This window comes from Homo sapiens, chromosome 19 (assembly GCF_000001405.40).
Source record: "Homo sapiens chromosome 19, GRCh38.p14 Primary Assembly".
Lineage (NCBI taxonomy): Eukaryota > Metazoa > Chordata > Mammalia > Primates > Hominidae > Homo > Homo sapiens.
Genome location: NC_000019.10, coordinates 6658375 through 6886829, shown reverse-complemented (window position 1 = coordinate 6886829; position 228455 = coordinate 6658375). Strand labels below are relative to the sequence as shown.

At 49.9% G+C, this 228455-nt stretch overlaps 6 protein-coding genes, 1 long non-coding RNA gene and 1 other non-coding gene across 51 annotated transcripts, besides 47 other annotated features; 6 read left to right on the top strand and 2 right to left on the bottom strand.

The window, feature by feature from the left end:
• Nucleotides 18465-18665: a silencer, noted in NCBI's record as "peak3310 fragment used in MPRA reporter construct". NCBI's record gives its function as "represses an SCP1 promoter by STARR-seq MPRAs in K562 erythroleukemia cells {active_cell/tissue: K562}" and the evidence as "EXISTENCE:reporter gene assay evidence [ECO:0000049][PMID:32103011]".
• Nucleotides 23687-23826: an enhancer, noted in NCBI's record as "active region_13867". NCBI's record gives its function as "activates an Ori minimal core promoter by ATAC-STARR-seq in GM12878 lymphoblastoid cells {active_cell/tissue: GM12878}" and the evidence as "EXISTENCE:reporter gene assay evidence [ECO:0000049][PMID:35858748]".
• VAV1 (vav guanine nucleotide exchange factor 1) lies at nucleotides 29469-114122 on the bottom strand. 4 transcript variants are annotated; one of them, NM_005428.4, is made up of 27 exons: nucleotides 113819-114122; nucleotides 66012-66128; nucleotides 65150-65208; nucleotides 64971-65039; nucleotides 64501-64609; nucleotides 64316-64411; nucleotides 61709-61777; nucleotides 61424-61527; nucleotides 60119-60218; nucleotides 58659-58754; nucleotides 58343-58411; nucleotides 58122-58208; nucleotides 57930-58015; nucleotides 56912-57044; nucleotides 54630-54739; nucleotides 53545-53646; nucleotides 53205-53302; nucleotides 53097-53119; nucleotides 52877-52922; nucleotides 50262-50398; nucleotides 49780-49845; nucleotides 43664-43695; nucleotides 38716-38832; nucleotides 36073-36160; nucleotides 33751-33865; nucleotides 32732-32883; nucleotides 29469-29776 (listed from the first exon to the last, which is right to left on the bottom strand). In NM_005428.4, exons 1-27 carry the CDS (start codon nucleotides 114020-114022, stop codon nucleotides 29723-29725), a joined length of 2538 nt encoding a protein of 845 aa, NP_005419.2. In that variant the 5' UTR covers nucleotides 114023-114122; the 3' UTR covers nucleotides 29469-29722. The 4 variants fall into 4 exon arrangements, with proteins under 4 accessions (NP_005419.2, XP_005259699.1, NP_001245135.1 ...); XM_005259642.2 differs by lacking the exon at nucleotides 33751-33865; NM_001258206.2 differs by lacking the exon at nucleotides 49780-49845.
• Nucleotides 79978-80272: an enhancer, noted in NCBI's record as "tiled region #13171; HepG2 Activating non-DNase unmatched - State 22:ReprW, and K562 Activating DNase matched - State 9:DNaseU". NCBI's record gives its function as "activates a minimal TATA promoter and a strong SV40 promoter by Sharpr-MPRA in HepG2 and K562 cells {active_cell/tissue: HepG2 | K562}" and the evidence as "EXISTENCE:reporter gene assay evidence [ECO:0000049][PMID:27701403]".
• Nucleotides 83636-83855: an enhancer, noted in NCBI's record as "active region_13866". NCBI's record gives its function as "activates an Ori minimal core promoter by ATAC-STARR-seq in GM12878 lymphoblastoid cells {active_cell/tissue: GM12878}" and the evidence as "EXISTENCE:reporter gene assay evidence [ECO:0000049][PMID:35858748]".
• Nucleotides 84598-85118: an enhancer, noted in NCBI's record as "H3K4me1 hESC enhancer chr19:6801723-6802243 (GRCh37/hg19 assembly coordinates)". NCBI's record gives its function as "activates a minimal SCP1, AML or CMV promoter by ChIP-STARR-seq in naive H9 embryonic stem cells {active_cell/tissue: H9 hESC(naive)}" and the evidence as "EXISTENCE:reporter gene assay evidence [ECO:0000049][PMID:30033119]".
• Nucleotides 84738-84807: an enhancer, noted in NCBI's record as "active region_13865". NCBI's record gives its function as "activates an Ori minimal core promoter by ATAC-STARR-seq in GM12878 lymphoblastoid cells {active_cell/tissue: GM12878}" and the evidence as "EXISTENCE:reporter gene assay evidence [ECO:0000049][PMID:35858748]".
• Nucleotides 91745-91945: a silencer, noted in NCBI's record as "peak3307 fragment used in MPRA reporter construct". NCBI's record gives its function as "represses an SCP1 promoter by STARR-seq MPRAs in K562 erythroleukemia cells {active_cell/tissue: K562}" and the evidence as "EXISTENCE:reporter gene assay evidence [ECO:0000049][PMID:32103011]".
• Nucleotides 103953-104125: a silencer, noted in NCBI's record as "fragment chr19:6782716-6782888 (GRCh37/hg19 assembly coordinates)". NCBI's record gives its function as "represses an EF-1alpha promoter that drives an FKBP-Casp9 reporter gene in an ReSE screen in K562 erythroleukemia cells {active_cell/tissue: K562}" and the evidence as "EXISTENCE:reporter gene assay evidence [ECO:0000049][PMID:32094911]".
• Nucleotides 113234-113283: an enhancer, noted in NCBI's record as "active region_13864". NCBI's record gives its function as "activates an Ori minimal core promoter by ATAC-STARR-seq in GM12878 lymphoblastoid cells {active_cell/tissue: GM12878}" and the evidence as "EXISTENCE:reporter gene assay evidence [ECO:0000049][PMID:35858748]".
• Nucleotides 113392-113892: an enhancer, noted in NCBI's record as "H3K4me1 hESC enhancer chr19:6772949-6773449 (GRCh37/hg19 assembly coordinates)". NCBI's record gives its function as "activates a minimal SCP1, AML or CMV promoter by ChIP-STARR-seq in primed H9 embryonic stem cells {active_cell/tissue: H9 hESC(primed)}" and the evidence as "EXISTENCE:reporter gene assay evidence [ECO:0000049][PMID:30033119]".
• Nucleotides 114054-114303: a silencer, noted in NCBI's record as "silent region_9969". NCBI's record gives its function as "represses an Ori minimal core promoter by ATAC-STARR-seq in GM12878 lymphoblastoid cells {active_cell/tissue: GM12878}" and the evidence as "EXISTENCE:reporter gene assay evidence [ECO:0000049][PMID:35858748]".
• Nucleotides 118857-118916: a silencer, noted in NCBI's record as "silent region_9968". NCBI's record gives its function as "represses an Ori minimal core promoter by ATAC-STARR-seq in GM12878 lymphoblastoid cells {active_cell/tissue: GM12878}" and the evidence as "EXISTENCE:reporter gene assay evidence [ECO:0000049][PMID:35858748]".
• On the top strand, nucleotides 119395-134670 carry SH2D3A (SH2 domain containing 3A). Of its 17 annotated transcripts, none has more exons than NM_001386587.1 (10): nucleotides 119395-119443; nucleotides 123014-123150; nucleotides 125843-126192; nucleotides 127160-127236; nucleotides 131898-131999; nucleotides 132099-132214; nucleotides 132382-132579; nucleotides 132667-132778; nucleotides 133189-133374; nucleotides 134077-134670. In NM_001386587.1, exons 2-10 carry the CDS (start codon nucleotides 123082-123084, stop codon nucleotides 134235-134237), a joined length of 1371 nt encoding a protein of 456 aa, NP_001373516.1. In that variant the 5' UTR covers nucleotides 119395-119443; nucleotides 123014-123081; the 3' UTR covers nucleotides 134238-134670. The 17 variants fall into 17 exon arrangements, with proteins under 17 accessions (NP_001373516.1, NP_001373515.1, NP_001373514.1 ...); NM_001386586.1 differs by having other exon boundaries at nucleotides 134056-134670; NM_001386585.1 differs by having other exon boundaries at nucleotides 131518-131999; nucleotides 132405-132579.
• Nucleotides 121005-121905: an enhancer, noted in NCBI's record as "NANOG-H3K27ac-H3K4me1 hESC enhancer chr19:6764936-6765836 (GRCh37/hg19 assembly coordinates)". NCBI's record gives its function as "activates a minimal SCP1, AML or CMV promoter by ChIP-STARR-seq in naive H9 embryonic stem cells {active_cell/tissue: H9 hESC(naive)}" and the evidence as "EXISTENCE:reporter gene assay evidence [ECO:0000049][PMID:30033119]".
• Nucleotides 125500-126000: an enhancer, noted in NCBI's record as "H3K4me1 hESC enhancer chr19:6760841-6761341 (GRCh37/hg19 assembly coordinates)". NCBI's record gives its function as "activates a minimal SCP1, AML or CMV promoter by ChIP-STARR-seq in primed H9 embryonic stem cells {active_cell/tissue: H9 hESC(primed)}" and the evidence as "EXISTENCE:reporter gene assay evidence [ECO:0000049][PMID:30033119]".
• Nucleotides 132871-133080: a silencer, noted in NCBI's record as "silent region_9967". NCBI's record gives its function as "represses an Ori minimal core promoter by ATAC-STARR-seq in GM12878 lymphoblastoid cells {active_cell/tissue: GM12878}" and the evidence as "EXISTENCE:reporter gene assay evidence [ECO:0000049][PMID:35858748]".
• Nucleotides 133251-133430: a silencer, noted in NCBI's record as "silent region_9966". NCBI's record gives its function as "represses an Ori minimal core promoter by ATAC-STARR-seq in GM12878 lymphoblastoid cells {active_cell/tissue: GM12878}" and the evidence as "EXISTENCE:reporter gene assay evidence [ECO:0000049][PMID:35858748]".
• A 629-nt stretch (nucleotides 134671-135299) lies between the features above and the next one.
• On the bottom strand, nucleotides 135300-147150 carry TRIP10 (thyroid hormone receptor interactor 10). Of its 6 annotated transcripts, none has more exons than NR_110231.2 (15): nucleotides 147045-147150; nucleotides 145705-145820; nucleotides 145549-145605; nucleotides 143716-143863; nucleotides 143574-143636; nucleotides 143232-143336; nucleotides 142994-143122; nucleotides 142130-142276; nucleotides 141836-142030; nucleotides 140634-140652; nucleotides 140269-140378; nucleotides 136764-136896; nucleotides 136399-136538; nucleotides 136197-136318; nucleotides 135300-135767 (listed from the first exon to the last, which is right to left on the bottom strand). NR_110231.2 is itself a non-coding variant. In NM_001288962.2 (15 exons), exons 1-15 carry the CDS (start codon nucleotides 147066-147068, stop codon nucleotides 135619-135621), a joined length of 1806 nt encoding a protein of 601 aa, NP_001275891.1. In that variant the 5' UTR covers nucleotides 147069-147150; the 3' UTR covers nucleotides 135300-135618. The 6 variants fall into 6 exon arrangements, 5 of the variants coding, with proteins under 5 accessions (NP_001275891.1, NP_004231.1, XP_006723003.1 ...); NM_001288962.2 differs by having other exon boundaries at nucleotides 140634-140801; XM_006722940.2 differs by having other exon boundaries at nucleotides 135350-135796; nucleotides 140634-140801.
• On the top strand, nucleotides 138243-138666 carry LOC124904623 (uncharacterized). Its single transcript, XR_007067109.1, has 2 exons — nucleotides 138243-138379; nucleotides 138474-138666. It is a non-coding gene; the product is annotated as an uncharacterized LOC124904623 (long non-coding RNA).
• Nucleotides 140587-141087: an enhancer, noted in NCBI's record as "H3K27ac hESC enhancer chr19:6745754-6746254 (GRCh37/hg19 assembly coordinates)". NCBI's record gives its function as "activates a minimal SCP1, AML or CMV promoter by ChIP-STARR-seq in naive H9 embryonic stem cells {active_cell/tissue: H9 hESC(naive)}" and the evidence as "EXISTENCE:reporter gene assay evidence [ECO:0000049][PMID:30033119]".
• Nucleotides 143139-144058: an enhancer, noted in NCBI's record as "H3K27ac-H3K4me1 hESC enhancer chr19:6742783-6743702 (GRCh37/hg19 assembly coordinates)". NCBI's record gives its function as "activates a minimal SCP1, AML or CMV promoter by ChIP-STARR-seq in naive H9 embryonic stem cells {active_cell/tissue: H9 hESC(naive)}" and the evidence as "EXISTENCE:reporter gene assay evidence [ECO:0000049][PMID:30033119]".
• Nucleotides 146289-147056: an enhancer, noted in NCBI's record as "H3K27ac hESC enhancer chr19:6739785-6740552 (GRCh37/hg19 assembly coordinates)". NCBI's record gives its function as "activates a minimal SCP1, AML or CMV promoter by ChIP-STARR-seq in primed H9 embryonic stem cells {active_cell/tissue: H9 hESC(primed)}" and the evidence as "EXISTENCE:reporter gene assay evidence [ECO:0000049][PMID:30033119]".
• Nucleotides 146896-146985: a silencer, noted in NCBI's record as "silent region_9965". NCBI's record gives its function as "represses an Ori minimal core promoter by ATAC-STARR-seq in GM12878 lymphoblastoid cells {active_cell/tissue: GM12878}" and the evidence as "EXISTENCE:reporter gene assay evidence [ECO:0000049][PMID:35858748]".
• Nucleotides 147026-147305: a silencer, noted in NCBI's record as "silent region_9964". NCBI's record gives its function as "represses an Ori minimal core promoter by ATAC-STARR-seq in GM12878 lymphoblastoid cells {active_cell/tissue: GM12878}" and the evidence as "EXISTENCE:reporter gene assay evidence [ECO:0000049][PMID:35858748]".
• Nucleotides 147506-147635: an enhancer, noted in NCBI's record as "active region_13863". NCBI's record gives its function as "activates an Ori minimal core promoter by ATAC-STARR-seq in GM12878 lymphoblastoid cells {active_cell/tissue: GM12878}" and the evidence as "EXISTENCE:reporter gene assay evidence [ECO:0000049][PMID:35858748]".
• Nucleotides 147656-147745: an enhancer, noted in NCBI's record as "active region_13862". NCBI's record gives its function as "activates an Ori minimal core promoter by ATAC-STARR-seq in GM12878 lymphoblastoid cells {active_cell/tissue: GM12878}" and the evidence as "EXISTENCE:reporter gene assay evidence [ECO:0000049][PMID:35858748]".
• Nucleotides 147825-148593: an enhancer, noted in NCBI's record as "H3K27ac-H3K4me1 hESC enhancer chr19:6738248-6739016 (GRCh37/hg19 assembly coordinates)". NCBI's record gives its function as "activates a minimal SCP1, AML or CMV promoter by ChIP-STARR-seq in primed H9 embryonic stem cells {active_cell/tissue: H9 hESC(primed)}" and the evidence as "EXISTENCE:reporter gene assay evidence [ECO:0000049][PMID:30033119]".
• Nucleotides 148726-148785: an enhancer, noted in NCBI's record as "active region_13861". NCBI's record gives its function as "activates an Ori minimal core promoter by ATAC-STARR-seq in GM12878 lymphoblastoid cells {active_cell/tissue: GM12878}" and the evidence as "EXISTENCE:reporter gene assay evidence [ECO:0000049][PMID:35858748]".
• On the top strand, nucleotides 149250-156916 carry GPR108 (G protein-coupled receptor 108). 18 transcript variants are annotated; one of them, NM_001394720.1, is made up of 18 exons: nucleotides 149250-149373; nucleotides 150119-150238; nucleotides 150872-150922; nucleotides 151126-151208; nucleotides 152523-152647; nucleotides 152776-152825; nucleotides 152917-152985; nucleotides 153156-153260; nucleotides 153529-153662; nucleotides 153768-153843; nucleotides 154281-154354; nucleotides 154450-154567; nucleotides 154675-154805; nucleotides 154896-154939; nucleotides 155308-155357; nucleotides 155596-155631; nucleotides 155719-155843; nucleotides 156446-156916. In NM_001394720.1, the coding sequence occupies exons 1-18, from the start codon at nucleotides 149254-149256 to the stop codon at nucleotides 156516-156518; spliced, it is 1584 nt and encodes a 527-aa protein (NP_001381649.1). In that variant the 5' UTR covers nucleotides 149250-149253; the 3' UTR covers nucleotides 156519-156916. The 18 variants fall into 18 exon arrangements, with proteins under 18 accessions (NP_001381649.1, NP_001381651.1, NP_001381647.1 ...); NM_001394722.1 differs by having other exon boundaries at nucleotides 155548-155631; nucleotides 155776-155843; NM_001394718.1 differs by having other exon boundaries at nucleotides 155548-155631; nucleotides 156588-156916.
• Nucleotides 149276-149335: a silencer, noted in NCBI's record as "silent region_9963". NCBI's record gives its function as "represses an Ori minimal core promoter by ATAC-STARR-seq in GM12878 lymphoblastoid cells {active_cell/tissue: GM12878}" and the evidence as "EXISTENCE:reporter gene assay evidence [ECO:0000049][PMID:35858748]".
• Nucleotides 149436-149605: a silencer, noted in NCBI's record as "silent region_9962". NCBI's record gives its function as "represses an Ori minimal core promoter by ATAC-STARR-seq in GM12878 lymphoblastoid cells {active_cell/tissue: GM12878}" and the evidence as "EXISTENCE:reporter gene assay evidence [ECO:0000049][PMID:35858748]".
• Nucleotides 149754-149915: a silencer, noted in NCBI's record as "fragment chr19:6736926-6737087 (GRCh37/hg19 assembly coordinates)". NCBI's record gives its function as "represses an EF-1alpha promoter that drives an FKBP-Casp9 reporter gene in an ReSE screen in phorbol 12-myristate 13-acetate-treated (for megakaryocytic differentiation) K562 erythroleukemia cells {active_cell/tissue: K562(+PMA)}" and the evidence as "EXISTENCE:reporter gene assay evidence [ECO:0000049][PMID:32094911]".
• On the top strand, nucleotides 150052-150118 carry MIR6791 (microRNA 6791). Its single transcript, NR_106849.1, has one exon. It is a non-coding gene; the product is annotated as a microRNA 6791 (primary transcript).
• Nucleotides 150226-150375: an enhancer, noted in NCBI's record as "active region_13860". NCBI's record gives its function as "activates an Ori minimal core promoter by ATAC-STARR-seq in GM12878 lymphoblastoid cells {active_cell/tissue: GM12878}" and the evidence as "EXISTENCE:reporter gene assay evidence [ECO:0000049][PMID:35858748]".
• Nucleotides 150226-150435: a biological region, named in NCBI's record as "ReSE screen-validated silencer GRCh37_chr19:6736406-6736560".
• Nucleotides 150281-150435: a silencer, noted in NCBI's record as "fragment chr19:6736406-6736560 (GRCh37/hg19 assembly coordinates)". NCBI's record gives its function as "represses an EF-1alpha promoter that drives an FKBP-Casp9 reporter gene in an ReSE screen in K562 erythroleukemia cells {active_cell/tissue: K562}" and the evidence as "EXISTENCE:reporter gene assay evidence [ECO:0000049][PMID:32094911]".
• Nucleotides 150899-151667: an enhancer, noted in NCBI's record as "NANOG-H3K27ac hESC enhancer chr19:6735174-6735942 (GRCh37/hg19 assembly coordinates)". NCBI's record gives its function as "activates a minimal SCP1, AML or CMV promoter by ChIP-STARR-seq in naive H9 embryonic stem cells {active_cell/tissue: H9 hESC(naive)}" and the evidence as "EXISTENCE:reporter gene assay evidence [ECO:0000049][PMID:30033119]".
• Nucleotides 156129-156208: a silencer, noted in NCBI's record as "silent region_9961". NCBI's record gives its function as "represses an Ori minimal core promoter by ATAC-STARR-seq in GM12878 lymphoblastoid cells {active_cell/tissue: GM12878}" and the evidence as "EXISTENCE:reporter gene assay evidence [ECO:0000049][PMID:35858748]".
• Nucleotides 157947-158446: an enhancer, noted in NCBI's record as "H3K4me1 hESC enhancer chr19:6728395-6728894 (GRCh37/hg19 assembly coordinates)". NCBI's record gives its function as "activates a minimal SCP1, AML or CMV promoter by ChIP-STARR-seq in naive H9 embryonic stem cells {active_cell/tissue: H9 hESC(naive)}" and the evidence as "EXISTENCE:reporter gene assay evidence [ECO:0000049][PMID:30033119]".
• Nucleotides 158447-158948: an enhancer, noted in NCBI's record as "H3K4me1 hESC enhancer chr19:6727893-6728394 (GRCh37/hg19 assembly coordinates)". NCBI's record gives its function as "activates a minimal SCP1, AML or CMV promoter by ChIP-STARR-seq in naive H9 embryonic stem cells {active_cell/tissue: H9 hESC(naive)}" and the evidence as "EXISTENCE:reporter gene assay evidence [ECO:0000049][PMID:30033119]".
• Nucleotides 164888-164967: an enhancer, noted in NCBI's record as "active region_13859". NCBI's record gives its function as "activates an Ori minimal core promoter by ATAC-STARR-seq in GM12878 lymphoblastoid cells {active_cell/tissue: GM12878}" and the evidence as "EXISTENCE:reporter gene assay evidence [ECO:0000049][PMID:35858748]".
• On the top strand, nucleotides 166180-209126 carry C3 (complement C3). Its single transcript, NM_000064.4, has 41 exons — nucleotides 166180-166314; nucleotides 167427-167619; nucleotides 168418-168583; nucleotides 168666-168736; nucleotides 172384-172478; nucleotides 172582-172664; nucleotides 172748-172838; nucleotides 173321-173423; nucleotides 173515-173641; nucleotides 174207-174322; nucleotides 174424-174573; nucleotides 175634-175843; nucleotides 175985-176191; nucleotides 176988-177146; nucleotides 178901-179030; nucleotides 179293-179364; nucleotides 179557-179754; nucleotides 184251-184359; nucleotides 184618-184703; nucleotides 189036-189178; nucleotides 189274-189486; nucleotides 190171-190237; nucleotides 190365-190451; nucleotides 192196-192399; nucleotides 193343-193418; nucleotides 193747-193906; nucleotides 196103-196201; nucleotides 199928-200084; nucleotides 200543-200706; nucleotides 201684-201842; nucleotides 201996-202055; nucleotides 202180-202270; nucleotides 202391-202442; nucleotides 204601-204688; nucleotides 204800-204889; nucleotides 206567-206672; nucleotides 207334-207423; nucleotides 207622-207705; nucleotides 208375-208458; nucleotides 208543-208678; nucleotides 208807-209126. The coding sequence occupies exons 1-41, from the start codon at nucleotides 166241-166243 to the stop codon at nucleotides 208946-208948; spliced, it is 4992 nt and encodes a 1663-aa protein (NP_000055.2). The 5' UTR covers nucleotides 166180-166240; the 3' UTR covers nucleotides 208949-209126.
• Nucleotides 188837-189336: an enhancer, noted in NCBI's record as "H3K4me1 hESC enhancer chr19:6697505-6698004 (GRCh37/hg19 assembly coordinates)". NCBI's record gives its function as "activates a minimal SCP1, AML or CMV promoter by ChIP-STARR-seq in primed H9 embryonic stem cells {active_cell/tissue: H9 hESC(primed)}" and the evidence as "EXISTENCE:reporter gene assay evidence [ECO:0000049][PMID:30033119]".
• Nucleotides 189337-189838: an enhancer, noted in NCBI's record as "H3K4me1 hESC enhancer chr19:6697003-6697504 (GRCh37/hg19 assembly coordinates)". NCBI's record gives its function as "activates a minimal SCP1, AML or CMV promoter by ChIP-STARR-seq in naive H9 embryonic stem cells {active_cell/tissue: H9 hESC(naive)}" and the evidence as "EXISTENCE:reporter gene assay evidence [ECO:0000049][PMID:30033119]".
• Nucleotides 197958-198252: a silencer, noted in NCBI's record as "tiled region #11629; K562 Repressive non-DNase unmatched - State 7:EnhWF". NCBI's record gives its function as "represses a minimal TATA promoter and a strong SV40 promoter by Sharpr-MPRA in K562 cells {active_cell/tissue: K562}" and the evidence as "EXISTENCE:reporter gene assay evidence [ECO:0000049][PMID:27701403]".
• Nucleotides 211306-211880: an enhancer, noted in NCBI's record as "H3K27ac-H3K4me1 hESC enhancer chr19:6674961-6675535 (GRCh37/hg19 assembly coordinates)". NCBI's record gives its function as "activates a minimal SCP1, AML or CMV promoter by ChIP-STARR-seq in primed H9 embryonic stem cells {active_cell/tissue: H9 hESC(primed)}" and the evidence as "EXISTENCE:reporter gene assay evidence [ECO:0000049][PMID:30033119]".
• Nucleotides 211707-211816: an enhancer, noted in NCBI's record as "active region_13858". NCBI's record gives its function as "activates an Ori minimal core promoter by ATAC-STARR-seq in GM12878 lymphoblastoid cells {active_cell/tissue: GM12878}" and the evidence as "EXISTENCE:reporter gene assay evidence [ECO:0000049][PMID:35858748]".
• Nucleotides 211881-212457: an enhancer, noted in NCBI's record as "H3K27ac-H3K4me1 hESC enhancer chr19:6674384-6674960 (GRCh37/hg19 assembly coordinates)". NCBI's record gives its function as "activates a minimal SCP1, AML or CMV promoter by ChIP-STARR-seq in primed H9 embryonic stem cells {active_cell/tissue: H9 hESC(primed)}" and the evidence as "EXISTENCE:reporter gene assay evidence [ECO:0000049][PMID:30033119]".
• Nucleotides 215541-215640: a silencer, noted in NCBI's record as "silent region_9960". NCBI's record gives its function as "represses an Ori minimal core promoter by ATAC-STARR-seq in GM12878 lymphoblastoid cells {active_cell/tissue: GM12878}" and the evidence as "EXISTENCE:reporter gene assay evidence [ECO:0000049][PMID:35858748]".
• Nucleotides 216211-216440: an enhancer, noted in NCBI's record as "active region_13857". NCBI's record gives its function as "activates an Ori minimal core promoter by ATAC-STARR-seq in GM12878 lymphoblastoid cells {active_cell/tissue: GM12878}" and the evidence as "EXISTENCE:reporter gene assay evidence [ECO:0000049][PMID:35858748]".
• TNFSF14 (TNF superfamily member 14) lies at nucleotides 216242-225577 on the top strand. 3 transcript variants are annotated; one of them, NM_003807.5, is made up of 5 exons: nucleotides 216242-216534; nucleotides 216672-216979; nucleotides 219381-219417; nucleotides 219676-219717; nucleotides 221480-225577. In NM_003807.5, the coding sequence occupies exons 2-5, from the start codon at nucleotides 216761-216763 to the stop codon at nucleotides 221902-221904; spliced, it is 723 nt and encodes a 240-aa protein (NP_003798.2). In that variant the 5' UTR covers nucleotides 216242-216534; nucleotides 216672-216760; the 3' UTR covers nucleotides 221905-225577. The 3 variants fall into 3 exon arrangements, with proteins under 3 accessions (NP_003798.2, NP_001363816.1, NP_742011.2); NM_001376887.1 differs by lacking the exon at nucleotides 216242-216534 and having other exon boundaries at nucleotides 216670-216979; NM_172014.3 differs by lacking the exon at nucleotides 216242-216534 and having other exon boundaries at nucleotides 216672-216871.
• Nucleotides 216821-216910: an enhancer, noted in NCBI's record as "active region_13856". NCBI's record gives its function as "activates an Ori minimal core promoter by ATAC-STARR-seq in GM12878 lymphoblastoid cells {active_cell/tissue: GM12878}" and the evidence as "EXISTENCE:reporter gene assay evidence [ECO:0000049][PMID:35858748]".
• Nucleotides 217811-218000: an enhancer, noted in NCBI's record as "active region_13855". NCBI's record gives its function as "activates an Ori minimal core promoter by ATAC-STARR-seq in GM12878 lymphoblastoid cells {active_cell/tissue: GM12878}" and the evidence as "EXISTENCE:reporter gene assay evidence [ECO:0000049][PMID:35858748]".
• Nucleotides 218061-218150: an enhancer, noted in NCBI's record as "active region_13854". NCBI's record gives its function as "activates an Ori minimal core promoter by ATAC-STARR-seq in GM12878 lymphoblastoid cells {active_cell/tissue: GM12878}" and the evidence as "EXISTENCE:reporter gene assay evidence [ECO:0000049][PMID:35858748]".
• Nucleotides 225578-228455: the final 2878 nt, after the last annotated feature.

Genomic DNA, 228455 nt, shown 5'->3' with positions numbered 1-228455 from the left:
GGCCCCAGAAAGCACCAGCTGGGGGAGGAGAAAGTGAATCAGGAAAGGCAAAGAGCCAATACTGGGTGTGTCTTCAAATAAGTTACATGGTGAGAAAGTGGAACTTAACCTCCCCAGGGATGACTGGGGAGCGGCATGGAACATACTCTTCAGTTATTCCAACCGAGGGGTGAGGGAGCTGAGGTATTTATATCCCACCTACTGTCAGTCATGGGTTGACTTGAGGCTTGCTCCTAGAGGGTGTCAACCCCTTGAATCTTCAGGCCTGGCCTCCAAGCAGATAGAATGGGCTCCAGTTGATGTAATCCCACTGATAACAAAGTGTAGTGACTGGCAGATATTGAAGCAGTGTCATCCATCTGGGGTAATACCCGAGGTTCATTGCCTCACACCAAGGAAATAGAAAATACAGACATGGCCGGGCACCGTGGCTCACACCTGTAATCTCAGCACTTTGGGAGACTGAGGAGGGTGGATTACGAGGTCAGGAGTTCAAGACCAGCCTGGCCAAGATGGGGAAACCCCGTCTTTACTAAAAATACAAAAAATCAGCCAGTGTGGTATGGTGTTAGGCACCTGTAATCCCAGCTACTCCGGAGGCTGAGGCAGAGAATTGCTTGAACCCAGGAGGCGGAGGCTGCAGTGAGCCGAGATCGTGCCACTGCACTCCAGCCTAGGCAACAGAGTGGGACTCTGTCTTAAAATAAAATAAAATAAAATAAAATAAAATAAAATAAAATAAAATAAAATAAAATGCAGACACACAAAAAATTACTTTTAGAGCAGAGGTTTAGGCCGAGCACAGTGGCTCATGCCTGTAATCCCAGCACTTTGGGAGGCTGAGACGGGTGGATCACCTAAGATCAGGAGTTTGAGACCAGCCTGGGCAACATAGTGAAACCCCATCTCTACTAAAAATACAAAAATTAGCCAGGTGTGGTGGCTCATGCCTGTAATTCCAGCTACTCAGGAGGCTGAGGCAAGAGAATCGCTTGAACCCGGGAAGCAGAGGTTGCAGTGAGCCGAGATTGTGCCATTGAACTCCAGCCTGGGTGACAGAGCAAGACTCCATCTCAAAAAAAAAAAAAAAAAGAAAGAAAGAAAAGAAATTTAATAGGCGAGAGAAAGAGAAAAGCTCTCTCTCCTGCAAAGAGAGGGGGCTCCCAAGTGGGTCTTCCAGTTTCATGGTGAAATGCACGGGGTTTTATAGATGAGCTTTAGGTGGTGATATCTGATTTACATAAGGGCCCAAAGATTAGTTGGACCAGGTGTGCCGTTTACATAGAGTACAAAGAAGCTGGCTGCCCACCCTAATATTTTATTATGCAGATGGGGTCTCTACCTGGCCAGGACCATGTTGCCTGTTCCTTTACCGTACACGTGGTTGATAAAGAAAAGGGAACATGGAGCAAGCCTGCATGTTGAACACGCCTGGCACCCAGGTAGCCTATTCCCATTGGCACAGCTGCCGGCATTCACCCGAGCAAGCTTCCAGCTTGCTTTTCTATGTCTGCCGGCTGATTTTTCAGACTGCTCTTTTTTAGAAAAGAAATTATTTGGCCGGGCGCGGTGGCTCACGCCTGTAATTCCAGCGCTTTGGGAGGCCGAGGCGGGTGGATCACAAGGTCAGGAGTTTGAGACCAGCCTGACCAACATGGTGAAACCCCGTCTCCACTAAAAATACAAAAATTAGCCGGGCATGGTGGCATGCGCCTGTAATCCCAGCTACTCGGGAGGCTGAGGCAGGAGAATTGCTTGAATCCGGGAGGCGGAGCTTGCAGTGAGCCGAGATTGTGCCGCTGTACTCCAGCCTGAGCGACAGAGCAAGACTCTGTCTCAAAAAAAAAAAAATAAAATAAAATAAATGATTTGGGGGCTGCTTTTTATTAAAAGGCAAACCTTACCGAGGACTCTCTTGCCCTCACTCTCTGCCTAAATAACTTCTTTCTAGCTCCCGTATCAGCGTTAAGCTAGGGCATATTAATGTGTTGTTAGGTTATGGGTGTGGGCAGCCACTGATAGCAGCTGTCACAAGGTACAAAGGAGGTGCATAGAACATCCCCGAATTCTTAGAAAGAAAAGCTCCACGTGTTTTTGCCTTCCCCTTTTGTTCTTTGCAAAGCAAACTACCAGCTTTGGAGTTATTGTCACTGGAACAAAGATTCACCAATGGCTTTCTTTTTTTATTTTATTTTATTTTTTTTTCTGAGATGGACTCTCGCTCTGTCACCCAGGCTGGAGTGCAGTGGCGTGATCTTGGCTTACTGCAACCTCCGCCTCCCGAGTAGTTTCTGGGATTACAGGCGTGTATTACCATGCCCAGCTAACTTTTGTATTTTTAGTAGAGACGAGGTTTCACCATGTTGGCCAGGCTGGTCTGGAACTCCCGACCTCAGGTGATCCTCCCACCTTGGCCTCCCAAAGTGTTGGGATTACAGGCCTGAGACACCGCGTCTAGCCAGATTCATCAGTGGCTTTCTGTTTGTGCCTTCATTCTTTCCCCGTTGGCCCCAAGAATACTAGCTGGTGGCGCTTGTGGCTGCAGCATTTACCCAGAGATAACTTTGCCGTGAAATATCTCACCTTTATTATTATTTTTGCATTGCTCTAGTGTATCAACTTTGAAAACAAAAGACATGATTCTATTTATAGTGTTCTGTTTTTAGTAGGGATATTTCCAGATTACTATATTTTACAAAATATGGTATTTTTTACTATATACTATAGTATATTTTACAAAATACAGTAATTCTTGATTGCTGAAAATGTCAGATCCTAGAAAAGTGTAGCATTCCTACGCATGATGTTACTATCATTCTCAAACAGTTGTTGGCTGAAAATTTATCTGATGAATCCAATTTTTCCAAAATTGACGATTCTGATGTTAGTTCTGGTTAGAAATAACTCCAAGAACTGTTTTTATATTTTATTTTCACATTGAAAATCAGTCAGATTTGGCTGGGCACGGTGGCTCACACCTGTAATCCCAGCACTTTGGAAGGCCGAGGTGGGTGGATCACCTGAGGCTAGGAGTTCAAGACCAGCCTGGCCAACATGATGAAACTCTGTCTCTACTAAAAATACAAAAATTAGCCCGGCATGGTGGTACGTACCTGTAGTCCCAGCTACTTGGGAGGCTGAGGCAGGAGAATAGCTTGAGCCTGGGAGGCAGACGTTGCAGTGAGCTGAGATCGCACCACTGTACTCCAGCCTGGGTGACACAGCAAGACTTGGTCTCAAAAAACAAACAAAAACAACAACAACAACAAAACAAAACCCCAAAGAAATATGAATAAAGTGTGTTTTTCTAAAAGAAAAAAAAAAGAAAAGAAGTCAGATTTGCTTCAGCCCCAAAAAGGGTGTTTATGTAAAATTAAGTAAGTGCTGACAGCCAGTTGCACTTTTTTTTTTTCTTAAGGGGAAAATAAGGGACACTGCCTGGAGAGGCTGAACTTAAGAGTCAGCATGAAAATACAGTAAATTCCACCAGGAAGGGGTACAAACAGAGCTGCATTGTGGTTTCCGGAAGCACTGGAGATGAACTCTGGAAACATATTGCCAGAGGTTCAAATCCCACCTCCACTGCTTGCCTCAAATATTCTCATCTGTAAAATGGGCGCATTAAGAATAGGATCTCACCCAGGAGCAGTGGCTCATGCCTGTAATCCCAACACTTTGGGAGGCGGGTGGATCACTTGAGGTCAGAAGTTCGAGACCAGCCTGGCCAACATGGTGAAATCCCGTCTCAACTAAAACTACAAAAAATTAGCTGGGCGTGGTGACACGTGCCTGTAATCCCAGCTACTTGGAAGTCCAAGGCAGGAGAATCACTTGAACCCGGGAGGTGGAGGTTGCAGTGAGCTGAGATTGTGCCACTGCACTCCAGCCTGGGTGACAGAGCAAGACTCTGTCTCAAAAAAAAAAGAGTAGGATCTGCCTCATGGACCTGGTGTGGGCATCAGAGGAGTGAGTATATATGGCATACCAAGAACAGAGCCTGGCACCCAACGTTCCAAGTGTTGGTTATTGCAGTGACAGGAACTGAACTCAGACAGCCATGGGTTCAAATCCTGACTCTGTAAGGTATTTCCAAAGTGACCACAGGAGGTGATTCACCTCTCTGAGCCTCAGTCTCTTATCAGGAGAATAGGGATAATGATCAGCCCTGTCCCACAGGATCCTTGAGCATGTAGGGATGCTGGAAACCGCTCAGCATATGCGGCAGGTGAGTGCCTGCCATGAGCTCCATAAACAGAAACACCAGCTCTAACTTGTTGGCTTCTGACTCTTGGTGTCTTTTGACTTCTCATTTCCCTTGGTTGAGATGGTTGGTATTGTTATCAGGCATGGATGATGTCCACACGCCCAACACCCCAGGGTTGCTGGGGAAAAGACAGGATTGTCCTCCCCATTGTAAGATACAGAAAGCCAGAGGTGAGGAAGCTATTACTTGGCCAGAGGAGGCCTGACCCAGGTTGGGGGTTGAGAGAATGGCCTCCCAAAGGAGCTAACGTCTAAGCTTAGCCCTGGAGAATGAGCAGGAGATAATCACACTTAGCAGAAAAGGTAATACAAAAGAAAAATAAAATAAAGCATGTGCAAAGCCTCATTAAGTTTGAAAGAAGCTGCTGTCTGAAGAGGGCACCTATCCAGACTTCCACAGCTCTAGGATTCCCTCTGCAATTTTTTCGTTTGTTTTTTGAGACCAAATCTTGCTCTGTTGCCAGGCTGGAGTGCAGTGGCGCGATCTCGGCTCACTGCAACCTCCGCCTCCTGGGTTCAAGCAATTCTCCCACCTCAGCCTCCCAAGTAGCTGGGACTAAAGGCACATGCCACCATGCCCAGCTAATTTTTGTATTTTTAGTAGAGAAGGGTTTCACCATGTTGGCCAGGATGGTCTCTATCTCTTGACCTTGTCATCCACCCACCTCAGCCTCCCAAAGTGCTAGGATTACAGGCATGAGCCACCAGGCCCGGCCCCCTCTGTAATTTTTAAATTTTTAAAAAATTTTTATTTCTTTTAGAGAGTCTCGCTCTGTTGCCCAGGCTGGAGTGCAGTGGTGCAATCACAGCTTACTGCAGCCTCCATCTCCTGGGCTTCAGCAGTCCTCCCACCTCAGCCTCCTGAGTAGCAGGACTACAGGCACCTGCTACCATGCCTGGCTAATTTTTTTTTTAACACTTTTTGGTAGAGATGGAGTCTGGTAATGTTGCCCAGGCTGGTCTCTGGTCCTGAACTCCTGGGCTCAATCAATCCTCCCACGATACCCTCCCAAAGTGCTGGGATTGCTGGTGTGAGCCACCGCACCCAGCTTCCTTCTACATTTTTCTGTTCCACGCTGTATCCAGAGTCCAGGATTATAGGAAAAAGTGCAAGCCTCTGGCAGTCCATTCCAGTAGATAACATTACCCGAAAGGGAATTCTGGGGGTAGAAGGAGAGCGAGGACTAATGTTACCAGAGGATGGGAGGTGAGCAGGGAGAGCTACATCTGTGGTCTCTGCAGAGCAGACACTTGTCCAGGGAAATCCTTTTCTTTACAATCTTTGTTAGCCAGGCATGGTGGTGCACACCTGTAGTCTCAGCTACTTGGGAGGCTGAAGCAGGAGAATCGCTTAAACCCGGGAGGAGGAGAAGGTTGCAGTGAGCTGAGATTGTACCACTGCACTCCAGCCTGGGTGACAGAGTGAGACCCTGTCTCAAAAAAAAAGAAAAAAAAAAGCCTGCAGGTGGATATTTGGGTGTCTGAGACCTATGAGAAACACCAGCTCTAATTCGTTGGCTTCTGAGCCTTGGTTTATTTTGACTTCTTATTTCCCCTAGTTAATATGTGAGGTCTATGTGCTCTCTTTTTTTCTTTTCCGTTTTTGGGCCAGGCACAGTGGCTCACACCTGTAATCCCAGCACTTTCAGAGGCCGAGGCGGGTGGATCACGAAGTCAGGGGTTTGAGATCAGCTTGGTCAACATGGTGAAACCCCGTCTCTACTAAAAATACAAAAATTAGCTGGGTGTGCTGGTGGGTGCCTGTAATCTCAGGTACATGGAGGCTGAGGCAGGAGAATTGCTTGAACCTGGGAGGCAGAGGTTGCAGTGAGCCTAGACTGCACCATTGCACTCCAGCCTGGGCGACAGAGCAAGACTCTGTCAAAAAAAAAAAAAAAATTCTTTTTTGAATTGACAAATTAAATTGTATATATTTATGGTGTACAACATGGTGTTCTGAGATACGTATATGTGGTGGAATGGCTAAATCGAGGCAATAAACCTATCTGTTCCTTTGCATGCACGTCATTTTTTTGTGGTAAGAATAGTTACATCTACCCTCTTAGCAATTTTCAAGGATATGCTACATTGTTCATTGTTATTAACTACAGTCACCATGTTGTACAATAGATCTCTCGAACATATTCCTCTTGTTCAACTGAAACTTTGTATTCTTTGAGCAATGTCTCTGCACCCACATCTTCTCCATATGCTCCTGATCATAGAATGCTGAATGTGGGGTCTCAGCGTCCTATGAGGTCTCATAGGACGAGTATCTCATAGGTCTCAGATACACAAATATCCACTGGGGGACTCACAAAGATTAGAAAGAAAAGGGTTTCCCTGGAAAAGTGTCTGCTCTGCAGAGACCACAGATGTAGCTCTCCCCTCCCACCTCCCATCCCCTGGTGATATTGGTCCTCGCTCTCCTCCTCCCCCCATAATTCCCTTTCAGGTAATGTTATCTACTAGAAGTGACTGCCAGAGGCTTGCACTTTCTCCTATAATCCTTGTTCAGTGTATCCAGGAGTGTGGACTCTAGAGGCAGGAAGACCAATGTGGTGGTTTTAACATATCCATCAGTTCTTTCATACTCTTCAGGTGGTAGAGACTAATCCCTCTCTCCTTGAACATAGACTTAGTGACTTGTTTCTCTCTCTCTCTCTCTCTCTCTTTTTTTTTTAAGACAGAATTTTGCTCTGTTGCCCAGGCTGGAGTACAGTGGCATGATCATAGCTCATTGCAGCCTCCAAGTCCTGGGCTCAAGTGATCCTCCTACATGAGCCTCCCAAGTAGCTGGGATGACAAGCATGTGCCACCACACCCAGCTGACTTTTTGTTTGTTTGCAGAGATAGGATCTTGCTATGTTGCCCAGGCTGGTCTTGAACTCTGGGCCCAAGTGGTCTTCCTGCCTCAGCCTCCCAAAGTGCTGGGATTACACGTATGAGACACTATGCCCAGTGTGACTTGTTTCTATTGATCAGAAAAAGGAGCACATGACAGTTTGTGACTAGGTCATACGTGCCATTGTGGCATCCTCGTTGCTCTCTCTTTCCAGGGTCATGCACTGGGGAGTAGCCAGTCGCCATGTTGTAAGGAGATTCAAGCAGTGCTGTGGAGGAACTGAGCCTCCCACCAACAGTCATGTGAGTGAGCTGCCTTGGAAGCAAATCTTCCCACCCCAGTCGAACTTTCAGATGAGCCAGCCCTGGTCAATGGCTTGACTATAACCTCAAGCAAGAGCTTGAGCCAGAATTATTCAGCTCAGCCACCCCCAGACTCCTGATCCTCAGAAACTGTAAGAGACTAAAAGTTCCCTATTTTAAGCTGCTAAGTTTTGGAGTAATTTGATACACAGCAAGAGATAACCAATACACCTAAGAAGCAGTTTTCACCATTAATAAAATGAGGGTAATAATGTGTCTAACTAGGGCCAGGTGTGGTGGCTCATGCCTGTAATCCCAGTACTTTGGGAGGCCAAGGCGGGTGGATCATGAGGTCAGGAGATTGAGACCAGCCCGGCTAACATGGTAAAACCCCGTCTCTACTAAAAATACAAAAAACTATGCAGGCATGGGGGCACACGCCTGTAGTTCCAGTTACCCGGGAGGCTGAGGCAGGAGACTCACTTGAATCTGGGAGGCGGAGGTTGCAGTGAGCCAAGATGACACCACTGCACTCCAGCCTGGGTGACAGAGCGAGACTCTGTCTCAAAAATAAATAAATAAATAAATAAATAAAGGGTCTAACTTCATGGAGTTTGAGGGTTAAGGTGATACAATAATAAAACTGTGCCTGGCACAGATTAAATGCTTAAATACTATTAGTTATTATTGGTATTATTATTATTCCACCATGCTAAATAGTTGCAGCTACTCATAGAAAAAATCCTGATACCAGCAAAATTTGAATTGGAGAAGCCAGCAAATTTCATATCAGACAGAACCTTATAAGGTGGGTGAAAGAGTTTAGGCTTTACCCTCGGGGCAATAAAAGGAGGTTCAGCAAAGGAGCCACAGGCTCAGGTTGGAATTTTATGTTTGTGTTTTGTAGGTGGGTATTGGACAGGATGGGTTCACAGGTGGGCAGATAGGGAGGAGGCTGGGGATACAGCCAGGAGAGAGAAGAGAACAGTGGCCTGGTCTGGGGCAGGGGCTATAGTGACGGAGAATTTAGGAGGCAGGAACAACCGAATTTGGGGACTGTCTAGATGTAGCAGGGGAGTTTGAGACAGAAGAAGGATTCGACATTTGGAGGCTGGGCTAAAGAGTTGGAAGGTTTTGCAATCAAACCCAGATCCCTTCTGGGGATGGGGATGGGATGAGGCTTGCCACGGACCTGGCAGCTTGGGGAAAACACAGATTTAGTATATGATGGGTCCAGAGGTCAGAGTCCTCTCGAGTCTCATGGGACTAAAACCAAGATGCCAGCAGGGCTGCAATCCTTCCCGAGGCTCCAGGGCAGAATCCATTCCTTGTCCTTTCTGGCTTCTGGAGGCAACCCACATGCCCTGGCTCATGGTCCCTTCCTTCCTATGCAAAGCCAGCAGCTAGCAGTTTCAAATGTCTCTTGCGTACTCTAAATCTCTCGTTCTTGCTCTCTCTCTCTCTCTCATTTTCCCTCTCTCTTGCTCTCTCATTCTCTCTCTTTTTCTCTGTCTGTCTCTCTCTCAAGTTCTCTCTCTTGCTTATTCTCTCATTTTTCCCTCCCTCTTGCTCTTTCATTCTCTCTTTTTTTTTTCTCCTTTTTTTTTGAGACAGAGTCTCAGTCTGTCACCCAGGCTGGAGTGCAGTGGTACGATCTCGGCTCACTGCAACCTCCGTCTCTCGGGTTCAAGCGATTCTCCTGCTTCAGCCTCCCGAGTAGCTGGGATTACAGGCATCTGCCACCATACCTGGCTAACTTTTGTATTTTTAGTAGAGATGGGGTTTCACCATATTGACTAGACTGGCCTTAATCTCCTGACCTCAAGTGATCCGCCCGCCTCGGCCTCCCAAAGTGCTGGAATTACAGGCGCGAGCCACTGCGCCTGGCCCATTCTGTCTGTCTTGTTCACTCTCCTTATTGCTCTTGTTCTCTCTCTCTCTCTCTCGTTCTCTCTCATTCTTTCTCTCTCTCTCACTCTCTGTGTATCTCTATCTCTCCATCTCTCTCTCTCTCCCTGATCCTCCTGTCTCCTTCTCGTAAGAATTCTTGTAATGACATTAGGCAGAGGTTGCAGTGAGCTGAGATCGTGCCATTGCACTCCAGCCTGGGCAGCAGAGTAAGACTCTGTCCCCACTCCCCCCACCTCCCCCCCAAAAAAATAGCCCTTAACTGAATCCCATCTGCAAAAGTCCCTTTTGTCATAGAAGGGAACACATCCTTGGGCTTTAGGGATTAGGCTGTAGGTGCCTCGTGGAGGGAGAGGAGGCCCTTTATCCCACCTACCACAGGCAGGGTATCGGGTCCTAGTGAGACACTGAAAACCCAAGACTCCAGACACCCTTCAAACCCACAGAGGTGACCGAAGCTATATAAAGACTGTCCTGCAGCGGCCCTGCAGAGTTGCGGGTGGGGGTGTAAGAACAGGAAGGGGAAAGATGTGGAAGAGGAAATCAACAATTCTGGCCAAGAAGCTTACAAAATCTAACCCCTAATGACTTCCCTAGCAAAGGGGAATACAAGGGACTCTCAAGATTGAAGAAATCAGCCTGGGGAGCTGCAGGAACATCACTTACCGTCACACAGAGTGCCGGGAAGGGGCAGGGAAGTTGGGGAATCCCTGCCTAACCTGTCCACGCCCTGCTTAGACTCTAAACCCTTCCATGGCTCCCTATTGCCCTCAGGATGAAGTTCAGGCTTATTAATATGGCACTCAAGGCTCTACGTAGTCTGACTCTGGTCTCCCCATCTTGTTTTATTGATCTCCACTCCCCCTAAAGCCCTAGTGATCAGCTAGACACAGTGGCTCATGCCTGTAATCCCACCACTTTGGGAAATCAAGGCAGGAGGATCGCTTGAGCCCAGGAGTTCAAGGCAACATACTGAGATCCTGAATCTACAGAAAAAAATTTTTTTTTAATTAGTTGGGCATAGTGGCTGGTGCACACCTGTGGTCCCAGCTACTCAGGAGGCCAAGGTGGGAGGACTGTTTGAGCCCAGGAGTTCAAGGCCAGCTTGAGCAACATGGAGAAACCCCATCTCTATAAAAGAAAATTTTTAATAAGCCAGGCCTAGTGGTGTATGCCTGTAGTCCCAGCTACTCGGGAGGATTGCTTGAGCCCAGGAGGTCAAGGTCACAGTGAGCCGTGATGGCACCAGTACACTCCAGCCTGGGCAACAGAGTGAGACCCTGTCTCAAAAAAACAACAACAAAAAGCCCCCCAGTGATTATAAAATACTTGAAGTCCCTGTTGTGGGTGCAGTCAACGCTCTGCTCACTGACCTTTCCCAGGCTGGTGCACCCATCCTGGGGCTGCTGTGAGTGAGTGCTGCCTACAATAGCTCATAGCTCACAGCTTCCCCCTTCTCCTCAGCTGAGCAACTGTGCAAACCCTCAGACCCAGCCCACAGCCATAACGGATGGTCACAGAGGTGCAGAAGGCCAGCCCCATGCCCCCAGGGTGAGACCAACCTGGTGGCACCAGTCACACTCCAGGGCTCCCCATGGGATCCGGCTAAGGCTGGACTCCAGCTAAGACCACTTCCTTGCTTAGCTCATTCCCTTGCTCTGTCCTGATCTTCTCCCTCAAAAACACCTGTGCACAAGAAACCTCACAGCAAGTTCTACTTCAAACTCTCTCTCTTTTTCTTTTCTTTTTTTTGAGACAGGGACTTGCTCTGTTGCCCAGGCTGGAGTGCAACGGCTCAGTCACAGCTCACTGCAGCCTCAACTGCCTGAATTCAAGCAATCCTCCCACCTCAGCCTCCTAAATAGCTGAGACCACAAGCATACCCTACCATACCCTGCTAATTTTTTTTTTTCTCTTTTAGAGATGAGATCTTGCTTTATTGCCCAGGCTGGTCTCAAACTCCTGGGCTCAAACGATCCTCCTGCCTCAGCCTCCCAAAGTGCTGGGATTACAGGCATGTGCCACCAAACCCAGTTCTCTCTTGACACCAAGTCTGAAATGCACATTCACCCCAATCCTATACAACCTTTCTGTGTAAATATCACCTCCTCCAGGAAGCCTTCCTTGACTTCCACTTGAGAGTGAGGCGCCTCCTCCATCCTCCCCCCCCATCACCATAGTCAGTATTATCTATGCTTGCTTGAATGTCTGTTTCCCTCAAAAAACTGAGCATTTTCTCAGGGCAGGGAAAGAATTTCATTGGCTGTTGTATCCTAGAAAATAAAGAAACAAATGAGGAAAAAGAAGGGAAGAGAAATAGATGAATCTACTGAACTTTGCATCCCTACCCCGCTTCCCCAGAAGGAAGACCACAATTCTTGAGGGGGTGAGAAATGAACAGCAGCTGCCCTTTTGCAGGAGAAAAGAATCAGGGTTTCTAAGAGGGAGGTGGATGCAAAGACTTCATTGTCCTCCAAAGACTTCATGGTTTATCTATGGCTCCTAAGGCTCTTTCTTTAAAGGTAGGGGTGGTTTATCAGGCGTCCCGGAGACCCCCCTCCCCAAGCTCAATGATTCTCTAAGAAGACTCAGCATATAGTCTTGCTAATGGTTATGATTTGTTACAGTGAAAGGATACAGAGCAAAAAGTCAGAAGAGGGAGCCAGGTGTGATGGCTCATGCCTGTAATCCCAGCACTTTGGGAGGCCGAGGTGGGTAGATCACTTGAGGTCAGGAGTTTGAGACTAGCCTGACCAACATGGTGAAACCCCGTCTCTACTAAAAATACAAAAATTACTACAAGTCTGTAGTCCCAGCTACTTGGGAGGCTGAGGTAGGAGGATCGCTTGAGCCCAGGAATTTGAGGCTGCAGTGAGCCATGATTGCACCCCTGCACTCCAGCCTGAGTGACAGAGGAAGACCCCATCTCTAAAAAAAGAAAAAAATTGAGAAGGCGTTCTGACAGTCCCACTCTACCCAGATGAAAAGAAATCATTTTCTCAAAAAAATACCCACACTTGTAGGTTTATCACAGCACTATTCACAAGAGCAAAGATATGAAATCAGTCCAAGTGTCTTATCTACAGACAACTGGATAAAGAAAATGTGGTGTATGTGTACTGGGTCTGTCCCGCAGACCCTGGCCGATGGGATGAAATGAGTAGTCAGACACAGGTATGCAGTGTAAGAGCAGCCAGGTGACTGCCTGGCTCTAGCGGCCAGAGAGCAGCCCCGAGAAGCTGGAGCTGCTTGCATTTGTTCAGTGTGGGCACAATGCCAAAAACATGGAGTACACACAACCTGTAGGTAATTAACATTTATTGCTCCCCTTTCAGGGAACATCACATAGGCAGATGATCAAAAGTCAGTTCCTGGTCAACGTAAGTAAACAGGCCTGCTTAAGATAAATTCGCCCACACTCCCTTGTACCTACTCCTTGCCCTCTGCCTCAGGGTTATAGAACAGCTGCCTTCAGCTATTCCTCCCCCGGGGCTCTGCAGAACCTTCCAAACTTTCAGAAGGTTTGAGTCCTTTCCTTATAGTTTTTCCAACCACTCTGACTGAACCCCCCACATATATGAACTGTGGAATACTACTCAGCCATAAAAAAGAATGAGATCATGTCTTTGGTAACACCTGGATGGAACTGAAGGCCGTTATCTTAAATAAAACAACTCAGAAACAGAAAGTCAAATCCACATAGTCTCACTTATAAATAGGAGCTAAATAATGCGTGCACATGGACGTAGAGTGTAGAATAATAGACACTGGGGACTTGGAAGGGTGGAAGGGGAGTGAGGGATGAGAAATTACTTAGTGGGTTCAATGTACATGGCTCGGGTGATGGCTACACTAAAAGCCCAGACTTCACCACTAAGCAGTAATCCATGTACCAAAACTGGACTTGTACCTCATACATTCATGCAAATTTTTGAAAAAAGACAGAAAAGAAGCCAGACACAAAGAGGGAATAAACTAAAAGGATCTTGTATTATCCAAGATTCTCCAGAGAAACAAAACTAAGAGGAGAAACAGAGAGACAGAGAGAGGGAGACAGAGAGTCAGAAAGAGAGAGAGAGTGATTTTAAGGAACTGGCTCACGGGATTGTAGGGGTTACAAGTCCGAAATCCCTAAGGCAATCTGACAGGCTGCAGATTCAGGTAAGAGGTGATACTGCAGTCTTGGGCCCAAAGGCTTAAAGCACAGGCAAAATGTCTTTCTTCTTTTAAAATTTATTTTATTTTATTTTATTTATTTTTTGAGACAGAGTCTCACTCTGTCACCCAGGCTGGAGTGCAATGGCGCAATCTTGGCTCACTGCAACCTCTGCCTCCTGGGTTCAAGCGATTCTCTCGCCTCAGCCTCCTGAATAGCCGGGATTACAAGCATGCACCACCACGCCCGGCTAACTTTTGTATTTTTAGTAGAGATTAAAAATGGGGTTTCACCATGTTGGCCAGGCTGGTCTCGAACTCCTGACCTCAAGGTGATCCACCCACCTTGGCTTCCCAAAGTGCTGGGATTACAGGCGTGAGCCACCACACCCAGCTTTGTTTCTTTTTCTTTTTTTTTTTTTCCCCGAGAGGGAATTTCACTCTTGGGTTGCCCAGGCTGGAGTGCCATGGCGTGATCTCGGCTCACCGCAACCTCCGCCTCCCGGGTTCAAGCAATTCTCCTGCCTCAGCCTCCCGAGTAGCTGGGACTACAGGCATGTGCCACCATACCCAGCTAATTTTGTATTTTTGGTAGAGATGGGGTTTCACCATGTTGGCCAGGCTGATCTTGAACTCCTGACCTCAGGTGATCCACCCACCTCGGCCTCTCAACGTGCTGGGATTACAGGTGTGAGCCACCGCACCCAGCCTTGTTTCTTTTTAAAAACATTTTTAAATGTGTATTTTTAGTTCTGGGGTACATGTGCAGGATGTGCAAGTTTGTTACACAGGTAGACATGTGCCATGGTGGTTTGCTGCAGCTATCAATCTGTCGCCTAGGTATTAAGCCCAACATGAGTTCACTATTTTTCCTAATACTTTCCCTCTCCCAACCCCACCCCCTGACAGGCCTCAGTGTGTGTTGTTCCCCTCCCTGTGTCCATATGTTCTCATTTTTCAGCTCCCACTATAAGTGAGAACATGTGGTATTTGGTTTTCTGTTCTTGCGTTAGTTTGCTGAGGATAATGCCTTCCAGCTTCATCCGTGTCCCTGCAAAGGACACGATCTCATTCCTTTTTATGGCTGCATAGTATTCCATGGTATATATGTACCACATTTTCTTAATCCAGTCTATCATTGATGGGCATTTGGGTAGATTCCATGTCCTTGCTATGTGAGTAGTGCTGCAATGAAAGTACACATACATGTATCTTTGTAATAGTATCATTTATATTCCTTTGGGTATATTTGCAGTAATGGGATTGTTGGGCCAAATGGTATTTCCGGTTCTAGATCTTTGAAGAATCACCACACCATCTTCCACAAGGGCTGAACTGATGTACTTTCCCACCAACAGTGTAAAAACATTCCTATTTCTCTGCCACCTCGCCAGCATCTATTGTTTCTTGACTCTTTAATAGTGGTCATTCTGACTGGCATGAGATGGTATCTCATTGTGGTTTCAATTTGCATTTCTCTAATGATCATTGATGTTGAGCTTTTCTTCATATTTTTGTTGACTGCATGAATGTCTTCTTTTGAGAAGTGTCTGTTCATGTCCTTTGCCCACTTTTCAATGGTGTTGTTTGTCTTTTTCTTGTAAATTTGTTTGAGTTTCTTGTAGATTCTGGATATTCGACCTCTGTCAGATGGATAAATTGCAAAGATTTTCTCCCACTCTGTAGGTTGCCTGTTCACTCGTTTTTTGTTTGTTTGTTGCTTTTGTTTTTGTTTTGTTTTGTTTTTTGAGACAGAGTCTTGCTCTGTTGCCCAGGCTGGAGTGCAGTGGCACAATCTCGGCACTGCAGCCTCAGCCTCCTGGGCTCTAGTGATCCTCCCACCTCAGCCACCCCAGTAGCTAGGACTACAGGCATGTGCCATCATGCCCAGTTAATTTTTTGTTTGTTTGAGATGGAGTCTTGCTCTGTCACCCAGGCTGGAGTGCAGTGGCATAATCTCGGCTCACTGCAACCTCCTTCTCCCAGCTTCAAGCAATTCTCCTGCCTCAGCCTCCCATGTAGCTGGGATTACAGGCACCCACCACCACGCCCCGCTAATTTTTATATTTTTAGTAAAGACAGGGTTTCACCATGTTGGCCAGGCTGGTCTCAAACTCTTGACCTCATGATCCACTCTCCTCAGCCTCCCAAAGTGCTGGGACTACAGGCGTGAGTCACCAGGTCCGGCCATTGCCTGTTCACTCTGATGACAGTTTCTTTTGCTGTGCAGAAACTCTTTAGTTTAATTAGATCCCATTGGTCAATTTTTGCTTTTGTTGCAATTCACAGGCAGAATTTCTATATCTCTATGTTAAAGTCTGAAGTCAGAATTCCTTCTTCTTCGGGAAACCTATCTTTGCTCCTAAGGAATTCAATTGATTAGAAGTGGCCCACTTACTTTATAGAGAGTCATCTAATTTACTGAAAGTCAACTGACTATAAACATTAATCATAGCTTAAAAATACCTTCCCACAGTCTAGACAAGTTGACATATAAAATTAACCACTCTATGTATTTGAAATTCTAGAAAACACAAACCATATATGGTTAGGGGTAGAGAAAGCAAATCAGTGGTTACCTAGGGCCGGGGTGGAGGGAAGGATGAATTACAAGAGGGTCCCAGGGGACTTAGGGGAATGATGGAAATGATCTATGTATATTCTTTAAGATGGAGTCTTATTCTGTTGCCTAGGCTGGAGTGCAGTGGTGCAATCTCGGCTCACTGCAACCTCTGCCTCCTGGGTTCAAGCAATTCTCCTGCCTCAGCCTCCCAAGTAGCTGGGATTACAAGCGCGCACCACCATGCCCAGCTAATTTTTGTATTTTTAGTCGAGACGGGGTTTCACCATGTTGGCCAAGCTCGTCTCCAACTCCTGACCTCAAACGATCTGCCCACCTTGGCCTCCCAAAGTGCTGGGATTACAGGCATGAACCACCGTGCCCGGACTGATCCATATTTTTACTGTAGCATTGTTAACAGTGCTTGTCAAAACATCACATTGTACACTGCCAAAGCATGCCATTTGTTGTACACAAATTATTCCTCAATGAAGTTGATAAAATAGGCCCCAAAATAAAACAGCACCCACCATCCTGTCCAATTATTTTATGGTGCATTCTGCATGAGGGGACCACGTTATTCGTCAGTGCATGTTCTACAAAGCAACCAAATTATTTTATGCTGCCTGCTAAATGGAGGAATCAAATTGTTTTATTGTGTGTGCCATATAAAGGGACCTAATGACATTGGTTTTGTACATCTCCAATGAAATGTGATCTCTTAAATTTCTTTTAATATAGAGTTGATCTCATTGCACAATGTTGAAGACATGTGACCAGCCGCGTGCGGTGGCTCACGCCTGTAATCCCAGCACTTTCGGAGGCCGAGGCGGGTGAATCACCTGAGGTCAGGAGTTCAATGTAGGGTCCAGCCCTATGGGGCTTAGCGGGTGTTCTCCCCGTGTGCGGAGATGAGAGATTGTAATAAATAAAGACACAAGATAAAGAGATAAAGAGAAAGCAGCTGGGCCCGGGGGACCACTACCATCAAGATGCGGAGACTGGTAGTAGCCCGGAACAGCTGCGCACGCGGATATTTACCGCATACAAGACAAGGGGGCAGGGTAAGGAGGGTGAATCTTCTAAGTGATCGACAAGGTGAGGCAAGTCACGTGATTACAGGATGATGACAGGATAGGGGGCCCTTACCTTTTAGGTAGCAGAGAGAGAAGGCAGCATACGTCAGCGTTTTCTTCTCTGCACTAATAAGAAAGATCAAAGACTTTAAGACTTTCACTATTTCTGCTACCACTATCTACTGTGAACTTCAAAGAGGAACCAGGAGTACTGGAGGAGCATGAAAGTGGACAAGGAGAGTGACCACTGAAGCACAGCACCACAGGGAGGGGTTTAGGCCCCCGGATGACTGCGGGCAGGCCTGGATAATATCCAGCCTTCCACAAGAAGCTGGTGGAGCAGAGCGTTCCCTGACTCCTCCAAGGAAAGGAGACTCCCTTTCGCGGTCTGCCAAGTAACGGGTGCCTTCCCAGACACTGGCGTTACCGCTTGACCAAGGAGCCCTCAAGCAGCCCTTATGCGGGCATGTCAGAGGGCTCACCTCTTGCCTTCTAGGTCACTTCTCACAATGTCCCTTCAGCACCTGACCCTATATCCGCCGGTTATTCCTAGGTTATATTAGTAATGCAACAAAGAGTAATATTAAAAGCTAATGATTAATGTTTATAATAATGATTAATAACTGTTCATGATCATCTCTATATCTAACTTGTATTATGACTATTCTAACTATTTTCTTTATTATACTGAAACAGTTTGTGCCTTCAGTCTCTTGACTCGGCACATAGGTAATCCTCCGCCCACAGTTCGAGACCAGCCTGGCCAACATGGTGGAGCTCTGTCTCTGCTAAAAATACAAAAATTAGCCGAGTGTGGTGGTGCATACCTGTAATCCCAGCTACTCAGGAGGCTGAGGCAAGAGAATTGCTTGAACCCCAGAGGTGGAGGTTGCAGTGAGCTGAGATCATGCCACTGCACTCCAGCCTGGGCAACAGAGCAATACTCCATCTCAAAAAAGAAAAAAGAAAAAAAGAAAAAGACATATGACCTTATAAACCTTAGCAACAATCTAACCATATACTTCCTTAAAAACTAAAATAAAGCAACAAAAACTGTTGCAATTTTTGTTTCCTAACTGCAGGCTGCTGATAAGAAATACATCTTGGAAACCTTTCCCCAGTCCTGTTTAGAGCTCGGGGCACAGGCTGGTGAACTTACACAGTGGGCAGCTGTGTGTTTATCCACTCCCTTTGCAAGGGACACCTAACGTCTGCAAGCGTTGCTGTGCACAGATTCTCCCTCTGCCAATTTCTGCAAGGGTTTCTGGCTGAGCTCCAAGCCAGTTCCCCGAATGGTTTTACTTATCCTTGCATCTCACAGGGGGCAGAAGAACCAGCTAGAGGAACTGATAGTCTAGACTGTCTTTGGACATTATGAGAAGATGACCCAGAAGAATATGTGAAAGTGCAAAATGACTGAAGAAAAAAATAATAAATCATCTTATTCATCCCCAAAGATAGGGCCCCTGAGACCAGGCAGACGGGGAGCTGAATTTGAAGGAAGTGGGTCTCAAAGAATCTAGAGAAAGAAAATGGATCTCCAGGCCTAAGCCTCTGAGAAGATAGAGGGTTCTGGGAAGTGGAGGAGCTACACAAAGATACAGCCTAAATAACGGGCAATAGACTGGGCACGGTGGCTCATGCCTGTAATCCCAGCACTTTGGGAGGCTGAGGTGGGCGGATCACAGGTCAGGAGTTCAAGGCCAGCCTGGCCAATGTGGTGACAACACATCTCTACTAAAAATACAGAAATTAGCCAGGCATGGTGGTGGATGCCTGTAATCCCAGCTACTCAGGAGGCTAAGGCAGAAGAATTGCTTGAACCCAGGAGGTGGAGGTTGCAGTGAGCCAAGATCACACCACTGCACTCCAACCTGGGTGACAGAGCGATACTCTGTCAAAAAAAATAAAAAAATAAGGGACAATATATTCTGTTAGCCCACAGAATGGGCTTTTCTGGCGATAGACCTAGTTTCACTGTATTGGTCTGTTAGGAATGCCATAACTAAGTACTACAGACTGGGTGAGGGTTGGGGTTTATTATTATTATTATTTTTGCTTTTGTTTTGGGATGAGGGTCTTGCTCTGTTGCCCAGGCTGGAGTGCAATGGTACAATCATAGCTCACTGCAGCCTCAGCCTCCTGTGCTGAAGCCATCCTCTCACCTCACCATGTTGGTCAGGCTGGTCTCGAAATCCCAACCTCAGGTGATCCACCTGCCTTGGCCTCCCAAAGTGTTAGGATTACAGGCGTGAGCCACCGCGCCTGGCCTCCATCTTGCTTCTAACCTCCAAGCTGTCCTTGTTCATTCTTGGGCATAGGCGGAAGTAACCTTGGGAGGAACTTTATAGTTTAAAACAAAGACGATAACAGCCCTTTCCCAAAACAAACCTCCTTCTTGTTTGGGCACTAGACTGCCTTTGTAGGACTAACAAATTAGCCCCAAGATTAGAAATGATGGTTTAGGAGGCATGCAGCTAGAGGCTAAAAGATTCTGACCCTCCCTAAATTGCTCCTAAGATCAGGGCTTGAGATATTTTGCAAACCCTGCACTTGATGGATCAGCTGGCACCACCCAGATTGATAAACTGGCTCATGAGATCTTGTGGTCCCCCACCAGGAACTGACTCAGTGCAAGAAGACAGCTTTGACTCCCTGTGATTTCATCCATGACCGATCAGCACTCCTGGCTCGCTGGCTTCTCCCAACCCACCAAGTTGTCCTTAAAAGCTCTGCTCCCAGAAAGCTCAAGGAGACTGATTTGATTAATAAAACTCCAGTCTCCCACACAGCCGGCTCTGTGTGAATTACTCTTTCTCTACTGCAATTCCTGTCTTGAGAAATTGACTCTGTCTAGGCGGAGAGCAAGGTGAACCCACTGGGTAGTTACAAGGACACAGGGCAAACAGCTGCCCTGGGTGTGGTGTCTGGTGCCTGTAATCCAAGCTACTCAGGAGGCTGACGGAGGAGGATCGCTTGAGCCTGGTGAGGTTGAGCCTGAAGTGAACTGTGATCGTGCCACTACACTCTAGCCCAGGCAACAGAGCAAGATCCTATCTCAAAAAAAGAAAATGGTAAAAGAGGTACATTTTGCTGGGCATGGTGGCTCACGCCTGTAATCCCAGCACTTTGGGAGGCTGAGGCAGGTGGATCATGAGGTCAGGAGTTCGAGACCAGCCTGACCAACATGGTGAAACCCGTCTCTACTAAAAGTACAAAAAATTAGCCAGGCATAGTGGCACGTGCCTGTAATCTCAGCTACTCAGGAGGCTGAGGCAGGAGAATTGCTTGAACCCGGGAGGCAGAGGTTGCAGTGAGCTGAGATCCCGCCACTGCACTCCAGCCTGGGTGACAGAGTGAGATTCCATCTCAAAAAAAAAAAAAGTACATTTTATGTATGTTTGTGTTTCGTGTCATGAAATGTTTTGTTATGAATTGGAGAGTCAGAGAGAGAGTGTCGGTTTACTGGAGCAGAAAACACCTCAGGAACCAGTACCGGGGTAGAAAAACCTGAACGGTAATTGACGAATCGCTCAAGACTCAGTGTGCAGAAGTCTTAGGGCAGCCCCCGCAGTTTCATAAGTTTTACAAACTTGTCAGAGGAGTTTGAACCAGTGTGACTCCATCTTGAACAGGAGCTGGGTAACATGAGGCTGCGACCTGCTGGGCATTCCCGGGAGATCAGGCATTCTTAGTCACAGGATGAGATAGGAGGTCGACACAAGATACAGGTCATAAAGACCCTACTGATTAAACAGGCTGCGGTAGAGAAGCCAGCCCAAATCCCACCAAAACCAAGATGGCGACAAAACTGACCTGTGGTTGTCCTCATTGTTCATTCTTATTATACACTAATTATCATGTATTAGCTGCTAAAAGAAACTCCCGCAAGCGCCATGACAGTTTACAGATGCCATGGCAATGTCCGGAAGCTATCCTAGAGAGTCTAGAAAGGCGAGGAACCCTTAGTTCTGGAAAATCCTCAACCCCTTCCCAGAACACTCCTGAATAATCCACACCCCGTGTTGTAACCGAGTGAGTTGCAGAGAAATGCCACACTCTGAGATGAATTCAGGCGACCGAGAGAAGGCTAGTGCTCAAAATTCTCTCGGCCCTGAGGAAGGGGCTAGATTTCTTTCTTTCTTTCTTTCTTTCTTTCTTTCTTTCTTTTTTTGAGGCAGAGTCTCGCTCTGTCGCCCAGGCTGGGGTGCAGTGGGACGATCTCGGCTCACTGCAAGCTCCGTCTCCTGGGTTCACGCCATTCTCCTGCCTCAGCCTCCCGAGTAGCTGGGACTACAGGCGCCCGCCACCACGCCTGGCTAATTTTTTTGTACTATTTTAGTAGAGACGGGGTTTCTCCGTGTTAGCCAGGATGGTCTCGATCTCCTGACCTCGTAATCCACCCGCCTCAGCCTCCCAAAGTGCTGGGATTACAGGCATGAGCCACTGTGCCCGGCAGGAACCATTTTTAAATATGCCAAAGCATTCTGTTCTTTTTTTACTTTTCTTTTTTTTTTTTTTTTTTTGAGACAGTCTCACTGTAATGCCCAGGCTGGAGTGCAGTGGTGCGATCTCGGCTCACTGCAAGCTCCGCCTCCCGGGTTCACGCCATTCTCCTGCCTCAGCTGCCCGAATAGTTGGGACTATAGGCGCCTGCCACCATGTCCGGCTAATTTTTTATATTTTTAGTAGAGACGGGGTTTCACCGTGTTAGCCAGGATGGTCTCGATCTCCTGCCCTTGTGATCCGCCTGCCTCGGCCTCCCGGAGTGCTGGGATTACAGGCATTAGCCACCATGCCCGGCCTCAAAAACTTTTTTATTTTTAAAGTTTTAAATAAAAACTTGCTAGCATGTTACTCCACTTTATTTTTCTCCATGGAGCTAATCTCTAAGTAAACTCCAGCTGAGGCCACATCCTCGCCCAGCTCCTTCCTCTGCCCCTTCCTGCTGCCTGTGGCCAGCATGGCCAAGGCAGGAAGGGAGATGCAGATTACATAGGACCTTATGGTTATCCCCGTGCCTGAGCTCTCTGATGTTAGTTGTGCTTTTGCTGGGTGGACTGGAGGCAAGGAAAGTGAGGATACTTATGATGACTTGAAATCAGCTGTGGGCCAGGTGCGGTGGCCCACACCTGTAATCCCAGCACTGTAAGAGGCCGAGGCGGGCAAATCATCTGAGGTCGGGAGTTCAAGACCAGCCTGGCAAACAGCCAAACCCCATCTCTACTAAAAATACAAAAGTTAGCTGGGCTTGGTGGTGGGCACTTGTAATCGAGCTACTCAGGCAGCGGAGGCAGGGAGAACTGCTTGGAACCCAGGAGGTGGAGGTTGCAGTGAGCTGAGATTGTGCCACTGCATTCCAGCCTGGGCAACAGAGCAAGACTCTATCTCAAAAACAAAAAAACAAAAAACAAAAAAAAAAGAAGAAAAAAGAAATCAGATGCGGTGGGACTATTTACACCATAGGAATGGGCACATTCTATGCGAATATCCACTGTTTGAATCATCCCCACTCCGGCCAGGCATGGTTCACACCTGTAATCCCAGCACTTTGGAAAGCCAAGGCAGGTGGATAACCTGAGGTCAGGAGTTCGAGACCAGCCTGGCCAACATGGTGAAACCCCGTCTCTACTCAAAAGAAAATACAAAAATTAGCTGGGCGTGGTGTCGGGCTCTTGTAGTCCCAGCTACTCGGGAGGCTGAGGGAGGAGAATCACTTGAACCTGGGAGGTGGAGGTTGCAGTGAGCCAAGATCACACCATTGCCCTCCAGCCTGGGCGACAGAGTGAGACTCTTTCTCAAAAATAAATAAATAAATCACCCCCACACCACGGCTCCCCAAATCCTGCAGCTTAGAGCTCAAACATCCAAACCTGACTTCTGAGGCCCCCTAACAGCCTTCTCTTTGGAAACAGTCTAATCAGAGAGTTTGAGACACTGAAGCCAAATCACCGAAGGCCACCAGAGGGCACTACATAGCTTCAAATTGGTGCTGTGGGGTTACAATGGGCAAGATACGCGGAACTTGGTTCCGCGGCTCAAATGCCAGGACAATGCGGAAGTGTTGGCTGCCTAAGAACAAGTCCCGCCTTGCGTGAATGGTACCCATGAAATATGACAGCTCCCTATGTGACAATCTGCCTCGCGCCTCACTTCATTGCCTGGAATTCCACCATTAGGGAGTCATTCCTTTGGATAAAAAATGTTCCTCTGGAAAAAAAAAAAAAAAGTTCCTCTGGGCCGGGCGCGGTGGCTCACGCCTGTAATCCCAGCACTTTGGGAAGCCGACGCGGGCGAATCACCTGAGGTTAGGAGTTCGAGACCAGCCTGGCCAACATGGTGAAACCCCATCTCTACTAAAAATACAAAAATTAGCTGGGCGCTGTAATCTCAGCTACTCGGGAGGCTGAGGCAGGAAAATCGCTTGAACCTGGGAGGCGGAGGTTGCAGTGAGCCAAGATCGCGCCACTGTGCTCCAGCCTGGGAGACAAGAGCGAGACTCGGTCCCACCCCCACCCGCCCCCCCCACAAAAAATGTTTCTCTTCCAGAAAATATTAAATAGTTCAAGTTGAGACCCCTAGAAAGCACTAGAAATTAAAGACGTGGGAAGAATCCTCAGACCACAGAAAACAGCTGTAGGTGGAGACCCTTCCACCTACTTTGTATTTCTCTGCCTTCTCAACAATATGAACGTGTTTGGCTGCGGACGTTGGCTCACGCCTGCAATGCCAGCGCTCTGGGAGATTGCGCTATCGAGGTGGCGCACTACTGCTGCTGTCCATCAGGGGGCAAGCGCGGCTTTAATTTGTGGCTGTCTGCGGTGGGACTGCCTGGCGATGTGTCTGTGTGATGTTTAGGAATGTCCCTGTTTGATCTAGTGGGTGTCTGTCTGACGGCGTTTGAAGTCTATATCCGCTGATTTCATTTGTCTTTATCAGTGTTTGTAAATTCTTAGGGCTGGGGGTAGGAGTGAGTGAGTGTGTGTGTGTGTGTGTGTGTGTGTCTGTCTGTCTGTATTGGGGGCTGTCCGTTGTACATTCACCATGTTGGCCAGGCTGGTTTCGAACTCCTGAGCTCAAGTGATCCACCTGCCTCGGCCTCCCAAAGTGCTAGGATTATAGGCATGAGCCACCACGCCCGGTCTCCCAACAACTTTTCACCCACCCCACCCCCACTTTCCTCCCTCTCCAAGCAAAATGAGCCCCTTGAAGTTTCCAGAACCTACCAGGATCACTATCATTTGCCCCTCTCCCTAAAAAACTTTCCCTTCATTATTTATTATTATTATTATTGAGTCTCACTCTGTCGTCCAGGCTGGGGTGCAGTGGTGCAATCTCAGCTCACTGCAATCTCTGCCTCCCAGGTTCAAGTGATTCTCCTACCTCAGCCTCCCGAGTAGCTGGGATTACAGGCACCTGCCACCACACCGGCTAATTTTTGTATTTTTAGTAGAGATGGGGGTTTCACCATGTTGCCCAGTCTGGTCTCGAACTCCTGACCTCAAGTGATCCGCCGCCTCGGCCTCCCCAAGTGCCGGGATTACAGACATGGACCACCGTGCTAGGCTGTCCCCTCATTTATTTTCTAGGTGACTCCATCCAGCTGATTATACAGTTGCCACCTTAGATGTTTCCTCCTCCAGGAAGCCCTCCCTGACCATCCTCCCCTACTCAAGCCTGGGTTAGATCTGTATTTGCTCCCACAGCCACCTGTGTTCCTTATGAAATTCATCAACTCTGTGTTATAATTGCCTGGTTGATTGTTAAGTCCCCTACTGGATTATACGTGCTTTTCAGGCAGGTCTGCGCCTGAGTCATTCACACAGCCTGGGGCTGAAGGTGAGGGCCACCCAGGAACTCCAAGAACAAGTCCATGACCTCAACCTCACCAACACCCTGAACTAGACAGCCCAGGTAGCCACCTTAGGCCATAGGTAGGTTCATGGTGTGACTCTGGGGGAGTCACGGGAGGGGCAGAAACCCCCCGTCCTAGTTCCTGATCCCTTGTGACTGCATTGCTTCCTCCAACACCCATTTCTAGATTCATGGTTCCTCAAACATGAAAAACACTTCACTCCAGGCTTCAGAGGCTATATCCTGCACCTGGCCAGGTGTGTGCAGGTACCATCTAGGCGTTGGCTTACCTGGGGTTGCAGAGAGAGCTAGGATATACCAAGATCCCCACCCGGCACTAGAGTGACGGTTAAGAGCGTGGTTCTGTGCTTAGGTGCATACCGACTCTCTGCCTGTGGCGAGCTGATTTTATCTTTCTCTGGTTCAGAGAGGCGAAGTCTTTCCCAAAACTTTATAGCTAATTTCACAGGGGCACAGAGGACCTTAGAATCTCTTGGAGCCCTGACCACTATGCTCTATTTCATATAAAAATAAAAACTGGCCAGGCCCAGTGGCTCACGTCTGTAATCCCAGCACTTTGGGAGGCCGAGGCGGGCGGATCACAAGGCGAGGAGATCAAGACCATCCTGACTAACACGATGAAACCCCATCTCTACTAAAAATGCAAAAAATTAGCCGGGCGTGGTGGCGGGCACCTGTAGTCCCAGCTACTCGAGAGGCTGAGGCAGGAGAATGGCGTGAACCCGGGAGGCGGAGCTTGCAGTGAGCCGAGATCGCGCCACTGCCCTCCAGCCTGGGCGACAGAGCAAGGCTCCGTCTCAAAAACAAAAAAAACAACAACAACAAAAAGAAACCCGGCCGGTTGCAGTTGGCTCACGCCTGTAATCCCAGCACTCTGGGAGGCTGAGGTGGGCAGATCACGAGGTCAGAAGATCGAGACCATCCTGGCCAACATGGCGAAACCCCTGTGTCTCTACTAAAAATACAACTGTTAGCTGGGTGTGGCGGCGTGTGTCTGTAATCCCAGCTACTCGGGAGGCTGAGGCAGGAGAATCGCTTGAACTTGGGAGGTGGAGGTTGCAGTGAGCCAAGATTGCACCACTGCACTGCAGCCTGGCGACAGAGCTAGACTCCATCTCAAAAATAAATTAATAAATAATAAAATAAGATAAAATACCACGAAGCTGGCTGTGAGATTAATCTAGATACTGTGTAGGAAGTGCTTACTTTCATGGCGCCAGACAACACTGAATACTTGACACGGGAGGTGCCTCTGTTAGTAGTATGGTAGGGTAATATATTTGGAAGTATGAACTACTTTTTCCCAAATTAATTTATAGCCCATGATCCTTCCCCAGCCCTGTCAGCTTAGGCCAGCCCATCTTTTTGCCTCCTAAGGGTTATGCTAGCAGCCTGCAGATTTACCCAAAAAGCAACTCCCTGGCTTTTGTTGGTCAGTTGGTTACTTGGTTGTTTCTTTGCTTTGTTTTGTTTTTTGTTCTTTGTTTTTGTTTTTGTTTGAGATGGAGTTTTGCTCTGTCACCCAGGCTGGAGTGCAGCGGTGCAGTCTCATCTCACTGCAACGTCCCCCTCCCAGGTTCAAGTGATTCTCTTATCTCAGCCTCCCAAGTAGCTGGGATTACAGGTACCTGCCACCACGCCCGGCTAATTTTTGTATTTTTAGTAGAGATGAGATTTCACCATGTTGGCCAGGCTGGTCTCAAACTCCTGACCTCAAGTGATCTGCCCGCCTCGGCCTCCCAAAGTGCTGGGATTATAGGCGTGAGCCACTGTGACTGGCCTGGTTGGTTTTTAGAGATGAGGTCTCACTCTGTTGCCTAGGCTGGAGTGCAGTGGTGCAATCATAGTTCACCACAGCCTCCACCTCCTGGGCTCAAGCAATCCTCCCACCTCAGCCTCCTGAGTAGCTGGGACTACAGTTGTGTGCCACCATGCAGAGCTAATTTTTTTATTTTTTTTATTTTTTTATTTATTTTTTTTTTTTGTAGAGAGGAAGATCTTACTATTTTGTGCAGGCTGGTCTCGAGCTCCTGGCCTGAAGCAATCCTCTGCCCTCAGCCTCCCTGGCTTTTGAACTTCAAAATCTTCCTTGGAGATCCTGAATCTTAGTTTATGAGCATTAAAAGTCTAAGGGCTGGGCGCAGTGGCTCACGCCTATAATCCCAGCACTTTGGGAGGCCGAGGCTGGTCGATCACAAGGTCAGAAGATCGAGACCATCTTGGCCAACATGGGGAAACCCCGTTTCTACTAAAACTACAAAAATGAGCCGGGTGTGGTGGCGGGTGCCTGTAATCCCAGCTACTTGGGAGGCTGAGGTAGGAGAATCACTTGAACCCAGGAGGCGGAGGTTTCAGTGAGCCGAGATTGCGCCACTGTACTCCAGCCTGGGTGACAGAGCAAGACACCATCTCAAAAAAAAAAAAAAAAAAAATGCCAGGCGTGGTGGCTCATACCTGTAATCCCAGCACTTTGGGAGGCCGAGGCGGGTGCATCACGAGGTCAGGAGATCGAGACCATCCTGGCTAACAAGGCAAAACCCCGTCTCTACTAAAAATACAAAAAATTAGCCGGGTGTGGTGGCAGGCGCCTGTAGTCCCAGCTACTCGGGAGGCTGAAGCAGGAGAATGGCGTGAACCCAGGAGGCAGAGCTTGCAGTGAGCTGAGACCGCACCACTGCACTCCAGCCTGGGTGACAGAGCAAGACACCGTCTCAAAAAAAAAAGAAAAAAAAAAAGCTTAAGAAAATAAATTTCATGTAATGTATATTTTACTGCAATTTTAATAATTAATAAAGACTATTAAATAAAAAATGGCCAGGTGAGGTGGCTCACGCCTGTAATCCCAGCACTTTGGGAGGCCGAGGCGGGTGGATCACCTGAGGTCAGGAGTTCCAGACCAGCCTGGCCAACATGGTGAAACCCTGTCTCTTCTAAAAATACAAAAAATTAGCTGGGCATGGTGGCGCGTGCCTGTAGTCCCAGCTACTCGGGAGACTAAGGCAGGAAAATCACTTGAACCTGGGGGGCGGAGGTTGCAGTAAGCCAAGATTGCACCACTGCACTCTAGCCCAGGCAACAGAGCAAGACTCTGTCTCAAAAAGAAAAACAAATGAGGCCAGGTGCAGTGGCTCACACCTGTAATCCCAGCACTTTGGGAGGCCAAGGTGAGAGGACTGCTTGAGCCCATGAGATCAAGACCAGCCTGACCAACATAGCAACACCCCCTCCCTACAAAAAATAAAATATTAGCCGGGTGTGGTGGTGCTTGCTTTTAGTCCCAGCTACTTGGGAGGCTGACGTGGGAGGATCGCTTGACACCAGGAGGTGGAGGCTGCAGTGAGCTATGATCGTGCCACTGTGCCCCCGGCTGGGCAACAGAGTAAGACTCTGTCCCTGAAAAAATAAAATAAAATAATTTAAAAAGAAAGAAAAACGAATGAGCGGTACATTTTTGTGATCTTGAATCTTTGAGTATAAAATTCTTTCCTGAGTATAAAAATCTTTGAGTACTAAAAAAAAAAAAGAAAAGAAATTCTCACTTTTATTTATTTATTTCTTTATTTATTTTTATTTTTTGAGACAGAGTTCTTGCTCTGTCACCCAGGCTGGAGTACAGCGTCATGATCTCGGCTGACAGTAACCTCTGCCTCCTGGGTTCAAGCGATTCTCCTGCCTCAGCCTCCCAAGCAGCTGGGATTACTGGCACCTGCCACCACGCCCGGCTAGTTTTTGTATTTTTAGTAGAGACGGGGTTTCACCATGTTGGCCAGGCTGGTCTTGAACTCCTGACCTCGGGTGATCCACCCGCTTCAATCTCCTGAAGTGTTGGGATTACAAGCGTGAGCTACTGCACCCAGCAAATTCCTGCTTTATTTTATTTTATTTATTTATTTATTTTTGAGACGGAATCTCGCTCTGTTGCCCAGGCTGGAGTGCAGTGGTGCGATCTTGGCTCACTGCAACCTCCGCCTCCCAGGTTCAAGGGATTCTTCTGCCTCAGCCTCCTGAGTAGTTGGGATTATAGGCACTGGCTAGTTTTTGTATTTTTAGTAGAGACGGGGTTTTGCCATGTTGGCCAGGCTGGTCTTGAACTCCTGACCTCAGGTAATCTGCCCACCTCAGCCTCCCAAAGTGCTGGGATTACAGGCATGAGCCACCATGCCCAGCCCAAAAGAGGGAATTTCATATCCCAGATTCAAGTTGTATTGTATTAATAGATGACAGAGAACAGCAATCAAGTTAGGAGACAGAAATTGGTGAGAGGGCTTTGTCTGTGGATTGGTGAGGGGCTTTGTCTGTGATTGGTGAGGGGGCTTTGTCTGTGGATTGTTGAGGGGGCTTTGTCTGTGGATTGTTGAGGGGGCTTTGTCTGTGGTTGGTAAGGGGGCTTTGTCTGTGGATTGGTGAGGGGGCTTTGTCAGTGTGGCACACTCTCTCCCCATCTCTCTCCTAGCAGGTCCTTCTGAACGACACCAGTCCTTCTATCCATCTTCATCCTTTTATTAAATGTAACCCCCTTGAGCCCCGTCTGCTTGAGGGGACCCAAGAGGAAATCGGGGTGTTATAAATTAACCATGTCAGGGCACATCCCGGGAGCACCGCCAGCTGGACGCTGGCCTCCTCCAGTCCATCCCAAAGTCTCCACCCGCCGGGAGCTGTCACAGCCCCTGGCTCCGCTGCCTGCCCACGCCGGGCTCAGAGCCTGGAGTTTCTCGTCTCTCTGCCAAGGCACCAGGGCTCAGCAGTATTCAGAATAATCTTCCTCCACGTAGTTGGCAGGGAACCAGCCAACCTGGAAACAGACGAGGAGTTCATCAGTGCAACCTCTGCACATCCTCCTACTGCCCCTCCACACACCAGGCAGGCTCCCTCCCACCTCAGGGCCTTTGCACCTGCTCTTCCTTCTGTCTATCCCAGAAAACACATCACCCAACGTACACAAGGCTGACCACACACACACACACACACACCCATTACCTCCTAAAAGTCCCTCCCTAAATGGCACTTTATCAGCAAGACCTTCCTAGCCATACTATTCAAAATTGCAAGCTCCACCCACCCCAACACTCCTTAGCCCCTTTTCTTTTTCTTTTCTTTTCTTTTTTTTTTTTTTTTCTTTTTTGAGACAGAGTCTCACTCTGCCCCCTAGGCTGGAGTGCAATGGCGCAATCTCAGCTTATTGCAACCTCCACCTCCCGGGTTCAAGTGATTCTCCTGCCTCAGCATCCCGAGTAGCTGGGATTACAGGCGCCTGCCACCACACCCGGCTAATTTTTTTGTATTTTTAGTAGAGACGGGGTTTCACCATGTTGGCCGGGCTGGTTTCAAACTCCTGACCTCCGGTGATCTGCCCATCTCGGCCTCCCAGAGTGCTGGGATTACAGGCATGAGCCACCGTGCCTGGACCCCTTGTCTTGCTTTATCTTTTTCTATAGCACATATCACCGTCTGATTCATTATGTATCATTTGCTTATTTACAAGCTTTTTGTCTGTTCCCCTCCCTGCAACTGCAATGTGAGCTCTACAAGGCAGAATTTTTTTTTTTTTTGAGACACAGTCTTACTCTGTTGCCCAGGCTGGAGTGCAGTGGCGCGATCTCAGCTCACCACAGCCTCCGCCTCCTGGGTTCAAGCGATTCTCCTGCCTCAGCTTAACGAGTACCTGGGATTAGAGGCGCACGCCACAATGCCCAGCTAATTTTTTTGTATCTTTAGTTAAGACAGGGTTTCGCCATGTTGGCCAGGCGGGTCTCAAACTCCTCTCCTCAACTGATCCACCCACCTTGGCATCCCAAAGTGCTGGGATTACAGGCATAAGCCACCACGCCTGGCCAGCAGGGATTTTTGTCTGTATTATTTGTCACTGAATCCCAAGAGCCTAGAACAGTTCCTGGCACACAGTAGATACTTACTGAATATTTTTTGGCTGGATGGATAGATGAATGGATGGATTATTGGATTGATGGGTAGGTGGATAGATAGGTAGATAGATAATGAATGGATAGATAGATAGATAGATAGATAGATAGATAGATAGATAGATGAATGGGTGGATGGATACTTGGGTTGGTGAATGGTGATTGGAAGGGTGAGTGGATGGTGGTCGGATGGATGGATGGATGAATTAATGGACTGGTGAGTAGGTGTATGGATGGATAAATATAGAGATAGATTAACAGATGGGTGCATGCATGGATAGATGGATGGATGCACAGATAGAAATGGATGAATAGATGTTGGCTGGATGGTGGATTAATGGATAGATTAATGTTTTAATGGGTGGGTAGGTGGATAGATGGTTAGATAGATGCGTGAGTGGAAGGGTGGGTGGATGAATGGATAGATGCGTAGGTTGAAATGGATGGATGCATAGGCTAAGATGGATGGATGCACAGATGAATGGATGATTTGTGGATAGATAGATGGATAGATGGATGGATGGATAGATGGATGGATGGATGGATGGATGAATCCTTTACATCCCAATCCTTCCTCAATGCTCCAAAAGCCTCTCTCAAAGCCTAATTGTCCTCCACTGCTCATTAAACTGACCCTCCAATGTTTTAACAAAACTCCTCATCGATGCAATTATCCACATCATTTTTTGTGTATATTTTCCCCAGTAGAATGTAAACTCTAACCACTGTCCTTGTCTTCATTACACAAACATATTTCTGAGAAATCCATCATAAGGCAGAATTCTAGAGGCTGAGAAGTCATCAGTGGATGAAATAAAGAAGGTGCTCTGCCTTCATGGAACAAAAATGAGAACTTGGCAGAAACAAGTGGACTTGAAGACATTTGAAGTCTATTCCACTCCTTGGAATCGGAATTCAAGCAGGCAAAGTGAGCACAGTGGTTTAGTCCCAGCTCTACCTCTTTGTATATTCAGTACTGATTAGGCACCTCTCACCCCAGGGCCTTTGCACACACTGGTCCTTCTGTCTGGAATGCTTTCCCCCAACACATATACAACCTTTTCATTTGCATGACTTTATTTATCCCTTATTAATCAGTTTGGCCTTTCAGAAGTCATCCTGATCCACTCCTAGGGTGGGTCAGGGGCTCCCTCAGTGCTCCCACGCTGCCCTGTGATTCTCCACCACAATCTCTTTTATTCTTTCTTCTTTTTTTTAAAGACAGGGTCTTGTTCTGTCACCCAGGCTGCAGTGGCACAATCATAGCTCACTGCAGCATCCAACTCCTGGACTCAAGCAATCCTCCCACCTCAGCTTCCTGAGTACCTGGGACACACTACCACGCCCAACTAATGTTTTTGTTTTTATTTTTATTTATGTAGAGGTGGGATCTCACTATTTTAGCCAGGCTTGCCTTGAATTTGTGGCCTCAAGAGATCCTCCCACCTCAGCCTCCCAAAGCACTGGGATTACAGGCATGAGCCACCGTGACTGGCACCCTTGTTAGTCTTGACCACTCAGTGTCATGACTGCTTGGTTATAGGTCTGTCCTCCACATTCGATTATAAGTTTCATGAGGGCAATCCTTGTACCGTGCTTGTTTCTGTCTCCTCGACACCCAGCACAATGTCTGCACACAGCAGGTGCTGAATACATGCAGGTAGGTTGCATAAATGCATAAATGACATCCCTGTGTCCCTTCCTTCCCTCCCACCGTGAGAGATCTCCATGGGAGCCGCACCTCACCTTCTCCAGTCCCCAGTTCCAGTCTCGTCCACCACCAGCTCAACCCCCATGCCCTCCCCGTCACCCAGCCCTGCCTGCCTCACCCGGCCATAGATCTCCCCTCGCCACCAGCCTTGCTGTCCCTTCTTGTTAAGGATCTTGATGATGTCACCCTCCTTGAGCGACAGCTCTGATCGGTCTCGGGCGCAGAAGTCATAGCGGGCTTTGGCTGTGCCAAAATACTTTGTGCTTCCCACTGTGGAGAGAGAACAGAAGTGAGAAAAGGGTCTGGGGCAGATACCCACTCACTCTCTGGGGGCACAAGCTCTCAGGACAGTAACTCCAGGATAAAGGGCTCCTCAGTGCTCTTTTCTGCAGAGTATTAGATGCCCTGTACTGTAAGGGGACACAATTGTACTCCCAGCATCATCCTCCCGTCTGAATTTAGAAAATAACACTTTTTTTTTTTTTTGAGATAAAGTCTCTCTCTGTCACCCAGACTGGAGTGCGGTGGCACAATCTCAGCTCACTGCAACCTATGCCTCCTGGGTTCAAGTGATTCTCCTGCCTCAGCCTCCTGAATCACGGGGATTACAGGCCTGTGCCACCATGCCCGGCTGATTTTTATGTTTTTTTTTTTTAGTAGAGATGGAGTTTCACCATGTTGGCCAGGCTGGTCTTGAACTCCTAACCTCAAGTGATCCACCCACCTTGGCCTCCCGAAGTGCTGGAGTTACAGGCATGAGCCACCGCACCCAGCCAGAAAATAAGACTGGTTTGGAATTTTTATTTTTATTTTTTTATTTTGAGGCTGAGGCATGAGAATCCCTCGAACCCAAGAGGTGGGAGGCAAAGGTTGCAGGGAGCTAAGATCGCACCACTGCACTCCAGCTTAGGCAACAGAGTGAGACTCTGTCTCAAAAAATAAATAAATTAATTAATTAAATTATATTATATTAAAATATATATAGGAAGGGATAGACAGGAGTGGAAAGGGGTTCCTGCTACTGCACAGATATGACCTCTGCAAGGCCATTGGAAGGGGTGTCAATGGCATCCCCAAAGTTTCCCTCCACAATGGGAAGGGGCTGAGGCTGTAAGCCCCCAGTCTGAGACCTCCTACCTGCTGGCCTGCTGATGGTTCTCTTTTCAGGCTCCTTGAAGGGGAACTGCAAGGTGGTGTCCAGAGACTTGAAGCAATCCTTTAGAGAGTTCTGCTGGTAAAACTCCACCAGCTCCTAGAAGGCGGACCACATGGCAGATGCTATCCCAGCGGGCCAGCCCATAAGGGGGCAGAGCTAGGAACAGCCATATGCAACTCCTCACATGAAGCAGGCCCTGTTTCTGGCCTCTTTGGAAAGTGACCCCTTGAATACTCCCCATGATGGGGAGTTCATCACCTCCCTGAGCAGCCAGGACTATTTATGGGGAAGGGACCACACTGCCTAAAACAGGTTCTTTCTTTCTTTTTTTTTTTTCTTTGAGACGGAGTCTGGCTCTGTCGCCCAGGCTGGAGTGCAGTGGCGCAATCTCGGCTCACTGCAAGCTCCGCCTCCAGGGTTCATGCCATTCTCCTGCCTCAGCCTCCCGAGTAGCTGGGACTACAGGCGCCCGCCACTACGCCCAGCTAATTTTTTATATTTTTAGTAGAGACGGGGTTTCACCGTGTTAGCCAGGATGGTCTCGATCTCCTGACCTCGTGATCCGCCTGCCTCGGCCTCCCAAAGTGCTGGGATTACAGGCGTGAGCCACCGTGCCCGGCCAAAAACAGGTTCTTTCAATAGTGGACTAACTTACTTCGTGATAAATTTACCAGATAATTAGCTCACCAAATTCAAAACCTTCTATGGGGCCACATGCCTTAATTTACAATTAGCAATCATCATCAGGCCAGATGTAGTGGCTCATGCCTGGAATCTCAGCACCTTGGGAAGTCAAGGTGGGAAGTTCACTTGAAGCCAAGAGTTCAAGACCAGCCTGGGCAACATAGCAAGATCCCATCTCTAAAAAAGATTTAAACAATTAGCCAGGCATGACAGTGCATGCCTGTAGTCTCAGCTATTCAGGAGGCTGAGGAGGGAGGATCGCCTGAGCCCAGGGGTTTGAAGCCACAGTGAGCTATGATCACAACATTGCACTCTAGCCTGGGCCACAGAGCAAGACCCTGTCTCTTGTATTTTTTTTAAAGTAAACCTATATGAAAGGTTCATAGATACTCACTACCCTATTCCAATAACTTGTCTGAAATTTTTCAGAAGTTAAAAATTGGGGGAATATGTTTCAGAATAAAAAGTATGGAGGAAAAAAAAGATTTGTTGAATAAATTAAACTTTGGGGGAGTCAAGGATCCATTTGAGAATCAAGTGAAATCTAAGACAAAAAATACAGATGCATGCAACATTCTGATTTTCTTTCAGAGGACTCAGCTTCTCAAGGGCCCACAGACCATGGGTAAAAACCATATGCCTTAGATCATTAGGCCTAAAGTGTCTAAAATATGGTTGAAAATTACAAGGCACCAAACAGAAGCAAGAACCCTCAAAAGGCATTTGAGTTGTTGCTGAAATGATTATGCAGCAGATTAGGCAAAGACAAGCTATGGGCTCTGCCATTCAGTGAAGCTAGACGAGGAGTAAACCTCAGTTTTACCCATCTGTGAAATGGGAACTCAGAAAGAAGGTTGAGGGGATTAATTAGGTTTCTATCTATAACATATTTGAGGGCTGAATGCAGTAGCTCACACCTGTAATCCCAACACTTTGGGAGGCCAAGACAGAAGGATTATTTGAGCCCAGGAGTTCAAGGCCAGCCTGAGCAACAAAGCAAGTCCCCATCTCTACAAAAAAAAAATTTTTTTTTAAAATTAGCCAGGCATGATGGTGCATGCCTATAGTACCAGCTGCTCGGGAGGCTGAGGCGAGAGATTATTTAAACCAGGAATTTGAGGCTGCAGTGTACTATGATTGCACCACTGCACTCCAGCCTGGGCAACAGAGCAAGACTCTCTTTCTCTCTCTCAATCTCTCTCTCTCTATCTATCTATATATATAAAAATAAACAGATACACGTATATACATGTACCCTACATACATATGTATACATATGTATATATACGTAAGTAAAATTTAAATACACATACATACATATGTATGTATATATGCATATATACACACATACATATATACATAATGCTTGAATATATGTATAAATAAAATTTAAAAATGAACATATCTTACACTTAAGTGCTCTGTCAATATTCAACTGCTGTTATTCATTATTATTCCCATTGTTCATCATTAAGAGCATAAGTTTAAGGTCACTTGCACTGTAGTGCCACTGGAGGGGGGTCACCCTGAATGTGGGAAAAGGGGGTCCCAAGGCGGAGGTGCAGGGAGGGTCCTCCTAGGTTCTGGAAAGCTGGGATTGAGCGGACATTGACCCTTACCGTAAGCCCCCGGAAAGCCTTTTTCTCTGTGATCCGGTACAGTCCTTCTGCTGTCATGATTTTAATGTGCTTGACCTCGACGTTATATCTGGAACCAGATGGTCACCGGGCCCTGAGTCTGGGGACCAGGCCCATTCCCCACCAAGCCCCAGTTATGGAGGAAGCAACCTTGACCCCTTCAGGGAGGAGTAACTACTGGAAACCAAAGACAAGCTGTCCCAACAGAGCCCATTCCCTGGGGCCTTTGCTACTCTAAAGCCTTAATGTCTTCCTCTCGTAGAAGAGGAATCATCTTCCCTGACTCACAGGTTTGTTGAGAAGTCAGTAAGATCTTGTAAAGAAGGCAGTGTTCTAGAATGGATACGAAGAGACCTCCCCTTCCACCAATATAGACAACCATAGGATATAAAGGAAGAGGGAGGAAAGACCCATTTCTGTCAACATGGTGGAAATAGACTAAAAGGGGCCTTGGAGAAGACCTCCACTCCTGCTCATCTGGCAAACTAGATCACAAAAAAAAAAAAAAAAAAAACAAAGAAACAAACAAACAAAACTCTTCCTATTTAAAAAAACACTAGAAATGTTGAGAAAAAAATTGCTGAGCTCTCAAAAAAAAAAAAAGTAAGGGAAATTCACAGGAGCCAAAAATAACAATGAAATTACAAACTCAGCAGCATGTGAGAGAAGGGAATTCCTCTACACTGTGGGCTGGACTGTAAATTGGTTCAGCCACTGCGGAAAGCAGTTTGGAGGTTTCTCGAAGAACTAAAAATAGAACCACCATTTGATGCAGCTACCCTATGACTGGGTATCTACCCAAAGGAAAAAGTAATTGTGCTACCAGAAAGACACACACCCTTGTTTGTTCATCACAGCAGCATTCACAATAGCAAAGACATGGATCGACCCAGGTGCCCATCAACAGTGGACTGGATAAGAAAATGTGGTACATATACACACACTATGGACTACTATACAGCCATAAAGAAGAATGAGATCATGTGCATTGCAGCAGCGTGGATGCACTGGGTGTTATTATCCTAAATGAATTAATACAGAAACAGTAAGCCAAACACCACATGTTCTCACTTATAAGCAGGGGTTAAACATTGGGTACACATGGACATAAAGATGGGAATAATATTGGCCAGGCACAGTGGCTCACGCCTGTAATCCCAGCACTTTGAGAGGCCGAGGCAGGTGGATCACCTGAGGTCAGGAGTTCGAGACCAGCCTGGCCAACATGGTGAAACTTTCCCCCCACCCCCCACCCCACTGTCTCTACTAAAAATACAAAAAAATTAGCCAGGCATGGTGACGTGCACCTGTAAATCCCAGCTACTCAAGAGGCTGAGGCAGAAGACTCGCTTGAACCTGGGAGGTGGAGTTTGCAGTGAGCTGAGATCATGCCATTGCACTCCAGCCTGGGCGGCAAAGTGAGACTCCATCTCAAAAAAAAAAAAAAAAAAAAAGGCTGGAAACAGTAGACTCGGGGGAGCACTAGAGGGAGGAGGGTGGGATGAAAGAGCTGAAAAACTACCGAGTATATGATCACTCCCTGGGTGTTGGGATCATTCATGGCCCCAACCCTCAGCATTGTGCAATATACCTTTGTAACAAACCTGCACATGTGCCCTCTGATTCTAAAATAAGTTGAAAAAAAAAATATATAGGTGGGATGTAGTGGCTCACACCTGCACTTTGGGAGGCTGAGGTGGGAGGATGTTTGAAGGTCAGGAGTATGAGACCAGCCTGGGCAACAAGGAGAGACCCTCGTCTCTACAAAAAATATAAACATTAGCTGGATGTGGTGGTGCACACCTATAGTCCCAGCCACTGGGGAGGCTGAGCTAGGAGGGTCCCCTGAATCTGGGAGGCAGAGGTTGCAGTGAGCTAAGATCTCACCACTGCACTCCAGCCTGGGCAACAGAGACAGACTGTCACCAAAATAACAATAATAATAATAAAATTAAATTAAAAAAATTAGAAATTCCTGGAAGTTAAAAAAAAAGAAAAAACATATATATGAAAATTGGTTAAAAATAAAAGCCTTCAGGCCAGGCACGATGGCTCACGCCTGTAATCCCAACACTTTGGGAGGCCGAGGCGGGTGGATCACTTGAGGTCAGGAGTTCGAGACCAGGCTGGCCAACATGGAGAAACCCCGTATCTACTAAAAATACAAAAATTAGCTGGGCATGGTCACAGGCGCCTGTAATCCCAGCTACTCGGGGGTCTGAGGCAGGAGAATCGCTTGAACCTGGGAGGTTGCAGTGAGCTGAGATCTCACCACTGCACTCCAGCCTGGGCGACAAAGGGACTCTGTCAGAAAAAAAAAGAAAAGAAAAGAAAAGAAAAAAAGGGGAAAAAAGAAAGGTCAGGGCGACAGAGGGAGACTCTGACTCAAATTAATTAATTAATTTTAAGAGCCTTTTTGAGCCTCTATAGGAATCATATCTCTTTCTTGTGGTCGTCAATTAAAAGAAATAAAGAAGGTGAAAGGCACGTGGGAACCAGCAGGGGCTCAGTAAAAGGTGGATGCTATTACCGTACACTTCTATAAAGTAAAACCTGGATACCCTTTTTCCCAGGCCCGCAGGGCCCAGGCCCCAAAAGGGTATGAGTCAGGGAGAAAGGAGTTACTTAATGCTGATGGCAAATTCTGCTGCATCCTTCACCCTCTGCCGCACCAAGAAAGTCCCGTCCGAGCGGTTGGCCAGGATGCTCTCTGCCCCTGCCCGCTCCATGGGGCCTGCGTACCTGCAAAGAGACACCAAGGACAGAGGTGGCACGGTCCCCGTGCCTGGGTCCCCATATTGCCATATGGAGGTTGCCTTTCCCCCTGAACCCCTTTGATTTTTTAAGTTGGTGACAGCCTGGCTCTAACAGCCCTTCAGCACCAAGGTAGGCCCCGTGGAGGCAGGGGCCGGAGCCCAGACATGGGGAGCGGGCTTCCACTTCTACAGGTCACCACTAAGGTTTGACACATGGATTCGGGGGGATGGCTCAGCCCTTTGGGTCTGGCTGGGTGTCTGGAATTTGGCGATGGCTTCACCAGGCATTTCCTGAAGGCTCACTGTGTGCCCATCTCTGTGGTCACCCGGACAGAAGTAGGGGAAGGAGAATGAGTCACGAGCCTCAGGTGCAAAATGTAAGTGAGAGCCAAAAAACCTAGTCATCAAGGTAAATGACAATAAGTAAAACAAACAGTATTCTAATACAATATTCTTAGAAATCAAAATGAATAAAGTCAGCCATCAAAAGGGAAGCAGCACTGACATGGGCTACAATGGAGATGAGCCTTAAAACATCACACTCAGTGAGAGAAGCCAGGCACAAACGGCCACACACTGTGTGATTTCCATTCATAGGAAATGCCCAGAACACGCCAATCCACAGAGACAGGAAGGAGACCCTTGGTTCCCGGGGGCTGCGGGAGGCAGGAGCAACTGCCCGGGATGGGGTTTCTCTTGGGGGTGCTGAGAATGTTTTGGAGCTAAACGGCAGTGATGGCGGCGCAGTATTGCAAATATACCAAATGGCACTGGCTGGGCGCTGTGGCTCACGCCTGTAATCCCAGCACTTTGGGAGGCCGAGGTGGGCGAATCACAAGGTCAGGAGTTCGAGACCAGCCTGGGCAACATGGTGAAACCTCGTCTCTACTAAAAATGCAAAAATTAGCTGGGCTTGATGGCGGGCGCCTGTAATCCCAGCTATTCAGGAGGCTGAGGCAAGAGAATCGCTTGAACTCGGTAGGCGGAGGTTGCAGTGAGCTGAGATCACACCACTGCACTCCAGCCCAGGCAACAGTGCGAAACTCTGTCTCCAAAAAAAAAAAAACAAAAAGCCACTGAATATAAATATAACATGAATATATTTATAATGTGAGTGTAAATATTCAATATAAATAATAGTTATATATAATAATATATAATCATTATATAATAATATATAACTATCTATTGTAGATAGCTATATGTTAATATAGATAGTTATATATAACCCTATAATATATAATATGAATATAATATAAATATACATGTAATATTTATATTACATGGAATACACCATATATAGTCTATGTAAATGTATAATATATGGTATAACATACAATATATTATAAATGTAAATGGGCAACATAAATAATACATACTAATTATATGTAATACATAATTATATATAATATATAATTTTTTTTGAGACAGTGCCTCGCTCTGTCTTGGCTCACTGCAACCTCTGCCTCCTGGGTTCAAGCAATTCTCCTGCCTCAGCCTCTGGAGTAGCTGGGATTACAGGTGCACACCACCACGCCCAGCTAATTTTCTGTACTTTTAATAGAGGCGGGGTTTCACCATGTAGGCCAAACTGGTCTCGAACTCCTGACCTCAAGTGATCCACCCGCCTCAGCCTCTCAAAGTGCTGGGATTACAGGCATAAGCCACCGTGCCCAGCCCATAATACATAATTTTATATAAGCGTAAATATCTCTTGTTAATGTAATGTATATTATAGTATATAATGTACAACATGATTTAAATGTAACATACAATAAAGAATATTAATTATGTGTAATACATAATTATACATAATATATAATTTTATATAAGTGTAAATACATCATGTTAATGTAAATGTATGTTAAAATACATAACGTACAATATGACATAAATGTAACATATATAAATAATAAATATTAATTATACATAATATATAATTTTATGTCACCTAACATAATGTAAATGTAAATATGTAATATATAAAGCTACAGTATAGTATATTATATAACGCATATGATATATAAACATAAATGTGCAATATAAATAATAAATGTTAATTCTCTAGAATATGTAGCATAATATAAATGCAAATCTGTAATATAAATATACTATGATATATGGTATAATATGTGATAAGATGATATAAATGTAAATATACAATTTAAAGAATAAATATTAGTTATATATTATACATAATTGTAGATAAATATAATATAATGTAAAGTAAATAGGTAACCTATAAATCTTATTATAATATATTGTGTATGGTATAATATAATATAAACATAAATGTGCAACATAAATAAAAAACATTAATTTGTGAAAATACATAGCATAATATAAATATATTTTATGATATGTGGTATAATATATAATAGGTTGTAAACATAAATACACAATATAAATGATAAGTATTAATTATAAATCATATGTAATTGCATATAATATCTAACATCATGTAAATGTTAATATGTAATATAAATGTAAATATGAATAGAAATAGAAATGCCAGTAACAATTACAAGGTTAATTTTATGTTGTATGAATTTCACCTCATTTTTATTTATTTATTTATTTGTTTGTTTGTTTATTTTTTGAGACCGAGTCTCGCTCTGTTGCCCAGGCTGGAGTGCAATGGCGCAATCTCGGCTCACTGCAACCTCCGCCTGCCAGGTTCAAGCGATTCCCCTGCCTCAGCCTCCTGAGTAGCTGGGACTACAGGCGTGCGCCACCATGCCCAGCTAATTTTTTTTTGTATTTTTAGTAGAGACAGGGTTTCACCATGTTGCCCAGGCTGGTCTTGAACTCCTGACCTCAAGTGATCGACCCGCCTCGGCCTCCCAAAGAGCTGAGATTACAGGCGTGAGCCACTGCGCCCAGCCGAATTTCACCTCAATTTTAAAAAACGAATGCAAATCTGGTTCGAGTTGGTGTTTAACATCTTTTTTTAATGAATGCAAAGAAACCATGATGAACAAACATCAACATTTTGAATAAAGACAGAATCTGACTGCCCGACTCACCTCACCCACCTCCTCTTACTCCCAGCTCTATTGGATCCTGTCTTTAGTTACAGTTTTGGTATTTGTTCATCTCGAAATTTTTTTGGCTTGTTTTTGATTTTTTTTAATGTTGCATTAAAACATGATGGACCTTAATGACTGAGATTTTCAGCGTCCCCTTAAATCTTGCACCCACGAGAGAGCCTCCCTGGTCTCACCCTGGTCCCCACCCCATTGACCACATCTCGGCGCAGAAGGGCGGAAGGAGCGCTAACGCAGGAGAGCACGATTCAAATCCTGACCCTGCCTCTTACGTGTTCTAAGACCTCGGCAACTGGTTTTGCCTCTCTGGGCCTCAATTTCCTCTTCTGAAAAGAGGGAGACGCCACAGATGCACATTTTTTATAAATGGCAATAGTGCACCTGCTACTATGTGGTACACACTTAGAAGATGGGAGCGTCGGCTGGGCGAGGTGGCTCACACCTGTAATCCCAGCACTTTGGGAGGCTGAGGCGAGTGGATCACCTGAGATCAGGAGTTCGAGACCAGCCTGGCCAACATGGTGAAACTCTGTCTTTACTGAAAATATAAAAAATTAGCCAGGTGTGGCGGCAGGTGCCTGTAATCCCAGCTCGGGAGGCTGAGGCAGGAGAATCGCTTGAACCTGGGAGGTGGAGGTTGCAGTGAGCCGAGATCACGCCATTGCGCTCCAGCCTGGGCAACAAGAAGATGGGAGCATCATCATGCTGTGTTTTATTACTAGCCAGAGATGATAAACTGAGGCACTGAGGCTTTGGGTTCAAATCCCATCTCCATCACTTCCTCACCATGTGACATTAAGTAATTCACTTACCCTCTCTCAGCCTCATTTGCAAAAAAAAAAAAAAAAAAAAAAAAAAAAAAAAAAAAAAAAAGAAGAAGAAGAAGAAAAGAAGAAAGTATGGGGGCAGAGAGTAAGAATCAAATCTATTTTCCGAAGGGCTTTTGTGAAGATTAAAGGAGCTCATTAAATAGCTGATGCGCCAGCAATTGTTCAATGCCCCATTCTTTTATGTGCCATTATGAAAGAACACTTCCTGCCTATAAAATTCAGCAGAAGATGGACACTGTGGATCGCAAGAGCTATTTCAATGTCAGAGATGTTCAAATGTGAAGAAGAAAAAAAAAACAACCATGCATCTTAGAACAGATTAAATGAGTAATAACAACAGCTAATGCTGTATAAAGTCCTCATTATGTGTCAGGACCAGGACTAAGCACTTGACAGACTCATTTACGCCTCCTAAAAACACTATGAAGTAGATACTGTCATTAAGCTATTTTCCAGAGAGGAATGCTGAAACAGAGGGAGGTTAAGTAACCGGCCCAAGGTCATACAGCTAGGTAAGGTTGGGGTCAGAATTTGAATCCAGGTCAGCGGGCTCCAAAAGCCACACTGTAAACCTCCACCCCTATATGCTTGACATGCTATAGGTGCAAAACAAACAAACAAACAAAACAAAAAATCCTACAAAAACAACTGGAACTGTCATTACCATCACCACCATCATCATTATCATCATCATCATTGTCATCATCGTCATCATCATTGTAACCATTTTCCTTCCAACAAGACCATCATCTCCCAAGGTGAGGGACCCTCCTTTGTCTGTCCCATCCCCAGCAGCCCCCAGCCCAGAGCTAGATTCAGAAGTCGGTGCTCAGGGATCACAGAATGCATAACTAATTGGCTCGGAGGTTCCTCCCATACCCAGCCTGGAACCCCAACCCAGAAACCTCTCATTGAAACAAAAATAAATGTTTCTACTCACCAGAGATGAACAGACAGGTCCTGAGGAGGGCCCTAAGAATACAGAGAGAGACCCCAACTTAGTGTAAAGACCCCAGCTTGACAGCAGAGGGCAGGGCACTTCATTCATTCATTCATTCACTCATTCCACTTGCATTTAGTGAGTGCCTATTATGTGCCAGGCACTGTGGTACTCACTGGGGATAAAGTCCCAGAACCTCGGGGGAGAGACTGCCCCAGTATCATATAAAGCAGGGGTTGTCTTCCCAGCAGTTTATCATTACCCTCAAGTCAAGAATGGTTTTTACATTTTTAGATGGTTGGCAAAAATCAAAAGAATTTTTTCTTTTTTTTAGGGACAGAGTCTCACTATGCTGCCCAGGTTGGAGTGCAGCAGTATGATCATAGCTCACTGCAGCCTCGATCTCCCAGGTTCAAGCGATCCTCTCACCTCAGCCTCCCAAGTGCTGGGACTACAGGTACGCACCACCACACCCGCTAATTTTTAATTTTTTTAAATTTTGTCAAGATCGGGCGGGGGATGGTCTCCCTTTGTTTCCCAGGCTGGTCTCAAACTCCTGACCTCAAGCAATCCTCCTGCCTTGTCCTCCCAAAGGTCTGGGATTACAAGCATGAGCCACCACGCCTAGCCAAAAGAATGTTTTTGGGATTGTGAAGATCATATGAAATTCACCTGTCAGTGCCCATGAATTATGCTTTGTAGGAACACAGCCGTGTCTATACATCATTTACAGATTATCTGTGGCTACTTTTGCACTACAGGGGCGGAGCTGAAGAGTTGCAAAACCATATGGGACCCTGGAGGGTGAGCAGATTTACACTACTCTTCGGCTCTTTACAGAAAAAGTTTACCAACCCTCATCTAAATATGGATGAAAGTGCTCACTTTCTTTTTTGTTTTATGTATGTATTTATTATTTATTTATTTGTTCTTTTTGAGACAGAGTTTTGCTCTTATTGCCCAGGCTGGAGTGCAATGGCGCGATCTTGGCTCACAGCAACCTCCGCCTCCCAGGTTCCAGCGATTCTCCTGCCTCAGCTGGGATTACAGGTAGCTGGGATTACAGGTGTGTGTCACCACGCCCGGCTAATTTTGTATTTTTAGTAGAGATGGGGTTTCTTCCATGTTGGTCGGGCTGGTCTCAAACTCCCGAGCTCAGGTGATCCACCCGCCTCGGCCTCCCAAAGTGTTGGGATTACAGGCGTGAACCACCGCGCCCGGCCGAAAGTGCTCACTTTCACTACCTTAAAACAATTAGGACAGCTACTATAAGGCAAAAACAAATCAACAAACAAAACAGAAAGTAGCAAATGTTGGCAAGGATGTGGAGAAATCAGAACCCTTGTGCACTGTTGGTGGGAATGGAAAATGGTGCACTATGAAAAACAGTATGTGCTGGACACGGTGGCTCATGCCTGTAATCCCAGCACTTTGGGAGGCCGAGGCAGGCGGATCACGAGGTCAGGAGTTCAAGACCAGCCTGACCAACATGGCAAAACCCCGTCTCTACTAAAAATACAAAAAATTAGCCGGGCGTGGTGACGCATGCCTGTAATCCCAGTTATTTGGAAGGCTGAGGCAGGAGAATTGCTTGAACCTGGGAAGCGGAGGTTGCAGTGAGCCGAGATCATTCCATTGCACTCCAGCCTGGGGACAGAGCAAAACTCCCTATCAAAAAAAAAAAAAAAGAAAAGAAAAATAGTATGGTGGTTCCTCAAAACATTAAAAACTAGAACTACACTACCATATGACCCAGCCGTCCTGTTTCTGAGTATATACCCAAAGGAATTGAAAGCATGGATTCGAAATGATATTTGCATACCCATGTTTGTAGCAGCTTTATTCACAATACGCAAAAGTTGAAGCAACCAATTGTTCATTGACAGGAAAACGGATAAACAAAACATGGTATATGCATACCATGGAATATTAGCCTTAAGAATTAAGAAAATTGCCCAGCACGGTGGCTCATGCCTGTAATCCTAGCACTTTGGGAAGCCAAGGAGGGTGGGTCTCTTGAGCCCAGGAGTTCGAGACCAGCCTGGGCAACATGATGAAACCCTGTCCCTACAAAAGAATACAAAAATTAGGCCCGGCATGGTGGCTCACACCTGTACTCCCAGCACTTTGGGAGGCCAACGCGGGCAGATCACCTCAGGTCAGGAGTTCGAGACCAGCCTGGCCAACATGGTGAAACCCTGTCTCTACTAAAAATACAAAAATTAGCTTGGTGTGGTGGTGCATGCCTGTAATCCCAGCTACTCGAGGCTGAAGTGGGAGAATCACTTGAACCCGGGAGGCTGAGGTTGCAGTGGGCCGAGATTGCACCATTCCACTCCAGCCTGGGCAACAAGAGCGAAACTCCATCTCAAAAATTTTTTTAAAAGTAGAAAAATTAGCCAGGCATGGTGGCACATGCCTGTAGTCCCAGCTACTCAGGAGGCTGAAGTGGGAGGATCACTTAAGCTTAGGGGGTCGAGTCTGCAGTGAGTTATAATTACACGACCACTGCACTCCAGCCTGGGTAACAGGACCACACTCCATCCCAAAAAAATAAAAATAAAAAAAGGCCGGGCGCAGTGGCTCACGCCTGTAATCCCAGCACTTTGGGAAGCCGAAGCGGGAGGAACACAAGGTCAGGAGATCGAGACCATCCTGGCTAACACGGTGAAACTCTACTAAAAATACAAAAAATTAGCCAGGCGTGGTGGCAAGTGCCTGTAGTCCCAGCTACTCGGGAGGCTGAGGCAGGAGAATGGTGTGAACCCGGGAAGTGGAGCTTGCAGTGAGCCAAGATTGCGCCACTGCTCTCCAGCTTGGGTGACAGAGCGAGACTCCATTTCACCAAAAAAAAAAAAAAAAAGAAAGAAAATTCTGACACATTCCACAACATGGATGAGCCTTGAATACATTATGCCAAGTGAAACAAGCTAGACACAAAGGACAAATACTGTATGATTTCACTTAGGTGAGGTACTTAGGACAGAAAAATCCATAGAGCTCAAGAGTAGAATGTGAATGTCAGGGGCTGGGAGAGGGGAATAGGTGGTTGCTGTTTAATGGGTTCAGAGTGCTGCAAGATGAAAAGTGTTCTGGAGATGATGGTGGTGATGGTGGCAAAACACTGTGAATGTACTTAATGCCACTCAACTGTACCTTAGAAAATGGTTATGTTGGCCGGGCATGGCGGCTCAGGCCTGTAATCCCAGCACTTTGAGAGGCTGAGGCAGGGGAATCACTTGGGCCCAGAAGTTCGAAACCAGCCTGGGCAACATGGCAAAACCCCATCGCTACGAAAAATACAAAAAATTAGCCAGGCATGGTGGTATGCACCTGTAGTCCCAGCTACTTGGGAGGCGGAAGTGTGAGGACCACCTGAGCCTGGGAGGCGAGGCTGCGGTGGGCCAAGATTGCACCATTGCACTCCAGCCTGGGCAACAGAGTGAGATCCTGTCTCCAAAAAAAAGGTTACATTGTTAACTTTTATGTTCTATATATTTTGCCATAATCAAAAATAATAATAATAAAATGAATGAGGAATCACCGCCTCTACCTAGTTCTAAAACATTTTTATCACTCCAAAAGAAAATGCCATACCCAGCCGGGCGTGGTGGCTCACGCCTGTAATCCCAGCACTTTGGGAGGCCGAGGCAGGCAGATCATTTGAGGTCAGGAGTTTGAGATCAGCCTGACCAACATGGTAAAATCCCATCTCTACTAAAAATACAAAAAATTAGCCAGGTGTGGTGGTGCACGCCTGTAATCTCAGCTACTCAGTATTCTGAATTTTTCATTGTAACGGTCAGTTTTATGCTGTGCAAATTTCACCTCAATTTTTTAAAAGAAAAAAGAGAAGGATGTTCTATGAGAGGATTGCTTGAGCCCAGGAGTTCAAGACCAGCCTGGACAACATAGTGAGACCCTATCTCTAAAAAAAAAAAAAATCACACACAAAAAAACAGCTGCGGCTGGGTGCAGTGGCTCACACCTGTAATCCCAACACTTTGGGAGGCTGAAGCTGGCGGATCACAAGGTCAGGAGTTCGAGACCAGCCTGACCAACATGATGAAACTCCATCTCTACTAAAAATACAAAAATTAGCCAGATGTGGTGGCAGGCGCCTGTAATCCTAGCTACTCAGGAGGCTAAGGCAGGAGAATCGCTTGAAACCGGAAGGCGGAGGTTGCAATGAGCCGAGATCACCCCACTGCACTCCAGCCTGGGAAACAAGAGTGAAACTCCATCTTAAATAAATAAATAAATAAATAAATAAAGCTGAGCATAATGGCTTGCATCTGTGGTCCCAGCTACTCAGGAGGGTGAGGTGGGAGGATTGCTTGAGCCCAGGAGGTCAAGGCTGCAGTGAGTTAAATCACACCATTGCACTCCAGCCTAGGTGACAGAATGAGACCCTCTCTCTAAAACAAAAAATTAAGAGATAGATAGATAGAATAGATGGATGATGGATAAACAGGTAATAGATAGATGGAAAGATGATAGATGATAAACAGACAGGTGATGGATAAATGATAAATGAATAGATGAGAGAGAAATGATAATAAATAGGTAATAGACAGATGATAGATGGTTAGATCGGTAGGTGAAAAATAGGCAGAGAGATGATCGGTGAATAGATAGATGATAGATAATACATAGACAGATGATACATAGATAAATGATAGGTGGATGAATAGATCATGAATGTATTGATAAGTAGATAGATGATAGATGGATGGATGGATGGATGGATGGATGGATGGATGGATGGATGGATAGAAGAACTGATTGATGAATGGATGGATTGATGGGTAGGTACATGGATAGATAGACATATAGATAGATAGATAGATAGATAGATAGATAGATAGATAATATGTAGATGACGAATAGATGGATAGATGATAGGTAAATAGATAAAAGATTGATGATGATGATGATGATATAGATAGATAATAGATGGGTAGATAGGTGATAGGCAAATAGATGATAGGTAAATAGATAGATGATATATAGATAAAAGATGGATGCATGGATAGATAGATAGATAGATAGATAGATAGATAGATAGACAGACAGACAGACAGATGAGGGCAGAAAGGACAGCTCTTTCTTGCAGCAGAACACCAGCTAATAAATTTGGAAAGAATGATGGGGTTGGAAATTCCTATTGTAACTTGACAGTGGAGAAACCATAGGAACAAAAAAATTTTTGATAAAATTTTTGGGGAAATTGACAACATTTAAATACAGACTATGAATTAAATAATAGTATAATGTCAATGTTGAATTTTGTGTCTTTTAATATCTTGCTCTGGTTATGCATGAGAAGGCTCTTGCTCTTAAGAAGTATTTAGGGGTAAAGGGGAACGTCGTCTGCAAACTCACTTTTAACTCTTCCAGGAAAAATAAATACTATGTGTGGGTAGAGAGAGGAAATGACAGAGCAAATGGAACAAAACATTAACAGAACTGATGAAACTGGGTAAAGGCTACACAGGAGCTCTTTGCATTATTCTCATAGCTTTGCTAGAAGTCTGAAATAATATAAAGTTAAAACCAGCACTGGAGAGAATTTCCCTCTGCAGGCTGTGAAGTGTACAGTGGGGTCATTTGCTGTGAATGAGGTAGGGGGTGTCTGAGGTTGGGGAGAGAGGGAGAGATCTGAAGTCATCATGAAGAGCGAGGGGTCCATCAAGCAGAGAACACTGGAAGAACAGCAGAGGCTGGAGTGGACAGGTGTGTCCACCAGGAGCAGGGCAAGGACACAGGCAATGGAGGCCACAGTGCTCCCACAGAACTCAATTTGGTGTCTCAGAAGGAAGCAAGGGGCAGGCCCACCTTCTAGGTCCCTGCTCCTTCCTCCCTACCATACCCATGTAGGAAGGAAAGGACCTTTACACAAAAATGATCAAGGAGAAAAAGATCAATCATTGTTTCCAGGGTGGCCCCTCTCTGGGCTCAGTTGGTGGGGTGGGTGAAGCCTTGAGTTAGAGAAAGACCTGCCATGATGGGCAGCCCCCTCCCCAACTCCGGGGGTGTCTTTCCAAGTCTGTCCATCCTCCCAGGACCCGCCCTGGACCCCTTGCCCTTATTCCATTCAGACTTGAGGCACTCACATGGACATAGGGCTTCACCCTGTTACAAGGAAACCAGCCAATTTCATTAGTAGATGTATTTCTGCCCTAAACACCCAGGAGACAAAAACAGGAACAGAGAGGTTATAGGATCCATAACCCCACCTGCCATCTAAACCCATAACCCTACACGTGGATCCTGCCCCATCACTCGTGTGTGTGTGTGTGTGTGTGTGTGTGTGTGTGTGTGTGTGTGTGTCCATCTCTCTGCTCAATGGTCACTCTGCTTGTCCATCTATCTCAGGATGGCCTGGAGAGCCCAGAGAGGTGATAATGAGTATTAGCTTCCTGGGAAGATGGCCCGCTCAGAAAAGCCATGCCCAGAAGTCTCAGTCTACCTACCCCACTCCCCAGGCATCACCTCCAGAGCATGGTGGAACTATGACCCAACTCCCTGAGACCACATGAATCCATAACCCTACACTTGGGTCCCACCCCATCACTCTTGTGGCCCCAGCCTGTACCTCCCACCAGTTCTGTTCAGCCTCAGCCTTCGTGAGCTCCACAATGTCTCCAGGGTTGAGCCGTAGAAAGGGTCCAATGGCTCCAGGGGGTGGAGGAAGCCCGTAGTATTCCTGAAACACCTCCATCTTGGGCAGACCTGGAGGACAGGGTACAGGAGTACAGGGTGGTTGGCAGTCAACTTTCAACCCTGAATCTTGCCACCCACGAGAATGGCTAAAATTTTTCTTTTTAGACTGGCAATACTAAGTGTTGACAAGGACGTGGAGAAACTGGAATTTTCACTCATTGCTGGTGGGGATACTCTTTGTAAAACTATTTGGCAATATCTACTGAAGCTAAACATTGTATCTACTCTGTAACCCAGCAACCCAAGAGAAATGAAAACATGTGTCCTGGCTGGGCACGGTGGCTCATGTCTGTAATCCCAGCACTTTGGGAGGCCGAGGCAGGAAGATCACCTGAGGTCAGGAGTTTGAGACCAGACTGGCCAACATGGTGAAACCCCATCTCTACTAAAACTACAGAAATTAGCTGGGTGTGGTGGTGGGCACCTGTAATCCCAGCTACTTGGGAGGCTGAGGCAGGAGAATCACTTGAACTCCCAGGAGGCAGAGGTTTCAGTGAGCTGAGATCATGCCACTGCACTCCAGCCTGGGCGATGGAGTGAGACTCTGTCTCAAAACAAAACTAAACAAAAAAACAAAAAACAAAAAAAAAGTCCTTCAAAAGTTGCAGCTTTATACACAATATCCAAAAACTGGCAACCAACCAAATGTCCTCAATAGGTTGATCAATCAATAAACAAATTGTGATATCATCACATAATGGAATACTATACAACAATGAAAAGGAACAAGCTATTGCTACAGGCGATCACATCAATGCATCTCACCGTCATTACGTCAGATAAAAGAAACCAGATGAAATAAGCATGTACTGTATGATTTTATTTATAGAAAACTCAAGAGCAGGCAAAATTAATCTATGGTGATAGAGGTCAGACAGTGGTTCCCTATGGGAGATAGGTGAGTAGCAGTGCTTTCTGACAAAGCTTTCTGTGGTGATGGATATGTCCAATATGGTAGCAACTAGCCACAGGCCATTATTGAGAACTTCAAGGCTAACGTGAGCAAAAAAATTTTTAAGGTGATTTCATTTTAATTAATTTATATTACACAGTGCAGTTCTGGAGGGATGGAAATGTTCTACATTTTTATTTGATTGTTGGTTGCATGGATAAAAATGTATTAAGTCATATACTTAAGATTTATTGATTTTTACATACCTTAAAGTATGTATTTCCTCTCTCAATAAAATACGTGTGTGTGTGTGTGTGTGTGTGTGTGTGTGTGTATGTATATATATATACACATATATATATTCTATTGTACAAAGGACACGGGTTGTTTCTAATTTTGACTCTTGCTAAGAAAGCTGACTGACTATTGCTAATTACATAGTAAGTAATAATAAGAAGAAAACATACCCATTCATAGATTTCATATATTTATTTTTTTATTTTTTTGAAACAGGATCTTGCTCTGTTGCCCAGGTTGGCGTGCAGTGGCGTGATCATGGCTCACTGCAACCTTGAACTCCTGGGCTCAAGCAAGAACCCCGCTAATTTTTAAAAATGTTTTTGTAGACACAGGGTCTCGTTCTGTTGCCCACGCTTGTCTCAAACTCCTGGCCTTGGCCTCTCAAAGTGCTGGGATCACAGACATGAACCACCACACCTGACTTATGTTATATATTTATATGTCATATAAATGGCATATAAGTGGAACACTCCTGCCTCTGCACTCCAGCCTGGGATACAGAGCAAGACCCTGCCTCTAAAAATAAAAAAAAGATATATTATATATACATATAATATATTTTTAATAAATATATATTAATATATATTTTATATATTATTATAATATATTATTACTATATTATATTAATTAATATTAATATATTATTAAATAATAAATTATTATATATTTAATAAAATACATATATTTTTAAATTTTTTAAAATTAAGGCTGGGCACAGTGGCTCACGCTTGTAATCCCAGCACTTTGGGAGGCTGAGCAGGCAGATCACCTGAGGTCAAGAGTTCGAGACCAGCCTGCCCAACATGGTGAAACCCCGTCTTTACTAAAAATACAAAAATTAGCCGAGCGTGGTGACATGTGCCTATAATCCCAGCTACTTGGGAGGCTGAGGCAGGAGAATCGCTTGAACTTGGGAGGTGGAGGTTGTAGTGAGCCAAGATCACACCACTGCACTCCAGCCTGGGCGACACAGCAAGACTCCATCTCCAGAAATAAATAAATTAATTAATTAAAATAAGCACATACTGTATGATTTAATTTATACAGTATGGCTGGGCAACGTAGCAAGACCTCATCTCTATTTAAAAAAAAAAAATTAGCTAGGCGTGGTGGTGTGCACCTGACTTCAAGCGATCCTCCCGCCTTGGCCTCCCAAATTGTTGGGATTACAGGTGTGAGCTATTGCACCCGGCCCAATGTGGCTGTTAATATGATTATGGAGATCTGTCCCTGGGTCAACATCAATAGAGATGAATTTTCCTCCTGCCCCCACACAGCAACCCCTGCCAACTCACCCAGCTCATTCCTCTTTTTGTCCTGAGCCCTGCGATGTAGTTTGTCCTGGAAGGAGAAACAAAGAAAGCCTGTCTACCTATGCCCAGCCTGGGGGCTTGTAGGCCCCCTTACTCTCCTCACCCCACAAAGGATCCTGCCCAGTTCCAGGATGTCCTGGGTCCTCCCCGCGCTGTTGCCCATTATTTGTGGTACACAGGAAGGACCACGGGAAAGTCTTACCTTCTTCATAGTTCCTGGGAAATCTACGGGAGGGTAAAGGAAATGGTGAGAACGGGAAATCCTCCAAAGAGAACCAAGCTCACCTCCCAGCCTCCCTCCCACTCGTACCTTGCCCATGTCGGCCACATGGAGGGACCCTCCCCAGACACTCCTTGTGTGCAGATGCCCGGCACCGATGGCAGCGGTAGCCCTGATAGAAGGTACCTCTGAGATGCAGGGAACACATAAAGAAGAGCGAGTGACCTTTACAGACAGGGCCAAATATTCTGCTAAAAACATAAAGGGACCCCTTGGGTTCTCTTTAGATCAGGAGAGTGACGGAGAAGCAGAAGATCAAAGTAGGGACTCCCCCATCTCCCAATTTAGGGAACCAATTACTAGGCCATCTTCTCTAGCAAGGAACTGATGACCAAGTCCGGTATGCAGGACCCTCCTCCCAGATTCTCACCTAAGCAGCATCTGACAGGCCTTGCAGGATGTGGTCTCCTCAAAGGAGAACATCTGGAAGTCATGCCCGTTGGCGGTGGCATTCTCCGGATAGATGTTGGAGCTGGCAGGGGAAAATTAAAAAAAAAAAAAAAAGAAGGTCAGTATTTTATTCCTTTTTATGGCTGAATACTATTCCATGGTATGAACAGACCACGTTTTGCGTGTCCACTCATTCATTGATTGGCTTTTGGGTCGTTTTCACCCTTTGGCCACACTGAATCGTGCTGCCATGCACATTGGGAGAAAGAGAAAGCAGGCTAGGAGTTTCCAGGGGCTGCGAGAGCGGGGAATTGGGAGTGAATGCTTAATGGGTATGAGGTCTCCTTTGGGCTGATGAAAAGGTTTTGAAACTGGATAGAGGTGATGGTTGCACAATGCTGTTAGTGTACAAAATGCCATGCGATCATACACTTCGAAATTGTTAGATTTTTGTTGTTGGAATTTTGCCTCACATAAAAAGGAGAAAGAGAAGACAAAAGTGGAAGAGGAGGAAGAGGGGAAGAAGAAGGAGGAGGAGGAAAAGGAAGAAGAGGAAGAGGAGGAAAGGGAGGAGGAAGAGAAAGAAGAGGAGGAAGAGGAGGAGGAGGAGGAAGAAGGGGAGGAAAGGGAGGAGGAGGAAGAAGAGGTGGAGGAGGAATAGGAGGAAGAGGAAGAGGAGGGCGAGGAGGAGGAAGGGGAGGAAGGAGAGGAGGAGGAAGAAGAAGAGGAAGGGGAGGAGGAGGAAAGAGGAGGAGGAAAGGAGAAGGAGAAAGAGGAGGAGGAGGAGGAAGGAAACCAGAAGGAGGAGAAGGAAGAGGAGAGGAGAACAAGAAAGAGGAGGAGGAAAGGAGAAGAGTCTGGGCTGGTAACTGAAGCTTGCACACAACCCCTGCATTCCAAGGATGAAGACAGCCTTGGGCCTGTCCCTCTTATTTCCCAAATGAAGAGACTGTGGTTCAGAGTGGTCCCATGGCATGTCAGGACAGAGTAGGGACTAGATCACGTTCCTCCTTCCCAGCCCCTGCCCCTCTGTGGACAGAAAGAGGGAGGAAGACGGGGACTCACATGGCCATCTCAAACTGCTCCATCCACTTCTTCTTCAATTCTCTTGTCTTGAAGAACAGCTCATAGCCCTGGGCACCTTGGTCCTCGATCAGGAGGAACATGTGGCTCCACTGCAGGGAAGCAGAGCTCAGACTGAAGGCACTGCCCCCGCAGAGGGTGGGAGCACACACCCACCCACCCCTCCCTCTGTAGGGAACAGGCAAGCCCATGACAGTCTCTATGCCCCTAGCACCATGCATGGATATCCTTGTAAAAGGGCTTTCTAGGATATCCAAATACACAACCATAAACCCAAAACCACATACGCAGGCGTGCACATGCACACACACACACACACACACACACACTCCCCTTTGCAGAAGCACACACCAGACACAGCATGTCACTCATCATCGATTTTTCTGTTCAACAAAGCATTGGTGCAGCACCTGCTGAGAAACAGACACTGCTAGGAGCTGGGGACAGAGCAGTGAATAGGATGTGGTCCCCAGAGCTCCAGCCTGGTAGGAGAGACGGATGCTGTAAGCAGGCAGTTACAAGACAGCAACTGGCTCCTCGAGGGAGACACAGGTTGAGAAATAGAGAAGCCAGCCGGGCGCGGTGGCTTACACCTGTAATCCCAGCATTTTGGGAGGCTGAGGTGGGCGGATCACGAGGTCAGGAGTTTGAGACCAGCCTGACCAATGTGGTGAAACTCCGTCTCTACTAAAAATACAAAAAAATTAGCTGGGCGTGGTGGCGGGCACCTGTAATCCCAGCTACTCAGGAGGCTGAGGTAGGAGAATCTCTTGAACTCAGGAGGCGGAGGTTGCAGTGAGCCGAGATCATGCCTCTGCACTCCAGCCTGGTGACAGAGCGAGGCTCCGTCTCAAAAAAAGAAATAGAGAAGCCACAGACCAGAGCACAGGGGGAACTCCAGGGCAAAAACTGAAGCGAACGGAAGAGTTCACAGGAGAAAAAGCAGAAGGAAGTAAGGAAGAGCCGAGAGGGAGAGGGGTCTCAGCTTAAATGTCACTTCCACAGAGAATGTCCCTGAACAATGGAGGTAAGATAGCTCCCCCTCCCACCCTCACCTACCACAGCCACATCTCCTGTTTCATTCATTTATTTTTTAATAGAGACAGGATCTCACTCTGTGGTCCTAGCTGTAGTGCAATCATAGCTCTCTGCAGCCTCCAACTCCTAGCCACAGGCGATCCTCCCACCTCAGCCTCCCATGTAGCTAGGGCTACAGGCATGTGCCACCAAGCCCAGCTAAATTTTTTTTTATGTTTTGTAGAGACGGGGATCTCCCTATGTTGCCCAGGCTGATCTCAAACTCCTGGGCTCAAGCAATTCTCCCACCTCGGCCTCCCAAAGTACTGGGATTACAGGCATGAGCCACTGCACCCAGCCACCTACTTTATTTTCTTTGTAGAAAGCATCCCATAAGAACGCAAGTACCATACAAGAAATAAAATAAGCTGGGCACAGTGGCTCACGCTTGTAATCTCAGCACTTTGGGAGGCCAAGATGGGCAGGTCACTTGAGGTCAGGAATTTGAGACCAGCCTGGCCAACATGGTGAAACCTCGTCTCTACTAAAAATACAAAATTTAGCTGGGCATGGTGGTGGGTGCCCGTAATCCCAGCTACTCGGGAGGCTGAGGCAGGAGAATTGCTTGAACCTGGGAGCCAGAGGTTGCAGTGAGCCAAGACCGTGCCACTGCATTCCAGCCTGAACAACAGAGTGAGACTGTCTCAAAAACAAACCAACAAACAAACAAAATGAAAATTCTGTTTTGCTTTCCATTTTAGTCCTAGTGCCTAGAAGAGTGCCCTGGATATAGTAGGTGCTCAATTTAAAAACTGTTGAGTGGGCTCACGCTTATAATCCCAGCACTTTGGGAGGCCGAGGCAGGTGGATCACGGGGTCAAGAGATCGAGACCATCCTGGCCAACATGGTGAAACCCTGTCTCTACCAAAACTACAAAGATTAGCTGGGCGTGGTGGTGTGTGCCTGTAGTCCCAGCTACTCGGGAGACTGAGCCAGGAGAATCGCTTGAACCCAGGAGGCGGAGGTTGCGGTGAGCCGAGATTGTGCCACTGCACTCCGGCCTGGCGACAGAGCGAGACTCCATCTTAAAAAACAGAACAAAACAAACAAACAAAAAACACCTGTTGAGTGGATTAACACACACTTCCATGTAGATGTAGTCTGGCAAACAGGCACATGCCCAAGTGGAGAGGGCTAAGCTGCCGACTGCGTGGAGGACCCCATAGTTCCGGCGTCAAAGCCCCACCTTCTTGTTGTCTCGGTCTCCTGAAGAGTCATCCCGAACCTGGAAGCTGTGCAGGTTTACAAAGTCCTTGAGGTCATAGGAGTCTCCCCTGCGCTTACAGATGAGTAGAGCTTTGTCGAGCAGGAAGGCATACCTGGAAGGATGGATAACGCATTCCTGTCTGGCTCTTCCCAACTGTCCCCATCAGCCCTCTGACCAGTTCCTCCACATCCTGGTCCCACCCTGCCCTTCTCCTCCTCCTTGGCCAACTTGGCCATGCCCACCTGTCCATCCTGACTTCACCCACGTGATCCGCATTGGCCCTACTGCCTGTCAGTCTTCGCTCCACCCATACCCCTCGCTGGCCCTGTCCTGCCTGTCCATCAAGGCTCCACCGCCTTCTCTGGATGGGTCTACCACCTGTCTGTCTAGAAATCTTGCCTCACCCCCACTCAGGTCCCTCCCCAAATTCATCTTAATTCCACCTACAAGTCTACATAAGAACCTGGCCCCACCCCTACCCAGGCTCCACCCCAGATCTGTGTTGGCTCCACCCACCTGTCCATCTAGGAGCCTGGCCACGCCCCTATCCAGGCTCTTCCCCAGACCTATGTTGACTCCACCCAACTGCCTATCTAGAAACCTGGCCCCATCCCTACCCAGGCTCCACCACAGATATGGTTTGCTCCACTCACCTACCCATCTAGGAGCCTGGCCCCCACCTTGCCCAGGCTCCACCCAGATCTGTGTTGACTCCACCCACCTGCTCATCTAGGAGCCTGGCACCATCCCTGCCCAGGCTCCTCCCAGATCTGTGTTGACTCCACCCATCTGCCTATCTAGAAGCCTGGCTCTGCCCCTGCCCAGGCTCTGCTCCAGATCTATGTCGACTCCACCCACCTGTCCATCTAGAAGCCCGGCCCCGCCCCTGCCCAGGCTCCACCCAGATCTGTGTTGACTCCACCCACCTGCCCATCTAGGAGCCTGGTCCCACCCCTTTGCCCAGGCTCCATCCCAGATCCATGTTGACTCCACCCACCTGTCCATCTTGGAGCGCCGTTCCACCGAGGTGATCTTGAGTTCCCCGTCGATCTTGGGCCGGCCATAGTGAGCCAGAGACTGGTCCTATGCAGTAGGCAGGGGGTCTAGCAAGGGTCTCCCAAGAAAGGAGCCAGACACACACTCTCCCCACGTGGCCACACCCCTGGCCCACCCGGCTCCACCGCCTCACCAGGTTCTCAATGGACAGCTGGAAATTGGTGATCTGTCGCAGTGTCTCGTTGTCTCGCTTGACCTCGTTCACGCACTGAGCCAGGTCCTGGGGAGGGGGCAGGGGTGAACCTGGCCCCCCAACAGCCGACCCAGGCTCCTACCTAATCCCGGCTAGAGGATCAGCCCCTACCAGGAGGGTGTCTGCAGCAGGTGAGTCACCAGCACCCTACACCCACTCACCCTCATGGCATCCAGGGCCAGCCGCAGGTTCTCCTTCTCCATCGCCTCCTGCGTGTGTTTCACCAGCTCCTGAGAGAACCAAGACGTCAGACGTCACCTGGGCCCCTCCCCTTCTCCCTGCGGGGAGGGCCTTCCAAACAATGCTAGCTCACCAGCTCCTCCATCGTACTGCTGACCCTGGAGGCTGAGACATGACCCCAGTGACCCATCCCCGAGCGTCCTAGAGACCCAACCCCCAGAAGCCAGCCCCGTCCCCACTTTTATAGACACAGGAGAGTAGGTACGTGGAGCCCACGCCTAGAGATGTGCCTGGCACCTGGAGAAGGAGGTGATATTTGAGAACTCGCTGCATAGGCACCATCAGCAGGTCCCGCAGGGTGAACCTCCCGTTGTTGGCTCTCTGAGAACATTCCTGGGGAATCAGAGAACAATGGGGAAACTGAGGCAGGTCCCAGAAACAGCCAGTTGCAGGGTGGGTGCAGATAGATTTGAATAAATACGTGAGCAGCTCTCCACCCCAGAGCTGTGGGAATTTTTCTAGAGGCCAAAGCATCATATCTGCCCCCAAGGAAACAGGAAAAGGACTCCATGAGGTGGGGGCAGCTTGAGAACCACTGGAAGGAACTTTGGGAGGCCGAGGCGGGAGGATCACTTGAGGTCAGGAGTTCAAGACCAGCCTGGCCAACACGGGGAAACCCCGTCTCTGCTATGAAAAAAAAAAAAATAGCTGGCGTGGTGGCAGACTCCTGCAATCCCAGCTACTCAGGAGACTGAGGCAGGAGAATTGCTTGAACCCGGGAGGCAGAGATGGCATTGAGCTGAGATCACACCACTTCACTCCAACCTGGGTGACAGAGGGAGACTCCATCTCAAAAAACAAAGACAAACAAACAAACAAAAAAGCAATGGGAAGAGGCTGGGCACGATTGCTCAGGCCTGTAATCCTAGCTCTTTGAGAGGCTGAGTGGGTGAGTCGCTTGAGCCCAGGAGTTTGAGACCACCCTGGATAACATGGTGAAACCCCATCTCTGCAAAAAACACAAAAATTAGCCAGGAATGGTGGCATGCATCTGTAGTCCCAGCTACTCAGGAGGCCAAGGTAGGAGTTGGGAGGATTGCTTGAGTCCAGGAGGTCGAGGCTGTGGTGAGCTATGATCATGCCACTACACTCCAGCTTGGGGGACAGAATGAGACCCTGTCTCAAAAAAACAAAACAAAACAAAACAAACAAACAAACAAACCCACTGGAATGTGGCAAATGCTGCCTGGGATAGAGGTCCAGTATTCTGCCTGCTGAGGGGGGCTGGAGATGGGGAGGGGGACAGATCTGGAGAGCCCCCGTCCTCACCACCCCTGCCCTGTCTGTGTTTCCACCAGACAGATCCAGGTTGAAGTTCAGTTCAAGATCAAGTTCAGCCTGGGATCAGGGGTTGGTTGGAATTGGGGTTCAGTGAGAAGTGGGAGCTCAGCCCGACTTGGGGTACAATCAGTGCTAGGGCTCAGCCCAGGGCTGGGGTTGAGTGTGAGATCAGAGCTCAGTTCAGGGTCAGGACTTCACCCTGATATCAGGGGTCAGCCCAGACCCAGGGCCAGCCCATTTCTGTTCTTCTCCATTTCCTCTGCTTGGCTGGCTAGTACCTCCCTCCCTAGTCCTTTGGTGGATCTCTGGCTGGGCTGCAGCAGAAAGTGGACCATCTGCAACTCAGTGTCCTCCCTGCTGCCCCCAGGGCCTGGGGAGGAGCGGGAGAGGCCCCCGAGAAGTGGCCCGGCGCCCACCTCCAGCTTCATCTGCACGTCCTCCCGGGCTGCGGCCACACGGTCCAGGTGTTTGCTGGCTGACTCCACCTGGCTGCAGTAGCGGCCATAGACGAGGAACCTACAGGGAGAAGACAGGCCACCAGGTAAAGGTGACTGGCATCAAGGTCGGGCAGAGGCTGGCGTCAGCCCTGGCCTTGCTCTTCCCCGCTGGAGAAGAAACCTGAGTCCCAGTTTCTCCATCTGTGAAATGGGCATAACAATAGCATCTCCCATGTGAGGCTATTGTAGCATTATCTCATTTAATGCTACAGTAATTTCACCACAGTACCTGGTATTGTCTCTGCCCAATGTTTATTTATTTTTATTTAATTTAATTAATTTATTTATTTTTGAGACGGGGTTTCACGCTTGTCTCCCAGGCTGGAGTACAGTGGTGTGATCTGGGCTCAGTGCAACCTCCATCTCCCGGGTTCAAGCGATTCTCCTGCTTCAGCCCCCCGAGTAGCTGGGATTACAGACACCTGCCACCATGCCTGGCTAATTTTTGTATTTTTAGTAGAGACGGGGTTTTGCCATGTTGGCCAGGCTGGTCTCGAACTCCTGACCTCAAGTGATCTGCCCTCCTCGGCCTCCCAAAGTGCTGGAATTACAGGCGTGAGCCACCACGCCTGGCCTGTTTTTATTTCTGAGACAGAGTCTTGCTCTGTTGCCTAGGCTGGAGTCCAGTGGCATGATCTTGACTCACTGCAACCTCCGCCTCCCGGGTTCAAGCAATTCTCCTGAGTAACTGGGATTACAGGTGCATGCCACCACGCCCAGCTAATTGTTTTTTGTATTTTTAGTTGTATTTTAGTTGTATTTTTAGGCGATGGAGACGGGGTTTCACCATATTGGCCAGCCTGGTCTTGAACTCCTCACCTTAAATGATCCACCCGCCTCAGCCTCCCAAAGTGCTGGGATTACAGGCATTAGCCACCACACCTGGCCAATGTTCCTTCATTTAACAAATACTTATTGAGCATCTACTATGTGCCAGGCCCTGTGTGCATCCGTATAGTCAACCCTCACCACCAGCCTAGGAGGCACATTCCTGTGGCCCACTGATGTACAGATGAGGAAGCAGAAGCACAGAGAGGTTAAGTGACTACCCAGTGCCACACAGCAGAGCTGGGAATTGAACCAGAGATGGGCAGCCCCTCGCCCATGAACACACAGCAAAAAGTCCTCCCCGTCCAGTGGTGTCTGAGGGTAAGGTCTCTCAGATGCCCAGCCTAGGCAAGACAGAGTGACCCCAGAGCTTCAGTCTGGCCAGCTGGGTCTCACCTCTCCTTGTATTTGATGAAGACCTGGTAGAGATTGGCTGCGCCAGGGGTGCCCAGGGCTTCCTTCATCTCCTTTAGGAAGTGAGTATGAACACGAAGCAGGTCCTACTCGGAGGGAAGGGTGAGGGCTGGGACCAGAGCCCAGGGCTCAGGGGGCCAGGAAGGAAAGGGTCATCCACCCGCCCCATGCCGCTCAACTCCCAACCCCCGTACTCCAGGGAGAGGTAGGGGCAGCAGGTTATCCGCACTAGACAGACCCAAGAGGGCTGGGGATCGGCCGGCTCACCTCAATGTTGATAAAGATGATCTCAATGTCTTGAGGTTTCAGGAACCGTTGCAGGGGCTTCAAGAAATGCTGCGGGGAAGGGAGAGAAAGATGACGGAAGATAAGATTCCCTCCTCCAGACCAGTCTCAGAGAGACAGGGGAAGGAGACAGAGAGAGGGAGATAAAGAGAGGCAGCGCGTCCACACAAAAACTTGTACAAGAATGTTCACAGTGAAATTATTCATAATAACCCAAAAGCGGAAACAACCAAAATGCTTATCAATGGGTAAATGGGTGTTTCAAATGTGGTCCGGCCAGGTGCGGTGGCTCACGCCTGCAATCCCAGCACTTTGGGAGCCTGAGGTGGGTGGATCACGAGGTCAGGAGTTCAAGACCAGCCTGGCCAAGATGGTGAAACCCCGTCTCTACTAAAACTACAAAAATAAGCTGGGCACGGTGGCAGATGCGTGTGATCCCAGCTACTCAGGAGGCTGAAGCAGGAGAATCACTTGAACCTGGATGGCAGAGGTTGCAGTGAGCTGAGATCACGCCACTGCACTCCAGCCTGGGTGACAGAGTGAGACTCTATCTCAAAAAAGAAAAAAAAAATGTGGTCCATCCATACAATGGAATATTATTCAGCCATGAAAAGGAATGAAGCTCTGACACAGGCTACAATGTGGATGAACCTTGAAAACACTACGCTCAGCAAAAGAAGCCAGACACATATAAACCACATAGTATGTGATGCCCTTTATATGAAATGTCCAGAAGAGGCCAATCCACAGAGACAGCGAGTAAGCTCGTGGTTGCCATGGACCGGGGGAAGATAAGAGATTGAAGGGGAACAGCTAAAGAGTTTGGGGTTTCTTTGGGAGATGATGAAAACGTTCTAAAATTAAGGCCGGGGTGGTGGCTCACACCCAAAATCCCAACACTTTGGGAGGCCAAGGCAGGAGGATCACTTGAGGCCAGGAGTAGGAGACCAGCCTGGGCAACATAGCAAGACCCCATATCTACAAAAAAAATTAAAGAATTAAGCAGGGTGTGGTGGCATGCACCCGTGGCCCCAGCTCCTCAGGAGGTTAAGGCAGGGGGATCACTTGAGCCCAGGAGTTCGAGGCTGCAGTGAACTATGATCGTGCCACTGCACTCCAGCCTGGATGGGAGAGTGAGACCACATTTCAAAACAAAACAAATCAAAAAAAAAGAAACAAAAAAAACCAAAACAAAACAAATGAAAATATTCCAAAATTAGACAGTGATGATGACTGCATAATCTTGTGTGTGCCAAAAACCATTGAACTGTATATTCTAAATGGGTGGATTACATGTATATTAATGAAATCTCAATAAAGCTATTTTTAAAAGAAATGGAGAGGTGAGGATACAGAAAAAGACTGAGCCTGGGATAAAGAGCTACAAAGGAGAGAATGACACACTGAGGAAGAAAGTAGCGAGAGGAGACCCAGAGGGAAAAAGAGACAGAGTGAGAGATAAAGAGAGAGACAGAGAGACAAGAGGAAGAGGCCCAGTGCAGCCTCACAAAGGGCTTGGATTACAGGAGGATTGCTTGAGCCCAGGAGTTTAAGACCAGCCTGGTTAACATAACAAAAAATATATATAAAATATATATTTGTATCTATTACATATCTTATACATACTTTATATATATATCTTTAAATAATGATATATATCTTTAAAAGATAGATATATAAGCCAGGCACAGTGGCTCATGCCTGCAATCCCAGCACTTTTGGAGGCCGAGGTGGGCAGATCACTTGAGGTCAGAGTTCGAGACCAGCCTGGCCAACATGGCAAAACCTCGTCTCTACTAAAAATACAAAAATTAGTCGAGCATGGTGGTGCATGCCTGTAATCCCAGCTACTTGGGAGGCTGAAGCAGAAGGATTGCTTGAGCCCGGTAGGCAGAGATTGTAGTAAAGCGAGAGCTTGCCATTGCCCTCTAGCCTGGGCAATGAGAGAGAAACCGTGTCTCAAAAAAAAAAAAGATAGATAGATAAAGATATATATCTTTTATGTATATAAGATATATAAAGGTATATATATCTACATATGGACATATATCTTGTATATTAAAAATATATATCTATATAAAAAGATATATACCTATATCAATATATCTACATTTTATATTTTATATATTTATATATTGTATATATTATTTACATATAGCTCTATATGAAAAACTATATATTTTATATCTTATAAATATCATATATCATGTTTATATTTTATACATATTATATGTTTATATTTTTATATATACTTTGTATATATTTATATATTTTCTATTTATGTATATGTTTAATATATTTATATATTTTTGATTTTGTATTTATTTTGTTTGTTTTTGGTTTTTTGACTGCTCCTGCAGGCAGTGTCCTATATTTTATATATATTTTTTAATATATATATACGTCAGACTCATATTTATATATACATATGTAAGTCAGAGAAACTCAGAGACGGAGACAGTCACAGAAAGGAAAAGCGATGGGAGCAGGAAATCCTCAGCTGCCCAGAGCGGCCGGACAGGTGGACGTGCACCTGCCGGCCCAGCTCCCGCGCATGCGCCCGGCAGGCGCTGGGTGGGAGGCGCCCACCTGCTGGATGGAGCCCAGCGTGTCAGTGTACTTCTCCTCCGTCTGCTGGATCTCCCGCAGGCAGCAGCAGCGCTTGTCATACTCTGTCATCTTGGGCTGAGAGCGAGGGGAGAGGCCGGTGTTGGGGGGCCTGGGGCTGCCCCCCGCCCACGCCCTCCCCAGGCCCGACCCTCCACGTCACGCACCGGCATGGACACGGGCTCCGAGCGCATGAGGTCCTCATAGATCTCGTCGCCTTCCGCCTCCTCATTCTCCACGCAGTCATACAGGTCCTCATCCTCCTCCACCGTGTCGCTGTGGGTTGTGAGGTCAGGGATCCCTTGGACCTCTCCCAGATCACAGCAGGGTCCCCGCAGACCCCAGCGCAGGGCTTTGTCCCCCCAAGACTCCAAGGGTGGGACCTCAGACTCCAAGGGCAGGCCATGTCCCTCCAAGCTCCAGGGCAGGGCCATGTCCCCCAAGACCCCAGGACAGTGCCATGTCCCCCAAGACCCCAGGGCAGGGCTGTGTCTCCCCAGACTCTCAGGCAAGGTTGTGTGCCCCAGACACCAGGGTATGACCTTATTTCCCGGAGGGCAAGGCCATGTCCCCCCACACCCTCCACCCCCAGGACGGTGCTCCAGTGAGCTGTGCGGCCACAGGCCTGAGCACTCACTCGATCTGGTCGGACAGGCCACTGTAGATGTCTTCATCACCTACACTCTCCTCCTCGGTGGGGAAGGGCCTGGGGGGTCAGGAGGGTGTGAGCCAGGGGCCTGGGGGCTGGGTAGAAGTGGGGCTTCAGGGAGGGGGAGGACTGGGGCTAAATGGCCCAAGGCCCAGGTGGTTACTCACATGATCCCCCTGTTCTGGGCGATCGGGGTCCAGGACAGAGCAGACAGGGTGTAGATGACCTGTGACGGGGCAGTGGCCACTCAGTGAGCCCCTTGTACACCCCCACGGCAGAACACAGCTTCCAGCTGCAAGGCTCTGTCTGAGGCGCTAGATCCCATGCCTCTTGGAAGCCTAATTCAGGATTTTCTCTACCTCCTATTCCCCATACCATCGTTCTCTCAAATGAGCCCCACCCTTTGCTCCTATCTTTCTTTCTTTCTTTTATATTTTAGTATTTTTTTTAACGGAGTCTCACTCTGTCACCCAGGCTGGAGTGCAGTGGCACCATCTCGGCTCACTACAACCTCCACCTCCCAGGTTCAAGCGATTCTCCTGCCTCAGCCTCCGGAGTAGCTGGGACTACAGGCGCCGGCCACCACACCCAGCTAATTTTTTGTATTTTTAGTAGAGACGGGGTTTCACTGTGTTAGCCAGGGTGGAATCGATCTCCTGACCTCGTGATCTGCCCACCTCAGCCTCCCAAAGTGCTGGGATTACAGGCATGAGCCACTGCGCCCGGCCCTCTATCTTTCTATTTAATCCTCATAGCCACTCAGAGAGGGCAGGATGATAATATTCCCATATTTCAGATGAGAAACGAGGGGCTCAGAGAGGCACAGCCACGTATCCAAGGTCACACAGCAAGTGTCAGAGCAGGAACTCAAACCCAGTTCCACATATCCCAAGCCAGTGCTATTTGCGTCTTGTATATGGCCTGGTCTGGCTTGTCTGCCTGTCCCCTGACAGTCCTTAGCTTGCCCAGTGTAGACGTCAATAGAAATTAACTGAAACTCAGTCTTTGGGCTTCAAGTGTGCAGCTCACCTTGCCAAAATCCTGCACATCGAAGAGGTCAAAGGCTTCGAAGAGCTCGCTCCGCTTGAGGCCGAACTTCTCACAGCAGGTGGACAGGAAGGTTCTAATGTTCTTAAGGCACAGGAACTGTGAGGAGACAGAGAAATGAGGGTGGGGCAGTACGAAAGGGCAGGGGAGAAACTGACCCCCAGGCCACCTAGCTTGGGGACTGGTGTGGAGGGGAAATGAAAGCACAGACCCTCTTCCATGAAATTGAATTATCTTCTGGTAAAGATTAAGTTGTGCCTGATCCAGATCTATGCTCTGAATGTTTTTATTGAGTTAAAATTCACAAAAGATAAAATTAATCACTAACGGTTAAACAAATGTGGTATATCCATACAATGGAATATTATTCAGCCATAAAAAGGAATGAAGCACTGATTCATACTACAATGTGGATGACCTGAAAAACATTTTGAACTACTCAGGAGGCGGAGATGAGTGGATCACTGAGCCCAGGAGTTCGAGCCTGCGGTGAGCTATGATGGCACCACTGCACTCCAGCCTGGGCAACAAAGCAAGACCCTGTCTCAAACAAACAAACAAAAAACCATGCCTCCTGCCTCCACCTCCCAGGTAGCTAGGACTTCAGTCATGTGTCGCAACACCCAGCTAATTTCTGTATTTTTTGTAGAGACGAGGTCTCGCTATGTTGCCCAGGCTGGTCTTGAATTCCTGGACTTGAGGAATCTGCCCACCTTGGCCTCCTAAAGTGCTGAGATTACAGGTGGGAGCCACCATGCCTGGCCATCCCTAAACTTTTTTATTTCATGAGCCAAAACATTCCTTTTCTTGTTTAAGTTACTTTAGATTTGGTTGCCATGGCCTGCAACCAAAAGATATTAACTAATGAAACAGCTGGGCACATGTAACATGGCCCCAGCTTTTGAGTATCTGGAAAAAGAAAAAGAAAGAAAGAAACCTTTGTATTCTTGCATTTGCCAAGTATTGGCTCATCCAACGTCCCAACAGGTTCAGCACTCTCTGAGGTTCCCCAGATCCTGAAGAATTCTAACCAGCCTTCCATCCACCAGCTTCCCACAGCTTGTAGGCTTGGCCTCTCCCACAACCCCCAACACTCTCCATGAAGTCAGTCTGGACCAAGAGTCCTAAAGCAGACTCGTCAGTAGAGTTGGTTAAAATCCATCTTCCAAAGCCACGTATTGCATGCATCTATTTATAGGAAATGTCCAGTACAGGCAAATCCACACAATGGAATATTACTCAGCCATAAAAAAGGAGCAAAATACTGTTCCACACTACAACATGGATGAACCTTAAAAACATGCTCAGTGAAAGAAGCAAATCACAAAATGCCATGTATTGTACAATTCTATTCATAGGAAATGTCCAAGATAGTTCTGAGACTAGAAGTCCAAGATCAAGGTGTCAGTAGGGTTGGTTTCTTCAAAACACAGGTCCCATTCTGTGATATGAAACAGCACATCACAAAGTGTTTTCACAGATCGCTCATTTCTAGTTTTTAGGACTGGATATTCATATGTTCCTATAAAGGCTCAATAGGTTCAGAAACATAACTTCTTAGATTTTATGAAAAGAGTGTTTTGAACTTGTTGAATCAAAACACAGGTTCCATTCTGTGATATAAAACAGCACATCACAAAGTGTTTTCATGGATAGCTTGTTTCTTTTCTTTCTTTTTTTTGAGGGGGATGGAGTCTCACTTTGTCCGCCAGGCTGGAGTGCAATGGTGCCATCTTAGCTCACTGCAACCTCCACCTCCCAGGTTCAAGCAATTCTCCTGTCTCAGCCTCCTGAGTAGCTGGGATTACAAGCACCCGCCATCACACCCAGCTTATTTTTGTATTTTTAGTAGAGATGAGGTTTCACCATGTTGGTCAGGCTGGTCTTGAACTCTTGACCTCAGGTGATCCACCCGCCTCGGCCTCCCAAAGTGCTGGGATTACAGGTGTGAGCCACCACGCCCGGCCAGTTTGTTTCTACTTTTTAGGACTAGATATTTGTAGGTTCCTCTAAGGGCTCATTTCAGTAGACAGCCACCTTCTCCCTGCACTGTGACGTGGTCTTGCCCTGCCTGCACCCTAGTTTACTCTTCTTATAAGGACATCAGTCACAGTGCATTAGGGCCCACACAGATGACCTCATTCTAACTGAACTACCTCTGTAAATACTCCATATCCAAATACTGCCACATTCTGAGGTACTAGGGGTTAAGACTTCAATGTATAAATTTTGGGGGGACACAGTTCAACCCATAGCACACAAGAAAGTGTATTCCAAGAAGAGAGAACAGTGCATGCAATGGTCCTGAGGCAGGATCTTGCCTAACATGTTGGAGGAACAGCAAGGAGGCCCATGTGGCTGGAGTTAGAGTGGGCGAGGAGGAAGAAGAGGGGAGGATAGGGAGGTGAACAAGACATTTATTGTGAGAAGATAAATTTCTGCTGTTTAAGCCTCCAAGCTCGTGGTACTTTGTTGTGGCACCCACGCAAACAAATACACCCTGATATCCAGAAGAAAGTTCCTTGCCAACGTCTTTGTCTTTCCTCAAAGGACACCTTCTCTGTGAGACCTCCTCTAGCCACCCTATTTAAAATCCCACTCCCAGGTTGACTTGAGCCCAGGAGTTCAAGACCAGCCTGGTCAACACAGGGAGACCCCATCTCCACAAAAAATAAAAAGTCAGCTGGGTGTGGTGGTGCACACCTGTAATCCCAGCACGTTGGGAGGTGGAAGTGAGAGAATCACTTGAGCCTAGGTGTTCAAAATCAGCCTGGGGCCACATAATGAGATCCCATTTCTACAAAAACAAATTTAAGGCTGGGCGTGGTGGCTCATGCCTGTAATCCCAGCACTTTGGGAGGCCGAGGCGGGCGGATCACGAGGTCAGGAGATCGAGACCATCCTGGCTAACACGGTGAAATCCCGTCTCTACTAAAAACACAAAAAATTAGCCAGGCAAGGTGGCGGGTGCCTGTAGTCCCAGCTACTCGGGAGGCTGAGAGAGGAGGATTGTTGGAGCCCAGGAGGTGGAGGCTGCGGTGAGCCACGACGGTGCCACTGCACTCCAGCCTGGGCAACAGAGCGAGACCCCATCTCAGAAAATAAATATATACATAAATTAATTAAAATTTCATAAAATCCCACACCCCTACTCCGGCGTTTTCTATCCCCTTAGTTTTGCTTCTCTTGTTGTGTTTATTGTTTATCTCACCCAAATAAAATGTCAGTTTGAAGAGGGGAGGGCCATCGTTCTGTTTCTTGAATGCCCAGCAACTATGATAGTACCTTATGTGTAGGAGGCCCCTGATATATGTTTGTTAACTAGATGGATGGAGGTGGGGCCTGGGAATCTGCATATTAACACTCTCCTCAGGTGATTCTGACATACTTGCCAACCCCTACTCTGTGCCCCTACCATAACAATATTTGCATTTTTTGGCTGGGTGCTATGACTCATCCCTGTAATCGCAGCACTTTGGAAGGCAGAGGCAGGCAGATTACTTGAGGTCAGGAGTTCAAAACCAGCCTGGGCAACATGGTGAAACCCCATTTCTACTAAAAATACCAAAAAAACAAACAAAAAAAATTAGCCAGGCATGGTGGCGGGCACCTGTAATCCCAGCTACTTGGGAGGCTGAGGCAGGAGAATTGCTTGAACCAGGAGGCGGAGGTTGCAGTGAGCTGAGATATCCCCACTGCACTCCAGCCTGGGCAACAAGAGTGAGATTCCATCTCAAAAGAAAAAAAAAATGCATTTCTTGGATGCCTACTACACATGGTTAGGCATTCAGATTAACTCCATTCTCATAACCACACTGTCAGTGTTTATACCCTTTTGAGATGGAGTCTTGCTCTGTCGCCCAGGCTGGAGGGCAGTGGCACCATCTCGGCTCACTGCAACTTCCACCTCCCAGGTTCAAGCGGTTCTCCCACCTCAGCCTCCCAAGTAGCTGGAACTACAGGAGTGTGCCACCACGTCCAGCTGATTTTTGTATTTTTTGCTAGAGATGGGGATTTCACCATGTTGTCCAGGCTGGTCTTGAACTGATCTCAAGTAATGCACCTGCCTCGGCCTCCCAAAGTGCTGGGATTACAGGCATGAGCCACCACACCCGTCTGTGTCTATTTTACCTACAAGAAAGCAGGCTTAGATCGGTGTGGGGATGCTGCTTGAGATTAACAGCAAGAGTAAGTTAGGGGAGGAGCTGCAATTAAACTCCGAGATGGTATGAATCTAGAACCCACGTTCTGTGTGTGTGTGTGTCTGTGTGTGCGTATGTGTCTGTGTGCGTGTGAGAGAGAGAGAGAGCGAGAGAGAGATGCTCTCACTCTGTTGTCCAGGCTGGAGTGCAGCGATGCAATCATAGCTCACTGCAGCCTTCACCTCCTGGGACCAAGCAATGCTCCCAGCTCAGCCTCCCAAGCAGCCAGGACAATGGATGTGTGCCACCACATCCAGCTAATTTTAAAAATGTTTTTGTAGCCGGGCATGGTGGCTCACACCTGTAATCCCAGCATTTTGGGAAGCCGAGGAGGGCAGATCATGAAGTCAGGAGATCGAGACCATCCTGATTAACACGGTGAAACCATGTCTCAACCAAAAACACAAAAAAATTAGCTGGGCGTGGTGGTGTGCGCCTGTAGTCCCAGCTACTCGGGAGGCTGAGGCAGGAGAATGGCGTGAACCCAGGAGGCGGAGCTTGCAGTGAGCCGAGATTGCGCCACTGCACTCCAGCCTGGGCGACAGAGCGAGACTCCGTCTCAAAAAAAAAAAAAAAAAAAATTTGTAGAGACAGAGAGTTTCATTATGTTGCCGAGGCTGGTCCTCAAGCAATCCTCCTGCCTCAGCCTCCCTAAATGTTGGTATTACGGGTGGGAGCCACAACTCCCAGCTGAGCCCACTTTCTTGACCACAGCCTTTTCTCTTTACCTTGTGTGTAGTGGAAGCTAGCATGAGCTTCCACCCACCATGCTCTCAATTTTCAGCATGCTGCAGAGATAACATGGACTCCTCCCAGCAACTCTTCAAGGTAAGTCATATTATTATCCTCATTTTACAGAGAAGGAAACTGAGGTGAGACACACAGCCGGGATACAAACTCAGGCAGCATGACTTCCAAGCCTGTGCGTAACCATTATGCCATAGCTGTGTGTGTGAATTCATTTGGCACTTAATGTCTGTTGTAACCCTGTTTCTCACACTTCCATTTGCAGAATGTATCATCTTCTCAATTGCTGCCACAGTCTATGCAACCCATTGCATATGGAACATGAACTTTAACTCTTTTGTGTTTAAGAAGAGAGCTTTACATCCTCCTACAAAACTAAGCTCACGGGCTACAAACAGAAACAACTGTATGATGGGTGTGATGGCTCATACCTGTAATCCCAGCACTTTGGGAAACCAAGGCGAGAGGATCACTTTGAGGTCAGGGGTTTGGGACCAGCCTGAGCAACACGGAGAGACACTGTCTCTGCAAAAAATACAAAAATTAGCCTGGTGTGATGGCCAGTAGTCCCAGCTACTTGGGAGGCTGAGGCAGGAGGATCACTTGAGGCCAGGAGGTAGAGGCTGCAGTGAGCTATGATCGCACCACTGCACTCCGGCCCAGGCAACACAATGAGACCCTGTCTCAAAATAAATAAATAAATAAATAAAAGAAGAAGCAACTGTAGAATAAATATGGTTCAAACAACGTTACTAAATTCTAGGTAGATTCTGTTGCTCGCCCAAGGCTCTGACCCAAGACCTGTTCTCTTTTTGTCAAAAAGAGAAATCTGCAACAGAAGACACATGAAAGATGCGGTAGCAACTCAACATTCATTCCTGATCAAAAGAAAGAGGGGGAAAAAAATCTCTTGGCAAAGTAAAAATGGAAGGGAACTTCTGTAACCTGATAAAGAAGGTCTTCAGAAAACCTAGACCGAAACACTGTACTTAATAATGAGATGTTGAAAAGATTCCCTTTGAAATCAGAACTACGCAACGGAACCTGCTATCACCATTTCTATTCAACATTGTATTGAAGATCTCAGCCTGTACTGCAAGACAAGACAGAGGGAAAAAGGAAAGAAAGAAAGAAAGAAAGAAAGAAAGAAAGAAAGAAAGAAAGAAAGAAAGAAAGAAAGGAAGGAAGGAAGGAAGGAAGGAAGGAAGGAAGGAGAGAAAGAAAAGAAAGAAAGAAAGAAAGTCATTTTTGCAGAAGAAGCAATCATCAACATAGAAATTCCCAAAGAATATATAGATAAATAGCTGAAATTAATAAAATTATTTGGCAGTGTGGCTGAATACAAAACCAGTATACAAAGTGTACTAAGTGTCAGTACATAAGCAAAAATAACTCACAAATTAAAAAAAAAATTGTGAAATCCTACAGTAAGCAAAACTAACCTATGATGATAGAAATCAAATCAGTGGTTGCTTCCGGAGCAAGAGGGAAGGTAGAGATTGACTCAGAGAGGCCACAAGTGATGGAAATGTTCTGTTTTGATAAGGGTGTGGATTGCACAAGTGTCCACAGTTGCTAGAACTGATTGAATGATAAAATGAAGAATTTAGCTTTTCACATAGGGAAATCAGACTTTGATTTTAAAAGGATACTATTGACCATAGCCTAGAAGATGTGAAACAAAACTGCATAAAGCTAGTGACCTAAACAAAATAGAATATATACCAGTTCCTTTCTAGCAAGACTCAGTGTTTTGTTTTATTTTATTTATTCATTCATTGATTTATTTTTAGAGACAGGGTATCACTCTGTCACCCAGGCCGGAGTGGAGTGGCACGATCATAGTTCACTGTAACCTTGACCTCTTGGGCTCAAAAGATCCTCCTGCGTCAGTCTCCCAAGTAGCTGGGACTACAAGCATATGCCATCATACCTGGCTAATTTTTTTTTAAAGATTTTTTATAGAGACAGGATGTCACTATGTCACACAGGCTGGTCTTCAACTCCTGGCCTCAAGTGACTCTCCCACCACAGGCTCTCAAAGTGCTGAGATTACAGGTATGAGCCACCGCACCCAGCCCCAAGACTCAAGTTTTAAAATCTTCAATTCTCTCCAAAATTGAGCTATAGATTTAATCCAATTTCAATTAAAAACCCCAGAATGGCTTTTCATTGAACTTGACATACAAATCCTAAGATTTGTATAGAAAACCTCAGCCATGAGTAGCCAATATACTCCTACAGAGGGAAAATAAAGGGTATGAGTCCTACCAAATATTAAGACACCATAAATCTACAGTAATTAAGACAATGTGTTTGTAGTAGCCAGCCTCCAGGATGGCCCCCAATGGTCCATAGCTCCTAGTATTCATACATAAGTTAAGATGCCTTTTTGTAATCCCCTCCCACATTGAACCAAGACTGGCCATGTGTCACTAAAAGAACAGGGTGGAAGAAACAAGATGTGAGTTCTCAAGACTAAATAATGAAACATATCGAAGCTCCATTTTGGTCTCTTGGACCACTCACCGGCGACCATGTTGTGAGGCCACTCAATCAGTCCTGTGGGGAGCCCCAGGTGGAGAGGAGCTGAAGCTCTATGTGGCCCAGCCACTCAGGAAGTAGACCCTCCAGCTAAGGCCTTTAGATGACTGCAGCCCCAGCCGACATCTGTGTGCAACCTCATTAGAAACCCTAAAGGGGAACTGCCTAGATGAGCTATTTCAGAATTCTTGACCCAAATAATCCATAAGCATAATAAATGGTTGTTTTATACAATTAAGTTTGGGGATAATTTGTTACTTAGCAATAAATAGGTAACAAGGATAAAGGCAAATGAACCAACATGAAGGGTTTATGCCTACTGTGTCATGTTGTTGTAATTCAGTTATATGATGCATAAAAAGGGCTGGACGTTTCAAGTTCTGGAAATTATCATTATCATTATGATAGTAATATCATCATCACCACCATCACCATTCTCCTCATCACCATTCTTATCATCATCATCATCATCATCATTATCACCACCATCACCATCATCGTTACCATTATAATCATCACCACCATCATTACCACAATAGTATTCATGACCATGAGCATCACCACCATCATCATCTTAGCTCCAGCTGGGAAACCAAGAGCATTCACCAACCCATCAATTTTTGTATTTTGGGTTGTCTTTGTTTCTGTTTTTGTTTTGAGATAGAGTCTCCCTCTGTCATCCAGGCTGGAGTGCAGTGGCGTGATCTTGGCTCACTGCAACCTCCACCTCCCAGGTTCAAGTGCCTCAGCCTCTCGAACAGCTGGGATTACAGGCGCCCACCACCATGCCCTGCTAATTTTTGTATTTTCTTTTTAGTAGAGACAGGGTTTCACCATGTTGGCCAGGCTGGTCTTGAACTCCTTACCTCAAGTAATCTGCCTGCCTTGGCCTCCCAAAGTGCTGGGATCACAGGTGTGAACCACTGCACCCGGTCAATTTTTGAAACTGGAAAATACCTCAGATATTAATCAGCTTCCAATCTTCACTCATCACTCAGAGAGAGAAACCCAAAGAGTGAGAAGAAGGGTTTACTCAAGAGCACAAATCAAACTGAGTGTTACTGCCTCCAAGCCCTTAGTTCTATTCCTGCTGTCTACCTCGGGCAGAGGCCACTAAAGATCCACCAATATTCGTGTTTTCTCTTCCATAATATGGAATTGCTGCTGGAAAATGGCTGCCCAGCTAAGGACTGCATTTCCCATCTCTCCTTGCATGTGGATGCAGTCATGTGACTGCTTCTGGCCAATAGAATAGGAGCATTTGTCATAAGCATCACTTTCAGGGCACTGTATTTAAGGAGAAATTACTTCTCCATACCTCCTCTCTCCCTATTTTCTGCAGGCTGAGACTCTAAGGGATGGCAAAACTGCAAATGAAAGTAGCCTGGGTCCCTGAATTATCTGCGGGGAAAAGCCCCCCGACCTGGAACTAGAAGCACATGCATTGTACTGTTTTGTGTACAAGAAATCAATTTTTACCATGTGAAGTCACTGAAATGTCTTGTTTGTTACAGTAGCTGGTGTTATCCTAATGAAGTACCCTTTGGGCCAGAGTTAGCTGTGATGTGTCTGTCTGATCCTCAGAGACCTCATGGATCTCCATTCCAGCTTCTCTTGCCGATTCTTACAGTAATTATATGCAGGGAGATGAATAAAGGACTGCTGTCTGGGCTAAAAGTTCCTCTCCTATTTGCCTGGTGAACTCCTACTCATCCTTCAAGGCCCATCTCCAATATCTCTTCTTCCAGGAAACCTTCCCCAATGTCTTCAGCCAAGCAGAGTCCTCATTCTCCCCCAACTGCAGCCTCCCTTAACATGATGTCCCTCCTCAACCCAGGCCTGACAACGAAGACGCCTGTGCTGGGCTCTCTCCAGATGAAGTCAGGACCCAGGGTTGAGTCACCTCTGAATCCTGAACACCACATGGTGGCATGCAATAGTGCCCAATACAATTTATTGAATAAATAAATGAGGCTGGGTGTGGAGGCTGATGCTTATAATCCCAGCACTATGGGAGGCCGAAGAGGGTGGATCACTTGAAGTCAGGAGTTCGAGACCAGCCTGGCCGACATGGTGAAATGCTGTCTCTACTAAAAATACAAAAATTAGCCGGGCATGGTGGTGCATGCCTGTAATCCCAGCTACTTGAGAAGCTGAGGCAGGAGGATCACTTGAACCTGGAAGGCGGAGGCTGCAGTGAGCTGAGATCGTGCCACTGCACTCCAGCCTGGGCAACAGAGCAAGACGCCATCTCAAAAATAAATAAATAAATAGAAATGAATAACACAGTAACTAAGAGACAGTCTGTACCTCCGTTCCAGATGAGGACAAAGGTTTTGGAACAACAGTTGAAAGCATGCCTTTTCATTGCAATCCATTTCTTTGCTTACAGCTGGGGAAACAGGTTCATTCTTTCAACAATGGGCACCTCAAACTTAACAGGTCCAAGATTGACATCATTGCCAGTTCAAACTTGCTCTCCCTCCAGCCTCTTCATCTAACAATGGTGCCATTACCACCCAGCAATTTGTCTTAGGAACCCAAGATGATTTTCAACACTCCCCAATCCTTCAGAATCAACTTAGAGTAATTTTTTTTTTTTGAGATAACGTTTCACTCTTGTCGCCCAGGCCAGAGTGCAATGACGTGATCTCAGCTCACTGCAACCTCCGCCTCCTGGGTTCAAGCAATTCTCCAGCCTCAGCCTCCTGAGTAGCTGCGATTACAGGCGCCCGCCACCACGCCTGGCTAATTTTTTGTATTTTTAGTAGAGGCAGGGTTTCACCATGTAGGCCAGGCTGGTCTCGAACTCCTGACCTCAGGGGATCCACCCACCTCTGCCTCTCAAAGTGCTGGGATTAAAGGCATGAACCACTGTGCCCGGCCAAGTTAGAGTAATTTCATAGGTGATCGTCTACAAGCCAGGAACGAATCTAAGTGTTTTGAAAGTCGGGTTTATTTTTATTTTTATTTCTTTAGAGACAGGGTCTCACTCTGTTGCCCAGGCTGAAGTGCAGTAGTGCAATCTGCAGCCTTGAAATTGGGCTCAAGCAATCTTCCTGCCTCAGCCTCCTGAGCAGCTGGGACTATGGGCATGCACCACCACACCTGGCTAACTTTTTATTTGTAGAGATGAGGTCTTGCTCTGTCACCCAGACTGGAGTGAAGTGGCACAATCATAGCTCACTGCAGCCTCCACCTTTTGGGTTCAATTGATCCTCTTGCCTCAACCTCCTGAGTGTTGGGACTACAGGCATGCACCACCATGCCCAGATAACGTTATTTTTATTTTTATTTTTTGTAGATACAGGGTCTTGTTACATTGTCCAGGCTGGTTTTGAACTCCTGGCCTCAAACAATTAGCTTGTCTTGGCTTCCCAAAGTGCTGGTATTACAGGCATGAGCCACTGCACCTGGCTGGAAATGGAGGATTCATTGAATCCTCCATTTCCAGTCAATCAATAGATTATTCAGATTCTACATCCAAACTATCTGTCACATCTAAGCTCTTCTCACCATCCCTGTTCCCAAATCCTAGAGCAGCCACCGCAGTGATCACCTTTGTGGCTGCAACAGCCTCCTCAGTGGTCTTCCTGATCCGTTTTGTACTCCTCCCAGCCCACCTTCATACAGCAAATCTAACCATGTCAATCTCCTCTTGAAACCTTGCCATGGTTCCCCCATCATCCCCAACACAAAGTTCAACCTCACCACGGCCCCTGCTGACTTCTCTGATGACTCTACTCTTTTTTTTCTCACTTACCTCTCCCACCTCTGCTCCAGCCAGGTGGAAGTGGTTGCCACACGCTAAATGCACCTATTTTACTGTCTCTCATCTCCAGGTCTCATATATAAGGTTGCCTCTGCCCTGAATGCCCTTTGTGGTAGATTACAAATACTTTCCAGCTCCTACCAGCCAAAGAGAATTGCCGGGTATGGTGGCTCATGCCTGTAACCCCAAGACATGATTGGGAGGATTGGGTGGGGTGGGAGAATTGCTTGAGGCCAGGAGTTCAAGACCAGCCTGGCAACAAAGCAAGACCCCGTCTCTACAAATGAATTTAAAATTAGCCAGGTGTGGTGGCACATGCCTATAGTTCCAGCTACTCAGGAGGCTGAGGATCAATTGAGTCCAGGAGTTTGAGGTTGCAGTGAGCTAAGATCAAGTCACTGCACCCCAGCTTGGGCGACAAGACAAGACCCTATCTCAAAAAAAAAAAAAAAAAAAAAGAGAGGTAGATTCTAAGTCTTCATCTTTTGTATCTGGGTTGGTCTTGTGGCTCGCTTTAGCCCATAGAGGCTTTGCAACTTCTCCTGTTGCTTTCTTGGAATACTCCTGCCAAATTCAAGCACTCAGGCTAAATTGCCAGAGGATGAGAGACCGTGTGGAGCAGAGACAAGCACCTAGCTAAAGGTATCCTATACTAATCAACTGGCCAACCAGCAGATATGTGAATGAGGCCCTCCTAGACTACCTACCCCAGCCAAGTTATTAGCTAACCACAGAGATCACCTATCTGCCCAGACAATTTACTAAATTAATTGGAATAACAAATATTGTCTTTAAGCCATTCCATTTTAGGGGACTGTTTGTTACACAGCAAAAGCTAACTGATAATGTGCAATTCCAGGTTGCATTCTTAAAGGGAGGAACATTCTAGCCCCTTTATCTGGCTGGCAAGTGAGTATGGTGATGAGTATTCTTGGAAACTGAGGACAAAGGAAATTCACAGGTGGCGGAAGAACAGAACAGGAGGAGCTGGTCTTTGACATTGTAGAAAGGACCATGCCAGCCTTGGACTGATTAAGCTCAGATTATTGCATAAGAAATAAATAATCTTCAGTTTTATTTAAGTCCTTGTTACTTTGGTTCTCTGCTACATAGAGTGACTTACCTCCTAGTTTGCCAAGGATGACCCAAGCTTATGCCTGTTGTCCTAAGGTAATTATTGGGGAGGAGAGAATTGGTTGGGGTTTTTTTGAACTTTTTTTTTTGAGATGAAGTCTCACTCTTGTCTCCCAGGCTGGAGTGCAATGGTGTGATCTTGGCTCACTGCAAACTCCGCCTCCTGGGTTCAAGCGATTCTCCTCCTTCAGCCTCTCGAGTAGCTGGGATTACAGGCACCTGCCACCACACCTGGCTAATTTTTGTATTTTTAGTAGAGACGGGTTTCACCATGCTGGCAAGGCTGGTCTCAAACTCCTGACCTCAGGCAATCCACCTGCCTCGGCCTCCCAAAGTGCTGGGATTATAGGCTTGAGCCACCGCGCCCGGCCTTTTTTTTAACTTTTTCTTTTCTTTTTTTTTTTTTTTTTTTGAGACAGAGTCTCACTCTGTCACCCAGGATGGAGTGCAGTGGCAGAATCTCGACTCACTGCAACCTCTGGCTCCCAGGTTCAAGCGATTCTCCTGCTCAGCCTCCTGAGTAGCTGGGATTACAGGTGTGTGCCACCAAGCCCAGCTAATTTTTGTATTTTTAGTAGAGATGGGGTTTCACCATCTTGGTCAGACTAGTCTCGAACTCCTGACCTCATGATCTGCCCACCTTGGCCTCCCAAAGTGCTGGGATTACAGGAGTGATTTTAACTTTTTTTTAAAAGACAGGGTCTCACTCTGTTGCCCAGTTGAGTGCAGTGGCATGATTACAGCTCACTGCAGCCTCCACCTCCTGGGCTCAAGTGATCCTCCCACCTCAGCCTCCAGAGTAGCTCCCAGTACAAGCCTCCTGGTACCGGTCCATGGTCTGTTAGGAACTGGGCCACACATCAGGAGGTGAGTGGTGGGCAGGTGAGCTAGCATAGCTTCATCTGTATTTACAACCACTCCCCATTGCTCGCATTACCACCTGAGCCCCACCTCCTGTCAGATCAGCTGCAGCGTTAGATCCTCATAGGAGTGCAAACCCTACTGTGAACTCCACATGTGAGGGATCTACCTTGTGCGCTCCTTATCGGGAATCTGGTGCCTGATGATCTGCCACTGTCTCCCATCACCCCCAGATGGGATCATCTAGTTGCAGGAAAACAAGCTCAGGGCTCCCACTGATTCTACATTATGGTGAGTTGTATACTTATTTCATTATATGTTACAATGTAATAATAATAGAAATAAAGGGAACAATAAATGTAACGCATTTGAATCATCCTGAAACCATCCCCCCTAACTCTGGTCCATGGAAAAATTGTCTTCCACAAAACCGGTCACTGCTACCAAAAAGGTTGGAGACTGCTGCTCTATAGGTTTAGATGATAAATTAATCTCTACCTAACTGTTACAGTAGCCAAACCTCTATCCTAATGAATACACAGCATTGATTACAACAGGTTGTACCTGTCTGAACAGATCGTGGAATCCCAGTAGACTGGGATCACCATGAGAGCAGAAACAAGTTCTTATCAACCATCACATTCCCTGCTGCTGGGACGCAGTAGACAAATCAATGAGGGATGGTGGAAAGAATGAATATATTCATTAACTAATTATGCACACATCCATACCCTTTCCTCTTTCTCTTCTAGCAACATGGGCTGAGAGGGGCTCCACCCCCAGTTCCAGTCAATTAGCATGGCCCATCCCCTTGCCTATGACTATTGGTTCAGAGATTAACACATGACCCACTTCAGACCAATGAGAGAGTGCAAATCCCGGATCTTAAGCTCCAGCTTCTGGGACAGTGATTTACTCTCCGCTGTGTTGGTCAAGAGTGAGGTTAGGCGGTCTGGAGCAACTGCAGCTACTTTGCTGCCATGAGTGGGAGATCCTAGATTTACAAAGCCAGAAAAGGAATCCATCACAGAGACATGCAGTCCTTGATGACATTGTTGGAGCTACTGAATGAAGCCATACTTAAAACCCACATACGAGTTTGCTTCTCTTCCAAAACGGCATTGAGAAAAAATTATTTTCATTAAAAAAAATTGTTGGCCGTGCATGGTGGCTCACGCCTGGAATCCCAGCACTTTGGGAGCCCATGGCGGGTGAATCACAAGGTCAGGAGTTCGAGACCAGCCAGACCAACATGGTGAAACCCCGTTTCTACTAAAAATACAAAAATTAGCTGGGCGTGGTGGAATGCACCTGTAATCCCAGCTACTCGGGAGGCTGAAGCAGGAGAATTGCTTGAACCCGGGTGGCGGAGGTTGCAGTGAGCCGAGATCGTGCCACTGTACTCCAGGCTGGGTGACAGAGTGAGACTCCATCTCAAAAAAAAGAGCTTCATTTACAAAAACAGGTGGCAGGCTGCATTTGGCCCACAGGTCATGGTTTGTTGACCTGTAATTAGGTTTTCTGTCATTTGCAAACTTCTTGGGAGCATAGCCACTGCCTTGATGGAACACCAGACCTTGTTAGACGGGAGGAAGTTGAGGGAATCAGCCCATAAACCCCTTTAGCATCCAAGACACTTCCATCAGGGCAGTCCAGAGACTCCAGGCTGATCTTCCTTCCTTCCTTCTTCCTTCCTTCCTTTCCTCCTCTCTTTTAGTTTCTTTTTTATTCATATAAATGAATAAATATTACTATATATAATATTCATATAGTGTGTGTGCATATATATATACACATATGTGTGAGCTGTATAATTATTTCATTATATATTACAATGTAATAATAATAGAAATAAAGTGAACAATAAATGTAATGTGGTTGATTCATCCTGAAACCATCCCCCCAACTCATGTGTGTGTGCGTGTATGTGTGTGTGTGTGTGTGTGTGTGTGTGTGTATCTGTAGAAATGAGGGTCTCACTATGTTGCCCAGGCTGGTCTCGAACCCCTGGGCTCAAGTGATCCTCCTGCCTCAGCCTCCTAAGGTCCTGGGATTACAGATGTGAGCCACCACAACTGGTCTATTTTCTTTGTTTTTGTTTTGTTTTGTTTTGTTTGAGATGGAGTCTTGCTCTGTGGCCCAGGCTAGAGTGCAGTATTATGATCTCAACTCGCTGCAACCTCCACCTCCCGGGTTCAAGCGATGCTCCTGCCTCAGCCTCCTGAGTAGCTGGGATCACAGGTGTGTGCCACCATACCCAGCTAATTTTTGTATTTTTAGTAGAGACGGGGTTTCACCATGTTGGCCAGGCTGGTCTCGAACTCCTGACTGTAGGTGATCCATCCGCCTCGGCCTCCCAAAGTGCTGGGATTACAGGCATGAACCGCTGCGCCCGGCCTTACCACCGCTTTTCATGGCAATTACCTGATCACCCAAAAGTTACTACCCCTTCCCTGGAAATTTCTGCATAAACTGCCCCTTACTCTACATGTAATTAAAAGGAGGTATGGGCCGGGGGGCGGTGGCTCACACCTGTAATCCCAGCACTTAGGGAGGCTGAGGCGGGTGGTTCACGCCTCAGGAAGGTCAGGCAATCGAGACCATCCTGGCTAACATGGTGAAAACTCATCTCTACTAAAAATACAAAAAATTAGCCGGGCATGGTGGCGGGCGCCTGTAGTCCCAGCTACTTGGGAGGCTGAAGCAGGAGAATGGCGTGAACGTGGGAGGCAGAGCTTGCAGTGAGCCAAGATTGCGCCACTGCACTCCAGCCTGTGCGACAGAGCAAGACTCCGTCTCAAAAAAAAAAAAAAAAGGAGGTATGGGAAGGGCACAGTGGTTCATGCCTGTAATCCCAGCACTTTGGGAGGCCAAGGCAGGCAGAACACCTGAGGTCGGAAATTTGAGACCAGCCTGGCCAACATGGCGAAACCTCATCTCTACTAAAAATACAAAAGTTAGTCAGGCGTGGTGGCACGCGCCTGTAATCCCAGCTACTCAGAAGGGTGAGGCAGGAGAATTGCTTGAACCTGGGAGGCAGAGGTTGCAATGAGCTGAGATTGCACTACTGCACTCCAGCCTGGGCGACAGAGCAAGACTCTGTCTCTAAATAAATAAATAAATAAATATAAATAGGACCGCCAAACTGCCCTGAGCTGCTACTCTCAGCCTGTGGGGTAGCCCTGCAAGAGCAGTCATGGAGCTGTAACACTGCCACGGCAATAAAGCTGTTTTCGTCTACCCTACCACTGGAATCACCCTTGAATTCTTTCCTTAGCCTGTGAGGCTTCTTGGGTGAAACCAAGAAGCCTCACAGGCTAAGCCCCACTTTGGGGCTTGCCTGCCGTGCGTCACATTCTCTGGATTTGGACACATGTATGATGATGGGTATCCACTATTATAGTGTCATAGAGAGTATTTTCACTGCCGTGGAAAGCTTCCATGCTCTGCCTATCCATACCCCCTTTCCACTAACCTCTGACAACTACTGATCTTTTTACTGCTTCTACAGTTTTGCCTTTTCTGAAACATCACATAGCTGGTATCATATAGTATGTAGCCTTTTGGGACTGGCTTCTTTCACTTAGTAATATGCATTTGGGGTTCCTGCGTGTCTCTTCATGGCTTGAGAGCTCATCTCATCTCTCTTCAGTGCTGAATAATATTCCATTGTCTGCGCTGGGAGCAGTGGCTCACACCTGTAATCTCAGCACTTTGGGAGGCCGACGTGGCTGGATCACCTGAGGTCAGGAGTTTGAGGCCAGCCTGGCCAACATGGTGAAATCCCATCTCTACTAAAAATACAAAAATTAGCCAGGTGTGGTGGCAGGTGCCAGTAAACCCAGCTACTCAGGAGGCTGAGGCAGGAGAACAGCTTGGACCTGGGAAGCAGAGGTTGCAGTGAGCCGAGACCACACCATTGCACTCTAGCCTGGACAACAAGGGCAAAAGTCCATCTCTAATAATAATAATAATATTCCATTGTCTGGATGCACCACAGCTTATTTATCCATACGAGGAAGTAGGTGGAACTTGACTCTGGAGGTGGGGCTCAGACAACGGACCAAATTGAGGACTAGCTAAAACAGGGCTGGAGCAGAAGCACCTTTCCATAAGACATGCCCACCAGTGTGCCATGGCAGTTTGCCATTGTGATGGTAACACCAGCAGCTACTACTCCTTTCCCAAGGCAATGACCCGACAACCCAGAAGTTACCACCCTTTTCCTAGAAATTTGCATAATCTGCCCTTTAATTTGCATATAATTAAAGTGGGTACAAAGATGACTGCAACCCTGATTACTCCGGGCTCACAGCCTGTGGGGTAGCCCTGCTCTGCGAGGAGCAGGACTTCTGCAACTGCCGCTATGCACTTTCACTTCAGTAAAAGCTACTGTCTAACACCTCCAGCTCGCCCTGGAATTCTTTCCTGGGCAAAACAAAGAACCGTCCCAGGCTGAGCCCCAATTTAGGGCTTGCCTTGCCCTACATCGCATTCATCTACCGAAGGACAATTTGTTGCCTCCCAGTTTCAGCAATCATGAATAAAGCCGCTACAAAGACTTGAGTGTAAGTTTTTGTGTGGACATAAATGTTCAACTCCTTTGGGTAAATAGAGGACCTCAATACCTAGTACCATGTCTGACACATAGTAGATGCTCAATAAAATCTGTCGAATGAATAAATCTCCCTTTGACAGAGGAAACAACTGAGGCTCAGAGAGGGGATACTGCCCATCCCGGACCACACAGATAGGAATGGAGAACCAGATACCAGCACTGGATCCCAAAGTCTGTGCCTCTAACCTCTGTACAACACTGCCTCTTTGAACCACACTAAGCTGCTCCTGGTGCCTCTTAGAGAGTGGCATAATGAGGGCGCTCATGGGCAGGCAGATCACCAGAGACAATAGAGCAGATGGCTGTGTCTGTGGCTCGAGGGAGGAAGTTCCCTCCTGACCTCAGGGAGATCAGCTGAACCCGGAGACAGCTTCCTTCCAGTCATGTGATGCCTCAAAGAGGGGAAAGGGGGCATGATTCATCCCCTCTCCGGGCTGCGGTGGGGCCAGCTAAAGAAAGGGGCTCCATCAGACAGCAGCAGTGACTGCAGTTAGACCACCAGAAAGGACTTCCTGGTCGCCTGAAGAGTGTGAGAAAGTGGCAAAGGACAGGAGGTCCTTTATTTTTTTTAATTTTATTATTATTATACTTTAAATTTTAGGGTACATGTGCACAACGTGCAGGTTTGTTACATATGTATACATGTGTCATGTTGGTGTGCTGCACCCATTAACTCCTCATTTAGCATTAGGTATATCTCCTAATGTTATCCCTCCCCACTTCCCCGACCCCACAACAGTCCCCTGTGTGTGATGTTCCCCTTCCTGTGCCCATGTGTTCTCATTGTTCAATTCCCACCTATAAGTGAGAACATGCGGTGTTTGGTTTTTTGTCCTTGCTATAGTTTGCTGAGAATGATGGTCCTTTAAACAAACGTAGGAGAGGCATTATGAGGACGGTTCCTCCCTGCTGGGGGCAACCCCCCTCAGTGCCCCTCTTCCTTCCTCCAGGAAGAGGCGGGCACCCACTGTGCTGGCATCGTGCCCATATGCAAATCAGCACCCAGGCGCACTGCGGTGAACCCTGAGGTTCATTCTTCCCCATTTGCCAGCCAGCCTCCCATCAACAAAACCCCTGCCCAAGATGAAGAAAGAGCCAGAAAGGTCGGCTGGCTTTCCACGCTCCTTCGGGGAAGCAGTGTGCAGGGACAGAGGCCTCTGGGGTCTGGGAGAAGGGGACCCAGAGCCAAGCACGACGGCAGCAATCAACTCCCCACCCCCACCCCAGCACCAGGGAGCCGGCCGGAAACCGGAAATGCCTGTTACCAGGGCTTGGTTGGGGAGATAGAAAAAAGGGTGGGTGGAGGGGCCCTTTGCGTTCAACCCATCAGCCCCTTCATCAGGCAACCTCAAGCTCCCGAGGGTTCCCAGAGAGGGCGGGTGTGCTGTGCACCCTTTCAAAGCTCCGAAGCAGGGGTGCAGAGTGTGCACGCCTCATCCTAGCCCTCAAACCCTTCTGTGAGGAAGCCCGTCTCTCTTCTGCCCCATCCCCTACCACCCCAGCACACACTCCACTTTTCAGCACCGGTGGGAGGGTCAGGCAGATCTGGTTCGACTCCCAGACCAGCCCGGCAAGTTGAGGGAGCTTGGATGGGATCATTTTGCTTTCCGTTGATTCAATTGACTCATCTGTACGTCGGGAATGAAAATACTTGACCCAATGTTTGCGGTAGAGCCTGGTGTGAAACCCAGCACCCCAGACCCGGTCATGCATTAATTCAGCAAGCATGTGTGGAATGCCTACTGTATGCCAAGCACCAGAACCTAATGGTGATCAAGACAAACAGAGCTCTGCCCTTACAGGGCTTATGTAATCCAGCCAGGAGACAAACACTAAGCAGTCAGCAAGGTGAATAATTGATGATGAGGGTGGTGAGAGGGTGTGCCGGGAAGCACAGAGAGCTATGGGACCTGGTTAAATGCAGGAGGCACCTGGTAAGGCTTTGGGGTGGTACAGGAGAGAATGGTGCCATGCAGGCGACAAAGAGATGGTGAGCGGCTGGGTGCGGTGGCTCACGCCTGTAATCCCAGCACTTTGGGAGGCTGAGGCGGGCGGATCACTTGAGGTCAGGGGTTCAAGACCAGCCTGGGCAACATGGTGAAACCCCGACTGCACACACACACACACACAAAAATTTGCCAGGCGTGGTGACAGGCGCCTGTAATCCCAGCTACTCTGGAGGCTGAGGCAGGAGAATCGCTTGAACCCAGGAGGCGGAGGTGGCAGTGAGCCGAGATCACGCCACTGCACAGCCTGGGCAACAGACCGAGGATGTCTCAAAAAAACAAAAAACAAAACAAAACAAAAAAAAGAAGCTGGGTGTGGTGGCTCATGCCTGTAATCCCAGCACTTTGGGACGCTGAGGTGGGTTGATCACTTGAGGTCAGGAGTTTGAGACGCGCCTGGCCAACATATAGTGAAACCTGTCTCTGCTAAAAATACAAAATTAGCTGGGTGTGGTGGAACACGCCTGTAGTCCCAGCTACTTGGAAAGCAGAGGAAGGAGAATCGCTTGAACCCAGGAGGCAGAGGTTGCAGTGAGCCGAGATCATGCCACTGCACTCCAGCCTGGGCAACAGAGCAAGACCCCATCTCAAAAAAAAAAAATGAGACAGATAGTGAAGCAAAGAAGAGAAGCATGCTGAGCAGCTGGCAGGAACATCACATGGCAGATCCACTTTGGAAAAGTTGGTACGTTTTCCTTGTTATTACTATTATTTTTTTACCTTGCAATTCCAGCACAAAGGAAGAAAAGTTGGTACATTTTCTTCTTATTAAAAAAAAAAATTAAGAAACAGAGCCTCACTATGTCGGTCAGGTTGGTCTCAAACTCCTAGGCTCCAGCAATCCTCCCGCCTCAGTTCCCCAAAGTGCTGGAATGACAGGCATGAGCCGCCGTGACTGGCCTGGTAAGTTTTCTTAAAACATTAAGCATGCACCTATCATACGATATATTCCATTACCAGGCATTTACTCAAGAGAAATGAAAGCACATGTCCATACAAAGACTTGTACAGAATGTTCATAGCAGCTTGATTCTGTTTTCTTTTCTTTCCTTTTTTTTTTTTTTTTTTTTTTGAGACAGTCTCAGTCTGTCACCCAGGCTGGAGTGCAGCCTGGCCCAATCACAGCTCACTGCAGTCTCAAATTCCTGGGCTCAAGCAATCCTCCTGCCTCAGCCTTCCAAAGAGTTAGGACTACAGGCATGTGCCACCATATCCAGCTAGCAACTTGATTCATGATAGCCAAAAGTGCCATCAGTAATTCAAACCTCAACCAAGGGGAACATCACACACTGGGGCCTGTCGGGGGCTGGGGGTTAGGAGAGGGATAGCATTCGGAGAAATACCTAATGTAGATGATGGGTTGATGGATGCAGCAAACCACCATGGCACGTGTATACCTATGTAACAAACCTGCACGTTCTGCACATGTATCCCAGAACTTAAAGTATAGGCCGGGCATGGTGGCTCACGCCTGTAATCCCAGCACTTTGGGAGGCCGAGGTGGGCAGATTATGAGGTCAGGAGTTCGAGACCAGCCTGGTCAACATGGTGAAACCCTGTCTTTACTAAAAATACAAAAAAATTAGCCAGGCGTGGTGGCGCACACCTGTAGTCCCAGCTGTTCGAGAGGCTGAGGCAGAAGAATCGCTTGAACCTGGGAGGCGGAGGTTGCAGTGAGCCGAGATTGCGCCACTGCACTCCAGCCTGGGCGACAGAGCGAGACTCCATCTCAAAAAAACAAAGCGAAACAAACAAAAAAACCTCCATCAAGGGATGAATGGATAAACAAACTGGGGTGCATCCGTACAACAGAATGGTACACTGATACATACAACAACATGGATGAACCAGGACATCATGCTCAGGGAAAGCAGCCAGTCACAGAAGACCACAGATGGTACCATTCCACTTACATAAAACTCCAGGAAATACAAACTAATCGACAGTGACTAACAGCAAATCAGGAGGTACGAGGGAATGAGAGGTGGGAGGAGGGGGAGGCAGGGAGGGGTGGGATGGAGGAAACTTTGAGGGGCAATGGATATGATCCATTGATTTCAAGGCTGGGTTCATAGTTGCACACATATGTCAAAATTTATCAAATCAGGCCAGGTTCAGTGGCACACACCTGTAATCCCAGCTACTCAGGAGGCTAGGGTAGGAGGATCGCTTGAGTCCAGGAGTTCAAGGCCAGTCTGGGCAACATAGGGAGACCCTGATTCTTTCTTTTTTCCCCCTTCTTTTGGGTGGGGGGGGGAAGGGGAGAAACAGGGTCTCACTCTGTCACCCAGACTGGAGTGCAGTGGTGCAATCCTGGCTCACTGCAGCCTCGACTTCCTGGGTTCAAATGATCCTCCCATCTCAGCCTCCCAAGTAGCTGGGACTACAGGCACATGCCACTATGACCAGCTAATTATTTTATTTATTTATTTATTTATTTATTATTTATTAGAGATGAGGCTGGTCTCACCATGTTGCCCAGGCTGATCTCGATCTCCTAAACTCAAGCAATCCTCCCACACCAGCTTCCCAAAGGGGCGAGATTACAGGCTTCAGGCACCATGCCCTGCCAAGACCGTTTCTGAAAACAAATCTAGAAATTAAAGAAAAAATTGTTTACCAAATCATATATTTTTTTTTGAGACAGAGTCTCACTCTGTTGCCCAGGCTGGAGTGCAATGATGCGATCTCCGCTCACTGCAACCTCCGCCTCCCAGGTTCAAGCGATTCTCCTGCCTCCACCTCCTGAGTAGCTGGGATTATAGGTGCGTGCCACCATGCCTGGCTAATTTCTGTATTTTTAGTACAGACAGGGTCTCACCATGTTGGCTAGGCTGGTCTTGAACTCCTGGCCTCAAGTGATTTGCCCACCTCGGCCTCCCAAAGTGCTGGGATTACAGCGTGAGCCACCGCGCCCCACCAATGTATTTTAAATATGTAATTTACTGTATGTCAATATAGCTGGTTTTTTTTTTTTTAAGTCAGCAGGATACTGGCTGCCCTGCTGTGTCTTTCCCCTAAAACTAGGTGCATAGGATGACTATCAGCTTAGGGAGTGGGTGGGGGAGGATGGGGTGGAAAATAAGGAAATAATGTAAACCATCATTGGTCAATAATGCAAAATACAGTCTTAGTCATATTTTTGCTCCTACTCTTTTTTTTTTTTTTTTTTTAGACGGAGTTTCACTCTTGTTGCCCAGGCTGGAGTGCAATGGCGCGATCTTTCACTCTTGTTGCCCAGGCTGGAGTGCAATGGCACGATCTCGGCTCACAACAACCTCTGCCCCCGGGGTTCAAACAATTCTCCTGCCTCAGCCTCCTGAGTAGCTGGGATTACAGGCATGCGTCACCACGCCCAGCTAATTTTGCAGTTTTAGTAGAGACTGGGTTTTACTATACTGGTGAGGCTGAGTCTCGAACTCCCAACCTCAGATGATCCGCCCGCCTTGGCCTCCCAAAATGCTGGGATTACAGGCATGAGCCACTGTGCCCGGCCATTTTGCTCCTACTCTTGATAAAACATAGTGAATGAGAGATAAATTTGTATTCTTTGTAATTCAAACTATTCTTACTTTAGAGTGTGAAGGGGGTAAAAAGGCTCCAAGCAAAGGGAGTAGCAGGTGAGAGGGCTTTGATCATTCAGACACTCCTTCATTCACTATGCAATTTTTTTTTTTTTTTTTTTGATACTGAGTCTCACTCTGTCACCCAGTCTGGAGTGCAGTGCTGCAATCTCGGCTCACAGCAATCTCCGCCTCTTGAGTTCAAGTGATTCTCCTGCCTCAGCCTCCTGAGCAGCTGGGATTATAGGCACCTGCCACCATGCCTGGCTAATTTTTGTATTTTTAGTGGAGACAGGGTTTTGTCACGTTGGCTGGGCTGGTCTCCTGACCTCAAGTGATCCACCCGTCTCGGCCTCCCAAAGTGCTGGAATTACAGATGTGAGCCACCGTGCCTGGCCAAATATGCAAATATTTATTGAGCACCTACTATACACCCAGTACTGGTCTAGGTGCTGGAGATACAGCTATGAACCAAAGAGATAAGCATCTCTGCCCTCAAGGGGCTGATATTCTGGCAAAGGAAGACAATGAAGGTATTGTAGGAGTATATTACATAGCTTGTCTGAAGGTGGTAAGTGTTAAGCGAGAAAAAAATAAGTAGGAAAAGGAATGGAGAATGTCAGGAGGGGGTGCAATTTTAAATAGGGAAGTCCAGGAAGCCTCATTGAGAGAGTGGCATTTCAGTAAAGGTTTGAAGGAGGTGAGGGGACAATCCAGGTGGGTGTCTGGAGGAAAAGCATTTCAGGCAGAGGGAATAGCCAGTGAGGTTAGTACAAGAAGCCCTGAGGTTAGTGCAAAGGCTCTGAGAAAAAAGCATTTCAGGCAGAGGGAACAGCCAGTGCAAAGGCCCTGAGGCCCTGGCATGTTGGAGCCAGGAGATCTGTGTGCCTGGAGCAGAGTAAGCGAGGGGGAGGGAGGAAGGGAGTGAACCAAGGGTGGTCTCAGGTGCCGATATGCCCAAACCGTGGCCATGTAATCAAAATGCAGCAAGTGGCTGTCACCCCAAGCACCCCATATTCTGCCATATCTCCCGGGGTCCCTATAAAGAAGGACAAATAAATGATTTTGAAGCCTTTGAAGTATTTCTCCCACCTCTCTCTCGAGTACACACTCAATAGCAAGTCAGGCTGAAGGCAGTAGACCCATATCCTTGGAGTGCTTAAACGCTGCTATGGTTTGAATGTGCACATGTTGGGAACGTATAATCCCCAATGCAATGGTGTTGAGAAGCGGGACCTTTAAGAGGTGATTAGATCACCAGGGTATATCTCTAACAGGCAGCAAGAAGGAAGGCAGATTCGTCATGTCCTGGTAGCTCATGGCAGAGACGGTCACAAGAAAGGATATCTAGGCTTGATCTCAGAGTGGACTAGCCGGGTGCGGTGGCTCACCCCTGGAATCCCAGCACTTTGGGAGGCTGAGACGGGCGGATCACGAGGTCAGGAGTTTGAGACCAGCCTGGCCAATATGGTGAAACCCTGTCTCTACTAAAAATAACAAAAATTAGCTGGGCGCGGTGGCACGCGCCTGTAGTCCCAGCTGCTCGGGAGGCTGAGACAGGAGAATCACTTGAACCCAGGAGGCGGAGGTTGCAGTGAGCTGAGATCGCACCACTGCACTCCAGCCTGGGCGACAGAGTGAGACTCCATCTCAAAAAACAAACAAACAAACAAACAAGCAAAAAGAGTGGACTAAACCCCAAAACCAGCAGGACCAGTAGAGCTAAGACGTGCCACCCTGTGCCAGGACATAGTAAACCGTTACGTATCATCAGTTCTCAGACCAATAGCAATATTGACAGCTCCCATCAATTGAGAACCAGGCTGCTTACCCATTAGAGTTATAAATAAAATTAATTCAATAAATAAATAAATAAATAAATAAAAGAACTACGCCCTGGGTGAAGCAATTCGTGTGCATTACAACTGTCTCCTCTGGTCTTCAAAACGATCCTGCAATGAAGTAGGGCTCCTATTTCGCGAGCGATACACAGAGTTCAGAGAAGGAGGGTCATTTGCTCAAGGTTCATGTAGGTCATTAACCTGATTGGTTAATGACTCATCCCCTTCCTTTGTTTTGCGCTGCCAGGAAGACAACTACATTTCCCAGGCTCCTTTGCACCCTGCTCCTAGATAGGTTCAGCCAATTGGAGGTCCCTGCTGGTGCCTAGGGTAGGAAGAGAGAAGCCAGGGTATGGCTTCTTGTTACGAAAACTGCTGTAAGTGACACTGCGTGATTTCCAAGTAGGTTAGAAGACGCCTTGCAGCTTCTGGCTTGATCTTTTTGAGGAATACTTGCTCTCTCTCCGGGTTTCTTGAAACCCGGTCGCCATGTTGTGGGGAAGCCCAAGCCACTTGGAGATACCACACGTAAGTGCTCCAGTCAATAGCCCCAACTGAGCATAGCCTCAAGTCATCCCAGCCCAGACACCCATCATGTGACGAAGAATCCTCCAGAGCATTCTAGTTCCCAGAAAGTCAAAGTTTCTCACCATGGAGCTGAGGCACCATCATCACTATGCCCTGTCTGAATTCCTGAGTCATAGAATCTGTGAGAATCAAAAATCATGTTTTTCTTACATCACTCAGTTTGGAGTGGTTTGTTTCACAGCAATAACTAATAACCTAAATATATGATGGTGCCAACACCATGGATTTGTTGTGAAAATTCAAAAGTGTTAATAAGTATAAAGTACCTAGAACAACACCTGAACATAGTGGGTGCTCATTAAAGTGACCTATTGCTTTTGTTGCTATTCATGACACTTTCTGAATCTACTCCTCTCAACGGCATTGGTCTCTTGACACCACACCCATCTGGTTATCCTCTTTGTTTTTTTGTTTTGTTTTGAGACAGAATCTCATTGTGTCGCCCAGGCCTGAGCGCAGTGATGCAATCATAGCTCACTGCAGCCTCAAACTCCTGGGCTCAAGCAATCCTCCTGCCTCAGCCTCCCAGAATGCTGAAATTACAGGCATGGGCCACCACGCCTGGCCTGGTTTTCCTCTTCAGTCACTGTATTCTCCTCTCCCCAATGTTTCTATGCTGTTACAACCTAAGGCCCAACCCTCAGACCACCTCTTTTCCCTCTCTCTTCTTTGTCCCAAATGATTTCACTCATTGATAAATGATTTATTACCAATAAACCAATAAACTAATAATTGATTTATTACCAATAAGTCATTTATCAATGAGTGACATTTACCCTTGGTAAATAAATCATTTACCGTTGATTTATTGGTAAATAAATCATTTACCGTTGGTTTATTGGTAAATAAATCATTTACCGTTGGTTTATTGGTAAATAAATCATTTACCGTTGGTTTATTGGTAAATAAATCATTTATCAATTTTTCATAAATGATAAAGAAGTCATTTATCAGTATCACTGGTAAATCATTTACCAATGATTTATTTATCAATCATTTAATGGATACTGCTTGAAGCACTTTACGACTTTACAATTATTACCTCATTTTTAATTCTTACAACAATCCTATAAGGTAGGGACTAGTTTTATCTCCATTTGAAAGATAGGGAAACTGAGTCACAGAGAGGTTCTGTGTGAAGACAAAGTGGCCCCATCTTGGATGCTAATTGCCATGTTGACTTCTGATTAACCCCACTCCCGGGAATGTCTCCTGAGTTCTACATTATTTGCTGTCCCTAGTGTAAGAACATATCAAAGCAAACTTGATGTTATCATACAAATTATAGGCTGTGATGTGCACGGTGTTTTTGCCTGTTCTGGAGGACTGCCTTTTCCTGTACTATATAAGCACTGGGTCCTGCACATTTTCCTGTACTATATAAGCACTGGGTCTGTGAGGTAATGGTGCAGAGAGGTACCTGTCTTGCCGCCGCCCAAGACCATGTTTCTTCTCTCCATAAGCTCCCCCAACAAATCACCCTTTACCAACAAACAGGATTTGTCTGCTGCATTCTTTGGTGTCTTGGCTCCCTCTGCTTTTGGGGTCATTTTTGATATATGGTCCTTTCTTTCTTTCTTTCTTTCTTTTTGAGATGGAGTCTCGCTCTGTCACCCAGGCTGGAGTGCAGTGGCGCGATCTCGGCTCACTGCAAGCTCCGCCTCCCAGGTTCGCACCATTCTCCTGCCTCAGCCTCCGGAGTAGCTGGGACTACAGGCACCCGCCACCATGCCTGGCTAATTTTTTGTATTTTTAGTAGAGATGAGGTTTCACCGTGTTAGCCAGGATGGTCTTGATCTCCTGACCTTGTGATCCACCTGCCTCGGCCTCCCAAAGTGCTGGGATTACAGGTGTGAGCCACCGCGCCCGGCCATATATATGGTCCTTTCTTGAAGCATTTGATAACTTGCCCAAGATCCCACAGCTGTGACTGGAACCTGGACCCCCCACACAACTGGAGTCCATGTGCCTAGCACTGAGTCCCTCGGTCTCAGCGCTGTTGACATTTGGTGGGAGAGGGGCCTGTCCTGGGCATTGGAAGACACTCAGAAGCATCTCTGGCCTCTATCCAATAGATATCAATAACACACCAAGCCCTCCAGTAGTGATAACTGAAACTGTCTCCAGGCATTGCCAAATGTCCCCTGGGAGGACAGAGTCACTCCCCTCGCCCCCACTGCTGCCCCACACCACCCCTTAGTTAAGAACCATGCACCGGACATGCATGGTAGCTCATGCCCTGTAATCCCAGCACTGAGGCTGGGATGGGAGGATCACCTGAGCCCAGGATGTCAAGAGCAGCCTGGGCAACATAGTGAGACCCTGTCTCTACAAAAACAAACAAAACAAAACAAAACAGAAAAAAGAACCATGTGCTAGCCATTATGCTGTACTGCCTTCCTTCCCTTGCTTGATCAAACTCCCCAAGACCTGTTCCTCCCCTAGTCTTCCTACTACAGTAGAAGATACCCTAATTCACGCAAGTCCCTAAGCTGTAAACCTAGACACCACCCTGCCTCCTCTTTTCATTTCATTTCATTCCTTTTTTTTTTTAATTCTTGCCTTCCTGGAATATGAGACCTGCCTCCTCTTTTCATCCACCTCCACCCTTCCTCCTCAATGAAAATGTGAGCTGGATCCATGACTCCCAACTCCCAGTCGAGGCCACCATCACTTCTCATGGGGATGCCTTCATCAACCTTCTTTTTCCAGATCTCTCTTCTTTTTTTGTTTTTTGTAGAGGTGGGATCTCACTATGTTGCCCAGGATGGTTTCAAACCCTTGGCCTCAAGTGATCTTCCTGCCTCAACCTCCCAAAACACTGGGATTGCAGGCATGAGCCACCACACCTGGTCAGGGACCTCTTTAAACAATTGATCTGCTTAAATGCTCCAAGGATTTCCCATCCCCCCCTTAAGTTCCACACACATCCCCATAGCCATTCTAGGTAAGTACCTTCCTCCCAAACCTCATTCTTTACCACTCTCCCTCCACTCACTCCCTTCCTTCCAGAAGCTCCTTCATTCTGATTCTTCTCACCTTAGGGCATTTGCACAGTCTTTGCCCTCTCTGCCTCATGCTTCCCAGAGCTGGCTCCTCCTCCTGCAGCTCTCAGCTTTCCTTGACCACCCTCCAGAAAGCATGCCCTCCTCTTCTTCTTCCCCTTGATCCCTGGGTTTGTTTCATCTGTGACATTTATTACAATGTGCCAGCGTTTTGTCTATTTGTTTACTGTCTGGAATGGGTCTGGCCCCCTCTAAAGATGTATCCAGGTCAAATCCCTGGAAGCTGTGAAGGTGACCTGTGAACATTTTTTGGAGAAAACGACTTTGTAAGATGTAAGGTAAGGATCTTGAGATGGGGCGATGTCTCAGGGACCTTGAGATGAGGACATAGCTCAAGGACCTCAAAATGAGGAGATATCTCAAGGACCTTGAGACGAGGAGGTAGCTCAAGGACCCCAGGATAAGGAGCTAGCTCAAGGACCTTGAGATGAGATAGCTCAAGGACCTCGAGATGAGGAGCTAGCTCAAGGACCTCAAGATGAGGAAGTATCTCAAGGACCTCAAAATGAGGAGTTATCTCAAGGACCTCGAGATGAGGAAATAACTCAAGGACCTTAAGATGAGGAGGTATCTCAAGGACCTCAAGATGAAGAGATAGCTTGAGGACCTCGAGATGAGGAGATATCTCAAGGACCTCAAGATGAGGAGATAACTCAAGGACTTCAAGATGAGGAGGTATCTCAAGGACTTCAAGATGAGGAGATATTTAAGACCCACCCAGGCCATCTGGGATCATCCAGGTGGGCCCTAAATCCAATAACAAGTGTCCTTGTAAGAGACACACAGACAGACATAGGAGAAAACCATGTAAAGATGGAGTCACAATCCAAGGATGCATGTGAAATAGGAGGCAGGACTCGACTCTGGAGGTGGGGCTCAGACACTGGACCAGATTGAGGACTAGCTGAAACAGGGAAGAGGCAAAAGTGCCTCTCCATAAAACATGGCCACCAGTGCTATGTCAGTTTACCATTGCCATGGCAACACCCAGAAGCTGATGCCCCCTTCCATGGCAAAGACCTGACAACTCAGAAGTTACCACTTTATTTCTAGAAATCTCTGCATAATCCACCCCTTGATTTGCATATAATTAAAACGGGATAAATATGCCTGCAGCACTGCCTCTGAGCTGCTACTCTGGGCTCACTGCCAATGGGGTAGCCCTGCTCTGCAAGGAACAGTACCTCTGCTGCTGCTCTGCATGGTTGCTTCAATAAAACTTGCTAACACCACCAGCTTGCCCTTGAATTCTTTCCTGGGTGAAGCCAAGAACCCTCCAGGGCTAAGCCCCAATCTAGGGGCTCGCCTGTCCTGGATCATCTGGAGCCCCCAGAAGCAGGAATAGGCAGAGAAAGATTCTCCTTTGGAGCCCCCAGAGGGAGCACAGCTCTGCAGACACCTTGAGTTCAGACCTCTGGCCTCTAGGATTATGAGAGAATAAATGTCCTTTGTTCTAAGACATCCGATCCGTGGTTCTTTGTTACAAAAGCCACAAGGAACAAAAACACCACCCCCTCCCTCAAGAGGGCATGAACTCAGAAAAGTATTAACTGTGTCCATTATGTCCTGTGCTGTAACCCCAGCAATCAGTGTAGCCCTTATCACTGATGATAAAATAACATCAAATGAGTCTTCCTCCCCTCTTCCTCTCCCCAGCATTTATTTTATTTTATTTTATTTTTGAGACAGAGTCTCACTCTCTCACCCAGGCTGGAGTGCACTTGCACGATCTCAGCTCACTGCAACCTCCACCTCCTGGGCTTAAGTGATTCTTCTGCCTCAGCCTCTCGAGTAGCTGGGATTACAGGCGCCTGCCACCATGGCCGGCTAATTTTTTTGTATTTTTAGTAGAGATGGGGTTTCACCATGTTGGAGATCCACCCGCCTCAGCATCCCAAGGTGCTGAGATTACAGGCATGAGCCACCACGTCTGGCCTCTCCCCATCATTAAATAAAAAATAAGGCCAGGTGCAGTGGCTCATGCCTGTAATCCAGCACTTTGGGAGGCCAAGGCAGGCAGGTCACTTGAGGTCAGGAGTTCCAGACCAGCCTGGCCAAGATGGCAAAACCCCTTCTCTACTAAAAAATACAAAAATTAGCCGGATATGGTGGCACATGCCTATAAACCCAGCCACTCTGGAGGCCAAGGCAGGAGAATCACTCGAACCCATGATGCGGAGGTTGCAGTGAGCCAAGATCACACCACTGTAGTCCAGTCTGAGTGACAGAGAGAGACTCCATCAGAAAGGAAGGAAGGAAGGAAGGAGGGAAAGAAAAGAAAAGAAAGCAGAACAGAAAAGAAAGGAAAGAGCCGGGTGCGGTGGCTCATGCCTGAAATCCCAGCACTTTGGGAGGCCAAGGCAGGTGGATCATGAAGTCAGGAAATTGAGACCATCCTGGCTAACACGGTGAAACCCCATCTCTACGAAAATATAAAAAATTAGCTGGGCATGGTGGTGGGCACCTATAGTCCCAGCTACTCGGGAGGCTGAGGCAGGAGAATGGCGTGAACCTGGGAGGTGGAGCTTGCAGTGAGACGAGATCGCGCCACTGCACTCCAGCCTGGGCGACAGAGTGAGACTCTGTCAAAAAAAAAAAAGAAGAAAGGAGAGAGAAAGAAAGAAATTAAAATAAATATTCTAATTCAAAGAAGCCCTCAATCTCTTCTTTGCTGTTCTCAGCCAGTAATCATCAGATCTCTTTGGATTTTCCCCAAGACAGCAAGCTCACTCCCTCCAAAACTGGTTTGCCCGCCCCCAGGGCGATTCTGCCTCCCAGGGGACATTTGGCAATGTCTGGAGATACTGAGGAGAGGTGCTACTTGTGTGAAATGGATAGAGTCCAAGCATACTGCTAAGCATTTTAGAATACACAGGGCAGCTCCCAGGACAGAAAATGATCCGGCCCCACATGTCAACAGGACTGAGAATCAGAAATTCTGGCTTAAATTTAGAAGTCACTGCCCATATAAACACTGATTGCCTCCTGACATCTTATTTACCCTTCTGAGGTAACAGTTCCTCAGTTTCCTCTGTGGAAGCCACCCCAACCTCAACTCAAGGAATAGGCACATGACCCTGGCCTGGCCCATCAGAGCATGGTATTCTCCTGGCCACAGCAGCCGGTTCAGAAATAGACATGTGACCAGCCACCTCCCACCTCCACAAAAAAAGAATCATGTTCAAACAGCCAGGTGCAGTGGCTCACACCTGTAATCCCAGCACTTGGGGAGGCCGAGGTGGGCAGATCACGTGAGGTCATTCAAGACCAGCCTGGCCAATCTGGTGAAACCCCGTCTCTACTAAAAATACAAAAATTAGCCAGGTGTGGTGGCACCTACCTGTCTGTAATCCCAGCTACTAGGGAGGCTGAGGCACAAGAATTACTTGAACCCAGGAGGTGGAGGTTGCACTGAGCCGAGATTGTGCCACTGCACTCCAGCCTGGGCAACAGAGCAAGACTCAGTCTCAAAATAATAATAATAATAATAATAATAATAATAATAATAAAATAAAAAGAATCATGTTCAACGAAGGATAATGCTAGGACCTTGGCTTCAGTGACCAGAAAGCCAACCCCCCTATTTTCCATCGAACTCAGAGTGATGAGAATATAAATTTAGAGCAGGCTGGATGTGGTGGCTCATTCCTGTAATCTAAGAGCTTTGGGAGGCTGAGGCAGAAGGATCATTTGAGGCCAGAAGTTCCATATCAGCCTGAGCAACACAGTGAGGTCCATCTCCATTGAATGTTTTAATGTTTTTTTGTTTGTTTGTTTGTTTTTGAGACGGAGTCTTGCTCTGTCACCCAGGCTGGAGTGCAGTGGCGGGATCTCGGCTCACTGCCAGCTCCACCTCCCAGGTTCACGCCATTCTCCTGCCTCAGCCTCCCAAGTAGCTGGGACTACAGGTGCCCGTCACCACACCCGGCTAATTTTTTGTATTTTTTAGTAGAGACGGGGTTTCACCGTGTTAGCCAGGATGGTCTCGATCTCCTGACCTCGTGATCCACCTGCCTCGGCCTCCCAAAGTGCTGGGATTACAGGTGTGAGCCACCATGTCTGGCTGTGTTTTAATGTTTTTAAAACATTAAAAAAACAGTTGGGCATGGTGACGCACACCTATTAGTCCCAACTACTTGGGAAGCTGAGGTAGGAGAATCTCCTGAGCCCAGAAGTTTGAGGCTGCAGGGAGCTATGACTATGCCATTGCACTCCAGCCTGTGTGACAGAGCAAAACTTAGACTTTAAATAAATAAATAAATAAATAAATAAATAAATAAATAAATCTGGAGTAGTTGGTCACCCTCATCTGCCTCCATGAGGGAAAAGAATGATTGAGGATGGAGGAAAACACCCACAAGAAAGCAGAGTTAAGAGATGGAGGGCTGGGTGCGGTGACTCACGCCTGCAATCCCAGCATTTTTGGAGGCCAAGGCGGGGAAGATTGCTTGAGGTCAGGAGTTCAAGACCAGCCTTGCCAACTTGGTGAAACCCCATCTCTACTAAAAATACAAAAATTAGCCTGGCATTGTGGTGTGCACCTGTAGTCCCAACTACTCAGGAGGCTGAGGTGGGAAGATCACTGGAGGCCAAGAGATGGAGGTTGCAGTGAGCCAAGATCGCACCACTGCACTCCAGCCTTGGTGACAGAGTGAGACCCTGTCTCAAAACACAAAAAAGCAAACAAACAAAAAATAGAGAGAGAGAGATGGAAAGACCAAGGGTGGGGAGGAGGTGTCCTGAGATATTGCCTGAGCCCCTGGATCCAGCCAGACCTGAAGGCCACTGCACTCCAGCCTGGATGACAGAGCAAGACTCCATCTCAAAAAAAAAAAAAAATAGACAGCGTGTCAACAAATGGGCCTGACCGTGTATTGGTTAAATTTTATTTTCAAAATAAGGCAGTAAGACTCTACTTTCAGGGATCATTTTTATATAGATTGTTACTAGAGAAGTTTTTCTGAATATGCGGAATACCAAAAATAATAATAATAAAATATAAAAATAGTAAACGTCAAATCAATACCAAGAAAAGTAAATAAATAAAATAATTTTTATTTTGTTTTGTTTCATTTTGTTTTGAGACCCTGTCTCTGTTGCTCAGGCTAGAGTGCAGTGGTGCAATCGTGGTTCACTGCAACCTCCATCTCCCAGGCTGAAGTGATCCTTCCACCTCAGCCTCTTGAGTAGCTGGGACTATAGGCGCACACCATCACACCCAGGTAATTTTTATATTTTTTATAGAGATGGGGTTTTGCCAGGATGCCCAGGCTGATCTCAAACTTTTGGGCTCAAGTGATCCTCCTGCCTCAGCCTCCCAATGTCTTAAGATTACAGGCGTGAGCCACTGCACCCAGCCATAATTTTCATTTTTAATTTTTTAAATTAATTTATTTTACAGGGACGGGCTTGCTGTGTTGCCCAGGCTGGAGTGCAGTGGCAGGATCATAGTTCACTGCAGCCTCAAACTCCTGGGCTCAAGCGATCCTCCCATCTCAGCCTCCCGGGTAGCTGGGACTACAGATACAAGCTAAGATAATTTTTAAAACACGAGGCAGCTTGGGCCCATGAGTTATCATTTGCCAGCCCCTGTGTTAAGCGAATGAATGAAGCAATTAGAATCATATATTCATATGATAAATGAATAAATTAATTGATTCCGTACTATGTGCCAGGTGGTGTTCTAAAGCACTGGGGGACGTAAAATAGACAAAAATCCTTGCCTTGACATTTGAGTGTGGAAAACAGGTAATAAGCAAATAAGTAAAAACTATGACAGGTCAGAGAGCACTAAGTGCTATGGAGAAAAATAAAACATGAAAGAGAATGGGAAGTTGGGAGGGCGAAATCTATGATTTTATATCTAGAAACAGTGGAAGATCTCTCAGATAAGAAATCTGGGCTGGGCGCGGTGGCTCATTACCTGTAATCCCAGCACTTTGGGAGGCCGAGACGGGCGGATCACTTGAAGTCATGAGTTCAAGACCAGCTGGCCAACATGGTGAAACCCCATCTCTACTAAAAATACAAAAATTAGCTGGGTGTGGTGGTGCGTCCCTATAATCCTGGCTACTCGGAAGGCTGAGGCAGGAGAATCATTTGGGCCCAGGAGGCAGAGGTTGCGGTGAGCTGAGATCGTGCCACTGCACTCCAGCCTGGGCGATAGAGCAAGACTCTATCTCAAAAAAAAAAAAAAAAGAAAGAAAGAAAGAAAGAAACCTGGCCACTGACCATGTGCAGTGGCTCACATCAGTAATCCCAGCACTTTGAAAGGCTGAGGCGGGCAGATCACCTGAAGTCAGGAGTTTGAGACCAGCCTGGCCAACATGGTGAAACTCCGTCTCTACTAAAAATACAGAAATTAGCCAGGCATGGTGGCACATGCCTGTAATCCCAGCTACTTGGGAGGCTGAGGCAGGAGAATCACTTGAATCCAAGAGGCAGAGGTTGCAGTGAGCTGAGATCATGTCACTGCACTCCAGCCTGGACAATAGACAGAGACCCCGTTAAAACAAAGAAAAAAGAAAAAGGTGAAGTGGCTCATGTCTGTATCCGAGCACTTTGGGAGGCAGAGGCGAGAGGATCACTTGAGCCCAGAAGTTGGAGGCTGCAGTGAGCTATGATAACACCACTGCACTCCAGCCTGGGCAATAGAGCAAGACCCCCTTCTCCGAAAAAAGACAGAGAGAGAGAGAAAGAGAAACCTGAAGGAGATAAGAGAACACTCACCGTGTATACCTGAGGGAAGAGAAATCCCTGAAGAAGGAAGAGCCAGTGCAAAGGCCCTGAGGCTGGATTGTGCTGGGTGGCCGATTTGGCTGCGGTGCAGAGAGCAATGGGTAGAGAGGGAGCAGGGAAGGGCTGAGAGATGGACAGAGGCCAAATGCATAAGCCCTTGTGGGCTACAGTGAGGATTTTGTCTTTTTCACCAAGGGCAGTGGGGAACCAGGGAAGGGCTGTGAGTAGGGAAGGGACAGAGATTTCTAGCATCTCTGTGAAAGTCCTGAAAGGTGACATTTCCCAGCACTGGACCAAGAGAGGAGGTCAGTGAATAGAATAGAATGGAGGCTGGGCATGGTGGCTCACGTCTGTAATCCCAGCACTTTGGGAGGCCGAGGCGGGTAGATCACTTGAGGCCAGGAGTTGGAGACCAGCTTGGCCAACATGGTGAAACCCCGTCTCTACTAAAAATACAAAAATCAGCTAGGTGTGGTGGCACTTGCCTGTAATCCCAGCTACTCAGGAGGCTGAGGCAGGAGAATCGCTTGAACCCGGGAGGCGGAGGCTGCCGTGAGCCAAGATTGTGCCACTGCACTCCAGCCTGGGAGAGAGAGTGAAACTCTGTCTCAAAAAAAAAAAAAAAAAAGGAACAGAATGGAATGGAAAGGGATGGTGCCAAGTGCTGACCCTCCTAGATGCCCCTCCTGTTGGCCCTAGCAGGCAAGGTAAGAGGAGGTTTTCCAATCAGCCCAACCCATTTTGCTGAAGTTGCTATCACCCAGCTCCCTCATCCCCAGCTGAATTCCTCCCCCATGGCCTTGGCTCAGGTCCTTCTTATTCTACATCCCATTGAGATTTCCACAGACCTGCATAGATATATTTAGAGACAGGGTCTTACTCTTTTGTCCAGTCTGGAGTACAGTGGTAGCACAATCATAGCTCACTGCAGCATCAAACTCCTGGGCTCAAGCGATCCTCCTGCCTCAACTTCCTGAGTAGCTGAGACTATAGGCGTGCACCACCATGCCGGGCTTATTTTTTTATTTTTTGTAGAGACGGGACCTTGGTATGTTGCCCAGGCTGGTCTCGAATTCCTAGCCTCAAGCAATCCTCCTGTCTCGGCCTCTCAAAGTGCTGAGATTACAGGCATGAGCCACCATGCCTGGCCCTAGACCTGCATTCCTGAAACCCGCTCCATACCTGCATTTCTGGAGCCAGTGAGGCATTACCCTGAGGTTCTACGGCAGTGACTTCTTTGCGTCCAACCAACCTATCTCCTTTTTATCCCCAGCTCCAGTTTAACCACATTCCTAGTCTCCCTCGTAGTTAAATGGAGCCATGTGACCAAGTTCTGGCCAATAACAAGAATGGAGGCAGGGCATGGTGGCTCACGCCTGTAATCCCAGCACTTTGGGAGGCCGAGGCGAGTGGATCACCCGAGGTCAGGAGTTCGAGACCACCCTGACTAACATGGAGAAACCCCTACAAAATTAGCCAGGTGTGATGGTGCATGCCTGTAATCCCAGCTACTTGGGAGGCTGAGGCAGGAGAATCACTTGAACCTGGGAGGCGGAGGTTGCCGTGATGCACTGAACAGAGATCGCGCCATTGCACTCCAGCCTGGAGGAAAAGGGCAAAACTCCGTCTCAAAAAAAAAAAAAAAAAAAAAGGATGGAGGTGATGGCGCCACTTCCAGGCCTGGCCTGGGAAATTCTTTCATAGCGCTCTTTCCCCAGTAGAAAAGACTCCAAGGGCCTTCGGGAAGCTAAGACCATGAGATGATGGAGCCTCGGCCCTAGAGAGACTCTATAACATAGAGCCCTCCTCCCCCAACCCCTGACATTGACCCAAACTGAATTGTGACATCAATAAGAAGTAAAGTCTCACTATCACTGAAGTCATGTAATTTGGTTTTGTGTTTTGAGGGTTTGGTTTTGTTTGTTTTTGTTTTTGTTTTTTTTGAGACGGAGTCTCGCTCTGTCACCAGGCTGGAGTGCAGTGGCATGATCTCAGCTCACTGTAGCCTCCACCTCCCAGGTTCAAGCCATTCTCCTGCCTCAGCCTCCTGAGTAGCTGGGACTACAGGCATACACCACCACGCCTGGCTAATTTATGTATTTTTAGTAGAAACCGGATTTCCCCATATTGGTCAGGCTGGTTTCAAACTCCTGACCTCATGATCCACCTGCCTTGGCCTCCCAAGGTGCTGGGATTACAGGCGTGAGCCACTGCACCTGGCCTTTTTTTTTTTTCTTCCGAGACAGGATCTCACTCTGTCACCCGGGCTGGACTGCAGCGGCGCGATCTATAGCTCACTGCAGCCTCCAATTCCTGGGCTCAAGTGATCCTCCTGCCTCAGCGTCCTAGGTAGCCGGGACCATAGGCACACACCACCATGCTCTGCTAATATATATATATATTTTGTAGAGATGGGGATCTTGTATGTTGCCCAAGCTAGTCTCAAACTCCTGGCCTCAAGCGATTAGCCTTGCCTTGGCTTCCCAAAGTGTTGGGATTATAGGCGTGAGCCATTGTGCCTGGCAAAATGATGCAATTTGTTACAGCAGTTAACATACGTACCCTGACTTATATACCATTGCCTACAGGCAGCTGGGACTCAATGGAATTAAATTAACAAAAATAATGACTCTCGTTCATTTAGCACTCACTATATGTTAATTGCCATGCTGGGAATTTCATTTACCTTATCATGTTTAATCCTTACACAACTCTGAAATAAAGGTACTGTCAACATTTCCATTTTATTTTATTTTATTTTTATTTTTATTTATTTATTTATTTATTTATTTTAGATGGAGTCTCACTCTGTTGCCTAGGCTGGAGTGCAGTGGTGCAATCTTGGCTCACTACAACCTCCGCCTCCTGGGTTCAAGGGATTCTTCTGCCTCAGTCTCCTGAGTAGCTGGGATTACAGGTGCCCACCAGCACACCCGGCTAATTATTGTATTTGTAGTAGAGTTGGGCTTTCGCCATGTTGGACAGGCTGGTCTTGAACTCCTGACCTCAGGTGATCCCCCACCTCAGCCTCCCGAAGTGCTGGGATTACAAGAGTGAGCCATGTGCACGGCCAACATTCTCATTTTATAGATTTCCTGTTTTATAGATAAGACAATCAGGGATCCAATAGGTTAAGTAATTATTTTTTTCTCCAAGACCACAAAGCTAGCAAATACCTGACTTGCAATTTAAGTCAACCTATATATAAAGAGCTCCTAAAAATCAGTAAGAGATGCCTGTAATCCCAGCACTTTGGGAGGCCAAGACGGGTGGATCACTCGAGGTCAGGAGTTTGAGACCGGCCAGGCCAACATGGCGAAACCCTGTCTCTACTAAAAATACAAAAATTAGCTGGGCATCTTGGCGCACACCTGTAATCTCAGCTACTTGTGAGGCTGAGGCACGAGAATCACTTGAACCTGGGAGGCGGAGGTTGCAGTGAGCTGAGATTGCGCCACTACACTGCAGCCTGTACAACAGAGAAAGACTCAGCCTCAAAAAAAAAAAAAAAATCAGTAAGAGAAAAGGTCAGTAGTTCTAGAAAGTGCAACAATAGTAAGCAAGTGATATGAACAGAGATTGTATCACAGGAAGAAAATATAAATAGCTCTTAAACATAAGGAAAGAGGCTCAGCTTCACTCAGAATAAGAGAAAATGTAAACTGAGCCTTAATGAGCTCCACTGATTTCCCATCCAGCTGGCAAAACTCCAGAATCTTGGCAACAGAACCGTCTGTCGGGGAGGCGGCAGAGAAGCCAGTCCTCTGGCATGTGGTGGTATAATTGAAATAATTCATATGGAAACAATCCCAGACGGATAACAATTTGGCAATATCTATCAAAAACACAAAGATTGGCTAGCACTTCGGTTGACAAAATAAAACGTCTTAAAATTTGAAAAATAAAAACACGAGGACTGGGTGGAGCACGATGATTCACGATTATCATCCCAGCACTTTGGGAGGCCGAGGTGGGAGGGTCTCTTGAGGCCAGGAGTTTGAGACCAGCCTGGGCAACATGGTGAGACCCCCATCTCTACTTTAAAAAATGGTGGGCTTGGTGGTGTGCATCTGTAGTCCCAGCTGCTCAGGAGGCTGAGGCAGGAGGATCACTTGAACCCAAGAAGTGGAGGTTGCAGTGAGCAGAGATCGTGCCAATGCACTCCAGCCTGGGTGACAGAGTGAGACTCTGTCTCAAAAGAAAGATAAGAAATCTTTGTATAAAATATGGTATAAATGATAAGAAATCGCCTGGGCATGGTGGCTATCACGTGTAATCCCAGCACTTTGGGAGGCTGAGGCGGGCAGATCATCTGAGGTCAGGAGTTCAAGACCAGCCTGGTCAACATGGTGAAACCCTGTCTCTACTAAAAATACAAAAAAATTAGCCGGATGTGGTGGCACGTGCCTGTAATCCCAGCTACTCGGGAGGCTGAGGCAGGAGAATCTCTTGAACCCAGGAGGTGGAGGTTCCAGTGAGCTGAGATCACGTCATTGCACTCCAGCCTGAGGAATAGAGTGAGACTCCGTCCCAAAAAAAAAAAAAAAAGAAAAAAGAAAGAAAAGGAGAAGGCAATCTTTTAATGCAATGGTAAGTATTCAGTGCAGTCCCATGCTGTACGGGTTTGTAGCTAGGAGCAATAGGTTATACCATATAGCCCAGGTGTGCAGTATGCTGTACCCTCTAGGTTTATGTAAATGTACTCTGATGTTCACACAACTGTGAAATCATCTAACTACGCATTTCTCAGAACAGATTCCTTTTATTAAGCAACACACAACTGCATATGCAGCTAAACACTTTTCTAGGTTCTTTATAATAATACACTTATCCCCCACAATGATGCTGTAAATAGGGATTTAGCATCCTCATTTTACAGATGAGAAACCAGGAAACAGAGAGGTTTACTAATGTGCCCAAGATCACACAGCAGAGGAGCTGGAAAATGATTCATGGATGAGGTTATTATTATTATTATTATTATTATTATTATTATTATTATTATTATTTTAAGACAGAGTCTTGCTCTGTCGCCCAGGCTGGAGTGCAGTGGCCTGATCTCGGCTCACTGCAAGCTCCGCCTCCCAGGTTCATGCCATTCTCCTGCTTCAGCCTCCCGAGTAGCTGGGACTACAGGCGCCCGCAACCACGCCCGGCTAATTTTTTGTATTTTTAGTAGAGACGGGGTTTCACCGTGTTAGCCAGGATGGTCTCGATCTCCTGACCTTGTGATCCGCCCGCCTCGGCCTCCCAAAGTGCTGGAATTACAGGTGTGAGTCACCGTGCCCGGCCTTTTATTATTTTTTAGAAGCTATAATTGGGCCAGGCACGGTGGCTCACACCTGTAAGCCAAAGTGCTAGGATTATAGGCATGAGCCACCGCACCCAGCCCCCAGCTTTATTTTAGTTTTATTTTTCATTTTTATAGAGACGAGGTCACACTCTGTTGCCCAGGCTGGCCTCTAACTCCTGTACCCAAGCAATCCTCCCGCCTCGGCCTCCCAAAGTGCTGGGATTACAGGCCTGAACCACTGCATCCAGCCAGGCCCCTCCCTGGTTTAGACTAATGTCTAGCACAGGGCGAGCAAAATGTAAGTCTTTCTTGAAATAAATGGAATACGCAGTCATGTTATAAAGAATAATTATAATCTCTACAGACTGACTTGGAAAGACTGCCAAGGTGATTAGTGAGGAAAGCAAGCATAGAGCAGTGGGTGGCATGTGTCATCTTTCCTGTTATGGGAGGATGGAGATAAGAACCTCTATTCTGGCCGGGTGCAGTGGCTCATGCCTGTAATCCCAGCACTTTGGAAAGCCAAGGCGGGAGGAATTGCTTGAGGCCAGGAGTTCAAGACCAGCCTGGGCATCATAGCAAAACCCCATCTCTACAAAAAATAAAAAATTAGCCAGGTATTGCTGGTGCACACCTGTAGTCCCAGCTACTCAGGAGGCTGAGGCAGGAGGACTGCTTGAGCACAGGAGTTCGAGGCTGCAGTGAGCTGTGATCATACCACTATACTCCAGCTTGGGTGACAGATTGAGACCCTGTCTCAGAAAACAGACAGACAAACAAAAAAATCACCCAGGTATGCCGGTGCACACCTGTAGTCCCAGCTACTCGGGAGGCTGAGGCAGGAGGACTGCTTGAGTACAGGAGTTCGAGGCTGCAGTGAGCTGTGATCATACCACTGCACTCCAGCCTGGCTGACAGAGCAAAACTCTGTCTCTTAAGAAAAAAAAAAAAAAAGTAGAGACGGGGTCTCACTATGTTACCAGGCTTTGAATTCCTGAACTCAAGCAATTCTCCCACCTCAGCCTCCCAAAGTGCTGGGATTACAGGCACGAGCCACCACACCCAGGCAAAATTGGGTTTTGTTTTGTTTTGTTTTGTTTTTTGAGACAAAGTCTCTCTCTGTTGCCCAGGCTGGAATGCAGTGGTGCCATCACAGCTCACTGCAGCCCAGGCTTAAGTGATCCTCCCCACTTAGCCTCTCGGGTAGCTGGGACCACAGGCGTGAGCCACCGCCCAGCCTTAAAAGGTGCCATTTTTATCTATGTTTCACAGATGGAGAAACTGAAGCTCAGAGAGGTGAAACCAGGAAGTGGTGGTACCAGAATTTGAACCCAGGTGTGGCTCTCCAAAGCCACCACCCAACCCACTCCCCAGTCCACCCCCTACTCTAACTGTCCCACCCTCTCCCCACTATTCACTGGGGCTGGGGAACTTAACATCATCTTGGCCCCAGCAGCTGCCCACATCCTAGGTCTAACCAGCTCCCATGTCCTGGTGGATCTTTCCAACCATCTGTTCTTTCCTCTCCAGTCTCTTGGCCTTCAAGTTCCATCTCCGCAGCCCAGATTTTGGACTTCAAGAGCACAGTGGTGTCTGGGCGTGGTGGCTTAACGCCTGCAATCCTAACACTTTGGGAGGCCGAGGCATGTGGGTCACTTAAGGTCAGGAGTTCGAGACCAGCCTGGCCAACATGCTGAAACCCTGTCTCTACTAAAAATACAGAAATTAGCCAGGCATGGTGGCACGCATCTGTAGCCCCAGCTACTCAGGAGGCTGAGACAGGAGAATCGCTTGAACCCGGGAGGAGGAGGTTGCAGTGAGCCAAGATCATGCCACTGTACTCCAGCCTGGGCAACAGAAATTAGCCAGGCGTGGTGGCAGGCGCCTGTAATCCCAGATACTCAGGAGGCTGCTGCAGGAGAATTGCTTGAACCTGGGAGGTGGAGGCTGCAGTGAGTTGGGACCATGCCACTGCACTCCATCCTGGGAGACAGCAAGGCTCTGTCTCATTTAAAAAAAACAAAATTCATAATTGAGAGTTGGGTGTCTCAGTATAGCTGTGGCTTCTCATGATGGTATCATTCTCTCCCTGGGCCTCAGATCTCAAGGGGACCAGCCGCTTGGAGATTCATCCAACCTGACCTCCTGCACCATTCCCACCAGCTGGGCCAGTCACTGCCCTGAACATACAGGCACTGACTGGCTCCTACCTCAGGGCCTTTGCACTGGCAGTAACCACTGTCTGGAACACCATTTCCCCAGATCCACATGATTCATTCCTTAATTTTCCCCAGGTCTCTGCTGCAATGTCACCTTACCACTAGCCCTCCTCGTCAAAGTGCCCCCCTCATACCCTGTTCCACTTTGTTTTCTCCAGAGCAGTACATACCACCTCCTGATGACTTATACATTGTCTTATTTCTTCACTGTCAGCCTCCCCCACTAGAATGCAGGCTCCTCAACAACAGGGGTTTTTGTGTGTGTGTGCTATTCCCACTGTCCCCAGCACCAAGAACAGGGCCTGGCAGACCTTGTCATTGCTGGATGGATGGATGGATGGATGGATGGATGGATGGATGGATGGATGGATGGATAGTTAAACAGATAAATGGATGGATGAATGAATGGATGGATGGGTAGATGAATGGATAGATGAGTAGACGGGTGGATGAGTGGATGGATGGATGGGATGGGTGGATGGATGGATGGATGGATGGATGAGTAGATGGATGGATGGGTGGGTGGGCAGGTGGATGATAGATAGATGAATGGATGGGCCGGGCGTATGGCTCACACCTGTAATCCCAGCACTTTGGAAGGCTGAGGCGAGTGGATCACAAGGTCAGGAGTTCAAGACCAGCCTGGCCAATATGGTGAAACCCCATCTCTACTAAAAATATAAAATTAGCCGGGCGTGGTGGCGGGTGCCTGTAGTCCCAGCTACTCAGGAGGCTGAGGCAGGAGAATTGCTTGAACCTAGGAAGCAGACGTTGCAGTGAGCCGAGATCATGCCCCTGCACTCCAGCCTGGGTGACAGAGTGAGACGCCGTAAATAAATAAACAAATAAATAAAAAAGACAGATTAGTGGATGGATGGATCCATGGATAGATGGGTGGGTGGATAGGTGAATGGGTGGGTGGGTGGATGGGTGGATACATGGATGGAAAAGTAGATGGATGGATAGACTGATAGATGGATAAATGAGTGGATGGATGGATGGATGGATGGATGAGTGGATGGACGGATGAGTGGGTGAATGAGTGGGTGGTTGAATGGATGGATGGATGGATGGATGGATGGATGGATGAGAGGATGGATGGATAGATGAGTGGATGGATGAATGGATGAATGGATGGATGGATGGGTGGGTGGATGGGTGGGTGGATGGATGGATGGATGGATGGATGGATGGATGGATGGATAGATGGGTGGGTGGATGGGTAGATGGATGGATGGATGGATGGATGGATGGATAGATGAGTGGATGGATGAATGGATGAGCAGATGGATGGATGGATGGATGGATGGATGGATGGATGGATGAGTGGATAGATGAATGGATGAGCAGATGGATGGATGGATGGATGGATAGATGAGTGGATGGATAAATGGATGAGCAGATGGATGGAGGAGTGGATGGATGGATGGATGGATGGATGGATGGATGGGTGGATAGATGAGCAGATGGATGAATGGATGAGCAGATGGATGGATGGATGGATGGATGGATGGATGGATGGATGGATGGATAAATGGATGGATGGATGGGTAGATGGATGGATAATTGGAGGGATAGATGAGTGGATGAATGAGTGGATGGGTGGATGAACGGATGGATGAATATGTTCTTTCCACCCTCTTCCCAAGAAACAACTGAGAAAAAAGAGAAGGACTCCGAAGAGAAATGACAGAAACTGGGAAGAATTCTCATTCCAGCCTGCACACCTTTATTTATGCCATTTCCTCCACAGGAGCACCTTTCCTTTTTCCCTCTACCCTTTCACATCCCATGGGGCATTCACAGCTCTGCTTCAATCTGTGGACAGTTAGGCACCCAGAAACCCAGAGAGGTTGTTCCTGTGGCAGCTTCCTCTGGCTTCTTGTCAAGACCTCTTACCTTCCCTCACACGTCCCCACTACATACCAGACACACGGCCGGGCTTCAAAGGGCAACAAAATGGGTAGGGGCAGGAATGTGCCCCCTCGAAGAGGGAAAGGGTCTGGGTACACCGATGCCCAGCCTGGAGCCTGATACAGCTGGGCACAGGAAGCCAGAACAATGAGAAAAACTCCTATTTACTCTTCAAAACCCCAGCACAAATGTCCCCTCTTGCATAAAGCCTGACCCCATCTGGGTTCCCGTTGTTCCCTGTTACAGAGGATTAGGACTGTATTTGGAGTGCAGCTGCTCTCCCAGGGATTAGCATCATGCACCCTCGTCCTTCATCCAAAAACTAGCTTTAGCTAAGACATACACAAGAATGGAAGTTCATCCTTAAGTCTATCCACTTTCCCATTAGCTGCTATTGAAGCATCACAGAGAGCTTGACTCCCTGCCAGGTCTAACAGATGGGGCCTAACAGATCCCATGACTACTTCCTCATGCCCTAGAAACCAGAAGATTAAGCAAATGTAGGCAAAGCTGGGATGGGCTGTGGCCAGAGGATGGATGCTTAGGTTGGTGGGGGGAGTGCCTTCTCCTTTCAGGAAGCCCTGTCCCAGCTGAGGACAGTGTAATCCCCTGGCACTAAAGAAACAGAAGGGCCGGGCATGGTGGCTCATGCCTGTAATCCCAGCCTTTCGAGAGGCCGAGGTGGTCAGATCACCTGAGGTCAGGAGTTCAAGGCCAGCTTGGTCAACATGGGAAAACCCCATCTCTACTAAAAATACAAAAAAAAAAAAAAAATTAGGCAGGCATGGTGATGTGTGCCTGTAGTCGCAGCTACTTGGGAGGCTGGGACAGGAGAACCACTTGAACCCAGGAAGTGGAGGGTGCAGTGAGCCAAGATTGCACCACCGCATTCCAGCCTGGGCAACAGAGCAAGACTCCATCTCAAAAAATAAAAGATAAGATAAAAAAAAACAGAAGGAGCAGCCGGGCACAGTGGCTCACACCTGTAATTCCAGCACTTTGGAAGGCCGAGGTGGGTGGATCATTTGAGGTCAGGAGTTCAAGACTAGCCTGGCCAACATAGTGAAACCCTGTCTCTACTAAAAATACAAAAATTAGCCAGGTGTGGTGGTGGGCGCCTGTAATCCCAGCTACTCAGGAGGCTGAGGCAGGAGAATTGCTTGATCCTGAGAGGCTAAGGTTGCAGTGAGCTGAGATCGCACCACTGCCTCCAGCCTGGGCGACAGAGTGAGACCCTGTCTTTAAAAAAAAAAAAAAAAAAAAAAAAAGGCTGGGCGCGGTGGCTCACACCTGTAATCCCAGCACTTTGGGAGGCCGAGGTGGGCGGATCATGAGGTCGGGAGATCGAGACCATCCTGGCTAACACGGTGAAACCCCTGTCTCTACTAAAAATACAAAAAATTAGCCAGGCGTGGTGGCGGGCGCCTGTAGTCCCAGCTACTCGGGAGGCTGAGGCAGGAGAATGACGTGAACCTGGGAGGCGGAGCTTGCAATGAGCCGAGATGGTGCCATTGCACTCCAGCCTGCGTGACAGAGTGAGACTCCGTCTCAAAAAAATAAATAAATAAATAAAATAAACAGAAGGAGTAAAGGCGCATGGATCTCTTCCACCAATGGCCCTGCCCCTGAAAACCACCCGCCAGGAACCCCCATGGGCCCATCTCCATTAACTTATCCTCCCAGCTCTTCATCTGCAGGGCCAGCCTGAGGACCAGATGGGAGCTGTCCCCTCAGACCTCAGGGCAGGACTGTGTCCCCCAGGCCCCAGGATAGGGCTGTATCTCCTTTCATCCCAGAGGAGATGGGACTCCACCAGCCCCGCCCCGTCCCCCGTTCCCACCCAGCAGCCCTGGGGAACCAGACATGATGCTACAGCAACATAATGCAGCCACATCACACGCCCACCCAACCACATTCAAATAGGGATTTGAATATATTTCCTGAGCCAGTCTCATACAGCCACAGTCAAATCCACCACCACCCCTCCAGCCTGGGCCCCTGCAGAAATCCCTGCCGAGAAAATGCAGCTCTTCCAAGCACCAAGACCTCAGGACCCACTCTCTGAGCCCAGGACTGGGCCCTGCCTTACTATCTCCTCTGAGATGGATGCAGGGAGGAAGCTCAGATCCCTGGGGCTGCAGCCCCCCACCTGCCCCATGCTGCCCCAGGCCCAGGCAGGAAGCCAAGGGGAAGGAAGATGTAAGGGGAAGGAAGGGGCCCAGGGCCCGGGAGGAGGAGACACATGTGGGGGAAGATGTTGGCGGAGGCTCCTCCCCCACATCCAGACTCTGGGGGTCAAAGGAGTCCAAAGCCTCAGGTAACCCAATGGCCACCCTGGGGGTTCTGGGGAGCTCCCCCGAGACCTCTGGTTGGTCCCATCTGGGGGCATGAACCACAGTAGAGGCGCCTGGGGCTTGAGAGAGTTAACCCCTAGTTTGCCAGTTCTCAGCCCAGATGCGGGCCAACTCAGGGCCCGTGAACCCACACAGGGAGCCTGTTAAGCTTGGGGAGGCCACCCCAGAATCTCAGATTGTGACCACCCCCTGGGCCAGCCCTGGACCTGTAAGCATATTCCCTCTCCTTTGCAGGCCCAGAGGTGGAGCAGCACGTCAGCCCCTCGACTGTCAGCCCCGGGGAGGACCCCCGTCTCCAACCCTCAGCACACCTGCCCGCGGAGGGCTCACCTGGGACATCTGGGGGCGCAGGTTGACCTCACGCAGGTTGATGGCATGGGGTAGCAGGTTGTTAAGCAGCTGACACAGAAGGACACCATCCCGGAGGGCCTGGGCCAGTTCACACACCTGAGCCCCATCCCAGGTCACGCGGTGGCTGGGCGGCAGCACCCGGCACTGGATGAGCCAGTGGGTGCATTGGCGCCACAGCTCCATGGCTACCGCCTGCCCAGGGCCGGCCGTGCACCCTCGCAGCCTCCACCACCCACCCGCCCGCACGCCTGCCCTGCTCGCCTGTGGAGCGACAGCTAGTGCTACCACTTCCTCTTCTTTGCCTGTAACTGTCGCCCTGAGAGGGGGTGGAGGAGGAGGAGCCATGGGGCGGGGGGGAGCTGGGGGAGCACCTGCAGCCCAGCCCCACCCCACGCCTTCCATGCAGAATCTGACATCTCTTTCTTCCGCCCACTCGACACAGGCCTGGGCATGGGGAGTTGGGGGGCTGGGGGAGTCAGGCCAGCTAGACTATGAGATGGGTGAGCTTCCTCCATATGCAGACGGCGGCAGTGACACTCTGAAATATACCCAGAATTCACCCACTTCTCACCCCCTCCTCTGTCTGGTCCAGCCCCGTCATCACTCAGCTGGTCTTCTGACTCCAGCCCCCGTACCCCACAGTCTGTCCTCCCTGCAGCCACCACCAGAGGTTGCCTGTGAGCATCTGAGTCAGGGCACACCCTTCTTCTGCCCACAACTCTCTATGGCTCCCACTTTCCTCCAGGGACAAGCCCAAGTCCTCCCCAAGGCCCACAAAACCCTGCTTGAATTGCCCAGTTCCCTCCCTGCCCTCCCCACTCCCTCTCTCCCCCTCTTCACTGTGCTCCAGCCACACGGGCCTCTTCGCTCTTCCTCCAACATGCCAGGAACATACGGCCCTGCCCCAGGGCCTTTGCACGGGCTGTGTCCTCCACCTTAAGCAACTTCATGGCTAGCTCCCTCACCCCTACATGTCTTTGCTCAAATGCTACCTTCTCATGAGGTCTTCCTAAATCCCCTCATTTCAAATCACAGCCTTTTCCGCATTCCATTAGCTCTACCCACCTCCCTAGGTTAAGCCCTGATCTTTGTCCAACAAATCTGATTTTTTAAGTTATTTTTTTCCTTCCTTCCTTTCTCTCCCTCTTTCCCTCCCTTCCTTTCTTCCTTCCTTCCTTCCTTCCTTCCTTCCTTCCTTTCTTTCTTTCCTTTCTTTCTCTCTTTGTTTCTTTCTTCTTTTTTTTTTTTTGAGACGGAGTCTCACTCTGTCACCCAGGCTGGAGTGCGGTGGCGCAATCTCAGTTCACTGCAAGCTCCGCTTCCCGGGTTCACGCCATTCTCCTGCCTCAGCCTCCTGAGTAGCTGGGACTACAGGCGTCCGCCACCGCGTCTGGCTAATTTTTTGTATTTTTAGTAGAGACAGGGTTTCATCGTGGTCTCGATCTCCCGATCTCATGATCCGCCCGCCTCAGCCTCCCAAAGTGCTGGGATTACAGGCGTGAGCCACCGCGCCAGGCTTCTTTCTTCTTTTTTTTTCTTTTGAGACGGAGTTTCACTCTCGTTGCCCAGGCTAGAGTGCAGTGGTGTGATCAGCTCACCACAACCTCTGCCTCCTGGGTTCAAGCGATTCTCCTGTCTCAGCTTCCCAAGTAGCTGAGATTACGGGCATGCATCACCACGCCCAGCTAATTTTGTATTTTTAGTAGAGACAGGGTTTCTCCATGTTGGTCAGGCTGGTCTCGAACTCCTGACCTCAGGTGATCCACCTGCCTCAGCCTCCCAAAGTGCTGGGATTACAGGCGTGAGCCACCGCGCCCGGCTTTTTTTTTTTTTTTTTTTTTTTTTTTTTGACAGGGTCTCATTCTGTCACCCAGGCTGGAGTGCAGTGGCATGATCTCAGCTCACTGCAAGCTCTGCCTCCCAGGTTTTCCCTGACCTCAGCCTCCCAGGCAGCTGGGATTACTGGCACCTGCCACCATGCCCAGGTAATTTTTGTATTTTCACAGAGACAGGGTTTCAGCATGTTGGCCAGGCTGGTCTCAAACTCCTGACCTCAAGTGATCTGCCCGCCTTGGTCTTCCAAAGTGCTGGGATTACAGGCTTGAGTCACTGTGCCCAGGCTCTTTCTTCTGTCATCCAGGCTGGAGTTCAGTGGCATGATCATAGCTCACTGCAGCCTCAAACTCCTGGGCTCAAGTGATCCTCCCGCCTCAGCCTCCCAAGTAGCTGGAACTACAGGCTTGTGCCACTGTGCCTGGCTAATTTTAAATTTTTTTGCAGAGAGGGGCTTTTACTATGTTGCCCAGGCTGGTCTTGAACTCCTGGCCTCAAGCAATCCTCCCACCTCGGCTTCCCAAAGTACTGGGATTACAGACGTGGGCCATGGCACCCGCTCATCATTGTTTCTTTATTGTCTGTTCAAGAATTTATGTTTCTTTGGTTCACTACTGACCCCTCTCTTATGCAGCACCTGACACATAGGCATGCCCCTTAAATACCTGTTGAATGAATAAATAATTGAAAGCTCTATTGACTGCACCTGACATTTATCCCAAATCCATCCCTTTATCACCATGTCCATGGTCACCACCCAAATCCAAGCCACCATCATCCCTCTCCTTATAGACTACAATAGTGTCTTTTTTTTTTTTTTTTTTTGTCTTGCTCTATGGACCAGGCTGGAGTGTAGTGGCGCAATCTCGGCTCATTGCAACCTCTGCCTCCCAGATTCAAGTGATTCTCCTGCCTCAGCCTCCCGAGTAGCTGGGATTATAGGTGTCACCATGCGTGGCTAAATTTTTGTATTTTCAGTAGAGACAGGGTTTCGCCATGTGGCCCAGGCTGGTCTCAAACTCCTGGCCTCAAGTGATCCACCTGCCTCAGCCTCCCAAAGTGCTGGGATTACAGGCACGAGCCACTGTGCCAGGCCCAATAGTGTCTTTCATTAACTCATTCAACAAACATTTACTGGCTTCCCGGCCATTACCTTATCATTAGCTGAAATCATCTTCATGAGATTAGGTCTCTCTGCCCCCATCCCTAGCTTCCACCCCAGTAGAGTGTAAGCAGGCCCTCCCCCGTCCACCTAATACGTGGCCCTCATCATGGAGTTTCTTTTTAAATTATCGTTATTATTATTCTTAGGAGAAAGTTTCACTCTGGTTGCCCAGGCTAGAGTGCAATGGTGCAATCTCTGCCCACAGCAACCTCTGCCTCCCAGGTTCAAGTGATTCTCCTTCCTCAGCCTCCCTAGTAGCCGGGATTACAGGTGCATGCCACCACACACAGCTAATCTGCTCACAGCAACCTCCGCCTCCCAGGTTCAAGTGATTCTCCTTCCTCAGCCTCCCCAGTAGCTGGGATTACAGGTGCATTCCACCACACCCAGCTAATTTTGTATTTAGTGGAGACAGGGTTTCACCATGTTGGTCAGGCTGGTCTGGAACTCCTGACCTCAGGTGATCTGCCCACCTCGGCCTCCCAAAGTGCTGGGCCCTCTTTTTAAATTATTATAACCACGAGGAGGCGCTAGACCCCTTCCCTGAACATGCCCCTACCCTCTGACTGTACCAATACCAGACCGGTGAGGGATAAGGAAGAAACTTTCTTCCCCTCTTGAGCCTGGAGTCTCTTCCATATTTGCCAGGGCCAGTCGGGGGAGCCCAGTCTGGAAATTCCCTGCTTTGCAACCTACAGGCATCAAAACTTTTCATCCCCAAGCATCGTTGGCCCTCTAGGCCTCAATTTCCTCATCTGTAAAATGGTGGGTGAGTAACTTTCACCGCAAAGCAGCATCGTGGAGAAAGTGGGCATGCGAAGATTGAAAAGGAGGCAGACAGGATAAAGCTCCAGAGCTCCGGGTTTGAATTTCGCCTCTACCACTTACAAGCCAGGTTAACTTGGGCAAATGGTTTAGTTGCCCTGTGCCTCAGTTTCTCCATCTGGAAAATGGAAGTGATGAAAATACTACCTACCACCCTTACAGGGTGGTCTGTTTGAAAATTAAAATAGAGGCCTCATGCCTGTAACCCCAGCACTTTGGGAGGCCGAGGCAGGTGGATCACATGAGGTCAGGAGTTTGAGACCAGTCTGGCCGAGACCCCATCTCTACTAAAAATACAAAAATTAGCCTGTAATCCCAGCTACTCGGGAGTCTACAGCCGGAGAATCGCTTGAACCGGGGAGGTGGAGGTTGCAGTGAGCTGAGACTGCTGCCACTGCACTCCAGTCTGGGCAACGAGAGTGAAACTCCATCTCAAAAAATAAAATAAAATAAAATAAAGGCAAGTTGACAGAACAGCCCTTGTGTACAGTAAGTGCTCAATAAATGTTAGCTGCTGCTACTGCTTTTAAGACTGTGGTTACTGGGGCCAAGCACAGTGGTTCATGCTTGCTTGTAATCTCAGCGCTCTGGGAGGCCAAGGCAGGAAGTTCGCATGAGCCCAGGAGTTCCAGAGCCTGGGCAGCATAGTAAGACGCCACATCTACAAAAAATAAAATAAAATCAGCTGGGTGTGGTGGTGTGCACCTTTAGTCTCAGCTGCTTGGAAGGCTGAAGCGGGAGGATAGCTTAAGCCCAGGAGGTTGAGGCTACAGTGAGCTATGATCACCACTGCACTCCGGCCTGGGCAATATAGCAAGACCCTGTCTCTACAAGACAAGACTGATGTTAATATGAGGAACTCATCAATAAACGTGGCCAAAGAGTCCTCTCTCTTGCACTAGGTCCCTGTCACCTTTTCTCTTGTTCGTCTCCAGGCATCACGATGGAAGTCCCCCCCACCCTTCTTCCCACCTGGGAAACCACCTGAATGATTTGCCTTCCACCTCCACCAAAGTCCCGCCCCGCTCCAGCGTGCTGTCACTGAAGGAAGCTGTCGCGTTTTCCCGGACGTCTCTCCACAAAACCCGCCACCTAAATGGGGCTTCTTTCCGGAAAATCCGGGAGGGCGGTCTGGAGGAAGCGTACCCCTCCTTACGTCACAGCTGCCGCAGCTACCCCAGCCTGGCGTAAGAGCCCGAGGGAGTTGCCCTGCCCTGACCCGGAGCCTTGGCGGGGAGGGGAGAGAGGCACCCCACTCCACCCCGCCCTGGTCCCAAAGGGCCATGGGTGCTTGGGGCCGCCTGGGTGGAAGGGAGGGGCAGGGTTCTAAGGGGCGGGAACGTTGGGATGAAATTTCTTCTATTGCCCTAAGGGGCGGGGCTGAGAAGGAGGTGGCTGCGGGTGGGCGTAGTCATTCGGCGGTGGTCGTGGCTATATACAAGGGGAGGGGCCACTGGCAGGAAAGGATGCGTGGTGCTCCCCTAGTGGGCGGGGTCTATGGAGAAAGCGGTGCGATGCAGAAGGAGGCGTGGCTAGTAGCAAAAAAAATGGTTTTAAGGGGGCGGAGCAAGGGCCTGGGAAGTTAGTTTGAGGCGGGGCCCGCAGGGGGCGGGGTCTGCAGGAGGTGTGGTCAGGTAACTGGGCTGAGTTCCCACTAGGTGTGGTCTGGGAAGGCTGGGGCGGTGGCAAGGTGGAGGGCGGGGGTGACAGCAGCCCGGAGCCGCGGAGCCTCAGCTTCCGCCTGGACCCAGCCTCGTGGGAGCCCCGCGGGTCCTGCCCAGGTGAGTGGAGCCCCAGGGCAGATCCAGAACCAGGATTATTGGGATGGGGAGTCCTCTCTTTCCAGGTGGGGTCACCGGCTCGCAGGGAGGATCTGGGGTAGAAGAGGTCGCCTCGCGAATGAGAGGGTCGCTGTGCGTTACGCGTGTCGGTGTGCTCGGGCTCACCTGGGCGTGCCTCTCTAAGTGTATTTCCTGTGCAGCACAGAAAGCCATTGTTTCCATTTTTGCCTGAGTGATCCTCTTAAACGGCGAATCAGATCGGGCCCCTCCTTCACTTAAAACCCTTGGGTCATAGAGATTAAAATTCAAAGTCCACTAGTTTTTGCCTAGTCTCTCCTCCTGATCTCTCCAACCTCATTGCCCTCCTATCTACTCCTTCCTCATCGTATTCCGGCTACACCAGCCGCCTTGATGATGTAAAATGTAAAAAGCAAGTCCATCTCAGCTCCAGGCCTTTACCCTTACTGTACCCCTCACCCAGGCGACTCCTCCAAATCTTTGCCTAACTGCCTCCTTCTGTACTGAGGTCTCAGTTCCAATGTCACTTTATAGGAGAGGCTGTCCTGTCCAGCCTCCTCTATCACATCTCCCTGGCTTATCACTTTCATTGATAACTCTTAGAAATGGTCTGTCTTCTCCATTCATCTTGTGCTCGTTTGCAGTCTGTCTTGCGCAGCCGACTGCAAGCTCTGGAGGGCAGGGTGGTGCCGAGCTTTAATCTCCTTAGTCACTGTATCTCTAGGTCCTAGAACAGAGCCTGGTGCACAGCAAGTGCTCCAGCAATGGTCGTCCAACGTCAAAAGCGAGTCCTGCCTACATCTGTGTTTGTGTTGCCTGTGCTGGTGGTTCCCACCCTCCACGTCCTCCCCACACGTGGACACATGTTTATGATCCAACTGGAACATGAATAATCCCCTCTCTCCTCTCTCTATGCTTGGTCTGATTCCTGATTCTGCCCGTTTCTTCTCTTCCGTGCCCGAATAAATGATCCCAAAGGACTCAGAGGCAGGAGATGGCTTAGTTGGCCTTTGGCTGACCTATGGCCACCCTGTGTCCTCAAACTAACCAGAACCTTGCCATTGACTCAACTTCACTCTCACTAAGGGAGACACAAGACAGGAACTTGGGGTTGGGAAACTCTGCGACCGAGGCTAGCCCTGGTCCAGGTGACAAACAGGAAGTGCGCAGGCATTGCAAAGACACACCTGGCTTCAGGTATGCGGCACTGGCAGCTGGCTCCCTGCCCAGCGCTCCTCCCCTAAAGCCACCTAGGGCTGGTCTGGGAACTTCCTGCTGACTCAGGAGGCAGGAATTTCTCTGCAGACCCCACCAGAAGACTTTGCAGGGCTGCAGGGAGAGCTTGCAGGAGAGTAAGAAGCAGATTATCTTCTTCTGGACCATCCAGAGAAATCTCCCCCACCAGACACCTGAGACACACTGGCCCTGAGGCCTGTGAGATTATCGGGAAACTACCAAAATGTCTGAGATCCAAATTCAATCATCATGATAACCACATGTATGGGCTCCGAAATAGAAGGATCTGCAAAGGCAACATTGCTGTTTGCTGACATTGCTACAAAATGTGACCTTTTAAAAATCTTAACCCTGGGGTTACATTCTTTTTTTTTTTTTTTTTTTTGAGACGGAGTCTTGCTCTGTCACCCAGGCTGGAGTGCAGTGGTGTGATCTCGGTTCACTGCAGGGTCTGCCTCCTGGATTCAAGCGATTCTCTCTCCTCAGCCTCCTGAGTAGCTGGGACTACAGGCACACGCCACCATGCCTGGCTAATTTTTGTATTTTTAGTAGAGACGGGGTTTCACTGTGTTGACCAGGCTGGTCTCAAACTCCTGACCTCAGATGATCCACCCACCTCTGCCTCCCAAAGTGCTAGGATTACAAGAGTGAGCCACCGCGCCTGGCCCCCAGCGTTGCATTCTAAAGCAAAGAATAGGGGTTAGATCTGCACCTATCCTGAGAACCTCTGAGTGTGCGCATAGGTTGCCGAGAAGCCATGGATGTTTGTAAGTTAAATTCCCCCTGACTGGGATGTTTTTTCACCCAGAGTCACCTGGCACACTCCCCAGAATTCCTTCCAGACTTTACTCAATGAGACCTTTCCTGGTCACATGATCAAAAATGTTCACCCAGCCTGGGCAACGTGGCAAGACCCAATCTCTACATATATATTTAAAAATTAGCCAGGCACAGCCAGACGCAGTGGCTCATGCTGGTAATCCCAGTGCTTTGGGAGGCTGAGGAGGGTGGATCACCTGAGGTCAGGAGTTCGAGACCAGCCTGGCCAACATGGAGAAACCCCATCTCTATTAAAAATATTTTAAAAATTAGCCAGGCATGGTGGCACACACCTGTAGTCCCAGCTACTGAGGAGGCCGATGCACGAGAATTGCTTGAAACCAGCAGGCGGAAGTTGCAATGAACTGAGATCATGCCACTGCACTCCAGCCTGGGCAACAGAGTGAGACTTGATCTCAAAAAAAAAAAAAAAAAAAAAAATTAGCCAGGTACAGTGGCCCACGCTCATAGTCCCAGCTACTCAGAAGGATGAGGTGGGAGAATCACTTGAGCCCAGGAGGTCAAGGCCGCAATGAGCTGTGATTGCACCACTGCAGTCCAGCCTGGGCAATAAAGCAAGACTCTGTCTCAAAAAAAAAAGAGTGTTCACCCTAGCACCTGTACTTTCATTATATCCCATCCATGGTTTAGTTTTTTTGTCTAGCACTCACTCATGTATGCCATCATCTAGTTCTTTTCTGAGGTGCTGCTCCCCAGTAGAATGTCAGCTCCCAAGGACAGAGATTTCCATCTGTTTTGTTCAATGCTATGTCTCTAGGGCCTAGAACAGAGCCTGGGACCCCATAAGGTGCTGAATAAATAGGGGTTCAGTGAATTCATTAATTACATTTCTGCAAGATGGGGTGGCATGTTGTCATCTTCAGCCATTTTTTTTTTCTTCGATTGCATTATATTTGGAACAGGCACGATGGTGACATCTGTAATCCCAACTACTTGGGAGGCTGAGGCTAGAGGATTCCTTGAGCCCAGGAATTCAAGGCTAAAGTGTGCTATGATCACACCTGTGAATAGCACTGCACTCCAGCCTGGGCAACACATAAGACCTCTCTCTTTAAATGTAAAAAAAAAAGTCTGCGTGCAGTGGCTTATGCCTGTAATCCCAGCACTTTGGGAGGCTGAGGCAGGTGGATCACCTGAGGTCAGGAGTTCAAGACCAGCCTGGCGAACACAGTGAAACCCTGTCTCTACTACAAATATAAAAAAAGAAAAAACATTAGCTGGGTGTGGTGGTGCATGCCTGTAATCCCAGCTACTTGGGAGGCTGAGGCAGGAGAATCGCTTGAATCTGGGAGGCAGAGGTTGCAGTGAGCCAAGATCGCACCATTGCACTCCAGCCTGGGTGATAGAATGAGACTCTGTCTCAAAAAAAAAAAAAAAAAAAAAAAAAGATTTGATGGAGCTGTCTCCAAAATTAAGAAGAGGATGAAAGGAGCTGACCCAGACACTCAAGCAGGGCTAATTATTCCCCTTTTACAGATGTGGAAGACTGAGGCCTGTTGAAAGTGCAGAGCTCAGCCCTGGCACCCTCTGTTCCCAAGAGCTCCATGCAGGTGCCACAGGATGGAGAAGACCTTGCTGGCCAACCTTGGTACCACGGCCTCCTGTCCCGCCAGGTACCACCCACAGCAGGACCTCAGCACCATCTGGTGGGGAGCCTCTCCCACCCTTGCTGAGGATTCCTGGGTCCCTGGATGAGGGACTTAGTGCCAAGGTCTATTGGGACAGGTGGCAGAGGGCTGGGGACTGTCTTGAAGGTTGGCTGGCTGGGGACTGTCACTATATTTAAATTATCACTTTCTTTGGGATGATGAGATTGGTGATGGAGCTTAAGGAGAGTCCTAATGCCCCCAAACTACTCTTGGCTCTGGCCGTCTCTCCCTCTGAACTCCATCTACCTCCTGGTATTTCCCTCTAAATGTGAGGCTCCCAAGCCAGGCATGGTGGCTCACGCCTGTAATCCCAACAGTTTGAAAGGCCGAGGTGGGCGGATCACTTGAAGTCAGGAGTTCAAGACCAGCCTGGCCAACATTGTGAAACCCCATCTCTAATAAAAATACAAAAATTAGCCAGACATGGTGGTATGCGCCTGTAGTCTCAGCTACTTGGGAGGCTGAGGCAGGAGAATCTCTTGAACCCAGGAGGCAGAGGTTGTAGTGAGCCACAATTGTGCCACTGCACTCCAGACTGGGTAACAGAGCGAGACTCTGTCAAAAACATAAATAAATAAACAAACAAATAAATCTGAGGCTCCCACCTCCATCTGAAACTCAGTTGTCACCCCCAAAAATTCTGGGACCCTGAGCATCTCATGAAATCATGAGAGGCAGTAGAACTTAATAGTTAAAATCCCATAATTGAGACCCAGACACCCTAGGTTCAAATCCAAACCCTACAATTTATATTGTATGTGACCTTGGGCAGGACATTTGACCTCTCTGGGCCTCAGTCTCCCGATCTTTAACATAGGGATAGCAGGCCAGGCATGTTGGCTCATGCCTGTAATCCCAGCACTTTGGGAGGCTGAGGCAGGAGGATCACTTGAGGTCAGGAGTTCCAAACCAGTCTGGGCAACATAGCAGAACTCTGTCTCTACACAAAAAAAAAAAAAAAAGCGAAAATTATCCAGGCATGGGTGGCATGTACCTGTTGTCCCAACTACTCAGGAGGCTGAGATGGGAGGATTGCTTAAGCCCAGGAGGTCAAGGCTGTGAGTGAGCCATGAGTGCTCCACTGCACTCAGCCTGGGCAATCGAGAGAGACCTTGACTCAAAAAAAAAAAAAAAAAAAAAAGGCCGGAAGAAAAAAATGGGCCGGGCATGGTGACTCATGCCTGTAATCCTAGCACTTTGGGAGGCCGAGGTGGGTAGATCACCTGAAGTCAGGAGTTCGAGACCAGCCTGACCTATATGATGAAACCCCCTCTCTACTAAAAATACAAAAAAGTAGCCAGGCATGGTGGCATGCACCTGTAATCCCAGCTACTCGGGAGGCTGAGACAGCAGAATCGCTTGAACCCAGGAGGCAGAGGTTGCAGTGAGCCGAGATTGTGCCATTGCACTCCAGCCTGAGCAACAAGAGTGAAACTCCGTCCCAAAGAACAACAACAAAAAAAGGTATAATAATACCTACCACCCTTGTTACAGGAATTACAAGAGTTAACACCCTTTACATTTAAAGCAGTGCTTGACATATAGTAAGGGCTACACACGTGTGTCTGCTACATCTATTATTTAGTCCCCAGACCCCATGTTCAGCTCTACTTTGCCTCTCTCTGGGGTCCTGGCCCTTCTACCTGCCTCCCCAAGCCTTTTTTTTGTTTTTTTTTTTGTTTTTTTTTTGTTTTTGAGACATGATCTCACTCTGTCACCCATGCTGGAGTGCAATGGCTCCATCTCGGCTCACTGCAACCTCTGCCTCCTGGGTTCAAGCGATTCTCCCACCTCAGCCTCCTGAGTAGCTGGAATGACAGGTGCACACCACCACGCTCAGCTAATTTTTATATTTTTTGGTAGAGACAGGGTTTTGCCATGTTGCCCAGGCTGGTCTCAAACTCCTGATCTCAAGTGATCTGCCTACCTCAGCCTCCCAAAGTGCTGGGATTACAGGTGTGAGCCACTGTGCCCCACCCTTCCTACCCTATTTTGACACCAGCCACCACAGCTGGCATAAGACTGCTTGCAAATGTTTATAAAAGAGGGGGCCCCAATCTGGAAGCATCCAGCTAATGGCTTCTCTTGAAGCCACATTTGCATAACAAGCACAGTGCATTTACCAAATTAGATGTTGCATTGGTCAGCATCAGCTAGTGGCTGTAACAAACATTCCCAAGATATCACCAGCTAAACACAGTCAACATGTTAATGTCATAGTCCAAGGTGGTTGAGAAGCAGAGATGCAAAGCTCCATAAATCAGTTGGGAGCCAAGTGCATCTTGTAGCTCTGTCATCCCTCTGGGCTTTGGGGGATATCAGCTGACAGACAGGGGACACAACCTATAAGATTGTGCAGCAGGGTTTTATGCGCCAGGTCTGGATATTTCCCATAGCCCTTCTACCCCACATCCCATTGGCCAGTTCTCATCACATGACAACCCTAGCCGCAAGGGAACCTGGGAAATGTAGTCTACGTAGGTGCCAGGAGAAAGGGGGACAGAACTTGGTGTGAAAGTTCCCCGTCTTTGCCTGCCACAGAAGTTTCACTGGGGTAGCTTTTCTTGGGTGGTGGGGGCAATGGTGGGGGGAGCTACCATTAACCACTGCCCTGGACTCATTCCTAATTCCCCTGCCCCCTGAACTTCATCCACAGAAGGCTGAAGCTCTTCTTCAGCAAAATGGCGACTTCCTGGTTCGCGCCTCTGGGTCCCGTGGGGGCAACCCCGTGATCTCCTGCCGCTGGCGGGGCTCAGCCCTCCATTTTGAGGTGTTCCGTGTGGCCCTGCGTCCCCGGCCAGGCCGACCCACAGCCCTCTTTCAACTGGAGGATGAGCAATTCCCCAGCATACCGGCTCTGGTTCACAGTTATATGACAGGCAGGCGCCCACTGTCCCAGGCCACAGGGGCTGTGGTCTCCAGGCCTGTGACTTGGCAGGGGCCTCTGCGACGCAGCTTTAGCGAGGACACCCTGATGGATGGCCCAGCTCGGATAGAGCCTCTCAGGTACTCACAGTCTCCCTGCCTCCTTGAGAACACCCAACACTCGCAGGGTTTTCCAACTCAATGGTTGACTTTTTTTTTTTTTGACTGAGTCTCACTCTGTTGCCCAGGCTGGAGTGCAGTGGCATGATTTCAGCTCACTGCAACCTCCACCTCTCAGGTTCAAGCGATTCTCCTGCCTCAGCCTCCAGAGTAGCTGGGATTACAGGAGTGCACCACCACGCCCAGCTAATTTTTTTACTTTTTTATTTTTTATTTTTCTCTGGAGTCGAAGTCTCACTCTGTTGCCCAGGCTGGAGTGCAATGGCACGATCTCAGCCCACTGCAACCTCCGCCTCCCGGGTTCAAGCAATTCTCCTGTCTCAGCTTCCCGAGTAGCTGGGATTACAGGCGTGCACCACCATGCCTGGCTAATTTTTTGTATTTTTAGTAGAGACGGGGTTTCACCATGTTGGCCAGGCTGGTCTCAAACTCCTGACCTCAAGTGATCCACCCGCCTCGGCCTCCCAAAGTGCTGGGATTACAGGCATGAGCCACCACGCCTGGCTAATTTTTTGTATTTTTAGTAGAGACAGGGTTTCACCATGTTGGCCTGGCTGGTCTTGAACTTTTGACCTCACGTGACCGCCCGCCTCAGCCTCCCATAGTGCTGGGATTACAGGTGTGAGCCACCGCACCCGGCCTTGGTTGACTTTTGAGGCCCGAACATTCTTAGTTGTGGGGGAGGAGGTGGAGATGTCCTGTGCATCATAGGGTGCTGAGCAGCATTCCTGAGCTCCATCCAACTAGATGCTACTAGTTGTGACAACTAAAGATGTCTCCACACGTTGCTAAGAGTCCCCTGGACGTAGGTCACCTTGATTGGTTGAGACTCACTGGTACAGAGTAACTGGACACAGGGTTTTGCAGATATTGGTGGGGGACACTGCTTAGGTGGGGACTACAGGTTTCTCCCACTTCTGTCCCCCAGGGCAAGGAAGTGGAGCAACAGTCAGCCTGCAGATTTGGCACATATGGGGCGGTCAAGAGAAGACCCCGCTGGGATGGGTAAGTGTCTGCTAGAATGGCCTGTGGCTCAGGGATTGGCTCTGCCACTCACCACCTAAGAGATCTTGGTCAGGTGCAGGCACCTCTTCGAGCCTCAATTTCTTGCTTTAGAAAATGATGACAATCACGATGACTTAAAACATGCAGGGACTTTGTGGGTGCTTAAAATGTGTGTTTACAAGGCTGAGCGCGGTGGCTCATGCCTGTAATCCCAGCACTTTGGGAGGCCGAGGCCGGTGGATCACTTGAGGTCAGGAATTCGAGACCAGCCTTGCCAACATGGTGAAACCCCATCTCCACTAAAAACACAAAATTAGCCGAGCGTGGTGGCACGCACCTGTAATCCCAGCTACTCTGGAGGCTGCGGCAGGAGAATCGCTTGAACCTGGGAGGTGGAGGTTGCAGTGAGCCGAGATGGCGCTACCGCACTCCAGACTGGGTGACAGAACAAAACTCCATCTCAAAAAAAAAAAAAAGTGTTTACAATTATTCCAAGGAGCTGTACCTGTTCTGACCACAGCTTACCTTGCTAACAACTTCTGCTACGTACCCTCCTCATGCTGGTCACACAGCCCTCCTTGCAGTTGTTCGAACCCTCAGGCTTTTATTCCCGCCTCGGGGCCTTTGCATTTTACATTTCCACCAGTGACGGGAACATTCTCATTCCCCTAATTTTTTCCTGAGTGGCTCCTCTCCATCCAGGGTAAGTTCCTCAAAGCAGTTGAGTCTGACGGTCTTACCTAAAGGAGGACTCACCTGAATGCCCCCTCATGCCCCTTTTTTCCCATCCTTCTCCCAACCCCATTCAACATGAGCCGTCCCTGCATCCCAGGCCCTGCACGGAGTGCTAGGATACATCAACAAACCAGAAAGAGACAAAGATCCCTGCCCGATGGGAGCCAACAGTCCACGAGAGGACAACAAACCATGAACCACAAAAATAAGGCAATTTTGTTTGCTTCAAGATGAAAATTAAAACACAGGAAGGGAAGGCCAGGCACAGTGGCTCAGGCCTGTAATCCCAGCACTTTGGAAGGCCAAGGCGGGCGGATCACCTAAAGTCAGGAGTTCGAGACCAGCCTGGCCAACATGGCGAAACCCCGTCTCTACTAAAACTACAAAAATTAGCCGGGCGTGGTGGTACACACCTGTAATCCCAGCTACTCGGGAGACTCGGGAGGCTGAGGCACGAGAATTGCTTGAACCCGGGAGGCAGAGGTTGCCGTGAGCCAAGATTGCACCACTGCACTCCAGCCTGGACAACAGAGTGAGACTCTGTCTCAAAAAACAAACAAACAAACAAAAAACAGTAAGGGAAGGGTGAGGTGGCTCAGGTCTGTAATCCTAGCACTTTGGGAGGCCAAGGTGGGCGGATCACTTGAGGTCAGGAGTTCGAGACCAGCCTGGCCAACATGGTGAAAACCCATCTCTACTAAAAAAAAATAAAATAAAATAAAATACAAAAATTAGCCAGGTGTAGTGGCATATGCCTGTAATCCAAGCTACTTGGGACAGAGTGAGACTGTCTCAAAAAAACCGAAAAAACAAAAACAAAACAAAACAAAAAAAACAGAGTAAGGGAGATAGAGACTATAAAGATGGAGATGTATATTGCAATTTTATTTTATTTCTATTTATTTATTTATTTTTGAGATAGAGTTTTGCTCTTGTTGCCCAGGATGGAGTGCAATGGCGTGATACCGGCTCACTGCAACCTCCACCTCCTGGGTTCAAGTGATTCTCCTGCCTCAGCCTCCCGAGTAGCTGGGATTACAGGCATGTGCACCACGCCCTGCTAATTTTGTATTTTTAGTGGAGATGGGGTTTCCCCATGTTGGTCAGGCTGGTCTCGAACTCCTGACCTCAGGTGATCCACCCACCTCAACCTCCCAAAGTGCTGGGATTACAGGCGTGAGCCATTGTACCCAAGCAAGCAATTTTAAGTGGTAGTCAGGAAAGGCCCCATTGCAGAAAAAAATAAAATTGAAGGAAATGAGGGAGGGAACAGGTGGATAACTGGGGGATAAGCAGGCAGGAGGAAGAGGCAGTGCAAAGGCTCTTGGGTCAGAACAAGAATTTAAGCTGTTCATTCAACCAAAAAATGAGTGGGTAGCTGGGTGTGGTGTTGCACGCCTGTGGTCCTAGCCACTTGGGAGGTTGAAGCAGGAGGACTCCTTGAACCCAGAAAGTCAAGGCTGCAGTGAGCCGTGATCGCACCATTGCACTCCAGCCTGGGCCACAGAGTGAGACCCTGACTCAAATTTAAAAAAAAAAAAAAAAAGAAGAAGAAAAGAAAGGGCTGGGTGCAATGGCTCAATTTCTTCTTAAAAAAAAAAAAAAAAAGATACACGTGCAGAATGTGCAGGTTGAGCCTATTCAAAGGCATGGTAAATACAGTCTCCCAAAAGTCTTAGTACAGTTTTAAGTACTAATAGTCCAGAAATTACAAGCCTGTAATCCCAGCACTTTGGGAGGCCAAAGCGGGCGGATCACGAGGTCAAGAGATCAAGACCATCCTGGCCAACATGGTGAAACCCCGTGTCTACTAAAAATACAAAAATTAGCTGGGTGTGGTGGCGCCTGTGGTCCCAGCTACTCGGGAGGCTGAAGCAGGAGAATCACTTGAACCCGGGAGGCAGAGGTTGCAATAAGCCGAGATGGCGCCACTGCACTGTAGCCTGGTGACAGAGTGAGACTCCGTCAAGAAAGAAAAGAAAGGAAGGAAGGAAGGAACGAAGGGAGGGAGGGAAGGAGGGACACACGAGTGTAGCTGAAGCAGAGGGAATGAGGGGAGAGTCAGAGAGAGAGACCCTGGGGCTCAGATTGTGAGGATTTTTCAGCTACTGTGAGCACTTTGGACCTTAACTCAGAGTGAGCCAGGCACTGTTGGATGATTTCAAGTTCCTAGAAAAGAGCCTATTCAAAGGCATGGTAAATACAGTCTCCCAAAAGTCTTAGTACAGTTTTAAGTACTAATAGTCCAGGAGATCAACATGCCACCAACTTACAAAGGACGTCATTTGAAAGTTTACGATGAGGGGAGGGAACTTAGAGGAGGGGTCAGTAGGTGCAGCAAACCACCATGGCACACAGATACTGAACCTGCACATTCTGCACATGTATCTTTTTTTTTAAGAAGAAATAAAAAAGAAAAAAAAGAAAAGAAAGTTTAATAAGCTTGGTTTCTTTGACACTTATCTGAGTGTCATACCATACGCAGCTTTGTGAATTTTTTATACTTTGTCTCTCTATAGATATCTATATTAATTGTATATATTTTATATAGATATGTCTATGGAGAGATATATTATCACAAAAAAAGTAAAATATCTATCATATATAAATGTAATTATATGTAGTATATAGGGCAACATTATACATTTAATAATGTTAATTTTATTTAACATATACTTAATTTAAATATATATTATATATTTATATAATATATATCTATCTCTATAGATATGATATAGAGAGATATATCACTTAATTGTAGATAGATAGATATCTTTTTTTTTTTTTTGAGACAGGGTCTTACTCTGTCATCCAAGCTGGAGTGCAGTGGTGCAGTCATACCTCACTGCAGCCTCTGGCTCAAGTGATCCTCCCACCTCTGCCTCCCAAGTAGCTGGGACCACAGGTGCATGCCACCATGCCCAGCTAATTTTCTAACTTTTTGTAGAAACAAGATCTTGTTATGTTGCCCAGGCTGGTCTGGAATCCCTAGCCTCAAGCAATCCTCTCACCTTGGCCTCCCAAAATGCTGAGATTACAGGCGTCGGCCACCACGCTCATCCTTTTTTTAAAAAAATTTTTAATTTCGTTGGGTCACTGCTTACCATCTTTCAGTCAGAGGGGCAAAAACAAAGAATTCAAATTTAAAATGTAGTATTCAGAATTCATAGGGTCAGGCAAGGTGGCTCATGCCTGTGATCCCAGCAGTTTGGGAGGCCGAGGAGGGAGGATTGCTTGAGACTAGGAATTCCAGACCAGCCTGGGCAACACAGTGAGATCCCATCTCTATAAAATAAAATAAAATTAAAAAAAAATAATTTACAGAACTATAGAGATGCTAAAGTTTTCTAACCATGTGTAAGCATGTAGCATTTCTACCGTCGAGGTGGTTGAAATTCAAAACTGCACCCGGATAGGTTGTTATACCCCATTATTGGAATGAGTGGATGGATCAGGTGGGTGGTAGCCGATGAAGCTCTCACCCCCGCCCATTCAGCAATCTTCCCTGTGTATTCCCATTGACCCCTCTTGTATGACCTCTAGAAGCCTCCACCATGCCCATATCTGCCTTGCCCCGAACGAGCAGTGACCCGGTGTTGCTGAAGGCCCCTGCTCCCCTGGGAACTGTTGCCGACAGTCTCAGGGCCTCCGATGGGCAGCTTCAAGCCAAGGCACCAACGAAGCCCCCCCGGACACCCTCCTTCGAACTGCCTGATGCCTCTGAACGTCCCCCGACGTACTGCGAGCTGGTGCCCCGAGTGCCCAGTGTCCAGGGAACATCCCCGAGCCAAAGCTGCCCAGAGCCAGAGGCCCCATGGTGGGAGGCCGAGGAGGATGAGGAGGAAGAGAATAGATGTTTTACAAGACCACAGGCTGAGATCTCTTTCTGCCCCCATGATGCCCCCTCCTGCCTGCTGGGCCCCCAGAATCGGCCCCTGGAACCCCAAGTCCTGCATACCCTCCGTGGCCTGTTCCTGGAGCACCATCCTGGGAGCACCGCCCTTCACCTGCTATTGGTAGACTGCCAGGTGGGTCACCTCCTGGGATGCTCCTCCCCAGGCCCAGGGCAAGACCCAACCATGCCTACATAATCACGCTTCACCTGACTTCCCCATTCCCTTCTGCAGGCCACAGGCCTCCTGGGAGTGACCAGAGATCAGCGGGGCAACATGGGAGTCTCATCTGGCCTGGAGCTGCTCACTCTTCCCCATGGACACCACTTGAGGTTGGAACTGCTGGAGAGGTGAGCCAGCAGCTTGTAATCTTGGTTGGGGGAGGCCAATTCCCCCCACTTCCCAAGATCTCCAAACAGCTCCCCACTCATGGTTCCCCAGGGAAGAAGGGAGATGGGGCAATGCCACCTCCTGTCCCCCCTCACCCCTGCATTACAAACCTCCCCACTTCCCCCAGACCCTTGCCCTCCACCTCTGCAGGCATCAGACACTGGCGCTGGCCGGGGCGCTGGCGGTGCTGGGCTGCTCGGGGCCGCTGGAGGAGCGCGCAGCCGCACTGAGGGGACTGGTAGAGCTGGCGCTGGCGCTGCGGCCAGGGGCGGCGGGGGACCTGCCCGGGCTGGCTGCAGTCATGGGCGCCCTGCTCATGCCCCAGGTTCGTGGGGAGCAGGGACTGGAGGAAGCTGGAGTGCGGGTGACTGGGAAGACTGGAGAGGAGGCGTGCTCAGATCTCTTCTCCCAGGTGTCCCGGTTGGAGCACACGTGGCGCCAGCTCCGAAGGAGCCACACGGAGGCTGCGCTGGCCTTTGAGCAGGAGCTGAAGCCGCTGATGCGGGCTCTGGATGAGGGCGCTGGTAAGTGAAGGTCTGGGGCTTAGCATCCCCTGGGGGCCCAGACCAAATTTAACAGGACTCAATCTAGTCCTATGCCCAGTCCCTGCATCTGTTCTAGGCCCGGTCCCTTCACCATAGGCCCCGCCCTCCACATGAGGGTTGGTCCTGGCCCTTTCCCTAGGCCCCGCCCTCCACACGAGACTTGTTCCTAGGCCACGCCCCCACCAGCCTTGGTCCCAGCCCCTTTCCCTAGGCTACGCCCCTTCGCCATAGGCCCCGCCCTCCATACGGGGCGTGTGGTCCTGGCCCCTCTCCACAGACCCCGCTGTCGCTCAGTCCTAAGCCCCGCCCCTGCATTTGTCCTAGGTTCCACCTCTGCCCTATGCCCCATCTACAGCCCCAAACCCTGATCAGACCCTCCCCCTCCGCAGGACCCTGCGACCCCGGCGAGGTGGCGCTGCCGCACGTGGCACCCATGGTTCGCCTACTGGAGGGCGAGGAAGTCGCGGGGCCGCTGGACGAGAGCTGTGAGCGGCTGTTGCGCACCCTGCACGGGGCGCGTCACATGGTCCGGGACGCACCCAAATTCCGCAAGGTGGCAGCCCAGCGCCTGCGAGGTGAGCGTTCCCTCTGCGCTGGACTGCAGACTTCAGAGCACCCTGCAGGTTCTAACCGGATCCCCCAAACCCAGCCTGTCCCAGGAGGGGAGCCTCTCGCCACGCCTCCCGGAGCCCCACCCAAACTGGGACGGCTCCACTCCAGGAAGGTTCTCACCCCAAGCAAACGCTGCATCCAGCGGTATTGATAGGAACAGGGCCGTCCACCTCAAAACGGGCTGTCCTGCCCCCAGAGCCACCTCCGCGGGTCCCCACTCCCCCTTCCCACCTAAGACGATCCCGTCCCCCAGGGATCTCGATCCCCAAGAACGCCCTGCTCCCTCCAAAACGACTCCTCCGTCCTATCCTAGGGCAGCCCACCCGGCAAGATCCCCCCACCTTCCCCGACAACCTGGGATCCCGTCCTCGGGGCAGCCCCACGTCCAGGCACAGCCCCTAAGGCGGGACCTCCAGGATCTGGCACCTGGAACAGGCCACCCCATTGCACTGCGGTAGAGCCCCTCAGGCACCCCACCCCCATTCCTGCAGAGAGCTGGAAGCCCCCTCCCCTCTGACCCCGCCTAGTCATCCCGCAGGTGGGGCAGGTCCCTCCCGGGCCCCTGTTGGGTCAAAGTCCTCTGGGGAAAGGAAGGTGCCGGGAGGTTGGGAGGGGCGAGGCGGGCGCCTGGGCCCCGCCCCCAGCCCACCTGACCTTGCTTCCAGGATTCCGGCCTAACCCGGAGCTGAGGGAGGCCCTGACCACCGGCTTCGTGCGGAGGCTGCTCTGGGGTAGCCGGGGCGCGGGAGCTCCGCGCGCTGAACGCTTTGAGAAGTTCCAGCGCGTCCTCGGCGTCCTGTCGCAGCGCCTGGAGCCTGACCGCTGAGAGCGCAGACACCCTTCTTCACACCCGGGACCCCCAGGTTTTTGCGAACCCCAGAAGAGACCAAAGGAGTCGTCCCAGGCTCCTCGCGCCTCAGGTGGAATCCTGCCCTGTGCCTCACAGAAGAGGTGGGGACCGCAGTCAGGGTCACCTGGACCATGGTGAACATGTGACCTGCAGATCTGGCATCAGAGGCCAGAGTTCAAATGTGACTCCACCTCTTAAAAGCCGTGATTTCTAGCAGTTGACTTCACCTCTGTGTCGGCCTTTAACAAAATCATAGCCATACAGCAGCTCAGGCCTGTAATCTCAGCACTTTGGGAGGCCGAGGCGGAAGGAAGGCTTGAGGCCAGGAGTTCAAGACCAGCCAGGGCAACATGGTGAGACCTCATCTCTACAAAAACTGAAAAATAAAAAACTTTTAAAAAATGTAAAAGTTGAGGCTGTGTACTTTCTAAGAATTGTGGCCAGGAATGAGACCCCAGGTGGAGAATGCCTGGCACACAGTAGGTCTTCAATAAGTGCTACCCATTCTCAGAAGCTGCAGTGCATTCAGAAGGGATGAAACTTGGGTGTCCTGGCCAGGTGCGGTGGCTCACGCCATAATCCCAGCACTTTAGGAGGCCGAGGCAGATGGATCACTTGAGGTCAGGAGTTCAAGACCAGCCTGGCCAACATGGCAAAACCCTGTCTCTACAAAAAATACAAAAATTAGCTGGGCATGATGGTGTGTGCCTGTAATCCCAGCTACTTGGGAGGCTGAGGCAGAATTGCTTGAACTCGGGAGATGGAGTCTGCAGTGAGCTGAGATCACGTACGCCACTGCACTCCAGCCTGGGCAACTGGGTGAGACTGTCTCAAAAAGAAAAAAAAAAGAAACTTGGTATCCTTCTCCCTACCTGAGTCACAAGCAGACACCCACTGACAATGACATAGGCCAACTTCCAGAAAGGGGCAGGGTTGACCCAAGGTGTGCCCAAGATCACCTCCCCTTCCTCATTCCCTGTGTGGCCTGTAAGAAACGTGGTGTTAGATACTTCCAGTCCCAGTATTTAAATCCTCTAATAAGACACCGACTCTAGGAACTTTATATAATTTCTTTTTTTTTTTTCCCATTTTTGTATAAAACAAAATGGCCGGAGCCGAGCGGCAGAAAGAAAAGATGTAAAACATGAGTATGTACATCAATGGTGGAACGATGGTAGAAGGCACAGCGGGTCCGTCCGGTGTGACAGGTAGGACTGGGTTGGGGGTGGAGGGGGCAGCAGGTTACACAGGTCTCAGCCGAAGCCACGGGGTCAGAAATAAAGTGCATAGGTCCTGGGGCTCCCCGTGGCCCAGAAGCAGCAGCCGACAGCCCCCCTCTTCCCGTCTCTGGCAGGGTTCAATTGAGCGTGACTCGGAGGTAGGAGGTGGGCACGTAGCCCTCGCCTCCCTCTTTCCGCCTGACCCGGGTCCAGCCGTCCCCTTTGTCTTCTTCCATAAGACTGAGGTCTTCACCCTCGGCCATAGAGATAGTGCCCTCGCTGGACCCTGTGATGGGGGTGGGGGTGGGCCCAGATCTGCTTTAGGCAAAATTTATTATTTTTATTTTTTATTTTTGAGACAGAGCCTCGCTCTCGCCCAGGCTGGAGTGCAGTGGCACGGATCTTGGCTCCCTGCAACCTCTGCCTCCAGGTTCAAGGGATTCTCCTGCCTCAGCCTCCCGAGTAGCTGGGATCACAGGCGTGCGCCACCACACCTGGCTAATTTTTGTACTTTCAGTAGAGATGGGGTTTCACCGTGTTCGCCAGGCTGGTATGGAATTCTTGACCTCAAGTGATCTGCCTGCCTCAGCTTCCCAAAGTGCTGGGATTACAAGCCTGAGCCACCCGCCCAGCCCTGCTTTAGGCGAATTTAAACTGAACCTAGCCAGAGACACTGCCTCCCATACCCCGCCAAGCCCACTCTGGCCGTTCTCACCTTCAAAGTGGTAGATGGCCACACAGTGACCTATGGGGGATGTGGGTTCCTCCTCGAAATCCTCATCAAACTCCGTGTAAATGGGGGTGTCCTGGCTCTCTTCTGAGGGAGGCTCTTCAGAGCTGTTTGGGGATAATTCGGCAGATAAAGACAGGCCCTCCTGGGACCCTGGGAACAGACCCACTCTGACGTCACCCCTCACCTCTCCTTGGTGTCCTGTGATGCGCTGTTGCTGCTGCTGTCTGGCGGGGCGCTAGCGGGGGGGTCGGGAGGCCGGGCGTGCCGGCTCAGGCTGTCTCCCCGGTTGCTAAGGACTCGACTTTCAGCTTCTGCCAGCCACGCCTGGGAGGAGGGGACAGGAAAATCGTTCCAGGGCAGAGCTCCGGGGTCAGCCCACTTTGGACCCAGAGGTTCCCTGAGATCACCCACGCACAGCCAAGGCTGTGATGGAAAACAGCTGGAGACCCCCCGCTCCGAACACCTCCCCTGTCCCCGACCCCCCACCCCACCCAGCAGTGACTCAGCCAGGCCCGCTGGCTCCCGCCCCTCCCCAGGGTCTTTCCTGACCTCATACTTCTGCACTTCCAATTTCAGCCGTTCAATGTTGCTCAGGGTTTCAGCGATCTGGGGCTCCAAGCTGGCGGGGTCCCCCATCTGAGGTGTCTTCTCATAGACATCCTTCATTTTCTTTAGGGCTTCCCTATGACAAGGGAGACAGGATAGACAGGAAAACATACTTCCGTGTGAGTTTTTTTGTTGCTGTTGTTTTGTTTTGTTTGAGTCAGGGTCTCATTCTGACTCTTTCCCCAGGCTGGTGTGCAGTGGTGCAATCATGGCTCACTGCAACCTTAACCTCCCGGGCTCAAGTGATACTCCTGCCTCAGCCTCCTGAGTAACTGGGACTATAGACCCGCATCACCACACTCGCCTGATTTTTCAAAAATTTTTAGTAGAGATGGGGTCTGGCTATGTTGCCCAGGCTGAGTTCAAGGGATCCTCCTGGCTCAGCCTCCCAAAGTGCTGGGATTACAGGCATGAGCCACAGCACCGGGCTCCATGTGATTTAACAAGCAAAAAACAGGGGTTTTGCATCAAGGAGCAAATAGCAAGGCAGGACAATGGTTAAGGATGCAAATACTAGTGCCCGACTGCCTGGGTTCGAATCTCAGTTTGAATATTTCCTAGCTGTGTGAGCTTGGCTTAAATCATTGAACCCCCACTGCTGTTTGCTTATTTTGGAAATGGAGATAATGATCCTAATATCTCATGTGGGTCACTGTGAGGATTAATACAATGCCTGATACCTAGTAAGTCCTCACTATTACTCATATACATATTGAGTACCTACTGCATACAGGTCCTATTCCAAGCATCAGAAATATAACACTGGGCTGGCCGTGGTGGCTCACATCTGTAATCCCAGCATTATTTTGGGAGGCTGAGGTGGAAGGATCACTTGAGGCCAGGAGTTCAAGACCAGCCTGGGCAATGGTGTGAGACTTTGTCTCTAGTAAAAAATCAAAATAATTTTTAAAAAATAAAAAAAGAAGGGGGGGCAGGGGAAAAAATAAATAAAGATAAATATAACACTAAACAAGACAGATCTTAAGTCTGCATACAATCTCTCAGGAAACCTTGAAAATTCGAATAAATCCATGTACACTGTTTCGAATAGTGCCTAGAATGCAGTAAGTGACTAATAAATACTGTTATCATTATCATCAGTTTCTCATCCCTGTCTCCCCTATGTCTATATATACAGGTAGTCACGACTATAATGGACCTTTGGAAAAGACCAGATCTGAGCTCAACTTCCTTCCAGTTATTTTTTATCTTTTTTTGAGACACAGTCTCACTCTGTCGCCCAGGCTGGAATGCAGTGGCGCAATCTCGGCTCACAGCAACCTGTGCCTCCCGGGATCAAGTGATTCTCGTGCCTCAGCCTCTGGAGTAGCTGGGACTACAGGCACACGCCACCACGCCTGGCTAATTTTTATATTTTTAGTAGAGACAGGATTTCCATATGTTGGCCAAGCTGGTCTCAAACTCGGTCTCAAGCCATCTGCCTGCCTCGGCCTCCCAAAGTGCTTGGATTACAGGCATAAACCACTGCACCCTGCCAACTTCATTCCAGTTCTAATACCTGATCCACTTTACAGATGAAGAAACTGAGGAATTAAAAGGTAAAACAGGCTGCCCAAGTCCTGAGATGAAGCTGGAAATCAAGTCCAGTTTGTCGTGACTCTAGAACATGCACCCTTAACCCCTCCACCGTAGAAACTCAGGAACTAGAGAGTTCTGAATGGAACTTTACACCAATAAAAGCCATTCTGTCCAAGAGGTTACATGCAAATGGCAAAATATAATTTGGCTGCCTGTTTGCAAGTGGCAAACATCATTCCTATTATGTAACAGAACTGGGAAGAGGATTTTGTTGCCTGGAAAGAGTGAGTAAAGATTTTTTTTTTAATCTGCCAGATTTTTTTATTGTCAATATTTTAAGTGTTTGAGCTATTAAATAGATAACCATATGCTGCTTTTCTTTTAGCCAATTAATGTGGTGAACTAGATGGATACATTTTTTGATATTGAACTATCTTTGCATTATTGGGATAAAACCCAACCAATGGTGGATTTTTTTTTTTTTAGTTTTTAAAAAAATTTACTTGGGTTTTTCTTCTTCTTCTTCTAAGAGATGGGGTTTTACTACGTTGCCCAGGCTGGCCTTGAACTCCTAGGCTCAAGTGAGTGATCCTTCTACCCAGCCTCCCAAAGTGCTGGGCTTATAGGCATGAGCCACTGTGCTCGGCTAATGTATTATTATTATTATTATTATTATTTGAGGTAGAGACTCGCTGTGTTACCCAGGCTGGAGTGCAGTGGTGCAGTCTTGACTCACTGCAACCTCCGCCTCCCAGGTTCAAGCGATTCTCCCACCTCAGCCTCCCGAGTAGCTGGAATTACAGGCGCGTGCCACAATGCCCAGCTAGTTTTTGTATTTTTAGTAGAGACGGGGTTTCACCATGTTGGTCAGGCTGGTCTCGAACTCCTGACCTCACGTGATCTGCCCTCCTTGGCCTCCCAAAGTGATGTATTATTTTTTAAACACTGGATTTGCTTGGCTAGGATTTTGCCTCTATGATCATAAATAAGGTAAAATGAGCCCTTAATTTTATCTTATTGAATTCTTGGCCACAGATTTGGGAATCAGGATTCTTCAGCCTAAAGAGGTTGACAGCTTTCACACTTTTTCTGTTTGCTGGAATGACTTGTATAAGACAAGAAGTAACTGTTTCTTTTTTTCTTTTTGAGACAGGGTCTCACTCTGACACCCAGGCTGAAGTGCAAGTGGTGCAGTCACAGCTCACTGTAGTCTCCATTTCCCAGGCTTAAGCCATCCTCCCACCTCAGCCTCCCAAGTGGCTGGGACTACAGACACAAACCACCACACCCAGCTAATTTTTTTATTTTTGCTAGAAATGGGGTCTCACTCTGTTGCCCAGGCAGGTCTCAAACTCCTAGGCTCAGATGATCCTCCTGCCTCAACCTCCCAAAATGCTGGGATTGCAGGCACAGGCCACTGCACCTGGCCAAGAAGTAACTAAGTGTGGTAGGAATCACCTGTAAAACCGTCGGGGCCTTGGGATTATTGGGGAGATCTTTGAGTACCATTTAAATGTCATTCATTTACAGACCCGGGCAGTGGCTCATGCCTATAATCCCAGCACTATGGGAGGCTGAGGCAGGCAGATCAACTGAGGCCAGGAGTTCAAGACAGCCTGGCTAATATGGGGAAACCCCGCCTCTACTAAAAATATAAAAATTAGCTGGTGCATGCCTGTGGTCCTAGCTAATCGGCAGGCTGAGGCACAAGAATTGCTTGAACCTGGGATGTGGCGATTGCAGTGAGCTAAGATCACAGCACTGCACTCCAGCCTGGACGACAGACTAAGACCCTGTCACAAAATAAAATATAATAAAATAAATAAAATAAAATAATAAACAAATAAGTGAAGTTCATTTACTATTTTATCATGTTCCTTGCCTGTCCTTCCCTACCCCACCACCTTACCTCTGGTCAACCTCCTTCTGAAGTTCACGACTGCGTTCTTCCAACTGCTGTTGAAGCCGTTTTCGCTGCTGCTCTGGGGGCAAGTGGCTAAAATCCTCGGTCACCACTGTCTGCAAGGTGGGTAGAGGGCTGAATTTGGGATCAAGGAGTCTAGCCTGCCAGACTCTGCACCCGTCTGAGATATTTCACTCCCTTCCCCAGCCATGGTTCTTGACAGCGAAGCCATGCACAGAGCAAAGCAGGTCTGGGTTGGGCAACCAGGGAAGAGGGGCCCAGCCAGCGGCAGGAAGCGAGCCCAGGGTCCCGCCACCCGCCGCTGGGCAGGCTAGGGCCACCACCTCCTCCTGCCCCGAGGCCTCACTTACCCCACGGCTGCCTCGAAGGCTGCGGAAGGATGCTAGCCTCGGTTTGACCGACTTACTGATCTCGCTCAGTATGGCCAAGGGGTCACGGCCGGAGCGGGGGGACGGGGGTCCGTTAGGCAATGCCGAGGGTACGGGGCCCCCCAGGGGGGAGAGGGGTGGGGGGCGAGGCTACCGGCGGGGGCCGGGGAGGGGGATAGGTTGAAGGGGTGGGGGGGCATAGGAGGATGTAGAGAGTGAGGACGAATGGACGGAGGGATGGACGCACGGATGGACGGATGGACGCAAAAAAAGGAAAAAGGAAAAACAAAATGGAGAAAGAAAAAAAACGGTAAGAAAACCACAACTCAAGATGCACAACCACACAGAGAAAACGCATGCAGGAGCGACACAAAAAAATCTGGAAGGTGGCGGGGAGGATGTTGAACTGTAAGCCCGAAAGCCAGAACTCTCACTCCCCCGGTATCTCCTAGGTCTCTGGAATGTTATGTCCGGGAGCAAGCATGGGTCCAGGAGGCAGGGAGGCCCATGTCTCTCTGTCCACTTAGCTTTCTGGGCTGACAGTCTAGAAGACGCATGCAGGAATCAAGGTCTCAGACAGGTAAGAGGCCACAGAGGACAAAAATAAATAAACAAAAATAAAACCACAAGCCGAGAGGGAGTGGAAGGCAGGAAAATGAGAGGGGTTAGGGGCATCAGAAGTTTAAGCTCGGGGATCACAGGTGTTAAGTCAAGGAGAGGTATGAGAGTGTAAGTGAAGAGGGACCCAAAGTATAAATCAAAGGTATAAACCAAGGGTGCTAAGGTATATTAAAATCCAAAAACCCAAGAAAGCAAGACATGCAGGGCGGCTCCCAGAGTCCCATCAGCAGGATGGAGAGAGAAACTCGGGGAGTCCCCAGGGATGGTGTCACCAGCCCTCAGGCCAGCCCTGAATTCCACCAGCAGGTTTTCTCCCAGCATCCCGAGAAGCAGCAGACAAACGCCACGGACCTCCCCACCTCCCCACCCTGCCCCCGCCTTCGCCTCGGGGGACTCCCAGGCCAATCGGCCGCCTTCCTTCCCTCCAGTCCGGGCTGGCAGCCAAGAGGAAAATTCCTGCCCGAGACTCGGCGTTCAGGCGGCTGGGGCTGACTCAATAGGGGCCCCACTGTCCCCACTTCACTGTCCTTCTCCCCCACCATCCCAAGGGTCCCGGCCCCCACCTTGTTCTTCTTGCCAAAAGGCCAGCGCTTGGTGCGGCTGCGACCCGGGCCTCGGAGTTCAGGCCGTCCATCCGAGGGGGTGCCCAGACTGCTGTCGGAGGGTGCACGGTTCATGGGCTGGCTGAAGTCCTCGAATTCCACGTCGCCCGGGCGGGCAAAACCTGACTTGTGCAGCTCTATAAGGACGTGGGAGTCCTGGGGGAGGGGGACAGTGGATGAGCAGTCGAGTGCCTAGCCTATGGGTACCTCCCTCTGCCCTTCCCGTAGCCCAGTGGACCCAGACCAGGCACCCACGTTCTTGGGATCCACAGCATTTGCAGCCACCTTCATGCCCTCCAAGCACTTGGCTATTATGGGCACCACCTCCAGCTCGGCCTCCGACAGGAGCCCATACCCGGCACCCAGGCGGGTGGCCCTGCGTTCATCCATGTCTTGGAGCTTCTGTAAGGACAGGGACAAGGGTGGCTCAGGGGTGCTAACAGAGGGACTAGAAGCACAGTGATTCACTCTGCAAATATGATCGCGCTCCACGCTGGCCCCAGCCCCAAGCCAGTCTGGAGGGGAAGACAGAGTCGGGAAGAGAGACTCCAGCCCACTGTGGTTGGGGAAGAGACACAGGGCCAGGGGGATCTCAGAGGGGGACGCGTGCCTAGGGGGTCAGCAAAGGCTTCTCAAAGGAGGAGACAAGGGAACAGGGATTTGAAGAAAAAGCAGAACCAGCCCTGATACTCCCAGGGCCACGGATGGGACAGAGAGTGGAGCGCTAGATTGAAACAGGAGAGGGGAAATTCGAGACCTTTCAGAGGGGTTGTTAGAGGTGGAGCTTAGAAGAATAAGTAGGAATTTCAAAAAGAAAGAAAGGTCACTTGAGCACAGGGGTTCCAGGCTGCAGTGAGCTGTGATTATGCCACTGCACTCCTGCCCGGGTGACAGAGCCAGGCCCCATCTCTCTATAGAAGTAAATAAACAAACAAGTAAAAGGCATGCCCAGCAGGAAGAACAGCTGACTAAAAGCACAGCTCACTGTTACTATAGGTTTCTGATTCCCTTTCAATCTAGGGACTGGGACATTGCAGCTGGGGTTTTGATGAATGCGTAGGAGTTGGCTAACATTTGGAGGCTTTCGGGAAGGTAGGTCTGAGAACTGGGAGCACTCACATCGAATATCTGGGGCATCTGTGAAAAATAGAAGTGGGCTTGGTCTCGGTTGAAGCGCTGCAGTTGAGCCGCATATTCGTTTTTGCTTTCTTCGGCCATGTGACTCCGAAGGTGGGCTTGCTGCTTGGCCTGAAGAATGCAGAGGTGGAAGGTACTGCCAGGTTCCGATCACGTCCCACTCGGACTCCCCAAGCTTGTCCCAGACCCCGCACCCCCCCCCCGCCCCCGCCACACACACCTTCTCCACATCAGCCTTGGTGGCGTTGATATCCTGGTCTAGCCGTTCAGCAGTCTGGGCTGCCTTCTCTGCCTCCCGGCAGTCCCGCTCAAATTTACGCTTACTCTGTGTAGGGGACAGAACCGGAGTGAGGGAGCCACCATCCCAAAGACAGCAGGGTGGGAAACCAAGGTTTCAGGGATTATTGGGATGTCATCCAGTAAGTAGGGGTCAAGGGAGTACTGGAAGCCTATGGGGGAGGGAAGGTCCAGGTCTGACAAAGAGGGCAGCTCCCTGACTCCGGATCCGCAACCCTGCCCCCATGCCTCCGGGCCACAGTCACTGCTACCTCTGCAAACTCACATTCTCCAGCTGTTTAAAGCCATTTTCCAGCTGCTGCTGGGCCCGCCGCCCTTCTTGGAAGTGCTACAGAAAGAAGAGTGATAAGGCTCGCCAGGGTTCCAGCAGAAGCCCTTTGTAAAACCTGAATCGGGGGGCTCCTCACCATCTTCCTCTCCTGTTTCATCTCTTGTGAGTACTTGGTCAGCTCAAGACATACACGGACACTGAGGTTCTCAGCCACCAGCTCCCGCTGGCCTGCAAAGTCATTCACCTCCTGGAGAATCTGTACGAAGGACTGTTGCTGGCTGAATCTGGGGTTGGATGAGAATCGGGGAACAGGGAGTCAGGCCCCTCCTCCCGAGCAGGCTGATGCCCCAGGACGCACCTCCAGGTGGAAAAGGGTTAAGCCCCAAGAATGTAATCCCTGAAGCGATGACAAATTCTGGTCCATATTCCTTAACCCCAACCCTTGAGTAGATTTTTTTTTTTTTTTTTTTTGAGACAGGGTCTTGCTGTCACCCAGGCTGCAGTGCAGCGGCATGATTGCGTCTCACTGCAGCCTCAAACTCCTGGGCTCAAGTGATCCTCCCACCTCAGGCTCCCAAATAGCTGGGACCACAGGCACACGCCACCACACCTGGCTAATTTTTTTTTTCCAGATGAGGTCTCAAACTCCAATCCCCCCGAACTCCGCATCTTCCCGCCTCACCCTCCCAAAGTGCTGGGAGTACAGGTGTGAGCCACCGCACTGGACCTCGAATGTATATTGGAACACAGAATTTTCCAGTTTTTAAAGATGGTGTACAAAGCTTATACCATCTTTTCTGCATCATCTTAGTGGGGTTGGGGACATCATTTTGTAATCAAACACCGTATCTATTTGTTTTGGAGACAGAGTCTCACTCTGTCGCCCAGGCTGGAGTGCAGTGGTGCGATCTTGGCTCACTGCAACCTCCGCCTCCCGGGTTCAAGCGATTCTCATGCCTCAGCCTCCTGAGTAGCTGGGATTACAGGCGCGCACCACAACGCCTGGCTAATTTTTGTATTTTTAGAAGAGACAAGGTTTCACCATGTTGACCAGGCTGCTCTCGAACTCCTGACCTCAAGTGATCCACCTGCGCACCCTCCCAATGTGTGGGATTACAGGTGTGAGCCACTGTGCCCAACCCTATTTTTTTTTTTAATTTTACAATGAGAGGTGTTAACATTCACACTAAGTGGGATAAAAGTCAAAACTACAATTACCAGCCTGGCTAACATGGTGAAACCCTGTCTCTACTAAAAATATAAAAATTAGCTGGGCATGGTGGCAGGTGACTGTAATCCCAGCTACTAGGGAGGCTGAGGCAGGAGAATCGCTTGAACCTGGGAGGCGGAAGTTGCAGTGAGCTGAGATGGCGCCACTGCACTCCAGCCTGGGGGACAGAGTGAAACTCTGTCAAAAACAAAACAAAACAACTACAATTAACAAAAAGTTCAGGTCAGAGATTGCTGCCAAACAAGTGACCAAAACAACTTGATTTCCAGGGCTTTTTTGGATTTTGGAATTGGGGACTCAATTCCAAGTCAAATGCTCCTTACGGCGTTTGATATGGACTGCACACTGTTTAAACACATTCACTCAGCTCGTGTTCATGAAAGCCCTACAAAGCTGGAGGAATCGTCATCATTCCATTTCACAGATGAGGAAAACAGAGGCGCAAAACTTTAAGTCATCTGCCCAAAGTTACTGGTTTTGTAACTGCTGGGGCCTCTGTATTTAACAGTTAAGGAAAATAGTGGCAGAAAACCTGAGTCACAAGCCCAAGTCAATTTCTCTACATAGTAGTGGACTCAGGATTCCAAGCCAGATAATCCCGCATCTTGCATCCATGCTCTCACCTCTAGAAGGGGAAGTGAGAGGAGCGGTGGGGTGTCCCAGCTGAGGGAGGGGAAGTGAGACCCAAGCACCGCCTTTCCCCACAAATCTAGCCCTGCAGCCCCTCTCCAACCTTACTTGGACTCAGGATCATCCTTGGCAGGTCTCTTGGGCAGATATTTTTTCACCAGGCTCCTAAGGGGAGACAGAGGTAGGAGGGCTGAGCCCGCAGCCCTCCCACCGCTCCCCGTCGCCCCAGGCGCGTCCTCCGTAGCGTCCACCCCAGGGTCTCACCGCAGTTGTTTGGCGTAAGCCTGTTCCACTTCGGTGCGTTCTTTCACGAACTTTACATATCTGTCCAACAGGTCCAGCCCCCACTGCGTGTGGCGCTCGAGCACCTCGAACTGATCCTGACATGGGACATGGTGGGGGAGGAGGGGAGAGGGGCCGGGGTCACGATTTTGGGACCCCACAGCCCGCCGACCAGACTCCCAGGGAGGGCCAAGGCTCTGCGCTCCTAGAAGGAGTGGCTTCCCGGCGCCGCCCCGGCGTGGCGCGGGGGGAGGCAGGAAACTGGCGGGAACCCCCTCCCCTTCCCGGGAAGGGCCGGAGAACAGCGCCCAGGCCCCAGCCACCCCGGCCGGGAGATGGAGGTCTCCGACATAGGACCGCCAAGAGGGGCGTGGAAGGGGACAGGGCCACTCCCCCAGCTCGGGCTCCCCTAATCCCCCCGGATTCCGGAAAATCCGGCCGGCCCGGCGTGAGTCAAGGCCAGAGGGGCAGGGTTCCTGGCAGACTGGGGGCCCCTGAGTGGCCAGGGGGCAGGCACCAGGTTCCCTGAATCTCCCTGCTTCCAGGGATCCCCCGATGGGTGACTCAATTTACCCCACTGACCCCACTACACATCCAAAAGAAATCGCAGAATTGGAGGAGGGGGTGGCAGTCTGGTTACCCCCGCTGCACTAAGAACTCAGGGATTCCACCGCCCCCAGCAAGGGGAGGGGTCAGAGGTCCGGCTAGGATAGGGGGAAATTTCTGGGGCTTCCAGGGCTGAGGTTATAGGCGACCAGGGGGCGGTCCCGCCCTGGGCCTGGGGTGAGCAGGGGGAAGCCAGGGAGGGGGATCAGGCCGAGCTTAGCATCCCCCTTCCCCTCCATGAGCGTCCCCAGCCCCTAGGTGTTGATTAAAGGCGAGGGAAAGGGCGGTCAGGACTTCTAGGTCCCACGTGGGTGGGGATGAGGGTGACCAGAGGGTCCCCTCCCCCCTCCTAGCCGGACAGGCGGACGACGGGCAGGGACCCAGGGGCCGTAAGATAAGCCGCCTGCCCGGCCAGGGCGCCCAAAATAGGTGACCTCTCTCAGCCGCCCCGGCCTGGCCCCAGGATTCCTTCTGCCCGCCTCATTCGCAACCCTGTGCCTCAGTTTCCCCACTCCGGTCCGGCAAAGTCGCCCTTCGCCCCTGAGCGTGCTGAGACTCCCAGATAAACTTCGAGAGAGAGCGGAGGGTGGAGGGCGGGGACCCAGGGGTCGGTGGAAGGGAAAGGCGCGGAGCCCCCTCTAAGATACATTGGGGACAAAAGGGGGGTGCCTGGACCCCAGCAAAGGGGAACTTAGAGGCGGGCCGATTGGACTTACCCACAGCTCAGTGCCCCAATCCATGCTGCTCCCGCCGCCGCCGCCGCAGCCACCACCGCACCCGGTCCCCGCCGCCCGCCGCCCGCCGCCCTCCCCGGGGAGACTCAGCCGAGGGCGGTGCGCCTGGCCCCGCCCCGCCCCGCCCGGCCCCGCCCACCCCAGACTCTTCCCCGCCCCCCTGCACGCTCTGCCACGCCCCCACCCGCGCGGAGCCCAAGCACTGCGATTCGGGGGCGGGGCCCAACGGACGCTCCGCCCCCTTTTAAAGCAACGTTGCCACTCGACGCCGCTGGACCGACCCCTTAAAGAACCCCCACCCATTTTTTCCAAATCCCCGGGGTCCCTCTCGTCCTCTCATCTTCCTTCCCCGCTCCAAACGGTTCTTCCCATCTCCTTTTCCCCTTTCCCCGCAATTATTCCTTAAAGGGCCAAGACACTAAAACCCCAAACTCAAGAAGTCCTTCCTCAACCCCATTGCAGGGGCAACCTGAGGTCACCCCGTTCTTGCGAGCCGGCCCGGCTCCAGGCGTCTAGGTTCGTCCCACTAATGGTCTGGTCCCTCCGGCCACAGGGCGGATGAGAGGGTTTCGATCCAACCCAGGACGCGCCTTCGCCAAGGCCAGGTCCATTAACTCCCGCACCGCATCCTGCCTTCCCTCCCCCAGAGTCTCCGCTGGGAAACTGAAGACAGGCCGTCCTTGGGGCGCCAGGCCCAGGCCTTTCCCCAGCTGCCTTCCAGTTCGCGCCTGCATCTGCCCATTTTCCAGTTTAACCTGGTTTCATTCTCAGTACTGCCCCTGAGATTCCGACTCCGCCCCTCCCCCAGACATCTGGGCCATCTGGGCCCTGGAGAAGGGAAGTCTGTCACCTCTCCCATAAAAGTCTGTTCACACCTTGTAAATCCCTTTGAGGTGCTGGAATGAAAGAGGAGAGGAGGCACTGGGGATTCCCACTCCCATTCTCTCCGGGCTTTGGCGCTTTCTCTGCAGCCTCAGACAAGGCTGGGCGTCTTGCAGGGGGGCCCTTGGGTATACGTTCCCCTTACACAGAGCACCCAGGCTCCCAGAACAGAGAGATACAGCTGAGCCCAGGAGGAGAGCCTTGGGAGCCCACACTGGGACTGATGTCTCTGCTGAGACCTGGCCCCACCTGCTGGTGGCTTCTGAGCTAGAAAATGTCTGATTGCAGTTGGGCAATTGAACCCAGTGAGTTCTGTGGCTAGTCTCAAATGGGGGCTCAGCCTAGCAAAGTTCTGAGTTCACCTCTGCTCAGAGACTCAAACTGGAATTGGGGTTCAGTCCAGGTCAGCACCACCGTGGGGATAGGGGATAGAGGCCAGAGGCTTAACCAGAAGGATTAGCAACCCGGTAAGGGGTCAGGTCCAATCTGGAGTCAGGGCTAGTCCAGATCGGTGGCCTAAACCAGAGATTAAGCCTCAGTGTGTGGTGTGGGGGACGAGGGGGTGTCAGAGTTTCAGGCTGAAGTTAGGACTCAACTTGCAGAGAGGGAGTTCACCTGGGGTCAGAGTTCAGCCCGGAGTCCGGTCTAGCCTGGAATCTGGGGGTGGGGCTCCAATTGCCTCACTCTGGAATAAAAGGCTTAGCCTAAGGCTGGGGTCTCAGCCTGGGGTCATAGGTCATCCTAGGGTCAAACTTTAACCTGAGGCCAGCTTTAGGCCTCTCTGTGGACCAGGAAGATTAGGAAAACAGGTCAGGCCTGAACAGATGCGTGTGTTTACCAAAAGCCTCAGCTCTGGCTGGGAGCCACATCCCTGGCTCAAGAAGAGGAAGTCCGTCCTTGGGGATACTGGGAAAGGTAGTTTATTTAATGCTTTGTGGCCCTTGTCTGCTCCCGCTGCATTCTGGGTAATGTAGTCCCGGACAGTTAAGAGTGGGTGGAGAAATTCCGCTTTAAGGGCCGGATATCAGATCCATGACAATTGGTTAGATAAACTGCTCATTAAATCACATCCGGACAATCTTTATAGCGATTGGTGAGAGTGAGCTGGGGGTTAAGCGTTATCGGCTCTCCCATTCGGAACCGGTGCTGTCCGTCGGTGACGCAAGCAGGCGGGCTTGCGGAGAGGCAATTGCTGATTGGTTGGCGGACTGGAAACTCCGAAAGGCCGGGCCCCGCCGTGCGGCGATTGGCTCATCGGTGGGCGGGCTTGGGCGCCAGAGGCGGAGTCGGGGAGGAGGTGGCTCCAGAGATGGCAGTGAGCGAGAGGAGGGGGCTCGGCCGCGGGAGCCCCGCGGAGTGGGGGCAGCGGCTACTTCTGGTGCTGCTGCTGGGTGGCTGCTCCGGGCGCATCCACCAGCTGGCGCTGACGGTGAGGCCCGCCGCGCGAGGGTCTGGGGTCGGTGGCGCAACTTTGTCTCGGAGAAGCCCCCTGGCTTGGAGTGGTCTCGTCCGCCCTCCCCCGTCCCCGAGGCGGTGGAGTGGTCCGGCGCCCCCCGTTTCCGGGCCCGGAGTGGTCTCGTCCCGGGATCCCCTTCGGTCCTCCGGATGGAGTTGCCGGGTCCGCCTCGCTGGGGTCGGCCCCCTCCCTTCGGGGGCGAGGCTCCATCTCTTGGGGACTACACCCCCCTTCCCCCCAACTGGGTCTTAGTCCTTTAAATTCTTGGAATCACTTTTGGGGCGCTAGAGACCCTGGAGCCGCACAGCGGGGTCCTGGGGGGCTATAGAGTGGGGTCCTCTGGGCACTTAATGGGATTTGGGGGGTTCTGTTGAAATATTGCTGGGAGCTCAACTGGAATGTAAAAGTTCTTCGGGAAGGTGAAGGTCAGGCACGCCGAGGTGAATAACTGTTCTCCGGGCGGTGCTCACCCCAGTGGGGAGACTTCCAGGTGCCGCAGGATCTCTGTTCCTGGGTTCTCAGAACAGAGGTCGGAGAATGCAGGACCACCCTTCCCCTGCAGGGAGGAAGTCCCTCTCAACTTTCTCTTGTCATCCTCTGGGCCTGTCCTAAATAGAGGGGTACCAGGAGGCCCTTCTGGAGGTCCTCGTGCCAGACCCCTGGGGCTGGGCAGGCGGAAAGAGGTCTGAACTGCCTCTGCCTCCTTGGTCTCCGGCAGGGGGAGAAGCGAGCGGACATCCAGCTGAACAGCTTCGGTTTCTACACCAATGGCTCTCTGGAGGTGGAGTTGAGCGTCCTGCGGCTGGGCCTCCGGGAGGCAGAAGAGAAGTCCCTGCTGGTGAGGGACCTTGAGGAGTTTGCTGGAGGAGAGCACGGTGCAATCCCCCGGTTCTGGGTTCCCAGCTCTGCCGCTACCCATGTGATCTTGTACAAGTCCCGTCATCTCTCTGAGCCTGTTTCGTCATCTGTACCTGGGAGTAATGATGTCTTACACAGGATGTGCTAGGCACTTTTCTTAAGACTTGGGGGACAGGCGGGGCGCGGTGGCTCAGGCTTTGTAGTCCTAGCACTTTGGGAGGCCAAGGTGGGAGGATTGCCTGAGGCCAGGAGTTCAAGACCAGCCTGGGCAACATAGTGAGAACCCCGTCTCTACAAAAAGTTTTTAAAATTAGCCGGGCGTGGTGAGGTGTGCCTGTAGTCCCAGCCAGTCGGGAGGCCGAGGTGAGAGGATCGTTTGAACCTGGGAGTTCGAGGCTGTAGTGAGCTATGATCCTGCCACTGTATTCCAGCTTGAGAAACAGAATGAGGTCCACCCACCACCCCAACTCTAAAAAAGAAAAAGAGCGTGTGGGATCTAGCACATGTTAGGTGTTCAGTAAATGTGAGGTTAGGTTTCTATTGCTACTGAAAGGGATAGCTGGGAGGTCTCTACTGTCCCTCACACCCTCCCCTTTTTTTTTCCACCCACCAGGTGGGGTTCAGTCTCAGCCGGGTTCGGTCTGGCAGAGTTCGCTCCTATTCAGTGAGTGGAGGGCATGGGGAAGACGGGAGAAGGGGCTGGAGGGAGGGGGTAGGGTCTGTCCTCTGCATCTGTAACCCAAGGGCCCCTGTTCTTTGTCAGAGGCAGGAGCAGGAAGATCCCGTGGGTGGACAGGGAGGGAGACAGGGTGGAGCTGGACCAGGAGAGGAGTAACCAAGACTCACTCCCTCCTGCCCACCCCCCAGACCCGGGATTTCCAGGACTGCCCTCTCCAGAAAAACAGTAGCAGTTTCCTGGTCCTGTTCCTCATCAACACCAAGGATCTGCAGTGAGTTGGGGACCGGGGGCTCGCTCAGATCCTTCGTCTGCGTTTCCCTGGTGTGATGCCCACACGCACCTGGGCTGATCAGGTGGGATGAGAAGCAGAGAGAGAAAGCCACTTACTTTTTAGTTTTGCCTTCAAGTCTTCTGATTGTTGGAAGGAAGGAGAGAGGGACTCCGCGGGTGTTGGTGTCTCAGGGCAGAAGACCCGGATACAGAGGGTTGTTGTGAGAATGAATAACAATTGTTCGCACATGTTGAGTGCTTCCGGTGTCCCGGAGCTTTAATACACTAACTCACCCATTCCTTATCCTGTGATCATCTCCGCTCTTCAGACAAGAAAACTGAGTCCCAGGAACTGGGATTCTGGGGCCAGGGTCTGACAAAACCATGTTGCTTTTCTGTAGATAAAATGTTTTCTTTTTAAATAATATACTTAGGGCCAGGCAGTGGCTTACGCCTGTAATCCCAGTATTTGGGAGGCCGAGGCAAAAGGATTGCTTGGGCCCAGGAATTGTAGACCAGCCTGGGCAACATGGCAAAACCTTGTCTTTACTAAAAAACCAAAAAATGTACAGGAATTAGCCAGGCATGGTGGTGCACGCCTGTAGTCCCAGCTACTCTGGAAGCTGAGGTGAGAGGATCTCCTGAGCTGGGGAGGTGGAGGTTGCAGTGAACCAAGTTTGCACTGCTGCACTCCAGCCTGGACGACAGATCAAGAGCCTGTCTCAAAATAATAATAATAATAATAATAATAATAATAATAATAATAATAATAATGTAGGGCTGGCCATGGTGGCTCATGCCATTAATTCCAGTGCTTTGGGAGACTGGCTGAGCCAGGAGGATCACTTGAAGCCAGGAGTTCAAGACCAGCCTGGGCAACGTAGGGAGACCCCTGTCTCTAGAAAATTTAAAAATTAGCCAAGCATGATGGTGTGCGCCTGTGGTTCCATCTGCTCCTGTGGCTGAGGTGGGAGGATTGCCTGATCCCAGGAATTTGAGGCTGCAGTGAGCTGTGATTGCACTACAGCGCTCCAGCTTGGGCGACAGAGCAAGACCCTGTCTCTAAAGAAAAGAGAAAAAGAGTAGATTGATGTCATGGGAAATGACGAATAACTGCGGATGCAGGCAGCACAGGAAGGCGGCAGCCTCCTTGACCGGTGGGAACCAAAGGCTGAAACTCAGTGATAACTGACTCGACTGGACCCCGCCCCTCAGGGAGGACACGCAGAGGGTCCAAGGGGCCACTGAGTCCTTTGCCGGTGCCTGAGCCAAGTTCAGCCCCCCAGCCTCATGCCCCACCCCACCCTCACCCCAGGGTCCAGGTGCGGAAGTATGGAGAGCAGAAGACGTTGTTTATCTTTCCCGGGCTCCTCCCGGAAGCACCCTCCAAACCAGGGCTCCCGAAGCCACAGGCCACAGTCCCCCGCAAGGTGGATGGCGGTGAGTCAGGCTGGCTGTGCAGACGGGGGTGGATGGGCAGGTCTGCCCTTTGCACTCCCCATGCCGTTTTCCCACTGCCCCTCTATCCATCCATCCATCTCTTAAAATCACTGCCCGGTCTCTTACAGGAGGGACCTCTGCAGCCAGCAAGCCCAAGTCAACACCCGCAGTGATTCAGGTTTCGGGGAGGCGGGGCAGGAGGGAAGATGCACACCCCAGGGCCCTGCGGGGACCCAGAACCAGCTGATGGAGGGGCTCTGTCCCTTCAGGGTCCTAGTGGGAAGGACAAGGACCTGGTGTTGGGCCTGAGCCACCTCAACAACTCCTACAACTTCAGTGTGAGTGTTTGCAGCGCCTGCGGCCCTTCCGTCACCCCAGAGCACGGGACCCCCAAGCTGAGCCCTCCTGCAGCCCTACCATCGCCCCAGACCATGGGACCCCCAAGCTGATTGTCGCCCCAGACCACGGGTCCCCCAGGCTGAGCCCTCCTCTCTCCCCGCCCGCCCAGTTCCACGTGGTGATCGGCTCTCAGGCGGAAGAAGGCCAGTACAGCCTGAACTTCCACAACTGCAACAATTCAGTGCCAGGAAAGGAGCATCCATTCGACATCACGGTGAGCGGAGTGGAGGGCAGCAGGGCCAGGGAGCGCCCCCTGCAGGCCACTGCGGGCCCAGAGTGCCTCACCCCGCTTAGCTTTTCCCAGCCCTCCCGGGTGCGAAGTAGGAGCTGTTATACCCATTTGAGAGACGGGGCCAACTGAGGCTCAGAGTGGATGAGTGGCCCAGTAGAAAGTGAGAGAGCTGGAGACCCCCACTCGCTGCTCTCCCAGGCCAGCGGTCGGGCTGTGCCCCTGCCGCCGCCCACCACTGCCCCCTCCGCAGGTGATGATCCGGGAGAAGAACCCCGATGGCTTCCTGTCGGCAGCGGAGATGCCCCTTTTCAAGCTCTACATGGTCATGTCCGCCTGCTTCCTGGCCGCTGGCATCTTCTGGGTGTCCATCCTCTGCAGGAACACGTAATGCCCCTGCCCCTGAGGGTCCCCCACGTCCCTTCACCAGACCCCCATCCCTATGCTCTGCTGATGCCCCGCACCCCCATCTCTCCCTGACCCTCCCACCAGGTACAGCGTCTTCAAGATCCACTGGCTCATGGCGGCCTTGGCCTTCACCAAGAGCATCTCTCTCCTCTTCCACAGCGTGAGAGCCTTGGACCGGGGAGCAGCGGGGGGTGGGCTGAAAGGCCCACCCGGGCCATCCCCCAAATCTCTGCAGACCCTGGGCCTGTGGGAGGGCCATCCGCCAGCTATCCACGTGTCCACCCATTTTACCAGTGTGGCCAGTCACCCATCCCCTCTGTCCACCAGTCCTGCGGGGCAGCTCTGTCCACCACTGTCCCTTGGTTCAGCTGTGACTGTCCGTCTCTGATTGTCCAACTATTCACCCCTTCAGCTGTGACTGTTCCCTCCATTTTTTCAGCCCCGATTACCAGTTTTGAGTCCCACCCACCGTCCTCATTATTCAACTTTCTGACCACCCATCTGATGGTGACGGTCCGTGTTCCTAATCCCCCACCACCACCATCAGCCTCCCACCCCTCTGTGCGCCTCACTGTCCGTCTGTCCATCCACCCCCAGATCAACTACTACTTCATCAACAGCCAGGGCCACCCCATCGAAGGCCTTGCCGTCATGTACTACATCGCACACCTGTGAGTGTCCCCCACTCTGCTGGGCAGCTGGGGGGAGGCAGGCAGGGGAGGGTTGGCCCCCCACCTCATCATCACGCCCTCCCCTGCTCCTTCAGGCTGAAGGGCGCCCTCCTCTTCATCACCATCGCCCTGATTGGCTCAGGCTGGGCCTTCATCAAGTACGTCCTGTCGGATAAGGAGAAGAAGGTCTTTGGGATCGTGATCCCCATGCAGGTGCGGATGGAGCAGCCTCCGGAGCAGGGCGGGGAGGGCTGCACAGGGCAGTGGGGGCAAAGGGGAGCGTGCCAGGCAGTGCCCACCCACCCCCGCCGCCTGCGCAGGTCCTGGCCAACGTGGCCTACATCATCATCGAGTCCCGCGAGGAAGGCGCCAGCGACTACGTGCTGTGGAAGGAGATTTTGTTCCTGGTGGACCTCATCTGCTGTGGTGCCATCCTGTTCCCCGTAGTCTGGTGAGGACCCTGCCCCCGGGCTGAGGCTCTGCCCTGTGCACATGGGCGATGTCCGCGCTGACCGTACCCTGTGTCCTCCACTTGTCCCAGGTCCATCCGGCATCTCCAGGATGCGTCTGGCACAGACGGGAAGGGTGAGGCCCTGCGCCTGCAGGCCCTCTGCTCATGGCCCCATTCCTCCTCCGGGCCCTTCTTTCTGCCCCTTGGATGCCCCTCCTGGCCTCTCTGCCCAGCCCCCAGGCCTCTGCCTCCCTGGATGCCCCAGTCTGGCCTCTCTTTCCCCCGAATGCCTTTATCTGGCCTCTCTGCCCTGTTGGGTGGCCCTTCCCTCCTCTCTGATCTCCCCCTTCCGCCTTTCTGCCCCACCTAATGTCCCCTCGAGACTTGCTGCTCCTGGACACTCCCTCAGATGTTCTGTTTGTCACCTCTCCCAGCCCCCAGCCCCCTCCCCTCCCTCCCACCCTCAGTCTCCCCTGACCGCCCTCTCTGTGCCCACCCTCAGTGGCAGTGAACCTGGCCAAGCTGAAGCTGTTCCGGCATTACTATGTCATGGTAGGAGCCCGCCTCACTCACAGCGGGTTTGGGGGGATTACCGGCCTGCTGCACGCCCACCCCAGCCCCTCAGCTGCTGCCCCATCCCGAGGCCCCCATCCAGGCTCCCCAGCCCGCAGTCCTGCAGTCTAGCCCCATGCCTGCCCGTGCCCCTACAGTCCTGGCCCCACGCCTGCTCGCGCCCCTGCAGGTCATCTGCTACGTCTACTTCACCCGCATCATCGCCATCCTGCTGCAGGTGGCTGTGCCCTTTCAGTGGCAGTGGCTGTACCAGGTGAGCCCGAGGCCCAGGTGGGACGGGAGGGCGGCCACGGTGGGGGTGGGGGTGCGCCTGACGCCCCCACTCCGCCCCGTCCCCCAGCTCTTGGTGGAGGGCTCCACCCTGGCCTTCTTCGTGCTCACGGGCTACAAGTTCCAGCCCACAGGAAACAACCCGTACCTGCAGCTGCCCCAGGAGGACGAGGAGGATGTTCAGATGGAGCAAGTGTGAGCTGGGCACCATGGGCAGGGCCGGCGGCTCTGGGGGTGGAGTAGGGGGTGGGCAGCTCTACGGGCAGGGTGGGCAGGGGGGAGGGACTGTAGCAGCCCTGGGGGCAGTGTTAGGGCAGAGCCTGCTGTTGAGAAGGGATGGAGGGGAGATGGGGGGCAGCCAGGGCAGCTGTGCAGGTGGGGACCGGACAGCTGTGGAGTACCTAAGGCCAGGCTGAGCTAGGGGTGGGGTTAGGGCCGCTAGGGAGACACCCAGGGCCGCTCTGGGGGCGGGGGTGGGCGGGGCCTAGGTAGTTCGGGTAGAACGGGTGGGGCCTGGGCTGCTATGGCAGTAAGGTGGGCGGGGCCTGAGTGGTTACGGGTAGAGTGGGTGGGGCCAGGGCTGCTGGGGGCGGGGCCTAGGTGGTTGGAGTAGAAGGGTAGGGCCTGCGCTGCTGTGGGAGCGAGGTGGGTGCAGCCTGGGTGAGTCTGGGGTAGAGTGGGCAAGGCCAGGGCTGCTGTGGTTGGGGGGAGTGGGGCGGGGCCTGAGTGGTTCCGGGTAGAGTGGGTGGGGCCTGCTGCCCTGCAACGCTAGACGCCTCCTCGCTGTCTGCCCCCAGAATGACGGACTCTGGGTTCCGGGAAGGCCTCTCCAAAGTCAACAAAACAGCCAGCGGGCGGGAACTGTTATGATCACCTCCACATCTCAGACCAAAGGGTCGTCCTCCCCCAGCATTTCTCACTCCTGCCCTTCTTCCACAGCGTATGTGGGGAGGTGGAGGGGGTCCATGTGGACCAGGCGCCCAGCTCCCCGGGACCCCGGTTCCCGGACAAGCCCATTTGGAAGAAGAGTCCCTTCCTCCCCCCAAATATTGGGCAGCCCTGTCCTTACCCCGGGACCACCCCTCCCTTCCAGCTATGTGTACAATAATGACCAATCTGTTTGGCTACGCCGTTGTCTTGCCTTTTTGGGGGTTGGGGTCTACACGGAGGTTGTGTTTACAATGTAGAAACCTGTTTTCGCTGTGTGTGGCGGGGGCGCGGGCACAGGGTCCGTGTCTTTGTATATTCAATAAATATTCATTCAGTAACCGCTGCATGCAGGGCCCAAAGCCAGGCGCTGGGACGGAGCGGTCACAAAGACCCACCTGGTCCCAGCCCTAAAGGGGCTCCCAGTGCCCAGAGTGGGGGTCAGGCAGAGGGACATGTCACCTGGCAGTACCATCACTGGGCCATCAGCGCCGTGACGGGAACTGCACAGGGCTCTGACCCGGCCTTGGGGGTCAGGAAAGGTCAGTAGAAACATGGCGGAAGAGCTCATGCCCAGATGAGGGAACCGCGGGCATGAAAGCTGGGGGCGAGGGGAGAACGGGGATTTGAAGGCCCCCAAGTGGCTCAGGCTACAGAGGAAAAGAAAGAATAGGCTGGGCGTGGTGGCTCACGCCTGTAATCCCAGCACTTTGGGGGGCCAAGGCGGACGGATCGTTTGAGGTCAGGAGGTCGAGACCAGCCTGGTCAACATGGTGAAACCCCGTCTCTACTAAAAATACAAAAATTTGCCGGGTGTGGTGGCAGGTGCCTGTAATGGCAGCTACTCAGGAGGCTGAAATGGGAGAATCGCTTGAGCCAGGGAGGCAGAGGTTGCAGTGAGCAGAGATTGCACCATTGCATTCCAGCCTGGGCAACAGAGCAAGACTCCATCTCAAAACAAATAATAATAATAGAAGCTAACCGGGCACAGTGACAAGTGCCTGTAGTAGTTCCAGCTACTCGGAGGTCAGTGCAGGAGTATCACTCAAGCCCAGGAGTTAAAGACCAGCCAGGGCAACAAGCGAGACCCCATCTCAAGAAAAGAAAAAATAATACGAGGTAACACAGAGTGATTGCTACGCCACGCTGTCTATTAAGGCTTCTGTGGATTTTAATTTGTTAAAAAGCCTGTGAGGCACAGAGAGGGTAAGAAACCTCCTTGAGGTCACACAGCTCATGAGTGAGTGGGAGACTCCCGGCTCAAAGCCAGACACTGACTATATGCATTGCTGCTCCATAGCTAGACTCCCTGGGACCAAATCTCTCAGCCTGTTGCCATTTGCTGTGTGACCCTGGATCACTGGCTTACTCTCTCTGTTTCCTTGCATATAACATGGGGCCTCCTAAGTTTGTTGAGTATCACATACAATAGCAGGCACAGCACCCAGCTGCACAGCCTCGACCTGATTTCTAGGGAACCAGCCCTGAATCTTGAGGGGCGACTGAGGAATTGGAGATCTGCTTGTGTGCACACTTAAGGGCAGGTTCCCAAGATGGGTCTCCACCCCCCACCCACCTGCCCTTCAACTAGAGCATCCAGAATGCCTTTTGGAGCTCGGAGAAGCCTTCCTCGCTGGAGACACAAGCATGGGACAGCGGCAGGGAACAGGGCTGGGGTGAAGGCTTCCTGTAAGCAGAAACAAATATAGCTGGGGCCCAGATGAATAAATAGCCTGGTCAGACAAAGAAGGAAGTGGGAGGCATTGCAGACTGGGGAAGTTACATGAACACGGCGGGGAAGGCTGGGATGGCCCGCGAGGCTGGAGGGGGCAGGAGGAGGGCGAGAGAAGCTGGCAGAGGCCTAAAGACAGGCAGGCACATGGGGCTTCATCCAGGGGTCCACAGGAGCCATGGAGGAATTTAAAGCAGGGAGGAGCATGGCCAGAGAGACTGCATGTGCATGCTGCAGTCGGCTGAGTCATGGTCCCCTCAAAGATGGGCACGTCCAGCCTGTGTGGTGGCTCACACCTGTCATCCCAGCACTTTGGGAGACCGAGGCAGACGGATCACTTGTCAGGAGTTCAAGACCAGCCTGGCCAACATGGCGAAACCCCATCTCTACTAAAAATAAAAAATTAGCTGGGCATGGTGGTGGGCACCTGTAATTCCAGCTACTCGGGAGGCTGAGGCAGGAGAATCACTTGAACCCAGGAGGTGGAGGTTGTAGTAAGCTGAGATTGCACCACTGTACTCCAGCCTTGGTGACAGAGCGAGAGACCTGTCTCAAAAAAAAAAAAAAAAAAAAAAGGTGTGCACGTCTGAATCCTCAAGACCTGTGGATATGATATGTTCTGTCACACGGCAAAAGGGACTTTGTGCATGGGATTAAGGCTCTTAAAATGGGGGAGATTATCTTGGATTATCTGGATATGCCCAATATCGTCACAGGGGTCTTTATAAGAGGGAGGTGGGAGGGTCAGAGTTAAGGAGACTCAGTGACAAAGGCAGAGACTGCAGTGATTCCAAGAAAGGGGCCACGAGCCAAGGAATGCAGGCGGCTCCTAGACACTGAAAAAGGCGAGGAAATGGGTTCATCTGTTTCCTCCAGAAGGGAACACAGTCCTGTTGACACCTTGATTTTAGACGTCTGACCTCCAGAACTGTAAGATAAGAAACATGTTGTTTTAACGCACCGAGTTTGCAGTCATCTTTTGCTGCAGCAGTTAAGAACTCATGCAGTTTAAGGGCACGTACTCTATAGGGCCCAGCTCTCTGAGTTCAGATTCCGGCACTTACCAGCCACAGGATCTCGGGCAAGCAGCCAAAGCCTCTGTTTCTTCATCTGTAAAATGGGGCAATGATAGAACCTATGGCATGTGGCATAAACAAGGGTTAAAATACGTGAAATAGATAAGTTGCTGCCACCCGCATCTCATAGGCGTTTGTGAGCGTCAGTGCGCTCATGATCGGTCAAAGGAATACAAAGGTAGGGTATTTGTTGTTGTTGTTGTTGTCTGAGACAGTCTCGCCCTGTCGCCCAGGCTGAAGTGCAATAGTGCGATCTCGGCTCACTGCAACCTCCACCTCCTGGGTTCAAGTGATTCTCCCACCTCAGCCTCCCGAGTAGCTGGGATTACAGGCATGTGCCACCACGCCCGGCTAATTTTGTATTTTTAGTAGAGACGGGGTTTCACCCTGTTGGCCAGGCTGGTCTCAAAATCCTGGCCACAAGTGATCCACCCATCTCGGCCTCCCAAAGTGCTGGGATTATAGGCATGAGCCACCACGCCTGGCCCAAAGGTGGATTTTAGAAAGGAAGGAGTCCCCAAGCCAGGCATGGTGACATGCACCTTGTAGTCCCAGCTACTCAGGAGGCTGAGGTGGGAGGATTGCTTGAGCCCAGTAGTTTGAGGCCAGAGTGGGCTATGATGGCACCACTGCACTCCAGCCTGGGCGACAGGGCCATACCCTGCTTTTAAAAGAGTAAAATAAGGCTGGGCGCGGTGGCTCACGCCTGTAATCCCAGCACTTTGGAAGGCCCAGATGGGCAGATCATTTGAGGTCAGGAGTTCGAGACCAGCCTGGCCAACATGGTGAAACCCCGTCTCTACTAAAAATACAAAAAATTAGCCGGGCGTGGTGGCTGGTGCCTGTCATCCCAGCTACTTGGGAGGCTGAGGCAGGAGAATTGTTTGAACTCAGGAGGCGGAGTTTGCAGTGAGCCAAGATCGCACCATTGCACTCCAGCCTGGGCGACAGAGCAAGACTCCGTCTCACAAATAAATAAATAAATAAAATTTAGAAAAATAAATTAAATAAATAAAAGTAAAGCGTCCCCAGCTGCTGCAGAGTAAATGGGCTGGTAAGGAGGAGGCTGGGGCAGAGGTGAGGGCAGAGATCACAGGTGTGGAGAGGGAGGATAAGCTGGGAGATTCCAGGCAGGGGCTTGGCCAGCAGGTGAATTCTGGGAATGAGAGGAAGGAAGGAGTCCAGCCTGGAAGCCTGGTGGGGCCGTCACCCAAGCAAGGCTGGGGTAGAAGACACGGGTATTTGCAAAAATAAAAATACAGTTCATCAGGAGTTCGAGATCAGCCTGGCCAACATGGTGAAACCCTGTCTCTACTAAAAATATAAGAATTAGCCAGGTGCGGTGGCGGGCGCCTGTAATCTCAGCTACTTGGGAGGCTGAGGCAGGAGAATTGCTGGAACCGGGCAGCGGAGGTTGCAGTGAGCCAAGATCGTGCCATTGCACTCCAGCCCAGGCCGACAACAGCGAGACTCTGTCTCAAAAAACAAAAACAAAAAGTACAGTTCAAGTGTACTGAGCGCTCAGTATGCGCAGGGCGCTGGGTTAAGGATTGTTTCCTGGGTGCCACTTGGGACTTCCACTCCAAGACTAGAAAGGAGGCTGTAGGCTGTGCATCTCCAGTTGATAGATTAGGAACCGAGGCTGGGAGGAGGGGTTGGACCTTCCCAGGGGCCCTGCAGAGCTGGAATCAAAACCCACTGCTCTCCATTTTCCCAGGGCGGGAGTCTATAGGGCCCCAGCTTGTTTCTGCTGAGTGTACCAGAGGGAGAGGAGGGAAAGAGCCATTGTTGCCAGGCAGATAGATTGATTCAGTCAGTCAGGTCAAGGTTAACTTGAATTAATCAGTAATAGGGTGGAAGAAGGGGATGGCCTTGCTGTGGGTTCTGGAGAAAAATTCTAGGAAAGCAGCCACCTCAGCCTGGAATTAGACGATGGGATAGGGGTTTCCCAGCTGCTCCCAGGCCTGGCTGCCCCTTTGTTGGGGAAGGGGAGGGATGGGATATAGGGGACAGTGAGTGAACTCAGGCAGGTGTGAGCCGGGGGCATCTGGGTCCCCCACCCAGAAATCATTCCCACTTCCTTCCTCTTATTTTCTTTCTTTTTCCTGTCTTGCTCTGTCATTCAGGCTGGGGGGCAGTGGTGCAGTCATAGCTCAGTGCAGCCTCTAACTCCTCCTGCCTCAGCCTCCCGAGGAGCTGGGACTGCAGGCACGCCACCATGCCCTGCTAATTTTTTTTTTTTTTTCAATTGTAGAGACGAAGTCTCACTGTATTTCTCAGGCTGGTCTCGAACTCCTGGACTCAAACAATGCTCTCACCTCGGCCTCCCGAAAGTGCTGGGATTACAAGCACGAGCCACCGCACCCTGGCCCCTTCTCATTTTCCCCTTGCACCCCAGCTAGGATTGCCAAACAGAATACAGGACGCTCAGTTACATTTGAATTTCAGATAAATAACAACTACTTTTTCAGTATATGTAGCTTCCAGATAACCCACGAATGGTCAGCCCGGTTGGCCACACTCTCCCTCCTTGATTCCGGGAATGCTGGGCTGGGTGGGCCTCAAAATGGAAAGTACCCCAACACACACCCAGACCTCCTTCTCTCCCTCCCCTGCTGGCTCATCCTTGTGCACTATCCCCCTCCCAAACCTCTGGACACCAATGCACATCTCCCAGAAAAAAGTCACGAGGTTCTGAAGAATTCCCGGTCTCATCTCCCTCCCTCCTTCCCTCCCAGTAGGCTACCATCTGCTCCAGCCTCCAACCCCCTCACTTCTCATCCTGCCCCTCCCCTCTGGTCACTTCTTGGAGGTCAGGGTAGGGCCAGACCCTTTCCAGGTTCAAGTGATTCTCCTGCTTCAGCCTCCCGAGTAGCTGGGATTATAGGCACCTGCCACCATGCTCAGCTAATTCTTTGTTGTTGTTGTTTGTTTTGTTTTGTTTTGAGACAGAGTCTCGCTCTTGTCGCCCAGGCTAGAGTGCAGTGGCACGATCTTGGCTCACTGCAACCTCCGCCTCCCAGGTTCAAGTAATTCTCCTGCCTCGGCCTCCCCAGTAGCTGGGATTACAGGTGCCCGCCACCAATCCTAGTTAATTTTTGTATTTTTAGTAGAGATGGGGTTTCACCATGTTGGCCAGGCTGGTCTTGAACTCCTGACCTCAGGTGATCCACCCATCTCGGCCTTCCAAAGTGCTGGGATGACAGGTGTGAGCCACCATGCCTAGCCAGCTAATTTTTGTATTTTTTAGTAGAAACAGGGTTTCACCATGTTAGCCAGGCTGGTCTCGAACCCCCGACCTCCAGCGATCCCCCAGCCTCAGCCTCCCAAAGTGCTGGGATGACAGGCGTGAGCCACCACACCTGGCCCCTCTGAGCCTGGTGGCTTCTAGGCATCCTGGTTTCTTTAATTGTCACAACAACCAGAACTATCTTCAGTCGCATTGTTTAGTTGGATTAACCGAGGCTCAGAGAAAAGAGGAACCCAGGCTTGCCGCTAGACAGAGGCCAGACAGGAATTCCTTCTCAAGGTTGTCAAACCACAGTGCCGAATGCTTGAGTCTAGAATGAAACCAGGAAATGGGGTGGCTTGAGGAGAAAGTGGGGGATAGAAGATGGAATGGGGCAATTGGGAGATCCAGTTTCTTTCCTTTTTTTAATTTTTTTTTTTTTTTTTGGCAACAGGGTCTCTCTCTGTCACCCAGGCTGGAGTGCAGTGGTGCAATCTCAGCTCACTGCAACCTCTGCCTCCCGGCTTCAAGCGATTCTCCTGCCTCAGCCTCCTGAGTAGCTGGGATTACAGGCACCCACCACCACGCCTGGCTAATTTTTGTACTTTCAGTAAAGACGGGGTTTCACCATGTTGGCCAGGCTGGTCTCCAACTCCTGGCCTCAAGTGATCTGCCTGCCTCGGCCTCCCAAAGTGCTGGGATTACAGACGTGAGCCACTGCGCCTGGCAAGGGGATGCAGTTTCAAAAGCTGAACCCCAATTCTGGAGAGCAAGCAGGTATTTTCATTCTCTCTCCTCCTCCTCCTCCTCTTCCAAAGAGTGTGTCGCAATCAGTGCAGACAGACGCCAGGTTTGTTCTCATGCTCCACGCCTCCCCCTACCCCTGGCACGGAAAAGAATGTGGTTTACAGGAAATCAGAGAAAACTCCCCATTAACCCCTTCAGTGGGGTTTCAGAAACCGCCTCTCCAGGGATAAGGGGGCCCCACCCACAGACCCTTCTCCTGCCCTCACCATCCACCTCGTATGCCTGGGCAGCAATGCTGCAGAACGTCAGAGGAATGCCAGTTAAAATGACACCGGCTGCCGGGGTGTGGTGGCTCACTTCTATAATCCCAGCACTCTGGGAGGCCGAGGTGGGCGGATCACCTGAGGTCAGGAGTTTGAGACCAGCCTGGCCAACATGGCGAAACCCTTTCTCTACTAAAAATACAAAAAATAAAAAATAAAAGAAAAAAAAAATTAGCCAGGTGTAGTGGCGCATGCCTGTGATCCCAGCTCTTTGGGAGGCTGAGGCAGGAGAATCACTTGAACCCAGGAGGCAGAGGTTGCAGTGAGCTGAGATGGCGCCACTGCACTCCACCCTGGGTGACAGCACAAGACTCCATTTAAAAAAACAAAACAAAACAAAAAAAATGACACCAGGGTACCAGTTTTCACCCATAAGGCTGGCAAAAATCTTCAAGTTCATCAACATGCCCTTGTGATGAGGCTGTGGAAGAAACTGACAATTCATTTCATGCAGGGCTCATAAGTGTGTAAATCAATACAACTTCTGTGCAGGGGAATTTGGCAATATCTAGCAAGATTACCAGTGCATTCAGAGATTGACCCAACATATTTCCTTTCATTGCAACGACAACTCTATGAAGCAGGTGGTAAGGGTTTCCTTTTCCATGAACAAACTGAGGCTCAGGGCGGTAATCAGTAGCTTACCCAAAGATCACAGCTAGTTTCAGAGCTAGAAAATAACGCAGGTTCAAGCTTATTCACTGCAGAGAGCCTGGTGTGAAGCCACAGATGTCAGTCTCTCCATCAAGAAGAGGCTGGTGGCTGGACACAGCGGCTCACGCCTGTAATTCCAACACTTTGGGAGGCCAAGGTAGGTGGGTCACTTGAAGTCAGGAGTTCAAGACCAGCCTGGCCAACATGGTGAAACCCCTTGTCCACTAAAAATACAAAAATTGCCAGACGTGGTGGTGCTCACCTATAATTTCAGCCATTCCGGAGGCTGAGGCAGGAGAATTGTTTGAACCCAGGAGGTGGAGGGTGCAGTGAGCTGAGATAGCGCCACTGCCCTCCAGCCTGGGTGACAGGGCAAGACTCTAAAAAAAAAACACTCAAACAAACAAAATATCCCCCAAAAAGTAGGAGGCTGGTTACTTTCTCACAATATAACAAGAGGCCTGTAACCTGTAAGAATGAGGCAGTTCTTTGCTCACTGAGGTGAAATAGCCTCTGAGGTATATTGTTCATGAAAAAACGAAACAAAACGAAACCCAAGATTTAACTGAAGAGACCAGGAAGAATAGTATGTGCTATGTGCTGTCCACAGGGCACAGTAGTTCACACCAGCACTTTGTGAGGCTGCTGCGGGAGGATCACTTGAGCCCAGGAGTTCAAGACTGGACTGGGCAACATCGTGGGACCCCCATCTCCACAAAAATAAAAAAATTATCCGGGCATGGTGGCGGCCACCCGTAGTCCCGGCTACTTGGGTGGTTGAGCCAGGATGATCACTTGACCCCAGGAGGTTGAGGCTGCAGTGAGCTGTGATTGCACCACTGCAATTTAGCCTGAGTGACAGAATGAAAAAAAAATTTTTTTAAAGGAAAACACAAAAAGAATATGCTGTCAACAGGGATGGGAGGAAGACCACCTTTACTGCTATACACATTTGTACCTTTTAGATGTTGATCAATATGAATATATTATACACACAGACACACACACAGACACACACACACACACAAACAATACAATTTAATATCCTAAGAGGATATTGACATTAGACAGGTACAAAAGCTCTAGAAATGAGGACTTTCCTCAGTGATGACTTTTTTCACCACCAAAGTCACTCAGGCATCCTGACAAGGGTAAGTGAGGGGAGCCTCCTTGGAAAATAAACTCACTTGGATAGTGAACTCCTGCACATACCTCAAAGCCCATCTGAAATGTCCCCTCCTACAGGAAGTTTTCCCTGACCCTCCAAGAAGCAGAGTTCTATTTCACTGGGGAAAACATTTCTTCTTCTTCTTTTTTTTCCCTGCCCTGCACATGAGCTAGAAAACATTTCATGAAACTGGGAGTTTCTGTGCTGGGCTCTGTCCCTCCCCCATTCTACTTCCCCTCCCTCAGCATGGAAGCCTCTGGAAGTGGGGCTCTGACTCCCAGCCTACAGAGAGATTCCTAGGAAGTGTTCGACTGATAAACGCATGGCCAAAAGTGAACTGGGGATGAGGTCCAAGACATCTGCGGTGGGGGGTTCTCCAGACCTTAGTGTTCTTCCACTACAAAGTGGGTCCAACAGAGAAAGGTCTGTGTTCACCAGGTGGCCCTGACCCTGGGAGAGTCCAGGGCAGGGTGCAGCTGCATTCATGCTGCTGGGGAACATGCCCTCAGGTTACTCACCCCATGGACATGTTGGCCCCAGGGACTGAAAAGCTTAGGAAATGGTATTGAGAAATCTGGGGCAGCCCCAAAAGGGGAGAGGCCATGGGGAGAAGGGGGGGCTGAGTGGGGGAAAGGCAGGAGCCAGATAAAAAGCCAGCTCCAGCAGGCGCTGCTCACTCCTCCCCATCCTCTCCCTCTGTCCCTCTGTCCCTCTGACCCTGCACTGTCCCAGCACCATGGGACCCACCTCAGGTCCCAGCCTGCTGCTCCTGCTACTAACCCACCTCCCCCTGGCTCTGGGGAGTCCCATGTGAGTGGTTATGACTCTACCCACAAACAGGGCTGGTTCTGGGGTGGAAGCAGACATTTGGGGGTCCAGGTCCCTGTAGAATTCAGGGTGCATTTGGGTGTTTGTGGATTCAGGGGTTAGCAGGTTGGGAATGATTATATATATTTGGGCTGCCTGTGAGTTTGGGTGTTTGTGGTTGGGTGTTTGTGGAATCCAGGTATCATGGAATTGGAGTTTATATACATTTGGGCTGCCTGTGAGTTTGGGTGTTTGTGGTTGGGTGTTTGTGGAATCCAGGTATCGTGGAATTGGAGTTTATATACATTTGGGCTGCCTGAGAGTTTGGGTGTTTATGGGTTGGGTGTTTGTGGAATCCAGGTATGGTGGAATTGGAGTTTGGGATGTTTCTAGAATTGAGGTCATCTGTTGGTTTAGGGTGTATGTGGTGTTCATTGATGGTGCGGTTGGGGGTGTTTGGAGACTCGGAGGTTTGGACTTTACAAGATTTGGGAGTTTGCAGCTTGGGGACTTGCAATTTTCAGTGTGGGTTTAAAGATTGGCTACTTCGGGTTCATGTATAGTTGGGGCATTTGGAATTGATTGTATTTATTAGGACTGGGGTGTTGGAGGTTTAGGCTGGGTTTGGGGTGCTCTAAGATTTGAGGTTTAGAGGTTTTGGCGTATGTGGGTTTGGGTAGGTAGAGTTGAGGGTGTCCGGGAGTTTGAGTGTTTACATATTTGGAGTGTTTAGAGAGGTAGAGGTTTAGGGTTTGGGGCATGTGTGGGTTTAGGCGATTGTGGGTCTGGAAGTCCAGAGACTTGGAGGAGTTGCTGACGCTGGTTGGAAGGTTCAGGGTTTGGTGGGATGTGTGGCCCCCTCGTTGCCCAGGCTTTCAAAGGCCAGGCCCAGCTGGCTGAGAGTGGGAGTCATGGTGGCTGCTGTCCTGCCCATGTGGTTGAGACGGTGGCAGTGCCCAGAGAAGATAATGGCATTGGCAAGTGCGCCGGCAGTCACTGGATCCTCTCCAGGACCAGAGGCTGGGGCACACAGCCTGCCAGGCGCTGACTCCAGTGAGGACTGGCGTCTCACATCCGTGGAATGACAAGCCCACTCCCGTGCCCCACTCCGACAGGTACTCTATCATCACCCCCAACATCTTGCGGCTGGAGAGCGAGGAGACCATGGTGCTGGAGGCCCACGACGCGCAAGGGGATGTTCCAGTCACTGTTACTGTCCACGACTTCCCAGGCAAAAAACTAGTGCTGTCCAGTGAGAAGACTGTGCTGACCCCTGCCACCAACCACATGGGCAACGTCACCTTCACGGTGAGTGCAGACTGGCGCAGGACCCGGCTGACACCCACAGCCACGCCCACTCCCCCCCTCCTCCTGAGCCCCTCCCCTTCTGTCTTCTCCCTTTCTAAGCCCTGCCCTTCCCTGAGACTCCACCCCTTCGGAGTCGCCTCTCCTTCTAAGCCCCTCCCTTCTCTGAGACTCCACCCCTTCTGAGTCTCCTCCCCTTATAAGCCCCTCCCTTTTCTGAGACCCCCCCCCACCCCTTCTGAATCTCCTCCCCTTCTAAGCCCTGACCTTCCCTGAGACCCCACCCCTTCTGAGACTCCTCCCCTTCTGAGTCCCTCCCTTCCCTGAGACCCCACCCCTTCTGAGGTTCCTCCCCTTCTCTGAGACTCCACCCCTTCTGAGTCTCCTCCCCCTCTAAGTCCCTCCCACTGAATTCCTTTTCCAAGCCCCTCCCCCTCGAAGTCTCCTCTTCTGAACTCCTCCCCTCTTAGTCTCCATCACTTTCTAAGTTCCCTCACCTGAGTCCCTCCCCCTTTCTGAGCCCCTCCCATGTCAGCCCCTTCCCTTTCTGAGTCCCCGCCCCTTCTGAGCCCCTCCTCCTATAAGCTCTCTCCTCCTTGTGAGCTCTTCTTTTTGAGTTCCCTCCCTGGTCCCCCCTCTCCCCTCGCACCTCCTTCACATGCCCCTCCCTCCCCAAAACGGCCACCTCGGAAGACCAAGAATAATGGGCAGGCAAGGAGGGACCCAGCCCAAGATCCGGAAGCTGGACCGTGGGCATGGGGCCTTGGAACAGACCCCTGACAATGCCCTGCCCACGCCTAGATCCCAGCCAACAGGGAGTTCAAGTCAGAAAAGGGGCGCAACAAGTTCGTGACCGTGCAGGCCACCTTCGGGACCCAAGTGGTGGAGAAGGTGGTGCTGGTCAGCCTGCAGAGCGGGTACCTCTTCATCCAGACAGACAAGACCATCTACACCCCTGGCTCCACAGGTGAGGCTGGGGGCGGCTGGAGAGGGCGGGGCACCGGCGTGGGCGGGCTAGGGTCTCACGAGGCCTCTTTGTCTCTCCCCAGTTCTCTATCGGATCTTCACCGTCAACCACAAGCTGCTACCCGTGGGCCGGACGGTCATGGTCAACATTGAGGTGCCAGCCAGAGGGGGCCCCAGGGGAAGCAGGGGCACAGGCTTAGGAGAGGCAAAGAGATCGAGAGAGACAGAGAAAGACACACCGGAAGGGGTGCAGTGGCAGAGACACAGAGGCAAAGAGATATGCAGACACACACCCACACAACACACACACATACAGCACACAACATGCACACACACAGCACACAATACACACACAGAGGCAAAGAGATATGCAGACACATGTGCACACACAATGCACACACACAATGCAACACACACAAACACACAACATACACGACCACACAACACACACAACACAACACACAACACAATACACACAGCACAACGTGCATGACCACACACACAACACACAACACACACAACACAATACACAACATACACAACCACGCAATACACACAAAACACACACAACACAACACAACATACATAACCACACCACACACAACACACAACCACACAACACTATCACACAACACACACAAACACACACAACACACAACACACACAACACACACAAAACACAACACACACACAACATACACAACCACACAACACACAACCACACAACATACACGACCACACAACACAGTGCACACAAACATAGCACACACAACACACAACCCAACACACAACCACACAATACACCATATGGCGCGCACACACACACACACACACACACAGGCTGAGAGACAAGGTGGAGATCCAGGGAGACCCCAGGGAGCAGTGCAGGTGTCCGTGGATTCTGCTTTCAGTTAAACCCCTGATCACTTCACCTCCCTGAGCCTCAGTTACCTTATCTGAATATCGGGATCATGACGGATAATTGTATGTCATCTATTCTACCGACGGCAGCCAGAGGACGCCTGTGAGCACCTGAGTCAGGGCCCATCCCTGCTCTGCCTACAGCCCTCCATGGCTCCCACCTTCCTATGCGTCAAAGCCCAAGTCCTCCCTGCAGTCCACAAGGCCCTGCACACCTTGCCCTGTCCCTTCCCTGCCCTCCCCTCCTCCCTCTCTCCCCCTCGTTCACTCTTCTGGAGCCACACGGGCCATCCTCCCTGTTCCTCCAACACCCAGGTGCAGTCCTGCCTTGGCGCCTTGGCACGGGCTGTGCCCTCTTCTCAAGAAAACCCTCTTCTTCCAAATATCCACACAGCTTGTTCTCTCTCCTCCTTTAAGTCTTTGCTCAAATGTCACCAATGTCTCAATTTTACAATGAGGTCTCTCTGAGTAACCTATAAAGTCGCAAATACCCACCCTGAGCGTCCCCCCTCCCCGCTACACACACTCCTCCTTCCTGCCATGTCCTGCAAATGAGATTTATTCATTTGATAATTGCTTCTCCCATCGCCTCGCCCTCTATTGAACCTAAATCCCTCCAGGAAGGAATTGTTATGTTTGTTGAGGGTTTTGTCACCTGAACTCAGCACAATGCTGGTATATAGTTGGGTTTAATAAAAAACTTACTGGAAGAAGCGAGAAGGATGGGAGGAGAGAAGGGGAAGGAGGGTGTTCTCATAGAATTATCATGAGGATGTGTTGAAATCATACAAGGCTAGGTGCAGTGGCTCACACTTGTAATCCCAGCTGTTTGGGAGGCCAAGGCGGGAGGATCGCTTGAGCCCAAGAGTCCAAGACCAGCCTGGGCAACACAGCCAGACCCTGTCTCTACAAAAAAGAAAAGTTAAAAACAAACAAAAAAACAGCTGTGTGTGGTGGTGCTTGCTTGTGGTTGCAGCTACCCCAGGAGGCTGAGGCAGGAGGATCACTTGAGCCCAGGAATTCCAGGCTGCAGTGAGCCGTGATCGCACCACTGCACTCCAGCCTGGGTGGCAGAGTGAGACCCTGTCTCAAAAAATAATTGGGGCAAATGCAATGGCTCAAGCCTGTAATTCCAACATTTCGGGAGGCAGAGGTGGGAAGACTGCTCGAGGCCAAGAGTTCAAGACCAGCCTGGGAAAGCTAGGGAGACTACATCTCTACAAAAAAAATGTAAAAATTATCTAGATTTAGGGATTGATGTGGTCTGTGGGGAACAGAGACCACACATCTCTTGTAAAGGCACAACAGTTGCCCAGCTCCAATTAGATGTCTCCTGCTAACCAGAGTACACTATCCACAGAAATTTCCTTGTTTCCAACAGAAGCTAGAAAAACAGATTTTTGGCCAGGTGCAGTGGCTCACTCCTATAATCCCAGCACTTTGGGAGGTGGAGGCGGGCAGATCACGAGGTCAGGAGATCGAGACCATCCTGGCTAACACGGTGAAACCCCGTCTTTATTAAAAGTACAAAAAAAAAATTAGCTGGGCGTGGTGGCGGGCACCTGTAGTCCCAGCTACTCGAGAGGCTGAGGCAGGAGAATGGTGTGAACCCGGGAGGCGGAGCCTGCAGTGAGCCGAGATCTCGCCATTACACTCCAGCCTGGGCGACAGAGCAAGACTCCGTCTCAAAAAAAAAAACAAAAAAAACAAAAAAAAAACAGATTTTTATATGTTTTAATTCCTAAAGCCAGCTCACGGCCTTCAGATATGCCACTTGCCTGATCCCTGTTACCTCTGTACAATTTCTTTTAAACTTATTTATTCATTCATTCATTCATTATTATTATTTTTGAGACAGGGTCTCATTCTGTTGCCCAGGCTAGAGTGCAGTGGCACAATCACAGCTCACTGCAGCATTGACCTCCTGGGCCCAAGCTGTCCTCCTGTCTCAGCCTCCTGGGTAGCTGGGACCACAGACGTGCGCCACCACATCCAGCTAATTTTAAAAAATTTTTGTAGAGATGGAGTCTCCCTACATTTCCCAGGCTGGTCTTGAACCCTTGACCTTGAGCAATCTTCCCACTTCTGCCTCTCAAAGTGCTGGGATTACAGGCTTGAGCCATTGCGCTCGCCCTAATACATTATTTTTTGAGATGGGGTCTCGCTCTTTCACCCAGACTGGAGTGCAGTGGTGCAATGATGTCTCATGATGTTTAAATGTTGGCAGCAAATGAAATGACACTACTAGTTATTAGTATTCAGAGAGACACTGAAAAAATGAGCCCCTACTCATATGAACTATGTCCCAAGCCAACACAGTAGGTGCCATTATAATCTCCTGTTTCAAGATTTGCACATTGAGCACAGAGAGGTTAGGTAACTTGCCCAGGGTCACACAGCTTGTAAGTGGCACAGTAGAGATTGAAACCTAAGGTTGACTGACTCCGGTCCTTGTTCTTTTTTTCGAGACAGACTCTCACTCTGTCTCCCAGGCTGGAGTGCAGTGGAGTGATCTTGGCTCTCTGCAATCTCCGCCTCCCGGGTTCAAGCGATTCTCCCGCCTCAGCCTCCTGAGTAGCTGGGATTACGGGTGCCTACCACCATGCCTGGCTAATTTTTGTATTTTTAGTAGAGACAGGGTTTCATCACGTTGGCCAGGCTGGTCTTGAACTCCTGACCTCAGGTGATCTGCCCGCCTCAGCCTCCCAGAGTGCTGGGATGACAGGCGTGAGCCGCTGCGCCCACCTGGGTCCCTGTTCTTAACCACAGTAGACACTGTGCACAGAGAATGTCCAGACACAGGTCGGGGAGAGCTGAGAGGCTAAGCCCAGCCTCCGAAGAGCCACTTTATCCTCTATCCTTCCCTCCTGCCTCCCACAGAACCCGGAAGGCATCCCGGTCAAGCAGGACTCCTTGTCTTCTCAGAACCAGCTTGGCGTCTTGCCCTTGTCTTGGGACATTCCGGAACTCGTCAAGTATGTCAGGTTCTTGAGGAGGGGGCTCAGGGCTCCCCTATCCCCGGAGAGGGAGCAGGGGGGCTCCGAGGCCTGAGAGACCACTCATCCGCCCTCCTCACAGCATGGGCCAGTGGAAGATCCGAGCCTACTATGAAAACTCACCACAGCAGGTCTTCTCCACTGAGTTTGAGGTGAAGGAGTACGGTAAGAGGAGGAGGGGCTGGGGGGAGTCAGTGCCCAGAACGCCTGGCCCAGCGCCGGCCCCACCAACGCCATCTCTCCCCCAGTGCTGCCCAGTTTCGAGGTCATAGTGGAGCCTACAGAGAAATTCTACTACATCTATAACGAGAAGGGCCTGGAGGTCACCATCACCGCCAGGTGAGGGACTGGGGGTGGGGCCAGGTAAGAGCCAGGTGAGGGACCAGGTGAAGACCAGGTGGGGGACTGGGGGTGGAGTCAGGTGGGGGGCTGGAGATGGGACCAGGTGGGGGGCTGGGGGTGGAGTCAGGTGGGGGGCTGGGGGTGGGGAAGGTGGGGGGCTGGGGGTGGGGCAAGGTGAGGGGCTGGGGGTGGGACCAGGTGGGGGGCTGGGGGGTGGAGTCAGGTGGGGGCTGGGAGTGGGGAAGGTGGGGGGCTGGGGGTGGGGCCAGGTGAGGGGCTGGAGGTGGGACCATGTGGGGGGTGGGAGTGGGGCAAGGTGGGGGGCTGGGGGTGGGGCCAGGTGAGGGGCTGGAGGTGGGGCCAGGTGAGAGGCCAGCAGTGGGTTGGGGGCTCCAGTCTTCAGCACAGGCAGGAGAAGCTGGGGGAGATCCCATTCTCCAGGAGGGATGGACCTGAAGCCCTCCTTGTCTGTCCCGTAGGTTCCTCTACGGGAAGAAAGTGGAGGGAACTGCCTTTGTCATCTTCGGGATCCAGGATGGCGAACAGAGGATTTCCCTGCCTGAATCCCTCAAGCGCATTCCGGTACCATAGACGGAGGCCGCTTTGATCCCTGCCCCAGTCCCCGCCACCTCTGAGCCCGCTCCCCTCTCTGAGCCCTCCTCTCCCTTCTCAGATTGAGGATGGCTCGGGGGAGGTTGTGCTGAGCCGGAAGGTACTGCTGGACGGGGTGCAGAACCCCCGAGCAGAAGACCTGGTGGGGAAGTCTTTGTACGTGTCTGCCACCGTCATCTTGCACTCAGGTGAGGCCCAGTCTGAAGGCCAGGCTCAGGACCACCAAGTGGGCCGGTCTGAGAGGGGAGACCAGGTCAGAAGAGAAAGCCTAGTCTAAGGAGGGAGGCTCAGAGTGAAAGTGGGGTTCAGTCTGATGGGGTAGGCCCAGTCTGAGAGGGGAGGCCGAGTATGAAGATGGATTCCAGCCTGATGGGGGGAGGCAGGGCCAGTATAAAGGTGGGGTCCGGGCTGATGGGGGCACAGGCCCAGTATGAAGTCTGTGTCCAGTCTGATGAGGGAGGCAGGGCCAGTATAAAGATGGGTCCAGTCTGATGGGGGAGGCAGGGCCAGTATAAAGGTGGGGTCCGGTCTGATGGGGGTCACAGGCCCAGTATGAAGTCTGTGCCAGTCTGATGGAGGAGGCAAGGCCAGTATAAAGGTGGAGTCCAGTCTGATGGGGGGCACAGGCCCAGTATGAAAGTGGACTCTACTCTGAGGGAGGAGGTCTAGTCTGAAGTTGGGGTCCATTCTGAGGGAGGAGGTCTAATCCTGAGGGGTGGCCCAGAAGCCTACACTCACAGCTGGTCCCCTCAGGCAGTGACATGGTGCAGGCAGAGCGCAGCGGGATCCCCATCGTGACCTCTCCCTACCAGATCCACTTCACCAAGACACCCAAGTACTTCAAACCAGGAATGCCCTTTGACCTCATGGTGAGACCCGGGGCGGGAAGGGGTCCCACTCCTCCCTTCGGGGACACCGGCCACAGCCCTGAGCCTGCCTGAACTTCCCCCACCTGCACCCCACATCACAGGTGTTCGTGACGAACCCTGATGGCTCTCCAGCCTACCGAGTCCCCGTGGCAGTCCAGGGCGAGGACACTGTGCAGTCTCTAACCCAGGGAGATGGCGTGGCCAAACTCAGCATCAACACACACCCCAGCCAGAAGCCCTTGAGCATCACGGTGCGTCTGGGCCCAGCCTCGGAACCCCATCACTGGGAAGACGGTACAGGGGTTCTGGTGTTTGCACAGTGGGGTCCTGTCATTTGCATACAGATATTCTCATCTGCATAGAGAGGTTCTCTCCTGCGCAGAGGGGTCCTGCCATTTGCATAGAGATACTCTCATCTGCATAGAGGGGTTCTGTCCTGCACAGTGGGGTCCTGCCATTTGCATAGACATTCTCATTTGCCTAGAGGGGTTCTGTCCTGCACAGTGGGGTCCTGCCGTCTGCATGGAGGGGTCCGCAGTTTGAGGAAACAGGAATCTTCCTCTTGCATGCCCTGCTCCTTCCACTTACACGGAGAGGCGCTCCATCCACGCACAGTCTTTCCACTCCCATGGGGGAAGGAGCCTGAATCTCACAAGGAGGGTTGTGTAGTGTTTGGGACAGGCCCATTGTTGTGAGGTGGTCTCAGTTCTCCTGGCTTCTGTGCACGTGGCTCTGTTGCCCCTCACTGGGAGGGAAGCAAGTCTCATGACAGCTGCGGAGGTTGCAGATGGCCTCCCAGTCCCTCTGCAGCTCCCAGGCTGCGCACCCCACTTACCCCTCCCTGTGCTCAGCATGTGCGTGAATTTCCGGTGGCTACCATGAGAAATGGCCACAGCCTAGTGATCTAAAGCAACACACATTTATGGGTCTATAGTTTGAGAGGTCAGAAGTCCTGGCTCTGGGGGAAAGTTCGCTCCCTTGCTTTTTCCAGTGTCGCCAGGGCACCCTAAAGGCCTGGCTCATGGCCCCTTCCTCCACCTTTAAAGGCAGCAGCATAGCATCTTCCAGTGTCTCTCTTTCTCTCTGTCTCTGTCTCTCCTTTCTCCCCTGCCCCTGCTTAATAAAGACCCTTATGATTACATTAGCTCCACCTACATAATCCAGGATAATGATTCCATCTCCAGATCCCTAACTTAATCCCATCTGCAAAGCCCCTTTTGTTAAGAAAGGCCACCAATTCCCAGGTCTCAGGGATTCGGGTGTGGGTATCCTCGGGCGGCGACCAGCAGGCATCCCTCTTTCCCCACCCAGGTGCGCACGAAGAAGCAGGAGCTCTCGGAGGCAGAGCAGGCTACCAGGACCATGCAGGCTCTGCCCTACAGCACCGTGGGCAACTCCAACAATTACCTGCATCTCTCAGTGCTACGTACAGAGCTCAGACCCGGGGAGACCCTCAACGTCAACTTCCTCCTGCGAATGGACCGCGCCCACGAGGCCAAGATCCGCTACTACACCTACCTGGTCCGTGGCCACCTGGAAACCTCAGCCCCCGCCTCCTCCTTGTTTCTTCCGCACCCCTGGGACTCCTTCCCCCATCCCGGATCCCTCCCTGCGTTCCCTGCCACTCACCCTCCCCAGCCTGATGCCAGCCTGTCCCCCCAGATCATGAACAAGGGCAGGCTGTTGAAGGCGGGACGCCAGGTGCGAGAGCCCGGCCAGGACCTGGTGGTGCTGCCCCTGTCCATCACCACCGACTTCATCCCTTCCTTCCGCCTGGTGGCGTACTACACGCTGATCGGTGCCAGCGGCCAGAGGGAGGTGGTGGCCGACTCCGTGTGGGTGGACGTCAAGGACTCCTGCGTGGGCTCGGTAAGTGTGCCCTGGGCTCGCTCGCCCCCTCTCCCTCTCCCTACTCCTCTCTCTCTCTCTCTCTCCCTGTCTCCTCTCTCTCTCTCTCTCCCTTTCTCCTTTTCTCTCTCCTTTCTCTCTCTTCTCTTCCTCTCCCTTTCTCTCCTCCCTCTCTGTCTCTCAACTGTCTCTCTTTTTATCTCTCTTTCCCTCTCTCTACATCTCTCTTTCCCTCTCTCTTTATTTCTCTTTCCTTCTCTCTCTCCCTCTCTCGATCTCTCTTTCTCTCCATCTCTCTCCTTTTCTCTCTCCCTCTCTCTCTCCTTTTCTCTCTCCCTGTCTCTTTCCCTTTCCCTCTCTCTCCCCTCTCTTTCTCTCCCTCTCTCTTTCCCTCTCCCTCTCTCTCTCCCTTTCTCTCTCTCCCTCTCTCTCCTTCTCTCTCCCTCTTTCTCTCCTTCTCTCTTTCCCTCTCTCTCTCCCTCTCTCTTTCCCTCTCTCTCCCTCTCCCTTTCTCTCCCTCTTTCCCTTTCCCTCTCTCCCCCCTCACTCTCCCTCTCTCTGTCTCTCCGTCTCTCTCCCTCTCTCCCTGTCTCTCCGTCTCTCTCCCTGTCTCTCCCTTTCTCTCTCTCTCCCGCCCTCTCTCCCTCTCTCTCCCTCCCTCTCTCCCTTTCTCTCTCTCTCCCTCTCTCTCCCCCTCCCCAGCCCCACGGCTCCCCCCAACCTTTCTGTCTTTCCACTCTAGCCCAGCACCCACTCCATCCCAGGCACTCCTCTCTCCCAGGGCTGACTTCTTTCGGCGTCTCCACCCTCCCCACAGCTGGTGGTAAAAAGCGGCCAGTCAGAAGACCGGCAGCCTGTACCTGGGCAGCAGATGACCCTGAAGATAGAGGGTGACCACGGGGCCCGGGTGGTACTGGTGGCCGTGGACAAGGGCGTGTTCGTGCTGAATAAGAAGAACAAACTGACGCAGAGTAAGGTAAGGGCCAGTGACCCAAGGCTGCTGAGAAGAGGCGGAGGCACGGAGCTGGGGCTGGGGGAGGTGGGTGGGACTGGAGAGGGCAGTGCAGTGGGGGGCATGCGCTGAAAGCAGAGATCGGAGCAGACCAGACACAGGGATGGTTGAAGCTGAAGATGGGAATGAGGTTGGACATGGGTTCCAATTGGGGATGGTCCTGAGAATTGGACTTTTTTTTCTGTTTGTTTGTTTGTTTTTGAGACAGAGTCTCTCTCTGTCACCAGGCTGGAGTGCAGTGGCACAATCTCGGCTCACTGCAACCTCTGCCTCCCAGGTTCAAGCGATTCTCCTGCCTCAGCTTCCCTAGTAGCTGGGACTACAGGTGCCCATCACCACGCCCAGCTAATTTTTGTATTTTTAGTGAAGACGGGGGTTTCACCATGTTGGCCAGGATGGTCTCGATCTCTTGGCCTTGTGATCCACCCGCCTCGACCTCCCAAAGTGTTGGGATTACAGGCGTGAGCCACTGCGCCCGGCTGAGAATTGGACACTTTCAACTGGGGCCCTGAGAGGCTGGTGGCAGCACACCCAGGGTCATTCAGTGGGGAAGGTTTCCGGAGTAGGGACGAAGATGGAGATGGGGTTGGCTTGGGATCAGGAGTGAGGATGGGAATGCAGATGGAATCAGAGGGGAAATGGAGATAAGATTTGGAATGGAGGCCAGGTGCGGTGGCTCACGTCTGGAATCCCAGCACTTTGGGAGGTCAAGGTGGGAGGATCACTTGAGGCCAGGAGTTCAGACCAGCTTGGGCAACATGGCAAGACCCCATCTCTACAGAAAAAATTTTAAAATAGCTGGGCATGATGGCGCATGCCTGTAGTCCCATCTGCTCAGGAGGCAGAGGTGCGAGGATTGCTTGAGCCCAGGAATTTGAGGCTGCAGTGAGCTATGCCTGCACCACTGCACTCCAGCCTGGGAGACAGTGGAAAATCCCAACTTAAAAAAAAAAAAAAAGAATGGAAAGAAAGGAGGAAAAAAAAAGAAGAGAGAGAGAAACAGAGAGAAAGAAAAAGAAAGGAGATAAAGAGGAAGGGAGGGAGGGAGTGAAGAATGAAGGAAGGAAAGAAGGAAGGAAGGAAGGAGGGAAGGAGGGAAGGAAAGGGGGAGCAAAGGAAGGAGGAAAGGAGGAATGGAGGGAGGAAGGGAGGGAGAGGAAGGAAGGGAAAGAAAGAAGACAGAAAGAAAAGAAAAAGAAGGCCGGGCATGGTGGCTCACTCCTGTAATCCCTTTGGGAGGCCAAGCACTTTGGGAGGCCAAGACAGGCGAATCATTTCAGGTCAGGAGTTCGAGACCAGCCTGGCCAACATGGTGAAATCCCGTCTCTACTAAATATATAAAAATTAGCTGGGCATGGTGGCATGCACCTGTAGTCCCAGATACTCGGGAGGCTGAGGCAGGAAAATTGCCTGAACCTGGGAGTTGGAGGTTACAGTGAGCGGAGATCACACCACTGCACTCCAGCCTGGGTGACAGAGCAAGACTCCATCTCGAAAGAAAGAAAGAGAGAGAGTGAGAAAGAGAAAGAAAAAGAGAAGGAAGGAGAGAGAAGGAAGGAAGGAAAGAGAAAGAGAAAGGAAGGGCAGAAGCAGGAATGGGGGAGATGAGAGTGGGACAGGGTGGGGTCATTTGGGAAGAGATACACAGGTGCATATGTGGGGGATCCCAATTGTCAGCCTGGCCTCCCTGCGTCCCGCCACCCCTATGCCCCCCGCAGATCTGGGACGTGGTGGAGAAGGCAGACATCGGCTGCACCCCGGGCAGTGGGAAGGATTACGCCGGTGTCTTCTCCGACGCAGGGCTGACCTTCACGAGCAGCAGTGGCCAGCAGACCGCCCAGAGGGCAGGTGAGGTCGCCACCAGGGGCCGGTGCAGGGACAGACAGCACCTCCACCTCCCAGATGCTGGGAGCAGAGCTCTGGAAACCGGGGGCCTGGGTTCAAGCCCCGCCTCCACCACCACCTAGTAAATCCCTCCCCTCTGAGCCTCAGTTTGCTCTTCCATCAAATGGGAGCAGGAACACCCCCACCTCACACGATCGTGAGGGGTGAACCGAGGACACCTAGTAGGTGCCTCATCCATCTTCTTCTCGGTCCGCCTGCCCTGCAGAACTTCAGTGCCCGCAGCCAGCCGCCCGCCGACGCCGTTCCGTGCAGCTCACGGAGAAGCGAATGGACAAAGGTGGGAGCCTTTCCTACCCACTCCTGCCCCCGAGCCCCACCCCAGGAGACCCCAGCCCGGCCGTGCAGGAGCCAGAGAGGGAGGAGGGGAGGCCCTGGCGGCGGGGAAGTCCTCCCTGGGGTCCGTCCCGCGTCCCTCCTGCTGCCGGCCCCCGGCTGAGGGTGTGGCCTGGGGGAACACGTGCTCCCGCAGTCGGCAAGTACCCCAAGGAGCTGCGCAAGTGCTGCGAGGACGGCATGCGGGAGAACCCCATGAGGTTCTCGTGCCAGCGCCGGACCCGTTTCATCTCCCTGGGCGAGGCGTGCAAGAAGGTCTTCCTGGACTGCTGCAACTACATCACAGAGCTGCGGCGGCAGCACGCGCGGGCCAGCCACCTGGGCCTGGCCAGGAGTAGGTCCCACGGGGTGGGGACAGGGGGAGGGGGCCGTCTGATGGGGGAGGAGACTCCTGTCTGAGGAGGGAGGATGCCCTGTCTGGTGGGGGTGGGGCTGGAGGAGGCCGCTGTCTGAGGGGGGAGGAGGCCCCTGTCTGAGGGGGCAGGAGGTCCCTGTCTCAGGGGGGAGGAGGCCCCTGTCTGAGGAGGGAGGAAACCTCCGTCTGAGGAGGGAGGAGGTCCCTGTCTGAGGAGGGAGGAGGCCTTGAGGGGGGAGGAGGTCCCCGTCTGAGGAGGGAGGAGGCCTCTGTCTGAGGAGAGAGGAGGTACCTGTCTGAGGGGGGAGGAGGCCTCTGTCTGAGGGGGGAGGATGCCCCTGTCTGAGGGGGTAGGAGGAGGCCTCTGTCTCGGGGGGAGGAGTCCCCTGTCTGAGGAGGGAGGAGGCCTCTGTCTGAGGGGGGAGGATGCCGCTGTCTGAGAGGGTAGGAGGAGGCCTCTGTCTGTTGGGAGAGGAGGCCCCTGTCTGAGGGTGATGCCGATGAGGTGATGCCCTGCCAGCGTGAGGTAGAGAAGACCCAGGTCTGAAGAGGGGAGGATCAAGTCAGAGAAGCGTAGATGCCCATCTGAGATGGAGGAGGCTCCCGTCCGAGGGGAGGGGACACTCCTGTCTGGAAGGGACAGAGGCCTTCAGATGAGGAGCCAGGAGGCCCAGGCCTGAGGGAGGAGAAGGGCCTAGTCTGATGGGGAGAAGGGCCCTTGCCTGAAGGCAGAGCAGTTTCCTGCCTGGGAAGGTCATCCCAGCCCCACCCATCAGTCTGAATTGGACATCACCAGTGCCCAGGACATTGGAGGTCTGAGGGAAAAGTCTAGAAAGATGATGGGGCTGGTCACACACTAATTACCAATGGGAAAGCTAAGGTGAGTTCCAAGTTTGGCTTCACCAGAGAAAACTAATTTGTGTGGCATTCCAGAAAGACCTGCCAAACTCGATGAGTGAACAGGCAGCCCTTCTTCATTCATGCATGCATTCAGTTTTTGAATCAGGTGAGACTTTAGATCTCACGTGAAATAAGTCTTAAGTGAAACAAAGAGAAATTTATCTTATAATAAGAGAAAATTGGCCGGGCATGGTGGCTCACACCGGCAATCGCAGCACTTTGGGAGGCCGAGGTGGATGGATCACTTGAGGTCAGGAGTTCAAGACTAGTCTGGCCAACATGGTGAAACCCCGTCTCTACTAAAAATGCAAAAATAGCCTGGCGAGCTGGCAGGCGCCTGTAATCCCAGCTACTCAGGAGGCTGAGGTGGGAGAATCGCTTGAACCTGGTAGGTTTAGGTTGCAGTGAGCTGAGATTGTGCCACTGCACTCCAGCCTGGGCAACAGAGCAAGACTCCGTCTCAAAAACAAAACAAAACAAAACAAAAAAAGAAAGGAAAAAGAAAATTGGCCGGGCACGGTGGCTCACACCTGTAATGCCCACACTTTGCGAGGCCGAGAAGGGTGGATTGCTTGAGTCCAGAAATTTGAGACCAGCCTGGGCAACATGGCAGAACCCCATATCTACAAAAATAAAATAAAATAATTAGCCGGGTGTGGGGGTGCACACCTGTAGTCCCAGCTACTCAGGAGGCTGAGGTGGGAGGATCGTTTGAACCCAGGAGATGGAGGCGTCAATGAGCCAAAATCACACCACCGCACTCCAGCCTGGGCAACAGAGCAAGACCCTGTCTCAAAAAAGAAAAAAAAAAAAAGAGAGAGAAAAGAAAAGAAAATGAAAAGAAAAAATTCAAGCAAATTTAGAATGATCTCCTTCACAAAGAGGCGATAGTGTGAGGGTCACTGGGAAAATTAGACAAAAAGTCTGGTCTACTGAAATATGGTTTACATCCACATGGATGGTGGGCTGTACTTTTCTCCAGAATTGTGTAATTCCTTTGGCCCATTGGGGGTCAGAAAAAGAATGGCTAAATGTTACTATCCCAAGACACTTGGATTGATTATTCCAGAGTGTGAGTAAATTCAGGTATCTCTTTTAGGAATTCCATCTACTTTGGGCTGGGCTTAGTGGCTCACACCTGTGATCCCAGCACTTTGGGAGGCTGAGGCAGCGGGATCGCTTGAGCTCTGGAGTTTGAGAGCAGTCTGGGCAGCGTAGTGAGACTTTGTACGGACGAAAACTTTTTTTTTTTTTTTTGAGATGGAATCTTGCTCTGTCACCCAGGCTGAAGTACAGTGGCACAACCTCGGCTCACCGCAACCTCCACCTCATGGGTTCAAGCGATTCTCCTGCCTCAGCCTCCTGAGTAGCTGAGATTATTATTATTTGTTTTTTTGAGATGGAGTCTCGCTCTGTCACACAGGCTGCAGTACAGTGGTGCAATCTTGGCTCACTACAACCTCCGCCTCCCGTGTTCAAGTGATTCTCCTGCCTCAGCCTCCCAAGTAGCTGGGATTACAGGCACCTGCCACCACACCCAGCTAATTTTTGTATTTTTAGTAGAAAAGAGGTTTCACCGTGTTGGCCAGGCTGGTGTCGAACTCCCAACCTTCGGGGATCTGCCCGCCTCCGCCTCCCAAAGTATTGGGATTACAGGCATGAGCCACTGTGCCTGGCTGAAAAATATTAAAATATATATATTTTTTAAGGGATTCCAGCTACTTTGTTGTTATGGAGATCCAGAACCCAATTAAAGCCTGTCTATCATGTTTGAGGAAAGTGCAGTTTGAGTCAAAGCCTAGTCCAGTCCAATTTCATTTACTTGCTGGTAGTGTCAAGCTGTTTTTGTTTATTTATATATTTATTTAGAGGCAGGATCTTGCTCTTTCGCCCAGGCTGGAGTGCAGTGGTGCGATCACAGCTCACTGCAGCGTCAACCTCTTGGGCTCAAGGAGTCCTTCTGTCTCATCCTCAGCCTTCTGAGTAGCTAGGACTACAGGTGCATGCCAGCATGCCCAGCTAATTTTTAAATTATTATTTGTAGAGAGAGGGTCTCAGTGTGTTGCCCAGGCTGGTCTCAAACTCCTGGGCTCAAGCCATCCTCCCACCTTGGCCTCTCAGAGCGCTGGGATGATAGCACCACATCCAGCCTATCGAGATTTTTTTTGTGTTTTTTTCTTTGTTTTTTGTTTGTTTGTTTGTTTGTTTGAGAGGGAGTCTCGCTCTGTCGCCAGGCTGGAGTGCAGTTGCGCAGTCTCGGCTCACTGTAACCTCCGCCTCCTGGATTCAAGAGATTCTCATCCCTCAGCCTCCCGAGTAGCTGGGATTACAGGCGCATGCCATCACACCCAGCTAATTTTTGTATTAGGTGGTTTTTAAAGGCCACCGCTTCTTCAGTGTTCTGCACCAGGTCTGGGAATGTTCTCAGCTCACCTAGTCATGTTCAGAATGGACAAATCCCTCAGAGGAAGCAGACACGGTTTCTCGGGACGGTGATCCTTTAGAGCCACATGCACATGCTTGCTTTCTTTTATTATTATCTTTTTTTGAGATGGAGTCTCACTCCGTCACCGAGGCTGGAGTGCAGTGGCATAATCTTGGCTCACTACAACCTCTGCCTCCCGGGTTCAAGCGATTCTCCTGCCTCAGCCTCCCGAGTATCTGGGACTACAGGTGCCCGCTGCCAAGCCTGGCTAATTTTCATATTTTTAGTAGAGGCGCGGTTTTGCCACATTGGCCAGGCTGTCTCGAACTCCTGACCTCAAGTGATCCACCCGCCTCGGCCTCCCAAAGTGCTGGAATTACAGATGTGAGCCACTGTGCCTGGCCAAATGCTTTCGTTTCTTTAAAAATCAAAGGGAAAGGAATGACTATAATCCAGTCTGCATTGTATATGTCCTTATACCAGTACATTTGTGGGATATAATTTTTAGTTCTTTTTATGGAGAAGAAGTTCCCAAGGCAGATGTGTCTGGGGCTCGTGAAAATTCATCCTGAAGTCCTCCATGTCCGGGATGTATTTCACTGCTAGGAATCCCTCCTGGGCAGAGGTAGGATCTAAAGGTGTGACCGCTGAGGAAGTAGGTCGGCTCTCTTTTTGTTTGTTTTTTGTTTTTGTTTTCAGATGGAGTCTGTCTCTGTCGCCTGGGCTGGAGTGTAGTCGTGTGATCTCAGCTCACTGCAACCTCCACCTCCTGGGTTCAAGTGATTCTGCTGCCTCAGCCTCCACAGTAGCTGGGATCACAGGCACGCGCCACCACACCCAGCTAATTTTTGTGTTTTTAGTAGAGATGGGGTTTCACCATGTTGTCCAGGCTGGTCTCAAAGTCCTGACCTCAAGCGATCCACCCACCTCAGCCTCCCAAAGTGCTGGGATTACAGGGGTGAGCCACCGTGCCCAGCCTTAATTTTTGTATTTTTAGTAGAGATGGGTTTCACCATGTTAGCTAGGCTGGTCTCCAACTCCTGGCCTCAAGTGATCCACCTGCCTTGGCCTCCCTAAGTGCTGGGATTTCAGGCATGAGCCATGGCAACTGGCCTGCTCTGTTCTAAATGCAGATCTAAACCCCCTGCAGGTAACCTGGATGAGGACATCATTGCAGAAGAGAACATCGTTTCCCGAAGTGAGTTCCCAGAGAGCTGGCTGTGGAACGTTGAGGACTTGAAAGAGCCACCGAAAAATGGGTAAGGCCGGGGTACCCCCGGTACAACCCACCCCAGAGTCAGACCGTTTAATTTGCATGCACCTGCTATCTCTGGTCTTCTCTGGAATCACAGTGCAACCCCACAGCCCAACCTAGAAAAATCAGGAATTGGGTGACCTACATGGAGGCACCCCCAGACCCTTCCAGCCTGTCCCTTGGGGTCCCTCTGCACCAGTTCTTCCCCTCTACCACCCTGCTAGATGACATCTCCTAATACCCCAACCTCTTCTCCATCCAGAATCTCTACGAAGCTCATGAATATATTTTTGAAAGACTCCATCACCACGTGGGAGATTCTGGCTGTGAGCATGTCGGACAAGAAAGGTGAGAGAGGATGCTGGCTGGTCCCCGGGAGGCAGGGACCCCAGGGTGTCTGAGTGTCATCTCATTTTATCCAAACTCAATCAACCCTATGTTTCTTGGCACTTTATTCTCTGCCCTGGTTACCACAGAGGTGTTGTTACCAGGAACTGTGGGAATCCTTAGTTCCTGTCTAACTTGGAAGAAAGAATTCAGCCAAGAGTCACATAGCAAGGGTTAAGTAGCAGAGTTTATTGAAGGAAGAAACAGCTCTGGGCTGGTCCCCCTGGAAAAATAGTAGTAGCAATGCTTATTTAAAGAGACAGGGCCAGCCTCGATGGCTCACACCTATAATCCCAGCACTTTGGGAGGCTGAGGCAGGGGAATCACTTCAGGTCAGGAGTTCAAGACCAGCCTGGTCAACGTGGTGAAACCCCGTCTCTACTGAAAGTACAAAACAATTAGCCAGGCAGGGGGTGGCGGGCGCCTATAATCCCAGCTACTCGGGAGGCTGAGGCAGGAGATTTGGTTGAACCCGGGAGGTGGAGGTTGCGGTGAGCTGAGATTGTGCCACTGCACTCCAGCCTGGGCAACAAGAGCAAAACTCCTTCTCTAAATAAATAAAAAGTGACCGTATGCTCTGAAAGACGACACAGACATGGCTGCTCAACAGAACGAGCCAGCAGCAGATACTGCTGGTAGACTCTTTTTATGAGACTCTTACATGATTTTTCGTGAAGGGGCGTGAGTGGGTGTCACTTGTAAGCATGTTTTGGGAGGTCTCTTTGGGCGAGCAGGCTCTGTGGCTGTAGGTACTAGCATGCACGTGGCATGTCTCATTAGCATCGAAAATCTCCACCCAGAGGTGTGTTTTTTACTATGATAATGAGCAAAACACAACTCTAGGGTGTTTTCGGAGCAGTGCACATGCTCATCATCGGGGAAAATCCCTAGCAAAGTTATTTCCAGCTAGGACCTGATAAGTCCCCTTCAGGGCCAGAGGACCCCAACCACAAGGCCATGTGTAGCTAAAGTAGCCATCGTCCTTTTCGCTGACTGCCAGTGAGCAGCGCTGTCAGTAGGCAGCCTGTCTGGGACTTCTTTTCCCAGAAAGCTCCCCTGCCTGCTCATTTCCGCCTATCTGCCTACTCTAACAGTGTCAAAAGCTAGACAGGGTGGGGGTACAGTCTCTAAAATTGATGCTTTTCTTTCTTTCTTTTGTTTTTGAGAAGGAGTCTCACTCGGTCATCCAGCCATAATTTATATGGTTTATTATAATTTATAATAAATTTAATTATAATATTTATTTATATATTTATTAATTGTAATGTTTATAATTATAATATATAATTATATATTACATAATATATTTCATATCTACATATCACATATTACATATGCAATATATTATATACCACATATTACATATATAACATACCACATATTACATATATAATATATCATATATTATATATTACATATATAATATATCATATATTATATATTACATATATAATATATCATATATTATATATTACATATATAATATATCATATATTATATATTACATATATAATATATCATATATTACATATATTATATATTACATATATAATATATCATATTACATATATTATATATTACATATATAATATATCATATTACATATATTATATATTACATATATAACATATATATTACATATATCATATTACATATATCATATATTACATATATAATATATCATATTACATATATATCATATATTACATATATAATATATCATATTACATATATATCATATATTACATATTACATGTAATATGTTATATTACATATAATATATATTGCATATCACATATATAATATGTTATATGTTGCATATTACATATATAATATATTATATATTGTATATTACATATATAATATATATGTAATATATACATATTACACATGTAATATATTATGTAAACATATAATATGTATTATAATTTATAAGAAATTTAATTATAATATAATTTAATGAATTATAATAAACCATAATTCATTATAATTTAATACATTATAATAAACCATAATTTATTATAATTTAATTTTGTTGTAATGTATAATTATAATTTACTACTAATATGTCATTTGTTATTGTTGACATGTTAACATATATAATGTATATTTTATTAGATATATAATATAAATGATGTATCATTTATTATTGATTACATATCTATAATTATACCATATCATAACTTATTACAAAACATTCTATTTAATTTAAATATACCCAAAATAGTATCATTTCAACATTTTGTAAAAAGTTGCAAAACCACAACCCACTAATAATGTGACTATAACCTTTTAATATTTGATAATAATCTACTAGTATATCAAAATTACTGATGATATATTTTACTTCTGTTTGCACTAAGTCTTCAAAATCCAGCATGTGTTTTACAATTCAGTGCATCTCATTTAGGATACTAGATTTTCTTTCTTTTTTTTTTTTGATACAGGAGCTTGCTCTGTCACCTAGGATGGAGTGCAGTGGTGTAAACAGGATGCTAAGTTTTCTTTTTTTAGTAGAGACAGGGTGTCACCATGTTGGCCAGGCTGGTCTCAAACTCCTGGCCTCAAGCAATCTGCCTTCCTCAGCCTCCCAGAGTGCTGGAATTACAGGCGTGAGCCACCGCGCCCAGCGCAGGATGCTAGGTTTTCACTGGAAATACTTTGATCTGTATTTTAGGTTTCATAAAATTTACAGTTGAAAAGGTAGATTCTCAGGCCGGGTGCAAAGGCTCAAGCCTGTAATCCCATTACTTTCAGAGGCTGAGGCCGGCAAATCATTTGAGGTCGGAGTTTGAGACCAGCCTGGGCAACATGGCAAAGCCCCGTCTCTACAAAAAAAAAAAAGAAAAGAAAAGAAAAGAGAAAGAAAAGGTAGATCCTCATACTCAAGTAGTTGCAAAAATACTTAAACGTTTTCCACTCAATCATCATTTTTAAAAAATTAAGATTTAATTCACTTACTATATGTCACCCTTTTAAAATGTACAACTCAGGTCGGGCACGGTGGCTCACACCTGTAATCCCAGCACTTTGGGAGGCCCAGGCAGGCAGATCACCTGAGGTCAGGAGGTGGAGAACAGCCTGGCCAACATGGTGAAACCCTGTCTCTACTAAAAATACAAAAAATTAGCAGGACATGCGGGTGGGTGCCTGTAATCCCAGCTACTCAGGAGGCTGAGGCAGGAGAATTGCTTGAACCCAGGATATAGAGGTTGTAGTGAGCCAAGATCACGCCACTGCACTCCAGCCTGGGTGACAGAGCGAGACCCCATCTCAAAAAATAAATAAATAAAAAATAATAAAATATATAATTCAGTGGTGTTTCATATATTTAAAATGAGCATCAGTTGTTTGTTTTGTTTCATTGGGTTTGGTTTTACAGACAGGATCTCACTCTGTTGCCCAGGCTGGAGCACAGTGGTGCGATCATAGCTCACTGCAGCCTTGAACTCCTGGGCTCAAGCAATCCTCCTGCCTCAGCCTCCCAAAGTGCTGTGATTACAGGCATGAGCCACCGCACCTAGCTAGATCATCAGGTTTAAAGTTTAAGTCTGAATTAAATTAAATACATTTAAATACAAGTACATCAAATAAAAGTACAAATCCAGTTTCTCACTCAGGCAAACCCCATTTCAAGTGCTCAGCGCTCCCCCACAGCTTGGGGCTACCATATCAGACAAGCAGATATATTTTGGAGATTTCTCTTCCTCCCTACACGTAGATCTCTGAGTCAAACTACAAACAGAATGTAAATCATTAAATAGTGGTAACTCCGGCCAGGCGCAGTGGCTCACGCCTGTAATCTCAGCACTTGGGAGGCTGAGGCGGGTGGATCGTGAGGTCAAGAGATCGAGACCATCCTGGCCAACATGGTGAAACCCCATCTCTACTAAATATACAAAAATTAGCTGGACATGGTGGTGCGTGCCTGCAGTCCCAGCTACTCGAGAGGCTGAGGCAGGAGAATTGCTTGAACCCAGGAGGCGGAGGTTGCGTTGAGCCGAGATGGCGCCACTGCACTCCAGCCTGGCGACAGAGTCTTGCTCTGTCTCAAATAATTAATAATAATAATAATAATAATAATAATAATAATAATAAATAATGGTAACTCCCAGCCACCACCATCATCATCTGTCATTTGTCGCCATTGACAGCGTTTAGTTCACAGGCTTCAGCAAAGACAGGCTGAGTTAGGGAGAGCTCCTGCGGAGTGGACTAAGAGCTGAGACCCAGGAGCCTGGCCTTGTCCACTCCCCGACCTTGACACTCCGTGTTCTGTCTCTGCCCGAGCAGGGATCTGTGTGGCAGACCCCTTCGAGGTCACAGTAATGCAGGACTTCTTCATCGACCTGCGGCTACCCTACTCTGTTGTTCGAAACGAGCAGGTGGAAATCCGAGCCGTTCTCTACAATTACCGGCAGAACCAAGAGCTCAAGGTGGGTCCCGGGGTGGCAGAGGCTTCTTGGAGGCTGCCAGGGGGTAGGTAGCCTGTTGCACACACACTTGCCCGGATCCTTTCTCTCCCTGGCAGGTGAGGGTGGAACTACTCCACAATCCAGCCTTCTGCAGCCTGGCCACCACCAAGAGGCGTCACCAGCAGACCGTAACCATCCCCCCCAAGTCCTCGTTGTCCGTTCCATATGTCATCGTGCCGCTAAAGACCGGCCTGCAGGAAGTGGAAGTCAAGGCTGCTGTCTACCATCATTTCATCAGTGACGGTGTCAGGAAGTCCCTGAAGGTCGTGGTGAGTGCTTGGGGCACCCACAAACCCTTGTCCTTCAGAGAGGGCTCCTGGTCTTCGTACTATTGACTCAGGTTGGAGATCCAGGCTCTGAGACACTAAGAATCATAGTGTCCAGCTTAGGAAATTTGGAAGTCCCAGAATTTCAGAAGCAGAGCCAGGATTGGGGTAAAGTGAGTGAGATGACCCCAGGCTTAGAATTTTAGGTGGTGCCAAAAACCTCGTCGACCATCACCAATCAATAATTTTTTTATACTCGATTTGAAATTTTTTATTTATTTATTTATTTGTTTGTTTATTTTTTTGAGACAGAGTCTCACTCTGTTCCCCAGGCTGGAGTGCAGTGGCGCGATCTCAGCTCACTGCAATATCCGCCTCCCGGGTTCACGCCATCCTCCTGCCTCAGCCTCCCGAGTAGCTGGGACTACAGGCGCCAGCCACCACGCCCGGCTAATTTTTTTGTATTTTTAGTAGAGACAGGGTTTCACTGTGTTAGCCAGGATGGTCTCGATCTTCTGACCTCGTGATCCACCCACCTCGGCCTCCCAAAGTGCTAGGATCACAGGCACGAGCCACCGCGCCCGGCAATGCTAGGGTGATCCTAAGGACAGTGCCCTGCTGACCATCTGTGTGTCTGTCTGTTCTTTTATTCATCCAACGACTCCCCCCACCTCTAACACTGCGTAGCCGGAAGGAATCAGAATGAACAAAACTGTGGCTGTTCGCACCCTGGATCCAGAACGCCTGGGCCGTGGTGAGTCGGCTGCAGGGGGAGGGGCTGAGGGGCTGGCAGGGTAAGGGGGGTAAATGACCTGGGTTTAGTGAGGTAGGATAGGGCGGGAGGGAGCTAGAGCCATCGGTATCTCTCACTCACCCTGCAGAAGGAGTGCAGAAAGAGGACATCCCACCTGCAGACCTCAGTGACCAAGTCCCGGACACCGAGTCTGAGACCAGAATTCTCCTGCAAGGTGAGACACCCTTGACCCCGACCCCATGGGTCCCAGGAGGGCATGGATGGAGCCAAATTCCATCTCATTCTGGAGGTGTTTAACCCGCACCTTTCTCTTCCCCTTCAGCTAGAACAGCCCATCTGTGATCTGTTTTCCCTCTTTTACATTTTTTTTTTTTTTTTTTTTTGAGACAGAGTCTGGCTCTGTCACCCAGGCTGGAGTGCAGTGGCGCGACCTCAGCTCGCTGCAAGCTCCGCCTCCCGGGTTCACGCCATTCTCCTGCCTCAGCCTCCCGAGTAGCTGGGACTACAGCCACCCGCCACCACGCCCGGCTAATTTTTTTGTATTTTTAGTAGAGACAGGGTTTCACCGTGTTAGCCAGGATGGTCTCGATCTCCTGACCTCGTGATCCACCCGCCTCAGCCTCCCAAAGTGCTGGGATTACAGGCATGAGCCATTATGCCCGGCCTAAAAATTTTTTTAACCATACAGATATTATTTGCTATGATCGGTTTTATAGAAGCCTCCAGATAGCATTTAGTTCAGCAAAGAGCTTTCGCTGATACATCAGTTTATTTTAATTTTTCTAGACCTTCTGTGCTTCTTAGATGGGAAACCAGCTTAAATGAGACTCAATAGCCTGTAATCCCAGCACTTTGGGAGGCCGAGGCAGGCAGACCACCTGAGGTAGGAGTTTGAGACCAGCCTGGCCAACATGGTGAAACCCTGTCTCTACTAAAAATACAAAAGTTAGCTGGGCGTGGTGGCACATGCCTGTAATCCCAGCCACTCGGGAGGCTGAAGCAGGATAATCGATTGAACGTGGGAGGCGTAGGTTGCAGTAAGCCGAGATCAGGCCACTGCACTCCAGCCTGGGCGGCAGAGCAAGACTTTGTCTCAAACAAAAACAAACAAACAAACAAACAAAAAGACAAGCAACATAGTACAAGAGCAGAAATTCTGGAGGTCATTTCTTGCCCCAGGAGGGAAGACTGGAGAAAGAAAGGGACTTGCAACCTGTAAGCTATAAGGCTTTGGGGCAAGAGCCTTGGTTTTTTCACCTTTGGTAGGGGTAGAATAATAGTATCTACCTCCAAGGGTTGGTGTGATGATTTTTTTTTTTTTTTTGAGGCGGAGTCTCACTCTGTCGCCAGGCTAGAGTGCAGTGGCGTGATCTCGGCTCACTGCAACCCCAGCCTCCCGGGTTCAAGTGATTCTTGTGCCTCAGCCTCCCAAGTAGCTGGGACTACAGGCGCCCGCCACCATGCCCACTAATTTTTGTATTTTTAGTAGAGACGGTGTTTCACCATATTGGTCAGGCTGGTCTTGAACTCCTGACCTCAGGTGATCCACCCACCCCAGCCTCCCAAAGTGCTGAGATTACAGGCTTCAGCCACGGCGCCCAGCCTCGTTGACTATTAAGTGAGACACTCTATGGTATTCTCTTAGAACAGTCTGGAAAGTAACATTAAGCGTGATATAAGTATTCCTGAATATTGTTACTGGAATTATTTTACTGCTGGTGAAATGAGACCCAAGGACCAGGGTGCCCCTGTGAAGCACCTCCCACTCCTAACAGTGCAGACCCCCGAACAGCCACTCAGCCATGCAGCCTCCCCTCCCCGCAGTCACATCCTCCCCAGTCCTCGCCTGTCCCTAACCCCTTGGCCCTGGCTGGTTGGGAGGCTGGAACCCTTTTCACGCCACCCCAAGGTGGGTCACCCACCTGGCTTGAGCAACGTCCTCTTCCCACCTGCTGCAGGGACCCCAGTGGCCCAGATGACAGAGGATGCCGTCGACGCGGAACGGCTGAAGCACCTCATTGTGACCCCCTCGGGCTGCGGGGAACAGAACATGATCGGCATGACGCCCACGGTCATCGCTGTGCATTACCTGGATGAAACGGAGCAGTGGGAGAAGTTCGGCCTAGAGAAGCGGCAGGGGGCCTTGGAGCTCATCAAGAAGGGTGGGCTCCCTGCCCCTCTTGGAGACCCCAGGGACCCCTTTCCGAGCGCATCCCTCCCCTAAGATCCCACCTCATCTCAAGACCACGCCCTCCCCTGAGGCTCCACCTTCTCTCCTAGCCACTCCCCTCATTTGAGGCCCCACCTCTTCTCAAGGCTACGCCCTCTGAGGCCCTGACTCCTCCCAGGCCAGGCTTTTCATGAGACCCCGCCTCTCCTCAAGGCCATGCCCATCCCCTGAGGGCCCCCCACCTCTTCTCAAGGCCACGCCCTCTGAGGCCCTGACTCCTCCCAGGCCAGGCTCTTCATGAGACCCCGCCTCTCCTCAAGGCCATGCCCATCCCCTGAGGGCCCCCCACCTCTTCTCAAGGCCACGCCCTCTGAGGCCCTGACTCCTCCCAGGCCAGGCTCTTCATGAGACCCCGCCTCTCCTCAAGGCCATGCCCATCCCCTGAGGGCCTCCCACCTCTTCTCAAGGCCACGCCCTCTGAGGCCCTGACTCCTCCCAGGCCAGAATCTCGAGACCCTGCCTCTTTTCAAGGCCACGCCCATCCCCTGGGTCCCCACATCTTCTCAAGGCCACACCCTTCTGTGAGGCGCCACCTCCTGTCCCAGCCACTCTCATCTGAGGCCCCACGTCCTCTCCAGGCCATGCCTCTTCCCTGAGACTCCACCCCCTCTCTGAGAGCCCTCCCCTCCCTGAAAGCCCCCCACCCTCAATATCCTTCTCCTCTCTGAATCCCTTGTCCTCTTGAGAACTTTTCCACCTCCTCGTTCTGATCCCCCACCCTCTTTGAGTCCTTCCCTTTTTAAGGTCCCCTCCTCCCAGAACCCCTCCGCCACCCTGAGCCCCTGTCCCCTCTCTGCACCCCGCCCCTGCCCTTTCTGGCGTGCCCCCTCTGCTCAGCCCCGGCTCTTTTGGGGGTTCCTCTCTCTTCTCTGCAGGGTACACCCAGCAGCTGGCCTTCAGACAACCCAGCTCTGCCTTTGCGGCCTTCGTGAAACGGGCACCCAGCACCTGGTGAGTCCCAACAGCCAGCTCAGGCCATGCATACTCCCCACCCTCAACCCCCAGCAGGGCCCGGACCCTGGCCAGGGGTGGTCCCTTAGGCCAGCCTTGCCCAAACAGCCCTGGACCTGCAGAGTCCAGGCAAGCGCTGGCTGAGTGGCCGGCGGTCATTAAGCATCCTTAAGCACGGACCGCATACAACAGCTGGGTCCTGGGGCCTGGGAAGGCAAACCAGGCAAACTGGGCCAGGCCCTGGTCCCTCCCCCACGCTCATTGGCTGGTTGACATGGCAGTCTCTGGATCTCAGAGCCGATTGGCTCATGCTCTGTGCCCACTCCAGGCTGACCGCCTACGTGGTCAAGGTCTTCTCTCTGGCTGTCAACCTCATCGCCATCGACTCCCAAGTCCTCTGCGGGGCTGTTAAATGGCTGATCCTGGAGAAGCAGAAGCCCGACGGGGTCTTCCAGGAGGATGCGCCCGTGATACACCAAGAAATGATTGTAAGAGGCTGGGATTTAGGGCAAAATGGAAGAGAGGGGCTCCTGAGTCTCGCAGGATGAACACGAGAGAGAGCCCCACCTCCATGTGCCCACTGCCCAATTCCCTTTGCAAAGATTGGGCTGGGGGGTGGGGGCAGGCAGATATATGAGCCAGAGGCGTCACTCCAGCATTGCAAAAACCAGAGACCTGCGAAGCCCAGCGCAAAATGAAGAGACACGGCCCCTCGCTCAGAAATTATTAAGAATTTCATTAAACCAAGTGCAGGGGTCCTGCCTGGGAATCCCTTTCTCACATTCAATCCATCAACACCTGCATTCTCCCATGATGTTATAAGAATCACCTCCTTCTCTCCATCCTTATGGCCAGCCCCTGGTCCAAGCAACACTCTCCCCGCCCCTCCTTATTTGGAGACCTTGTAGAAACCACCTCCTGGTCATCATCCTGGTGGCCTCCCACTTTTGTTGGCTCTCAGACACTCACCACATAGCAGTTGGGGTGATTTTTTCAAATCCAGCTGGATCAGTTCTTAGAAAGTCCCGTGGCTCCCCCTGTGGCACTTAAACACAAAACTCCTTCGAGCACTGGTTCTCGAAGTGTGATCCTCAGACCAGCGGCAGCAACAGCACCCATGACTTACTAAAAATGTGCATTCTGTGGCTGGGCTCGACGGCCCATGCCTGTAATCCCAGCGCTTTGGGAGGCCGAGGCAGGAGGATGGCTTGAGCCCAGGAGGTCGAGGCTGCAGTGAGCCATGATCATGACACTGCACTCCAGGCTGATAACAGAGTGAGACCCTGTCTCAAAAACAAAACATATTCTGAGACCGGACCCCAGACTCACTGAATCAGAAATTCTAGGGGCAGGACCCAGGAATCTGAGGGGTGTGAGTGTGTGTGTGTGTGTGTGTGTGTGTGTGTGTGTGTGTGTGTGTGTTTGAGATGGAGTTTTGCTCTTGTCACCCAGGCTGGAGTGCAATGGCCCGATCTTGGCTCACTGCAACCTCCACCTCCCAGGTTCAAGCAATTCTCCTACCTCAACCTCCTCAGTAGCTGGGATTACAGGTGCCCGCTCCACCATGCCCAGCTGATTTTTGTATTTTTAGTAGAGACGGGGTTTCACCATGTTGGCCAGGCTGGTCTTGAACTCCTGACCTCAGGTGATCCGCCCACCTTGGCCTCCCAAAGTGCTGGGATTACAGGCATGAGCCACCGCGCCCGGCCTAGGAATCTGAGTTTTTAAAAGTGCCCGCATTCCTCCAGGTGATGCTAATGTGTGCTTGAGATGGAGAATCACTGCCTCAGTCTCACCTTTCAGGCTTCCAGACTTCCAGCCTTTCTTTTCTTTCCAGGCTCCATCCATTGATAGGAGCCTTGCTCTATTGTTCTACAGGGCCTTTGCACATGCTGTTTCTGCCACCTAGTATGCTAATCCCTGCCGTCTGTGAGAGTTGACTCCCTCAGGGACACTTTTTCTGACCTCCCCAACTGGGTCACACTCCCACAGTTCATTATCGCTGCGATGTCCTCTTTCCCTTGCACAGAACTCATCCACTTATAAGTATATATCTCTTGGCTGGGCGCAGTGGCTCATGCCTGTAATCCCAGCACTGTGGGAGGCCGAGGCAGGTGGATCACCTGAGGTCAGGAGTTCGGGACCAGCCTGACCAACAGGGGAAACCCCATCTCTACTAAATACAAAAAAATTAGCTTGGTGTGGTGGTGCATGCTTGTAATCCCAGCTACTTCGGAGGCTGAGGCAGGAGAATTGCTTGAATCCAGGAGGCGGAGGTTGCAGGGAGTCGAGATTGCGCCATTGCACTCCAGCCTGGGCAACAAGAGCAAAACTGTCCCAAAAAAAAAAAAAAAAAGTGTATATCTCTTGAGGAGCTGGATGGACCATGTCCATCTTCCCTACTAGACAAAAGCTCTGTGAGGGCTAGAGCCTGTGTCTGGTTTTACAATGGATCAGACCGTTGTACCCATTGTACATTGCACATTGTACATTGACATTTGCAGAAGGAACAAATTGTTGCATGAATTAATACTAAGAAGTTTGACCTTCCTAGGGTAGCGGGGTAACACCTAGAAGAGACTCAGCCCTGCCCAGACCCCCTGATTCTGAATCTGCAAGGGGGGATGACTGCCATGTGTGGACACACCGGTGACCCCATCCTTGCTTTCTGCTCTCTATCTCAGGGTGGATTACGGAACAACAACGAGAAAGACATGGCCCTCACGGCCTTTGTTCTCATCTCGCTGCAGGAGGCTAAAGATATTTGCGAGGAGCAGGTCAACGTAAGTGCCCTCCATCTTCCCACCCTACCCTACCTTACCCGATGCAGAGCACAGCCACCTTGGAGAGTGAGAGGTTGCCTTCAGGGAATTTGCAGCTCTCCCAGTGCAATAACAGACATCACTGCAGTCATGTTAATAGCTAACATCTTTTGAGCACTTAACTCATCTAATACAGACCCGCCCTCTAATAGTTTCACATGTTAAGTCTCATAATCCTTTTAGCAGCCTGAAAGGTAAGTCACTCTTATTATCCCCAGTTTGCAGATGAGAAAACTGAGGCACAAAGAGATCAAAGGTGGGGATTCTTTCTGTCTGCCTTACAATTTTCAGAGGGTTTTCAGCCCATTTCCAAAAGTGCTTTCTACATCAGTGCTACATGATCAGTACAGTTGCGTACTTGCTACTTCCTTAAAGAAAACTTGGGATACAGAGCTAAGACTATTTCCTTAGTCCAGAGGATCTTTCAGGTGATTTTCAAAGGGATCCGTGACTCCAAACAGGAAACGGTGAACACTGTTGGCTCATCACTGTCTCTTTTTCCTCTGGTTTTGATTCTGAAGCAGGGAAGCTTGGAAAGATGGGCCGCTGAGAGTCTGGAATGCCTTTGTCTGCTTTATTGTGGTTGTTTGTTTGTTTGTTTATTTTTTGTGATGGAGTCTCACTCTGTCGCCCAGGCTGCAATGCAGTGGCATGATCTCAGCTCACTGCACCCTTTGCCTCCCAGGTTCAAGGGACTTTACTGTTTCAGCCTCCAGAGCATCTGGGATTACAGGCACCCGCCACCATACCCGGCTAATTTTTGTCTTTTTAGTAGACATGAGGTTTCACCATATTGGCCAGGCTGGTCTCGAACTCCTGACCTCAGGTGATCTGCCTGGCGTGGCCTCCCAAAGTGCTGGGATTACAGGCATGAGCCACTGCACCCAGCCTAATTGTTGTATTTTTAGTAGAGATGGGGTTTCACCATGTTGGCCAGGCTGGTTTCGAACTCCTGACCTCAAGTGATCCACCCACCTTAGCCTCCCAAAGTGCTCGGATTACAGGCGTGAGTCACTGCACCTAGCTGATCGTGGGGTTTTGAGTGGGTTGTTTAACGTTTAGCTTTCCAAGTGGGAAGCCCAGGATTCCACCCTCAGCTAGTGGCTTCTCCCCCCTTAGGAAAAGAGATGGAGGGGAGGGGCCAGTGAAGAGAAAAACAAACACAGGGCTGTTGCCTCTAACACCCAAGAGGGACCAAGGCAGAGAGAGAGAGAGAGAGAGAGAGAGAGGGAGGGAGGGAGGGAGGGAGGGAGGGAGGGAGGTAGGTAGAGAGAGAGAGAGAGAGAGAGAGGAGAGGTGGGGTCAGACAAATCTGACTTCAAATCCTGACTCATGGGCACTTCCACCCTTGAGCCTCACTCAGGATGTGCATCTGTAAATTGGGGATAATAAATAACGATCTCTGTATTTTTAGGCCTCTGAGTTGTCCCAGATATAACACACATGTGACCCAGATTATACAAAAATTGATGGGGAATTTATGTGCAGGCACCAAGGCATCAAATAGAGATGAAGGTGGCCTCAGGGACTCTGCCAGGATGCTTTGCTCCTCTCTCCCGTGATCTTCATTCCGTTCTTGGCCAATAATTCAGTTCAGGCAGAATATGGCTGCCTTCCTTAGAGAAAATATCAGATCAAGGTTAGGGCCGCCATATTCCCAGGAAAGGACTCTGATTGGCTCAGCCTGGGTCAGATGACTATATCTGGACCAATCAGCTAAGGACAGGAAGTAGGTCTCAGGGGGCAGACATGGCTGTTTCCACTGTGGCCACGTGAATGGAAGGGAGAAGAAGTTCTTACAAAAGGAGTGGATGTCAGAGAGGCAAATGGGCAGGAATAAAAGAGATTTGTTTCTGCTACAACATAGCAACATTGTAGCAGAGTATAGCACAGGCTGTGAAACCAGACTCCTGGGGTCAAGAGTGTGCTGTAATCCCAACTACTCAAGATGCTGAGGCAGGAGAATCACTTGAACCAGGGAGGTGGAGGTTGCAGTGAGCCGAGATTGCGCCACTGCACTCCAGCCTGGGCAACACAGCAAGACTCCTTTTCAAAAAAAAAAAAAGTGTGCTATAACTAGCTTGCTGGAGCCCAGTGTTAAATTTCCAGGAATTTTTCAAGCTGGTCATTAAATACAATTATTATTAAAAACTAAATATTAGGCCAGGCACAGTGAGCCTGTAATCCCGGCACTTTGGGAAGCCAAGGCCGGCAGATCACCTGAGGTCAGGAGTTCAAAACCACCCTGGCCAACATGGCAAAACCCCGTCTCTACTAAAAATACAAAAATTAGCCGGGCATGGTGGAGGGGGGCGCCTGTAATCCCAGCTACGCAGGAGGCTAAGGCACAAGAATCGCTTGAACCCGGGAGGCGGAGGTTGCAGTGAGCCGAGATTGCGCCATGCACTCCAGCCTGGGCCAGAGCGAGACTCCGTCTCAAAAAAAAGGCCAGGCGCGGTGGCTCACGCCTGTAATCCCAGCACTTTGGGAGGCCGAGGTGGGCGGATCACGAGGTCAGGAGATCGAGACCACGGTGAAACCCCGTCTCTACTAAAAATACAAAAAATTAGCCGGGCGCGGTGGCGGACGCCTGTAGTCCCAGCTACTGGGAAGGCTGAGGCAGGAGAATCACTTGAACCCGAGAGGCGGAGCTTGCAGTGAGCCGAGATCGCGCCACTGCACTCCAGCGTGGGCGACAGAGCAAGACTCCGTCTCAAAAAAAAAAAAAAGCAACAACAAAAAACCCAACCAACCAACCAAACAAACAAAGTTATAAAAGTTACAGTTAAATAAATTATATTAAACACAAAGGTTAGAAACACTCAAACTCATCGCTTCCTAAACGCCTTACTCCCATAATCTATACTCTTGGGGTTACTTATGTCTGTTGGATCTGTATAGTGAAAATACTATATAATACTGTGGTACTGCAAAGCTCTTCCCAACTCTACATTCAACGACACCATATTGGTAGGTTGAAATCAGTGATGGAAGTATTTACATCATGGAAATGAGAAAACAGTACAAATCATGTCTTCCCCCATCCCCAGAAGGCTGTGTTTGGATCCTAACTCTGCCACTTATTTCCTAGGTGGTCTTTGCAAAATTACTGCATCTCTCAGGGCTCAGTATGCTCATCAGGTTTTATGAGATTAAATGTGTGGGTATCTGAATGACACAAAGTAAGTGTGAGCTATGATGATGAAGAAGATAAAGATGATGATGACGATGATGATGATGACTGGATGAGGTGTTCACAGTGGTATACTGAATCTGGCGCATACTAGTTTATGAGTAACAATTTGGAGAATGTCTCCCCAGGACTTTGTTCAGTGATGTCGCATTGACACCGTGAAATTGGCCCCTGGTGGGAGTATTTACACCACAGAAATTGTAAATCATTATAAACCAAGGATCCCTCAACCCTCCCACTGGAGAGCTGGCTGTTAAACTTTTACCAGCACACCACGGGGTACGTGGATTTCTCCAGATACATAATAGATATGCAGCAACAAGGCAGCTCATGGTGGCTAAAATATCTGGGAAATTCTCAAAAATGGACAAATCTAAGACAGGTGTGTCCCAAGGACAGAAATCCCTGATGCTCAGGAAGTGCTGCTCGAATGATCCTTACTAACGTGACAGCAATGCCCACATGACCGGAGAATCTGATCCTCTTTCTCATAGAGCCTGCCAGGCAGCATCACTAAAGCAGGAGACTTCCTTGAAGCCAACTACATGAACCTACAGAGATCCTACACTGTGGCCATTGCTGGCTATGCTCTGGCCCAGATGGGCAGGCTGAAGGGGCCTCTTCTTAACAAATTTCTGACCACAGCCAAAGGTGAGGGTTGGCCTGGAGGGGTGAAGGGAGATGCATGGCTGAAGTTCAGGGCGGGAGATACTGAGCTGGGATGCATGGCTTTTAGCTGAGCTGGGACAGATGACCCTAAGCCAAGCTGAGATGGATAGTCCTAAGGTATCAAGCTGGGATGCATAACCCTGAGCTGAGCTGGGATGCACGGCTCTAAGTTTTCGCAGGTCCTCATTGTAAACCACACGAGAAAGTTTGTTGCGTCATTTATTCAACAAATGCGTATTAAGCATTCATTTCAAAGGGAGAAGTGAGAGTTGATGAAACAAGAGAGGTAAGGCAGGAGCCAAGTAATTGAGAGCCTCGAATGTCAGCCAGGACACCCAAACACCAGGAAGTCTAGCATGCATCTCTTTCTGAGCTTTCTCTGAGCCATCCCCAGGCTGGACAGAGCAGTGAGCACTGGGGATGGGGTATCTTCTTTGCAGATAAGAACCGCTGGGAGGACCCTGGTAAGCAGCTCTACAACGTGGAGGCCACATCCTATGCCCTCTTGGCCCTACTGCAGCTAAAAGACTTTGACTTTGTGCCTCCCGTCGTGCGTTGGCTCAATGAACAGAGATACTACGGTGGTGGCTATGGCTCTACCCAGGCAAGTGGGCCCACAGCCCCTAGGCACATGCATCCCTGTCTCCTGCGGCTTCCCACTGGCCTCCTAGAGAAGACACTGAGGCCCAGCGAGGCAGTTCTTCATTCCCACGAGCCAGTGTGATTGCAGTGGAGTTGAGAATCAGTTTTTATTACTTGCAAACCCATCTATAGGTTCTAGAATACAATCTGGGTACTCCAAGCTGTGTGTTGAGCCTTCTTCTTGCCCCAGGTGTCTAGATCATGTTCTCAGGGCCCAGGTTCAGGTCTAAGCCTCTCTCTCCACCTGGTGGGCTCTAGACCAGGTTCCCAGTTCTATCTCACAATCTTACCCTGTCTTGCTGGTGGGTTCTAGACCATGTTCCCAGTTCTACCAGGCTCCCAATGTCACATTGCCTCACTGGCGGGCTCTATAGTATGTTCCCAGTTACCCTGGGGCATTACGCAAACCCTCTTCTAGGCCATGGTTTCAGTAACTTCAGGCTTCAGCAACTTCAGGCTCCAGTTGGCCTCCTTTCTTTCTGGTGGTCTGTCACTCACGTTCTCAGTGTTACAGTGTCACTCTTGGGTTGTAGATTATATGCTCAGTATCCTCTGGCTACGGTTTCATTCTGTTCTTCATGAGTGGGTTCTAGACATATTCTCAGTGTCTCCAAGCCCTGGTCTAAGACTCTCTCCTCTTGATGGGTCTAGACTGCATCCTCAGGGTCGCTAGACATTCAGTCTTACATTTGGACTTTCTGATGGATTCTAGACATGTTCTCAGCATCTCCAAGTCCTGGTGTAAGTTTCTGTCTCTCGGAGAGTTCTGAACATGTCCTCAGAGTCCAGTGACCTCCAGTTATCACCCCTGCACTCTCTAGTAGGTTCTAGGCCACATTTTGATGTCCCAGCTCTGATTTGAACCTCTTTATCCCCCACTGGATTCTAGCCACTTTCCCAGGCTCCCAGATCACCATCTTTCTCTCTTGTGGGTTCTAGGCCACCTTCATGGTGTTCCAAGCCTTGGCTCAATACCAAAAGGACGCCCCTGACCACCAGGAACTGAACCTTGATGTGTCCCTCCAACTGCCCAGCCGCAGCTCCAAGATCACCCACCGTATCCACTGGGAATCTGCCAGCCTCCTGCGATCAGAAGAGGTACAGTCACCCAGCCAAGCCCTCCTCACTCTGGCTGTCTCCCCCTACACTAGCCAGGGTTTACTGGGAAGCAAGAGGGAGGGCCAGGTGACCATCACAGGCAGCAGAAGGCTTAATTCCCAACATGCTCTCTTCTCTCTTTTCACTCTGCAGACCAAGGAAAATGAGGGTTTCACAGTCACAGCTGAAGGAAAAGGCCAAGGCACCTTGTCGGTAAGGAACAGAAACCCACACCTGCCTGGCCCATGCCCCTCTGCCCCAGAGGGACCATCTCCTCTTGTCCCCAGCAGTCCTAGTCCTGTGGGCTGACATTGTGTCTCCTCTCCCATCTTACCAGGTGGTGACAATGTACCATGCTAAGGCCAAAGATCAACTCACCTGTAATAAATTCGACCTCAAGGTCACCATAAAACCAGCACCGGAAACAGGTAAAAGGAATCAAGGCCTTATCTGTCACCTTCCTCCTACCCCTCTTCTAATGTCTTCCCCGCTCCTGAATCAACACACAGGTATACCCTCTCCCATCTTTCTCTCTTCTGTGTTTCTAGAAAAGAGGCCTCAGGATGCCAAGAACACTATGATCCTTGAGATCTGTACCAGGTAAGAAGCTAGGTCACCGGGGTTCATCTTGGCCATCCCTCTATCTCTAGCAAGAATTCTTGCAAATAATATCCATGATATTCAGTACTTTCCAAGTACACTGTGTATCTGATACTGTTCTAAGTATCCACCATGAGGTAGACAACACAGACAGTCCTTGCTTTGCATGTTAATGTGAGACCACAGCAATGACCACGTAAGCTGAGACTGTCAAAGCATCTTAGTAATCAATGGAGGAAAGTACACAATCATTCCATGACCTTTAAAGTTTTCTTTTTTTCTTTTTAGAGAGATAGGGTCTTGCTCTGTCAGCCAGGCTGGAGTGCAGTGGCACAATCATAGCTCACTGTAACCTCAAACTCCCTGGCTCAAGCGATCCTCCTGCCTCAGCCACTCAAGTAGCTGGGACTACAGGCGTGTGCCATGACACCTGGCTGATTTTTATTTTTTATTCTTTCTAGAGGCAGGGCCTCACTGTGTTGCCCAGGCTGGTCTCGAACTCCTAGCCTTGAGCATTCCTCTGCCTTGGGCTGCCAAAGTTTTGGGATCACAAGCATGAGCCACTATGCCCAGCCTAAATGTTTCTATTACAACATTTAAAATTATCATACTGCCAGTTATAAAGATACAGGGAAATGGCCGGGTGTGGCGGCTCGCGCCTGTAATCCCAGCACTTTGGGAGGCTGAGGCGGGCAGATCACGAGGTCAGGAGATCGAGACCATCCTGGCTAACACGGTGAAACACCGTCTCTACTAAAAATACAAAAAAATTAGCCGGGCATGGTGGCGGGTGCCTGTAGTCCCAGCTACTTGGGAGGCTGAGGCAGAAGAATGGCGTGAACCCAGGAGGCGGAGCTTGCAGTGAGCTGAGATCACGCCACTGCACTCCAGCCTGGGCGAAAGAGCAAGACTCTGTCTCAAAAAAAAAAAAAAAAAAAAAATAGAATAAAACAAAATAAAGATACAGGGAAATGAAATTCATAGTAAGATGAGTATTTGACTACACCGTAATTTAAAACATTAGAACATTGAGATGCAAGGTGTATTTGTTGTTTTTTTTTTCCTTTGTATGACACTTACGGAGAGTACTTTAGTTCAAAAAAATGCTTGCCTTCTTCTCTTTGTATAATTTACAACATGGAGTAAACATCTTTTCTATGCCTTAGTACCTTGTCTTGCTCCTTTCTAAGTTTGGATCAGCTTCCAATATTTTATCCTTTGAGCTTTCCATGACACAAAATTCCTCCAAGAGTTCCTTTAAAGTGACTTTGTATTCTATAATGTCCCTTCCTCTGGGACATCTTCATCCTTTTTGTCCCCATGACCTTCCTTATTTATGCTAATACATTTGCCTTCCCTGAGTTCCTCTACACTACCTATCTCTCAAATGGCAGCAGGGTCAACATCACCATAGTCTGCTATTCTTTGATAACTCCATTTATGCTGTCTTTGAAGTTCACTTCTGGCATTATCACTTTTCATTTCTTTGCTGCATTTTTATCTTTGTTGGCCAGTTCCCTCTTTTCGTGATACATTGTTGTAAAATCTCATGGGAGTTAGCCACCTGGAGACAGGGAGGCAACAGAACTACACACTTTGCTGTCTGTGCATAAATTGAAGAGCAGAAGCTCAGTGACCAATCACTGATGGACTTTGAAAGGAGTGACAGTAATTGGCCCTCAATTATGATGCTTATCTTTTATTTATGTCGTGATTTCTAGACTGAAGAGTTAGCAACAAAGTTTATACCATATGCAACTACTCGTGATCAATATACCAAGGTACTGAAAAAGAACCATGTCACTGGGCTACTAGTGTTATTTAACTGAATCATGCAGAGTGAGGGCTGCCTGTATTCTTGCCTTGTTTTCTAGAACTGAAGCATGGAGGGTCAAATAATGCATCCAATGTTATTTAGAGCTGGAATTTGAATCCATGCAGTTGGGTGCAGAGTCTGAGCTCTTAATCACCTTGACCATTACATTACCTTGCTTTTTATTTCCTTTGGGGAAATGTTTCCTAAAAAATGTAACGCCCCTCTGTGCTGCTATGTGGGAATCAGAAGTCTCAGTGCCTGATCAGACCTCCTTGTCCAGGAACAGACCCTTGGGGCTGACCCCTCCTTGGGACCCAATGCCCTTCTTTCTGCACTATCCAGGTACCGGGGAGACCAGGATGCCACTATGTCTATATTGGACATATCCATGATGACTGGCTTTGCTCCAGACACAGATGACCTGAAGCAGGTATGAAGGGCTCAGGAGCTGGGATAAGTGGAAAGGAGCCTGGGTTCTGGAAGAGGCTGCAGGGAGAGAGGGGTCCAGGAGGGATTTTTCACAGGCTCCACCTTTCCCCAGCTGGCCAATGGTGTTGACAGATACATCTCCAAGTATGAGCTGGACAAAGCCTTCTCCGATAGGAACACCCTCATCATCTACCTGGACAAGGTAAGGCTGCATCATCCTCCCCTGGGAGGCTTCCAGGGGCACCCTGACCTCTATCTGGCTGGTCTTTCTTTTCCTTTCAGCTTTTGTCTCTGGGTCAGACTAACCCTGGGCCAGAGGAGACAGGGTCTGTGCTGCTGAGTTGTAGGGGAAGGAGCTTGTAAAATAAGGGGGTCAACCCAGCATCTTCTATAAACATCTCATCTTCTGACCATTTGCCTCCTCCAACTTGTTATCAGAGTCTTAAACAACCATTGAAAAAAAGCCCTTTTGGTTTTTTTGGTTTTTTTTTTAAGTGCTTTGTAGAGAGCAAGGTCTTGCCTCGTTCCCTAACCCAATCCTGGGCTTTGTTTCTTTCTTTGATCTATTTCTCTCTTCTGTTGTTTTCTTTCTTTCAGGAGACAGGGTCTTGCTCTGTCACCCAGACTGGAGTACAGTGTCTTGATACTAGCTCACTGCAAAGTCAAATTCCTGGGCTCAAGGGATCCTCCTGCCTCAGCCACCTGAGGAGCTGGAACTGCAGGCCTGCGACACTGCACCCAGCTAATTTTTTTTTCATAAATATTATGCTTTTGTACCCAGCTTTTTTTTTTTTTTTTTTTTAACTGCAGCCTTGACCTCCCAGGCTTACATGATCCTCCCACCTCTGCTTCCTGAGTAGCTGTGATTACAGGTGCATGCCACCATGCCCAGTGAATTAAAAAAAAAAAAAGTTTGTAGATATGGGGTCCCACTGTACTGCCTAGGCTGGTCTTAAACTCCTGAGCTCAAGTGATTCTCCCACCTCAGCCTCCTAAAGTGCTGAGATTACAGGCATAAGCCCCTGGTGCCTGGCCCCAGCTGAATTTTTGTTCTTGTTTCTTCATAAATATTCTGTGTAAGTACCCAGCTGATTGTTTTATTTTTTGTAGAGATGGGGGTCTTGATATGTTGCTCAAGTTGGTCTCAAACTACTGGCCTCAAGCGATCTTCCTGCCTCAGCCTCCCAAAGGGCTGGGATTCCAAGCATGAGCCACCACACCTGCCACCTCTTCTGTTATTTTCTCTCCATCTGGCATTCTCTGACTCTTTCATCTCTACCATGATTTGGGCTTTCTCCTCTCCCTTCTCTTATTTCTTCCCATTCTCCTATCCCCATATCCTCCCTGCTAACTCCTGATACCCACAGGGCCCCTCAATCCCATTTTAGTCAGCTTAAGTAACAATAGCTACTAAAACAAAACCCCTAAGAATATGGGGTCTTAACACAACAGACTTGTATTTCTCACTCATGTAAAGTCCAGTTGGCATGGGGGGTAAGGAAGGGTCCCTCTGCTCCATGTAGTCTCTCAGGGATCCAAGCACCTTCCATCCTGTGGCTCTGCAATCCTTAGGATCTTCTGTAGTTCTCTGCAGGATTCATTCATTCTAGATGGAAATAAGATTGTGCATGGGTTGTTTTTATGGGCATAGATAGCAATCTGTTCAGCCACCTGGCCACACCTAATTGAAAGAGGAGCTGAGAAAGGTAGTCTCACTGTGAGTCTAGGAAGAAAAGTAAATGGATTTGCTGAATTGCTCATTCATCTTTGCCACTTCCTCCTTGATCCTTCAGTTTCTCCACCACTGCCTCAGCTCCCAAGACAATGCTGGACTCCCTCCCACATCACCCCACTGACCAAGCTCCTCCTTCCCCCTCAGGTCTCACACTCTGAGGATGACTGTCTAGCTTTCAAAGTTCACCAATACTTTAATGTAGAGCTTATCCAGCCTGGAGCAGTCAAGGTCTACGCCTATTACAACCTGGGTGAGCAGCCAACCTAGGGCCTGGGGTCTGATGGTTCCAGGGGCCTGAGAGTCCCAGGTATATATGAATTGTGGGGATCTGAGAATGAAGGTCTAAGGAGTCCAGGGATTTGAGCATTCGTAGTATGAAGGTCCCACGGGTCTGAGGGTCCCAAGGATCTATGAGTTGAGGTTCTGAGGTTCTGAGGGGATCTGAGAATGATGGTCTAAGCAGGCCAGGGATTTCAGGATTAGTAATCTGAAGGTCCCAGGGTCTGAGAGTCCCAAGGATCTATGAGTTGGTTCTAGGGATCTGAGACTTGGGGGTCTGATGGGTTCAGGGGTCTCAGGGTCTTAGGAATATGTGAGTTGCAGGGGGTTCTGAAAATAAGGGTCTAAGGATTCTAGATATATGAGGGTTGGAGGCCTGCGTGTCCCAGGAATCTATGAATTTGGGGTCTGAGGGTCCCAGGCTTCTGTGAGTTGAGAGTCTAAGAGACTCAAGGGTCTGAGAATCCCAAAGATCAGAAAGTAGAGGGGGTCTTGGGGTCTGAGGGATCTGAGGGGTTGAAGACCTAGCATCTCCAGGTCTGAAGACTGAGAACTGGGGATCTGGGCCTCCCAGGCATGGTCTTTGGAGGGAGGCCCTTATCCTCTCATCTTCACATCACATCTGCCCGCAGAGGAAAGCTGTACCCGGTTCTACCATCCGGAAAAGGAGGATGGAAAGCTGAACAAGCTCTGCCGTGATGAACTGTGCCGCTGTGCTGAGGGTGAGTTCCCTGGAGCCGGGAACAGGTGGGTCTGAGCAAGCCACACTTACCCAGGTCATCTATCCCATGGTCAGGGACCCCCAGACCCATACCCAGGGGATACCAAGGGGGGTAGGCTCCCAGGGCTGGCCACACCCATGGGCAGTAGGCCCCAGATAAGGAGTGGGACTTAGACCCTGTCTCCACCCCACCCTGCAGAGAATTGCTTCATACAAAAGTCGGATGACAAGGTCACCCTGGAAGAACGGCTGGACAAGGCCTGTGAGCCAGGAGTGGACTATGGTGAGTGGGTGATGGGTGGGGGTCACGCATGTTTAGCTGTGTGTGTCCAATTGTGTGGTGGGTGGTAGGTGTGGTTGTCATGGTGTGGCTTCAGGCTGTGGGTGTGGGTGACTGTGGTGTGTGTGAGAGCATGTATTGTGAGGGGCCATGATTGTGTGGGGAACCATGACTGTGAGTGGCCTAGGTATGCTCATGTGAGAAAAGGTAGATGTGGTTGTATGCATCATTGCGTGGGTGGCTGTGAGGTTGTAGTTGTGTGTGGCTGTGGTTGTGTGAGGCTGTGTGGTTGTAGATGGCAGTGAGTGTGAGGTCCTGAAGTTACGTATATGACTGTAGTTTTCCGTGGCTATGGTTGTGTGCATGGCCATGAGGCTACAGTATTTTGTGCATATGAGTCACTCTCATTGCATAGTATGAATAGTATGTTACTAGACATTGTGGGTGGCTGTGACCTCTGTGCATGCCTATGAGCACGACTGTGTGTGGATGGTGACATGGGACCCTCTATGGTTGTGTGTGTAATGAGGGGTGGGCCATAGTGTGACTGGCTGTGATTCTGCAACTTTCTGCTTGGGAGAGAGAGCCACATGCCCGGGTGCACTTGCAAACCAGGGTGCCCCTCATGGTCAACCTAGCCCACCACCCAAACTGTCTGCCTCTCCCCCACAGTGTACAAGACCCGACTGGTCAAGGTTCAGCTGTCCAATGACTTTGACGAGTACATCATGGCCATTGAGCAGACCATCAAGTCAGGTCAGGCTCAGCACGCTGCCTCCCGTGGCTCTTCCCTGGCTTCCTCCCCACGACTCAGCTTCTTCCCTCTCCCCTCCACTCCAGGCTCGGATGAGGTGCAGGTTGGACAGCAGCGCACGTTCATCAGCCCCATCAAGTGCAGAGAAGCCCTGAAGCTGGAGGAGAAGAAACACTACCTCATGTGGGGTCTCTCCTCCGATTTCTGGGGAGAGAAGCCCAAGTGAGTGCTTTCCCTGCGCGTGCGCGCGACCGCCCGACTGCCCCGCCCATGCCACGCCCACACCATTGTCACGCCCCTGCGCCACGCCCACACCACGCCCCTTCCTGACCTGCCATTCTTCCCTCCAGCCTCAGCTACATCATCGGGAAGGACACTTGGGTGGAGCACTGGCCCGAGGAGGACGAATGCCAAGACGAAGAGAACCAGAAACAATGCCAGGACCTCGGCGCCTTCACCGAGAGCATGGTTGTCTTTGGGTGCCCCAACTGACCACACCCCCATTCCCCCACTCCAGATAAAGCTTCAGTTATATCTCACGTGTCTGGAGTTCTTTGCCAAGAGGGAGAGGCTGAAATCCCCAGCCGCCTCACCTGCAGCTCAGCTCCATCCTACTTGAAACCTCACCTGTTCCCACCGCATTTTCTCCTGGCGTTCGCCTGCTAGTGTGCTGACTTCTTTAGCCAAGGAGCATGGACCTGCCTCACCTGCACGTGGCATGCACCTGCGCCTCACCTCCATTTCACCTGCACACTCACCGGCAGCTCACAGCCCCTTCACCTCTTCACTTACCGGCATCCTCACCTGTTAATCTTACCAATTTTTTTTTATTTTATTATTATTACTATTTTAAGTTCCGGGGTACATGTGCAGGATGTGCAGGTTTGTTACATAGGTCAAGTGTGCCATGGTGGTTTCCTGCACCTATCAACCCATCACCTAGGTTTTTTGTTTGTGTGTTTTGAGGCAGAGTCTTGTTCTGTCGCCCAGGCTGGAGTGCAGTGGCACAATCTCGGCTCACTGCAACCTCCACCTCCCGGGTTCAAGTGATTCTCCTGCCTTAGCCTCCTGAGTAGGTGGGATTACAGGCGCCCGCCACCTTGCCTGGGTAATTTTTGTATTTTTGGTAGAGACGGGGTTTCACCATGTTGGCCAGGCTGGTCTTGAACTCCTGATCTCAAGCGATCCGCCCGCCTTGGCCTCCCAAAGTGCTGGGATTACAGGCGTGAGCCATCACACCCAGCCCCCTATTACCTAGTTATTACGTCCAGGATGCATTAGGTCTTTTCCCTAATGTTCTCCCTGCTCCCAATGTTACCAATATTTTCATCTGAATCTTTACCTGCTCACTCCTCTGCACCCTCAGCTGAATCCATGTATGGGTTTTTGTTGTTGTTGTTTTGTTTTTGTGGGTTTTTCTGTTTTTTTTTTTTTTTTTTTTTTTTTGAGATGGAGTTTCACTCTTGTCGCCCAGGCTGGAGTGCAATGGCGCGATCTCGGCTCACTGTGACCCCTCCTCCTGGGTTCAAGCGATTCTCCTGCCTCAGCCTCCCGAGTAGCTGTGGTTACAGGCACACGGCCACCACACCTGGCTAATTTTTGTATTTTTATTAGAGACGGGGTTTCACCATGTCGGCCAGACCGGTCTCGAACTCCTGACCTCAGGTGATCTGCCCGCCTCGGCCTCCCAAAGTGCTGGGATTGCAGGCGTGAGCCTCCGTGCCCCGCCAGGGTTTTTTGTTTTTGTTTTTTAGCATCCTCACCTGGCCCCAACACCTACATCTCTATCTTAAGCTTACCTGTATCTTTACCTTAACAGCATTGTTACCTATATTCTCACCTTTTTCCACCTACATCCTCTCCGGTGAGTGTATTTTCTCTGCATCTTCATCTGGGTCCTCACCTGCATCTTTACCTGCATGCTTTTCTAGGTATTTTCTTGGGTTCTTGCCCACATTCTCACCTACATTCTCACCTGCAGATTTACCTATCTTCTTACTGTAACTGCCCAATGGGTTCACCTTGCCCGCTGCCTAGACAGAACCGATTTATCAGACGGGGGATGCAGTGGAGAAAGAGTAATTCGTGCAGAACAAGCTGTGCAGGAGACCAGAGTTTTATTATTATTCAAATCAGTCTCCTCGAGCATTTGGGGATCAGCGGTTTTAAAGATAGTTTGGTGGGCCAGACGCAGTGGCTCATGCCTGTAATCCCAACACTTTGGGAGGCCGAGGCAGGTGGATCACCTGAGGTCAGCAGTTCGAGACCAGCCTGGCCAACATGATGAAACCCCGTCTCTACTAAAAATACAAAAATTAGCCAGGCGTGGTGATGCACACCTGTAGTCCCAGCTACTTGAGAGGCTGAGGCAGGAGAATCGCTTGAACCCGGGAGGTGGAGGTTGCAGTGAGCCGAGATTGCGCCACTGCACTCCAGCCTGGGTGACAGAGCGAGACTTCATCTCAAAATAATAATAATAATAATAGTTTGGCAGGTAGAGGTTTGGGAAGTGAGGAGTGTTGATTGGTGAGGTTGAAGTTGGAATCATAGGGGGTCCAGGTGAGGTTTTCTGTCTTCCGTTCCTGGGTGGGATCACAGAACTGGAGGGGTCAGATTACTGGTCTCGATGGTGTCAGCTGATCCATTGAGTTCAGGGTCTGCAACATATCTGGAGCACTGATCTTAGGTTTTACAATAGTGATGTTGTCCCCAGGAGCAATTTGGGGAGGTTCAGACTCTTGGAGCCAGAGGCTGTATGGCCCCTAAACTGTAATTTCTAATCTTGTAGCTAATTTGTCAGTCCTGCAAAGGCAGACTGGTCCCCAGGCAAAAAGGGGGTCTTTTCGGGAAAGGGCTGTTACCAATTTTGTTTCAGAGCCAAACCATGAACTGAATTCCTTCCCAAAGTTAGTTCGGCCTATGCCCAGGAAAGAACAAGGACAGCTTGAAGCTTAGAAGCAAGACGGAGACGCTTAGGTCTGATTTCTTTCAGCGTCATAATTTCCTCAGTTATGATTTTGCAAAAGCGGTTTCATTACCTGCACCTCCCCCGGCATCTGTCCTTGTAGATTCGCCATCACCATCAACCTGCAGACCTGCTCTGCCCTCTCACCTGCATCCTTACCTGTCCTCATTTGCATCCCTTCTGCCCTCCTGCAGCCTCACCTCACTCTCCCAGACCCCGTTTCTAGATGGGCCTGAGCCAAGAATCCATGCTTTGGGGTGAGCTGTGTCTGGTGACTGAACCCGAGAGGAGGCAGTAGGGGCTGGCAGGCAGGGCAGTGTTTCCGGCTGGAGCCCCAGGGAGGGGAAGACATGAGTCAGCAGTTAGGGAGGGAGTGCGGGGGCTTTGTGGTCACGGCACACAAAGTGCTTTCTGGTGACAGCGCTGCTTGGGGAGCAGCAGCCTTGGGTTTGGAGAGCAGGGGCGCTGTTGCTAAAGGGGACTGGGGCCCTGAGCACCTCCTCTCACTGCACCTCTGGTCCTTTGGGGACTGGGAAGGTGTCTGTATGGAGGGTGGGATGCAGCCTCCCAGCTCTGCACCACATCATCACGAAACACCCACTGAGGCTGAAAGTCACGCCTCCACAGCCTCTTTTCCTAAGACACCCCACAACTCCAGGGGTATGGGCGAAATAGATTCACAGTCTACCCTACTCCATCCAGCTCCTAAATGACAAAGCCTCCTGTCAAATGCCTTGCAACTCACTGGCTATCCCGGCTGATATCTGCCAAGACCACCACTCTACTTCACATCCTTCTTCTCATTTCTTTTTTCTTTTCTTATTCATTCCTCCTTTCTTTTCTTTCTCTTTTTTTTTTTTCTGTCCCCCAGGCTACAGTGCAGTGGCACAATCTCGGCTCACTGCAACCTCCGCCTCCCAGCTTCAAGCAATTCTCCTGCCTCAGCCTCCCAAGTAGCTGAGATTACAGGTGCCCACCACCACGCCCAGTTAATTTTTGTATTTTTAGTAGAGGTGGGGTTTCACCATGTTGGCCAGGTTGGTCTCGAACTCCTGACCTCAGGTGATCCACCTACCTCGGCCTCCCAAAGTGCTGGGATTACGGGCATGAGCCACTGCACCTGGCCTTCACTCCCCCTTTCTCCTGTTTGGGATTCATTTGATTCATTTCTTCAACATATGGGGGTGTTTGGTGCTTTTGTTTGTGTTTGCTTTTATTTTGAGCTAAAACCTATCACTTGAGGCTGTGAACGGTGCAGATAGGATCTTATGAAACTTACATTCTAAAAGGGGGAGCAGGATAGGACTCATGAAAACAGCATGGGGCCAGGCGTGGTGGCTCACGCCTGTAAGCCCAGCACTTTGGGAGGCCGAGGTGGGCAGATCATTTGAGGTCAGGAGTTTGAGACCAGCCTGGCCAACATGGAGAAACCTCATCTCTACTAAAAATACAAAAAAGTAGCCAGGCGTGGTGGCGGGCACCTCTAATCCCAGCTATTCGGGAGGCTGAGGCAGGAGAATCGCATGAACCTGGGAGGCGGAGGGTTGCAGTGAGCTGAGATCGGGCCACTGCACTACAGCCTGGACAACAAAGCGAGACTCCATCCCCCACACCGGCTCCCCCAAAAAGAAGACAGTGTGGAATGGATTTTGGATGGTGAGGATGTCCAAAAAGAAAAGTTCACCCATGCAGTGGGTCCAGCGGTTAAGAAGATCACTTAGATTGAGTGGCATGAGGGCTAACTTATGTGATAACAAAGCTAGGCTATATGAAGTCATTTGGTAAAACACTAGTCTAAATGTTGCTAGAAAGGTATTTTAGCCGGGCACAGTGGCTCACGCCTGTAATCCCAGCACTTTGGGAGGCTGAGGTGGGTGGATTACTTGAGGTCAGGAGTTCGAGACCAGCCTGACCAACATGGAGAAACCCCATCTCTACTAAAAATACAAAATTAGCCAGGCCTGGTGGCGCATGCCTGTAATCCCAGCTACTCGGGAGGGTGAGGCAGGAGAATCGCTTGAACCTGGGAGGCTGAGGTTGCAATGAGCCAAGATCGCACCATTGCATTCTAGCTTGGCCAACAACAGCAAAACTCTGTCTCAAAAAAGAAAGAAAGAAAGAAAGAAAAGTATTTTATATTTCTTTACTTTTTTGTCTTTTTTCTTTTTTTCCTCTTTGTTGAGAACGGGGTCTCACTATATTGCCCAGGCAGGTCTCAAACTCATGGGCTCAAGCAATCCTCCCGCCTCTGCCCCCCTAAGTGCTGGGATTACAGGTGTGAGCCACTGCACCTGGCTAGAAAGGTAATTTTCAGATCATGTCAACAACCACAGTTGACTTTCAGGACAGGAGATGAGCCTAGGTAATGTGAGTGGGCCGCACCTGATCAGTTGAAGGTCTGAGGAGTAAACACCGAAGTTTCCTGAAGAAGGAATTCTGCCTCAAGGTTGCAACTTAGTAATTCTGCCTGAGTTTCCAGGCTTTAGGCTTTAAGACGGTAGTGTCACCTCTTACCTGAGCCTCCAGCCTAACTGGCTTGTCCTGTGGACTTCAGACTTGCCAACTCCCATGATTGTGTGAGCTAATTTCTTAAAATAAATGTGTTACACACTCTCTCTGACTCTATACATCTCTCTCTCTCTCTCTCTCCGTCTGTCTTTGTATCTCTGTGTCCCTGTCTCTCTAGTTTTCCATGTCTGTCTCTTCTCTGACTCTGTATCTTTGTCTGTCTCTACAGATCTCTTTTTTTTTTTTTTTTTTTGAGACAGTCTCATGCCATTGCCCAGCCTGGAGTGCAGTGGCACAATCTCAGTTCATTGCAACTTGTGCCTCCCGGGTTCAAGTGATTCTTGAGCCTCAGCCTCCCAAGTAGCTGGGATTACAGAAGTGTGCCACCACACCTAGCTAATTTTTTATTTTTTATTTTTGTATTTTTGATAGAGACAGGGTTTCCCCATATTGGCCAGGCTGGCCTCGAACTCGCGACCTCAGGTGATCCACATGCCTCAGCCTCCCAAAGTGCTGGGATTACAGGCGTGAGCCACCGCACCCAGCCTATAGATCCCATCTCTATCTCTCTGTGTATCTTCTATTGGTTCTGTCTCTCGGGAGACACCTGACCAATTCAGGGAGGGCTCCTGTGAGAAGTTTCTTGAGTCAAGACGCAGATGAGCAGGGGGAGCCTGCTTTGGAGATCTAGGGAAGATGGTTCCCAGCAGCAGGAAGAGGAAGTGCAAAGACCCAGGATATCTGTCTGGGGCAGAGTGAGCAAAAGCACGAGGGTCCAACCACAGAGGCCCCAGTGAAGGGCACTTCGTGTCTTAGCCTAAGCTCAGGGGCAAGCTGGCAGCAAACTGTATCTATAAAGGGCCACATAAGTGTTTTTGGCTTTCAGGGCCAAGAGGTAAAATCAAGGATATTACAAAGATACTTATGAAACAAGACAGAAGCCAAGTGCAGTGGCTCACGCCTGTAATTCTAGCATTTTGGGAGGCTGAGGTGGGCAGATCACCTGAGGTCAGGAGTTCGAGACCAGCCTGGCCAACATATAGACAACATATATGTTACAACATATATAATGGCCAACATATAATACAAAAATTAGCTATGCATGGTGGTGGGCGCCTGTAATCCCAGCTACTCAGGAGGCTGAGGCAGGAAAATTGCTTGAATCCGGGAGGCAGAGGTTGCAGTGAGCCAAAATGGCACCACTGCACTCCAGCCTGGGTGACAAAGTGAGACTCTGCCTCAAAAAAAAAAAGAAAGAAAAAGGCTGGGTGCGGTGGCTTATGCCTGTAATCCCAGCACTTTGGGAGGCCAAGGCAGGCGGATCACGAGGTCAGGAGATTGAGACCATCCTGGCTAACACGGTGAAACCCCGTCTCTACTAAAAATACAAAAAATTAGCTGGGTGCGGTGGTGGGCGCCTGTAGTCCCAGCTACTCAGGAGGCTGAGGCAGGAGAATGGCGTGAACCTGGGAGGCGGAGCTTGCAGTGAGCCGAGATCGCACCACTGCACTCCAGCCTGGGCGACAGAGCGAGACTCCGTCTCGAAAAAAAAAAAAATCCACGCTTGAATGCATGCACACTCATACATGGACCTCCCCACACACATGAACACACCCGTGCAAGTGCGCACACACACATACACGCACCAATGCACAGGCACACACACATGCACACACCTGCACACAGCACATATATGCACACCCACTTGCACATGTGATGCATGTTCACACATACACACACGTGCACATGCATGCATGTACATGGACCACATGCACATGCACACAGATGACCATACACATATGCATGCACCTGCCCACATATGCACGCACATTTACATGCCAGCACATGTATGATACACAGGCATGCGCCTGCACATGTGTACATGATACACACTTGCATGCACACAACTGAATACACACATTCACATGCACACACTGCACACATATATGCATGCAGACAAGCACACACACAGAGCACACATCCACTCCTTTATTCCACTCTTGTGTTTTTCACTGCACTTGTCACATCAAAACACAACAGAAGGCCGGGCATGGTGCGGCTCACGTTTGTAATCCCAGCACTTTGGGAGGCTGAGGTGGGTGGATCGCTTGAGGTCAGGAGTTCGAGACCAGCCTGACCGACATGGTGAAAACCCATCTCTACTAAAAATACAAAAAGCAGCCAGGCGTGGTGGCACGCGCCTGTAATCCCCGCTACTTGGGAGGCTGAGGCAGGAGAATTGCTTGAACCCAGGAGGTGGAGGTTGTAGTAAGCTGAGATCGCGCCACTGCACTCCAGCCTGGGCAACAGAGCGAGACTCCATCTCAAAAACAAAACAAATAAACGAACAAAAAAACCCACAACGTATTATTTTCTTGTTTACGAGGTTTCTTGTCTCTCTGGCTCCACCAGAAGAGGAGCAGGGACCCTTCTTGCTGTTGTTCATTGCTGCATCCCCCACACCGAGAGCAGAGCCTGGCATGGGCAGAAAGTCCTCAGTCGATATTTGGTGGCCCCAAGCGAATGAAGCATCCAAGAAGGGAAAGCTGGGGGCTCCCCACTGCACTTGCCACCTGAGTCACATTTTCAGAAGCCTCTGGAAAGTGTGAGAGTCTGTATGAGTGAGAGTGAGACAGGGCCAAGACCGGGGGCGGCGGGTACCGGAAGAAGAGGAGGGTGAGTGGGGGAAGGGGTGGGGCTGAACCCCAGCTCTAAAGGCGGCCCACGGGTGCCTGTCCGCAGCGTGCACAGCCCAGGAGTGTTGAGCAATTTCGGTTTCCTCTGAGGTTGAAGGACCCAGGCGTGTCAGCCCTGCTCCAGACACCTTGGGCATGGAGGAGAGTGTCGTACGGCCCTCAGTGTTTGTGGTGGATGGACAGACCGACATCCCATTCACGAGGCTGGGACGAAGCCACCGGAGACAGTCGTGCAGTGTGGCCCGGGTGGGTCTGGGTCTCTTGCTGTTGCTGATGGGGGCCGGGCTGGCCGTCCAAGGCTGGTTCCTCCTGCAGCTGCACTGGCGTCTAGGAGAGATGGTCACCCGCCTGCCTGTGAGTGGGACCGGGGGGCTGAGAGCAGGTGGAGGTGAGGGGGGCTCCCCTGTGTCATTGTGGGTCACTGTGTGTCTGTGTGTGTGTGTGTGTGTGTGTGTGTGTGTGTGTGTAGGACAGGGCACAGGCTGAGAGCAGCTGGCTTGACTGGTTGCTGCTCCCAGCCTTGGGCAAGTGAATTCACCTCTCTGAACCTCAGTGTCTTCATCTACAAAATAAGGGCAGTCTCTTCATAGGGGACGAAGTATGCTATGGCATGTGTAGTACCAGACGATGCCAGCTCCACCCGTCGGAACTGACACCCCAACACTGCCATGCACACCCCTGTGCACACACGCATGCATTTTCTCTGTACTTTTTTATTTTTGAGACGGAGTTTCACTCTCGTTGCCCAGGCTGGAGTGCAATGGCATGATCTCTGCTCACCGCAACCTCTGCCTCCCGGGTTCAAGTGATTCTCCTGCCTCAGCCTCCCGAGTAGCTGGGATTACAGGCATGCGCCACCACGCCTGGCCAATTTTGTATTTTTAGTAGAGATGGGGCTTCTCTATGTTTGTCAGGCTGGTCTCAAACTCCCGACCTCAGGAGATCCACCCGCCTCAGCCTCCCAAAGTGCTGGGATTACAGGTGTGAGCCACTGCGCCTGGCCTTCTCTGGTACTCTTATTACTGTTACTGCGATTGTCATTAATTCTCTGACCATTTCCATCTGTGGAAATTTCTCGGTCTGCTTCCAGCTGGCTGTGGATGTGTCCGCCTGTCTGTGTGCCTCACCTGGGGGTCTATGTGTGCCCAACACCATACCCCTGTGGGCTTGGCCCCTTTTGTGTCCTGGGTCTGGATCCGGTGGCCACACATTCGTGTCCATATACCCATGTGGACGTATGTGCGTGTACCCACATGTCCACACACCCGCCTAGCTGCAGCCGGTGTATTCACGTTGTCTGTCTTTGTCTCTGGGTCTCTGTGTCTGTAGACGCACATGGATCCATAAACCACAAACCACATGTCCACGCATCTGAGCCCACATGTGTCTTCTCAGCGTCATGATGATGTTGAGGTCTGTGCCCTGTGGCAGGTGCTATATCCCAAGGGTGGTGTCCATGTGTCCAGCCATCTCGCTGTCTGCATTTTTTTTTTTTTGAGACAAGGTTTCTCTCCCATAGCCCAGGCTGTAGTGTAGTGGTGCAGTCTTGGCTCACTACAACCCCACCTCCCAGGTTCAAGTGATTCCCTTGTCTCAGCCTCCTGAGCAGTAGCTGGGATCACAGGCATCCGCCACCGTGCCTGGCTAATTTGTGTATTTTTAGTACAGACGGGGTTTCACCATGTTGGCCAGACTTGTCTCGAACTCCTGACCTCAAGTGATCCACCTGCCTCAGCCTCCCAAAGTGCTGGGATTACAGGTGTGAGCCACCACGCCTGGCCTTGTCCCTGTATTTTTAAATATTACTTATTTATTTAATTAATTACATATTTATTTATCTTAGAGACTGTGTCTCACTCTGCTTCCCAGGCTAGAGTGGAGTGGCACGATCATAGCTCACTGCAGCCTTGAACTCCTGGGCTCAAGCAAGCCTCCTGTCCCAGCTTCATGAGTAGCTGGGACTACAGGCATGCACCACCATGCCTGGCTAATCTTAAAAATTTTTTGTAGAGATGAGGTCTTGTTGTGTTGCCCAGGCTGGTCTTAAACTCCTGGCCTCAAGCTGTCCTCCCACTTTGGCCTCCCAAAGTGCTGGGATTACAGGTGTAAGCCACTGCTCTGGGCAATGTTATTTATTTATTAAACCCTTTTATTTATTTATTTATTTTTTGAGATAGAATCTCACTCTGTCACCTAGGCTAGAGTGCAGTGGCACAATCTGGGCCCACTGCAACCTCCCAGGTTCAAGCGATCCTCCTGCCTCAGCCTCCAGAGCAGCTGGGATTACAGGCACCCACCACCAGGCCCAGCTAATTTTTGTAGTTTTAGTAGATACAGGGTTTTACTGTGTTGGCCAGGCTGGTCTCGAACTCCTGACCTCAGGTAATCTGCCCACCTCGGCCTCCCGAAGTGCTGGGATTAGAGGTGTGAGCCAATGCACCCGACCTATTAAACCTTTCTCTAGTGCATACTATGTGCCAAGCACTGTAATAATGCCTTACATATGTGAATTCATTAAACGCCAAGCAGACACGATTCGTAACTCCATTTACATAGAGGGAAACTGAGGCACCAAGTGGTTGTGAGGCCTCTGGACAGGGGGTGTGTGTCTGCAAGTGAGAGTATGTGGCCCTGTGTACGTGTCTGAGGGTGGTGTCGGTGGCTATGGTCCTCATGTCTCATAGCCATGTGTGAGCAATGCGAGGGCGTGGCCCCCGCTGCAGGTTCTTACCGCAGGCCCCTTCTGCATTTTCAGGACGGACCTGCAGGCTCCTGGGAGCAGCTGATACAAGGTGAGTCAGGGTCCTGGCCCCAGGGAAGGAGGTGTGATGATTCCCATGCCACCCCCACCCCTCGGTCAATTGCCCAATATGATTTGCACAACTGGCCAAATCCTCACAGGTGCCCCTCCCCCAGGCCTGAGAAGCAGAAGTTTGGGTCACTCCGGAAGGGGTGGGGTTGATTCCAGGAGGTGTACACGGTGGCCCTTTAGGAGGCTGGCTTTTTACCTCCACTGTCTTCGTCTCTAACCTCTGACCCTCTTTCCCCAGAGCGAAGGTCTCACGAGGTCAACCCAGCAGCGCATCTCACAGGTGAGAGGGACCCTGGATCCTGGCAAGGGGCAGGGGTCAGGGCGTCTCGGGAAGACCAGATAAACGCCATACATATCAGTGTATTCATTCATTCATTGCTTATTTACTCACAGAGTTGCTCAGAACATAGGCTGCAAGTGCTATGTATTTCCAGTTTTATTTATTTTATTATTTTTTATTTCTATTTATTTATTTATTTATTTATTTATTTATTTTTGAGACAGTCTCACTCTGTTGCCCAGGCTGGGGTGCAGTGGCATGATCTCGGCTCACTGCAGTCTTCGCCTCCCGGGTTCAAGCGATTCTTCTGCCTCAGCCTCCCAAGTACCTGGGATTACAGGCATGCACCACCACACCCGGTTAATTTTGTTGTATTTTTAGTAGAGACAGGGTTTTGCCATGTTGGCCAGGCTGGTCTCAAACTCCCGATCTCAGGTGATCCTCCCGCCTTGGCCTCCCAAAGTGCTGGGATTACAGGCGTGAGCCACCGGGCCCGGCCTAGTTTTATTAATTTAATGAACTCTCATATAGTGCTTATGCTGTGTTATGTGCTGTGACACGCTTTCTACATATTAATTCATTACATTCCAAGCAGGTGCTATTAATATGCGCATTTTACAGAGAGGGAAACTGAGGCACACAGCGAGTACGAGGTGCCGCTTTGGTTTCTTGGTTTTGCAAACTTGCATGTTTGGACATTTTTTTTTTTTTTTTTTGAGACAGGGTCTTACTCTGTCAACTAGGCTGGAGTGGTGCTATCACGGCTCACGGCACCCTCAACTTGCCAGGTGCAAGCGATCCTCCCACTTCAGCTTCCCCAGCAGCTGGGACTACAGGTGCCTGCCACCATGCCCAGCTAATTTTTTTGTTTTTTGTAGAGACAGGGTCTCCCTATGTTACTTCATCTGGAACTCCTGGACTCAAACTCCTGGGCTCAGGGGATCTTCCTGTCTCAGCCTCCCAAAGTGCTGGGATTATAGGGGTGAGACGCCACACCCAGCCAAGTTTTGACACTTTTGGCAAATCACTTAACGGTTCCATGCCTCAGTTTCCCCACCTGCAAAAGAGGGATGCAAAGAGTTGAGATATAGACTAAGCAAGTTAATTTGCTTCCCTGTGCCTCAGTTTCCCTCCTCTGCAAAGCAGGGATAAAGCAAATTAATACATACAAACAGGCTAGGCAGGGTGGTGGCTCATGACTGGAATCCCAGCACTTGGGAGCCTGAAGGATCGGTTGAGCACAGGAATTCGAGACCAGCCTGGGCCACATTGTGAGACCCCCACCTCTACAAACACACACACACACACACACACACACACACACACACGCACACATGCACACACACACACAAACAGCCTAGTGGTGACTGGCCTGGAGTCACACAGCAGGAGTAAGACATGTGAGGCCGGGCGTGGTGGCTCACACCTGTAATCCCAGCACTCTGGGAGGCCGAGGCGGGTGGATCACCTGAAGTCAGGAGTTCAAGACCAGCCTCAGCAACATGGCAAAACCCCATCTCTACTAAAACTACAAAAAGTAACTGGGTGCGGTGGCGGGCACCTGTAGTCCCAGCTACTCAGGAGACTGAAGCAGGACAATCGCTTGAACCTGGGAGGCGGAGGGTGCAGTAAGCCGAGATCATGCCACCACACTCCAGCCTGGTCCACAGAGCGAGACTCTGTGTCAAACAAACAAACAAACAAGCAACAGAGGAAGACATGTGCTGACCGGCAGCCCCCTTTGTCTCTCTCTTCCCAACAGGGGCCAACTCCAGCTTGACCGGCAGCGGGGGGCCGCTGTTATGGGAGACTCAGCTGGGCCTGGCCTTCCTGAGGGGCCTCAGCTACCACGATGGGGCCCTTGTGGTCACCAAAGCTGGCTACTACTACATCTACTCCAAGGTGCAGCTGGGCGGTGTGGGCTGCCCGCTGGGCCTGGCCAGCACCATCACCCACGGCCTCTACAAGCGCACACCCCGCTACCCCGAGGAGCTGGAGCTGTTGGTCAGCCAGCAGTCACCCTGCGGACGGGCCACCAGCAGCTCCCGGGTCTGGTGGGACAGCAGCTTCCTGGGTGGTGTGGTACACCTGGAGGCTGGGGAGAAGGTGGTCGTCCGTGTGCTGGATGAACGCCTGGTTCGACTGCGTGATGGTACCCGGTCTTACTTCGGGGCTTTCATGGTGTGAAGGAAGGAGCGTGGTGCATTGGACATGGGTCTGACACGTGGAGAACTCAGAGGGTGCCTCAGGGGAAAGAAAACTCACGAAGCAGAGGCTGGGCGTGGTGGCTCTCGCCTGTAATCCCAGCACTTTGGGAGGCCAAGGCAGGCGGATCACCTGAGGTCAGGAGTTCGAGACCAGCCTGGCTAACATGGCAAAACCCCATCTCTACTAAAAATACAAAAATTAGCCGGACGTGGTGGTGCCTGCCTGTAATCCAGCTACTCAGGAGGCTGAGGCAGGATAATTTTGCTTAAACCCGGGAGGCGGAGGTTGCAGTGAGCCGAGATCACACCACTGCACTCCAACCTGGGAAACGCAGTGAGACTGTGCCTCAAAAAAAAGAAAGGAAGAAAAAAGAAAACTCAGGAAACAGATCTTGGGGGACACTCCAGGGAACCCAAAACTCAAAGGCGGAGAGCTCAGTGGGCACCACCAAGGCGAGATGAAGCCCCAGCAGGCACCTTCAGAAGACCCACGTAGACTGCAGACCCTGCCACGGACAATACTAAGGACAAAAACCCAGAGACTTGGGGTCTGTGGGCCCCCAAACATGGGGTAAAGTTGATTTGCCTGATATTCAGGAAGAAGGGGTGAGGGGTGGGTATTTATGCTTTTGATTCAGAAGAAAGTGGGGCTTGGGATTCCAGGGACTTGGCTGGGGGTGGGAAACTTCATCCACTTCCCTACTCTCATCATGAGTACGGACAGGGTGGGCGGGAGACTGATCATCGGGACTCATCATGAAGAGCCCAGCCCCACCCCACATACTCAGATCCCACCCACAGACTGGTGGCCACACCTCAGCCTGGTCACAAAGAGTTACACTCAGATACATGAGCACGGCAGCGTGCTCATAACTGTTTAACAACCAGCTGTCCTGGGAGGGGGACAGCTTTGTAATGTTTGCCAATTTCCATGGTGTAAATGCTACCACCATGGCTGATTTCATCACTGCCAAGCATAGACATCCCTAATAGGACACCACGGATCTGTCCCCGGCATCCGGCCCAGGGCCTGGCACAAAGCATGCTCTAGGGAAATGCTTGCTGATTGAAAGGAAGGAAGAATGACTCTACAGTCACACCTATGGCATCCCACAAAATCTGTCACATGGCTGCATAATCTCAGCCACTCTTTCACAACTATAGACTCATACACGCGAAGTGCCAGATTCATGCACAACCACACAATCACATGGAAGTCACAGACGGCATCACAGACAGTCACAGCACTGTGTGTATGTTATAACACAAGCACACAAAACTCAGACAGCATCCCAGCTACACAGCCACTCCCAGAGGTGTCACCGTCACACTTGGTAATTAATACTCATTACATTAGACACAGACAGACCAAGTTATAGTCAGACCTGGTTACACACATACACACACACAATATCACCATGACAAATACACATTACACACACACAACATCACAATGACAAACACACATTACACACACAACATCACGATGACAAACACACATTACACACACAACATCACGATGACAAACACACATTACACACACATCACAATGACAAACACAACATTACACACACACAACATCACAATGACACACACATCACACACACATCACAATGACAAACACACAACATTACACACATATACACACAGCCTGAGGGCCCTCCCCAGCCCAGACTAACACATCTCGGGGTGAGGACCAGACCTTGTTCATAACCCTGGGCCTCTTAACCACTGATCTTTGAAATAAATGGCAAATAGTTGTACCTGGATCTGTCTAGTTCTTAGGGGAACAAACTGAAGAAGGGTGGAGAGGAATTGTCAGGCCTAAAGAGCCCCACAGGGAAAGGGAGGAGTCGGATGGGGGGCAACCATCAGCAACAAGTGGTGGCTCCTAGAGGCAGAGGGATGGAGGTAATGACCCATGGAGGTCATTCTACAGATGAGGAACCTGGACCCAGTTGGCTCAAGTCCATGCAGGAAATGTGGGGGAAACCAGAGACCTCACGTCTGGATCTGGCTTCCTCTCCAATCCACAATTCCTGAGGAAGTAGAGGCTACATCCCGCAAGACGCCCTTATTAGACACATCCAGGACAGAATGACAATCCGCCAAGCCAGCTGGAAGCATAAAACACAGGGAGCTGGTGGGTTGGGTGGGGGCAGATAATGATATGCATACAAATTAGAGGGTCTATGCAAATGAGCATTGCTGCAGTGTGGCTGGAGGGAATCCTTAGTTCCTAGGATTCTAGGATATGGGTTTCGACCCCAGAGGTGAATGTATTGTTATTATTGTTTTGTTGTTGTTGTGAATGACAAGTCAAAATTTGTGGGTTATTGTTGTTATCGCCAATAGTATTCTTGTCATTGTTGCACAGTACAGAGATGAAGGAAACAGATTTTGCAATCAGATGATCCTGGGTTCTGAGTCCACTCTGCCACTCACCAGCTATATGACCTCCAGCAATTTCCATCACCTCTCAATGCTTCAGTTTCCCCATCGGCAAGATGGTTGTGGGGGGAGAGGAACAACAGTACAGATTCACCATCCCAAATTCAAAATGCTCCAAAATCTAGGCCGGGCGTGGTGGCTCATACCTGTAATCCCAGCACTTTGGGAGGTCAAAGTGGACGGATAACCTGAGGTCAGGAGCTCCAGACCAGCCTGGCCAACATGGCGAAACCCCATCTCTACTAAAAATACAAAAAATTACCTGGGTGTGGTGGGGGGCACCTGTAACCCCAGCTACTCGGGAGGCTGAGGCAGGAACCCTGGAGGTTGAGGTTGCAGTGAGCTGAGATCACACCACTGCACTCCAGCCTGGGTGACAGAGCAAGGCTCCCATCTCAAAAAACAAAAAAACATGCTCCAAAATCTGAAACTCTTTGAGCCCCAGTGTGATGCCACAAGTGGGAAATTCCACAACTCATCACATGTGATAGATTGCAGTGGAAATGCAGGCACACACCACGAAGTTTACTCAGCATCCTCAAAGGAAATCCCCGTCAGTAGCTATATATCATTTTCTCACATGCCAGATAGGTATCTCTCATCTTTTACTGTTAGGTACTTCTGTGTTGAATAGGTGGAGGAAAATGATTGCTGGTTAGTAGTATATAAATTCAGAGTCAGGAAGGATGGTGATGTCGGCTGGGTGCAGTGGCTCATGCCTGTAATTCCAATGTGATACCCTACCTTGTGTTTAACGTGATTGACTCTCCCTTAGCTGAGAGGGCCAGGCAGACTCTATTTTGGCTTCTTCGCTTGCAGTCTCTCACCCACCCCCCTTCCTCAAGGACTTAAGCTGACTCCCAGCACATCCAAGAATGCGATTACTGATAAGATACTGTGACAAGCTATATCCACAATTCCCAGGAATTCGTCCGGTTGATAGCACCCAAAGCCCCCGCGTCTATCACCTTGTGATAGATTTAAAGCCCCTGCACCTGGAACTGTTTGTTTTTCTGTTACCATTTATCTTTTTCACTTTCTTGCCTGTTTTGCTTCTGTAAAATTGCTTCAGCTCGGCTCCCTCTTCCCCTTCTAAACCAAGGTATAAAAAGAAACCTAGCCCCTTCTTTGGGGTGGAGAGAATTTTGAGCGCTAGCCGTCTCTCAGTCGCCGGCTAATAAAGGACTCCTGAATTAGTCTAAGAGTGTGGCATTTCTCTATAACTCACTCAGTTACAACATTTGGAGGCCACAGCGAGATCCGCCACCGGGTGAAATCTGGACCCGTTCCGGGCTCCCCTGGACAGACGGCGAGCTTATAGGGGAGGCGCCACCTAAAGACGTTCCAGGGACGTGTAGGCCACCGTCTTCCAGAGGGGAACGGATCGGCTGCCGGTGTCCTCAACCAAATTCAACTCCTGAGTCCTCAGTGTCTGGTCCCGGGAAGGTAAGTCAGATTTGACTCTGTTTCTCTGGGAGGGAGGTGGCCCTGATGAGGGCGTCCCTCTGACTCTGTCCATATTCCAGGACGCTGGAGGACAGAGTCCTGGTTTCTGTCTGACTCTGTTTCTCTGGGAGGGAAGCGGCTCTGATGAGGGCATCCCTCTGACTCTGTCCAAATTCCAGGATGCTGGAGGACAGAGTCCTGGTTTCTGTCAGGCATCTCTGTAAGACTAGTCTCTTTCTTTCTCTCTCTCTCTATCTCTTCTCCTCTCGTTGAGGTCTCAAGGAGACCTCTGTTTTAAAACGGGTATTGAAGAATTGTAATAAACTCTGTGTGAGTGAGTGAGTGAATGTGGAGGTCAAGGGCTCGCGCTTGAATTTTCAGTTTGTAGCTCCACGGCAAAAGCTACAGAGTTCGAGTGGGCCCTCACCTGTGGTTCCGTGGTGACCTCATAAGGCTTAGGGCAGCATTGAGCATAGCTGGATCTGAACGGGCGTTTATACCGGCCTGCCAAAGCTAAGAGGAGCCTGAGTCCTCACAAGGGGAGTGGCCAGGCGGGCATCTGACTGATCCCATCACGGGACCCCCACCCCTTGTCTGTCTATAAAAATTGTCATAATTGTCTATATACCCTAGTGTCTATTGTCCTGTTTAGTGTCTATTGTCCTGTTTGGTGTCTGTCTAAATTTCATGGGTCAGGTCACCCATATTGCCCAAGACGACTGGGCAAGGACTTCTTCAAAGTCCTTTAGTGCAGATTTTCTATTACAGGGGGTCTCAGGCGTGTCTCTTCGGGTTGCCAGGCCCAGGGGCCACTCCTCCGCCAGTTTACAAACGAAACAGCCTCCTTCCCCCACAGCAGGGGCTCCCCAACCCACGGATGAGGAGTGGGAGGTGACGGTGCTGGACCCTCTCCCCCAGGGACCCCCGCTCCTGCGCCTTCAGGCGTCAAAGACCCTGACTTCCCCGACTACCGGCGCGTCCGCACCCGGCTCAGAACGCAGGGGCCCGGACTGCTGCGGTGACCTTGGTCCCGGGCCCGGGCTTCTGAGCTGGGCTTGCAGCGCCTGACGGGGCCTGGAGGCGGGGCGGGGGGACTGCGGAGTAGTCCTGGCGACCCAGCGCTGCCCAGCACGGCTCCTCCCAGCCTGAGAAGATCCGAGTGGCCCCTTTTCCTCCTCATCCCCATCCCTTACCCCGCACATCTACCTCTGTTCTTCCGATACTGCAGCCCTCTAGGCCGTGAATTTCTCTGTCCGTGCTGGGTTTTATATTTCTGCTTAAACCTTGTTAATTGCCTCCAGAATGGGAAACTCTTCTTCCCAGCCCTGTAGAGATTGGAGCCCTCTCCAACGCATGTTACAAAATTTCTCGGCCGGGCGCGGTGACTCACGCCTGTCATCCCAGCACTTTGGGAGGCCGAGGTGGGTGAATCACGAGGTCAGGAGATCGAGACCATCCTGGCTAACACAGGGAAACCCCGTCTCTACTAAAAATACAAAACAATTAGCCGGGCGTGGTGGCAGGTGCCTGTAGTCCCAGCTACTCGGGAGGCTGAGGCAGGAGAATGGTGTGAACCCAGGAGGCGGAGGTTGCAGTGAGCCGAGATCGCTCCACTGCACTCCAGCCTGGGTGACAGAGCGAGACTCCGTCTCAAAAAAAAAAAAAAAGTTCCAGAAGGAAGGACTCACTCCTGCCTGGAAAGGACCTCATACTGTCATCCTCACCATGCCGACAGATCTGAAAGTGGACAGCATTCCTGCTTGGGTTCATCACTCTCACATCAAAAAGGCCAACAAAGTCCAGCAAGACCCCAAGCAAGACCCCAGCACAGACCCCAAGCCTGGGTCGGGCCCCTTAAAACTGCACCTAAGTCGAGTGAAGCCATTGGATTAATTCTTTTTATTTACCTCTTTTGTTTGTTTCCACCTGTCATGCCCTCTGCTCCTTCCTACTCTTTTCTCCTTACTTCTTTCACGACAGGACGTGTGTTTGCAATCACCACCTGGAAGGCGGGGACCTCCAAGGAAGTCTCTTTTGCAGTCGATTTATGTGCTTTGTTCCCAGAGCCTGCCCTCACCCGTGAAGAGCAACGCAATCTGCCGGTCATGGGAACAGGGAACGTCGACCTTGCAGCAGGGTTTGGACACATAGGAAGCCGGACTGCATGTGGAAGCTCTAAAGGTGCAGAAAAAGGACTCCAGGAGGCTGACTTTTACCTCTGTCTTGGAAATCACCCTGACTGAAGTTGTCAAGATTCTTATCAGTTTTTCTGCCCTCGCTGGTCCTGTGTAACCCTAGCCACTTACCCTGGAGGATCAACCCAGTCCTCAACCCTCTCCATAACTCGCACTTCCCATCCTAGACTGTGTACTATGAGAAATTGCAACCCTCTTCCTACAACTATCCATAACCCTGGTACAGCTCAATGGTATTATGGCATGTCATGGGGATTAAGGCTTTATATCTCAGGATTTAATGTTGGAACTATGTTCACCATCCAGAAAAAAATCCTGGTCCCATAGAGCTCTCCTAAGCCAATCGGACCTTTAACTGATTTAGGTAATCCTATGTTCCCAAAACACCCAGACAGGGTCGATTTAACTTTCCCACCGCCGTTCCTGGTTTCTAAACCTC

What these genes read in the sequence shown, in the direction of transcription:
- VAV1 (NM_005428.4), bottom strand. Translation starts at nt 114,022, where the DNA reads ATGGAGCTGTGGCGCCAATGCACCCACTGGCTCATCCAGTGCCGGGTG. An exon ending in TGGCCCTGGATGCCATGAGG is followed by an intron (nt 58,209 to 58,342) that starts GTGAGTGGGTGT and finishes CCCCCTCCCCAG; the next exon opens with GACCTGGCTCAGTGCGTGAA. An exon ending in GAGACCGAGACAACAAGAAG is followed by an intron (nt 54,740 to 56,911) that starts GTGGGGCTTTGA and finishes GCTTCCCTGCAG; the next exon opens with TGGAGCCACATGTTCCTCCT.
- SH2D3A (NM_001439225.1), top strand. Translation starts at nt 123,082, where the DNA reads ATGCAGGTGCCACAGGATGGAGAAGACCTTGCTGGCCAACCTTGGTAC. An exon ending in AGAAGACCCCGCTGGGATGG is followed by an intron (nt 127,237 to 131,514) that starts GTAAGTGTCTGC and finishes TATGACCTCTAG; the next exon opens with AAGCCTCCACCATGCCCATA. An exon ending in AGGTTGGAACTGCTGGAGAG is followed by an intron (nt 132,215 to 132,404) that starts GTGAGCCAGCAG and finishes CCACCTCTGCAG; the next exon opens with GCATCAGACACTGGCGCTGG.
- TRIP10 (XM_006722940.2), bottom strand. Translation starts at nt 147,068, where the DNA reads ATGGATTGGGGCACTGAGCTGTGG. An exon ending in ATGCTGTGGATCCCAAGAAC is followed by an intron (nt 142,031 to 142,129) that starts GTGGGTGCCTGG and finishes CCCCTCCCCCAG; the next exon opens with GACTCCCACGTCCTTATAGA. An exon ending in CTTTTGGCAAGAAGAACAAG is followed by an intron (nt 140,802 to 141,835) that starts GTGGGGGCCGGG and finishes CCCCGCCGGTAG; the next exon opens with CCTCGCCCCCCACCCCTCTC.
- GPR108 (NM_001394717.1), top strand. Translation starts at nt 149,254, where the DNA reads ATGGCAGTGAGCGAGAGGAGGGGGCTCGGCCGCGGGAGCCCCGCGGAG. An exon ending in ATCAACACCAAGGATCTGCA is followed by an intron (nt 151,209 to 152,522) that starts GTGAGTTGGGGA and finishes CCCTCACCCCAG; the next exon opens with GGTCCAGGTGCGGAAGTATG. An exon ending in ATGTACTACATCGCACACCT is followed by an intron (nt 154,355 to 154,449) that starts GTGAGTGTCCCC and finishes CTGCTCCTTCAG; the next exon opens with GCTGAAGGGCGCCCTCCTCT.
- C3 (NM_000064.4), top strand. Translation starts at nt 166,241, where the DNA reads ATGGGACCCACCTCAGGTCCCAGCCTGCTGCTCCTGCTACTAACCCAC. An exon ending in CCACCTGGGCCTGGCCAGGA is followed by an intron (nt 179,755 to 184,250) that starts GTAGGTCCCACG and finishes AACCCCCTGCAG; the next exon opens with GTAACCTGGATGAGGACATC. An exon ending in GGCAGAACCAAGAGCTCAAG is followed by an intron (nt 189,179 to 189,273) that starts GTGGGTCCCGGG and finishes TCTCCCTGGCAG; the next exon opens with GTGAGGGTGGAACTACTCCA.
- TNFSF14 (NM_003807.5), top strand. Translation starts at nt 216,761, where the DNA reads ATGGAGGAGAGTGTCGTACGGCCCTCAGTGTTTGTGGTGGATGGACAG. An exon ending in CTGGGAGCAGCTGATACAAG is followed by an intron (nt 219,418 to 219,675) that starts GTGAGTCAGGGT and finishes CTCTTTCCCCAG; the next exon opens with AGCGAAGGTCTCACGAGGTC. An exon ending in CCCAGCAGCGCATCTCACAG is followed by an intron (nt 219,718 to 221,479) that starts GTGAGAGGGACC and finishes TCTTCCCAACAG; the next exon opens with GGGCCAACTCCAGCTTGACC.